This window comes from Eumetopias jubatus, unplaced genomic scaffold (genome assembly GCF_037043125.1).
Source record: "Eumetopias jubatus isolate StellerSeaLion01/CBP00866 unplaced genomic scaffold, mEumJub1_p1.0 scaffold_11, whole genome shotgun sequence".
In the NCBI taxonomy this organism is placed as follows: Eukaryota; Metazoa; Chordata; class Mammalia; order Carnivora; family Otariidae; genus Eumetopias; species Eumetopias jubatus.
The window spans coordinates 84,077,087-84,365,444 of record NW_028274817.1 but is presented as its reverse complement, the minus strand read 5'-3'; the positions used below and the strand labels follow the sequence as shown (position 1 = coordinate 84,365,444).

At 40.1% G+C, this 288,358-nt stretch overlaps 3 protein-coding genes and 1 pseudogene across 11 annotated transcripts; 2 read left to right on the top strand and 2 right to left on the bottom strand.

Annotated features, from left to right (window-relative positions):
- Positions 1-26,869: 26,869 nt before the first annotated feature.
- Positions 26,870-36,827, bottom strand: AKAP4 (A-kinase anchoring protein 4). The gene is made up of 6 exons (XM_028092954.2): positions 36,789-36,827; positions 34,447-34,542; positions 33,349-33,399; positions 32,681-32,782; positions 28,063-30,201; positions 26,870-27,025 (listed from the first exon to the last, which is right to left on the bottom strand). Exons 2-6 carry the CDS (start codon positions 34,540-34,542, stop codon positions 26,870-26,872), a joined length of 2,544 nt encoding a protein of 847 aa, XP_027948755.1. The 5' UTR covers positions 36,789-36,827.
- A 4,598-nt stretch (positions 36,828-41,425) lies between these two features.
- On the top strand, positions 41,426-102,775 carry CCNB3 (cyclin B3). Of its 8 annotated transcripts, XM_088028793.1 has the most exons (15): positions 41,426-41,482; positions 42,025-42,109; positions 45,851-45,961; positions 49,480-49,517; positions 55,333-55,464; positions 57,670-57,756; positions 63,214-63,344; positions 74,810-77,669; positions 78,517-78,615; positions 79,851-79,943; positions 93,679-93,816; positions 97,410-97,565; positions 98,375-98,524; positions 102,201-102,331; positions 102,554-102,775. In XM_088028793.1, the coding sequence occupies exons 5-15, from the start codon at positions 55,369-55,371 to the stop codon at positions 102,624-102,626; spliced, it is 4,014 nt and encodes a 1,337-aa protein (XP_087884919.1). In that variant the 5' UTR covers positions 41,426-41,482; positions 42,025-42,109; positions 45,851-45,961; positions 49,480-49,517; positions 55,333-55,368; the 3' UTR covers positions 102,627-102,775. The 8 variants fall into 8 exon arrangements, with proteins under 8 accessions (XP_087884919.1, XP_087884918.1, XP_027948773.2 ...); XM_088028792.1 differs by lacking the exon at positions 49,480-49,517; XM_028092972.2 differs by lacking the exons at positions 45,851-45,961; positions 49,480-49,517 and having other exon boundaries at positions 78,520-78,615.
- A 22,338-nt stretch (positions 102,776-125,113) lies between these two features.
- DGKK (diacylglycerol kinase kappa) lies at positions 125,114-275,349 on the bottom strand. 2 transcript variants are annotated; one of them, XM_088029012.1, is made up of 28 exons: positions 274,714-275,349; positions 224,937-225,047; positions 223,128-223,208; positions 221,033-221,137; positions 200,662-200,797; positions 200,084-200,190; positions 199,633-199,758; positions 174,417-174,519; positions 169,024-169,207; positions 168,194-168,302; positions 167,298-167,437; positions 166,332-166,413; positions 164,198-164,289; positions 163,056-163,155; positions 147,067-147,286; positions 145,272-145,376; positions 144,718-144,814; positions 142,593-142,700; positions 137,173-137,269; positions 136,569-136,676; positions 135,798-135,911; positions 135,322-135,456; positions 134,003-134,163; positions 133,310-133,451; positions 132,205-132,291; positions 128,057-128,167; positions 126,297-126,420; positions 125,114-125,193 (listed from the first exon to the last, which is right to left on the bottom strand). In XM_088029012.1, exons 1-28 carry the CDS (start codon positions 275,347-275,349, stop codon positions 125,114-125,116), a joined length of 3,801 nt encoding a protein of 1,266 aa, XP_087885138.1. The 2 variants fall into 2 exon arrangements, with proteins under 2 accessions (XP_087885138.1, XP_087885139.1); XM_088029013.1 differs by having other exon boundaries at positions 199,633-199,755.
- Positions 211,829-212,976, top strand: LOC114200694 (UAP56-interacting factor pseudogene; annotated as a pseudogene).
- Positions 275,350-288,358: the final 13,009 nt, after the last annotated feature.

Sequence of the window (288,358 nt, the reverse complement as noted above, 5' to 3'; positions counted from 1 at the left end):
GTAGAGTTCACTTGCGAAGACTTTGAGTCATGGACTTTTGCTTCTTGGGACTTTTTTGATTACTGATTCAATTCCATTGCTGGTACTCTGTCTGTTCAAATTTTCTATTTCTTCCTGCTTCGGCTTTATTAAGTTGCATGTTTTTAGGAATTTATCCATTTCTTCTAGGTTGGCCAATTTGTTGGCATATAATTTTCGATAATATTGTCTTACAAGTGTTTGTAGTTCTGTGTTGTTGGTCATTATTTCTCCTCTTTCACTTCTAATTTTGTTTATTTGAGTCTGCTCTCTCTTTTTATGAGTCTGACTAGAGATTTATCAATTTTGTTGATCTTTTCAAAGAACCAGCTTCTGGTTTCATTGATCTGTTCTGTTGTGTTTATAGTCTATGTCATTTATTTCTGCTCCAATCTCTATTATTTCCTTTCTTCTGCTTGTTTGGGGTTTTGTTTGTTCTTCTTCAAAGCAGCTGCTTTAAATATGTTCAAGGAACCAGTAGAAACCATATTTAAAGCTATTAAAGAAAATATGATGATAATGTCTCATCAAATAGAAAATGTCAATGAAAAGGTAGAAATTATATATATGTATGTATGTATGAAACAATGGAAATTCTGGAGTTGAAAACTACAATATTTGAAATGGAAAGTTCACTAGAGGGCCTAAAGAGTAGATGTGAGCTGGCAGAAGAAAGAATCAGTGAATTTGAAGATAGACTGATAGAGATTATGCAATCTGAAGAACAAAGAAGATAGCCCCCAATATTCCTACCTCTGATGTACACCCCTCATATCGTCCTCTTTCCTCGAGTACAAGCAGAACATGTAAACATAATGGGGTATCACTCTTATAATTAGGTTAGTCTATATGGCAAAATTAAGGCATTTTGCCACTGTAATTAAGGTCCCTGTTCAGTTGATTTGGATTAATAAAAATGGAGATTGTCCTGGGTTGGCCTTGCCTTGTTAGATGAGTACTTAAAAGAGAGAATTCAATGTTGGCATTGAGGAAGTATATTGCTATCTTGTGAGAGGGCCTGTGGAGGGGGCCACGTGGCAAGAGGGCCTATTAAAGATGGCTCCTAAGAACTGAGAATAGTCCCTGGCAGACGGCTAGGAAGAAAACAGGATCATTGGCTCTACGACTACAAACTGCCAGCAACCAGTTTGCTTGAAAGAAGACCTTGAGCCTTAGATGAGATCATAGCCCCAACCAATGCATTGATTATAGCCTGGTGAGACCCTGAGCAGAGACCCAGTTAACCTGTACCCAGAGTCTTGACCCACAGAAACCATGAGACAATATATAGGTGTTGTTTTGACCTACTACATTTGTGGTAATTTGTTACAAAAGAATAGAAAATACAGCCTTGAACTTAAGTCCTTTTTTAAAAAGATTTTATTTATTTATTAGACAGAGAGAGAGAGAGAGAGAGAGAGCACAAGCAGGAGATGTAGCAGGCAGAGGGAGAGGGAGAGGGAGAAGCAGGCTCCCTGTGGAGCAAGGAGCCCAAAGCGGGGCTCCATCCCAGGGCCCTGGGATCCTGACCTGAGCCAAAGGCAGACACTTAACCGACTGAGCCACCCAGGTGCCCCAAACTTAGGTCTTTCTTATATTTAGTCCACATACTTAACCACTGTACTATACAGCAATGTTCAGAACCTGGGTGTTCATGTGCTACAAAGGCCTATAGGCATTTTTTTTTGTTTGGTTCAGAAAATTTTAAAACATTTTCTAAAATTAGCTGCCGATGTTTAAAAAGTAGATTTCACATATAAGTTCACATTTCTGCCTTCCCTTGAAAAGTTGGAAGACATGACATCATTGGGCCCATATTGCCGCCTAGCAACAACTAGCTTGGAGATGAAGAGTTCTTGCCTTGTTTAGACAGGGCCCGAGCCCTGTAGTTCAGCACAGGCTAGCTCTACCTAATTGGCATCATTCATTTAGGTTACCCACTTGGCCCCAGTTAGGTATTTGAGTGTGTAGGTCCTAATATATAACTGCTAAGCTAATAACTGATTGCCTCAGTTTTGCTTCCAGTGTAGTCACTTTTTCCATTAGCTCTCTAACTGAAACAGTGCTACAAGAGTTTGGATTATGAATCCTTTAGGCATGAATGCCCAGATCAAAATTATGCATATATTATGGATTAAATTAAGTTTGGTAGAGACTGGGAAACTCGTCTTTTCATCAAACTTCTTAGTGTAAGATTTCTATTTGAAAAAAAAAACATTCTTTTGGAATGTAAGGTAAAACCAGCAGTATGTTTTGTTTTGTTTTTCTTTTCTACTGTAGGCTGTAGGGGGAAAAAAAGCTTGAGGGCCAGTAGGTAGAAAGGAAAGCTCCACTGAGATAGTGATTTTCAAATAATGAATGCTTAAGTTTTTGAGATTGTTGTAAAATAACACAAAATATAAAGCACATTTTGGATGTTGGCATAAGTCATGCCAATTGTGGCAACTGATGATTTTATTTTTGCTTTATTTAGATTTCTATTAAAAATTAATACAAATGACTTGCATGAAGTTTAACACATGATCTTTGGACCTAGTTGTGAACAAGTCTTTCAGAAAAAACACGTGACTAATACAAAATATTTGTATGTGTATACACATACCATAGCTGACTTGGAATAGAATTTTATATATGTATTCAGATTTAGAACTTGTTTTGAGTTTTAGGATTTATAAAAGGTTGAAAATGTTTTACTGTGCTAAAAATTACTCCTACAAATTGATATGAGAATACCAATATCCTAATGAAAAAGTGAACAAAATATGAATTAGAAATTCACCAAGTAGGAAATAAAAATGACAAAGGGAATATGAAAACATGTTCAATTTTAATAGTGATGAATGAAAGGCAAAATAAAAACAATGAGATTCCCCATTAGGTTTTCAATAAGATTGCTAATATCAAGTACTGGTGGTAAAGAGAAGTGGATATCATACATCGCTGGTGGGTATGTAAATTGGAGCCACCTTGAAGTGCAACTTGGCAGAAACTATTAAATTTTATGAGAATATATTTATGCATTACTTGTGGGAAAAAATTTCTAAAATAAAGAACTGATTCTTCTCTGTTTCTTCAAACATTCCCTTTGGCCATAGTGGTAGGTTCAGAAATATGATCTTAGCCCTGGCCTAAGTCAGTTAACACCTAACAGTCACTTGGCTACAGTGATTGATTCGGGAGTGGGGATAGGACATAAACTGGTCCAAATCAGAACTTTTGCTGGGGATGTGGGTGGGACATAAACTCTCTCTTCTAGCCATGAAGAAGGAAACATAGCTTTGGGAGCTGCTAACAACTCTCTTAGGACTATTAAGGAACAGCCTTCCTGGAAATGGAGTCAATGTTAAGGAAGCATTGACTTACTTAGACTTATCTTAAGCCAGCTCTACCTTTGTTCCTATGAGCCATACATTTTCCTATTTTGTTTAAACTAGTTTCAGTTTTTCTGTTACTTGCAAATGGAAGTATGTTGACTGATACAGTAATCTTTGTCCAATTTCAGTTATCAGGGTCTGTGACAGATCTTGTGGATTGATTCACTCAACATCCATTCCAAGCTCCTCGTTGTGTCCTTTCCTGTACTTCAGAGGTTTGAAAGCTCAAACCTTTATTTCCCATACTTTCTAGCAGCTGGGGTTCTGGATGTGACTTAAGATCTGCTAATCAGAACTAGCTCAAGACTTGAATTTGGATGTGAGTTTAGTGGCGAGAGAGGCAGGACTCAAAATCAAACATTTTTACTGGTGCAGATCATAGCAGAGATGGTGCAATCTGGGAACCAGCTGCTATGGGGGTAGCTCCCCAGTTTGACAGGCAGCTTCCTGATCATAGCCAAAGTAGCAGCCACATAGACGGCCCAGTTCTGTTTTGTGAATTTGGGGAACATTCCTGGAAGCTCTACCTAGATCTTTTTTCTTCACCCCACCAATGATTCTATAAGCCATCACTTATAAATAAACCTCTTTCTGCTGAAATTAGCTGGAGAAGATTCTGGTCTTTGAAAAGAAACTCTAATCATATAGGATCCAGGGTTGTGAGAGCCAGACTATGTTGCAGAAATAAACCAAAAAGCTAAAAAAAAAAAAAAAAAAAAAAAAAGGTGTGCCTGTTTCTAGACATTTGCAGTTGTCTCTACCCCCACCACCTGAAACTAGGATTTTTTAGATCTTGTCTGGGGAAGTCCTAACTGGTCTGGTATTTTAGGAATAACTTCTGTATAGTTCCAATATCCCCCTCCCTTTGCTTGTACTTTCCTCTCAACCTCCACCCTCAATGGTTTAACGGACTCCTTGGTTGAGGATCATCCATTATAGTTACCCGCAAAGAGAATTAGAGAGGAAGGAGGACCCAGGAGGATGCCTCTGGAATCTGAATGTTCTCAAGCATTGATCAGACTCAACAAATGTCAGCTCTGATGCTAAATAGTTATTTACAGGAACCATCAATGTAGAAGGTTTAGTAAATGACTCACACAGACCAATTTTCCCTGCCAGAAACTCAGCATTTGATTATGCTTTCAATTTAGATTTTGCTTCTTTGCACTCCAGGCTAGGGTACACAGTGGGAAGTCAATACATGTATCTTAGATAACTGAATTGTATACCAGCTCAATGTTCTTGGTTGATGGGGCTGCTCAAAACACATGATGCCAGTTGGACAGAGCCAGACTCTGGATTTAGCCAATATAGCTAGTCTTATAAGGCAGTTGTAAGAACAAGGCCATGAGGGAGGGATGCCTTTGATTACCCCAATAAAAGCCCATCATTCATTCAACAAATGTTTACCAAATGTCAACCACAAAGTATTGATGATGCCAAAATGAACAACACACCTTTTTTCTCACAAGGAGTTCACTCCAGTATTGGGAGACACACGAGAAACACCTAATTCCAATTCATTTTGATCAGCACTGAGATTCACAAAGTGCAGTGGAAAGCAACCATTAACTCTACCTGAAAGAGGAATAGAAGTCAAAAGACATGGGTCTGAGCCAGAAGGCTTGCCAATATTGTGTCTGGTAATGTGATGTCATTCACCTAGGGCAATAATGGGTTATCCACATAAACAGGTGCCTAGGGCACCAACAAAGCAGAAGTATCACAAAAATTGAAATCAATTTTACATTATATATAAAATATAGAAAAATCAGAAATTGGTTATATTTTATTCCATTTACTTAATGGTTTAGTATCATTTTATTTTGAATTATATATAGGGTGAGAAGTGAGGGGCATAACTTTTCCTAAAATATATGTATTATAAAAACTAATAGATAGATATAAAATGCATAAAACATGTGTACAGCTAAAAGTCATTATAGAGTAAACATCATGGGACCACCACTCAGGTAGATCACCTCCTTAGATATGTGCCTACAAGATGCCTATCATTGTTGCTGGCCATGGAGAGCATGTTAAAATGTCACCCTGTTATAAAACCATAATTTCAAAATGCAGGACAAGAAGAACATCCTTTCCTAACTTGGAAATACATTGAGAATAGGAATGGAGCAAAGGATTATAGTGAAACAGAAATTTATCTGTTGTTTCTCTGAAACTGTTTGAAGACCTTTGAAGAGGTCACGTGAAGCCTAGAAAAGGATGAACTGACTGCATCTCGGCTGTTGGATGTTATGTGTACATTGCAACAAAAATTCATATGGCAAAAAATGCCTCAGTTTTTGAAAGAAGACTACTTCAGAACTTAAAAAAAAAAAATGTTCCCAGGAAAGCATGGCCACATTAAACAGAACTTCCTCAATTTCTTTTTTTTAATTGAAGTATAATTAACATACAATGTTATATTAGTTTCAGGTGTACAATATAGTGATTTGACAATTCTATACCTTACTCAGTGCTCGCTAAGATAAGCGTAGTCACCCTCTGTCATCATACCACATTATTACTATATTATTGACTATATTCCCTATGCTGTACTTTTCATCTCCATGACTTATTTATTTTATAACTGGAAGTTTGTACTCTTAATCCCCTTCACCTTCTCCATTTTTTAAATAAAACTGTAGCTTATTTGGAATCCAACTTCAATTTCACAAGTTTGTATTACCCTGGTGCTTTAGAATCATTTTTTCCTGAGAAAGAGAGGTTTAACTTATGACATCTACTTTGCTTCAGAGTATTTAAAAACGATTGGCATGTTAAGATGTGGACAGCTTGTATATGAATTTAAAGATGGCAAAGACCAGGTTGACAAATAGCTGGTTTACCAAAACAAATTTTTCAGTCCTTACACTCTGTAAGTCTTTTTTTTTTTTTAAAGATTTTATGTATTTATTTGAGAGAGAGAGAGAGCACGTGCACATGAGTTGTGGGTGGGGGGGCAGAAGGAGGGGGAGAAGTAGACTCCCTGCTGAGCAGGGAGCCTGGCACCACACGGAGCTTGATCCCAGGACCCTGGCAGACACTTAACTGAGCCACCCAGGCGCCCCTCTAGAAGTCTTAATTTGGTTTTGACCTAGAGTGTGACAAGTGGAGGGTGAAGTGTGTGTTGAAATTTGTCTGGCTGGTAATCTCAGGAGGCAACTTTATGCCCTTCTCTAGGGAGAGTCCTAGTTATGAGGGGGAAAACCAGGAGCTGGGAATCACAACTCATAGCCTTGGGTTCTGCTACTCTTCATCTGAGCTAACCTCTGAACTTCTGTGGGTTCCATTCCCATATATTAGTCAAAGGCAGATCCTTACTTCCCTCTGAGAGTAGTAGCAAGGGCTCAGAAATGTAGAAAAACATGGGGAGGCAGTAACAAAGTCACTACTCTCCCTTGCTCTTGACCTCTTCCTCCTGGAGTAATATTTTGTCTGCTTTGAGAATCACTAGACATTTATTCAACAAGTCTGAAGTGGGGTGAGAGATTTTTTTTTTTACTCCTTAAAAATCAAAGTTCTCATTGGGGAAGGGGCCAAGTGTTTGTGTGTGTTTGCCTGTAAGGAGTGGGAAGAATGAGGTGGTTGGAGTTGGTGATTAATGAGGACCTAGTTTTCATGAGAGGGTACCCAGGTTAGCTAATAGGAGAGTGGGTTAATTTCTTGGGTTCTTCCTCCAGGAGGGAAATAAATTCCAACTTCAGAGGAAACCCACAACTCCTTGGAACCAATTCAAAACATAGCTCTGGGCCCAAGCAGAAAGCCCTCCTTGCTGACAGTTCCTTCCTTCAAGCTGTTGACCTTTGACTTCATAGCAAGGGGCAAATAGAATGCTTTTGATAATTTGCTGCTCGGGAATCGTTCTTTCCTCAGCTGTCTGTTGCAGACTATGAAGTGGAGAGGGGCACTAGCTGGGAAATCAGGAGGCTGAGCTTTTCACTCACTCACTTACTCACTCACTCCCCACCTAACCCCATCCCTTTCCCTTGCCTTGCTAAGAGACATAGCTGCAAAATGGGGCGGATAATACACACTTCACTGGGTTGTCGGGAAGATGAACTGCGAGTGTAAGTGAGGCACCCACACACCAGATGCTCAAGATGTTTGCCTTCCTTTCCATCCACAATGAAAACAACAGAAAACATCACTTTACTTATATCAACACCTTGTAACCCTTACAACAACCTTAATTAGAAACTATTATCGCCCATTTATAAGGAACCCATAACATGGAACTTGAGGCAGAGAGGGAAAGAAATTTCCTAGACTCACACAACTAGTAAGTGATGGAGTCACTATTTGAACACAGGTAGTCTGGCTGCACTGTCTGTTCTCTGGGAGGATCCTGGGCTGAATGTACCTTCCGCTTTCACCCATGTCTGCAGAATCCACTCCCAGGATGTGGCAGCACACAATGTTCCCGCCTCTGGAGTGGGAGCATACAGGCTTCCCCGAGGCCCTCCTCTGCCTGCTGGTCCTTTCCGGGCAAGACAAACAAGCTCAGCCCCATTCCTACTGCTGCCCACTCACTAGGTCACAGCTAAGCCAAGGTCTGGGCCCTGCCCCTGCCCAAATTCACATTTGGGTCATGGGGAGGGAACCTCTGAAATCCAGGTTCTTTGGGAGGAAAGCACAGAGGGAGTGAGGTTATGGCTGGGGCTAACGAGCCCCGAGAATACAATGATCAACCTCTGCCCGTGCTAGATCCTCCCAGCTCCCTTCACCTAGAAAATGGGCATCGCAAAATAGACAGGCAAGTGGCAAAGGCAACCTGCAGCACCAAAACGACTTTGGTCACTGTGGTGAACCCTGTGGAATGGCACAACTCTGTCCTCCCTCCTCCACCAGGCCTCAAAGCTGCCTCCTCCTGCCCCTTGGCAGTGTCCAGCCTGCAGGCAGATATGGGACCCAGAATAGCTCTTTTTTTAAGAGAGAGAGAGAGAGAAGGGGGGAGGGGCAGAGGGGCAGAGGGAGAGAGAGGATCTTTAAGTAGGCTCCATGCCCAGCATGTAGCCCGATGTGGGTCTCAATCCCACGACCCTGAGATCAAGACCTGAGCCGAAATCAAGAGTTGGACACTTAACTGACTGAGCCACCCAGGTCCACCCCAGCCCCCCGCCCATAATACTTTCGGCAGCCAGCCACCATAGGAGGGAGCAAAGGCACCCTGGCACAGTGGCTCCAGGGCGTATTTGTCCTTTCCTTCGGTCTACTCCCTACACAAAGGTAGAAAGGGAAAATGAGGGGGGTGGGGGAGGAGGATTGGTGACAGAGTCTCTTCTTGACCAAACTTTATTCAGGCTCCTCTCACCTACCTTCTCAACTAGGCTCTGACTTTTGAGCTTCTGTGTTTGTCTCTGCATTGTCCAATTTTAGCAGAAATTTACTAAGTCCATTTAGCCAGAATCCCCATTCTTTTTTTTTTTTTTAAGATTTTATTTATTTATTTGTCAGAGAGAGAGCACAAGGAGGGGGGAGCGGCAGGTAGAGGGAGAAGCAGGCTCCCTGCTGAGCAGGGAGCCTGATTCAGAACTCCATCCCAGGACCCTGGGATCATGGCCTGAGCCAAAGGCAGGTGCCCAATCGACTGAGCCACCCAGGTGTCCTGAAGAATCCCCCATTCTTGTTATCTGGTTACCCTTGATATCTGATTGGGTTCCTCATCCTCAGGTGATGTCTGATCACCCTGGCCTGCCTTCAGCAAGAACCCTGCTTCTAGTGATAAAATAAATAAGTCATAGGGATGAGAAGTACAGAATAGGAAATATAGTCAATAATATTATAAAACTTGGTATGATGACATTTTATAAAGTATAGAATCATCAAATCACTGTGTTATACATCTGAAACTAACAATATTGTATGTCAACTGTACTTCATCCTGTTAGGTCAGTTTAGCCAGAATCCCCTCTTTATCCCCATCACTACCACCACCCCACCAACCCTGCCTCTGGGCTACAAATTACCGCTTTTCCTTGTTGTATTCCAAGTTGACCCCAATCTGTCTCCTCTACTGTAAAACCCCATTGTAGTAGTCCCCCTGCATAAAGTCTGCCTTACTGTCTTTAATAAGTGTCATGAATAATTTTTTCTTCAACAGTGGCATGATTGTTCCAAGATGAAGAATTGAAATTACCAGGACAGAATGAGACTTTCCTTACAAAGAGCACCATTTAATAAAAGTTTGTATATAGTAAAATAATTTTTAACAACTGCCGGGAGAAGCTTTGCTGGCCAGCTAGCTACATATAGCCAGCTCCCCTTGGAGCCCTTTTATGGGCTGCCAGGCTTCTTGAAAATCCAGAAACCAGGCTGGGTCTTTTCTCCACATGTCCAGCTCTTTCTATCTGAAGCTCTTTCCGGCCTTATTATACCATCTTCTTGAGTGCAAGATCCACCTTGTGCACTTTCCTACCAGATATGGATCTAAGTCAAGTGATGACAAGAAGATTAAGGAACTTGTGTCTAGACTACATAAATAACTCTTAAACCTCAACAATAAAAATAACCTAATCAAAACATGGGCAAAGAATCTGAATATGCAATTCCCTAAATGAGATGTACAAATGGCCAAAAAGCAAATGAAAAGATACTCAAACATCATTAGTTATCAAGGAAATGTTACCAATTCAATTCACAATGAGATACTACTTCACATCTACTAGGATGGCTAGAACCAAAAAAATCAGGTAACAAGTATTGACATAGAAGATGTGGAGAAATAGGAACCCTCATACACTGCCGGTGGGAACATAAAATGGTGTAGCCACTTTGGAAAATAGTCTGAGGGTTCCTTAAATGATTAGACATAGAATTACTATACGACCTGGAAATTCCACTCCTAGGTATAGACCCAAATGAAATGAAAGCATGTGCCCATAGAGAAACTTGTACACAAATACTTATAACAACATTATTCACAATAGCATGAAGTGGAAACAACCCAAATGTCCATCAGCAGACAAATGGGTAAACAAGGGGGGTATATTCATACAATGCAATATTATTCGGTTGTAAAAAGGAACAAAGTATTGATACGTATGTTACAACATGGATGATCCTTGAAAACATTATGTTAAGTGAAGATAGCCAGTCACAGAAGACCACATACTGTATGATTCCATTCATATGAAAGTTCAGAATATGGAAATCTATAGAGACAGGAAGTAAGTTCCTGTTGCTTAGGACTGGATAAGGGGATGAGGGAATATGGGGGTGATAGTTAAATGGTTTCTCCTTGAGGTGATGAAAATGTTCTAAACTTGATTGTGATGGTTACCACAATTTTTTAAATCCATTCAGCCATTGATGGACACTTAGGTTCCTTCCGTAGCTTGGCTATTATAAATAATGCTGCAGTGAACATGGGGGTACATATATCTTTTTGAGTTAGTGTTTTTATTTTCTTTGGATAAATACCCAGAAGTGGAATGGAGGGATCACATGGTAGCTCTAATGTTAATTTTTTAAAAACTTCAAAAAAATTTAATTCCAGTATAGGTTACGTACAGTGTTATATTAGTTTCAGGTGTAGAATATAGTGATTCAACACTTCCACACATCACCCAGGGCTCATCATATAAGTGCACTCCTTAATCTCTGTTACCTATTTCACTGACCCTCCCCCCTACCTTCCCTCTGGTAACCATCAGTTTATTTTCTATAGTTAAGAGTCTGTTTCTTGGCTTGTTTCTCTCTTTTTCTTTGCTCATTTGTTTTGTTCCTTAAATTCCGTGTATGAGTGAAATCATATGGTATTTGACTTTCCCTGACTGACATATTTCACTTAGCATTATACTCTCTAGCTCCATCCATGTAATTACAAATGGCAAGATTTCATTCTTTTTTATGGCTGAATTTTCATTTTGGGGGGAACCTCCATGCTGTTTTCCATAGTGGTATGTGATATACAATAGAATATTACTCAGCCATGTAAAGGAGTGAAATCTTGTCATTTGCAACAACATGGATGGATGGGAAGGGCCTTATGCTAAGTGAAACAAGTCAGACAGAGAAAGACAAATACCATATGATCGCTCTTACATGTGGAATATATAAAATAAAGAAATGCATACATGCATACATAAAACCAAGCTCATAGACAGAGAATAGATTGGTGGTTGCCAGAGGTGGGGGTTGGGGGATGGGAGAACTAAGTGAACTGTTTTTGTTTTTGTTCTCAGTTTAAATAAATTTGATTTTAAAAAATATAGGAAAACTGGGTGAAGAGTATACATGAGCTGTTGATACTATCTTTGCAACTTCTATGTAAATCTAAAAGTATTCCAAGATAAAGAGTTTATTAAAAATAAAAAGAGGAGGGGTGCCTGGCTGGCTCAGTCAGAGGAGCATGCAACTCTTCAACTCAGGGTCAGGAGTTCGAGTCCCGTGTGGGATGTAGAGATTACTTAAATATATAAAACTTAAAAAAAAAAAAAAGAGGAATCGTCTCAAGATTCTTTTAACAGGATCTAAAGGATCTTAATTCAACCATCTCTCCAGGACTTTTGTAGAGAGAGGCACTAGAGAATAATGGTTAAGAATTGACTGAGTCCTAGTTCTGCTGCTTATTAGCCGTGTGACCATGGGTGAATGACTTAACCACCTCGTGCCTCAGTTTACTCAGCTCTAAAATGACGATAACAATAGCACTTACCTCATAGGTCATTTGATAGTGAGGTTGATATTTGTTAACGAGTTAATATTTTAAAGTCCTTAGAACAACGCCTAGCACTAGTCAATGTTATGTAAGTGTTTGTTAAATAAAATATAAAGTAATACTGCCACAGAAACTTCTGGATAGGCCCTACCTATGCAGCAGTCCACCACATACCACCATATACGTCCATTTGGTTCATATAATTTATCCAGAATACAATGTAGGGTTGTTTCTGAAACTATCAACGTGTGAGGTAGCCCTCACAATCCCCAAAAAGGTGACCGGAGAAGCTACTTTAGAATCACAGGCTGCCTTAGGGACCTCAGATGGAGGTTGGCAGCTAATTATAGGTGATGGTGTGTCAGGGAGCAACGTACTAGACACTGGTGTGCCCTAGGCAGCATTTGTGTTCCTTCCTCCGCATGTTCGCTTGGGTTGCTTTCTTCTTCCAGTGCTCTCCCCACTCACTCTCTGATTAATTAAGACCTTTACTTCTTTAACGCCCCAGTTAAATCCTACCTCAGCTATGAGGCCTCGTGGGCCTGCTGCAGTCTTTCCTCTGAACTCAAAACAGTGCTAGCTGGTGCCTTCATGTGGCTGAGAGAACATGCTGTCTTGTGTGTTTCTTTCTCTCCTCTCTCATAGCAGAAATACCTCCAGGGCAGATACTGCCCTTGTACCCCTCACAGGAAGCCTCCCCCTGGGAAGGGAAGCAATAATTAGTATGCAAGACAATAATAGAAAGTCCACTCCTCCCTTCATTCATCACAGACTTACTTACGGAGCCCTGTGCTTGGGGCAGAGGATCTGGAGGATGAAAGAGCGGAGTCATTGTACTCCGGAAGCCAATCTTGGATCAAAACTTTACACTCCAGATTCACAATAGCATTTGCCTCTGGCGGGGGTAGGGCAAATGGCACAGGGGGAGGCAACAAACGAGGCATTGTTTGACTTTCTCAGCAGTGTTCTTTAATACACAATTATCTGGAGAGAAAGGGGGAAAAAGGGCTCCTGAGGGCATAAAATTGAGGCAAAAGTGAGGGGGAGAACAATTTTGATAGTGGAGAAAGAGGAATTTGGAGCGTGGGGAGAACGCAGGACGGGGCGTGGGAGAGAAGCAGTAAGGGAGAGATAGGAAAGTGTGACCCTTCCCCCAGTCGCTCCACATCTTCAGTAGATTCTACTCCCAGCCTCGAAGTTTTTAAAAATAAAATCTTTGGTGTAATTGGATTGTGTGTGGGAACCAGACAGAGCACATGTAATGCAAAATAAATGTGCCCCCACCGACTGGGGTTCAGGGACAGCAGCTCTGTGTCAACGACCTCCATCCCTATGTAGGCCCCAGTCTACGGTGGAGACAGATAACACATAAGCAAACAAGTAAATACATAATTGCAAATTGTGATAACTGCTAGGAAGAAGAAACACCAAGAGAAAGTAACAGGGCAGCGGGTTTACTTTAGACTTGGTATGGCAGAGAAGGCCTTTCTGAGGAGGGGATACTCAAGCTGACACCTAAAGTTGCCACAGGGCAAAGACTGGGCTGCGAGTTGGGGAGAGTGCTCCAGCTGAGGGGAGCAATGAAAGAGCGAAGGGGAAGAAGAAGAAGAAGAAGAAGAAGAAGAAGAAGAAGAAGGAGGAGGAGGAGGAGGAGGAGGAGGAGGAGGAGGAGGAGGAGGAGGAGGAGGAAGCATGAGGGGGAAATAGGTAGTAGGAGATATTATGTCCACTGAGACTCAAGGTAAATGACTTGCTCGGGATTATACAGCTAGTCAGTGACGGATGAGAAAAATAATGAGCTCCATCTTGAGAGCTAGAATGGAACAGAAGGCTCCTGCGGCAAAGGAGCATCCAGAAAGAGACCCAGGGAAAAAACAACAGGGACAGGGACTCAGAGAACTTTCTAAGATTCTGGAAATTTTGTCAATATTCCAGTGTCAGTGACTTTTTTTAATCCCTCTCTGTTTCCCTGAAGGGGCAGACAGCAAAACCTTTGAATAAGGGGCGCCTGGGTGGCTCAGTTGGTTAAGCGGCTGCGTTCGGCCCAGGTCATGATCCCAGGGTCCTGGGATCGAGTTCCGCATCGGGCTCCCTGCTCGGCGGGGAGTCTGCTTCTCCCTCTCCTTCTGCCTGCCTCTCTGCCTATTCTCTCTCTCTGTCAAATGAATACATAAAATCTTAAAAAAAAAAACCTTTGAATGAAAATCATGAAAAGTACCAGATGAATAAAAATCTCCAGCCAATCTTGGGGAAGCTGAACCCCAAGGCAAAGAGCAAAGGGGCCGACAATTTCTGAAAGAGAGAAAAGCAAGCTGAATGCCTGGGTTTGTGGAAGAATTCAAAGCAGGGGGGCTAAATGGCTAGAGACATGGGGAGGAATTAAAGGGATGGAGGGGGATTAACAGTTTATCAGAAGGCTCAGACAGAGAAGCTATCTTGCTCAAGGTCACATGGCAAAGTTGAGTGGAACCCAGCTCTGACAGATCCCACAGCCTTTCTGGTAAATCGCCTAAGATGATTTTTTTCCCATGCTTCCTCTTTAATGTTGCTGTTATGTTGCTTCGAGAATAAATTTTTATATTCTTAAATATTTCTAAATATTTATTTGAGAGAGAGAGAGAGAGCATGAGCAGGGGGAGTCTGTCTCTCCCACTGAGCAGGGAGCCTGATGCGGGGCTCGGGGCTCGGGGCTCGATCCCAGGACCCTGGGTTCATGATCTGAGCCAAAGGCAGATGCTTAACTGACTGAGCCACCCGGGCACCTGTGAATATATATATATATATATTTTTAAAGTATGAGTGTGTGTGTGAGAGAGAAGAGTGTGAGTGTGTGTTGAGGAGAGAACAAATTAGCATGGATAGGCTTCTGTCCTTTTATTTGCATATTTCCTCCACGTTACCTATGACTTGGTGGGATTATCAGACAAATGTATTTTTTGCTGGTAAAGCAACCTAATTCCAGAGGAATCAGGAAATCCCTAAACCTGAAGACAGGGGCCTGAGGAATACTGAGGATCCCCTGCTGGCCGGAGCCTTTGGACTCTTGGGACAGCTGAGCAAGGGTGAAGAGGAAGCATCCCATTGTGTCCACAGGCAGTGGTCCTGAGTTGTAGGCTGATGCTTCGTAATTGAGCTTTTAGGGGAATATAAACCTGGAAGGAAGGTCGGACAGGGACAGAGGGAGACTGCTGTCTGCTGGTGTCAGGAGAGACACGGCAGTTGAATGTTGAAAGAGCAAGAACAGGGTAAGAGGTCTAGGCAGCTTGCCATCCTTCCCTGAGTCATTATTTCACTGTGTGGATTCCTTCAGTTGCAAGTGCTATCAATTCCCAGTTTCTCAAACACAGTATAGATGGTAAGAGCATGAGCTCTGAAGTCTCTGGTAACCTTGGCAAATCACTTAACCTCTCTGAGCCTAGGGTTTCCCATCTGTACAACAGGGATAACGACAGTATAGTACTCATCTGCCGGGATTGCTGAGGAGAGGAAGTGGCTCGGAAAATAATTGGAACAGAGCCTGGCAGGCGGGAAGGCCACCGGTGCGTGGTATATTTTATTTTCTCACATTGAATGCAAATGTAAATGACTGTTGGATTATCCATGCCACGGTATGCTTCTTTGAGGCCAAATTATAGAACCACTGGCCTGGAAGGAATGCTAGATTACCTACAGCTCTTTCTTCATTTTACACATGAGGAACCTCAGACTCAAGGGACGCCAAGTGCATTTGACAGCAGGAGACAGGAAAAAGGTTGTGCGACTGCAAAAGGTAAAAAGAGAATGCAGAAGGGGTTTCGAAGGGCTGCGGGGCCAGGTGAATGAGTGTGTTCATGAATGTGTTGGGGGTGGTGGGGAGAAAGGAGGAAGAGTGGAGGGAAGATAAGGCTATAGAAGAAGCAGAAACAAGAATAGAATGCGCTCGGGCGCCTGGGTGGCTCAGTCCGTTAAGTGTCTGCTTTTGGCTCAGGTCATGATCCCAAGGGTCCTGGGATTGAACCCCAGGATAGAGCCCCTTGTCGGGTTCCCTGCTCAGCGGGGAGCCTGCTTCTCCCTCTGCCTCCTGCTTCCCCTGCTTGTGCGCTTGTGTGCGCTCTCTCTCTGAAATAAATAAATAAAATCTTCAAAAAATATGTATATATATTGTGAGCCACTTATGCAATTTTAAATGCTCTAGTAGCCACATTAAAAAAAGAAAAGAAGAAACAGGTCAAATAAACACTGATCTTTTATTTAACCCAACATATAAAAATTATTATCATTTCAACAGGTTATCAGTATGAACAATTATTAACGGCATATTTTGCATTCTTTTTTGAATACAAGGTCATTGAAATATGGGATGGATTTTACACGTACAGCAGATCTCAATTTGAACTAGTCACATCTGAGATGCTCAAGAGCCACAAGGGACTAGTGGCTACTGTATTTGTCAGAGCAGATCTAGGCAATAGGGAGCCATGGAAGGGCTCTAAGCAGGGCAGTGCCAGGGTCTGGTGTGTGTTTCAGAGCAAGACCTCTGGTAGTGATGGGAAAGGTGGATTGGGACAGGGGCCACTTAGGATTGCGAAGCATAGCAGTGCAGGTTGAATATGGTACAGGGAGCAGGAATGGGGGCTGAAATCCAGCCCACATTCCACTTATCAAGCCAAGCACTCTGGCCCAACACTGTCAGCTCAGAGGAAAGTGAGCCTTTCCCTCACTGGTCAGCCCAGAGGCAGTGCCTGTTTTTCTAATTTTCACAAAGATGCTATATGTGTAGCGGGAGCCCTGGAGAATACCAGACCAGTGTAGGAGGTATGTGCCTCAATCCACAACTCAGATGGATAAGAAATATCACATTTCTTTATAAACCGGAGTTAATTCCATTTTGAGTTCCCAATCCCTATAAGGCTGGAGAGAAACTCAGTGTTAGTTATTTGGAGACCCCTCACTCAGAGTTGTGCATGACTTACGGTATTTTATTTTATTTTTAAAGATTTTATTTATTTATTTGACAGAGAAAGAGAGAGAGAGAGAGAGAGAGAGAGAGAGAGAAGCGGAGGGAGAGGGAGAAGGAGTCTCCCTGCTAAGCAGGGAGCCCGATGCGGGGCTGGATTCCAGGACCCCGGGATCATGACCTGAGTGGAAGGCAGACACTTGACTGCCCTGAGCCACGCAGGTGCCCGACTTCTGGTATTTTATATGCACGAGGGTATGGGGTATGGACCTGTGGTCATCAAGTCTGGCTCACTGTGGTTAATGCTGAGATAGCTGTTGGCCCCTATGCAGGGCTCTTCAGGTCTGGCAGAGCTCAGATGCTTTTGGGAGAAACTTTTGCTTAGGGTTTCAACTTCCTAGATTCCTCACCTCACTACTTCTCTTTGGGGCCTTCCCTGCACACTGCCCAGAAGCCAAGCCAGGCTCTGCCACTCTTTCTCTTCTCCTCTTATATTAGGGGAATCTCTTCTCAATCTGGGAAAACCCTTTTCACCTTCTCTTTCATCCAAGATGGTTTTTTTTTCTTTACTGGCAAATGGTTTCCTCGCTCTGGGGCTCGACGCTGTTTTGAGGAAATAGCCGGCTGCTTTTTCTCTCCTCTTTTTCTGTTCCAGCGCACCCCAGTCATCAGGTCGGCCCACAGTGCGGGTGGTGGCAGTGGCAAAGGGCAGCAGGGAATGGAAAATGGCAGGAGCCCAAACTTGTACATGAACCTTCCTCTCTGTTCAAGGGACCTGCCGCTCTAAGATGGAGGGGCCCAAACCCGTTGCCTTCTTTTTGTCTCTGTCTCCTCCTCTCTTTGTCTCCTCCCACTAGGCCCCAGCGTCAGCGCAGTGCCGCAGTCCCGGACATGGATTATTACTAGCCCAGAGGACCAAAAGTCTGAGCCCAGAGAACCAGAACATACTGGAAAAATAAGGGAGAATGAGAAGCACAGGAAAGCTGCCAGGTAAAGCTGTTTATGGACTCTAGGGTTTATTTAGCCTTGACCTTTGCGTGCCTTGAACTGATTCTAATTAGCATAAGGAAGACTTAGAACTGAGTGAAATGGTCCTCCCTCCCCCAGGACCCAACAGACTGACCACTGGTTGGCAAATACTAGGAAAGGCCCGCTTAATGGCATAAAATGTTAAAAGTCCTAGCTGACATTGGAAACACAGCCTGCAAAAGGAACAAAACAAAAATAGCATTCTCCGTAGGTGGGGGACAGGGGGTGGCTCTAAAGGGATAGCAAGAGGGAAGTTTTCTGGGGTGATGGACCTGTTCTGTATGTATCCTGATTGTGGTGGTGGTTACATGAAATCTATACATGGGCCAAAATTCATAGAACTGTAAACCAAAAGGAAAAAAAAAGCCAATTTGATTGAATAATAATTTAAAAAATAGAATTGTTTTTAAAAAGTGGGGACTTTGGAGCCAGAACTGCCAGAACTTCAAATTCTGGTCCCCCGCTTACTAGCTGTGTGACCCTGAACAGGTTACCATCCCTCTGTGCTTCAGTTTCCTAGCCCATTAAACAAGGACCATTACAGAGAGTTTGTTGTGATGGTTAAATGATGTCATGTGCTTAGAACAGTGTCTGGCACATAGCATGTGCTCAGTAAATGTCTACGTCAGGAAGATGGTTCCGTATGAGGGCCTGGGGCGTGAGAGACAGACGAGAAGACTGAAGGAATCACCCTGGGATTCACTGCTGCAGGGATTTCAGTGTTCGTAACTGTAGGAAGAATAGCTACTGTCGCCTTGTATTTTTGAGCCATCCAACCTGCCCAGCCACCACCCTTCCTCCGTTCACTCCTGACCTCCTTCCAGTTGTTGTATGGTTCCTAAACCGCCATTTTGCCCTTAGGCCGGCCCTTCAGTTCATCGCGTGGTTGTGACCTCTCCAAATTAAAGCACTGTCGAAGCTGTCCTTAAACCTTGCTGTGGATCAAAATCTCTCAGACATTCTGCAAAACTACTGGCCTGCACACACACACACAAAAAAAAGTCTGTGTCATGAAAGACCAGCAAAATGGCTGCCGTACTGTACTAGATTACAGGAGACTAGAGGATAACTGAACGTAACATATGAATTGTGGCTGGGATTGAAGAGAATGTCTATAGAGGCCATTATTGGGATGTTTAAGAAAATTGACTATGAATAGTATGTGGAAGAACGTCCTTGTTCCTAGGAGAGACACACTGAAGTGTTGAGCGTTGAATATCATGATGTCTGCAGCTTTCAGATGGTTCAGCAAAATGATAATTATTATTTAACATAATAATTATATATACATGATTTTAGTCAGTTGTGTGCTTGGGTAGATAGATAAAGCAAGATTGCAAAATATTAATACTTGGTGAAGCGGGATGAAGGGTATATGGGGCCTCATTGTACTAATCTTACAACTTTCCATAGGTTCTAATTTTTTCAAAACATAGAGGGTTAATAATGGACTGTCACTTAGAGAAGATTTTTCAAAACATGCATGCCCGTGTTGCAGCCCCAAACTAAGGAATCAAGACTTTTCCCGGACAGGGCCTGGGACTCTGCATTTTAAAAGTCCTCGGCGCTCCTGCCCCCGTCCCCAACCAAGAAGCTTCACCGTGAGAACTTCATCTCAGACGCACCTCTGCTTCCTCTGGTTCTTCGTTTCTTTCAGGACCCAAACCCTGGCCCTAGGTCTTTGTGGCAATGTTGCAGCCGGGCCCTCCGCCAACCCTTTGCAAAGCAGGTACAGCTAGGGGTTGGGGTGGTAAGAACCGTGAGCTGAGGATAGATCCTGGGGTCCTCCAACATGTATCAGATGGGCAGAGAAAGGGGATTCCATGAGAGACGGAGGATGGAAACCCCAAGAATATACTTGAAGGGAAATAGAGATCTAGGCCAAGACAAGTCATTCGAGGTGAGCCTGGTCTCGCGATTGCATCAGTATGAGGAGAGCTGAGTTGCTATATCAGTTCAGAAGTGGACCATTTGGTGCTGGAGGAGATTTTCCTGGCCAACCCCCTCGGGGTTGTCTGTGCCAAAGGGCTGGCTGACAAAGGCACCTGAAATCTCAGACAGGAGAAATTTCTTTTCCAAAAGCAAGGTCTCTGGGAGACAGATGATATCAAACCCCTGAGAGAAAGGTCAGCTGGTCAGGGTGTTTGCCTTTCCTTCCCTCTCTTGTTGAGTTCTGGGACACGATTTATAGTTTCTGGGAAGTGTTGTGTGAGACCACTTCAGGGTCAGAAAAAATACACCCATTTGTCATTTGGGGTTGGAGGGAGCATGGAGGCTGGGGTCTACCACTCCTAGCACCTGATGCGAGTAAGAGTGTCAGCACAGGCTGTTGGACAGAGTGCAGCCTTAGGGAAGGGAAGTGGAAAACTACCCTTTTCCCCTTCACCAATTGGCTCCACTATAGCTGGAGTTTTCTAGCCAGTCACAGAGGGCGCCCATTATCTCCCCCTCCTGGCCCCCAGAGATATGTTGGCCCAGATGTGGATAAATCTTTTCAACCTCCAGTAAAGTCCAGTGAAGCTGGCATTTTAAAAATGGAAAACGGAGGTGGGGGGGGAAGAAATAAATAACAGCCGAGCAGCACAATGCTCCCTCCAATCCATCCTTCCCACAACAGACTGAGAGAACATTCTAGAACATACATCTCACCCGAAACTGCCAGGCTCATTGGCCTTAGGAGTGAGTCCAAAATTTTCACCATGATACATAAGGCCCTTCACAATCGGATGCCAGCTGCCTTTTCCAGGTTTGTCATCCATGACCTCCCTTTCTCAGAGCCTACACTCCAGCTACCATATGTCTCTCAAGTTCCCAAACAAGTCACATTTTATTCATCTCTGAACTTTTGCACATGTATGACCACCCACCAGCCACTTAAATCAAGCACAGTGTTTCAGAGTACAGGCTCCAGAATCCGGCTGCCAGGGCTGAATCCCAGGTATGGGCAAGTCTCTGATTCTGTCTTCATTTGTTTCAGTTGCAAAATGGGGCTACCAGTAGGGGGGCAGCAAGCATCAGGTGAGAGGCCTGGCCCAAAGTCAGCACACAGTACATGTTAGCTATTACTCAACAAACATTGATTAGCTGGCTGCCTGGTAGGCGGGAGACCCTTTCTATCCATCTGTTGTGTGCTACTTTAAAGTCTGGAAGAAAGGCAGATCCAGAAACAGGGCATTGTCATGCCGAGGGATCAAAGCACGGATAGAGCTCTATGAGCCTGAAGGAGCAACTTAGGGCTTCCCTCCCTTTCACCCTTTCCTCAGCTGGATTCACCTCAGATGTTAGTTACCTCGAATTCGATTTTTAGCCAGGCCCTGAGGCTTGAGGAAGATGGGAGAAAGTAGGGCTGGTATTCAGACTTTAGGCACTGGTACAGCCCTGCTGGCTGTGAAAATTTCAGAATGCTTTTGATACTGATTGGCAACTCGCCTGAGCAGCCCAAGTGGTCCTGAACCTCTCCTCCCCACGCCCGCGCCTCTGTAGTCTGGCTCTTGGGAACACTGATTGGGCACCATCAGGGGCTGCCCTCGTTCCCTGCCAGGGCACACATGCGCTAGCTTGTCTGGCATTGTTCTTCCGCTCTGGTGGCCCAGCCCCCTCCCACCAATGGTAGAGGCCCTGGGCACTGTGAGCAAATGCGAAGTATCACTTTGTTCCACGAGGATGCGTTTTAAGCACCACCTCTGCTTGCACTTGGGAATATTGCCTGCTCCATGAGTCCCAGGAGCCGTCCCAGCTGCCTGCTGCCGTGGGGTAGTTTTCGGCCTTCTTCTGGGCCAAGGTCTATGCCTACAATACCCTTTGGAAACCTGTGCCTATTCACCAGCCTGGATTCTTTCCAGGCAACCACTGACACCACTCCAGAGGTTCCTGTTGCCTCCGAGACAGGCCTACTCTTCTGTCAGTATTACCTGCACTCTGCCAGGACTTATCCTGACGTATGACGTGATGGACAAGAAGCAGTACAAAATGGGAGCTTCAGAGGCAGGACTATCTATCTGTGTTTGAATCCTAACTCTACTACTTCCTCTAACTGTGTGAACTTGAGCAAGTTATTCTGCCTCTCTGGGCCTCGGTTGCCTCATCTGCAAGATGGGCTAATAAAGGTACTTACCTCAGAGGGTTGGTGGGAGGATTAAAGTGGAAAGCACTTAAAAGAATGCCTGACACACAGTAAAGGCTCAGTAAAAGTTATTCTTATTTTAATTATTTAAATTTAAATATTTAACAATAACTTTAATTATTATCATTCTTGTTTTAATTTTTATTTATTCTCATTTTAATTATTTAATAATTATTTAATAATTATTTAATTATTGTTTAGTGGGTGCATTTAGGCATATTTTCAAACATTTTTCACCTTGCTTGTCTCTTTGATCTGCACAACACCTCCAGAGAAGTAGATATGAAAGGTATTGATTAGCATCCTGATTTTTAAGGTGAGGAAACGGGCACTTGGCTATATTAAGACGATTAAGTGATATTAAATGGCCATGGTTAGTCATGAATTTTCTGATACCCCATTTAATGCTACTTTTCCCCAGCAGGGAACACTGAAGTAGTGGATCACTGTTCATTCAATAAACATTTATTGAATGGCGACTAGGCATCAGGCACTGTGCTGGGTACTGAGGATAGAGTAGTGGACAAGACAGACGGGTCCCTGTGCTCCTGGGGTTACCATTCTAGTGGGAAAAGACAGTCAATAAGCAAGTAAATAAGAACACAAAGGATAGATCAGTTCGGGTGATGAGAATAAGGCAGGGTGATGTAATAAAGGGTAGCCATGGGAGATAGGGTAGTGAAGGAAGGCTTTTCTGAGGAGGAGCTGGAAAGCTTCTCACCTTGGATACATAGCTGGGATCTGGGAGGGAAATTCTCCCAAAGACAGAGTTCCAAGGCCTGCTCAGGGCCACACAGCCAAGTGGAAGGGGAAGGAGGAGGGCTGCAAGTTAAGGGTGGCTCAGAGCCCAAAGTCACAAAGACTTGCTAAATGGGAGACTTTCTGGAAAGAGGCAGAAGAACAGTAAACTTGTGAACAGTGGAAGGGGATTGTTTTCCTATAGGTATTAGGTTTAAATATGTTTATGTAAATATGTTTAAAAACCAACTTTGTTGAAATATAATCTAGATAGAATCTAGATAGAATAACGTTCACCCATTTTAAGTCTTGAGAAATGTATACATACACCTGTGTTAAACACATTTCCTCTCAAAGTATATAGTTTAACATTTCCATAACCCTAAAATTTTTCCTTGTGACCCTTTGTAGTCAATTCTGGTCGGGTATTTTGCAAATGTGCCTCAGTTTGTGTTTATCTGATGGTTTCTCATGATTAGACTAGGGTCATGGGTTTTTGGCAAGAATGCCTCCGAGGTTCTTCTCATGACATCTTATCAGGAGGTACACGGTATCGATATATCTTTACTGATGATGTTAACCTTGATCACCTACTTAAGGTGTGACTGATGGGCTCATCTGTTGTGAAGTTATGATTTTTCCCCCTTGCAATGAATAAATGTCTCGGGGGAGATACTTCAAGAGTATCCCATAAAGATTTAAAATGGCATTATAGGAGATCTGTATGTTGAATTAAAGAGTGATGTTTTATTTAGTTTTACTAGCCAGGAGCATGGTCTATTTTCCTATTTATCTGTTTTCTTTTAGTTTTCTCCTTCATTTTTTTTTTTTAAGATGTTATTTATTTATTTGTCAGAGAGAAAGAGAGAGCGTGTGCACAAGCAGGAGGAGTGGCAGGCCGAGGGAGAAGCAGGCTTTCCGCTGAGCAGGAAGGCGGATGCGGGGCTTGATCCCAGGACCCCGGGGATCATGACCTGAGCCGAAGGCAGATGCTTAACTGTCTGAGCCACCCAGGCGTCCCCCCTCTCGTTCATGTTTTACAATTTGTTTTTTAATAAACATGGACTCTGAATTACTAGGATGGCAGTGTGATAGAATGGAAAGAACATAGTATTTGACTGAGGCAAACCTGGATTTGAATCCCCAACTCTCCCACTTACTGATCATATGTATGGCCTAGAAAAAGGCCGTGAAGCCCGAGCTCCTGATTTCTCATCTGTAAAAACATCTAATAACAAACCCTCTCACTGAGGTTTTTGAAAGAAGTAAAGCACTAGTAGTGTCTGGCACTCAGTAAGTGCTCTGTAAATGTCATTTTTTGCCTTCCTTAATACCCAAGTGTTTAGTATTATTGTCACTATGGTAATTAGACTCTCCTCTTTGTGGCTGGGTGGCTCTAGCATATAGACGTTTGACAGATTCTTTTAAATTTTTTTCATGTTCTGACACCCCCGAGGCTGGATTTTTTTACATGTCTCTGAGTCACTGGGGAGAAAGCAGCTAGAAATGTTTTAGTTGATGGCAAATTCCTATAGCTCACAAGTATCTTCTATCCTATACCTTTGCAAAACTCCTTCAGTACCTCTGGTGTTTGAGGATTTGCTTTTCATGGATGACTAAATATATCGTATGCAAAAGTGGCATTTTTATTTCTGCCTCTCCTGTATTCCTACTTTGTGCTTGTTTTCCTTCTTTCGTTATAGAACTGTTTTAAAGTGGAATTTTAACAGGGAAAACCTTATGTGGTTCCTGTTTTTAACCAGAATTAATCTAATATGAGCTTTGGTTGACAGCAATGTACTCTTAGGTTAAGCAAGAGAGAAAACCCTGCACCACCCCTCTCCTCACCGCTGAATTTTTTAGGGTTTATAAATTTTTATTTAAATTCAATTAATTAATGTACATCATATTATTACTTTCAGACGTAGAGTTTAGGGATTCATCAGTTGCATGTAACACCCAGTGCTCATTACATCCCGTGTCCTCCTTAATGTCCATCATCAGTTACCCCATCCCCCCAACCCCCTCCCCTCCAGCAACCCTCAGTTTGTTTCCCTGAGTTAAGAGCCTCTCTGATCTAAAAAAAAAAAAAAAAAAATGAGTTTTTTAAGGCTTAAGTGAAACTTTGTTTTCTTTGTTTTGTCTCCCTCGATCCAAATTTTATTTCCCCTTTCCCAAACTTGTTTGACTTATTCGTTCTCTTCCTAAGTTTTTTAGGCAGGGACTTCATTCATTGTTGCTTTTTTTGTACCGATACAGGTTTTGGGGGCAATACGTTCTCTAAATATTGCCTTGGAAATCTCCCACAAAGTGTTACTCCCATAAAATCAGTCTTGCCAATTTTTCCTTTTACCTCAAACTCCATTATGGTTTGGCACAGCACCGTTACTGATCTTCTGTATTACAATTTTTGATATTTTGTTCAGCATGGATTTGGGGGAATATTAATTTCAATTTTTTTTGAAGATAGTGCATTAAAACCTTTCTTTTGATTACTGAGTTTTTAGTTCCCCCTTAAATTTTGTCCCCGAGGCAAGTGCCTTTCTCACCTCACCTCAGCCTAGTGGTGGCCCTGCAGTAACCTCCCAGATGAGTTTTGCTCACAACTTCCTTTTGAAATGGAGGCCTGATGTTCCGAGACACCACAACTGTCAGATATTTCAAGCCAATTCAATCACCCACCAGGAGATACTCATGGATTCCTTCTCTTTCCACTCCTGTTGTCCCTTTCCTACTACACGTGGGGCTCTCCGCTCAGCCAAAGTCCTTGTCTATTTTCAACTGCTGCCATTGAGCATGGCCACATTGCTGATAGGGTGCCTGGGGTCACTTCTCCATTTAGAGAGGTGAAAGGCCAGGGCCTCGCCCTCCAGGAATAAACCCCAAGGACTGTTGAGCTCCTCCAGACCCTTGTCAGAGCCCTATTGTGGTCCAAAGCATTCCTTTCTCTGCTGGAGTCCGTCAGCTCTGGCAAAAATCAAGTTTCCTCACCCTAATCTTACCTCATCCACACAAGTTTCCTTGAGAAATTATGGAAGAGAAACGCTTTCTTGGAATCCTCAATTGTCAGAACTGGAAGGGCCCTTAGAGACCATTTTGCCCCAACTCCCCTCATTTAGCAGAACATATAACTTCCTTTTCTCTATTTCCACGTTCCAAGGAATCCCCAAGGCCGTCTCATAATAAAAATCAGGAGGAAGTCAAGAGCCAAGTTAATCAAGGAAGTAAACTACTATGGGACCCAGCTGTGCTCAGGGAGGATTGCGTCATCAGAAATCCAGCCCTGGTCCCAGGATTTGTTTATTAAGGATTTTCTTCAAGGAGAAAGGGAAGGATCTGTGGTAGCTCAACTCTAAAGCTTTTCCTGGGGCGGCTGTGACTGGAAAAGGTTTGATTAGCTTTCATTCACGTCGGGGGAGTTCTAAAAGTCCTGCTTTGAAGAGGCCTGCCTTTACTTCTGACTGGTCCAAGCGTTGGGGAGAAGTGGGCAAGGTTTGCCTCTGTGCCGCTTACCTCCCCCCAAAAAGTACCTCTCTGGGTCCCATACTCAGAGAAGCCTGCTTTCAGTTTGGAAGCATATCAAGAGCACTTGAAACTATGTTAGGATGGGCTTTTGCAAACCAGATTACTTAGGGACTTAGGACATGTGTTATATCCCTGTGTCTTGGGTGCTCAGAAAAGAACCCAGGGTGAGATCTGGACACAAGTCCAACCCTATATCACCCATTCTCCCAGAATTCAACCCATTCTCCTTCCTCGCCTCAGATCTATCGGATCAAGAAAACAATTATACTTTTTAAATTTTTTTATTCATGTTCTTGCCCAGCTTTTGGACACCCTGTATTTGCACAGTCCAACTGCTCAGATGTATTAGGAAATACAATCATGTGGTATACAGTTCACTGGCCTGATGGGTAGGGGTGTTCAGGCTGGGATGGAATGCTGCTAGGGGGAGTAAATGGAGAGGAGTCGAAGGAGTTGTTAGCTCACAGGTTAGTGAGCAACCAGTCTAGCAGTTGTTTCCTAGCCATGTTTCCCACAGCTTCATCCAGTTGTTGCTCCTTGGCAAACTTCATGACCTCTTGAAGAAGATCCCCTACACTGTACCCCTTCTCTGCTGCCTTAGCTGAAACTTCAGGAAGCTGTGGAGAGAGCAGAGGTAGCTTTGAGTCACGTAATGCTTTTGGAGAAGGGACCCAGGTGGATCAAGGGGACCCTCCCCTACTCACCTTCCCACCCACCCCACCCACGCTGCTAGGACTAGAGTAAAGCCTGACACAGATCCAGCACTGGAGGCTTCTGACCTGACTTTCCTCTTTCCTTTGTGCCTCCTCTAATGACGTAGCTCCAAATGCCACCAGGACTTTCTTTTTGAGCTTTAGAAAACAAACTCTGGAATTAACTGTGTTCACCAAACACTTCTCATAGGTGCTAGATCCTTCAGTTAGTCTGTGATGATTGCTAGGTCAAGGTTAGGGGTCGCCATTCCCCAGCTTCCCTAAGAAAAGTATGAGGTGAGAAGTAGGGACAATCTCCTGGTCCTGGACTGAAAATAATTTGGTTCAGTATTTTATTTCTCTTAACTCCATCTGATGTAAAGAACACAGTTGTGGGGTGTGTGTGTGAGAGAGGGAGGGAGGAAGAGAGAGGAGAGAGAGAGAAGAGAGAACTTGTATGTGCATGAATGCTGGCCTCTGTGAAAGTGGAGGGCAAGGCCAGGACTAGGGCGAAGCAAGTGAGGTACCTAGGGCAAAAAATTTAAGGAGGTAAGTACTCTTGGGGCACTTGCAGGACACATGAGTTTGGGGAGGAGCTCCCTTTTCCTTTTTTTTTTTTTCCTCTCTCCAATCCTTTGAGGGCCCTCAAACTCAAAATGTAAGACTTAAAAATTGCTCCCTGATGTGTTACCGAATAGTTTGTTGAAAGGATCACTGATAAAATGAGCTAACCTCACTTCTCCTCTTGGTGGAAATGCGCAGGCCTTGAGGTATCCAGAGCCCCACTCAGTTAATGGTTTATCACTTTGTCTTTTTATGAAGTGCAAGCAATTTGTGAAATGCACAGTAAAGAATAGGCTTGGGAAAAAATTGGACTGCTCTTGGGCTCTAAGTACAATGCTGCCTCCCTCCCCCTGCCCATTGCAACCCTCTTTTCTTCTTGCGCCTGTTGCGTTGCTTACCTTCTCCAGTTGTCCATCGTCATCTCCCATGAAGTAGAGCATGGGCACGTTAAATTGGGAGGCTGCAAGCCACTGCAGGACAGCCTGGAGCTGCTTCTGCAAGCTGCTTGTTGAGCACTGATTATTAACTATGACTTCAGGCCCAGGAGAGTCTTGATAGTTCTGTGACGTCGCACCATCATGACTACATCTGGAGCCACCAACCTGGTAATTGGGGTTGTTTGCCAAGGCTGCTTGTTCTTCCAACTCAGCAAGGGCTGCCCCGTTATTACTATACTTAGCCATGATAAGGCACAACTTCATCACAGATTCTACCAGTTGATCTATAAATTGGTAGTTCACTTGCTTCATCCCACTGATAAAGTCAGGTTCTTGATTGTCCTGGCATTGTTCTTCCCCTCTGTCAGGCTTCTTGGACACGGAAGCCGCTTTTTTTGTCCTGGGCTCAGAATGCTTGTTCTCACCTTCGCATAGATCCTCACAGTTGAAGGGGCTCTCACTAAGCATTTTCTGAATCAGCATTAGAACGATGTTTGACATATCCAGCTTCTGAGAGTCCAACTGTTGATTTTCCTTCAGGGAGGTGGATGGTCCCGGAGCTCCACAAGATTCTAGATGTTTCATTGAAAGTGCTTTGGCACTTTGGCCACTTCCAGACTTTTCGTATTGGGCATTCTGAGTCATATAGCCCATGGTAGAACCAGGACACTCTTCTTCAAATGCATCTTTGCCTTTGGCCTGCTGGGTCAGATGGTACTGGATCAGCATAAGGGCAGACACAATCAAGTCCTTTGCCAGTGAATCCGTGGAAGGGCTGATCTTTTCTCTTTTTTCCTCTTTATTGGCACATGCTTTGCCAGGCATCTTGCCTTGGTTTCCCTGCTTTTGGTTCCACATGGTCAGGCTCTCCTTGAGGATGTGCTCACTGACTTTCTCGGCGCTGGTCAACGACTTGCACTGCTCCGGTTTCATTTTGCCTTTGTCCTTCTCCTTCATCTCAGCTTTCATGGCTGAGAATTCAAGACTTTGGTTCTTGCATTTGGGATCGTGGGACCCAGCTTTCAAGGATGCATATGACAGACTCTGAGATTTAGTCTCCTTCTTCTCGCCAAGAAGAGCACTGACCAGACGCTTCAGCATAGCTTCCATGATATCTGCAGCATTTTGTTTTCCGTGGTTGAACAGATTCCTCTTGACAGCAGAGACAAAGTCCGAGTCGGTCATCAGGACCCCAGTGATATTATGCAGGTTCTTCATGCAGGAATCAATCAAATCAGACACAATTTCTTTGGTGTGTCTTAACAACACTCTCTTCAGGACCACACAGGCCGGAATTGGCTTTCCAGAGCTATGTACTTTCAAGGTCTTCATAACAGAGACCATCATGTCAGATGCTACCTGATTTGCATAAACCATGAGCCCTTTGCTGATAGAATCTGCAAATTCTTTACTATCTCTTTGGCACATCTGTTTGTCCCCACCCTTGTTCTTGCTGGATAATTCACTATACAGAAAGGTTTTCTGGCCACCTTCCCTGCACTCTTCCCCAGTGCCCCGCATTTCTGCCGAGGTCAATTCCACAGCATCATGGGCCATTTCAGAAGCAATCTTGCTCACAGCACTGTGGGGGCTGTTTTTCCCTTTGTCCCCAGGGGATGGGTAGAGAGAATGATGGAGGCATTTGCTTCCACCTTCCCACTTCTCCTTGATCTCCTTACGGGCCATCTGGATTACCAGGGAGGATAGTCGGTTGACGTAGAAGGAAAGGTCATCCATAGAACATTCACCATCAAGGGAAATCACTGCCCTCTGAGTGCTAGGAGATTTGGCTGGAGGAGTGGAAGGACTCTGGTTATTGTTGGTGTTTTTGGCTGCTGTCATTTCTAGATGTAGGCTTTGAGGTCCGTTGGCCATATAATCCATGTTCAGTTGATCAGCATAGACACTGTAGCAGTTCCCAGAGGGTAGTTTGTGATATTTGCCTTCTGTGTCTCCCACTTTATGTTTATAGCTAGAGGCCGAGGGGCTCAGTGCATGTTGAAAACCCAAGGAATACTTCTGGAGGTCATTGAGAAGCCAATTGAGGACACTTATGGGATCAGAGGGAGCTTGTTTGAAAAGGCACACAGATCCCTCCATCTAAAAAAAGAAGAACACCTATCCATAAGAGTTTGGGTAGGGTACTTCTTTCCCTTATTTTATTTAGAAGATATATCTTCTAAACTGCACAGATTAGGGATTTGGCCTTTAGAATTTTGCAGGGGAATGTAACATACAATTAAAACCATTAATACACAAACACAAGTGGCAGCAGCAAAAGCTGAGTATATGCATTTGTGTACCTAACTATATTTAAGTGTTATCAATATATTTGTCAATTTCATCTGTGTATGTGTTCTTATCTCAGTATGTGTCAAAAATGTATCCTTGTATCCATTGTGTGCGTATGCACATCAATACAGCAATTTCTAAGTGTATCTCTACAGATGTGAGAATGTGTCAGTCTGTCTTGTGAAAGGTGTAAATGTGCCTTTGTGTATGTGTGTGTATATGTGTATGTCAGTGCCCATGTGTGAGTATGTGTAAGCATGTGTAATAATGTGTTGACATCAATACTCACGGCCTACTGTATAGGCCAACATGTATATGTTAGTGTGTACCTTTTGTACATGTGTGGGATTGTAACCATAAGAGTGTGTATGTCAGTGTGTCTGAGAATATGCAAGTAAACAAGTGTCGATTGGAAATGATGTGCATATATTTATGATGTAAATCTACTAGCATGTATCATGCAGCTATAAATGCATTTGTATATATTAGAGCATACATTCACATATTAACATACATACTCAATAATTAATGTATGATCTATTAATAAATGTGTATGTTAAAATATGAATCATATGTGTAAATAGGTGATTGTATAGTGACTGTGTAGTCTGTCAGTAAATTAGGTGTCATTTATGTTATATTTATATGCTGTGTCCGTGCTTGCGAATGTGTGTCAGTATTGCACACACTCCGGCATTTGAGTTTGTGTGTGAGAACATGAGTGGGGATGTTATTGCAGTTGTGTCGATGTGTGTATCAGCGCATACAAACAAGAGTTAGTGACTTTGTATCATCTTGTTTAAGTTTCCATGGGTGTGTATCAGCATGAAGTATATTTATGTGTGTATGCCTATACCTGAGTCTGTGTGGTTACTGTGTTTTGATCAAAGGCTATGGGTGTGTGAGTATACGTTTATGTGTGGTGTGCATGCACATATATGGGTGTTTATGTGCGTCATATGTGGGCATGTCTGGGTATCTGGCTGTATAACTCTATACCTTTGTGTATGTGTGTAAGTCATTGTTTATGAATAGGTCAATATACCTAAGTTTGGTATATTAGTGCTTGTGTGTTTGTCGATGTCACGTGTAGCCAGACATGAGGACATCTTTGCTTGTATAAATTATTTTTTGTTAACGTATATAAATGTACACATCGATGTGTCACTTTGGATAGATTTGTATGCTTGTGACTGTGTGTGCCCGTGTCTGAATATGTGTATATGTATTGTACACATCTTCTACTTGGCGCTAAGTGCCCTTGCCCTCTTTGCCCCTTCCACTGCTTCATCTCCTGTCTTTTCACAGAATTCCTGGAAACGTGAGGTCATGAGGTCAACTTTTTGCAAACGGGTTTGACACAATCAAGGAGATCTGCCTTGTGTGCAGGAAATATGGACGGCTCTTTTAAAAGTAAACACCAGGTATAATTTATCCCTTTCTTGAGACTCCAAAATGGAGTTGGCAGCAACCCCCAACTGAACCCAAAACTATTTAGAGAATATTTTGTAACTGGCTTTTCCTTCCTTAGAGCCCACTCTCATTATTCTAAATGTGTCCGGGGCCAGAAATGATGTTTCTCATTATAACATGAGCCCAGGAAGATAGAACAAGAAATACTTGACTCTTTTGCACTAAAGCAAAATATCCCGTTCCAATACCAGCCACTCCAGGCTTGCAGGACTGTGGGGGTGACTTCTCATGTGTTCTAATGCTTACCCCAAACCAGGAGCCTAACAGATATAATTTAGAATAATTACACAAAAACAAAGGATTCTGTATGTGACAGTGGCATGCAAGTCCAATTTGTTCTAGTTTTATGCTGCCCAACAGCCTAGGTAATCTCTTAGACAACAGGGTAGGAAGACGGCAACTATAGTTCTTGGTCATTGCGGATTCTCTCTGCTCTATATCCTCATTCTTCCCTCTTGGTCTCCGGGCAACATAGGGCACACAAGTCTATTACAAGCCAGCAAAGAACATTGCAAAGGATCTGGCTTATAAGCCCATATCTTTATTAGGATAAGAATAGCAAGGTTATATTTGGAGTAGGCCCCTGAAATCAGGAAAGGGCATTCTGAGCCTTTGTGATTAGTGCTATTGTTAGACACCCGGGCATTGAACTTACCGGGACTCTCAAGTTAGGACCGCGTTCTCTAGAATGTCATACTGTTCAAATTTATGGGCCTGTTTGACAATAGTTATCTTACTATCTCTGAACCAGAGTCCTCAGACTCAGCACTGGGCTCTGAGAATTAGAAAGGGTGAGCTCAGAGGCTAAGTATACCTTAGACTGGTCTTGCTTCTCGGTATCCTTGATCACGATAATCTCTTTTTCTTCCAGATTTCCCAAGTTTAAGTCACCTTCCGAACTGGAACCAGCAGCATCCTATGGAATTAAGGGGTAAGATTTTTATGAAGTGGATTTTTGAGACGTCTCTAGGCTGCCCTCCTAGGCTACCACTTCAATGTATGAACGCTATGTCCCCTATTATCCCTCTTCTTTCTGAAGGAGAGGTAGGACTGTGATGCTAGCTAGTCTTTGAAGAATGATAAAGTTCCCACCACAAATTACTACTCCCCCTCGCCCTGGCCCCACTGAAGGTATTCACAAAGTTGTCAGTCTCAGGAACCATACATATCCCATTAATCATCAAACTTTTGGACAGGTTTTTTTTATTTTTTATTTTACTTCTCTGACATGCTATTTTCCATGCTTTAATTCTTTCATCCCTACCAACAACTTAAGTGGCTTCTAAAATGAGACTTGGTATCAAGAGTGACAGTAAATTCTGAACCAGAGATCCTGGGCTTCCTAGAACAATGGCTTTCCCCTTGAGACTCCTCCACGTTTCCACCTTCTGCCACATCCTTTCCTTTTCCTCATGCTGCCCCTGATAATGCTTCTCAGCAGTTTCCCACCCATTCCGAGTGAGGGGAGCAGAGAATACCCACCTTGCAATCTTTACCTTCCACATTCAGGGTGGACACATCAACAAAGCATATCTGCATCAAATTAGGAGAGTGAATTTAGAAAAACTTTAAAGACCGTAATTTCTTTCTGGGAGATGACAATACCTACCTTATAAGGTTCTTGTGAGGACTGATAGAGATACTGCATGGAAAGCTTTTAGCAGAGTGCCTGTACATAGTAAGTACTCAATAAACGTTAATATGATTATTATGAGGCAGACAGAAGCTTAGCATCACTGTATTTCCTAAGCGAGAATACCTACCTGTCAGAGAAAGGCCCAAAATATCCACATTTATTGAGAAAACTGAGAAGAGAGGTGGCTTGCCTGACTGACACAAACTCAAAGGTGGAACTTCCGTTAGAAGTTGATTCCCCCAGCTCCCAGTTTAGAGCCCTTTCTGCTATAGTGTTCCCAAAGTGTGGTATTTTTACTATTGATGATATAGAATATTTTTGGTGGTACGTAAATAGATGTTTGTATTAATAGGTGCATTTGTTGTTGTTTATTTGGAAAATACATCCTAAAACGTCAAACCTGTGGTATTGTGGACAACAGTGCCTAGGGTGATGGTAATTTTTAAATGTATTTGAATTTTAAATTCATTTTTAAAAACATTGCAAAAACACATATTAAGTAGTACGAGTGGCACTTGAACATGATAAAAAAAATGTGAAGTACTATGCAAATCACTGAAAGTTTGGGAAACAGAGCATGAAGTATTTTGCCCTCCTGAGGGAGTCCCACTTTAGTGTAACTTACTGGTAGCTAGGTGACATTGTGACTTCAGAAGTGTTAGGTAATAGGGGCTGGTAACTAGGCAACCACCACTCCTCCCTCCCCCGAGCTCCCCCCATAGCCCTCCCTCCCCAAGTCCTTTATATCACATCTGGTCCTGCCTCTCCTTTAATTTGTCCTTGTGTGGTGTATAAAGCACACTGGTCCCCCACAGGCCTCCTTGAGCTTGGTTGCTTGGAGACATCACAGTATCGCTCTCCATTAGTCCATCCTGGGCTCCAGGATATCTATACTCCTACACTGATCCTTTCCACTCCTTGGTAGGGGTAATTTTGTGTCTTACCACTTTCCGGTCCTGATCTTGCTGTCCTGTTGGGCTGTAGAGATCTACCTTGCACACACTCCTGCGGCTGTGTAACCAGTCAATATCGTCAGACATCTGTAAAGAGAAAGGAAAGAAATCTGAATATATATATGGTTATATATGCTTTTTAGGGACTGGCTGAGTTTGGATAAGAATCTCTGAAGGGCTTTCTGAAACCCATCTCTGGGTTTCAATCAGGTTTAGATTAGGAACTGGTGGGGTGAGCAAAAGGGGAAGGACACTATGAAATGTTTGAACTTGATAATCAAGATCATTATCTTTTAGCACAGTCCATAGTCTCCTTTAATTTAGACTCCTCACACCAAGTATTTGGAATCATGGGAATATCATGTTAACTTGTGAGAAAGCCAGTCAGGAAAAATGGCAGGCTGGGAAGCAAACTCAAAGGTCGAGAGACTGTGGGGATTAAATTTAATGATTTACTTCTACCCAAACTCCACTAAATCTCATCTGTCTCCACTTTTGTTTGCCCACTCAGGTACCTCAAAGAATAAAGCTCACCTCATCCTCTTTAACTGAATTTTAGTTAACTCCAGTTCAACCAGAGTCTTTCTCATTACATTAAAGAAAGTGAAGTTAGGTAAATAGCTCTAATACTTATTACGTAGGGCCATTGGACAAGACTAGGTACAGTGAATAAATAGCCCCTTTTATGAAAACAACATATAAGATTCCAACATATAGAACAAGTTTCTGAATGTTGAGAAAAGTCTAATAGCTATGAATATAACCAAGAGACAAATGTCTGAGGGAAGACCAGACCCTGATCCCGTAGACCAAGTTTAATTTTATTTTTGAAAGAAAAAAGAATCTCTGCTGCCTTCCTTCAGCCCTCACCCTGCCACCTCCCACCTTGGCCTGAAACTAAAAGTAAAAAGGAAATGGCAGGGACACTGAGTGATTTTTGCTATGTAAGACCTCAGATCTATGTTCAGGAAGATACAGTTAAGAGCTCAGTAGAATTGTTTTGGTTTCTAGGGCTTAAATTTGATTTCGTTTTAAAATTTAACAAGAGAAGCCTTTTTGCTAAGTTATTAGAGGGCTGTTGAATTCCTTCCTCCCACTTCCTTCAAAATTGACACCCCTTTTAACCTCTAGCTCCCTCTCTCCCTTCTTCCATTCCCCCTCCGTCCTCTCTCCTTCCCTCCTCCTCCCTCTCACTCCCCCTCCTTCCCTCCGTTTTCCCCTCTCTCCTCACTCCCTCCCTCTTCCCTGCCCTCCTCTCCTCTCCCCTCCTTCCCTCCTTCCCTCCCTCCCTCCCTCCTTCCCTCCTCCCTCAACATTTTGATAACAGCTATCCTCTGATGGTTGTCTTTTCCACATGATAATACTACATTTCTACCCTTTGCTATCCCCCCCCCCCAATCTTTTTGGGTTCTCACTTCAATAATGTCTACATTTTCCTGGAAAAGTTTTAGGAGAGGGCTTCCCATACCCGCTCAGAAGAGAGAGTTTCTTTCCTTTTTTTTTAAAGCTAGAGATGACTAGCCTAGAAAAAAGGAAGAGGAGTCATAGAGGTCCCTGATATGATTTGGATACAGCCTCAGTCCAAATCCTAAAGAATTAAAAAAAAATAAAATTTGTGAACTCATTACCTTGATAATGAAGTTATTTTAGACTTTTGGTTGAAATTGTGCCACCCAGAAGGGAGATGTGCCCCTTTAGATGGAACTGGGCAGTGCCAAGTTCTTGGGCACCTGAAGCTGGCTGCCACCCCCGTCAGCTGTTGGACGAGACTGATGGGCCAGGCTTTTCCCTGCTGCCTCTGACCCTGGGGTATGACAAAGGAGTTTGTTGGGTCACAATGCCCGCAACTAGCAACCTCAGCAAAGGCGTGGCAGTCTGGCAAACTGAGTAGCCCTTCACACCAAAAGCACATCAGGCTGTCTCCCATACAGCAACCCTTTTCTGTTCTCTCTAGGGGGGTACACGTATTTATTTCACATTTTGTCCATCTTACAATCCCTTGATACTTCCCTTCTCTTTACTCTTCTTGTTTCCAGGACAATGTAATCGTATTAGTTACCAGTTTGGTGGGGGTCTGTATTTTTCACATACAGAATCACCGCCAGCCTTTATGAATAAGACAGTATTAATTTTCCCATCTTAGCTTATTTCTCTTTGGGTTTCCCACTAGACATTCAGAGTTATGCGGCAAGAGATCTTTGGATTTATGTAAAGACAGAAAAAATGGCAAAGTCCTTTCTGGTTATCCTGAATAAAAGCAGAAATAGGAAGTTTCACCTCACTGTCAAGATACCCCCGTAGCTAGTCAAAAAGAAGTCAGAAGATGCCCCTACCTTTGTAGTATCAGAGTAGGCTCTTTTATAGGACCTTGGAATGATTTCTTTCTTGTTAATTGGGATGCTGTGATGACCCTTCCAGTCTGACCCGAGATGTTGCTTCTTTGCTCAACCCTCCGTACTCTCCTAAAGCCTTCACGGCCAGCTGGTACCAGAATTTCTACTTCATGACATCACTGTTTCTATAGATAACAGTGACAACACAAAGTTGGTGGCTCCATTCTTAGGATTCTGGATGTCTAAGTGATCCAGCAAGCTCTAACCTTCATCATGAAGACCAATTATCCCAGAAAAAAGGCCAATCTCCTTGGGACAGGGTCAGCCTTGCACAGACTTTTTTAAGTTATGAAAGGGCCTGAGACCCACTTATTCTTTTTCATTATATGGCCAGTACTGGATTGCTGGCTACTATATTCTTTAGAGGATTATCCAGTAGCCTTTGAGATGCCTTTAGTTTTGCCCCAGTTTGGAAACATTAGCCCATCACCAAATAGCTCACACTGTGCCCAAGACTTGTCTTATCTTCTCCTTGTCCTTTCTCTACATATTACCACTTTAACCGCATGCATGAGAATAAATGCATCTGAATTAAAAATAAGTTGGGAGGATCCCCTAAACAATACAGTTTTGTATTCTTGGTCTACTTCAATTTCCTCTTTTCTTTGTTACCCCTGAGATTGCATGTCTCAACCCTGCTGTACAATTTTGATCTTGTTAGTTCATGGCATAAAAGAGAAACAGAGCTAGACATTTGTTAAAAGTGGCAAGACAGATTTTATTCGACTGCGGTAAGGAAGAGAGTCTTCCTTTTTTTAAGGATTTTATTTATTTATTTGAGAAGGCGCGCGCGAGAGAGAGATTGAGAGAACGAGTGGGGAAAGGGGTAGAGGTAGAAGCAGACTCCCTGCAGAGCAGGGAGCCCAATGTGGGACTCGATCCCAGGATCCCGGGATCATGACATGAGCCAGAGGCAGACACTTAACCGACTGAGCCACCCAGGCGCCCAGGAAGAGAGTCTTCCAATGAACAGAGCTCAACTCCACTGAAACAAGAAGCAGAAGGCTTTTTAAATGCTGGGGTGTGCTAAAGGAAAAACTGCTGAGGGAAATGTGTGTGTGTGTATGTATGTGTGTGTGTTTGGTTGGGGGGTGATCAGTGTGATTCGGGCAACTGTGCGTGCTAACTGGTACTTATCAAAGTTAGGCTCCTACCCTTTCATAGAGATTAGGAGACAGGAGTTCTTCTTTCTTGATAATTACATTTCAAAGGGATGACTCCCAGGTCCTTGAGAAAAACATTTCTGGGTTGTAGAAGATACATCTCAAAGGAATGGAGAAAGGATTTACAATGATAGGTTTTCTAAAGTAAATGTTCTAAGGAAAGGGAGGTCAGGGGCCTATAATCAGGTTTTGGCTGAAACAAACAGTAAATTCTTCTGGCAGTGCTGAACTTTCTTAGGCAGGCCTTTTAAGGAGGCTGGGGTCATCATCCTAGGGACATGGCCTTGAGCTGATAGAAACTGTTAGTGTTTGTTCAAGTCTCTTAATGTAGGGAAAGGATGATACTGTTTGTGCCCGTGCAGTTCTATAGGCCAAGGGTGAGACCTAGTTGAGAAGTCTCAGAGGAGCCTGACTATATCAAATCATCATGCTGTATACCTTAAATACATACAATTTTTATTAAAAAAATAACGTCTGGGGGCACCTGGGTGGCTCAGTCGTTAAGCGTCTGCCTTCGGCTCAGGTCATGATCCCGGAGTCCTGGGATCGAGCCCCGCATCGGGCTCCCTGCTCCGCGGGAAGCCTGCTTCTCCGTCTCCCACTCCCCCTACTTGTGTTCCTTCTCTCTCTCTCTCTATCTCTCTGTCAAATAAATAAAATCTTAAAAAAAAAAAAACTTCTGGTCAAGGAGGGAGTCTTTGTCAGTGGTGATGAGCTAAAATCTACAGCACAAGACTTGTTTTTCCTCTATCGCCTTTTTGTCAAGAACTTTTGATGATTAAAGGAAAAGTTGGAGCTCCTGGATCTGGCTCATGTCTGTAGAATAAGAAGCAAAGAAAGAAAACGTGTATTTATTCTCCAAGCCCAAGAATGTATATCCCTAAGATTAAAAAACAAAACGCCTCTATGTCTCCCAGCCCAGAAGGGAATGACTATGATCTGGGCCTGGAAAATGTCTTACCAAATCCCCTGAATGACAAAAAGAGAACTATTATGGATGATTAGAGCCCTGTCCCATGGCGCCCCAATCCTGCCATCCTGGAGGCTAACCAGGAGCAAAAAACAGCAGCATTTGGATGGGAAACCAACAACAAAAACGTGAGGAGGTTCAGTCATAGGTTACAGTATATCCTCTGCCTCTTCTTTCTCTTAAGCTGCTGAGATTCTCAGACCAGCCCATACTGACTAGAGGTGGGAACAGATGGGTGGGGGAGAAGGATGTTCAAAGAATCAGAAGAAGGAATATGCCATCTAGTTAGTGTGTGAATATGGGTGAAGTACTAAGCACTCAGATTAGCCTTTGAGAGCCAAACATAAAGGGCACCGGGGTGGCTCAGTTGGTTAAGCCACTGCCTTCGGCTCAGGTCCTGATCCCGGACTCTGTGGATTGAGTCCTGCATCCGGCTCCCTGCACAGCAGGGAGTCTGTTTCTCCCTTTGACCCTCCCCCATCTCATGCTCTCTCTCATTCTCTCTCTCAAATAAATAAATAAAATCTTAAAAAAAAAGAGCCAAACATAAAGATGATAGACAGTTTTTTTTTTTTTTGGAACCGTTACCATCCATTTTCTAACTTAGTTTATTCTACACAAACATCTCTTCCACACAAACTTGTGAATAATTGTACAAATCAACACTTTAAATACGCTTTCAGTTTACATTTGGTTTGAAAGAGCTATTAGGGTAATAAGAATGGGACCTGCGTTTGTAATGTAATTGTTATGAATAATGGCAAAATGAAATTGAAATGAGCTGAACTATCAGCCTTCATGAAATCACTGTCTGCCTGTTAGTCTCACTAAGTATCTTCCAGTCTCAGATTAGGCTGCCTAATTTAGTTTATGGGATGACACCATGACCATTTGGAAAATGCACGGTGATACCAGTGATTAACAGACATTATTTATTGTGAACCAACACAAATGGGAGCTCCACTTCTTTTTTTCTTCTCTGAATTATTTTCCAGACCTGAAAATACACAATGTCATTTACAGCAGCTTCATGCAACCATGCTAAAGTGAAAAATTAGATAGCTATTCCGAACATCTCGGCAGTGCTGCTGCATAATTACTTCTGTCAAGTATTTATGTTATGTCTGTATTGTGCATATCTGTCTGGCCTTTTCTGTGAGTGATTGAAGCAGTGGAGGGCGAAAATAAAGGACTTTAAAATGCTATAAATATTCTCATTTTTTATTCCAGAGGGAAGCTGTTAAAAGAGGACTCTTAGATAATGCTGGGGTTTCCTTTTAGGCGGAGGCTTAATTAGGCAGCGAAGGTCTGTTCTAGTGCCTTGTTGTAGAAAACGACTTAATAGCTATTTGTGAAAGGTGGGCTTGGCTTGACATGGGCCATTTCTGGTCAGGCTCCTCCCTCTTATAATTGGGAAATTTCCCTCCTCTGATTTCCTAGAACATTTGCTTCTTGTCTGTGTAATTCATCTGACATTTAGTAGATCTGGCCTGGTAGAGTTAATTAACTTTTCCTATTCGTGGATCACCTGCGTTGAAAGCCTGGCGGTAGGTGTCTCTGTCTCTCATAGTATCCGCCGCAATACTGGGCACATGGCTGGGCTCCAGGAACAAATAAATGACGGTTTTTGGAAATTCAGGCAGCAAACAGTTCAGAAGCCCCAGAGTCCTGGAATCCGTAGTAATATTTCAGTGGGCGGTCTACTTCGGAGAGCAACACTTCCCACACTTAAGTGTGGCTCAGAACCACCTGGAGCACTTGTGAAAACAGGTAGTTGGGCTCCATGGAAGACTTTTTCAGTCTGCGGGGCTGGAATGGGGCCTGAAAATTTGCCCTGTTCTACGTGCCTCATCTCATTTAATTCTCACGGGGCCTTCAGAAACGGGTGCTCTTTTTTTTTTTTAAAGATTTTATTTATTCATTTGAGACACAGAGATACAGAGAGAGAGAGAGAGAGAGCATGAGCAGGGAGAGAGGCAGAGGGAGAGGGAGAAGCAGGTTCCTCGCCGAGCCAGGAGCCCGATGTGGGGCTCGATCCCAGGACCCTGGGATCATGACCTGAGCCGAAGGCAGACGCTTAACATCTGAGCCACCCAGGCGCCCAGAAACGGGTGCTCTTTTAATCCGGATTTTTATCAGCGGGGCGGGGGCTGGATCACGGCGGGGGGGGGGGTGGTCCCGCTAGACGGGGCACTGCCCACTTCCATCACTTTGGAGGGGGGTGTACGTGTACGTGCGCAGAGAGTGGTACCCCTTTTCTCTCTTCTAGGGTCCGAAGAGAAATTTCCAGAGAAAAAGAAATGCCTAAGGGGTACCTACTCTGATCTTTTGGCCCCATCTGCTGGTTTCGAGGCTGACTGAACGAAGCGCTGATCCGTTAGCCCCCCCTGCTGGTGACAGTGGTGGGGTCGGACGGCGGCCTCCGAGACCCATTTGCTGAGTCGGCTTTTTCTGGAGGCGGTTGCTCGGAGGCGGTTGCTCCGAGGCACTTCTTCTGAGCGGTTAGTAACTTCTTGGGGCCCTCGTCCGTGTTTGGTTTTGTCTGTTTCTGTTTCCTACTACTCGGGGGGAGTCCCTTTACAAAGCCGAGGGTTTGTGTCAGTTCGTCGATGGTTTGTTCGAGGTACAAGTTAATTTTCTAGGCATTTAAAAGAGCCTTTCGCCTTCCGCATGTAAGTACGTCGACGTATTTTGTGTCAGAGCTGGAGATGTAGCTGAGGAAGCTAGGCTATGAATCGCATTTTTTTTTTCCCTGTCAAACCAACAAACTTGTCTCGAATGTCTGACGAAAAGTACTTAAATATAGTATCAACTGACGACCAACTTTCTTTTTAAAAATTTACTTATTTGACACGGGGGGGAGGGGCAGAGGGCGAAGCAAGCTCCCCGGTGAGCAGTCTGATGTGGGGCTTGAACCCAGGACCCCGGGATCATGACCTGAGCCCAAGGCAGACGCTTAACGGACTGACGCGCGACTGAGCCACCCAGGCGCCTGGCGACAAAACTTTTTTTTAATCCTGTTTTCTGTTGGTATCTTTGTCAGTGAATGAACGTTTGAAGCCAAGACTCTTGGAGGCGAGGAAGGGGATCTGGAAGCGGGAAGCCTTTCGAGTTCCCTCATAGTATTGGTAGGCATCCCTCCCGCCCCCCGCGACTCTGTTAAGGATCCCCCAGGTTTTAGGGGCGTTAAAATGGGATGAAGACTGGCCTAGTCTTCAGCTTGGTCATGTCCTTTCCCCCTGGGGGTGTCAGGCTGAGACCTGTGCCTGTGGCTCTCAAGAGGGTAAATGGAGGTAATGAGTCCATGTAGCCACTGCTTGGAAAACGTGTTTCCATAAGGTAGGCAATCACCCCTTTACCGAAGCCCGTTTTGCCAAGGCATTCCTCAAATTAAAAGGAAAATTGGTGATTCCTCCCTTATAGAATCACTCCCCACCCTAAAAACCTCACTTTCTGTGTGTTTTCTATTTATTGATACATTTCCTTCAAAAAAGATGTTTATAGGTTCGAGGAAAGCAGTGTCTGTTCTATTTCATTATGAGCTTTATCTTTCCAAATGCTTGAGGAGAACGACTGTGTGTTACTGATTTTCATTTATCCTGCAAGGGATATCACTAGGTTCAAGAATTGCCATGCCCAGAGCCATATAGAAGTGCTTGGCCATGGCCAAGAAGGTTGAATCACCTCGGTCCGAACTGCCTGGCTTATTTGCAGTAACTTCCTAACTGGTTCTACTGAGTCTTTTCTTGCTACTCTTAAACAGAGGTTTTTTTCTTTTTGAAAGAACCAATATATTTTTATTAGCTAGTTATTTTTAAAACAGCTTTATTAAAATATAATTTGAATACCATGTACTTCACCTCTTTAAAGTGTACAACTCAATGATTCTTAGTATAGTCACAGAGTTGTGGAACTGTCACCATAATCAACTTCAGGACATTTTCATCACCAAAAAAAGAAACCTCATACCCTGTAGCCATCACACCCCAGCTCCCCTAACCCTATACTTACCCAGCCTTAGGCAATCACTAATTTTCTTTCTGTCTCTATAGATCAGCCTATTTTGGACATTTAATATAAATGAAATTATTTGGTATGTGGTCTTTTGTGACTGACTTCTTTCATTTAGCATAACTTTTCCCGGTATAGAGTTGTGACGTGTGAAATGATGTTTACAAGGGGCTCTAGTTAGATATTCGACGCCAGGGATTTTTGCTGGAGGCTGGTCGTGCAGGCAACCCTCTGCCTAGTACATACCCAGCTTCCAAAGTCCCAGGAGGAAATCTCATGTTCACCATAAGCCATATTGTCTGCACAATTAAGGTACAGTGAGCTACTTTTATGGGTTAGGGTGGTGGGAATCCTCCCCAAATCTAAGTTCCTAGATCCTAGCCAAGGGTCAACCTTGCCTGCAGGATTTTCAGATGATAACATTCTCAGGTCTGCTATGTTAACTTCTTTCTACACAGATTTTCATAGAGATTTCGTTGATTCTGTAGATCAATTTGAGAGGGATGCCATCTTAACTAAGTATTTCAATTGATGAACATGGGATGTCTTTACATTTATTTAGGTCTTTAATTTTTCTTAATGATGTTTTGTGGTTTTCAGTGTACAAGTCTTGTACTTTTGTTAAATTTATTTCTAAGGATTTGATTCCTTTTGATGCCATTATAAATGGAATTGGTTTCTTAATTTTATTTTCAGATAGTTCCTTGCAAGGCTATAGAAATACAATTGAGTTTTGTATGTTGATTTTTACACCCTTGAGCTCATTTATTAGTTCTAATAGTTTTCTTATTTTTGTGGATTCCTTAGCCTGTTAATATGGTAGATTATGTGGATTGATTTTTTGAACCAGTCTTGCATCCCTGGAATAAACCCCACTTGGTCATGGTATATAATATTTTTTATAATTGCTAAATTCTGTTTGCTAATATCTTGCTGAAGATTTTGCATCTCTTTTCATGAGGGGAGATTGGTATGTGGTTTTCTTTTTTTGTAGTCTTTGGTTTTGATATCACGGTAGAAGTGTTTTCACATGAGTTGGGAAGTGTTCCCTCCTCTTTATTTTCTGGAAGAGATGGTGTAGAATTGGTGTTAATTATTCTTTAAAGATTTAGTTTAATTCTCCAGTGAAATAATCTTGGCCTAGAGACTTCTTTTTTTGAGAATTTTAAAAAATTACAAATTGACTTTCTTTAAGACTATGGAGCTATTCAGATGATGTATTTCATATTGGGTACACTGTGGTAGTTTGTGATTTCCAAAGAATTTGTCCATTTCAATTAAATCGTCAAATTTATGTGTATAGAGCTCATAGTATTCCCTCATTATCCTTTGGACGTCAGTAAGGTTGCTGTGTCTTCTTTGTGGATTGACCTGTTTATTACTATGTAATATTTCTCTGTCTATGCTAATTTACTTTGCTCTGAAGTTTACTTTATCTGATATTAATATAGCTACACTGGCTTTTTTTCTTTTTAAAAAATTTGTTTTGCCAAACAAATTTTCAATTTTTAGCTATTAAAAATTATTGAGGCTTTTGCTATCTTTAATTTTTTTGTCCTGTTTAGAAAAGTTTTTCCTTCTGAAGGTTATAAAAGTATTCTTTTATATTTTGTCTAGTATTTCCATGGTTTCATTTTCACAATTAAATCTTGGATCCATCTGGAATATATTTTCATGTAAAAGTAAAGTAGATAATAGCAGATCTTTTCTATCGGTTTTTTTTTTATGTTATTAATCACCATACATTACATCATTAGTTTTTGATGTAGTGTCTTTTCTGTTGGGTTTTAATACAAGGGATATAGCGGGGAGGAGAAAGGAGAGTTTATGAGAATTTTGTCTGCCTGGGAGGAGGGAAATATTGGAAAGTGGTAGAATCAAAGGGCTATTTCCTCTTTTCTCAGTGTTCTCTCTGAGTGGAACATGAAGGAGAGATTAAGTCAACTGGAGGTGTGAAGGTTGAGAGAAAAACAAAAAAATTTTTGGAAATGTTCTTTTGCTCAATAACTTCTGTTTTTTTTGAAAAGCGGGAAGAAATAGGAAAAATGAAATGGCTTCTTTTGTAATTTTTATATTGCTGTTGTTTTGGTAGATAGTCTTTAGTCTCTCGACTAAAGAAGGGCTTACAGTCTTTTATTTACCACAGCACTGGAAGTCTTAACTATAGAAATCAGACACGGAAAAGACATACATATCACCCAAATTGGTAAAGAAGTAAAACTAATTATTTGCAGATGACATGATACTATGTATATAAAACTCTAAAGACTCCACCAGAAAACTATTAGAACTAATAAATTCAGTAAGGTTGTAGTATACAAAATTAATATACAGAAATCTGTGGCTTTCTATACATTATGGAGTAGCAGAAAGAGAAATTAAGAAAAACAATCCCATTTACAATTACACCAAAAAGAATAAAATACCTAGAAACAAATTGAACCAAAGAGGTGAAAGACCTATACTGTGAAAACTATGAAACATTGATGAAAAAAATTGAAGACAACACAAACAAATGGAAAGATATATCATGATCATGGGTTGGAAGAATTAATATTGTTAAAATGTCTGGGCACCTGGGAAGCTCAATTGGTTAAGCATCTGATTCTCGATTTTGGCTCAGGTCATGATCTCAGAGTCTTGAGATTGAGCCCTGCGTCGGGCTCTGCACTGAGCCTGGAGCCTACTTGAGATTCTCTCTCTCCCTCTGCCCTTAACCCTGCTCATGCTCTCTTTCTCTCTCAAAAAAGATATTGTTAAAATGTCCATATTAACCCAAGCAATCTATAGATTCATTGCAATCCCTAACAAAATACCAACAGCATTTTTAATAAAGATTTTATTTATTTATTTGACAGAGAGAGTGAGAGAGCACAAGCAGGAGGAGCAGCAGAGGGAGAGGGAGAAGCAGGCTTCCTGGGATCACGACCTGAGCGGAAGGCAGAGGCCCAACCAACTGAGCCACCCAGGTGCCCCACTGACAGCATTTTTTTTACAGAACTAGAATAACCCTAAAATTTGTATGGAACCACAAAAGACCCCAAATAGCTAAAGCAATCTTTTTTTAAAAAAAAATTTATTGTTATGTTAATCACCATACATTACATCATTAGTTTTTGATGTAGTGTTCCATGAGTCATTGTTTGTGTATAATACCCAGCGCTCCATGCAGAATGTGCCCTCTTTAATACCCATCACCAGGCTAACCCATCCTCCCAACCCCCACCCCTCTAGAACCCTCAGTTTGTTTTTCAGAGTCCATCGTCTCTCATGGTTCGTCTCCCCCCCGATTTCCCTCCCTTCCTTCTTCCCCTCCTGCTATCTTCTTCTTCTTCTTTTTTTTTTTTTTTAACATATATTGTATTATTTGTTTCAGAGGTACAGATCTGTGATTCAGCAGTCTTGCACAATTCACAGGGCTCACCATAGCACATACCCTCCCCAATGTCTATCACCCAGCCGTCCCATCTCTCCCACCCCCCACCACTCTAGCAACCCTCAGTTTGTTTCCTGAGATTAAGAATTCCTCATATCAGTGAGGTCATATGATACATGTCTTTCTCTGATTGACTTATTTCGCTCAGCATAACACCCTCCATTTCCATCCACGTTGTTGCAAATGGCAAGATCTCATTCCTTTTGATTAGCCAAAGCAATCTTGAGGAAGAAGAACAAAGCTGGAGGTATCATGCTCCCTGATTTCAAACTTTACTGCAAAGCTATAGTAGTCAAAACAGTATTGTCCTGGCACAAAGATAGACACATAGATCAATGGAATAGGATAGAGAGCCCAGAAATAAATCCATGCTAATATGGTCAACTAATCTATGACAAAGGAGGGAAGAATATACAATGGGGAAAAGACAGTCTTTTCAATAAATGGCATTGGAAAAATGGGACCGCTATATGCAAAAGAGTGAAATGGGACCCCTTTCTTACACCATATACAAAAATAAACTCAAAGTAGATTAAAGTCCCCAATGTGAGACCTGAAACCATAGAATTCCTGAAAGAAAGCATAGGCAGTAATATCTTGGGCATCAGTCTTGGAAACATATTTATGTTTCTCAGGCAAGGGAAACAAAAGCAAAATGAACCACTGGGACTAAACCAAAATAGAAAACATTATACACAGTGAATGAAACCATCAACAAAATGAAAAGGCAACCTACTGAATGAGAGAAAATATTTGCAAATGCTATGTTTGATAAACAGTATCCAAAATATATAAAGAACTTATACAACCCCACACCAAAAAAACAGATAATCCACGGGGCGCCTGGGTGGCTCAGTCGTTAAGCATCTGCCTTCGGCTCAGGTCATGATCCCAGGGTCCTGGGATCGAGCCCCACATCGGGCTCCCTGCTCAGCAGGAAGCCTGCTTCTCCCTCTCCCACTCCCCCTGCTTGTGTTCCATCTCTCGCTGTGTCTCTCTCTCAAATAAATAAATAAAATATTTAAAAACAACAACAACAACAAATAATCCAATGGAAAAAAATGGGCAGAGGACCTGAGTAGACATTTTTCCAATGGAGACATACAGATAGCTAACAGACACATGAGAAGATGCTGAACATCACTGATCATCAGGGGAAAGAAAATCAAAACCACAATGAGATCTCACTTTGCAACTGGTCAGAATGGCTAGTATCAAAAAAATAAGAACGAGTATTGACAAGAATGTGGAGAAAAGGGAACCCTTGTGTGCCATTTGTGGGAATGTAAATTGGTGCAACCACTGTGGAAAATAGTATGGAGGTTTCTCAAAAAATTAAAAATAGACATATTATCCAGTAATTCCACTACTGAGTATTTACACAAGGTAAACGCAAACACTAACTTGAAGAGATGTATACACACCCCTATGTTTATTGCATTATTTACAATAGCCAAGAAATGGAAGCAACCTAAGTGTCCACTGATAGATGAATAAAGAAGATATTTGTGTGCGTATAACAGAATATTACTCAGCTGTAAAAAAGAATGAGATCTTGCCATTTATGACAACATGAATGGATGTAGAGGATGTAATGTTAAGTGAAATAAGTCAAAGACAAATACCATATGATTTCACTTATATGTGGAATCGCAAAAGCAAAACAAATGAACAAACAATAAATAGAAACAGACTCATAAAGAACAAATTGGTGGTTGGGATGGGTAAAGTAGGTGAAGGTACCAACTTCCAGTTTTAAAATAAAAGAAGTCAGGGAAATTGAAAGTACAGCACAGGGAATATGGTCAATAATACTATAATCATGTTGTGTGTTGACAAATGGTAACTACAATTATCATGGTGATCATTGTGTAATGTATAGAATTGTCAAATCACTATATTGTACCCCTGAAACTAAGATCACATTGTATGTCAACTATACTTGAATAATAAAAATTAAAATAAGACTTAAAGTGACTTGGGTTAACACTATATTTCTTCTTTAGTGCATCCCAGTGGGGCACTTGACCACAGTGATTACCCTTAAAAGAAGATACTAAATTGCTTAGTTAACAAATATTTTTTAATCATTTATCAAAGAGGCAGGCATAGGGTAATGAATATGTGTTTGTCTCTGAAATCAGATTGCTTGGGTTTAAATCCCAGTCTAATAACTTGCTAGCTGTGTGATGTCAGGCAAGTTACTAAACTTCTCTGTACTCCAAGTTTCTCTTCTGCAAAATGGGGATATTAACACCTCATTGTATTATTGTGAATCTCAGAACAGCATCAAACATATAGTAAGCAATTGATAAATACTAACTATTATTAATGCTAATGACTGGAGATAGAGCACAATGGATATGGTCCATATAGTTATGGGTCTTGTATTCTTTTTGTTTTGTTTTATTTTTTTATTATACATTTTAGTTTTTTATTTTTAGAATTTCAAAAATTGTAATTAAAATATAGTTGAAATATATTAGTTTTAGGTATATGACATAGTGATTCGATAATTACATACATCACAAAATGCTCACCACAATAAGTGTAGTTACCATCTGTCACCATATAAAGTTATTACAATATTATTGACTATATTCCTTACACTTTACTTTTCATCCTCGTGACTGGAAGTTTTTACCCCTTAGTCCCCTTTATCTATTCCCCCCCCCACACACACAGCTACCAGTTCATTCTCTTTATTATTTATTTATTATTATGTTCAATTACCCAACATATAGTACATCATTAGTTTTTGATGTAGTGTTCAATGATTCATTAGTTGCGTATAACACCCAGTGTTCATCACAACACGTGTCCTCCTTAATACCCATCACCTGGTTACCCCACGCCCCCACCCACCTCACTTCTGTAACCCTCAGTTTGTTTCCCAGAGTCCAGAGTCTCTCAGGGTTTGTCTCCCTCTCTGATTTCTTCCCATTCAGTTTTCTCTCCCTTCCCCTATGGTCCTCTGTGCTATTCTTACATTGCACATATGAGTGAAACCATATGATAATTGTCTTTCTCTGCTTGACTTATTTCACTTAGCATAATACCCTCCGGTTCCATCCATGTTGATGCAAATGGTAGGTATTCATCTTTTCTGATGGCTGAGTAATATTCCATTGTATATATGAACTACATCTTTATTTATAAGTCTGTTTCTGTTTTTTATTTATTTTTGTTTCTGTTTTTTTTGTTCATTTGTTATGTTTTTTAGATTCCACATATAAGTGAAATCATAAGGTATTTGTCTTTCTCTGTAGGACTTACTTCACTTGGCATAATACTCTCTAGGTAAGGACCTTGCATTCCTGAATGATGAGATAGGTTAAAAATTACAAATAACAATAATTACTCTAAAATGAATGTATGGGGCTGAGATAGAGTATAAAGGAGTGGGAGGAGAATACTACTTTAGATAACATGGTCAGAGAAAGCCTCTCTGAAGAGGGGGCATTTAAGCTGAGAGTTGAAGCATCAGAAAAAAACAAGTAATTTAAAGAATGGAGGGAAGAATGTTCCAGGCAGTGGGAACATCATGTACAGAGATTCTGAAGTGAAGGATTTTATTATATTCAAAGCCCTGAAAGAAGACCATTATGGCTGGAATGTAGTGAACAAGAAAGAGTGGTATGAGATGAGGTTGATGATATAGGCAAGACTTTGTAGATCACAGTGAGGAGTTTGGATATTAAGTTCTGTGGGAAACCACTAAAGCATGAGAGAAAGATGATATAATTTTTCTTTTTTTTAAAAAAGATTGATCTTGTATTCACATTAGAGAAGATCAAGATTGGAAAGGGGGAGAGCAGCTTGGAGGCTCTTCACAGTGGTCCAGATGAGAGACTGTGGTGGCAGTGGAGGTGGAGAGAAGTGGATGGATGTAAGGTATAATTTTAAGGTAGAATCAATAGGACTTGTTGAAGGATTGGATGTGGGAAGGTAAGGTGATGGAAGAGAGTTTGAATCGAGGATGATACCCAGGTTTCTGGCTTGATTAACAAGTTTGATGTGGTACCAATTTTTGAAATGGGAGATACTGGAAGAAGGATCAGCTTTGGTAAGCATTGTGAACATATTGAGTTTGAGGTGTCTATCAGACATCCAAGCGGAGATGTGTTGTAGTCATTTGGATTTATGAATCTGGAGTTCAGGGCCAGCTTTTAGATGATATTTAAAGTCGTGGCTCTGGATGAGATAACCTAGGGAGATTGAAAAGAGAAGAGGACCTGGGATCATGTGAATATTCCACTTTTAATGTAGAAGCTGTGAGATACTAAAAGGAGAATGGGCTGATAGTAAAGGCAGGGATGTAGTTTAGTGGTAGAGTAGCTAGCTGCTGTGTATGCAGCAAGTCCTAGATTTTATCCTTGGTATCTCCATTTACTCTTTGCATCTTCAGAGGATAGGGCAGGGCTGTTAATTCTTCAAGTCTTTTGTCAATTGCTCATATGTAGTTTTTCTAGCTCCTGGAACAAAGCAGGTGCTCAGTAACTGTTGGATGAATGAATGGATGAATGAATGAATGAGTGAGTGAAATGAATGAGACTATCTAGTTGTAATACCTGCTTTGCCACAATGCAGGTTTGTGATATTGGGCAGTTAGCAAGCTACAATTTTGTTATCTGTAAAATGGCACTAATAAAAGTACCTATCTTTTTGGACAGGATTTAAAAGAATAAAAATTTATAGCATTTAGCATAGAGCTAGTGGTAAATTAATGTTAGCTACTATTAGCTCTACTGCACTTTGGGTGCTTATCCATAAAATAGGGGCAATAATTTCTGCCCTGATTCCCTCACAAGGTGATTTGTGAAGCCAGCAGGAGTTAACATCTGACTCTACAGAGAGTTGTTAGTGTTAATGTTTTAATTGGTCTTAATCTGTATCATGCAGCCGCTCTCGCCCCCATCCTCCATCAGGATTATTTAAATAAAAACGCCTCTTTAAATTGACCCAGTACTCGGCTGGTCAGCCCTGCCGGGTTCAGCCAATTGTACTCGAAACCACGCCCCAATGCGAAGTCTATTAGCCGCCCAGTTCAATTTAAAAATACCCAGGTCCGCCCCTCCGTGCTAGGGGAGCACACGCCCCAGCGGTGCCCGCTGATTGGCCCCTGCTGGCCAATCTCCACTGCGCTTCCTCCTGGGGCTGTAATTTTCAAAATTCGCTACTGGGCAGATTGGAGCGAGCCCAGGCCAGGTTGAGAAGGACACAGGTCGCTACAACACGGAGCTCCGTTCATTTCCCGGGCCTCTCCTGGTCTAGGAGTGCGTCCGTGATCTTCATGTTCTGCCCTCAATCTCGGTGTGAGGTAGGCGCCTTTGGGCTTATACTGCCCGCTCGAATGTCCGGCCCTGTCGCAAGCGGGTTGATGCCTGAGCGCCACTACAGCCCCTTGTGAACACGCTGTCTTCTCTCGCCGGCAAGCAAGGCATCCCTGCCATGAAACCTTTGTTTTGTTCTGCTGTCAGTCAGCAGTTTGTGCGAAGTTGGGCAGGGAATGTGTTTTAGAGGGTGAGATGGCAAAAGAAATGAGACCGTGTCCTAGCTTTCGGATAGAGCGACCAGTACACATGCCTGAATCAGAGTGCATTTACAAAACGTCTTTTCACAAGTGGAAGTGTGGAGGATCAATTTCATCCACAGGGCGTATTTAAGTCAGAGAGTGCTACTTGCAGGATCTTCTTTGAATTACAGGTTGGAGGATATGAAAAAGGACGGAAACGTGTGCTCTCTCCTTTGTTACCGCTTTTATCTCCACTGGCTCTCTTCTATCCCCTACTCCAACCGCTGCAGCTCTGGGCTTTCCCACTTCTCTGTGCTTTGGTCCACTTAGGATCCTAGAATGCCAGAGGCCAAAGGACCCTAGAACAGTGCTTTTTAAACTTTGAAGTGCATACAAATCACCTGGGGGATGTTAACTTGCACTTTCAGATTTGGTAGGTCTAGCTTGGGGCCTGGGATTTTAAATTGCTAACTAGCTCCCAGGTGATGCTAATGTTGCTGATCTGTTGACCATGGTTTGAATAGCTAGGAGGCTCTGGTTCCATGGCCTCATTTTCTTAGGTGGGGAAACAAAGGCCTAGAGAGGGAAAAGGGACTTGCCTAGCATCAGCCAGCCAGCCAGGGGCAGAGTCAGAGAGCCTAGGCATCCTTCCCAGCCCAGTGCTGCTTTCATGGACACCGTGCTGCATTCTCTCCCCAGTGTCTTGCTGTCTGTAACCTGCTTTTAGATATAAAATGAAGTTGCTGTTGTTTCCTGTAGACTCTCTTGATCTACAGTTTTGGAGTCTAAGCAACGGGGCTTCTAAATGAGCCAACTTGCCCCTGTTTGGGTTTTAGCACCAGTCCTGGGATGCGCAATGGAGTCTCCCACACTTATCAGCGTATATGTACGGAAGATGGAAAGTCTGGAAAGTGGAAAGGATTCTAATTTTCTCGTCCAAGTAAGGCCCCATTCTGTAGGTGGTAGAAGTCAATAATGTTCTGCTGAATGTCCCTTAATGAAAGCTTGTTTTTAGTGGAGTCAATCCCCTCCCCCTTCCTAATGGCAGAGAAACTAGTTACTTAAGTCACTGTGTGTGCCCCCCAAAACAAGTGATTAGTGTCCAGGATAATGAAGGTGGTGTATGAATATCATCTGGATAACCTTATTCTCTCTGAGGTTTAGTTACCCTGTGATGTCATCAGGTGGAAGTTTTCTAGCCTGTTGAGTTCAGTCTATTTTTTCTTTCCCCTTGAAAAATAAAAGTTTCAGGACACGAGTCTTTGGTCATCCATAAAAAAATTGTCCGGGGTGTGAATAGTAACAGCAGAGTAAGTGGTTTTCATACAGTGCATTTAAGGGTGGGTGCACCCAATTTGGCTTTATTGCTGCTAGGCTGAGTTTTGAAAGATGAGATGGAAAATAGGTTTGGATTTGGGGGAAGAGAGGGAAAGTAAGATGCACCACTTATTTTGAGGGCCTACCATGGGTTAGGTTTCACACATACAAATTTACTTTGGAGTCATATGTTGCTTCTGCAAGTAAATGGTGGTATTCTTCTACTGCAAATGAGAAAATTAAACCTCAAAGATGTTGTCTGGTTTAGAAACCCAGTTGCTTCTTAAAAAAAAAAAAATCTCATTCTGTCTCCTTACACTACCACAGTACAGCCTTTTGCTTTGGACCATGGACTGTTTTGGAGTGCTTTTGAGTATGATTGGAGAGATTTCATGGTATTTTAGAAAGAGCCCTGGAAAGAGCTGGGTGACCTATACTGCTCAGTAGTTTGTCCTGTGTAGTAAGTCACTTAACACATCGAGGCCTCTAAAATGGGAAGAATTGTATTTGTACTGTGTACCCCCACAGTTTTGTTGTGAGGATCAACTGAGGTAATAAATGTGAAGGCACATACTTGTACTGACTTTTCCTGACTGACAAAATCTTTAATACTTCTTCATCCAAAATCAGCCTTTCTCCTTTCTTAAACCTTCCCCTCAAGCTGCGGTCTTCTCTGCTTCCCTTTCTTACCATCCTGCCTCCAGCCTAGCATTCAGTCCCTTTCTAACTCCTCCCTAATACATTTTTTATACTCTACACTCCAGGCAACTTGGGTGTCCCTGCATCTGCCATGCTCGACGTGTTCAAGTCTCTGCCTGGGCTCAGGCTTTCTTTGCCGGGAAAGCTCCCCAGTCTACTTGGGAACCTCTTTGTCATTTAAGTCTAGATTATATATGACCTCTGCTATGAAGCCTTCTCCCACCCCTTCCCTGACAAGATTATCGACTTTGCATTGTGTTTCTGTAGTACTTTGTATTTACTTTTATTAAATCATTTGCCACATTTTTATGTTACGTTTAGAGCTGTGCTTGTGAATACTTATAGGATAAGATGCATGATTTATTTGCATTAATATCTCCATTGCTGGAAATATTTGGTATAGAATGGTAAGCTTGTTGCATTGCCTGTAGGGTCTCGCTTCCAGGAGCCTGTTCTTTGTCAAATGCATTTGAATTTGGAGATTGAAGGTGGGTGAGGTTGGAAGGGCAGTTGCATCTGAGTGGGAAGGGCCTCTGGTATATCCAAAAACAGATTCCTCCTAGTAATGCATTTGCTCGTAAGACACATAAGTGTATCCTAACTATTGAGGACTCACAAGAAAGAACCATAAAGAACATAGAATGGGGTCTCCCACCAAGATGGGACAAAGATAGGACTCTCTCAAGGGCTGTAATGATGGTTAAATTTTTATGTCAAGTGATTTTCAATAAGTTAGTTCCTTCTATTGTTATCTCATCTTTTGATTTTTTTTTTTTTTCCTACCAGGTGTCTCTGGAACTGGATTATGGTTTCTTTTGGTTGAATGCAGTCTTTGAATACTCTGGCCTATCATGTATACATGTGTGTGCAGTGTATTCTTGCATCTTCTCTGTAGCATCATTGTAATTGCTGTGCCAGGACCCTGTGCCTTTTAAAGAACATTAACCCTTCCAGCTGGCTTCCATACTATATGATCTGCATGTTCTTGATCGTTTTTAATGCAAAACACTCATGTGACTTGTTCCTAGTGTTCCCAAGCCTAAACTAGGAGGTAGGCCACAGTTCCAGTGCCCACAGAGGATGACAGGCGCTGTGCTAGGCTTTTTAGATAGAGTATCTCGTTTAATTGGAACAGTGCCCTACAGAGGTAGGTATACTTACCTCCATTTTACAGATGAGATAACTGAAGCTCAGGGAGTTTGTCACTTGCCTAAGGCTAATTTTGGTAGAACTAAGATTTAAACACAGATCTGCCTAACAGTATATTTTCTTCTAGAGATGCTATAGAGAGACTGGGTATTCTCAGGGGTTTTTGGAGCATTCTGCGAAGTGTCTGGTAAATGGTGTTTGAAAGAGTCCCTTTCTGATTGCAGCCCTATCTTGGATAGACACTGCTGAACCTGTGAGAGATGCCACTGCCTCTACCATCCCGAAGCTCCAAACCTGAGACTAAGAAATCACAGTCGAGCAAAATTGTGCCCAGTGATCATGGCCAATCTGAAAAGGTTAGAGCAAGCTGTCTCTCCCAACAGTGTCTCGAGTAGCTTCTTTCTGTGTTGGCTCAGTCCCTATCCTCACCCCTAACTCTTTCTGAATATGTGTTGTTTAATCTGAGAAATTGGGAAGGAGTGGCAGTGCTTGTAGTTTAAGAAGACCAGCAAATTAGAACTTGGATTCTAAGTGTGAACTCTCCTTTCCCATAAATGCATAGCCGAGATGAAGGGTGTCCTTCACAACCTTCAGAAGCAAATAATACTCAGCCATGTTTATACTCTTAGTGTCTGGGAGATGTTTGAAGTACCTTGCTGGGAGACTGCTTAGTGCATCCTGGGGGAGACTGTGAAGCTAATCTTCAACAAATGTATTATCATGCTTTTTATAGCTATTAAATTTGAAGACGGTGTCCATTTTGACCTTGTGGGTAGTTTGACACTGTCGTTCCGACCCTGGGATGTTCTTTGTTCATCACCATACATATTTTAACCAGAGTTTTACTAATACTGATGAATTGTCATTAAGGGAGTATTTCCTGGAGCAAACATCATTAGACCAGTTTAATTTCCTTGATTGGTTTTCTCTCAGCATAGATAAACATTTTCTAATCATTTTCATTTTTTTGTTTTACTAAAATGATTTTCATGGAGGGGCTAGATTTTTTTATATATAAGTTTGCAAGAAAGATTTGATTCATCGATCAGATTTTTGTCTATATTCAATTTGCTGATTAGAGTTCTGCCATAATAAGTTTTCTTTTGTGGCAGTTATTTTTCCAAATCCAGCTTTCTGGGGGCACATTTTGTAAATCTAAGTTTTATTGAGTTCACTTTTATCTGTGAATTTTATTTGGGGCTGATTATTTCTACTGGTAATATTAAGTGGGAATTGGATTATTTCTACTGGTAATATTAAATGGGAATTGGATAGCAGACTGACAGTTTATTTCTTAGCTAATTTGTGAGATTTGTGTAACCACCAGATATTTTTGCTAATTATTTCCACTAGGATTATTTACCATGAACTAGATAAAAGACTAATAGTTTACTGATTTCTTAGCTTAATCAATTAGAAAATAGAAGTAATTCTTCTTGGCTCTTTCAGGATTGCTCTGCTGTGCTAGATTGGTCTATTGTACTATGAATCCAATTCTCTAAACTTCTGATCACTTACTGTGTCATGTACTAACTGTTCATGATGTAGATGAAGAACAGAGCAAATAGATGGTGTGACCCTAATGCTCTGCTTCACGTTATAGCAACTCTCTGATAAAAGTAGAGCTGTGTTCTCATTTCATAGAGGAAATTTAATACTTAGGAGACCTTCACCAAAGAAAAACTGTTAATGAGTAGAAGAGCACTACAGTGTGATTTACCCTAACCTGTAGCCCCATAGAGATGGTGTCATTCACTTGGGAGATGGGTAAGGCATGCACAGATAAACAATACCTAGAAAGAAAACCCCTTTTGCTCCAAAATAGTCACCTCTCTTCCCATCTGCTACCTCTCCTTCATAGACACTAACAATTAGAGGTTAATATGGATTACCAAACTCCTTTCTCAAAACACAGAATTTGGGCCAACCAGGTGCCTCTATACAGACTTTCAAAATATGTATTCTCTTATTTGATCCTCAAATAAGGTAGGTTATCATTCCAATTTTACTGATAAGCAAAAATTGAGGCTGAGAGAGTAAGCGATTTGTCCAAGGTCAACAGCTAGTAAAGAGGTGATCCTGGACCAATATCTAGGTATGTGTGTTATTGTCCTTATTGGGACTATCTTAAATACTTAACATAAGAGATGCTTAAATATTTGTTAAATTATTGAACTGATTTACTTGAGAGCATCCATATTAAAGGAATGACTGGGAATGGCAGGGTGGTGGTGGTTGTTAATCTTTGATCAGATAACCATAAAGATGAGAGAACTAAGAGGGAAAACTAGCTTTACCAAGCTATTTTGCTCATTCTAGGGGTTACACTGAAGGTCATCATCCTAGTTTTGTCCCCATGATCAATGATTACCTCCTTCAGGGACTCTCTAAGCAGCAGTGAATGCCAAAATTTCCTTTTGTTGTAGTTTTTTGGGGTTTATTATATACATCTCCAGTTGCTTGGAGATTCTGGAGTTTCCCCCTGAGCCCCAAAGATGACCCGAAGTCCCTGAAAAGTGTTCATGATTGGATATACTCATTTACCTCTTTTACTTTTTTAGAGAGGGGAGAATTATCAAGCAAAGATCTCTTCATGTTCACCTAAGAGACGATGCAAAAAGAGATCAGCTTTTGAAGATCTCACCAATGTGAGTATGCTAGTCCAATCCCTTGCTGTGGTTTTGCATATGGCTGAGATAACCTCTTCCTTAAGGGATCTTTCTGTGTTACCAGACCCTGACCCTCTCTAGAATGTTGAGAGCCAGTTATACTTGGAATCAGTGATCCAGTTTCAGAAGGCAGGAGGTCTTCTGCTGGTACATACCATCTGGGTTAATTGGTTGAACTTTCTGGAACCAGCAGACAGAGTGATTATCAGATATGAAATTGTAGATAAATATAAGAGCTACGGGATCTTGCATTTAGATTAAGTCCAGACGTGGCTCAACTAGCTGCCTAGGCCTTGGAGGTGAGTATCCTGATGGATTCATTGTAGTTCAAGGCAGTGTTTATCAATTCAAGCACTATGGGCAATTGGTGAAGTAGTTTTTCTGTTGTGTAGGACTGTCCTCAGCCACAACATCTCTGGCTCCTGGTGTTAAATTCCAGCAGCAGCCCATTCATAGTAACAATCAGAAATGCCCCCTGATGTACAGAACCATTGAGGACCACTGTTCTATGGTCTGGTCTTCAACTGTGGAGATTGAGAAACTCAATTTTGAGGAGAATTCTTGAGTTCACTACCTTCTGATATTATTAAGATACCAGCAGAACCCAGAATTGATAGTTAACTGTTACTAATTGAACGTAGAATTGGGCCAAAGGTAATCTTTGGTCTTAGAGAATAATAACTGATGACTACTGAGGGCTTACCAGGTGCCTGGCACTATTCTAAGCACTTTTTCCTGTATTAACTCCCTTAATCCTCATTTATTTCTATAAGGTAGATACCAAAATTATGTCTACAGATCAGGACTTGCCCAATGTTGCTTTCAAAGTGTTTCATCTAGGATACAGAGAACCCTGGTGAACTATTCCTGCCCTCCATAATAGAATGTCCTTCTGTAGCTACCAGAATACTTGTATCTACTAGATAATATTTTACCCCCTTGAGCAGGATTGGTTAAGCATTGGCAAGGTTCTCTCCTTTGGATCTCTGCTCTTTAGATGCTGCTGTGTGACCACCTCTGTACTAACATAGTCTCTTCCTCATACAGATTACAACATATATGATTAGGTTACAGCTTTCTGAATAATTTCAGGTTTACTGTAGATTGGTTGAAAGAGACCCTTCCCACACAGACTTGTAAGGCTAGATTTGTTTCCTGACTTATTTAACTATGGATCTAGAAACTTGGCTGAAATAAGGTAGCCACACAAATCGGAAGCAGATGCAGCTCATGGTAGTGTAGCTTCCCTTGGCCCCCAGAGTCCCTGATGGAAGAGCAGTGACGTTGTGCAAAGCAAGGTCTCACAGCATATGAGATAATTTCTTGCTATGTCTCAGTCCTTTTTTTTCATGAAGTTTATATTGCCATTCATAAAGAGCAAACACAAACTAATAGGAAATACATGCAGATATCATCCAGAGCCCTTCTGGTTCTCCAAATGGAATGCAGTATCTGTTAGGCCTCATCTATATCCAGAGTGGAAGTGGGAGAAGCAGGGCATCTCTGAGCAGTAGCTCTGCCTCTAGCTTTCCAGAAACTCAGAAAGCCCATTCCCTTTTGCATTCAAGTTTTGAAGATTCACTTTGGTAACCTTGAATGGTCTTTGGTGTTTTCCAGAGAAAGTTCCATCATTACAAGGTGCCCAAGCCATTCCTAGGATTGGGCATTTCTGTAGATGTCTGAGCTCATCTATTTGAGGGTTGAGGGCTCCTTTCTCTCTGAATTTTGGGGATTCCCTATATGATTATTTGTTTCTTCCTGTCTGTATTCCTGTCAGTATACTAAATCTCCATGTCCACACATCTGTTTTTTCCCTCAACATTCACCAGTGAGGTCCTGGCATGCCAAAAGATTTGATCTGTTTTAATTAACCTGCTGTGTTTTTCTTTCCCTTGCCTTTATCATTCCAGCATGGGAAAGACTTGTGGTAAGAGCTGGTCCTAAGCCAGTAGACAAGGAGGTAGGTCTATATCCACATTTACCTAAATGAATTTGTGTCAGTAGGACACAATTTTCCTTTTTTCTTCTTTCTTTCTTTCTTCTTTCTTTCTTTCTTTCTTTCTTCTTTCTTTCTTTCTTTCTTTCTTTCTTTCTTTCTTTCTTTCTTCCTTTCTTCCTTTCTTCCTTTCTTCCTTTCTTCCTTTCTTCCTTTCTTCCTTTCTTTCCTTTCTTTCCTTTCTTTCCTTTCTTTCCTTTCCTTTCTTTCCTTTCTTTCCTTTCTTTCCTTTCTTTCCTTTCTTTCCTTTCTTTCCTTTCTTTCCTTTCTTTTTCCTTTTTTCTTCCTTTCTTTCCTTTCTTTCCTTTCTTTCCTTTCTTTCTTTCTTTCCTTTCTTTCCTTTCTTTCCTTTCTTTCCTTTCTTTCCTTTCTTTCCTTTCTTTCCTTTCTTTCCTTTCTTTCCTTTCTTTCCTTTCTTTCCTTTCTTTCCTTTCTTTCTTTCTTTCCTTTCTTTCCTTTCTTTCCTTTCTTTCTTTCCTTTCTTTCTTTATGAAACAGTTGTAAGGAAGTGCAGATTAAGGTCCCCCTGAGCTTAGATCTGAGAATATTCGTGCTTTGAACCTTCACATATGGCAAGTAAAGAGTTTCACCTGGGTGTTGGGGTCTCCACCTCTCTTGTGCCAAGAATGCAATTCTTTTCAATTCTGAATCTCAGTTGCACATACAGGGAATTTGTAAAGCTTTAGGTAAGAAGTTAAAATGAAAACAGTGCCAAACTATTTGAGGAGCAGAGGTGGATGGCTTGAGGGCCTAAGAAAGAATTAATTCCCTGTTGGATTGCAGTTGCTTATTATGATCTGATGATACAAAGGCATATTTTTTAAATATTTCATTTAGAAATAATTTCAAGTTTACAAAAAGTTGCAAAAATAAAAAGTACAAATAATATGCATATACTCTTCACCTAGATTAACCTATAGTTAACATGTTATCCCATTTGCTTACATACATCATGGCTTTTTACCCCAAGTACTTCAGTGTATATTTCATCAGAGAAATTGTCTTTTTAAAAAAGATTTATTTATTCATTTTAGAGAAAGCGCGAGCATGAGCAGGGGGAGGGGCAAAAGGAGAGGGAGAGAGAATCTAAATCAGATTCCCCGCTGAGCGTGGAGCCCAACATGGGGCTCCATCTCATGACCCTGAGATCATGACCTGAGCTGAAACTAAGAGTTGGACACCCAACTGACTGAGCCACTCAGGCGCCCCAGAGAAATTTCCTTATATAACCACAGTACTGTTAACAACTTTATACATTTACATTGATACAATATTTTTCTGTAATCTATTATGCATATTCCAGTTTTTTCAGTTGACCTTATAAGGTCAATGTTATAAGTATTTTTACCTTCTAGTAAATGATCCAGTGTAGTATCATTTACTTGTCATTTCTCTAGCTGCTTTAAAAAAATATATGTATTTTTTAAATTTAAATTCAATTAATTGACATAACGTATTGTTAGTTTCAGAGTCTCTAGCTGCTTTTAATCTGGAACATTTCCATAGCCTTTCTTTGTTTTCATTGACATTACCACTTTTGAAAAATACAGTGCCACCTAGACACCCTTTTATATATTTAAAGATTTATTTCTTTGAGAGAGAGAGAGAGAGAGAGCGCGTGCACAGAGGGGAAGGGAGAAGCAAACTCCTGCTGAGCAGGAAGCCGGACTCAGGACTCAATTTCAGGACCCTGAGATCATGACCTGAGCCGAAGGCAGATGCTTAACTGACTGAGACACCTAGGCACCCCTAGATACCCTTTTAAAAATAGGACATTCCTCGTTTTATGTTTGTCTGATGTTTCCATGTGACTAGATTGATGATATACATTGTTGGTTGGGATACTATATAGGTGATACTCTGTCCTTAGGATATCACATCTGGAGGCCCATGATGTCCATCTGTCTCTTATTGGTGATATTAAATTTTGATCACCCAGTCAAGATGTTATCTGGTTTCCCACTGTATAATTACTGTTTATTTTTTTTCCTCTTGCAATTAGTAAGTGGTGTATGGGACACACTCTTAAGAGCCTGCAAATAACTTACTCTTCATCAAAATTTCCCCTAAATTTAGCATCCATTGATGATTTTTGTCTAAACCAAATCTTTATATGCACATATACATATATGTGTACTTAAACATCCATATACATATATCTGTATGCACAGATGCATATACATATACCCATATACTCAGATGTATATATACATAGACGTATTTAAGAGATCATGAATTTACACAGCTCCCATTCCAATACACAGGGTTTTTCCTTGCATTCCCCAATCCATATTTGTATATTCCTTCTACAATGAGGACATCAACACATTTACTCAGTATTGTAACACATCTAAAAGGGTTTCAAAATTACTTCATCCATGCCACCATAATAAACCTGTTAAAAAGAGTTCCAGATTTGGGATGCCTGAGTGGCTTAGTCAGTTGGGCATCTGCCTTCAGCTCAGGCCATGACCCCAGGATCCTGGGATCGAGTACCACATCAGGCTTCTTGCTCAGCAGGGAGCCTGCTTCTCCCTCTGCCTGCAGCTCTCCCTGCTTGTGCTCTCTCTCTCTCTCTGACAAATGAATGAATGAATCTTAAAAAAAAATTCCAGATTTATTTGCAATATTCTCTGCCACCCCACAAACCCATCCTGACTAAGAATGTGTATGTTGAGGGTATATAGTCCAAAACTGTGTTTACTTGGATTAGTTGTTTCTTGTATTTTCTTCTGTTTTCTTTTTCCTTTTCCCTTAGTGTGATTATGGTATCTATTTGGAATATAATTAGGTTCAGTTTGTTTCATTTTAAAGGCATAACTTTTAAATTTATTTTTACTGATATTACTCACAATCTCATGATCTCTCCTACTGTTTGGTAGAATTAGTCATGATTAGAGTTTATGGTGGAGCTCCCTGGAGCCCCATGTTAAGTAAATATCCCTTCAATGATGGGATAGATGTATGACAGGTAGTGTTGTGTTAGAGGCCTACCCTGAAAAGCTAGTTGATCTTGGTATACCCAGGTATTAAAGCCGGTTATATTACATTCCACCGCCCCCCCCCCCGAATATCTTATGGAGTCAAAGTAGAATGTGATATTAACAAAACATCTTTTTGGGAATTTGCCAGCCAGTATACCTGACATGGAGATCAGAACTACATTCTGTGTATCTTGGAATCACTTAAGGCTGGTATTTGGCTAATATGTAAGCAGTACTATTATACTGCTAGCTTCCATTGTGATTGGTTGACACCAGTGCCACACTGGTTGTGGGATGTTTTGATTATTACTCCTGGGAACACCCAAACAAGGTGTCCAAGATGGGGATGTGGGTCAGAACTTTCCTGTAAGCACTACCTATTAAGTCATTTGTGGTTCTCTACATTTCCTTGCTTCCTTCTTACCCCCGTGCCCTCCCCCCCCATGTTTTTTGCAGGCTTCTCAAAGTCAACCTGCCCAGCTCAAGAAGGAATCCAATAAGGAGTTTGTTAAAGATGTTTCCAAGAAGATAAAAGGGAACACAGCTGCTCTTGGGTTGGCCAAAAACAATGAGATGAATAAGGAAAGGTGAGTAAGAAGAGACTCAGATGGCAGTGTTTTAGATGGTAAAGGAGAGTATATGACATCCTTTGACCTTTTGTCCCCCATTGAGAACAGGTTTAGTGAGCCACAGTGGTGATTACCACATCAACCCTTGGGTGCCCAGCTGTGGTTGCTGACATGTTATAGGCCTCTTCTCTCTCTTTCCATGGCCTGTGCATATTGAAAGAGCTGTTGTCATTGGGAAGTTTGCCAAAAGATCTTGTGCTCATCTTTTCTCTCTTTTAGTAATTCAGTCCCTGTTTGAGGTAGTCTGTGCTTGAGATTGTGGGGGCAACTTTTTAGGGGATACTCAGCAGCTGGCTGATAGCTTGCCAGTCTGCTTATCTCATTGGAAGCTTTTGGGAGAGGTTTTTCCTTATTACTGGAGAGAAATTACTATCTCTGTAGGCCAAAAACCTATGTTTTCCAGATGTTACAGGGAACTGTTCACAGGTTCTGCAAGTAGATACGAGTATTTTCATTTGGGTTAGAAAAAGGATTTACCCCTAGGAAAACTTTTTTTAGAAGAAGAGTTAGAGAGTGGAGTGAGTCCTTTCTATAGCCTCTCCTCATCCCGGTGGGAATTACTTTCAGGAAAGAAAAGAATAAATTAGCTAGATAGCTATAGTAGGCTTAAGCATGGGTTCCAAAGGGTAAGAGAAGAAGGTTGGGGAATTCCAGAAAATTAGCATGTCAGGTCCACAGGACACTTTTCTAATTACCTAGCCAAAAGAAATCAAACCAGATTAGCATTTATCCCGACTTAGTTTCTTGCTGAGATGAAATTCCTGGGATTTCTGTGTGTATTTTGACTTTAATTCCCTGCATTATTTTCTTCTGACTTTCTTTTATAATTCTGACTTTAGCAGGGAAATCCTCACAAAATACCATGAACATTCTCGCCTTCAATCAGGGTTCAAGTGGAATGGACCTTAATAATAGCACTAGAACTAGTGGCTGACATTTATTGAGAGCTCACTGTAATCACACATTATTCTAAGTGGGCTTTTTTGCTAACAGCTTTATTGAGATATAATTTATATACCATACAATTCACCCATTTAACATGTGTAGTTCACACATTATATACTGAAAGCTTTCAGTATATTTGAAGTTATGCAGCCATCATCACAATGAATTTTAGAACATTTTGGTGAATCAAAAAAAAAATAAACCACAAAAAACAAACAAAACAAAACAAACCAGCCTATTATCTTTAGCTATCACCTCTCAATTCCCCCATCCTCCCCAGCTCTAGGCAATCACTAATCTACTTTCTCTTTCTATAGATTTGCCTGTTGTGGGCGTTTCATATAAATGGAATTATACAGTGTGTGATCTTATGTGTCTAGCTTCTTTCATTTTGTATAGTGTTTTTGAGGTTCATCCATATTGTTTCAGGTATCAGTACTTCATTCCTTTTTGTTGACCAGTAATATTCCATTGTATGAATATTCCGTACTTTCTTTATCCATTCTTCAGTTGATGGACATTTGGATTATTTCGACCTTTTGGTTATTGTGAATGGTGTGGCTATGAACATTTGTGTACAAGTTTTTGTTTGAACACCTATTTTCAATTATTTTGTCTACCTAGGAATATAATTGGGTCATATGGTAATTCTATGTTGAACTCAATGAGGAGCTGCCAAACTATATTCCATAGTGGTGGCACTATTTTACATTCCTACCAACACTGTATGAGGGTTTCCAATTTTCTACATCCTTGCCAACCCTTACTATTTTTTTTTTTTTTTATTATGGCCATTCTAATGGGTGTGAAGTGGTATCTCACTGTGCTTTAGATTTGCATTTATCTTCTTTTTTTTTGAGGATTTTATTTATTTATTTGACAGAACGCAAGCAGGGGGAGCGGCAGACAGAGGGAAAGGGAGAAGCAGGCTCCCAGTTGAGCCGGGAGCCTGTTGTGGGGCTTGATCCCAGGATCCTGGGATCATGACCTGAGCTGAAGGCAGACACTTAACAGACTGAGCCACCCAGGCACCCCTAGATTTGCATTTTTCTGTTGACTAATGATGTTGAGCATCTTTCATGTGCTTATTGCCCACTTGCATACTTTTTTAGAGAAATGTCTACTCAGATCCTTTGCCCATTTAAAAAATTTAGTTGTTGAACTTTTCATTAAGTTGTAAGAGTTCTTTATATTTTCTAGATTTAAGTCTCTGATCAGATACGTAATTTGCAAATATTTTTATCTGTTCTGTGAGCTGTCTATTCATTTTCTTGTTGGTATCCTTCAAGGCACAAAAGTTTTTAATTTTGATGAAGTCCAATTTATTTTTTCCTTTGTTGCTTATGCTTTTGGTGTGCTAAGAGACCATTGCCAAATCTGAGGTTACAAAGATTTAAGATTTTCTTTGCAGAGCTTTAAAGATTTAGCTCTTAGGTTATTGATTCTATTTGAGTTAATTTTTGTTGTTAGTGTGTGTTAGGGGTCTAACTTCATTGTTTTGCATGTAGATATCCAGTTGTCCCAGCACTATTTGTTAAAAAGACTAATCTTTCTCCACCTAATTATCTTGGCATCCTTGTCAAAAATCAAATGACTATAAATGCAAGTGTTTATTTCTGAAGTCTCAATTTTATTCCATCGATCTACATGTCTGCCATTATGCCAGTACCACATTATCTTGATTGTTGGTGCTCTGTAGTGCATTTTGAGATTAGGAAGTGTGACTCCTCCAACTTTGTTCCTCTTTTTCAAGATTGTTTTGGCTATTCTGGGTTCTTTGCAATTCCTTATAAATTTTAGAATCAGCTTGTCCTTTTCTACTGGGATTCTTACAGAAGTTGTCTTGAACCTGTAAATCAATTTCAGGAGTATTACCGTCTTAGTACTAAGTCCTCCAACCCACAAACATAGGATGTCTTTTCATTTATTTAGACCTTTAATTTCTTTCAATGTTTTTGTAGTTTTCAGAATATAAATTTTGTACTTCTTTTGTTAAATTTATTTCTAAGCATTTTATTCTTCTTGATGCTGTTGTAAATGGATTTGTTTTCCTAATTTCATTTTCATACTGTTCATTGCAAGGATATAGAAATATATATATGATTTTGGTATATTGATCTTGTGTCACGGAACCTTGCTAAACTTGTGTATTAATTAGTTCTAATAGTTTTGGTGTAGATTCCTAGGACTTTCTATATGTAAATCATGTCATCTGCTAATACACAGTTTTACTTCTTGCTTTTCAATCTGGAGGCCTTTTATTTAATTTTCTTTTTTTTTTTTGAAAAATTTTTTATTAGGTTATGTTAATCACCATACATTACATCATTAGTTTTTTTAAATTTGTTATTGTTGTGTTAATCACCACACATTACATCGTTAGTTTTTGATGTAGTGTTCCATGATTCATTGTTGGTGTATAACACCCAGTGTTCCATGCAGAACGTGCCCTCTTTAATAACCCATCACCAGGCTAACCCATCCCCGCACCGCCTCCCCTCTAGAACCCTGTTTGTTTCTCAGAGTCCATAGTCTCTCATGGTTCGTCTCCCCCTCCGATTTCCCCCTCTTCATTTTTTCCTTACTGCTATCTTTTTCTTCTTCTTTTTTTAAACATATAATGTATTATTTGTTTCAGAGGTACAGGTCTGTGATTCAACAGTCTTGCACAATTCGTAGTGTTCACCATAGCACACACCCTCCCCAATGTCTATCACCCAGCCACCCCATCCCTCCCACCCCCCACCACTCCAGCAACCCTTAGTTTGTTTCCTGAGATTAAGAATTCATATCAGTGAGGTCATATGACACGTCTTTCTCTGATTGACTTATTTCGCTCAGCATAATACCCTCCAGTTCCATCCACGTTGTTGCAAATGGCAAGAGTTCGTTCCTTTTGATGGCTGCATAATATTCCATTGTGTATATATACCACATCTTCTTTATCCATTTGTCTGTCGATGGACATCTTGGCTTCTTCCATAGTTTGGCTATTGTGGACATTGCTGCCATAAGCATCGGGGTGCACGTACCCCTTCGGATCCCTACATTTGTATCTTTGGGGTAAATACCCAGTAGTGCAATTGCTGGGTCGTATGGTAGCTCTATTTTCAACTTTTTGAGGAACCTCCATACTGTTTTCCAGAGTGGCTGCACCAGCTTGCATTCTCATCAACAGTGTAAGAGGGTTCCCCTTTCTCCACATCCCCGCCAACATATGTCATTTCCTGACTTGTTAATTTTAGCCATTGTGACTGGTGTGAGGTGGTATCTCATTGAGGTTTTGATTTGGATTTCCCTGATGCCGAGCAACGTTGAGCACTTTTTCATGTGTCTGTTGGCCGTTTGGATGTGTTCTTTGGAAAAATGTCTGTTTATGTCTTCTGCCCATTTCTTAATTGGATCATTTGTTCTTTGGGTGTTGAGTTTAATAAGTTCTTTCAGATTTTGGATACTAGCCCTTTATCTGATATGTCATTTGCAAATATCTTCTCCCATTCTGTTGGTTGTCTTTTGGTTTTGTTGACTGTTTCTTTTGCTGTGCAGAAGCTTCTTATCTTGATGAAGTCCCAATAGTTCATTTTTGCCCTTGCTTCCCTTGCCTTTGGCGATGTTTCTAGGAAGAAGTTGATGCGGCTGAGGTCGAAGAGGTTCCTGCCTGTGTTCTCGTTTAGGATTTTGATGGACTCCTGTCTCACATTTAGGTCTTTCAACCATTTGGAGTCTATTTTTGTGTGTGGTGTAAGGAAATGGTCCAGTTTCATTTTTCTGCTTGTGGCTGTTCAGTTTTCCCAAGACCATTTGTTGAAGAGACTGTCTTTTTTCCATTGGACATTCTTTCCTGCTTTGTCAAAGATAAGTTGACCATAGAGTTGAGGGTCCATTTCTGGGCTCTCTGTTCTGTTCCATTGATCTATGTGTCCGTTTTTGTGCCAGTACCATACTGTCTTGATGATGACAGCTTTGTAATAGAGCTTGAAGGCCGGAATTGTGATGCCACCAGTTTTGGTTTTCCTTTTCAACATTCCTCTGGCTGTTGGGGGTCTCTTCTGGTTCCATACAAATTTTAGGATTATTTGTTCCATATCTTTGAAAAAAGTGGATGGTATTTTGATGGGGATTGCATTGAATGTGTAGATTGCTCTAGGTAGCATTGACATCTTCACAATATTTGTTCTTCCAATCCATGAGCATGGAACGTTTTTCCATTTCTTTGTGTCTTCCTCAGTTTCTTTCATGAGTATTTTATAGTTTTCTGAGTACAGATTCTCTGCCTCTTTGGTTAAATTTATTCCTAGGTATCTTATGGTTTTGGGTGCAGTTGTAAATGGGATCGACTCCTTAATTTCTCTCTCTTCTGTCTTGGTGGTGGTGTATAGGAATGCCACTGATTTCTGTGCATTGATTTTATATCCTGCCACTTGACTGAATTCCTGTATGAGTTCTAGCAGTTTTGGGGTGGAGTCTTTTGGGTTTTCCACATAAAAGTATCATATCATCTGCAAAGAGTGAGAGTTTGACTTCCTCTTTGCCGATTTGGGTGCCTTTTATTTCTTTTTGTTGTCTGATTGCTGTGGCTAGGACTTCTAGTACTATGTTGAATAGCAGCTGTGATAGTGGACGTCCCTGCCGCATTCCTGACCTTAGGGGGAAAGCTCTCAGTTTTTCCCCATTGAGAATGATATTCGCTGTGGGTTTTTCATAGATGGCTTTTATGATATTGAGGTCTGTCCCCTCTATCCCTATCCTCTGAAGAGTTTTGATCCAGAGAGGATGCTGTACTTTGTCAAATTCTGCATCTATTGAGAGGATCATATGGTTCTTGTTCTTTCTTTTATTAATGTATTGTATCACATTGATTGATTTGTGGATGTTGAACCAACCTTGCAGCCCGGGAATAAGTCCCACTTGGTCGTGGTGAATAATCCTTTTAGTGTACTGTTGGATCCTATTGGCTAGTATTTTGGTGAGAATTTTTGCATCCATGTTCATCAAGGATATTGGTCTGTAATTCTCCTTTTTGGTGGGGTCTTTGTCTGGTTTTGGGATCAAGGTAATGGTGGCCACCTAAAACGAGTTTGGAAGTTTTCCTTCCATTTCTATTTTTTGGAACAGTTTCAGAAGAATAAGTATTAATTCTTCTTTAAATATTTGGTAGAATTCCCCTGGGAAGCCATCTGGCCCTGGGCTTTTGTTGGGAGATTTTTGATGACTGCTTCAATTTCCTTAGTGGTTATAGGTCTCTTCAGGTTTTCTATTTCTTCCTGGTTTAGTTTTGGTAGTTGATACGTCTCTAGGAATGCCTCCATTTCTTCCAGATTATCTAATTTGGTGGCATGTAGTTGCTCATAATATTTTCTTACAATTGTTTGTATTTCTTTGGTGTTGGTTGTGATCTCTCCTCTTTTATTTATGATTTTATTTATTTGGGTCATTTCTCTTTTCTTTTTGATAAGTCTGGCCAGGGGTTTATCAATCTTGTTAATTCTTTCAAACAACCAGCTCCTAGTTTCATTGATGTGTTCTACTCTTCTGTTGGTTTCTATTTCATTGATTTCTGCTCTGATCTTTATTATTTCTCTTCTCCTGCTGGGTTTAGGCTTTATTTGCTGCTCTTTCTCCAGCTCCTTTAGGTGTAGGGTTAGGCTGTGTATTTGAGACCTTTCTCGTTTCTTGAGAAAGCCTTGTATTGCTATATACTTTCCTCTTAGGACCGCCTTTGCTGCATCCCAAAGATTTTGAACGGTTGTGTTTTCATTTTCATTTGTTTCCATGAATTATTTTTTAATTCTTTAATTTCCTGGTTAACCCATTCATTCTTTAGTAGGATGCTCTTTAGTCTCCATGTATTTGAGTTCTTTCCAACTTTCCTCTTGTGATTGAGTTCTAGTTTCAAAGCACTGTGGTCTGAAAATATGCAGGGAATGATCCCAGTCTTTTGGTACCGGTTGAGACCTAATTTGTGACCTAGGATGTGATCTATTCTAGAGAATGTTCCATGGGCACTGGAGAAGAATGTGTATTCTGTTGCTTTGGGTTGGAATGTTCTGAATAGATCTGTGAAGTCCATATGGTCCAGTGTGTCATTTAAAGTCTTTATTTCCTTGTTGATCTTTTGCTTAGATGATCTGTCCATTTCAGTGAGGGGGGTGTTAAAGTCCCCCACTATTATTGTATTGTTGTCGATGTGTTTCTTTGCTTTTGTTATTAATTGGTTTATATAATTGGCTGCTCCCATGTTAGGGGCATAGATATTTACAATTGTTAGATCTTCTTGTTGGATAGACCCTTTAAGTATGATATAGTGTCCTTCCTCATCTCTTTTTATAGTCTTGGTTTAAAATCTAATTTGTTTAATATAAGGATTGCCAGCCCAGCTTTCTTTTGGTGTCCATTAGCATGGTAAATGGTTTTCCACCCCCTCACTTTCAATCTGGGGGTGTCTTTGGGTCTAAAATGAGTCTCTTGCAGACAGCATATGGATGGGTCTTGTCTTTTTATTGGGGCATTTAGCCCATTTACATTCAGGGTAACTATTGAAAGATATGAATTTAGTGCCATTGTCTTGCCTCTAAGGTAACTGTTACTGTATATTGTCTCTGTTCTTTTCTGGTCTTTGTTACTTTTAGGCTCTCTTTTTGCTTAGAGGACCCCTTTCAATATTTCTTGTAGGGCTGATTTTGTGTTTGCAAATTCCTTTAGTTTTTGTTTGCCCTGGAAGCTTTTTATCTCTCCTTCTATTTTCAATGACAGCCTAGCTGGATATAGTATTCTTGGCTGCATATTTTTCTCATCTAGTGCTCTGAATATATCATGCCAGTCCTTTCTGGCCTACCAGGTCTCTGTGGATAGGTCTGTTGCCGATCCAATGTTTCTGTCATTGTAGGTTACAGATCTCTTGTCCCGAGCTGCTTTTAGGATTTTGTCTTTGTCTCTGAGACTCGTAAGTTTTACTATTAGATGTTGGGGTGTTGACCTATTTTTAGTGATTTTGAGAGGGGTTCTCTGTGCCTCCTGGATTTTGATGCCTGTTGCCTTCCCCAAATTAGGGAAGTTGTCTGCTATAATTTGCTCCAATATACCTTCTGCCTCTCTCTCTTTCTTCTTCTGGGATCCCAATTATTCTAATATTGTTTCCTCTTATGGTATCACTTATCTCTCAGATTCTGCCCTCATGATCCAGTAGTTGTTTATCTCTCTTTTTCTCAGCTGCTTTATTCTCCATCATTTGGTCTTCTGTATCACTTATTCTCTCTTCTGCCTCATTTGTCCTAGCAGTTAGAGCCTCCATTTTTGATTGCACCTTATTAATAGCCTTTTTGATTTTGACTTGGTTAGATTTTAGTTTTTATTTCTCCAGAAAGGGTTTCTCTAATATCTTCCATGCTTTTTCAAGCCCAGCTAGAATCTTTAAAATCGTCGTTCTGAACTCTAGTTCCAACATCTTACTAATGTCTGTATTGATTAGGTCCCTGGCAGTCGGTACTGCCTCTTGTTCTTTTTTTTTTTGAGGTGATTTTTTTTCCGTCTTGTCATTTTGTCCAGAGGAGAATAGATGAATGAGAGAAGAAAATGCTAACAGGGTAACGACGACCCCGGAAAAATATACACTAAACAAATCAGAAGAGACCTTTCAGAAAGTGGTCGCTTTTCTGTTCAGAGAGTTGCTGCTGTTCTTTTCTTCTATCTCCTGTTGAGTTCGTAGATGTTCAGAGTGGTTTGTTCCCTATCTAGCTGAATTCCTGCGTCCAGACGAAATTTAGGTCTTCTACTCCTCCACCATCTTGCTCCTCCTTATTTAATTTTCTTGCCTAGTTTGCCCTGGCTAGAACCTCTAGTACTATGTTGAATAGAAGTGTCAAGAGTTGGACATCCTTGTCTTCTAAGAATTGGGTGACCAACTTATTCTGGTTTTCTAAGATTTGCCCAGTTTTAATACTGAGAGTCTTGCATCCCAGGAACCCTCTCAGTCACAGACAAAGACAACTGGTCACTCTATCAAGGAAGCCTACTATGATCACCCCAGACCTCTGGTATTGTAGATACTCAATACCTATACTAATGTTTCTTTCTTTTTTTAAAGATTTTATTTCTTTATTTGACAGAAAGAGAGAGCACATGCAGAGGGAGTGATAGTCGGAGGGAGAGGGAGAAGCAGGGTCCCCGCTGAACAGGGAGCCCAATGTGGGGCTCGATTCCAGGACCTGGGGATTATGACCTGAGCCAAAGGCAGACGCTTAACCAACTGAGCCACCCAGTTGCCCAATTTCCTATACTAATGTTTCTTAAGAGTTGGATTTGGAGAGGCAGACAGGAGCCAGATCACCAGGGCCTTGCATATCATGGCAAAGAGTTTGGAATTTATTCGGAGAATAGAGGGGTTTTGTCCTAAAGCATCAGCAATGCTATATGAGTTATATACTGCTACACTACAAATTTCCCACCCTCTAAAGAAGAGATAGATATCCTTGTCTTTTCCCTGATCTTAGGGGGTAAGCTTCAGTCTCTCACCGTTAAGTATGATGTTAGCTTTGGGTTTTTCATAGATGCCCTTTATCAAGTTGAGGAATCTCCTTTCTATTCCTAGTCTATTGAGTCCTTTATCATGAAAGGGTGTTGTATTTTGTCAAATGATTTTTCTGGATCTATTGAGATGATCATGTGGCTTTTGTTTTTTATTCCATTAATATGGCTTGATACATGAATTGATTTTTGGATGTTAAACTAACCTTGTATTCCTGGGACAAATCCCACTTGGTCATGGCATATAATACTTTTATGTGTTGCCGGATTTGGTTTGCTAGTATTTGTGGGGGATTTTTGCACCTATATTTTTCAGAGATACCAGACTATAATTTTCTTGTGATAACTTTGTTTTTGGTATCGAGTAATACTGGCTTCATCGAATGAGTTGGTAACTGTTCTCATATTTTCTATTTCTTGGGGTTGTTTATGGGGAACTGGTAGTAATTCTTCTTTAGATGTTTGGTAGAATTCTCCAGCAAAACCATCTGGGCCTGGACTTTTCTTTGTGGGTAGTTTTTATATTAATTCAATGTTTTTGGTTGTTATAGGTCTACTCAGATTTTCTATTTTCTTTTTAAATCAGTTTTGGTAGTTTGTGTCTTCTTAGGAATTTGTCCATTTCATCTAAGTTACCTGATTTATTGGCATACAGTTAGTTTTGAACTATTCTTTGTTTTACATGTTTTTATTGCATATTAAGTAATCAAATTTTCACAACAACCCTATAAAGAGGTAATATCCCCATTGTATAGGTGAAAAAAGTGAAGCACAGACAGTTAACTTGCCCAAGGTCACCCAGCCAGTAGGTGGGGGAGCCAGGATTTGAATCCAGGCAGGTTAGCTCTAGAAGACATACTCTTTATCATAACTAGATTATCTGGAGACTACCTTTAAAAGTTCTCATCAGGGGGGACCTGGAATCTATCTGGCCATGTGGAACCTCTCCAGGTACTTCCTTTTTTTTTTTTTTAAACAATACAGTGGTTTTTAAATTATATTCATAGAGTTTTACAGCCATCACCACTATTTAATTTTAGAACTTTTCAATACCCCCCCAAAAACTTGAACCTGTTAGTAGTCCCTTTCTTTTCCCAGGTCCCCCCTTTTACCCACCCCTTCCCTTCCCCTTTCCAGCCACAGGCAACTGCCAATCCACTTTCTTTTGTGGGTACACCTCTATGGGTATGTCTATTCTGGAGATTTCATATAAATGGAATCATATGATATCTACTTTTGGGGGCATTCACTCTTGTTCAGACTGATGGTTGTATTTGCCTTCAATTCTCTCTTATTCTAATTTCTAGTCCTCCAGTGATTTGGTCACACTAGGTTAGTTACTAATTGGATGTGCAGTCCTGTTCAAAACAAAGCTTTGAATCTGACCCATGTGAACAAATGTCTATTGTGGTCTTTTTATTCTCTCCTTTGGGAAAGTATCTCATGAATAGCTTAGGTTGAAGGGGATGTGGTTAGATACCACCAACATTAAGTACCAGCCCACCTTTCTAAGCCTTCATAAGCTTCTCTCTCATAATTTTCTCATAAGCCTTCAAACAATATTAATTTCAGCCTACATTTTACCAGATGCCTGGTGCTGATAGACAAAGATAAATAAATGCAGCTAGTGAGGGAGATTGATACAATAACAGATAACTCATACAATGTGGTATTAGAATAAAGACTTTATATATGAATAAAGGAAATAATTCATATTTAGTAAAGTATAACCTGGATTTTAGGGGAAATTTTTCAGAAAAGTGTGAGGACCTAGGCCATAGAAACTATATAGTGTGCTTTGCTGATTCACTATGGTACCCATTGATTTTTACCCTTTAATCTGTCTCTTGAGGTTGAAGTCCTTTCCCCTTTTATAAATATAGCAACAAAATGAGATGGTTGGTGAGGATTCTAGGAACTACATTCTTCCTAATCAGATATTGTTTCCTTTACAGTTATAAGCTGGAACCCTCACCAGTAGTAGTCTCTACTGCCTTGGTACCAAATATTATGGAGAAACCACTCATTCTGGAGATACCTACCATCTCTAAAACAACCACTACTGAGGAGGTATCATTTTTCAAAAAGCCATTAATTTTAAAAGAGGAACTCACCACTGAGAATACAAGCCTTTTCAAGAGGTCATTATCTTTAAAGAAGTCCACAAATCAGGGGGAGGTATCCCTCATGGAGAAGCCACCATCCTTACAGGAGGAAGCTGACAACACTGATGAGTTTGTTGTAGAGCCAATGACTTTTGGGAAGAAGCATAAAACTGAGGAGGCAGCCATCACCAAAGGAACATTATCTTTAAAGAAGATGTGTACATATCAGGGGGATTTGGCTTTGCAGGACATCACTGTTGAAGGGGATTCCTTCTTTATGGAGCCAACAGACTTTAGAAAGAAGCCTAAAACAGAGGAGGCAACCCCCACCAAGAAGGTGTTATCTTTAAGGAAGAAGAAGAAGTGTACCGCTCAGGGGAAGGTGTCCCATATGGAGAAACCACTAGTATTTCAGAAGACCACCTCTGAAGAGGAGTCCCTCATTAAGGAGCCACTGGCTTTCAAGAAGAAACCTACTAGCAAGGAGGCAACCTTCACCTTGAGGCCATTATCTTTAAAGAATTGTACTATTCAAGGGAAGTTGGCTCACTTGAAAAAGCCATTAGAATTGCAGAAGACCACCTCTGGAGAGAAGGCACTCATTAAGGAGCCATTGGAGTCTCTCTTCCAGGAGCCATCTGCATTGCAAGAGAAGCACACCACTGGTGGGGAGGTGGTCCTCTTGAAGAAGCCACAGGCATTGGAGGAGGAGAAGGACGGTAAGGATAAATATCTTATGGAGCCAATGTCCCTTAGGAAGAAACGTACTACCAAGGAGACAAACCCCACCAAGAAACCATTACCTGTAAAGAAGAAGTGTACCATTCAGGGGAAGATGTACCACTTGAAGAAGCCACTAGCATTGCAAAAGATCACCTCTGGAGAGAAGTCATTCGTTAAGGAGCCACGGTCCCCTAAGAAGAAGGACACCACTGAGGAGTCCCTTTTCCATGAGCCACCCACATTGCAAGAGGAGCACACCACTCAGGAGGAGGTGTCCATCTTGAAGAAGGCCTTGACCTTGCAAAAGACTCTAACTGAGGAGGAGTCACTTTTAAAGGAGCCTTTGGCTTTTAAGAAGAAACGTACCATTGAGGAGGCAACCCCCACCAAGATGCTATTATCTTTAAAGAAGAAAAAGTGTATTAGTCAGGGCAAGGTGTCCTGCTTGAAGAAGCCACTAGTATTGCAGGCCACCTCTGGAGAGAAGTTGTCCTTTAAAAAGAAGTCTACCACCGAGGAGGAGTCTCTCTTCAAGGAATCACCTATGTTGCAAGAGAAGCATACCACACATGGGGAGGTGGCTCTTTTGAAGAAGCCAGGGGCATTGCAGGAGAATGTTGATGGTGAAGATGAATTTCTTATGGAACCAGTTCCCTTTAGGAAGAAACATGCCACAGATGAGGCAGTCTCTACCAAGGAGCCTTTATCTTTAAAGAAGAAAAAGTGTGCCTCTCAATTAATGATGTCCATCTGCCAAGAACTGTTGGACTTTCAGAATATGATTAGCAAAGATAAGGAGTCCTTGTCACTTAGGAAGAAGTCTTCAACTGGGGAGGAAATCCTTACCAAGACACCGTTATCTTTAAAGAAAAAGCAATTCATGCAAGGGAAGATGTTCCTCTTAAAGAAGCCGCTGGTCTCAGAGAAGACCACCTCTGAAGAAGAGTCACTCTTTAAGAAGCTATTGCCCTTTAATAGAAAGTCTATAACTGAAAAGGAGTTCCTCTTCCAGGATCCACCTGTATTGAAAGAGAAGCACACCACTCTGCAGGAGGTGTCCCTCTCAACTAAGCCATTGGCCTTGCCAGAAAAGACCACCACTGAAGAAGAATCGTATATTAAGGAACCAGTGACCTTAGAGGAGAAACCTACTGCTGAGGAGGAATTCCTTTCTCAGGAGCCATTTTCATTGCATGTTAAACCTACCAGCAAAGATGAGTCCCTCTTCTGGAAGGCTTTGGGCTTGCAGAAGAAGACTGATACCAAAGAGGATTCTTTGAAGAAGCTGTTGGCTTTGCAGGAGAAGTGCACTACTGAAGAGGAATCCCTTTTAAATAAACCATTGGTTTTGCAGGAGGAGCTCTCCACCGAGGTGGCAACAAGCATTGAGAAGCAATTATCTTTAAAGAAGAAACCCATTGCTCAGGGAGAAGTGTTCCTCTTGAAGAAGCATTTGGCCTTGCAAGAGAATATCACCAATGAAGAGTCCTTTATTAAGCAACCACTGGCTTTTCAGAAGCCCAGCATTGAGGGGACCATCCCAAGGGAGTCCTTGGCCTTGCAAGAGAATCCCACAGTTGAAGAAGAAGCTACCCTGAGGGGGCCCTTGGCCTTGCAGGAGAAGCCCAGCAGGGAGAAGGAGACCTTCTTCAAGGAGCCATTGTCCTTTCAGGAGAAACCTACCCTCAACAAGATATTCCATGTCAAGGAGACATTTGCCTTGAATGAGAAACCCACCACTGGGAAGGAGTTGTCCCTGAAGGAGCCATTGGCCTTGCAAAAGAATCCCACCCGAAAGGAAGATAACTCTCTCAAAGATTTCTTGATCCTCCAAGTTGAAACCAGCTCATATGTGTCCAGCACTGCCCCTGAACCCAGAACAGGCCTGTCCAGTGTGGGCAAGTTCAATATCACAAGCAAGTCCAGTGCTTGTGAATCCAGTTCCAATAAACCTTCCTCATCTTGGGGCAAGAGGTCACAGAAGGAGGTATCCTGTTCTCTTTCTTCTTAAATTAGATGATGTGTTCTTTGTTGTCCTGTAGGTGGCTGCTAGCAAAGAGATTTTTTTTTTGCCTTCCTAAGCAATTGGTCTGGATATAGTAAGCTATAGTAAATCAGGTTGTCCTTGTGGGATCTCTTGACTTTCTGATTGGCATAGAAATACACCCAAACAATTAGAAATTATTTATTCCAGGAATACCCACAAGGATCTAGAATATTGTGTGTGTGTGTGTGTGTGTGTGTGTGTGTGTGTGTGTGTGTAAATTGCCTTTCTTAGTAATTGCAATCTGCATTACAGTGGACTCCAGTCAAAGATGAGTAAAGTCTACAGAGGCATCTCCCAAGGAAGATGGTATTTAAGTTGAAAATTGGAAGGATGAAGGAATGAGATTTGGCAAGCAGGAGGAGAAATACCCCTCCTGTAGGCAAAACAAACTGGGTAGAGGTGTAGAAGGGAGGAAAAGGCTACCAAGAAGATGAATTGGGTTAGATCAAAGCATTGGGACAAAACAAGTGACTTAAGAAGATACGTGACATAATTTGAAATAGTAAAATAAGAGTGTTTTTCCTGGAGAGTCTTGAACTTACCTGTAAAAATGGTGCCTAGTTCCTAGGGCAGAGCAGGCATGTACAAGAAGGACTAAACATTTCATGGTCACTTGGCAGTATGAGGATTGAAGGACCAAGGGGTGCTCTGTTGTGGCCCAGGATGTATGAGGCTTGAGGAACCTTAGCAGAAGATGACAGTGGGAAGAAAGAAGTATATCCTTTATGTGTGTGTGCTAAGCCTTCCTTGGAATTTTTCTCCTAATATCTTTTTGGTGATTTCCAAGCAGGTAGCCCCATTGGAGGATATTGACAAGAACCACAGTGATCCATTTTTCAACCCAATATATGCCAAGGATATCTTCAGTTACATGAAAGAGAGAGAGGTATGTAGGTGGCTGTTGGAGGGGAAGGATTTCTAGGTCTCATTTCCTCATCATTCCGTCCTTCAAATGCAAGTTGAAAGGGGAGGTAATGATGATGATTAAAATAATAGCAACAACTGACATCAACTGGTAGCTTACCATAAGTTAGACATTGAGACTAAGGGGTTTATAGACATTATCTTGTTTAATTCTCCCAATAACTTCATGATGGTATGTATTATCTCCTTTTTATAGATTGGAGAAACTGCTCAGAATCACACAACTAGTATATGGTAGAGCTGGGATATGGGCTAAAAGTCTGATTACCTTGAAGACCATAAGCCTGTGCCTCTAATTGTTGAGGAGACAGTCTCAGACACAAAAATAGTCTTCTTCTGAGTGGCTGCTCTTTGAGATCTTTTCCCTTCCCTATGCAAGTTTCTGGCATCATATGTAGAATCACTCTCCAACCTGGTGACATTTTCTTCCTCCTTTAAAATCAGCCAGTCTCCTTGACCACTAAAATTCATTGATTCCAAATTTTCTTCTCTCTTTCTCTCTCTAAACGGAACAGATGGGACCAAGATTATCTACCAACTAAAATTTTAGCAGGCCATGCATAAGAGGGAGGATGGATATCTTGTCTTTAGAGACATAACATTTGATTTACTGACTCCAGACCCTTCACTTTTTCTAGTGTAGCTTGGAGGAAGTAAGGGATAATTTGGTATACTGCAAGTATGGGCCTTAGCTCAGCAGTCAGTTTTACTTGGGATCTTGTTAGAAATGCAGGAACCTAGCCCCACCCAGACCTTATAAATTAGAATGTGAATTTTAAAGATCCCCAGGTGGTATATGTGTTAAAGTTTGTGAACCACTGCTCTGCACAGCATGGCATTGTGCTTCAGATTGAATTGCAAAGAAGGGGCAGAACCTCTTTGATACTCATCTATAGTCATAGGTGTGTTCCTGCCCATATTCCATATTCCCCCTGGACTCCTCCATATCCACCCTGACACTTGAATATGATGTGCATCCATTTCCCAAGGATAACTAAAACTTGTCTGGAAAAGGAGACTTTGATCGGCCCCTATCTGATACCAGCTGAAAATAATGAGTTAAAACTGAAGAAGTTAATTATGTTGTTACAGTTCCTTTTTCTGAGATAATTAGTTGCAAGTATTTTTTTCCTGAGTTACAATTTTTGAACTATAAGAAGAGTTTATGGATTAATATTTCTTTTTTATTGCTGCCAGGAAAAGTTCATACTTAAAAAATACATGAACAGGCAGACTGACATCAGCAGTTGCATGAGGGCCATTCTTGTGGACTGGTTGGTAGAGGTGCAGGTAAGCCTGACAACTGCTGCTTTAAGGGGCTGCTCTTCTCTTTATTGATTATTCATTCAGTATCACCAGATGCCAAGCATGGTAAAAATTTTCTGGGTCTACAGAGCTGAGCCACGGTTCCTGCCTTCAGGGAGCTTATGATCTAGGGGGCAAGATAAGACATGCAGACAGATATGAGTACAATAAAAAGTAGAATATACTAGGTACCGTAAGAATGTTATATATAAGATACTGTGAGAACCCAGCAGAAGGAGAGACTATTTCTAGAAGAGGCAACGACGGTATGGTAGTTTAATCATTCTCAAAATTTTGTAAAAGTCTATTTAGTGATTTGGGTAGGGGTCAGTGACAAAGTCTTTCAAGCTTTGGGTGAGATCGGTGATAGGAGGGACAGTGTGGCAGACATGGCAGGACCAGACATGGCAGGTAGCTATTTGTCCAGGGTTGGATGTTGAGGGAATAGTGCTATGAATACTTAATTATCATTTTACACAAAGGAAGGAGAGTCCAGAATAGTACCTGGCACATAGTAGAGTGTCAATAAATATTTGTTGAATGAATGGAATTGAATGGCTTGCAATGGAGTTTGCAAGAAAATATAAGGCATAGGCTATGCCCAGAAGAGTCTTAACTATATAATTAGGAATAAAAGGTAATATAGTTTAATATCCTTTATTCAGTACCAGAGGAGTGGTTCAGGGTCACTTTGAAGTAACAGACCAGGAAAATGTGGTAGACACGATTTATTTGGATATCAATAAAGCATGAAAATGCCTCTCATCTTATGAAAATAATAATAAATTAGATAAGAGTATAATTTGGGGGTGTCTGGGTGGCTCAGTCAGTTGAGTGTCCAACTCTTGGTTTTGGATCAGGTCATGATCTCAGGATGGGGAGATCAGGCCCTGCCTTGGGCTCCACGTTTAGCTGGGAGTCTGCTTGAGATTCTCTCTCTCCTTTTCCCTCTGCCCCTCTTTCCCCCACCCTCTCAAATAAATAAATAAATCTTTAAAAAGAAAGAGTAGAATTTGGGTAGATCTTACGTAAATAAAGCTGATCCCAAAGATTGCTGATCATTATTAAGCTAGAAGGAGACTTCTGGAAGATTGCCAGTGGACTTTGTTCTAATCAACATTTTTATTAGTGATGTAAATGAGAACAGAAAAGATAAACTCATCAAATATTGCATGGCGTGAGACTAGGAATAGGGATAGGAAATAAATGGATATCAGAGATAAAATATCTACTAGCTGGAATGATGAACTGAATCTTTTAAAAAAGCTTTTGTTATTTTTATTGCACAAAAACTCGCATTTGTTATAGCAAAGTAATAAATTATATAATTACCTGTGATCCCACAACTCACAACCACAGTTAATATTTGTGTGTGTATCTTATTCCTCCACTTTAAGTGGTGGTCATCTACTTTAGGGGTGCACCTCTAGTGCATGGATCATAGAATCACAGATGCCCAGGTCCCATCCCATACTATCAAATCAGAATTGTGGGGGTGTGGCCCAGGCACATATATATATTTTCTGTTTTTTAAAGAATTTTTTATTACTTTATTCATCATGGTAAGTATACTCCTTAATCTCCATCACCTATTTCACCCATCCCCCCCCCCCACCTCCCCTCTTGTAACCATCAGTTTGTTCTCTATAGTTAGAGTCTGTTTCTTGGTTTGCCTTTCTCTCTTTTTTTCCCTTTACTCTTTTGTTTCGTTTCTTAAATTCCTCATATGAGTAAGATCATACGGTATTTGTCTTTCTCTGATGGACTTACTTCACTTAACATCATACTCTCTAGCTCCATCCATGTTGTTGCAAACAGCAAGATTTCATTCTTTTGTATGGCTGAATAATATTCCATTATATATACTATATCTTCTTTATCCATTCATCTATCGATGGACACTTGGGCTGCTTCCACAGTTTGGCTATTGTAAGTAATGCTGCAGTAAACATAGGGGTGCATGTATCCCTTTGAATTAGTGTTTTTGTATTTTTTGGGTAAAGGGGCACATGTATTTTTATAAAGCTCCACAAGTGATTTTTTTTTTTAAGATTTTACTTGTCAGAGAGAGAGCACAAGCAGGGGGAGTGGCAGGCAGAGGGAGAAACAGGATCCCTGCTGAGCAGGGAGCCCAATGTGGGGCTCAATCCCAGGACCCCGAGATCATGACCCGAGCCAAAGGCAGACGCCCAACCATCTGAGCCACCCAGGCGCCCCTCCACAAATGATGTTAATGTACACCTTTTGATAGAGAATCACAGTTCTAGAAAACATATATAGTGTTTTTATAACTTTAATTTTCATATTTTTAAATGGTAAATTGGACTTTTGGGTATATAGTTCTACGAAATTTTAACATTTGTTTTGAAATAAGATTCACAAGAAGTTGCAAAAAACAGTATAGGGAAGTCCTGTGTAACTTTCACCTACTTTCTCCTGATGGTAACATTTCGCATAACTATAATTAGTGTCATAATTAAGGTCTACAGGCCTTATTTAAATTTCATAAATTTTACATGTATTTATTTGTTGTGTGTGTTTTGTCTGTATAGTTTTATCAAACATAAAAATTTTGTAAGCACTACCACCACAGTTGAGACACAACTGTTCCATTACTACAAGGATCCCTCATGTTACCCTTTTATAGCAACAGCCGTCTTCCTCCCCTCCCCTTCCTGTTCCTGGGAACTCCTAATTTGTTTTCACATCTATATCTTTGTAATTTCATAAATGATATATAAATGAAATCATACAGTACATAACCTTTTGAGATTGACTTTTATCATTTACCATAATTCCCTTGAGATCCACCTGTAGTGTGTAAGAGTTCTGGTTGCTCTGTATCCTTGTCAGCACTTGGTATTAGTATTTTTTAATTTTAGCCATCTAATAGGTGGGTAGAGGAGTCTCACCATAGTTTTAATTTGCATTTCCTCAGGGGCTAATAATGTTGAACATCATACTTGTCATCCATATATCCTCTTTGGTCAAGTGTCTTAAGTCTTGCCCATTTCTTAAATGGGTAGTTTCTTTTTTTTTTTGTATTATGTTCAGTTAGCCAATATATAGTATATTTTCTTTGTATCAAGTTATTGAGAGTTCTTTACGTATTCTGGATACAAATTCTATGTTGGATATGTGATTTACAAATATATCCTACCAGTCTGTAGCCTTTTTATTCTCTTATTTGGGTCTTTCACAGAGCAAAAGGTTTTTTTGTTTTGTTTTGTTGTTTTTTAATTTTTATAGTCTAGTTTTTCAGTGTTTTCTGTTATGGATTGTGCTTTTTAAGAATTCTCTGCCTGAACCTAGGTCATGAGTATTTTTCTCATATTTTATCTGAAAGTTTCATAGTTTTAACATTAAATCTGTAATCCATCTTTTTTTAAAGTTTTTTTTAAAATTTTTTATTTATTTGACATAGAGACAGAGAGAGAGGGAACACAAGAAGGGGGAGTAGGAGAGGGAGAAGCAGGCTTCCCGCTGAGCAGGGAGCCCGATGCGGGGCTCGATCCCAGGATGCTGGGATCATGACCTGAGCTGAAGGCAGACGCTTAACCATCTGAGTCACCCAGGCACCCCTGTAAACCATTTTGAGTTAATTTTTGTATAGTATGAGGTTTTTGAGGTCAAAGTTCTTTTTTTTTTTTTTTTTGCATATGTATCTCCATTTGTTCTAACACCATTTGTGGGAAAATATACTTTTTTCCTACTAAATCGCTTTTGCATCTTTGCCAAAAATCTGTTGACCTTATTTGTGTGGGTCTATTTCTATTATTATTTCTATACTTTATCCTGTTTTATTGATCTCTATGTCTGTCACTTTGCCAATATCACACCGTCTTTATTCCTGTAGTTTTATAGAAAGTCTTAAAACTAGGTAATGTGATCTGTCCAGCTCCATTCTTCTTTTTCATAATTGTTTTAGTTATTCTAGTTCATTTGCTTTTCTATATAAATTTTAGAATCAGTTTGTTTATATCTCCAAAAAAATCCTGCTGAGAGTTTGATTGGAATTGAGTTACATCTTGTGCAGAAAAGAGTTAACAGGCCAAATACTGCTATCCTTAGAAAGTCCTGTTTGCAAAGTTGGCCCTTGTCTGGGCATCTGAGTTGACTGGTAAACAGTTCCCTACAGTGCTATAAAACCCTCCCTTTAATGATAACTGTGCCGAAACTCTTTGTATTAACAATGTGGTTTAGTGATGAACACTGGGGAGGGTATGTGCTGTGGTGAGCACTGTGAATTGTGTAAGACTGATGAATCACAGACCTGTACCCCTGAAACAAATAATACGTTATATGTTAGTTAAAAAAAAAGCAATGTGGTTTATTCTGAACACCTGCTTTCCTTTTGTGAGTCTGAAATTTTGGTACATGCTAGGCAGAGAGTGTTTACATGACTAGCTCCCAATAAAATCTTAGGCACTGAGTTTCCCTGGTAGACAGCACTTTACATGTTATTGTCACGTCTCATTCCTGGAGGAATTTAATGCATTCTGAGTGACTTTATTGGGATAAGACTCTTGAAAGCTTGTTTCTTGTTTTTGGCAAGTTTTGCCCATGTTCTCATTTACTTGATTTTGCTTTCTATCTTTTGTTATAATAAATCATAGCCATAAGTATGACTATATGCTGAGTCCTATGACTAGGAATCATTGTACCTTGGGGTGGTCTTGCGGACCATCAACACACACCTATAGGTGAATTTGAAAAGAATTAACATCTTTTCTGTGTTGAATCTTCCATACCCACGAATGTGGTATGTCTTTCGTTTATTTCGGTTTTCTTTGATTTCTATCTTTTTATCATATAGATCCTGTACATGTTTTGTAAGATTTATACCAAAACATTTTCTTTTCTTGGAGCTACTGTAAATGATATTTTTCTTAATTTAAATTCAACTAGCCAACATATAGTACATCATTAGTTTCAGATGTATTGTAAATGATATTTTTAAAAAATGTAGTTTTCCATTTGTATACTACTAGTATGAAATATTGATATTTGTGTATTGACCTCGTATTCTATGACCTTGCTAAAACTTATTAATTCTTAGGAGTTCTTTTGTTTTTATAGATTTTTTTGAGATTAGCTACATAGATAATTATGCCATTTGCAAATGGGGACAGTGTTATTTCTTCCTTTCCAATAGGCATGCTTTTACTTTCATTTTTGTGTTTTATTGCAGTGCATAGTACTTCTATTATGATGTTGAATAGCAACAGTGAGAGTGGACAACCTTGCCTTGCTCCCCCTATCTTAGGAAGAAAGCAGTTAGTCTTTCACCATTAGTATGATCTTAACTGTAGAGTTTTTGTAGACACCCTTGATCAGGTTGAGAAATTTACTTTCCATTCCTAGTTTGCTGGTGTATGTTTATCATAAATGGATGTTGAATTTTGTAAAATGCTTTTTCCCCTCTACATCTGTTGATACAATTTTATTTGTTTTAGACTTAATATAGTAGATTACGTTGGTTGATTTTTAAATATTGAAGCAGCCTCATTCCTGGGATAAACCCCACTCGGTCCTGGTGTATTATTCTTTTTAAATATTGCTGGACTTCCATTTGCTGATAATTTGTTGAGGACTTTTGTATCTGTGTTTATGATGGGTGTTTCTCTGTAGTATTCTTTCTGTTTTTTTGTACTGTCTTTGGTTTTGGTATGAGGATGATACTGACTTTATAAAATAATTTGAGCATATCTCCCTCTTCTGTCTTCTAGAAGAGATATGTAGAATTAATGTTATTTATTCTTTAAATGTTCTGTAGAATTTACAAGTGAAGTTATTTGTGCCTGAAGTTTTTTTTTTCTTTTTCCTGAAGGATTTTAACTAAGAATATAATTTCTTTAATGGTTATAAGACTATTCAAGTTACCTGTTTTGTTTCAGGTGACTTTTGATTTGTGGTTTGTGGTTTTCAAGGAATTGGTCCATTTCATCTAAGTCTAATTTATATGCATAGAGTTGTTCCTATATTCCCTTATTATTCACTCTTTCATTCCTGATATTTGGTAATTTGTGTCTTCTTTTTATCAGTCTTGCCAGAAGTTTATCAATTTTATTGATCTTCTCAAAGAACCAGGTTTTCATTTCATTCATTTTCTTACTGTTTTTCTCTTTTCAGTTTTATCGGTATCTGCTCCAATTTTTATAGTTTCCTTTTGCTTTGGGTTTAATTTGCTCTTCTTTTTTAGTTTCTTAGGGTGGAAGCTCAGGTTATTGATTTAAGACCTTTCTTCTTTTTGAATAGAAGCATTTAATGATATACATTTTTCCCTAAGCACTGCTTTAGCTGCATGCCACAAATTTTGGGAGACAGCCTCTTTGATCCTTGGACTATTTAGAAGTTTGTCGTTTGATATCCAAGTGTTTGGAGTTTTTGCTACTATTTTTTGGTTATCAGTTGCTAGTTTAATTCCATTGTGGTCAAAGAAAACACTATGTATTATTGTAATTCTTTAAAAATTTAAAGGGTTAATACCCAGATATGGTCTGTCTTATTGAATGTTCCAAGTGCACTCGAGAAAATGTGTATTCTGTTGCTGTTGGATGGAGTGTTCGATAAATGTCCGTTGGATCCAGTTGGTTAATGTTGTCAGTTTCTTCATTATCCTTGCTGTTTTTCTGTGTACTAATTCTGTTGCTGAGGAGAGTACTGAAATTTTCAATTATAATTGTGAATTTCTATATTTTTTCAGTCTTGTCATTGTTTGCTGTGTATTTTGAAAATCTGCTAGGAACATACACATTGGAGATTAGTTATATCCTCTTTATAGTGTTTTGTGACTTGCTTTTTTTCTTTTGTAACAATGTTCATGTAATTGTGACATCTTTCCAGTGAAATTGATATATTTCTGTATCATTTATGTTGACTACATAGTATTCTGTTCTTCAACTGTCATTATTTATCCAACCCCCTATTAATGGACATTTAAGTTATTTCTGAATTTTGCTCTTAGAAATAACCGTATAGGGAACATGCATGTGCTTCCATTGTTCATGACTGTACTATTGTTTTTCTGTATTAAATTACTAGGAATAGAAGTATTAGACCAAAGCGCAGTGCACATTTAGAATTTTTGTACATACAGGCACTATTCTGAAATATCATGCCCATTGTATTTATACTGAAGAAAAGTGATTTTCTCATAATCTTAGCAAAATAGAGTGTTATATTTTTTGCCATCTGATAAATGAAAAATTTTAATGTGTTTTTTTAAGTTGATGTACAGTAGCATTGGCATTTTAAGTAGTTAGGTCCATCCGTTTTTCTCTTTATGGTTTTAAGATTTGTTTCTTGTTTAGAAAAGTCTTATCCAGTCATAATTTAAATATTTCTCTGAATTTTTTCTAGAACCTTTATAGTTTCATGTTCACATTTTTAAATCTTTGTCTGGAATTTATTTTGATTTTGGTGTCAGCACCTATACACCTTACCCCAGTGATTATCCAGTTATTCTAATACCATTTATTGGTTTTCATTGTCCACTGGTTTGAATTGACATATTGTTTTATTATTGTAGTATAGATGGCATACAGTGTTATATTAGTTTCAGATGTACAACATAGTGATTCAGCAGTTCTGTACATTATTCCATGCTCACCACAATAAGTGTAGTTACCATCTGTTGCCATACAGCATTATTACAATATTATTGACTGTATTCCCTATGCTGTACTTCTTACCTGTGTGACTTACTTGTTTTATAACTGGAAGTTTGTCCCTCTTAATCTTTAATCACATATACTTGGGTTTGTTTATGGTCTTTCCAATTCTGTTCTTTAGTACATTTGTCTATTCTAATATCAGTAGTATGCTGTTTTTATTATGGTTTGTAACACATTTATTGCCTCTTTACTTATTTTACAAAATATTCATGGTTCTCACACAGTAGTTCTTCCAGGTGAGCGGTAGAATAGTTTTGTCAACTTTTCAAAAATAACCTGTTGGGATTAATTCAGGGAGAATTCACAGATCTTCTTTTGTAATTTTAAGTTTTAAAAGATTCTCTTCATATTGGGCTCGCTGACTTGAAAGGTTTTTCTTGGGTATTGAGGAATTTTTTTTAATGTTATGAATATTATCCTTTTTTCTTTAATTCTTAAATTTATTCATATATTGAGAAAGCAATCAATAGTTTTCTCTACTTTTTTAAATTTTATTATGCTATGTTAGTCACCATACTCTGTACTTATTTTGTATTCATCTACTTTGCTGAACTTAGTCTTGGTTTATTTAATTTACTCTTGGATTTGATTGCTTATACTTTATTTAGAATTTTTGCTTCTATATTCACAAATAAGATTCCTTTGTAAGTTTTTGGTGCTGTCTTTATTAAGTTGTGGTACTAGGACTGTTCTAGCCTAACATAACTAGAAAAATTTTCCTATAGTACTAAGTTTAACACAGGAATTATTTTCCTTGGTGAACTGGCCCATGAACATATTGATGCATGGTGCCATTTATGTGTGTCATTCTTTGATAACTCTAATAACATTGATGATTATTGACCTACCAAGGATTTATTGTTCTTCTTGAGTCATTTTTGTGGTTTATATTGTATTTAAAATTCATTCATTTTGTAGGTTTTTCACAGTTACTGTCATAGACTATACATGGTATTCTTTTATAATTCTTTGTAATTATTTATTTTTTCATTTAAAATGCGTGTGATGTGTTAGCTTGCTTTCATGTGTGTGCATACATGTGCATGCTGTCTTCAGTGTTCCTTGCAAGAGTTTCATTCAGTTTTCTGGTCAAAGAACCAGCTCATGGATATATTTATATAGTTTTTCTTTTTTAAAAAAATTATTGACATCTGCTTTAATATTTGTTATCTTACTCAGTTTATTAAGGTTTATTCTGTTGTCTTCCCTAGCTTCTTAAAATGCGTGCTTAGTCTATTTTAATTATTTCTGACTTCATAATAAAAGCTTTAAAGGTATACATTTTCTTCTAAGTAACAGTTCTGATTACATCCCATTAATTTTGAAAGATAGTGTTGTAGCTATCTTGTTTTTTTCCTCAATAATCTGTGATTGCAAATTTTATTTCCTTATTGACCTAGGTTTTGTTTTTTCTTTAAGAATAGTGCTTACCATTTTTTTCAGATGCTTTTCTTTTCTTTAGTTTGGTTTATCCTTTTATTGCCAATTTCTAGATTTATTGTACTGTGTGTTGAGAATGTGACCTGCATGATAATTTTTGTTTTTCTTAAGTTAATGAGATTTTCTTCATCGCTTCAGATATAATGGGTTTTTATAAATGATTCACTGATGTTTGTAGAAAACAGGTATTCTCTAGAATACAAAGATCATTATATCAATTAATTTTGACTTAATAATTATATAATTTATATGCTAATTTATTTTTCTGCTTAACTTATCAAAGTCTAAGGGCAGTGTGGTAACCATCCACAATCATTGTTTAGTTTATTTCTCCTGGCATTTCTTCACTCCCTCCATCTCACCTTAAATCCTCTGCCCCATACAATTTTTTAAACTATCAATTAATATATATTTATAAGGTGTGTATGTATTCATATATATTTGTGTATATGTATATGAATAAAATCAACTGTTTTCTTCTTATTCCTCAGAGGTAACAACTATAAATAATTTAGTGTGTATCCTTCCAGATCCTTTTATGTGTATGTTATCACTTTTATTAAGTTTTGACTATCCTTTCTTTAAAAATCCGAGAAATAAACTGAGGGTTTTGGGTGGGTGGGTGGAGGGATGGGTTAGCCTGGTGATGGGTATTAAGGAGGGCACATACTGCATGGAGCTGTGGGTGTTATACGAAAACAATGAATCATGGATCACCACATCAAGAACAAATGATGTATGGTGACTAACATAACATAATAAAATAAAATTTTAAAAAATCTTAAATTTTATGAGTAATGCATGAATGTACACACATATAGGCATATTTACACATAAAAATGCAGCTTTTTAATGAGTGTGGGTTTTATGATATTTTTGTTATATGAATAGGTCATGCTGTACACATTGCATCTTGCTCTTTTAAGAATGTCTTAGTAATCTTTCCATATAATTATAGATCTACCTTATTCTTTTAAAGTGTTGCATAATATTCTATTAGATGGATATAGCCCATTATTTAATCAGCCTCTCTAGTGAACCTGATCTATTAATTGCCTCTGGAGTATGATGAGATAATTTGCACACTTTTAGTTTATTTCTCCTTCTATTTTTAGTCAAGATAACTGAGACTTTTAGATCCATATTATTATTGTTTATTACCTTCCCTACAAATAATTATTTTTGACATTTCTAGATGTAGATATGTTTTCCTTAATTTTGTCCAGTATATTGTGAGTTCTTTTAGTCTGAAATTTTTATCATTATTTCTCTTTGGCCTCTTATCTCATTTTGAGTGTGTGTGTGTGTGTGTATGTGTATCTCCAGAATTTTTGTGTCTCAGGTTTTCATTCATTATCTTCAGCTCTCTCTTACCTCTCAGTTCTGGGAGAATTTCTTAAAGCAGCCTTTGAAATCATTTATTTGATTTTTGTCATAACTGAATGTACTATTCACTTCCCCTATTACATTTTTTAATTAAGTAATTGCTTTTTCATCAGAAACCAGTCTTTCTGGATCTCAGAGTGTTCTCTTTTCATAGATTCAGTGTTCTCTCAGCTCTTGTGGAGAGTATACTTTTTAAGTTTATTTCAGTTCTTTGAAGTGAAAAGCTTTCATAAGTAGACACTTGGCTCTGGTTTGTCAGGACATTTCTCCTTGAAAAATTACTTGTTATTTTTCATATAAATGGGTAATTTTCTCCCATTTATTCATCTTTGCAGAAGATGGTCTTTGAGTTTTGGAATTTGAGATAAATTTTGTCAAATTTATTTCCTCCTTTGAGACTGAGAGTACTCTTTATAATTTCTGTAGTTATTTATTTATTTATTACTTCCCTTTTGTTCCTTCTTACCCATCCCCAGTTAAGGAGCATAATCATTTATGAAGAATTAGAAGGGTGTGCTGGCCAAGGGCAGTTGTGAGGGAGAGACTCTTGCTACAGTGCTGAAAGGCTTCTTTGTTTGTTGTAGCTGCTTGAATTATCTAGAGCACTGCCACTTTTCTCTAACTGGCACAAAGTCAGGCTCCTTATGTGGAGCCTGATGCTGAGGGGACAGAAAACTGTATCATGTGAATAATAGTTACAGGAAGTCAAGTTATTTGGTCTAGAATGGAAATTTGTAGGAGACATGGTAACTGTCTTCAGTAGCTGAAGGGCTGTCACGAGAACAATTACACTTGCTCTCTGTAGTCCCAAGTGGTAGAATTATGTTAGAAGAGTACTGTCTTATATTCAAAGAAGGAAGATTGCTATCACTGACCCTGCTGCTGATTCAAATATTTATTGACTCCGAATTTCAACCATTCATTCAGATATTACCCACACGTTAGATGTTAACCATTTCTTAACAACATGTTACATGGGTGGCCAAGTGCCTATGAGATGTACTGGAAAGAAGCTATGCAAGCATTGGCTTTGTCATTTACTCATAGAGGTGTCATCCTCAGAGAACTGCTACGTTCCATTCTTACTGTCTTTTTTTTGGTAATTATTTGACCTCAGTTTCTTGATACTTATGGTGGTAGTCATTCATCTGCATGAACTCTCTCCACCTCTTTCTTACGACATTCCTCTGTGGTAGGCAGAATAAAATGTTCACATCCTAATTCCCGGAACCTATGAATAAGTTACTTCACGTGTCAAAGGGAAATTAAAATAGAATATGGAATTAAGATTGCAGTCAGCCAAATTTAAGATACAGTGACTATCCTGGATTATCCAAGTGGACCCAGTGTAATCACAAGGGTTCTTAAATGTGGAAGAGGGAGGCAGAGAGTAATGCAGTGTGAGAAAGACTCTGCTGACCATTGCTGGCCTTGAGGATGGAAGGGACCACAAACCAAGGAATGTGGGCAGCTTGTAGAAGTTAGAAGAAGGGTTTTCTGCTAGAACCTCTAGAAAGAAACACAGCCCTGTTAACACCTTGATTTTTTTTTTTTTAGCCCAGTGAGTCCCATTTTGCACTTTTGACTTCGAGATCTGTGATAATGAATTTGTGTTGTTTTAAGCCACTAACTGTGTGGTAATTTATTACATTGCAATAGGAAACTGATAAGGATGGATTGCTGAGAAAATCCAAGGCCATATCCCAGGAACAGTAAGAACGGCTTCTTGGTATTTCTGTTATTCAAAAATTTAATACATCTATTGCTGACTGATGTATTCAACCATTTTCTGATAATCAGCCATTTCTCCAGTGCTTCTTATTGGCCTACTTTTTGGACATCTAGGCTTTGGTCAATAAGAGGAGCCTACATAAAAGGAGGCCCAATGAAGTAAGCGAATTTTACCAGGAAGGCGATTTCTACTCAGTATAAGGAAAAATTTTCCATTAAAACCATTCAAAGAGAGATCAGGCTGTATTTGGAGTTCTATAGCAGGAACTGAACAATTATTTGGTGGAGACATTAAAGAGAAGATTCCTGCATTGGTTGAGGTGTTGGATTAGTGTAGATTTTATTGTTCTTGAATCTAAGAATTTAAGGGGTAGAGAGGAAGAAGCATCACTGAGGTTTGGGTAGGACGCCTGTGTGTAGTGCAGATTGTGCCTACACAAGGTTCCTAGGCAAGACAAAAGTGGGCGATGGAATCCAGCTCATACTGTTTGTCAAGCTCTGCATTCTGGCTGTGGAGCTGCTCTGCCTTGAGGCAGGGGTACCTTTTGCTAATTCATATAAAGGTATTGTTTACTTGATAAGATGTGTGCCTGCAGGGCTGCATTCACCCGAAGACGTCACTTTCCCCCCCTAATTTGCATAAAGATGCCATATGGGCCAGAATTAACACTGGGTCTAGAGTTATAGGAGATGGTTTCTTGGAGTTGGTGAAGGCAAAGCAAGGATAGATAAGAGAAACAAAGGGAAAGAGGATTATGCTACTAATGCTTTAATCTCATTCTGGCTTCTCCAGTCCCTCAGCTCACTTCCAAATGGTGCTAATTGGTACTTTCTTCCAATCCATATATTCTAATAGCATATCTAATTGGGAAGAGACACTAATGAATGAATATACTAATAAACGGGTCTCTGTATTTTAGAGGTAAAGGAACATGATCTCTTTGGGGGGGTTCACTGTATAATGTAGTAGCAAATGGGGAAAGCAAGAATCTAAGTCCTGGAGATCAAGGGGAGAGGGTGTGTTTACTCAAGGTGCTCATAGAGAAGGCAGAGCATCTCTCTCTGACCTTTTAAAAAGACTATTTGAGAGAGAGAGAGTGCGCATGGGCAGGAGAGAGGGAGAAGCAGACTCCCCGCTGGGCAAGGAGCCCAAAACGGGGCTCCATCCCAGGATGCTGGGATCATGACCTGAGCCGAAAGCAGACGCCCAACCGACTGAGCCACCCAGGCGCCTCATCTCTCTCTGGTTTATAAGACTGGTCATTTACCTAAATATGTAGGGATGGATAATGCCAGGGTCCTCAAAGGCACAGGAGATCTAGATCTAGGCACCCAGCTGAAGCAGTTCCCACATTCATAGCTGAGTCTCAGTGGGCCAGGTCTGGTAGTTCCACTGTCCTCAATGCCACAGACCATGTAGTTAGATCTACTGGATGTGGCCTTGGGGTGGGAAAATATGATACATTCGTGTTTGTGTATTCCTCCAGATGACCTTTGAGATGAGTCACGAGACCCTGTACTTGGCAGTGAAACTGGTGGATCATTACCTTATGGAGGTAGTATGCAAGAGGGACAAGCTACAACTCCTTGGTTCCACTGCATTTCTGATTGCAGCAAAATTTGAGGTGAGCTTGAGTTCAGAGAGCCTGGAGAAAATTAATCAAGTTTCTACCCAAGTCTGATATATATGTATTTGTATGCCTATATGTGCATATATGTATGTATATGTGTATGTATCATCTACACGTATATACACACGCACATATACATGCACTTACATTTGCATGTATGTGCAACTCTGTGTGTGTGTGTGTGTGTGTGTGTGTGTGTGTGCATGTATAATTACATACATACACACACAAGTAATATTTCCTACCTGTTTTTGGTCGGTCTTTCCTAGCAGGGACACTGGTGTTGGGTGGCAGTGGTGGTATATTTGTTTCCTGGCATCCACAGGGTTCTTTCATTTCTTCTTTGAAGATAGGTGTATGTGGGCATATGCCTAGTTAAATACATTGTTCTTTGTTAGTCTTCCTTCTGATCCATAATTCTCCATCTACCCCGCACTCTTTTCTTCTTCCACCAACTTCATCTCTATCTAGTGGGATCTTGAACTGCATAGATAAGAAGGCAATTCCAAACCTGGGTGCTGGAGACATTTAAGAAAACATGGCCTGGTACGGATGGTAGTGAGTCCAGGTGAAATAGTTATTTTTGAAGTAGCATTGTAAAAGCAAGTCGCTGGCCTTTCTTCCTTTCTTTTTTTTTTTGAAGAAATTATCCATTCACCTTAGAGAGAGAGAGAGCATGGAGGGAGGGAGAGCAAGAATCCCGAAGCAGTGTCCCTGCTGAGCGGGGCTCGATCCCCGGACCCTGAGATCATGACCTGAGCTGAAATCAAGAGTTGGACGCTTAAATGACTGAGCCGCCCAGGCGCCCTGCTGGCCTTTCTTTCCTAACCAGAAGCCATCTAATTTCTCTGATTCTTTCCTCTCCCTCAGATGCTAAATGATCTTGTTCAACTGTGATTTTTTCCATGATAGGCTACTTGTGTGAAGCCTTAGGGTTTAGAAGCAGAGAGGTAGCAACTTGTACTGAATTCAAAGAGCTCTAGAATTGTGAGTTTGTTTCTGTGCTCCTTCACTTGCTCCTTCCGCAGCTTTATCCTTAACTTGCTTCTTGCCTCCCTCCCTCCTGACTCCCTCCCTCCCTCCCTAGATCCTTACGTCCCTCCCCCATTCCAGTCCTCCCTCTCTTGCTTCTTACTTGCCTCCCTTTCTTGCAGCTCTTGCTTCACGTCCCTCCTTGCTTCACTTTCCCCTTGCTCCCTGACTCCCTTCCTTTTACCAGCCTTCCCTCAGTCCCTCCCTCATCCCTCCCTCCATTCTTCCATCCTTGCCTGGTGCGCTCATTCACTACAAACTGGGTTTCCTCCCTGTGTCACTCTTTCCCTCCCTCCCTCCCTGGTTCCCTTTCTCCCCTCCCCCCACCCTTATTCTATCCATCCCTCCTTCTGTGTCTCCTTTCCTGCCACCACCTCCCTCCCACCCTCTGTCCCATTCCATCCTCTTCCCTCCCAGCTTCCCTCCCTCCCTTACTCCTTTCTTCCCTTTCTTTGCTCTCTTCCCTCTGTCCCATCCCTCCTCACTCCCCACCTCATTCCTTTCATGCTGCACTCCCTCCCTCTTCCATCCCCTCCCTCCTCCCTTTTCTGTTCATTCCTTCTCTCCCTTCTTCATGTGCTCCTTCCCTCTCTACCTCCCACTCTTGCTTCCTGGCACCGTGGCACTATGACTCCCTCTTAATTCTAGCCACCTTCCACCTTCTTTCTCTCATCTCCTTTTTCCCTTGCGTCTTCTCTCTCTTCCCCCTCCCACCCTGGCTCCTTTCCTCACTATTTCCCTCTCTGGTTCACTTCCTTCCCTACTCACTTGCTCCCTGGTTCGCTTGCTCCCCGCTCACAGTCTGCTCCCTCCAAACTCCCCCTCTTGATTACTGCCTCTCCTCTCCAGTGTTCATTTCCTCCCACCCACTATCACTTGCTCATTTCTATCCTCTTTCTCTCTTTCTCTCTCTTCCTCCTACACCTTCCCTGACTCACTTCCTCCCTCCTTCCTCTGTCCCTTCCTTCCTCTTTTGCCTCCTCCTTCCCTTTCTCCCTTCCTCTTCTCTCATTCTCCCCCTTGCTCCCTCCTTTGCTGCTTCCCTCTCTGGCTCGTTTCCTTCCCTGATCAGGCACTCCCTAGTTCATTCTTTGCTCTCCTTCCCTCTGCCCCTCCCTCCTCTCCCTCCTCTTTCCTCCTCCTACCTAGGGCTATCCTTGTGGCTTAGCACAAGGTCCTAAGTCCTCCATGCCTCAGCCTCAGGAGGGTTAAAAAGAAGCTGGGGGTCCCTGGCCAACAGCAGAATGAGGAGCAGAGTACAAAGAGGCACTTCTAAGCAAGTCTGGGAACCAAGAGTACCAGAACCCTGTTCTGGTTATCAGGATGAAGGGCCCCCACTATGTCTTTTGGAGAAGGGGTGTCTTTCCCTCACAGGATTGAGAAGTACAGAAAGACTTTTGCAAGGGGAGATGTGGAGATGGTCTGAGGAGAGAAGAAAGGAAGGAACCACTGGTGAGCAGGGCAAAGGAGGGGAGAGTTTCTTGGCCTGGTATTGCTGCTAGGTTGCTGTGTGAGCTTGAGTAATTTGCTTCCTCTTTCTGTGCCTCAATTTCCTTGTCTGCAAAACTAGAGGGTTGGTCTAGTCTGAGATCTCAAAATAGAAAGAGAAAGGTGTGGGAAGAACGCTGGGGTGGGCAGTTAGATGCAGCTGGATAAAAGATTTGGGGTCTTCCTGCTTCCTAGTCCTCTCCCCAAAACCAAGGTTCACCCTGCAGAGGACAGGACATGTTAAGGTGCTTCCTGGTTAGGGGTCCTTCTCACCCTTGGCCGGGTCTGGATCTCCTCTGTCTAGCCCCTGAGCATATCCTCCCACTCTCTGCAGTCCTCAGTCTCTGCTTGGGCTCTCTCTGTGCCAGTCTGCCTGTCTCTCACTGCCTGCTACCCCAGTAGGGCCCCCTCCCGAACATCCCTGTTCATTTCTTAGACTGGGAAACAACGTGCCAGCTTATTTTCCATCTCTAGCTCTACTTTCTGTGGTCTTCTTTCCTCCCTTCCCCCAGAGCAGGTCTTAGATTTCTCATTCTAGGCTTTCACTCATTAAAAGAGAGATCATTGGGCACCTGGGTGGCTCAGTCGGTTAAGCATCTGCCTTCGGCTCAGGTCATGATCCTAAGGTTTTGGGATCGAGTTCCACGTCGGGCTCCCTGCTCAGCAGGGATTCTGCTTCTCCCTCTCCCTCTACTACTCCCCCCTGCTTGTGCTCTCTCTCTCTCTCTCAAATAAATAAATGTTTAAAAAAATAAAAGATCATTGCTACTGGTTCCTGTGCCATATTATGCCACTCCGAATAGTGTAAGAATCTACCCCACAAGGCCTGATTCTCTCTCCAGTGGTGCAGTTTTGGGGCAGATGTCTCCTGTGTCTCTGATTTTGTTTTTCAGATGGACCACTCAAATCAACCAGAAGGTTGCTCTCAGAGTGACCTTGAAGGTTTATGCTGGGAAACGTTATTGCCCCCTATCTTTCACTTCTCTCCCCCACTGCCTTTTATCCCAAAGCAGAGAGGAGTGGGCTCTCTTTGCCTGTTTGTGACTATCTCTCCTCTCCACCTGTAGGAGTCCTACCCACCTTGTGTGGATGACTTCCTGTACATCTGTGATGATATTTATCAGCGAGATGAGATGCTCACCATGGAAATCAGCATCCTGCAAACTCTCAAATTTGATATCAACATTCCCATCGCCTATCATTTCCTGCGCAGATATGCTAGGGTAAGAGGGAGGAGGCACATCCTCATTCTCCCACTACTGGGTTAGTCCCCTCCATACCCAGAGTGGCTGCTTGAATGGTAGGGAAAGGGAAAGGGGCAGCGGGGGACAGGGGAATTTCTTCTTCAGTCCACCCTCCTAGACTGACCACCTTTATCAAGTGTTGAGGGGGGAACAGAATTGAAGACTTTCCTGGTGTACCTTTATGTTTTGAGGTGAAGGCAGTCTAAGGGAGGGGAAGAAGAGTCTTTGATCAGGAAGGGACACGTGGGAAGTTGGGGGGAAATGCTGGTAAACTTTTCTTCCATCATCTGACTGTTGGTTACAGGGGAGGTCACTTTATAATTATTTATAGTATTCTACAAGTACACCTGTGCACTTTCCTCTATGTGTGTGTTATAGGTTATAATTTTTAAAAAAGATCCAAACAAGAAAAGGGAAATTCTTTTGGAGCATGGAATATTTCTAGGGTGGAGCCAGGTGCAAAGTTAGAGAATTTTGGCTCTTCAAAGGATAACTTGCAAAGAAAGGGGATGTGAGGGAGGGTGCCACAAGGATACTTGATAATTTGGTTAAAAACTCTAAAGGTAGCAAATCCCACTGGCCGATTTCAGAATCCCTGCCTGAAAGATTCTGTGCTTTTGGGGGTAGGGTCCTTAGTGTGAGTCATAGTAGCAAGAGAGGTAAATTGTTCAGACAGAGAGCCATTTAGGCCTGAAGTGGGATAACTGGAGAGAGTGGGTACAGTGGGTCTTCTGCTAGGTGCTGCTTTTCTGAATTGATTGCTGAGCCAGTCTTCTTGCCACCCTTAGTGTCTCCGTGCCAACATGAAGACACTGACTTTGTCCCGCTTCATCTGTGAGATGACTCTGCAGGAATACGACTATGTCCAGGAGAGGGCTTCCAAACTAGCTGCTGGCTCCTTCCTCCTGGCCCTCTATATGAAGAAGCTCGGACACTGGGTAAACACTTGACGGGGGCACAGGGTAGAGATTTAGAAGCACAGAATCAGCAACCTAAGTGTCCACTGATGGATAAATAAATAAAGAAGATGCGGTGTATACACACACACACACACACACACACACACACACGAATATTACTTAGCCATAAAAAAGAATAAAATCTTACATTTGTGACAACATGGATGGACCTATACGATATTATATTAAGTGAAATAAGTCAGAGAAAGACAAATACTGTATTATTTCACTTCTCTGTGGGATCTAAAAAAACAAAACGGGGGGCACCTGGGTGGCTCAGTCAGTTAAGCTTCTGCCTTTGGCTTAAGTCATGATCCCAGGGTCCTGGGATCAAGCCCCGCATTGGGCTCCCTGCTCAGTGGGGAGCCTGCTTCTCCATCTGCCGCTTCCCCAGCTTGTGCTCGCTCGCTCTCTCTCTCTCTCAGATAAATAAATGAAATTAAAAAAAAAAAACAGAAACAGATTCATAAATATGGAGAACAAACTAGTGAGGGGAGGGGGTGGAGGGAAGGGCAAAATAGGTGAAGGGGATTAAAAGGCACAAATTTCCAGTTACAAAATAAATAAGTCACAGGGACGTAAAGTACAGCATAGGGAGTGTAGTCAATAGCATTGTAATAACGTATGGTGACAGATGGTGACTACACTTATCATGGTGAGCATTTTGTAATGTATATGAATGTTGAATCACTATGTCATACACCTGAAACTAAGGTAGTATTGTATGTCACCTGTACTTCAAATTAAAGGCAAGAAAACACAGGGTAAATTCGGGAGGAAGGTGTAAAGTAGGGTCATGGGCAACTCAGTGATAAAACTGCCATGTGCCCATAGTTATAAATTCTTTGACATCTCAACGTGTTAAGAGCCTGGCTGCTTAAAGGGTTTTTACAGCAATGGTTTTGAATTGTTTTACTTTATTTTTCTTAGTCGCAGTACTCTTTATTCCAAAGAAAGCTTACTTGAAAACCCAATATTGTAAAACAGACTAATATGAAATAATTCTGGTTGCAGCAGGTGGTAGGATGGGCCCCCTTCTTACCTGACCCCATTCTGCCCCTTGCAGTCCCCCCAGCACGGTTGCCCTCCACTCCCCTGAGAGCTCATTGGAATATAATTTGAGAAGCACAGACCCAGACTTGTGCAAGCAACTGTCTGTGTGTATAATGGGGGATTCAGAGGTATAGTATAGTGGTCTTCTCTGAAGAGGAAGTCCCCTAAAGCCTCCTTCCCCAGTATAAGTAAAAGTCATTCCTAAGCTCCTCCAACCTAGAAGTTCTGCAGCCACTACTGCTGGGAAAACCTCTGTGTACCAAGAAAGACTGCTATAAACCGTTGTGTGAACTTGGACAACTCATACTGAAATTTCTTGGGACAGAGAAAGCATTCAGTAAATGACAGTGATGATGATGAAAAGGAAAAAAATGGCTAGCATTTATTTAGTGCTTAGACAGTGATCTAAGTACTTTGTGTATTAACTCATTTAATTTTCACAAGATCAGTACCATCGTCCCTACTTTACAGATAAGAAATAACTTCCCATGTTTTGCTAATGAGAGGCAGAGCTAGTCTTTGGGGATTAGGGGTCGTGTTCAAATTGTTATACCTCCTGTATCATCAGAACTGATGTGGCCATAACTTTGGAACTGTGGCCCTGGAGAGGCTCCACGTTGTGCCAGGCTTTGATCTTCAGATCATGGGGAAATGTTGTAGGTTCTGAGGGGGACAACTGAGGGACTCAGGGCAGCAAACTGCCTGCCGACCAGTATAGAAATAGTTCTGTGTTTTAACAGTTGGCATGGTTACACCAATGAGTATCAGCTAAGTGTCAGCCCTGATCTGAACTCAGGTAGTATGGCCCCACAGTCCTCTATGCTATGTATACCGCCTCTATAGATAAAGGCTTCACAGAGGAGGTGACTTTTGAGTTGGGTCTTGAAAGATGAGTAGGAACCTGTTAGAGAAGACATTCTAGGTAGAGGGAATGATAACTGACCAGATGTGAAGGCAGTGAGAAGAGTGTGAGGTATTTGGGGCAGAATAAGGCACTTCCTGTAGATAGAGCAGAGGATATATTAACAGGGAGTGGTGAGAGATGAGACCGGAATGGTAGGGTGTAGTCAGATTGTGAGAGACCTTTGATGCCAAATGGAGAGACCCACTTTATATGAAGGCATTGGAAGGTTTTGAGGCAGGGGAGTGACCTACTCCTCCTTGTGTGTTCTGGAAACACCACTGGTATAGCAGTAGAGAAGGTGAATTAAATGAGAGATAGTATAAAAGTGGGAACACCAGTGAGTAGGCTTTCGTAATAGTCAAGATGAAGCATTGGGGTCCGAACCTGTGCAGTGACAATGGAGCCATTAATCTTATTTGACACACCCAATATAATGTGTTACTCCCCTGCTCAGCATGCCAGTGATTGCCCTTTACCTGTGGCAGTGGTTTCTAAACAGTATTCAGTAGAGCCCTGTGATTCCTGTAGAAGTGTCTCCTGGGCCCTGTAAAAGGTAAAGGGATCCAAATTGGTGGGCTTGTTAGCTCTCCCTCCCAATTCCAGGTAGGTATTTAGGCTTCCAGGTAAGATATTTGAAAAAAAAAAAAGAGTTCAGAGAAAGTAATTTAAGACACTTTTAGAAAACCACTGCCTTATAGAAGAGACCTTCTCTTCTTTACCTGTGGAGCTCCCACTTGACTTTCAACGCCCACTGCAGTCGTGCCCTCCTTTACAAAGCTTTCTGTGACTCTCCTGGCCAAAGTTCATGGGTCCTGCTGCTCTGTTTCTCCAGGGTCCCATTCTCACTTTCATCATAGACCTTCCCACACATTCTGTAATTCTCTGTGTGCACGGCTGTCTCCCCCACTACACATTCCTTAGGGGCAGGGGCCTTAGTCATCTTTGTATTCACAGCAGCCTACACAGGGCTTGGTAATATTAACCCTAGCTAGCCTCTGTTCCACTGTGCATTGTGTGTATTAACTCATTCGCTCCTATGATGCAATTACTGTAATGATCCCCATTTGGCATAGTGGGAAACTGGGGCACCAAGAAATTAATAACTGGCTCAAGTCCATGCTGTTGTTGGAGCTAGAATTTGAACCTAAGCCGTTTGCTTCTGGAACCTTTCCTCTTAAACGCTCTGCTGTATTACTTCTGCCACATAATAGGCATCCTTAAAATTGAATGAGAACATAAATGCATGGAATGATAGCTCTTAGAGCCAGAGAAAAGGAACTGCCTTAAATTCCTGTTGTCTGTTGACTTGGGATCTTAAGTTTGTTTTGAGGTTTGCCTGGCCATTGGCTCTTGACCTGAGCGTGAGTAAATTACAAAGTTAGTCATGTTCCTTAGATTCCTTAGTGGATTTCAGCTTACATGAATACCTACAACCAGGGCTAATATCCAACTGGTACCTGTGGGTATATGGTACATATGTTCATCTGGATAGCCGTACCATTAGTTTGCAGCTGGAACCTAGTCTTCTAGGAAGTACTCTATACTTACTCGTCAGTGTCTGTGCTGTATGAGTTTTTGAAATGTCTGACTATCTCCTCTGCCTATACCATGTATACAAAGTCTGGATTTGGGATGGTAGAGATAGAGGAAGGGTCCGCTTCCTGTGGTAAAAGTCACTGTTCATGTTGCTTCTTCCAGGCTCCTGCCCTGGAGTATTACAGTGGCTACAAGACCTCTGATCTTCACCCCTTGGTCAAGCAGCTAAACACCCTGCTGACATTGCGTCCTTGCAACAAGCTCAAGACTGTGCATTCCAAGTATTCTCACCAGTAAGTACCAAGCTCCGGTTGAGGATGGGTTTGTGCTCAGCCATGGGGAGGCACAGACTAGCCTCACTTAAGGAAAAAGAAAGATTCAGTACTGTTCGCCTTACTTTCTGCTCTAGGATTAAACCAATATAGGGAACCAAGAGTCCTATGTCTCATTTATTCCAAGGAGCCTGTTTGCTTTGGCTTATTTTTACGCTGAGCAGACCCCTCTTCCTTTTGCAGGGTCTTCTTCGAAGTCACCAAAATCCCCCCCTTGGACATGTTGAAGCTAGAGAAGATTTTGAACTACTGCTAAGTCTGAGGCTGAGGAGCCGGCACACTGGCAGCGGCCACCAGGGCCAGGCAGGCATTGAAATAAGCTGTTACTTATTCTGTCTTTGAATGTGTCTTTTGATCACTTGTCTTTCTTTTTTACTCTTTTGTTTGTCTTTTCCCAAATTGATAGTGTTGTAAATATTTAACTTGTTATGAAAGAAAAGAAATTATTATAGTATTTGATTAGAAATTTAATAAAAAATTGTTTGTTGTTAAAAGGGCTCACGTCCCCTCTTATTGCTCGGGAGCCCCATGCATAGCCCAGGGATGTTTTTCCCTGTGCCTCAAGGATCTAAGTTATCCAGTTTCCTTCTCTAGTTGGAGACTTTCTCTTCATGGGAAGAAGAATTGAATTAGGGTGTAAATTGAAGGCTGAGTCTGTACAAGGAGGATCCTTGGGGCATTGGTGCCCAGTTCAAAGAGAGAGAGCCCTGCCAGATAGACAGGCCTCTCAGCGTTTAGATCTGGGGCAGCTGGGAGTGTGGGCCAATACCCTTTGGTCCCCATCTCAGGTTGCTTGCTTTCCTTGTTTCTTCCTGGATGACAAAAAGATGGGGAATTAGGATTTTAACCCTAATATAGCCCTACTTTCATAGTTAAGCAGCTTTCTAGAGTCTAAATTTGAAAAGCTGCTTGGAGTGGCATGCCAGGATCTCCTTTGGACCTTATCTTGTGTCAAGAGGAGAACTTTCCACCTGTGAAATCAGTGAGATGTCCCATGAATGCAGGCATCGATCATTTGCCCAATGTTCATTCATAAAGCCTTAAGGAGGTTCTCCTCTCTCTCCCTGTCCTACCTTTGGGGTGATGTGTACTGGTACAGCTATCTTGGTTGTTAACAGAGGAGCTGAATCTACTCTGTGCCAGTTGATGAAGAGTCACTGCCTTAATCCTGCCTCTAAGACCTCTGTGACCTCCCCGCAATCTAGCAACTGCAGTAAGTGATGTCTGTCACAGCAGGAGACCTCTAGGGCTCTATTCTAGTACTGTGACTGGCAACTGTTGTGATTGGTCTGTGCTCATGTGTAACTACGTGTCACATGTTTTGAATATCAGTCCTGAGGGTGGGAATCTGGTGGAGGGGACAGTCGATGGAGAACTCTTGGGGAAAATACCTCCCCAGTTCTGACCCCAGATTCCCCATGCTAGTCTGGTCACATCCCCTTTTGTGGTTGGGGACAGGAGGGAGAGCACTCTGGGCCCTTAGATGTCTTAGTGCTTTCTTTCTCTCTGTGTCGGTTTCCCGTTTCCCCTCCAAACTTGCTTTGCCTTGGCGACCAGACATCACTGGGTTCCCTCCTGCCCCGTTCCATTACTTAGCAGGGTGACTAAAGGGTACAGCCAGAGGTCTGAGTTGCTCGACAGTGATTCAGCTTGCATAGCCAACTTTGCATAAACATGCTAGAAGCACTAGGCTGGAATCCCTCTTGCAAATTCCAGCCTCACTGAAAGGAAGTATCTTATACCTGCTTTTTAATTCTGGAACTTCATCAAAGGAAAAAATGAACTGATTTGATTATTCCGCCCCCCCGCCCACATTTTTTCGACTCTGTTCTTCTTTAGAAGTGATTGTGGAACCATCAATCATTTTTGTGGTTGTTCATGTCTCAAAATTTATTTTACACTTATCACTACTTCAAAATTAGACAACTATTAGACCTGGCTCTTGTTATTTAGTTCTTTATTAAAGAAGCACATCTAATTCTTTTTCAAGAATTTTTTATATTTTGATGACTCCAGATCAGTGTAATTGGTTTTCATTGTAACCTTATGTTTTTGTAACAGTTTTATTGAGATAAAATTCACATATCATACAATTCACCCATTTAAAGTGTACAATTCAGTAGTTTTCAGTATATTCACAGAGTTGTACATCTATAGCCATAATCTAATTTTGGAACATTTTCATCACCCCAAAAAGAAACCCTGTACCCATTAACAGTTAACCCCAGTCCTACCCACTCCCCCACCCCCCAGCCCTAGGCAACCACTAATATTTTTGTCTCTGTAGATTTGCCTATTCTGTACTTTTCATATAAACTAAATCATACAATGTGTAGCCTTTTGTGTCTGGCTTCTTTCTCTTAGCATAATGTTTTCCAGGTTTATCCATGTTGTAGTAGGTGTCAGTACTTCATTTCCTTTTATTGCTGAATGATATTCCATTTTATGAATATACTACATTTTGTTTAGGCATCAGTTGATGGAAATCTGTTTTTTCTCCCCACTTTTTGGCTATTACGAGTAATTCTGCTATGAGCATTCATGAACAAGGTTTCGTGTGGACATATGTTTTCATTTCTCTTGTGAATATACTTAGGAGTGGAATTGCTGGATTATGTACTATTTTACATGTCTGTGAGCAGTATATGAGGGTTCCAATTTCTTTACATTCTTTCTAACACTTGTTATTATCTGTCTTTTTAATTATAGCCATCCTGGGGTACTTGGGTGGCTCAGTCTTTAAGTGTCTGCCTTCGGCTCAGGTCATGATCCCAGGGTCCTGGGATTGAGCCCCTCAACAGGTTCCCTGCTCTGCGGGAAGCCTGCTTCTCCCTCTCCTACTCCCCCTGCTCGTGTTCCCTCTCTCACTGTGTCTCTCTCTGTCAAATAAAGAAATAAAATCTTAATTATAGCCGTCCTAGTGGGTGTGAAGTATCTTCTTATGGTTTTATTTTGCATTTCATTGATGGCCAGTGATGTTGAGCATCTTTTTATGTGCTTATTTGCCATTTGTTTATCCTCTTTGGAGAGATATCTATTCAAGTTCTTTGCCCATCTTTAATTGGGTTATATGTGTCTTTATTACTGAATGGTAAGAATTCTTCATATATTCTGGATCATAGATATGATTTGCAAATATTTTCTCTGATTCTATGGATTGTCTTTTCACAAGACAATCTTGATAGTGCTGTTTGAAACATAAAAATTTTTAATTTTGATGAAGTCATATTTATCCATTTTGGATATTTTTGCTTTTGTGTCACATCTAAGAAACCATTCCCTAGGGACACCTGGGTGGCTCAGTCAGTTAAGCGTCTGTATTCAGCTCAGGTCATGATCCCAGGGTCCTGGGATCGAGTCCCACATCAGGCTCCTTGCTCAGTGAGGAGCCTGCTTCTCCCTCTCACTGCTTACTTGTGCTCTCTGTGTGTCAAATAAATAAAATCTTAAAAAAAAAAGAAACCATTGCCTAGTCCATTTAAGTCTTACATCTATTTTGAATTAATTTTTATATATTGTGAGATGTAGGTTTCCAACTTCATTTTCTTACATGTGGGTATCCAGTTGCTCTAGCACCGTTTTTGGAAAAGACTAATGCTTTCTCTGCTTAATTATCTTGGCACCTTGTTGACTAATTGACTGTAAATGTGAGAGCTTATTTCTGGGCTCTCAATTCTATTCTGCTTACCTATATGTTTATCCTTATGCCACTACCACACCATATTGATTATTGTAGCTTTCTAGTAAGTTTTGAAATTGGGAAATTGTGAGTTCTCCCACTTCGCTTCTCTTTTTCAAGTTTCTTTTGCTATGCATTTCTAAATGAATTTTCGCATCAGCTTGTCAATTTCTGAAAAGAAAGCTGGCATTTTCATAGAGATTGCATTGAATTTGTAGGCCAGTTTAAGGAGTATTGCCATCTTAACCGTATTACATCTTCTAATCTATGAACATGTATTTTGTGCTAGTCTCAGCCTGTTGATAACCAGTGTTGTGGCTGGACCTGCTCTGATCCTTGTGGTTCTTATTATGATTGCAAGAGGCCCTTAGCAGTAAACATCAGGAAATTCTGAAAGAGACAAGATTTATTACTTACAAGTTCTGGAAATTACACAGCACATGTAGAGGCACATAGCAAGGTCTAATTGTGGTGGGGGAAGAGGGAGAGGGAAAGGGAGAGTCCTTGCATACACAGGCCTAGGGTTCTGCTTCTATTGAGGTTGAGGGTGGGGACCTAGGGTTTTGTGGGCTCATTCTTTATTGGTGAATTTAAAACCTAAGAGCAAGAATATAAAGTATGGGAAGAGAAAAAACAGTATGGGAAGAGAAAAAACAATTGGCCCAAATAATCAGTTACCAAAATCAATCAAAGAGACACGGGGGGACTGGCGATGTGTTTAAGTCAGGCACTTGCATTATGAAAAACAAAACAATAACAACCCAACTATTAGGGATTGCATTACAACATGGTATGCCTTTTATTTAGGCCTTTAATTCTTTTCAACAATGTTTTTATAGTTATCAAAGTATAAGCTTATATTTCTATTGTTACATTTATTCCTAAATATTTTTTTAATGGAGCCATCAGTCTTGATCACTTTCAATTTCTTGCATACATGTTTTGATTATGGCCTTACAGAAGGGTGACCTCATTAAGTCTTGCCAACTTTACCTCCTAACTATTTCTTGAATTGGCATTTTCATCATAGTGTCTGTCTACCACTGCCCAGGTTTGAGATCTTTTGTGTGGATTATTTATGGGACTTTCCTAACTTGTCTCCTTATCTTCAGTTTTGTTCCCTTCAAATTCACCCTCCATACAATGACCAGAATGATTTATTTAAAATTCAATTCTTGATTACAGTTCTGGGTAAGATGGTTAAGTGCTTGCTACTCTGTCTCTCACTGAACACAGTCATAAAATCGGGACAGCGTGCATGGCACAGCTATTTGAGAGTTCTGAAAAGTAAGCAGCTTAAGGCAGATTGGAGAACAGCAAAATTTGAGGAACCAGCAAACCAGTGGAGAGTTTCCCACTCTTTTCCTGCTCTCAGATTCTCCAACTGGAACTTCATGCAGCTGAAAACCTGGAAGTGAGCACTGTAGTATAGACAGAGAACTCCAGGAGAGTTCTCTAGTTCTGGCTTGAAAAGTGAGGGGGGAAGAAATCTCCCATTCTTTTTCTTTATTTCTCTCTCCTCTCACATCCCAATCCCCAGGCAATTATGCAGTGGCAGCAACTGTAGTGGCAATGGGAACCTTCAGAAACCAATAGTCTTAGAGAGATGAACCTTAATTGTTATTTGAAGGAGCTGTGGCCACAGTTGCTCTTTTATATCTCTGTTCTTCCATTGTTTTTCTTCAGAGGTAGTACAACTGTAGAAGTGAACAATTTCTGACCACAGGACTGAAAGGAGGTCCCAGCAATTGGATAAAGAGCTGCAAGAGGTTGCAGCTCAGGAAAGTGACCTCAAAGTTTTTTTTAGAGACTTTTTAAAACAACTCTCCTTTATTTTTTAAAAAAGATTTATTTATTTTAGAGAGAGAGAGGGCATGAGTGGGGGAAGGGGAAGAAGGAGGGGGAGAGAAAGAATCCCAAGCAGACTCTGCACTGACCATGGAGCCCAATGCAGGGCTTGATCCCAGGACCCTGAGATCATGACCTTGGCCAAAATCAAGAGTTGGATGCTTAACCAACTGAGCCACCCAGGTGTCCCTCCAAGTTTTTTTTATGAGCTTCTGGGTATGTGCCACTAACCTGTGTGTGAGTTGATCAGATCCTAATTAGCATATCAAAGAATTTGAGAACTGAGTTAACAGATATACATCTAGGTTCCAGACTGATCATTTAGTGACAAACATACCCTAGGCAGATCTGAAGAACATTGCAAAAGCTTTGAACTGAGCTGACATTGGGCCATGAGCCCACAGAAGGCTGGTGGGAACGTGTGGCCTAACCTAATTGGATTGCTAAAGCAGAAATATGTTTTCCATACAATTTAAGCAAGTCCTAGAGTTTTATTTATTTATTTATTTTAAAGATTTTATTTATTTGACAGAGAGAGACATAGAGAGGGAACACAAGCAGGGGGAGCGGGAGAGGGAGAAGCAGGCTTCCCGCTGAGCAGGGAGCCCGATGCGGGGCTCGATCCCAGGACCCCGGGATCATGACCTGAGCTGAAGGCAGACGCTTAATGACTGAGCCACCCAGGCGCCCCAGCAAGTCCTAGAATTTTATAATGTCATATTCAAAATATCCAGAAGATACTCTGGAATTAATAGGCCTACAAAGAACCATGAGCATCTCAATTTGCCTGGCAAAAGACAACAGATATCAATTACAAGAAGATATGAATATTGCAATTATCTGACGAAGACTTTAAATCAGTTACTATTAAAAAACAAACAATTGCAAACACTCTTGTAACAAATGTTAAAAATACAGTCTCATCCAATAAATAGAAGATATAAAGAAGTAGAAATCAAGTGGAAACTTCAGAATTGAAAAATACAATAACAAATTAAAAAAAAACAAACCCTCGGGGCTCCTGGGTCGCTCAGTCGTTAAGTGTCTGCCTTTGCCTCAGGTCATGATCCCAGGGTCCCGGGATTGAGCCCCACATTGAGCTCCCAGCTCGGTGGGAAGCCTGCTTCTCCTTCTCCCACTCCCCCTGCTTGTGTTCCCTCTCTTGCTGTGTCTCTCTTTGTCAAATAAATAAATAAAATCTTTAAAAATAATAAATAAAAACCTCATGGACAGACATAATAGCAGAAGTGAGATGTCAGAGGAAAGAGTAAACTTCAAGATAGATAAATAAAAATTATGCAGTATAGGGGCACCTGGGTGGCTCAGTCAGTTAAGTGTCTGCATTTGCCTCAGGTCATGAGCCCAGGGTTCTGAGATTGAGCCCTGTGTCAGGCTCCCTGCTTGGCAGGGGAGTCTCACTCTCTCCCTGCTTGTGCACATGCACTTTCTCTTTCTCCCTCTCTCTTTCTCAAATAAAATCTTTTAAAAAATTATGCAATACAAACAACAGAGCGAACAAAGATTAGCCTCAGGGACATGTGGGGCAGTTTAATAAAAGTCTATCAGTTGTGCCATTGGGGTCTCAGAGAGGAGAGAGAAGTGCTGAAAAAAAATCTGAAGAAATAGTGGCTGAAAAATTGCAAATTTTGGTGAAAGACACCAACCTACAGATTCAAGAAAATGAATAAATTCCAACCAGGACAAACCAAAAGAAACCCATACATCATAATTAAACTGATGAAAAATAAAGACAAAAGAATCTTGAAAGCATCCAGAGAGAAATGATGCATTATATATAGGGGAACAATTATTTGAATGGCTGCAGATTTCTCACCAGAAACTCTAGATCAGAAGGAAGCAACACAAAATTTTTCAAGTGTTGAAAAATTTATCAATCCAGAATTCAATATCCAACAAAAAGTATCCTTTAGGAATGAAGATAAAATTTAAAATACAGTTTCAGATGAAGGAAAACTAAGAAAATTCATAGTAAGCAGACCTGCTGAAAAAGAATTGCTAAAGGACTTTCTTTATACAGAAATGAAATTTTACCAGAAGGGAAATTGGATCATTAGGAATTTAAAAAACAACAGAAGTGGTAAATATCTGGGTAAATATAATAGACTATTTTCTTCTTTTGCGTTTTGATTGAAAGTAAAACAACATTTTCTGATGGGATTTTCAGTGTATGTAGATGTAATATATGAGAAAATGATAGCATAAAGTGGAGAAGGTAGAGGGCCCAATATGCTGGTAAGGATTTCACATTGCAATTGAAGTGGTGAAATATTGATACTAAGTAGGCTGTGAAAGGTATGTATTTTGTAATCCCTAGAGCAACTACGAAAAGTTATACAAAGAGATGTCAGAGTCACAATAGACATATTAAAATGGGATACTAAAAAATGTTCAAATCTAAAAGAAGGCAGGAAAAGGGAAAGAGGAATAAAAACCAGAGAGACCAAACAGAAAACAAATAGTAAAATGACAAATCTCAATCCAGTCATATCAATAATTATACTAAATGGTCTAAACACATTAATTAAAAGACAGGTTGCTGGAATGGATTAAAAAACAAGACCCAACCAGATGCCACCTACAGAAACTAACTTCAAAAATAATTACATAGACAGGTTAAAAGCAAAAGGATGAAAACAGACGCCATTCAAAAACTAATTAAGAGAGTTGGAGTGGCTGTATTAACATCAAAGTTGACTTCAGAGCCAAAAAATTGCCAAGGATAAACAGGGATATTTTATATTAATAAAAAATGTCAATTCATGAGAAGACATGACAATCTAAACTATGTTTACTCCTAATAACAAGTTCAAAATACAAGAGGCAAAAGTTGACATAGCTGAAAGAAGAAACAGACAAATCTACAATTATAGCTTCAGTAATTGATGGGAAATAGACAAAATCAGAAAGGATATTTGAACAACACCATCAATACGCTGACTCCAACTGACATTTATAGAATACTCCATACAATGACAGCAGGAATAGATATTCTTCTCAAGTGCACATGGAACATTCACCAAGATAGACCATGTCCTAGGTAATAAAAGAAGCCTTTTTAAAAAGTTTTTAAATTCCAGTTAGTTAACATGCAGTGAAATATTAGTTTCAGGTGTATAATATACTGTATGGTGACTAACATAACAATAAAAAAATATAGTGATTCAACAATTCCATACATCACCTGATGCCAATCACAAGTGCACTTCTTGTCTCTATCACCTATTTGGCCCATCTACCCACCCACCTTCCTTCTGGTAACTATCAATTGTTTCTCTTAACTAGAGTAGTTAGGGGTCTGTTCATCAGAGATATTGCCCTGTAGTTCTTTTTTAATGGAGGCTTTATCTGGTTTTGGTATCAGGTTTAGTGCTGGCCTTATAGAATTAATTTGGAGTTTTCCTTCCTTTTCTATTTTTTGAAATGGTTGGAGAAGAATAGGTATTCTTCTTTAACTGTTTGCTAGAATTTGCCTATGAAGCCACCTGCTCCTGGACTTTACTTTGTTGGGAATTTTTTGATTATGGATTCAAATTCTTTGCAGGTTATTGGTCTGTTCAAATTTTCTATTTCTCCTGTTTCAGTTTTGGTAGGTTATATGATTGTAGGAATTTACCCATTTCTTCTAGGTTGTCCAATTTGTTGACATAGAGTTTTTCATAATACTCCCTTAGGATTGTTTGTATTTCTGTGGTGTTGGTTGTTATTTCTCATCTCTCATTTGTGATTTTATTCTTTTGGGTCCTTTCTCTTTTCTTTTTGATAAGTCTGGCTAGAGGTTTATCAATTTTATTAATTTTTTCAAAGAACCACCTCCTGGTTTCATTGATTTGTTCTATTGTTTTTTAAGCTTATATATAATTTAGTTTTGCTCTAATCTTTATCATTTCCTTCCTTCTGCTGGCTTTAGGCTTCATTTGTTCTTTTTCTAGCTCCTTTAGGTATAAGGTTAGGTTGTTTGAGATTTTTCTTGCTTTTTTGAGGTAGGCCTGTATTGCTATATACTTCCCTCTTAGAACCACTTTTGCTGCATCCTAAAGGTTTCAGATCATTGTGTTTTCATTCTCTTTTGTTTCCATGTATTGTTAAAATTTTTTCTTTGATTTCCTGGTTGTTTAGTAGCATGTCATTTACTCTCCATGTATTTGTGGTCTTTCCAGATTTTTTCTTGTGGATGACTTCTAGTTTCATAGCATTGTGGTCAGAAAAGGTGCATGGTATGACTTCGATCTTCTTGAATTTGTTGAGGCCTGTTTAGTGTCCTAATATGTGATCTGTTCTGGAGAATGTTTTATATGCCCTTGAGAAGAATATATTCTGCTGTTTTATGATGGAATATTCTGAATATATCTGTTAAGCCCATCTGTTCCCATGTGTCATTCAAAGCCATTGTATAATTCTTTATTCATTATTTTTATTTTTCAAGGTTTTTATTTTGGATACCAGATTAAATCTCTTGGTAACCTAAACTCTCACAGACTATTTAAATATTAACCTCTATTCAGGTCTAATGTGTATTCATGGAATTTTATTTTATTTCATTTTTTATTATTATGTTCAATTAGTCAACATATAGTACATCATTAGTTTTTGAGATGTTCTGTCCATTGATGTAAGTGGGGTATTAAAGTCCCCTACTATGATTGTATTATTATAGATTATTTCCATTATGTTTGTTATTGTTTTATATATTTGGGTACTCCTATTTGGGGTATGTAAATATTTTTTTTTCCTAAGCTTTAATTCACATGCCATCTATGACTAGTATCTCTTTTTTTTGTAAGATGTAGTGTTTTTTTTTCTTTAAAATTTTTTATTGTTATGTTAATCACCATACATTACATCATTAGTTTTTGATGTAGTGTTCCATGAGTCATTGTTTGTGCATAACACCCAGTGCTCCACGCAGAACGTGCCCTCTTTAATACCCATCACCAGGCTAACCCATCCCCCCAGCCCCCTCCCCTCTAGAACCCTCAGTTTGTTTTTCAGAGTCCATCGTCTCTCATGGTTCGTCTCCCCCTCCGATTTACTCCCCTTCGTTCTTCCCCTCCTGCTATCTTCTTTTTTTTTTCTTAACATATATCGCATTATTTGTTTCAGAGGTACAGATCTGTGATTCAACAGTCTTGCACAATTCACAGCGCTCACCATAGCACATACCCTCCCCAATGTCTATCACCCAGCCACCCCATCCATCCCACCCCCTACCACTCCAGCAACCCTCAGTTTGTTTCCTGAGATTAAGAATTCCTCATATCAGTGAGGTCATATGATACATGTCTTTCTCTGATTGACTTATTTCACTCAGTGTAACACCCTCCAGTTCCATCCACATCGTTGCAAATGGCAAGATCTCATTCCTTTTTATGGCTGCATAATATTCCATTGTGTATATATAAACCACATCTTTTTTTTTTTAAGGATTTTATTTATTTGAGAGAGAGAGAATGAGAGATAGCACGAGAGGGAAGAGGGTCAGAGGGAGAAGCAGACTCCCTGCCGAGCAGGGAGCCCAATGCGGGACTCGATCCCGGGACTCCAGGATCATGACCTGAGCTGAAGGCAGTCGCTTAACCAACCGAGCCACCCAGGCGCCCTATATACCACATCTTCTTTATCCATTTCATCTGTCGATGGGCATCTTGGCTCTTTCCACAGTTTGGCTGTTGTGGACATTGCTGCTATAAACATTGGGGTGCACATACCCCTTCGGATCCCTACATTTGTATCTTTGGGGTAAATACCCAGTAGTGCAATTGCTGGGTCATATGGTAGCTCTATTTTCAACTTTTTGAGGAACCTCCATACTGTTTTCCAGAGTGGCTGCACCAGCTTGCATTCCCATCAACAGTGTAGGAGGGTTCCCCTTTCTCCGCATCCCTGCCAACATCTGTCATTTCCTGACTTATTAATTTTAGCCATTCTGACTGGTGTGAGGTGGTATCTCATTGAGGTTTTGATTTGGATTTCCCTGATGTTGAGCACTTTTTCATGTGTCTGTTGGGCATTTGGATGTCTTCTTTGGAAATATGTCTGTTCATGTCTTCTGCCCATTTCTTGATTGGATTATTTGTTCTTTGGGTGTTGAGTTTGATAAGTTCTTTATAGATTTTGGATACTACCCCTTTATCTGATACGTCATTTGCAAATATTTTCTCCCATTCTGTCGGTTGTCTTGTGGTTTTGTTGACTGTTTCTTTTGCTGTGTAAAAGCTTTTTATCTTGATGAAATCCCAATAGTTCATTTTTGCCCTTGCTTCCCTTGACTTTGGCGATGTTTCTAGGAAGAAGTTGCTACTCTGGTCAAAGAGGGTGCTGACTGTGTTCTCCTTTGGATTTTGATGGACTCCTGTCTCACATTTAGGTCTTTCAACCATTTGGAGTCTATTTTTGTGTGTGGTGTAAGGAAATGGTCCAGTTTCATTCTTCTGCATGTGGCTGTCCAATTTTCCCAACACCATTTGTTGAAGAGACTGTCTTTTTTCCATTGGACATTCTTTCCTGCTTTGTCGAAGATGAGTTGACCATAGAGTTGAGGGTCCATTTCTGGGCTCTCTGTTCTGTTCCATTGATTTTTGTGTCTGTTTTTGTGCCAGTGCCATACTGTCTTGATGATGACAGCTTTGTAGTAGAGCTTGAAGGCCAGAATTGTGATGCCACCAGCTTTGCTTTTCTTTTTTAGCATTCCTCTGGCTATTCGGGGTCTTTTCTGGTTCCATACAAATTTTAAGATTATTTGTTCCATTTCTTTGAAAAAAGTGGATGGTATTTTGATGGGGATTGCATTGAATGTGTAGATTGCTCTAGGTAGCATTGACATCTTCACAATGTTCTTCCAATCCATGAGCATGGAACGTTTTTCCATTTCTTTGTGTCTTCCTCAATTTCTTTCATGAGTATTTTATAGTTTTCTGAGTACAGATCCTTTGCCTCTTTGGTGAAATTTATTCCTAGCTATCTTATGGTTTTGGGTGCAGTTGTAAATGGGATCGACTCCTTAATTTCTCTCTCTTCTGTCTTGGTGGTGGTGTATAGGAATGCCACTGATTTCTGTGCATTGATTTTATATCCTGCCACTTGACTGAATTCCTGTATGAGTTCTAGCAGTTTTGGGGTGGAGTCTTTTGGGTTTTCCACATAAAGTATCGTATCATCTGCAAAGAGTGAGAGTTTGACTTCCTCTTTGCCGATTTGGATGCCTTTTATTTCTTTTTGTTGTCTGATTGCTGTGGCTAGGACTTCTAGTACTATGTTGAATAGCAGTGGTGATAGTGGACATCCCTGCCACGTTCCTGACCTTAGGGGGAAAGCTCTCAGCTTTTCCCCACTGAGAATGATATTCACTGTGGGTTTTTCATAGATGGCTTTTATGATATTGAGGTCTGTCCCCTCTATCCCTATCCTCTGAAGAGTTTTGATCAAGAAAGAATGCTGTACTTTGTCAAATGCTTTTTCTGCATCTATTGAGAGGATCATGTGGTTCTTGTTCTTTCTTTTGTTAATATATTGTATCACGTTGATTGATTTGTGGATGTTGAGCCAACCTTGCAGGCCAGGGATAAATCCCACTTGGTCATGGTGAATAATCCTTTTAGTGTACTGTTGGATCCTGTTGGCTAGTATTTTGGTGAGAATTTTTGCATCCATGTTCATCAAGGATATTGGTCTGTAATTCTCCTTTTTTATGGGGTCTTTGTCTGGTTTTAGGATCGAGGTAATGGTGGCCTCATAAAATGAGTTTGGGCGTTTTCCTTCCATTTCTATTTTTTGGAACAGTTCCAGGAGAATGGGTTTTAATTCTTCTTTAAATGTTTGGTAGAGGGGTATGTAAATATTTTAATTGTTATATCTTCTTGTTGGGTGGTCCCCTTTATTATTATATAGTGCCCTTCTTTGTCTCTTGTTACAGTCTTTGTTTTAAAGTCTAGTTTGTCTGATATAAATATTGATTCTACAGCTTTCTTTTTGGCATCCATTTGCATGATTAATGTTTCTTCATCCCCTTTTAATCTACAGGTGTCTTTAGATCTAAAATGAGTCTCTTCTAGGCAGCATATGGATGGGTCTTGTTTTTTTTTTAATCCATTCTGACACTCTGTGTGTTTTGATTGGAATATTTAGTCCATTTACATTCAAAGTAATTATTGATAGATATGTATTTATTGCCCTTTTATTACAGTTTTGTCATTTTTTCTAGAGATTTTTTCCATTCCTTCTGTCTTTCATGTTTTGCTGATTTTCTTTAGTGATATATTTGGATTTCTTTCTCTGTATTCTTTGCATATTTATTATTGGTTTTTGATTTGTGGTTACCATTAGGTTTGTATATAACCTTTTCTTCATATAGCAGTCTGTATTAAGTTGATGGTCATTTAAGTTTGAACCCATTCTTTTCTCCTCTCCTCCCCACCTTTTAGGTATATATTATTATATTTTGTATCCTTTTTTGTGAGTTCCTTGACTGATTTTTTACAGAAATATTCATTTTTAGTGCTTTTGTGTTTCCTACCTCTATATTGTCACTTTTGGTGTCTCTTTTTTTTTTTTTTTAAGATTTTATTTGTTTATTTGACAGAGAGAGACAAAGTGAGAGAAGGAACACACGCAGGGGGAGTGGGAGAGGGAGAAATGGGCTTCCCACTGATCTGGGAGCCGGATTTGGGGCTTGATCCCAGGACCCTGGGATCATGACCTGAGCTGAAGGCAGGCGCTTAACGACTGAGTCATCCAGGCACCCCTTGGTGTCTCCTTTCCACTCAGAGTCCCCTTTGATATTTCTTTGCAGGGCTGGTTTAGTGGTCACAGACTCCTTTAGTTTTTGTTTGTCTGGCAAACTCTTTATCTCTTCTTCTGTTCTGAATGATAGCCTTGAGCCTTGTTGGATAGAGTATTCTTGGTTGCATATTTATCCCACTCAGCACTTTGAATATATCCTGCCACTGCCTTCTATCTTGCAAATTTCTGTTGGAAAAGTTTCCGGCTAGCCTAAGGGTTTTCCCTTGTAAGTTACCTCTTTTTTTCTTTCTGCTTTTAAGATTTTTTTTATCACTTTGTTTTGCAAATTTAATACAGTAAGTTTTGGTGTGGGACTGCTTTTGTTGATTTTGATGGGAATTCTCTGTGCCTCCTGCATCTGGAAAAGAAGCCTTATGCAATTAAAAATAATTGAGGGGCACATGGGTTTCTTAGTCGGTTAAGTGTCCAACTCTTGATTTCAGCTCGGATCATGGTCTCAGGGTCCTGAGATCAGGCCCCACATCAGCCTCCATGCTTAGCACAGACTCTACTTGAGATTCTGTCTCTCCCTCTTCCATTGCCTGTCCCCCTGCTTGCACACGTGCTCTCTCTATATAAATAAATAAAATCGTTAAAGAAAATAATTGAAATCATACAAAGTGTGTTATCTGACCACAGTGGAATTAAACTAGAAATCAGTAACAGAAAAATAATAGTAAAATCTTCAAACACTTGGAAATTAAATAATATAGTTCTAAATAATCCATGGGTCAAAGAGATGTCCAAGAGTAATTAGGAATATTTTGTATACAATGAAAATTAAAATACAGTATCAAAATTGGTTGAAAAAAAGCAGTGACTTGAGGGAAATTTATAACATTAAATGGTCATATTAGAAAACAAGGAAGAGCTGGCATCAATAACTTAAGCTTTCATCTTAAATTAGAAAAAGAACACAATAAATCAAGCAGAAGGGAAGAGATAATAAACAACAACAATCAAATTGAAAACAAAAAAAAAATGGAGAAAATCAATGAAACCCAAAACTGGTTCTTTGACAAGATCAGTAAAATTAATAAATTTCTAGTTCAGCTAAACAAAGGGAAATGAGAGAAGATTCAAATTACCAATATCAGGAATGATCACTGCAGACATTAAATTCATTAATGATTTTGATTATTACATTCAATAAAAGGATATTAAAGAATACTAAAAACAGTTCTATGAACGTAAATGTTACATCTTAGATGAAATGGACCAATTTCCTGAAAACCACAAACTATCAATGTCATCCAAGATAAAATAGATAATCCAAATATTTCTATAACTAATATAGAAATTGAATTCATAGTTAAAAACCTTCCCCCAAAGAAATTTCCATTACCAGGTGTTTTCACTGGCAAATTCTACCAAACATTTAAAGAAGAATTAACATATAAATTCTACACAATCTCTTACAGAAATTAGAAAAGGCAGGGCACCTGGTTGGCTCAGTCAGTTAAAAGGCTGTCTTTGGCTCGGGTCATGATCCCAGAGTCCTGGGATAGAGCCCCGCCTGGGCTCCCTGCTCAGAGGGGAGTCTGCTTCTCCCTCTGCCCCTTCCCCCTGCTCATGTACTCACTCTCTCTCAAATAAATAAATAAAATCCTTAAAAAAAGAAAACAGATGGGGCGCCTGGGTGGCTCAGTTGGTTAAACCGCTGCCTTCAGCTCAGGCCATGATCCCAGGGTCCTGGGATCGAGCCCCACATCAGGCTCCCTGCTCATGCAGGAAGCCTGCTTCTCCCTCTGCCTGCCACTCCCCCTGCTTGTGCTCTCTCCCTCTCTCTCTCTCTCGCTCTCTCTGTGTGTCAAATAAATAAATAAAATCTTTAAAAAAAATAAAAAAAACAGAAAAGGGAACACTTTTCAACTCATTTTATGAGGCTAGCTTTACCTGATACCAAAACCAAAGGCAGTATGTAAAAAAAGAAAATTACAGATCAATATCCCTCATAAGCATAGACTCAAAGATCTTTAACAAATCCAACCCCGAAGTAATATACCACAAAGTAAGGTTCATCCTGGGAATACAAGGCTGTTTCAATCTTTGAAAATCAATCAGTGTAATCAACCGTATTAAGAGTTTAAAGAGGAAAAATCACATATCAATTGATATGGAAGAGATATTTGACAAAATTTAACGTCCATGATAAAAATGATCAAACTAAGAATAGATGGAAACTTTCTCAACCCGATACAGGTTGTCTCCAAAAATCTACATGTAATGTATTTAATGGTGAAAGACAATACGTTCCTCCTAAAATTAGGAACAAGGCAAGGATATTCACTTTTACCAGTCCTATTCAACATTATACTGGAAATTTTAAGCAGTGCAATGAGACAATAAAAAGAAGTAAAAAGAATACAGATTGGAAAGGAAGAAATAAAATTGATTTTTTTTTGCAGATGGCATGATTATGTGTGTAGAAAATCTCAATCTACAAAAAAAACCTAGAACTAATATTTTGTTTAGCAAAGTCACAGAACACAAGATCAACAGACAAAAATCAATCACATTTCTATATTCTGGCAATGTACAAGGAAATTAAAGCTTTAAAATGCCATTTATAAAAATTTATAAATTATAAATTTATAAATTTAAAAATTTAAAAATTTTGTTAAAAATTTCATTAAAATGCTTAAGTATAAATCTAGTAAAACATTTACAAAATCTGTATGGTGGAAGATGCAGAATGCTCATGAAAGAAATCATATAAATTGATAGGCTTCATGTTCATGGAATGGAAGTGTCATCTTAGTAAAGATGTCACTTCTCAAATTGGTCTATAGATTTAACTCAATACCAAAGTTCTAGCAGGATTTCTTTTTGTAGATATAGATAAATTGATTGTAAAATTTACATGGGCAAATGAACTAGAATAGCTAAGATAATTTTGAAAAAGAATAAAGAAGGAATCATACCACCTGATTTAAAGACTTACTATAAAACTATAGTAATGAATATGATATGTTACTGGGGAAGAAGAGAAAGAACAATGTAATGAATAGAGAGTCCAGAAATAGACCCACACAATTATGGCTGTAGGTGTAAAAGCAATTCAATGATAAGAGCAGTCTTTTCAATACATGGTGTTGGAACAATTGGACATCCATGTGGTAAAGAATGAACCTTCATCTAAACCTCATACATTATACAAAAATTAAAGTGGGTTATGTATCTAAAATTAACATACAAAACTATAAAACCTTTAGAATTCAACATAAAATCTTTATGACCTGGGGTTAAATTGGGTTTTCTGAGCAGCAGCACTATTGACATTTTAGGCTGGATAAATAATTCTTTGTTGTGGGAATTTTCCTGTGCATTGTAGGATACTTAGCAGTTTCTCTGGCCTTTACACATTAAATACCAGTAGCACCCCACTCCCATGCTGTGGCAACCAAAAATGTGCCTAGACAATCGCCCAGTTTCCCTGGGGGCCAAGTTACCCCTGGTTGAGAACTACTGAGTTAGAGGAAGAGTTCTTAGATATGACACTAAAGGCACAATCCATAGAAGAAAAAAATGAATTGTACTTTCTATAAAAATGTAAAATTTTTCCCCTGAAAGATATTGTTGAGAGAATGAGAAGACAGACTAACGACTGGTGAAAGATATTTGTAAATCGTTTATCTGAGAAAGAACTTGGATGCAGAATATATAAAGAATTCTGAAAACTCAACGAATAAATGAAAAACACAATTATAAATATAAGGAAAAGAATTTGAACAGACACTTAACCAAAGAGGACTTAAGTATGACAAATAAGCACATAAAAAGATTTTTAACATCCTCTATGATGCTATGATGAGGTGCCACTAAACATCTCTTAGAATGGCTAAAATAGAAATTACTAAATTCCAAGAGCTGGTGAGGATGTGGAGCAAGTAAAACTCTCAAACATTGCTAGTTTGGATGCAAAATGGTACAGACACTCTGAAAAATAGTTTGGAAATTTCTTATTAAATGAAACATGCATTATGATATAACCCAGCAATCCCACTCGTGGGTATTTATCTTAGAGAAGTGAATACAATAACCTGTATATTAAGTTTATAACAGCTCTATGCATAATTGCCCCAAACTGGAAACAACCTAAAGGTTCTTTGGTAAATGGATAAACAAACTGGTAGATCCATACAGTGGAATGCTATTCAACAATGAGAAGGAACAAACTATTGATTCACATGACAACTTTAAAGAATCTGAAAGGCTTTATGCTGAGTTTAATAAGCTTATCTCAAAATGTTGCATATTCTATGAACATTCTTGAAAGGACTAAGCTGTAGGGATGGAAAATAGTTCAGATGTTAGGGTTAAGGAGTAAGTCTTTAAATCACAAATGATACAAGAAATTTACTGGGGCTGTAGAAACTGTTCTGTTTCTTGATAGTAGTAGTGGTTACACAAATGTCTATATGTGTTAAAATTCACTGAATTATACACCAAAAGAAAAAAGAGCAATTTTACTGTATAATGATTAATAAAAAACCGAGACAAATTGAATTCTGATGGTAATTCACTAGCCTACAGGATTAGTCTAAGCATCTGGATCCTGCAGAGAATTGAATTCTAAAACAATTACAGTGGTAGTCATTTCCCTCACAGAACTGTCTCAAGTTGAGCTAGATTTTAGAACTTTTTGTGGTAGCTCTTTCGGTGTTATGATCATCCTGATGGAGGTTCTTGGCTTGTGCTGCTGCTGTCCTCCTCACCTTCTATTCCTGTGTGCATGCAACTTTATGACTACCCAAGTACTCCCCCCCCTTTCCATTATTGTCCAACTCCCCCCATGCTCAGGTAAATGATGAGGCACTGGTGTTGATTACATTTATCCATTTATTAAAATATTTTAAGAAGCAAAACTTTATTAACTTTGAGGACTGGTGTTCCATTTGGCGGGGGGGAGGAGGAATAGGCACGCTTTAAGGACCTTTTCTTTCTGCTTTTTTTCTATTACCCCTAACTACCCTAGTTTCCTCCCCCAGCCAGACCCTGGCCCTGTTGTTTATTTTCAGGGGCCTCTGAGGAAACAAAAAACACAGAAGAGGAAACAACATGGATTACAGATTAGCAGACAAATAGACAAATGCAATTCCATAAACCATATAGCCAGTCAAGGTTCATTACAGGATGGGATGGTGCTCGTGGGGTTGGTTGCTTTGGTATTAGTTTCTACCTCTTATGAAGCTAAAATTCTTCTACTTGTGTCCTGAGGGAAGATGATGTTGACCCTAACTGTTTCTTCTGATCAACCTATAACCTAGTTATTAAGTTGAAAATGTCTTCCTTATTCTTCCCCCGCCCTTTTGGACACAGCACAGGCCCTTTTGGGAGTGGGAACTGAAAGCTGCTGACCTCCTGTAGTAGTGATACCAGAAGCAGTTGATGGCAGTCCAAATCTATTGGTATTCTCATTCCCCACTTGTCTTCTGGCCAGGAATTGCCCACTCAATCAATCCCTCAGAAAGTACTACCAAAGATGCAACCAAACCCCAGAACTTTGGCTCTTAATGGCATCTCTGAACATAATTAAGATGGATATTTGGTGTCTGGTCCCACCACCTGAGCAACTGTATTACTGCAAGTAGTAAACAATGAAGTTCTAAAAGCAGCTTATGCTTCTAGAGGCTTAGCCAACTCCCTTGAGAAAGAGATCACCGCTTCTTGCTTTGTTTCCAAGATGTACATTTAAGAACAGGTGCTCAGCAAGCTGTCTTCCTTTTTGGGAATCAACTGGTAACTAGGCAATTTAGGAGGTAACCAAGCGATTTAGTAAGCCACACCTGCTCCTGGGTCTCATCAGCTATCAATTCTGCTCCACGAGTTGACTTCAACCCCAAATCCTAGTGGTTTCATTCAGTATCATTTTGACTCAGGGTGAGAGGACAGGATGGGTGAAAGGGAATCCAGATAATGCCACAGAGCAACAGTAGCATTACAATGTACAAAGACATATAGTAACTCAGCAAAGTAAGCACAAGAGATGGAGCCCTATTACAGTTTACTGTCATCGGTGATAAAAATAATTACAAGACACAGCCCTGCTTAGGCACTGCCAAGATAAAGCTACCCTCTCCCAGGACTTCCTTCTGTTTCCTAAAATTTGCTCATTTGGAAATTTTCCGTTTTGAAAAAGGCTCTTCTGAGAAAAAAATGTAACTTGGTTCCCAACTCAGTGAGTGACTGTGTGTGCAACTGTTAATGCATGCAGCCACAGTGAAGCCACGTCAGGCTGCAATGGTGACCTTGCTGATTTGATCTAATACCTCCTCCTGGGAAGAAAGAGTGATGCAGAGAAAGCCAAAGACACAGCAACAGTACACTTCCCACTCAAATACATACAATAAGTTAACATATTTCTGATGCTTAAATAAGTTTTAAATGTTTTCTCTCGTCTTTTCCCATTAACTCTCTTTTCTAGTTGTAGAGCTAGGACTTTTTTGTTTGTTTGGCACAGCAATCAGACGTATGGGGACTATCCCCTTGTTAGTATTTTTCTCCTCACCCCTGCAGAGGTGGAACACAGGTGGCTGGTTTAAGTGGGCTAGGCTGGTGGAGTTCCAGAGCTGAGAACCAGTGCTTGGAGTCTGGATTGTGCACCTCGATGAACCAGCCATTGGACTGAGTCAGGTAATTGAGCACGCTAAGTTTGTCTAAGAAGTGGGGAGAGGCCAGTTTTCTGGCTTTCTCTTGATAAGTGGGAAGGGACACTTACGAAAGGTATGAGTTGAAGGGGGTGGGGTGGGAATGCAAGGCAGACCAGAGAGAACCTCACTGGACACTAGCATTTGATTAGATCTGCCTGACTGGGTGCAGGCGTTCAAAAAATGTGAACTGGGATTTGGAGCAATTTTGGCCTAGTTTGTTTCCATGAGAAATTTGGAAGAACCATGGGAAAAGCAGAGGCTTTTAGCCTCCATTTTCCCAGGCCCATGTTCTGTCTGATCACTCTGAATGCCCCTCTGTACTCAAGGGAAAGGAGCAAGATGGGAGATTCAAAGGCGACTTGGGGACTGACCCAACAGCCTGTCCAGAAGACTCAGGCCAAGATGGAGTTTGTGGGGAAGGGCCTAGGCTCTGACTTGTCAGGCAGTCCCTAGCTCAGGCATCTAAGTCACAGAGCTCAAGGCCTGGTTGCTCCATATAGTCTTTACTGGAGAAGGGGACAGCACAGTTTGGGGCAGTTGCTGATGTAGAGTCCAGGACAAATAGAGCAAAAAAGGCAGCATGCCAGCTTAGCCCCCTTCTCTAGGGCGTTGGTGTTTTTGTTCCCCCTTCCGTGGCCTGGCTCAGAATTTTACGGGGGGGGGGGCGGGGAGGGCGTCAGAATCGGCTGGGCTATAGGTAGATCCCAGCCACTTCTACGACGCTGAAAATGCACCAAAAGATTAGAAGCTCCACCAAGAACTAGGGCAGTTGGTAGAGGCATGTATGTGTGTGTAGGGTAATGGGAGTGGGGAATGGGATCAGGGTGGGGAGGGTTTCCTGGGTTAGCACAATAAATTATAGGGTCACTTAGAGGTCGAGTTGTATTTTCAGTTCTTAAAAAGAAAAAATATATATATACATCTTTATGTCTCTGTACATAATCTATACTGCAGCACAGCGGCAAAACATTTAGTTAAAAAATCCAGCGAGAATGCAGGCAAACACTCCATGGAGGCATGCAGGCTAGGGTCAAGGCAGTAGCAGGGGATCCTATATGGTTGCCATAGAGGTGAGTTCCAATCAATGGGCCCACCCAGCCACCAGAGCACCACCTGGACATGTGCAAAGACATACATGCACACATGGAAAAACACAAAGGGTTTGCAGAGAAAGCAGTCACCATGTCTACAAGAAAAGATTTCACATGGTCATTGTAACAGGCAAGTGGACAAGCCCCCAGGACCTAGTTCTCATCTTAATAAGCCAAGTAGAAGAGACCTCCTGAAGTTACAAGTTGCAACTGGCAGGGATTGGGGGAGAAACAACCAAGCCTGGCTGTCCTCACCCCTCTCCTTATCTCCCTGAGAGTATTTCTTTCATTCATTCCCTAGCATCAACAGTTTTTCTGCTTGTCAGAGAAAACTGTTCCCAAATTCCCTGAAGAGGTGAATTTTCTTGAATCCTTTGTAGATCCCAGGCCATTCATGAGCTTATCCCAATTAAATACTGTAGTTGCTCAAGATGCACAGAGAAGGAGAACTGAACAAAACAACTCGGAACAAGAATCTTTGGCCAATGAGAAAATGTAAACCTCTAAGGAGACCTGATTGAGTCCAGGAAAAGCATATTAGTGTAAAGAATTGGAGGATCTTTCTTGGTGGTGCTCATGTTTGTTCTGAAATAATTTAGTCTAGCCTATATTGAGGTTTTTAGAGTTTTGTAGTGGAATTCCAAACATTGTGAGTTCTCCTTCCAGCTTTTAAGAACTACAGTTGAAATCTTGATGATGTTGGAGGATCATCATCTTTTGCTTCATCTTCACGACTTCTGTGATGCCACAAATGTCCTTTAGAGAAAAAAACATGTATAGAAATAATGTTAGCACACTGCCAGATGCCCGAATATATGGAGCCTAAAGAGAGCCAACGAAGAGTCTGTTAGGAGACAGACTGGTTTGTTTCTATTGTACCAACCATCTCTGAGTTATCCAAGAATACCAGCTGACACCATGTGAGCCAAACACATGGGATGAGTTCTCAGAACCTGATAATCCATGGAACTGCTACTGACCCCTTCAGAGTCTTCTGAAAGACTTTCAAACACCTTGGTCTCCCAACTGGAAGATTCTTAGGAAATCAAACCAGTTGGACCAAACCTGAGAAAACATAGCTTGGTCCAAGACATTCTCTCTTGGCATCTGTGCAAATTGTCATTTCCTCAGAAACAAACAGGCGCCCTCCATCCCTTTTCCCCCATGCCAACTATTGGTATATCTCTCAAGCTTCCAGGTTATCTAGGCCCAAAATTTAGTAGAGACCACTGACACCAGAATTGGCATAACTGACAACTCTAGGAAAACCTTGTTTTGGGCCCCACTGACATATCAATAACGCTTAAGTCCAACTCCAAAGAAGGGATGGAACCAAAATTCAAATAATGAAACATAGAAAACTTGAATTTCCAGGAATTTACAGATAAGGAATAACAGAGTTTAGATAGGTCATAGAAATTATTCTTCACCCTGTAGGTGCCCAGCACTGATATCCCAACCCATCTCAAATACTGCTTTCTGGAGCACAACCAAAATCTTGTAACTGTATTTGACTGGGAGAGTAATCTAAGTATGACTATTTTGCCATACTTCATCAACCAAGGACATGAACGGGTCAAGCAGAAAAGTGTTCTCATTTTCTCTTCAGCTATCTGTATCACAGAGACCACATAGCGTGGTTCCTTCTCAGGTTCTTCCCACTGTCCATATCACTTTTTAACTCACACTTTGTCTAAGAGGCTGCTTGGCATTGTCTAAGTTTGGCTCCCAGCCCATCTCCCCCTCCATCACCGCCATATCCATGAACATTTCTAATGCGAGCTCTAGGTCCCTGGGAGGTACCCAGGCTGCTGGGGAAGTCTTCATGACCCCTATGCCTGTGGAGTGGGGGCACTTACCAATAAAACCCTGGACTCCTTGGCCTGATTTAGGCTTGTCTTCCTCTTCTAGCTTCTTCTTCCCCAATTTGGGGAACTTAACTTTCAATCTAATGCTTCTACTGTCGGTGTCTGAAGATTGTTCCTGGGAAACCACAGCAAAAGGAAGGTCAAAATTAGTTGCCTAACATTCAGAAGCAATTCCTAGAGGCCTGGCAAGTTGGTGAACAAGGATGGCTGCAGATAGATTTGCTATCTCTCCAAGTGTGGTAGACTAGTCCCATGCCCTAGGAAGGCAAATGATTTTTACCAAGATCCTACTCTGTGTCAGGTTCCTTGCTAAATACTTTAATAACTGCTCTCATATAAGCCCCCCCCACAACCTTGCAAGTGGCTATGAAATACTATTATTAAATCATCCCTATTTTAATTTTTTAAAGATTTCATTTATTTATTTGACAGAGAGACAGCGAGAGAGGGAACACAAGCAGGGGGAGTGGGAGAGGGAGAAGCGGGCTTCCCACGGAGCAGGGAGCCCGATGCGGGGCTCGATCCCAGGACCCTGGGATCATGACTTGAGCTGAAGGCAGACACTTAACCACTGAGCCACCCAGGCGCCCCTATCATCCCTATTTTAGAAATGAGGAAACAATGGCTCGGAGAGGTAAAATATTTTGCCTGAGGCCATGTGGCTAGGGATTGGAAGGGTGAGATTGCTAGGACCACCGTTAGCTCATATGGCACCTCTGCATGAATTAGAAAAAGCACCCCTTCTTTCAGGCATATGGTTCGATGAGCTACAACATACTTCCTTGGCTAAATACCTTCATATAGGGAAGAACCTGACTTACAGGCCACCTGCTTCCCTGACTGGAATGCAAAGAAGGTTCTCCACACATAGCTCTTAATTATGAATGTGTGTTCTCTGCTGTACAGATCAAACAGGCTCTTTAATTCCAGCTTAGCCTCCCAGCCCTCTCACCCCTGCTGAAGTGTGCTTATTTTACCACTGATCTTAGTAAAGCGTAGTTCCCAGGTTAACTTTGTTGCCAGAAAGTCCAGCCAAACACATTCCAAGAAACTTTGGGATTTTCATCTCTTCAAGATATTTATACCTCCAATCCTCTCCATTAGAGAAGGGGTATAAACCTGTCCTCCTCCTCCTCCTGATCCGACTCTCCAAAAATGACAGCATCCCCACAGCTATATTGTAGCCACTGCTGCTGCGCTTGATTTTCTTTTAAGCCACACATCTGCTAATGGAAGGCACTGAGGCTGCTATCCTCCCAGAGTGGGAGGGACAGGAAGCAGAGTGGGAGGGACAGGAAGCAGCAGAGAGAGGTGTTTTAACCACCCATATGGCCCAGGCACCAACCATTTAGAACAGATGTTGGCTGCAAACCACTGGTATTGACCATAATGGTATGTGCCAGATGAAATCCAGTTCCTAGTAGCAGGTATTGGGCAGGGAGGGGGAATTGTGACCAGAGAACAGCATAGAAAAAACCAATCTTGCTTATTCTTTCCCAATCATCTCCTGCCACAGAGTAGCTCTTCTTTTTGGTTATTTTTCCCATGGTCATCTAGTTTTTCAGTGTGCTTTCTGCCATGTCCTGTCTGCTTATGATGAGTAGATGGGAAGAGGGCGCTCCTTCAAGCTCAAGTTGAAAGCCACTACTGGACACCTTCTGCTACATCAGTCACTGGGTCCTGGCCCAAACTGGAAGGAACCAAGGAAGAAGCCCTATTCTTCTCTACTTCCTAATCCCCAGTTAACACACCTCTGGAACAAGGATTGAATTCATCCAGTCAATCTCGGATAGCTTTTCAAACTCCTTAGTCATGGTTTCCAGGGTAGTTCGCAGTGTGGCCTCATCCTCAGCATTTCTCAGCTGGTAAAGACAAGAAAAAGAGTGAGTATCCAGTGCCTAACACCCTGCCTTCATAAACTCTGGCTCTCTCCCACACTCCCAGTCCCTGCTAGTGGCCATGAGACCACAGGGTACCAACTTGTATCTCCTTTGGCCGTGGGATCGGTGGAAGGCGTAGCTAGCTCTTTACTTTCTCAATAGGGAGATCCAGGAAACAACCATATTGTGGTGATTTCCTTGGGGCTGGGCATGCTCACAGTCTGGCAAAAAGAGAGGCCTTTTGACCAGTATCAATTAACACGAGTTATACCCCTACAGCTTAGGGTCCAGAACAAGGGTCTTACCCCTGACCCTCAAGTCCCCAGAGACATCTTAAGTGTCCCCCTAAATAACAGCTATCAATTTCTAGTACATGCTGTATGCCAGGCATTGTGCATACATGATATCATTCTATGTTCCCAATAACTTTATAATACCTTACGAGGTACTATTCTCATTTTATAGACAAGAAAACAAACTCAAAGCAATTTGGTGCTCAAGATCACATGGCTACATAGAAACTCAGGTCTGTTTAACTCTATAGCCCACCCTATATACCACACTGCCCAGAAAAGATATGTGAGGTGGTCAGATGCTGGGGAATCTTTATTACATAGTTACCATAATTTAATGGCTCCTTTGTGAAGCAAGGAGAGGGCTAGAGAGAGATTGGCTCAAATTTTCCCTTTCTGGCAAAGAGGGTTTGCCTCCCCAAGCTGTGCTTTCTTTATTTTCTTTCTTTCTTTCTTTCTTTCTTTCTTTCTTTCTTTCTTTCTTTCTTTCTTTCTTTCTTTCTTTCTTTCTTTCTTTCTTTCTTTCTTTCTTTCTTTCTTTCTTTCTTTCTTTCTTTCTTTCTTTCTTCTTCTTTCTTCCTCTTTCTTCTTTCTTCCTTCCTTTTTCTTTTTCTTTCTTTCTTTCTTCTTTTTCTCTTTCTTTCTTTCTTTCTTTCTTTCATTTTTAAAAGATTTTATTTTTTCAGAGAAAGAGAGAGAGCACACAAGCAGGGAAGGCAGGGGGAATGGCAGGCAGAGGGAGAAGCAGTCTCCCTGCCAAGCAAGGAGTCTGATGTGGGGCTCGATCCCAGCACCCTGAGATCCTGACCTGAGCCAAAGGCAGACGCTTAACTGACTGAGCCACCCAGGCGCCCCCCCAAGCTGTGCTTTAGCCCCTAGCTAGTCTCTCTTTGTAATTTAGAAATGCGATCCAGATGGCTCATTCCACAGGTTCAGGAAACAAAACTTAAGCATTCCCTAATAATCCCCAGAACCCACGGGATGAACTCTGTACAGTCCATGGGAGAGTTAAAATGAATTCTTCTGGGACCATCTTCAACTCAGAAGAACCAAGTCCTAGACCAGCAACATAGCTGAGATAGTTCATGTTCCATTAAATAGTGAGCTGGGAGAACAGATGCATGTTGCTATCATTAGCCCTGACATACTTTCCAGCCCACCTAACTTGGCCTCACCTCTCCTCCCTCTCATATACTTTACTATCAATCTGGCACTTCTGTGGCTTCTAGCTGTGCATGGGCCACTTGATGCTCCAACCATAAATGGATCCTTGCCAACTGTCACAAATGGATGGCAGGTGGGGGATGGGTTGGAGATTATGGTCAGTCAGAATGGGATATGAGAGAGAAACAAGGCAGTGCTGACAAATAATCTTTTGCTTTACAACTAATGATTTAGGACAGTACAGAGTAGCCCAGATGCACAGGACATGTGTGTGCACATGGGGGTAGGAGGGGGGATAGCAGGTGTCAGGTAGAAATGGCTGTCACTTCAAGGTAAGGGAGAAAGGGGCAGGGAGTCCTTTGGGGCATACTTAACAGCAATTCTCAAAAGGGGTTTGGTAGTCAAACCCAAAACCACAGAGAAGAAAGAAGGATTTGGGGCCCTGGAAAATGATTTCTAATCATAATAGGAGAAGAATAAATTGGCTTCCTAATGACTTCCTATTTAGCATCCAGAGATTCAGGCTCTGAAAAATTCTAGGTGGTGGGTTTGGGTCTCATGCTCTGTTCTCCTATCCTTCTGGCTCTATAGGAGACCTTGTCCAGGACTCTCTGAGGTAAATGTGTGAACCGACTCAGAGGACTTCGTTGCTTATTTCTTGGTTTCTGTTCTAACACATCACTGGCCATAGTACAAGTGAGGTTGCCAAATAAAGGAAGTGAGAGTTACTGGGTGGGATTTACTTCATCATAAATCTCCATCCCTCTGCCAACACTGAGCTGCTTACTGCCCTTCTTCTTCAAGGGGAAGAATAACAACACCAAAATGAAATAAGCTTTATTTCCATACCACCTCTGACATAGCCTTTCCGGAGATACATGATTATTCTTAGCTGCTGCCTGCCCCCGGTCTCATCTGGATGTGCGTATGTGTGTGTGGGTCCTTATCAGGTCCTTAACTTGTATTAGGTGTGGTATATGCTCAGTTTGGGTTGTTGGCTGGCACAAACCAATTTTCATGCCATGAGCTTCAAGAAAGCCTGAGTGGCAATGAGAGGCCAAGCTCCCATATTTCCTGCTGTTCAGACTGCAAGGCCATTGAGCTCTGCCTATATATAGAAGGTACTTCTGTTGTTGTTTAAGGCTGAAAGATTCTAGCTTGGGGCTCAGATGCTGGGACAGCCTGGCCTGATTGCCTTAGCCACTCTGCCGCTTGTGCAGTGTGCCAATTAGATGTGCAAATGGAAAAGGGGAAGTGGATGCACTTCTTGCAATATCAACTCAGAAGCCCCTCTTCAAATAAACCTTAATTAGATGAGAGGCAAGAACAGCACCTGCCTCAGGGCTTTAGCAGCCAACCCAAAAGTGGGGTGGTCATGATCAGTTGACTCATCAGAGCACACTTGTCAAGTGTGCCTATGGGCTTTGCATTATGAGAAACATTCAACTATTCTTGTAGCTCAAAAACTGAGCTTCAGTCCATTTTCCCTAACACTAATAAAATCTACCATCTATCAGGCCGCTACTAGGTGCCAGGCCAGCTATGCCCTTAATATACAATAGCTAATTTAATTCTCACAACAACCTGGAGAGGTAGAGATTACAATTACTATTTTATAGATAGGGAAACCAAGACCCAGAGATGTGAGGTTACTTCACACAGCTTGGAAGTAACACAGTTATGGATTCAATTGTGTCCCCCCCGACCACAAGAAAGATATGTTTAAATCCTAGCTCCCAGTACCTCAGAATATGACTTTATTTGGAAATGGCATCATTGCAGATGAGGTCATACTGGAGTAGGGTGGGCCCCTGATCCAATATGACTGGTGTCCTTATAAGAAGATGGTCATGTGAAGACAGAGAGACACAAGGAGAATACCATGTGAAGATGGAGGATTGGAGTAATGCTTCCACAAGCCAAGGAATACCAAAGATTGCCGGCAAGTCACCAGAAGCTAGGAAAGGGCAAGGAAGGATTTGCCTACAGTTTTCAGAGGCAATATGGCCCTGCTGACATGATTTCAGCTTCTAGCCTCCAAAACTGTGAGATAATAAATTTCTGTTGTTTTAAGTTACCCAGGTTTCAGTACTTTGGTACAGAAGCCTTACAAAATGAATAGAGTTAGTGAGTGGCAGATTGGGGATTTGAACCTAGAGCTTCCCACTAGTCTATATTGTCTTCCCACATGGTGACAAAGGTATATGGAAACTTGGGAGATATAGAGCAGCTCAAAAGAGTTCACCCCTTTCTACTGAACCTGTGTTAAGTATGATGAGAATACCCTACTTTTGACTGGCCTGGTCTGGACCCAGGAGACATTTGCCAAAGGAGAGGGAGAGACTTTTCTTCAAGGATATGGTTGTCACTATGGATTAGCATAACCATGAATTGATACAATCAATGACAACCCTGGGTGAGGATGACACCGCAGGGACTTCCAGGTAAGCACCTGGCCAAAATATTCCTACGTGTCTTCCAACACCCTAGAACCAAGCATAGACCATGACCATCTTCAAATGGAATACTTTGCCCTCCCTCATTCCAACCCCCTCCACTCACCAAGTTTTCATCCAGGAAAGCTTTGGTGTCATCGTAGAGCCCTTTAAGACTAAATGTAACATCTACTGCATCATTTCTGCTTAGAGTCTGAGAGAAGAAAGGAAAAGAAAGGAAGGGAAAGGACAAAGACAGAGGAGTTGTTGGTTAGTAAGCATGCAGCTGGCTTCTCTGTAGGAAGGTAGGAGCAGGCTAGTAGGATGTGGCCATAGGTGAAAAAGTAATATTCAAAATATAGCACAACTAGTACAGCATGGACATCAACCAATCAGAACTGACATAACCAGAGCTGTCAACTACTGGTACAGACTGGTGTGTCCTACGAAGAGGTGCGGCACACCTTGGCATTTGATGCCATTGATTGACTGCTATGGATACAGTGAAATAGGAAATATGGAAACCAGAGAATAAATCTGATGCTACTTGTTGCTGCTATATTCAAAACCTCCTTTCCCATGGTAGGTGGGGTTAGGCCCAACCATCTCTTTTCGAAACTCCAGGCTTCGAGCTCTAGGCCTCCACCAACTCAGTCTGGTTGAAAATAAATAGGAAACCCACGTTTCAGGAAGCTTTGATCCAATACGTGGCCCTTCTGTATTGTTTGCCTAGCACTAAAGTTACTTTTTAAAAAGAATCACTTAAATCTTCTGGCAGTGGGTAAAGTCATGGGATGGCACATTTAACATCAAGTATCCTAATCTAGACCTTTCCCTCAAGACGGAAACCAAGGCAGCCTGGAGCTCAGGTTTCCATGACAGGCATCACCTTAACAGGTTATACAGGGATCCACTCGGGATGAGGAAGTGCCAATGCCAAGTTGCTCTCTATCCGTTGGCTATTTCTCCCATGAGGCCAGTGTGGTTGATAGCTATCAGGATGAGGGCTAGCTCTCAGGCTGATGAAATCTGCTATGGAATTTCCCCAGTAGCCACCCTGCACCTATAACAAGTGAAGGAATACCTCTACTTCCCCTCTACTCTATTGATCAGTTTCCTGCCGTATCATTTGCCCAGTTTCTCCACCCAGCCTCTGGCTCACTTTTCTTCACTTTCATCCCCTTTCCTATTTGGTTTGACTCCTTTTCTTCATCTGCCCCTTCCTTTCTTACCTCATTGGGAATGCAGGAAGCTGCACCTGCCTCATTGCCACTGTCTTGGCTGTAAAATATGTCATTCAGAATGTTAGCACTGGCATTCACAGAATCCATGAGAACAGACACATGCTGGTGGACCTTGCTCAGGTCAGTAAGTCTGTAAGAAAACAAGAACAGATGAATGGGTCTGGAAATTCTAAAAAACTTCTCGCCTGGGGTGCTGGTGAGGGTTGGGTTGAAGGTAGAAATGAGAGCTCTGGGTACCTGGGTTGGGTAGCAAACTATGCCAGAAAATGTTTCTGATCTTCTCTAGGTATTTGTCTTTATCCATCCTTATCTCACCTGAATTAGATACTAGGTACTTTGGGAGAGTGGGAGGTCAGGCTAGAGAAGGGAAGCTGACTTTAAGAACTCTGAGGCCCTCTTGATATTTAAGGGCAAGGATAAATATTCTGAGTCCTATGGGGTCTGGGGCATCAGGAGGTCAAAGTTCATCTCTGGGGCTAAAGGAAGAGGTTCAAGCTGGCTTATTGTTGAGCACAAAGACTATTTCCTGCCTGGATTGTCAGGGTCCCTGTCAATCTTCAGAGCTCTGGGAAGGACTCCTTTCTGAGGCCAGGCTCCTTAGCAGCCAATAGACACAAGTTAGCTTCTTTTCCCTATCTGTTCTTGGGATTCCCAGCCCTGTATCTGGGCCAGTCCTCTTACCTGCTGATGAGGTTTTCTGCAAGCCGAGCTAAGCGCTGCATCTGGGCATACTCCTCATCAGAGAGGCTATCCTGAGATTCCTGGGAGTCCAGCTGGGGTTGAGAGGCAGCTTGAATTTCACTATGCTTGCACTCCCACATTTTCATTGAGTTCTCAAAGTCCTGAAAATGAAGATAGTGGCAGATCCTGATGATCACGATAGCTAAGAGGGTACATGACAAATCTGTTTGTGAGTCTGATTTTTGTGGGGACAGTGGGTAAAGGAGAAAGAGGACCCCATCCATTCTTCTATATACTCATCTACACACCTGCACATCTATCCTTCATTTTATTCACTGTCCCTTTCCTACTAGGCACTGTTAATTTTTGTTGTTGTTACTGTGCTGCATCTTGGTACCACATGCTTCAGTCAGATAGATGTTAACCTTCTAGAAGCTCCTATATGAGGGTATCATATTTATAAGACAGTGGAGCACCTTTCATGCTCCTTTCTTTGCCAAATCTAGGCCATACGTTGTGATGGATTTTAGAGCCAGACATATCTAGTTTAATTTTGAATTGTGCTTCTGTCATTTACTGGTTGTATGATCTTTAGCACATATTATTTAAACTCTCTGGTTTTCATTTTCCTCACCTGTAAAATAGGAATAAGAGTATCTTCTTCATAGGATTGTTGGGAGTACCTACTTGAGAGAATATATGTGCACAGCACAAAGTAGGCAGTTTGTAAACTAGACTTCCCTTCCCTTCTCTGTTGCTATTTTTATGGATGGTTCACAGGTCAGAGTGGAAGAAAGTCTCCAGGTACTGAACATCTGATCAATAATGGCTTCTTTCTAGCTTTAGATGGTTTGACTGAAGTGGGTGGCATTTGCAAATGCAGCATTTTCAATCTTAGAGAAACTTAAAGACCATATTCAATGAACAATCTCTTGTCAAAGGAGATATCTCCATAGCTACTTGAGGCCTTTAGTTCTCTGTGCAGTGGAGGGAGAGGAACAACTTTGTCTAAAACCAAAGGAGGGAGCTCCTTGTCTCACTCTCTTGACAGTGGTTTGCAAATGTCAGTATATGACAGAATGTCTCAGAGAGCTTATTTACAAATGCAATTCCCAGGAACTACCCATCCCCATTCTGATTCAGTGGGTCTGGTGTGGGGCCCAGGAATGTGCATTTCTAATAAGCACCCAAGGTGACTCTGATGTAAGTGGCACGCAGACCTCCCATTGAGGAATTCTGCCTGACTGGAAGTATTCAATACTCAAGTGACAGCTATAGAGGAGACAATATAGGAGAAGGGTGAGATTTTCCTTTCTTACCCGATCTCTTGTCAACATTTGGGCAGCATTCTTGTATCTAATCTTGATAAGGCCTGGCCTCTGAATCCAGGCCTCTCCATCCACCTGCACTGGGATACCTTCTTCACCATCAATGGTTATCATCACCTCATGGCACTGCCAGAGAAGAGGAGGGAGGATGGGGGAGAAAAATGAGGCCACTACTACAGATCAATCTGATAATCCCACAGTAATGGCCTTAATGTGTATCTGAAGCAGGACTGGCAAGGATGTGAATCAGATTATCTCAGGGAAAAACACCTGTTTCCTATGGGCTTTTGGCTCCTTTTGGTCCCTATGACCTCTGTCTCCAACCTTAGCCAGCACCTTACCACCCACCAGATAACCTCCCTCTACCCTGGCACTCTTACACCCAGTTATTTTGTGGGACTACTCCACATTCTAGGTTGTAGCCTCAAAGCCCAGGCTTTTCTGGTGCCCACCCAACCCTTGCCTACCTGGGCGATGCGATGATGATGCAGGTTAATGATACGGGACATTGCCATTTGTACGGAACCAAAGATAGCCACTACCTCCAGCTTCCCATCATCTATTGCAGGAGCCTCATATTCCTGAGAAGGAAAAACTATGTCACATATCCCACCCTTGAGAAACCACACCCTGTCTATCACAAGCACATATGCTGTGAAGGCTCCTGGTGAGATTTTTTCTAGATCATGAAGAGTGGAAAAACTGTATATTAAAAGGGGAAAGATGAGGTCAGGAAACCAATCTGGGAGAAAGGCACTGAGATCACAATTCTTAGCCCCTTTTGAGATCACAACTCTTAGCGGGTTCCCCCAAACCTCCCCCCTGTCCAATCTAGCTTCATAAATTCCTAAGGCCAGTCCCATTGGCCTCATGACTTTCTTGGGTGAGCTCAGAGGAAAGGAGTCATGGCCAATTTCCCAGGAGGTTTTATTGACAGAACTCCTTGGAGAAAAGAGAAACCTTTTAAGGATCTTTCAGGCATGAGGAGTAGAAAATTCAAAGTCCAGGCAACACCTAAGATTTGATCTGATCCTGAGGCCTTTGGTTGATTCTTTTGCTTTGGGATGGTAATTGCCTTAAAGAAAAACCTGATCACATAGCTGAGCTAATAAAAGTTCCCAGTCTATCTCCTATTCCCCCATTGTCTACTTCCTACACCAGTCAGTCCAGCTACCCTTTCTGAGAGACCTTAGAGGGCTCAAGCCTTTTTCCTTCCCTATTCCTTGTTCCATACTCACTGTGGTTGCTGTGCTGCTTCCCCAAAAGTTGACACCTCCAGCATAGCTGGTAATGTTGAGCACTACAATGCCTTGCAGGTTTGGCAAGGAGATGGCTTCTCCATCACACTGAAAGAAAAGAGTGGTTCTCATTTGTTGGCCCTTCAGATACCCGTGCGGAGGGACCTTTACAGAGATGGGGGAAGGGCTCTGTCTTCTCTTCATGCTATCATTTTCTTTTTTCTTTTTTTTTTTTAAGATTTTTATTTACTTATTTGACAGAGAGAGACAGCGAGAGAGGGAACACAAGCAGTGGCAGGGGGAGAGGGAGAAGCAGGCTTCCCGCCGAGCAGGGAGCCCGATGCGGGGCTCGATCCCAGTACCCTGGGATCATGACCTGAGCCAAAGGCAGACGCTTAACAACTGAGCCACCCAGGCGCCCCTTTGCTATCATTTTCTTATCCACAAAATAGAAATCTATCTTTATGCCTTCCTCCCAGGAGCTGCGAGGGACGATCAGAGTTAAAGCTTGGGAAGAACCAAAGAAATAGGGAAAAGTTGATTTCCAAAGTAATGAGATTTCCTTTCTCCACGTCCAAGAAGTATTGCCCTCTTTTCCACTCACCTCCAGGTGTACTCGTTCTTCCAGTTTCCTATAAGAGCGCTGGAAAAGTTCCTTGCTTCCCAGAAGGCCATACCACATTTTGTTCTTAAGGCGGCTACTATAGGGAGATAAGGATAGAGAAAGATAGAGGGTGAATAATATAAATGAATGAAGAAAAGCAAGAGAAGACACCATCTTATTCCTCAAGTGCCTTCCTTTTAAAAAAAGGTTTTTTTTTTTTTTTTAATTCCAGTATAGTTAACATACAGTGTTATATTAGTTTCAGGTGCACACTATAGTGATTTAACAATTCTATACATTACTCAGTGCTCATCATGATAATTGTGCTCTTTAATCCCCACCACCTATTATACTTATCCCCCAACCACCTCCCCTCTGGTAACCATCAGTTTGTTCTCTATACTTAAGAGTCTGTTTTTTGGTTTGTCTATTTTCTCTTTGTTCATTTGTTTCTTAAATTCCACATATGAGTGAAATCATATGGTATTTGTCTTTCTCTGACTGACTCATTTCACTTAGTATTATATCCTTTAGATCCAGCCATGTTGTTGCAAATGGCAAGAATTTGTTATTTTTTATGGCTGAGTAATATTCCATTGTGTGTGTGTGTGTGTGTGTGTGTGTGTGTGTGTGTGTGTGTGTGTGTGTGTGTGTGTACAGTGTGTACACCACATCTTCATCCATTCATCTAAGGATGGATACTTGGGTTTCTTCCATATCTTGGCTATTGTAAATAATTCTGTAATAAATATAGGGGTACATATATCTTTTCAAATTAGTGTTTTCATTTTCTTTGGGTAAATAGAATGGAATTACTAGATTATATGGTAATTCTATTTTTAATTTTTTGAGGAAACTCCATATTGTTTTCCACAGTGGTTTGCACTAGTTTGCCTTCCCAACAGTGAAAGAGGATTCCTTTTTCTCCACATCCTTGCCAACACTTGTTGTTTCTTGTGTTTTTGATTATAGCCATTCTGATAAGTGTGAGATGATATCTCATTGATGTTTTGATTTACATTTCCCTGATGATTAGTGATATTGAGCATCTTTTTCATGTATCTGTTGGCCATCTGTATGTGTTCTTTGGAGAAATGTCTGTTCACATCTTCTGCCCATTTTAACTGGATTATTTGTTTTTCTGGTGTTGAGCTGCATAAATTCTTTATATTTTGGATACTAACCCCTTATTGGATATATCATTTGCAGATATCTTCTCCCATTGAGTAGGTTATCTTTCTGTTTTGCTGATTGTTTCCTTTGTTGTGCAAAAGGTTTTTATTTTGATATAGTCCCAATAGTTTATTTTTGCTTTTGTTTCCCTTGCCAGAGGAGACATATCTAGAAAAATGTTGCTACAGTCTATGTCAGAGAAATTACTGCCTGCACTCTCTTCTAGGATATTTATGGTTTCAGGTCTCACACTTAAGTCCTTAATCCATTTTGAGTTTATTTTTATGTATTGTGTAAGAAAGTGGTCCAGTTTCATTCTTTTGCATGTAGCTGTCCATTTTTCCCATCATTTGTTGAAGAGAATTTTCCTATTGCATATTCATGCCTCCTTTGTTGTAGATTAATTGACTATATAATCATGGGTTTATTTCTGGGCTCTCTATTCTGTTCCATTGATCTATGTGTCTATATTTGTTTTTTTTTTAAAGCTTTTATTTATTTATTTATTTGACAGAGAGAGAGAGAGAGAGAGAGAGTGAGAGAGGGAACACAAGCAGGGGGAGTGGGAGAGGGAGAAGCAGGCTTCCTGCCAAACAGGGAGCCCGATGCGGGGCACGATCCCAGGACCCTGGGATCATGACCTGAGCCGAAGGCAGACGCTTAACAACTGAGCCACTCAGGCGCCCCTATGTGTCTATATTTGTGCCAGTACCATCTCCAAGTACCTTCTTATAGAGAGGAGTCATGTCAGATGGTAAGTGGACACAAGAGGGGATGCTAGGATAATGTAACCTGTACCCCTATGCAAACACCTCCTGAAATGGGTTCCTGGGCCCTCTGGAAGCCTCAGCATCACCTCAATTTGCTGTTTTTCCTTGATGCTGATATTAGCTCAGACTTGGAAGACACAGGCTATATTCAGAAAGCAATATTCATAAAAAACTATGAGCATAACTGGTTTATACACACCAGCTAGTCTGGCAAGTGCCATTCCCAGAGCATAAAATTTCAGCTGCTTGGGATCAATTTCATTTGAAACATATGACTCTTATACTGCAATATATTTGAAGCATAACTTTTCTGGCAAAGTGGAGGGATTTTCCAAGACCTGTATATTAAACCAGTGCCATAGAATAGAGCTAAGCTTACTAGGCAGATTGTAGAGGAGGAGCCAGTGGAGAGAATATGGGAAGGCAAATGATGTCAGGAGACTTGGGGTGGATGTGGGAAGGACAGGGTTCCACTGACTGTAAGATCTCTGATAAAAACAGGCAGGGGCTTACAATCACTAAAAAGGTTGGATAGAGTTTACTATGAGTTTTTTTTTTTTTTACTATTTAAATACCTTTTACTGGTATTAAATCAGATGTATGTATATTTTAATAAGTACAGTACATAATCATTTTTGTGTTATTCCTGTACAACATTCCAGACTTTTAGCTTTCATACCTGATTATGATTTGGATGCCTAAAAAATGTAATAGAAGCAGATTTTATAGTTACTATTATTCCATGTACTGTATAATGAGAAATATTCTTCCATTGCACAAGCTTCCTTTTGGTAGTCAGCAAGGCCATTTAGAAGTATGACTATGAAACTCAGTTTACTTCCCAAAATTCTTTACTCACTCTCTTTTTTATTTCTTTCTTTAAATTATTTTTTATTTAAACACAATTTAATTAACATATACTGTATTATTAGTTTCAGGGGTAGAATTCAGTGATTCATCAGTTGCACACAACACCCAGTGCTCATTACTTCAAATGCCCTCCTTAATGCCCATCACCCAGTTACCCCATCCCCCTACCTGCCTCCCCTCCAGCAACCCTCAGTTTGTTCCCATAGTTAAGACTCTCTTATGGTTTGTCTCCCTCTCTGTTTAAAAATAGAGCTACCCTATGACCTAGCAATTGGACTACTAGGTATTTATCCAAAAGATACAGACATAGTGATCTGAAGGGCACATGCACACCAATGTTTATAGCAGCGATGTCCACAATAGCCAAAATATGGAAAGAGCCCAGGTGTCCATAAACAGAAGAATGGATAAAGAAGATGTGGGATGTGTATATTTATATAATGGAATATTACTCAGCTATCAAAAAGAATGAAATCTTGCCATTTGCATTGACATGGATGGAACTAGAGGGTATTATGCTAAGCAAAATAAGTCAGTCAGAGAAATACCATATGATTTCACTCATATGGAATTTAAGAAACAAAACAGATGAGTATAGGGGAAGGGAAGGAAAAATAAAATAAGATGAATATTATGAACTTTTAGAGTGACAATAAGTCACTACAAGGCATGAATTTTGAAATGTAAGAAGGCTCAAACAAAATTATTTGGACTCTTGTTTGAAGTCATAAGTTCTCTGGGCACTTTAGCTTCCTCATATATAAAAATAGGAGTTTAGTTATATGGAAATTCGAAATACCTAGAACAACCAAAACAATTCTGAAAAAGAACAAATTTGGAGGACTTTCATCTTCCAATTTTAAAACTTACTATAAAGTTATAGTTATTAAGACAGTGTGAAGATAGACATATAGAATTATGGAACAGAAGTGAGAGTCTAGAAAAAAACCTTTACATTTTTCATCAATTGATTTTTGACAAAGGTGCCAACACAATTCCTTGGGGGAAAGGATAGCATCAAAAATGGTGCTGCACTAACTGGATCTTCTTCACATGCAAAAAGACCAGCTTAGACCCTTGCCTCACGCCATACAAAAAACTAACTCAAAGCAGGTCATAGACTTAAATGTAAGAGCAAAAACAACACAAATTTTAGAAGAAAGGAGCAAATTTTTGAGGTTAGGTGAAATTGTTTAGCTATGCCATCAAAAGCATGGTCCATAAAAGAAAACAATTGATCAATTGGAACTCGTCAAAATTCAAATCTTTTTTATTTCAAAAGACACCATTAAGAAAATTAAAAGACAGACAACAACAAAAAAAGACAAGCAACTGAATGAAATCTTGTCATTTGCAACAATATGGATGGACCCAGAGACTGTTATGCTAAGTGAAATAAGTCAGACAGAGAAAGACAAATACTGTATAATTTCACTTATATATGGAATCTAAAAACAAAACAAAACAGAAAAAGATTCATAAATACAGAACACAAACTGGTGGTTGCCAGAGGGGATGTGGGTGGGGAAATGAACAAAATAGATACAGGGGATTCACAGGTACAAAAGTCCAGTTATAATATAAATAAGTCACAGAGATGAAATATACAGCATAGGGAATGTAGTCAATAATATCTTAATAATATTTTATGGTGACAGATGGTAACTACACTTATCCTGGTGAGCACTGAGCAATGTATAGAATTGTTGAATCAGTATGTTGTACACCTGAAACTAATAGATTATATGTCAATTATGCTTCAATAATTAAAAAAATAAATATATAAAGTAGAAAGAAAAATCACCCTGCAATTGAATCCCTATGAAATAATCACTGGAACATTGTTTTATAATTATAAACCCTTTTCTATGTACATCTATGCATACTTATTTAAAAATGTTTACTATAAAATGAGTCATAAAAAAGACAAGCAATTGGAAAATAATATTTGCAAAACACATATCTGATAAAGTACTTGTTCCTCAGCCCGGGTCTGCTCTGAGAAAGAAGTTCTGGTGGCGAGTGGCAGGGGTGATGGTGGGGTGTGTGCTTTTTTTTACTTATAGTTTCAATTTACAAGAACTCTGAGGCTGCCTTAGGGTATGTCTATAGTACAAAAGTACTAAAAGGTGTTAAGTAACCTAATACTAGATGGGGTAAAATCAATGGATCCTGGGGAACCAGGTTAGGAACACCAAGAACCAGTATGGCAATCTTTGATAATTTGTAGCCTTGCCAAGCAAAAACGACTTAAGCCACTACTAGGACCTGGTCAAGCTCTCACAGACAGAACAACGGTAGAAAATTTGCTGAATCAAGTCAGTGTAATCTGTTTTCAATAACAGTAACACTATGAGCTCTGTTACACAGCAATCTATAGGTCTAAACTATGTAGGCAGCTCCAAGTTCAGGATGCCAAAGCAGAGTCATCACAGATCAGGTCAACATTTAGAATAAGCCATCCCACTAGGCTAACATTGGGAACAACGTGTTTTACTTCTAAAGAACCTCTTTCTCTTGCTTGTCTGAAAGGTAGGGCATGTAGGAATATATGTGTATATTGTAATTGTGTGTTTGCATGTAGGGAGGGGAGTTTCTTTTCCTTACTTGTATTGTCCTGGGTGTTCATCTCTTCTGGTGTTGAATTCCAGAGAAATTTTAGCATCCAGTCCAATTCCAAAATAGTTGTTCATGACACACCTTTCTTTGAAGCGTCTGAAATTAGCCAAAGGAAAGAAGAGGACAGACATTGGTGCAGGAAAGAAGTGCCATTATCATTAGGCTGAAGACTTTATCGGCATGATTGAATACCACTGAGGGAGGGCCTCCCCTACATTGGGCACAAGACTTTATGTTTGCGACAGGAACGTATAGATGTTTTACTGTGTTAACACCTAGCTTGTTTGCTTTAAGAGAGGGCACCCAGCCAGGTGGGAGGATTCAGTGGGATTGGTCATAATAAAGAAATCATCTTTGGAGGCCCTTAGATATGAGTGGTCAATATTTTCTTCACATATAATAAAGGGAAATACTAACTGACTTATTCCCATAAAGAACTTTTAAGCATCTCAAATAAATATGTATGATGAAAGTAAAGTCTGCAGTACTGTTTTCAGAGATGTCTGAACTCCTTTGTAGCACTTTCACATCAAAGGGCAAAGTGACCACATGTTTGAGGGAAAAGACTGATAAAAGAGGGTAGATATGTACACAACCAAAAAGCCAGGCATTTTTTTTTTTTTTTTATTCTTCTGCATCCATCTTGGGTGTCAACATCAAAACCAGTGTGCTGGAACCAGTTAGTACTAGCTCATATAAGCTGATTATGCCTATTATGTCCCAATTCTGCATTCAATGGAATTATATCAGTAGCTTGAAATGAATCACAGACCTGCACCTCTGAAACAAATAATACATTATATGTTTAAAAAAATAAAAAGAAGATAGTAGGAAGGGAAAAATGAAGGGGGGGAATCGGAGGGGGAGATGAACCATGAGAGACTATGGACACTGAGAAACAAACTGAGGGTTCTAGAGGGAAGGGGGGTTGGGGGAAGGGTTGGCCTGGTGATGGGTGTTAAAGAGGGCACGTACTGAATGGAGCACTGGGTGTTATACGCAAACAATGAATCATGGAACACTACATCAAAAACTAATGATGTACTGTATGGTGATTAACATAACATAATAAAATAAAAAAAATGTTTAGTGGAAAAAAACATTTAGTGGAAAATGACATATTTAAGTATCCAGTAGTATGGGCTGATATTATATAATGAATCAAATGATATAATATGTGAATAAAAAGCAGTAATTACAATTCTATGTAAAAAATAAAAAAGAAATAGGTTATGGTGGGAGGGTTTGTATTAGGAAGAAATCAGGATTTTTTTCCCCCAGAGAACTAGTTGTTAAACATTTGGCAGCATACCACTGATTAAAACTCATAAGGTGGGTCCATGAGACTTCAGACATGAGTGTAAGCCAATGGTGAAGTAGAGGGGAGTGGGGTTGGAGATAGGAATAAATGAGAAGCTGCAGTTAACTGAAGTAATTGCCAGCTGTGTCCTTCTTTTGAGAAACTGAAAACGAGTACAGTTTAGTTACTTAATCATAGATAATTTTTTTATTCATTACTAAAATGACCCCACATCTCTCACATGAGATTTGCCTCCCTCAACTGCAGTCTGGAGATTGGGGTTTCTCTAGGTGATATCCAAACTGATCTTAATGGAACTCAAAAGGAGCGAATGTGGTGCAACCTGGCTGCTGGGAATATTTGAAAGAGGCAGGGCTAATGAAAGAGATGCCCTTAGATTTTCTATCTAGTCCCCTAAATGCTCATTTATTTTTTAGCACCTCCAATTATTTACTGTTGAAAGCAACAGTGGAATAACAGATCCTTTGAAATAACAACAGCTAACATTTATTAAGTATTTATAATGAGAATAACAATAATTACTGTTAACACATATAGCACTTAACTATGTTGAGCATTGTTCAATGCAAGTACTATGCATATATAAACTGAATAAACACAAGAAACATAATGTGGCTAATTCTACAATTATCTTCATTTTATAATGAGAAAACTAAGGCTCAGATTGGTTGAATTACTTTTGTAAGGTCACACAACTAGGAAGCGGAGTCAGGATTTGACTCTGCATATCCTTAGACTATTTTAACCAGAGAAAGAAGGAAGTAAAAAGTGGTGGTAGGGCTAAATACTTACATAGTTTCCGGTGTAAAATGTAAATGCTCCAAATTGAGGTTATCTAGGTCTTCACTTTTCAGAGAAGATATAGTAGACAAAGTGCCACGACGAGAACCTAGACACAAAAGACGTCACCTTGGTGTCAGATGCAAACAAGAAAGCCCTTCCCTCACTTGCATTTCACCCTCTTTTCTATGTGGGGCCAGGGTCAAGGTCAATGACTTTTTCTTAGATTATAATCAAGGTTCTCAGTCCAAAGAGGGATCATCTTAGATGGACATGGACTTCCTCTGAGAGAATAGTAAGATGGGGCTGCTTGCTTGCTGGCAGTGAAAACAGCTTCAAATCTTGAGTTTCATCAGGCCAGCCTTTTCAAAGTACCTAATGAGGTCATTACTTCTGGATATTGGCATGGGATCATATACTGTGAGGTTTCCGGGAAAGAGGGAGGGATATCTACTGCAGAGTAGGATTATGGCTAAAGAAAGATGCATGAGAACACATCTTTATTCTCTGGGAGCTAGAAGACAGTGATGAAGGCTAGAATAAGAAAAGGAAAGAAAGATCCTTACGGTGTCTTGGGCTCATCTGGCTAATATCTTCTGAGTCATCTTCCAGGAAGAACATTGAAGTAAAGTTCTTAACCGATATTGTCTGTCGGCTTTGCTCATCCAGAACTATGGAGGAAAAGTGGAAGGAAAAAAGGAAGGAAGGAGGGAGGGAGAAAGCAAGGTAGGAAGGAAATAAGGGAGGGAGGGAGGAAGGGAAAAAGGAAGGTAGGAAGGAAGGAAGGAAGGAAGGGTGGGAGGGAGAAAGGAAGGTAGGAAAGGAGGGAGTGAGAGAGGGAGGGAAGGAGAGAGGGAGAAAGAAAGGGAGGGGGTGAGGGAGGGAGGGAGGAAGGAAGGAAGAAAGGAAGGAGGACTGGTTATATTTGGTTGAGCACTTCTTAAGCATCTCTTTTGTTTAGTTAATGCCAGTCAGTGTGTGGGTAGACAGTAGAGATCCCCAGTTGACTTTCTCCTCTCCTCCACAATGCTGTTTGTAGTCTTAGCTTTCTTACAACATTGCCCCCATGTCTCTTCATATCCATGCCTGAGCTTTCTGTTTTACTGGTTACTCTTTTTCTGTCACCCAGTAAATGTAGTGTGAGTAGAAGCTCAGGGCCTGGGGCAGGGGAGCAAGGTGGGAAACCCTCTGTTCTTCTGTCTTCATTATCACCTCTTTGTTAATTCATTTACTCGCATTACTTTTTTTTCCAGACTTGAGCCTCTAGGACCATGCCATCCTTTCATTCAAATGTTTCATCCATTCCAAGAATATTTGAGAAGTGTCCTTCCGTTCACCAGCCTATAGACTGTATAGCTCAGGTGCTCAACCTGTGCTCAAGCTCATAGGTTCAATCTTATCCTACTAGGGGTGCCTTTCTCTGCCCCATTGTCACAAGCTGTACCTGTAAATCTGACTTATATGTTGATGGAGCAGGCTGAGGGTTAGTTGTAATAAGATTATGGCTACATCTCCACTACTTAGAAACTAACTACAGAAATAGAGGCAAATTGGCTGTTTACTACATTTAGAGTGCAGAATGGAGATTTCCCTTCTTTCTGGGAAACTTGGCTGAGGCTATATTAAAGGTAGGAGAAGGTACCATGGCTAAAAGTCAGAGGCCAGCCAAAGGGACTTCCTTGCTACATGGACTTCTACTCAATCCCAACAGTTCAGGTAGAGCACACTTGGTCTTATACCATTTTCTGATCTGTTTTTCAAAGAAGCATTGTGTGTAGGGGGGAAGAAGTGGGAGCCAAAATGTTAAATTAAGAAGTTGGAGGAGTTGAAAGGGTTTTCATTCTGAGTTGAAAGCTTACAGATGTCATGAGTTGTGGGAAATGGCAATCAATGCCAGAGATCCCAGGACCACTCTCAAGGCCCTTATGCCTGATTAATACTATGTAAGACATGCACAGATGAACATTCTTTTCTTTTTAAAATAGTCACAGGCTTGGTGGTTGAAAGGAAATAGGAACAGGTGGAAAAAAATTCCAGGACTGATGGTGGAAGCTGACAGAACTTTGAGCCAGGCCACTTAGGAGCTGTAATTGTTCAGGATGAGTGTTAGTTCCAAAAATAAATGAGTAGCAAGAATTGAGTGCCTGGGAAGTAGGAGGAGCCAAAGAGACAGCTTATTAGGACTGAGGCTTTTCAAATTAGCAGTCTGAGGACTGACTTTGGATGCTATATGAATGCAGAATCAAGTCAAGTTTTGGTAGTGGAGTCAAATAGCAGACCCGGAGTGAGGGAAATCAGTAATCCATCCACTGGAACCTTCTCTTTCCCTTACGTCAATCACCACAACTCTGGGACCCTTACCTTGTTCAACTTGGAATATGATGAGCTTCAAGGATTTCTGGAGATTCTGGGCCTTTGTGGCCAGCTCCAACTTGCACTTGGCTATGTGGTCTATTTGAGGGACGAAGGGTTTTCCATCTGCCTTGCCATCGTCTGCACATACTGTAGCACTTTTCTCAACTGCTGCCTCCTCAGCCAGGATATCAATCAGGACACTGAGCTTGTCATACATTATGTCACTCTGTGTAAGGAAGAAGGGGACAGGGCATTGTTATGAGGGACCAGTACTTGAAAGGACAGAATGAGGACCTGGGCAGTATGGGAGAGGTAAGGATGGGTGGTAGTTGGCCAGGAACCCTGAGCCAAGAAAGCTGCATCTGAGGAAATAAAAGTTTGGGGAAAGAAGTACTTGGTAGATGTGATGAGATAATCAAAGTGTGTTAGGGTATCAAACAGGTATTTGTTTCTGAGCAGCTGTAGGCATCAATGTATGTTGCCAAATTTTTCTTGTCAGACTGGCCTGTAAAATGATATGTAACATGGCAAACTTGAGGAAAGATAAATATTTCTGGGTCGGCGCTTTCATGTGCACGCTCCCACAGATGTGGATGGGCCGCTGCATGGATGCCTAGTGTCTGCCTTTGTATATGTGCATATTTGGGGAATGCACTGAGTGATTATGGCTTGATTTCCAGCTCCATCACTGAACAGTTTGTGACCTGAGGCAAGGCACTTTCCCTCCATGTGCTTTTATATTCTAGGGCAGTTGTGAAGATTAAATAAATTAATGCATTAAAAATCCTTAAACGTTTCCTGGCACAGGGTAAGTGCTAAATAAGTGTTAGTTATTGTTGTTGCTGTTGTTGTTATAGAAGTTAATGTGGGTATATTTCTAGCATGTATTTGTACATATTTTCATGCATGTTCTGGTGTACAACCATGTGCGTACATGCTTGGTGTACACTGTGTCTAGGTGTGGGCAGATGCTTGGTATATGCTTAGGTACATGGTACATGTGTTAGCACGCATAATGCCACTCTTCCTTTGGTGAAAGATGGAAATATGATGAGGTTGGGCTTTTCCCATAATGGAGGCTTATCAGCCTTCTCTTTCTTTTACAATTCCCAGCAAAAGGTACATTTGCTTTTATTAAAAAGGGAGCCCTGGACTTCCAGGAAGATGGTAGAGCAGGAGGATCCTAAGCTTACTTCATCCCATGGATACACCTAGATAACAGCCACACTGGTGTAAATAACCCTGAAGATGACCCAAAGACTGGCAAAACATACTACTCACAGCCAATCATAGAGAAGAGGCCACACTGACAGTGGTAGGAAGGGCAGGGACATGACTGGGCATGAAATTGACCTGCAAGACTGTATGCAGGAGGGAGGGACACCACAGGCACAGAGAAGGGAGAGGAGAAGACACCACACCAGCCACCTCAGACATGGGGGACCCACACTGGGAAGACAAATCCCCATAACATTTGGCTTTGAAAGCCAGAGCGACTTAATTTTGCAAGTTCTTACAATCAGTGAGTCTCAATACCAGGAACTTTAAAAGTCAGTGGGCTCAGCTCTGGAAGGGCTAGAAGGCAGTAGGAAACTGAGTTTCTGTCCTTAAAGACACAACAAAACAAACAACCCCACTGAGATACAGCATAGAAGCAACAGTTTGAAAAACACTTGGTACATATGGGAAGATTAATTTACTAATCTCAGAATGTGTGCTGGAAGGACAGAGATCCTTAGGAGACTTCTCCAAGAACAAAAGAGCTGGCAGGTGCCATTTCCTACCCACCCCCCCCCCCCAGCCTAGATACACAGACACCTGTGGGAACCAATAGGAATACTTTCCACCTAGCTTGCAAACAGCACACCCCACCCCCATGCACTTCTGTGGACCCGCCCCCTTCAACCCATCCTCAGCAGTTCTCCAAAGCAGCTACAGGTCCCCTCCCCCAGAGATTAGCACAGACCTTGCTAACACCAGGAACCCTGCCCCCTGCATTTTCCTGAAGACCCACCCCATCCAACATGCCTTTGTCAGAAGAGCCACCCCATCCAACATGCCCACCCCATCCAACAGTCACTCCAAAGTGACTCCTACCCTGAGAGAGGGGAAGATAACCACATATACGAGTTCAGCTACAGCCCCAGCAGTGGGCTGGGGGCAGACATCTGGTCTGACGGCAGGCCCTACCCACCAATGAAAGCTTCTCAGGGGGCAACACAGGGAGAGTGCCCTGCCTACTAACAAAAGCCTTCCAGGGGGCAACACAGGGAGAGTATCCTGCAGTTTGGTGTCTGCAGCTCTGACAAATGCCTGGTCTGACCCACCTCAAGCCTAGTGTGGCCCCAAACTGGCCCATTAACAACACAAGGATGAAACACTGCCCACAACAGGCAAAGAGAGCCATTGCAGATGACTAGAGTGAGGGCAAATGCAGCTCAGCCACAATAGCAGAGAACATGCAACATATATAGGAGACACCCTTGGGGTACCACGTTCTGGGGAACAGGGGACATTGCACTACAGGGCACTATGGGACCTCTTCTTCATAAGGCCACTCTTTTCAAGAGCAGGCAGCATAGCTGACTTTCCTAACACATAGAAACAGATACAGAGAGTTAGAAAAAATGATGAGACAGAGGAATGTGTCCCAGATGAAAGAACAGGACAAAATCACAGCAAGAGAGCTAAATAAAACAGAGCTAATAATACACCTGATAGGAAATTTAAAGTAATGGTCATAAAGATAATCACTGGACTTGAGAAAAGAGTGGGGGACCTCAGTGAGACCCTCAACAAAGAGATAGAAAACACAAAAAAGAACTAATTGGAGATGAAAAATTCAATAACTGAAATTAAAAATACACTAGAGGGAATAAATAGTAGACTAGAAGAGGCAGAACAGATCAGCAACCTGGAAGACAGAGTAATGGAAAACAGTCAAGCTGAACAGGGGAAATAAAAAAGAGTAATAAAAAATGAGAACAGATTAAGTGAACACAGTGACACCATCAAGCATAACACTGTTCACATTATATGGATCCCAGAAGAAGGGACAGAAAAGAGGGCAGAAAATTTATTTAAAGAAATAATAGCTGAAAACATACCTTAAACTGGGGGAGGAAACAGAAGTCCAGATCCAGGAGGCACAGAGAGCCCCCAACAAACTTAACCCAAGGAGGTCCACACCAGGACACATAGTAATTAAAATGGCAAAAAGTAGTGATAAAGAGAATTTTAAAAGCAGCCAGAGAAAACAGTTCCATACAAGAAAATAAATCCATAAGGTTATCAGCTGATTTTTCAGCAAAAACTGTACAGAGCAAAAGGGACTGCCATAATATATTCAAAGTGGTGAAAGAAAAAAACCTGCAGCCAAGAATACTCTATCTAGCAAGGCTATTGTTCAGAATAGAAGGAAAGATAGTTTCCCAAAGAAAAGTTAAAAGAATTCATCACCACTGAACCAGCCTTACAAGAAATGTTAAAGAAGACTCTTTGAGTGGAAAGGAAAAACCATAAGCAGGAGTAAGAAAAGTAGGAAGCACAAGAGCAGTGAAATTAAGTGTATCTATAAAAATTGGTTAAAGGTTTCACAAAATGAAACAATGTAAAGGATGACACCATTTACCTAAAATGTGGAGTGAGAGAGGGGTAAAAATTTAGTGCTTTCGGAATGGGTTCAAGCTTAAGTGACCATCAACTTAATATAGATTGCTATATGCAGAAGATGTTACATACAAAGCTAATGGTAACCACAAATCAAAAACTGATAGTGGATATGCAAAAAATAAAGAAAAAGGGATCCAAATATATCACTAAAGAAAGCCAGCAAACCACGAGAGAAGAGAGCAAGAGAAGAAAGGAACAGAGAAGTACAAAAACAACCATAAAATGAGTAACAAAATGGTAATATGTACATACCTTTCAATAATTACTTTGAATGTAAATGGATTCAAAGGACATAGGGTGACAGAGTGGATAAAAAAGCAACACCCATCTATATGCTGCATATAAGAGACTCATTTCAGACCTATAGACACATGCAGATTGAAAGTTAAGGGGTGGAAAACCATTTATCGTGCCAGTATAGAAGTGAAAAGAAAGCCAGGGTAGCAATTCTTATATTGGACAAAACAGAGTTTAAAACAAAGACTCTAACAAGAGCCAAAGAAAGACAGTATATAATCATAAAAGGAACAATCCAACAGGAAGATATAACAATTGTAAATATTTATGCACCCAACAGAGGAGCACCCAAATATATAAAGCAGCTATTAAAAAACATAAAGGAAGATTTATTTATAAGATGGCAGAGGAGGAGACCTAAATTTCATCTGGTCCCAGGAATTCAGCTAGATAGTTATCAAATCATTCTGAACACCTACGAACTCAACCAGAGATCTAAGAAAAGAATAGCTGCAACTCTACAAATAGAAAAGCAACCACTTTCTGCAAGGTTAGGAGGTGCGGGGAAGTGAATCCGAGGCGATATTCGGGAAGATAAATCACGGGGAGAGGGAGTCTCCATAAGCTGGCTACCGGCAAGTGATAGAGCAGTGGAGCCTAAATAGGAACTTTTAGAAGTCTGCTCCAGTGAGGGACGTCGCTTAGGTGGCTAAGCAAGGGGGTGTTGGGGAGGGGGGCAGAACCCTCGCTGGGACAGTGTGGTCTCAGGACCCTCGGGGTCACAGAAAGACCCGGGGGTGCCTGAGTGCAGCAGAGCTCCCAGGTATCAGAGCGGGGAAGCCGGCTGCAGAGACAGAGCCGAGGAGTGGGCTCTCAGCTTGGGGTTGCCAAAAACCGTGATCCGCGGCACAGTCAGGCCACTGCTCTTCTAGCAGGAACCCAACAAGTGGCAGATCCGGGGAGACTCCCCTTCCTCCCCTGGGAGGAGCAGAGCGGGAGCGCACGCAGGGATCTGCTGGGTTTGGAGACTCCACACGGGGTCGGGTACCAGAGATAGAAACGCTCGGTCACAGGCCGGGTGAGCACGGAGTGCGGCCGGAGACCGGGAGACTGGAGTGACTGACTGCTTTTCTCTGGGGGCGCACTGAGGAGTGGGGCCCCGAGTTCTCGGCTCCTCCTGGCAGAGACTGGGAGGCTGCCATTTTCACTCTCGGCCTCCAAAGCTGCACAGAAAGCTTGCAGGAAACAAAAGCTCCGAGAGCAAACCTGAGCAGATTACTTAGCCCCGACTGGCAAGGGCCGGGCAATTCCGCCTCCGCAAAGACATTTGGGAACCACGGCAACAGGCCCCTCCCCCAGAAGATCAGCAAGAACAGCCAGCCAAGACCAAGTTTACTGATCACTGAGAACTGCAAAACTCCAGCACTAGGGGAATACAGCACATAGAATTCATTGCCTTTCCTCCATGATTTTTTAGTTTTTCAACTTTAATTCTTTAAAAATTTTTGGCTTTCTTTTTTCAACCAATTTATTTTATCAACTCTTTTTTAAAACCTTTTTTAATTTTCATTTTTACAGTTACATTCTATCCCTTCATTGTGTTTAATCTTATTTTTGTATATATATGTTTTTATTTCTTTACAATTTTGGGATGCAGTTTCTTCAAATAGACCAAAGTACACCCAAAATCTAGTGTAGGGCTCTCTTCTATTCACCTGTCTGATCATATTTTTTTCCTTTTTTTCCCCTTCTTCCTTTTTTGTTTTGTTTTGTTAAAGTCTTATTTAATTTTCATCTTTACAGTTACATTCTAGCCTTTCAAGATATTTAATTTTATTTTTGTATATATAAGTTTTTCTTTCCTTAAAATTTTGGGATGTAGTTTCTTCTAATAAACTGACCAATATACACTCAGGAAATAGTGTATTGCTCTATTGTGTCCACCTGTCTGTTTATATCTCTTCCTTTTATTTGTTGCTGTTTTTTCCCCTCTTTTTTCTTGTCTTTTAATTTCCATTTTTACAGTTACATTCTATCCTTTCATAGTATTTAAATTTATTCTTGGACATATGTCTTTCTTTACAGTTTTGGGATCTAGTTTTCTAAAACTTATCAAAATACACACAGAATCCAGTGTATTGCTCTATTCTGCTCACCTGTCTGATTATATTCTCTTCCTTTAAAAAAATTTTTTTGCCCCAGTTTCAGGTCTCTTCTGATTCATTTAGTGTATATTTCTCTGGGGTCATTGTTGCCATTTTCATATTTTGTTCTCACATTCATCTATTCTTCTCTGGACAGAATAACAAGACAGAAAAACTCACCTCAAAAAAGAGAACAAGAGGCAGTACTGAATGCCAGGGACCTAATCAGTAAGGATGTAAGTAAGATGTCAGAATAGATGTAAGAGTTCAGAATAATGATTATAAAGAAACTAGCTGGGTTTGAAAAAGTGTAGAAGACACTAGAGAATCCCTTTCTGGAGAACTAAAAGAACTAAAATCTAACCAAGTCGAAATCAAAAAAGGCTATTAACGAGATGCAATAAAAAATGGAGGCCCTAACTGCTAGGATACATTGGGCAGAAGAGAGAATTAGCGATATAGAAAACCAAATGATGGAGAATAAAGAAGTTGAGAAAAAGAGAGATAAACAACTACTGGATCACGAGGGGAGATTTTGAGAGATAAGTGATACCATAAAGCAGAACAATATTAGAATAATTGGGATCCCAGAAGAAGAGGAAAGAGAGAGGGGGGCAGAAGGTATAGTGGAGCAAATTACAGTGGAGAACTTCCATAATTTGGGGAAGGAAACAGGCATCAAAATCCAGGAGGCACAGAGAACCCCCTCAAAATCAATAAAAATAGGTCAACACCCAGACATATATTAGTAAAACTTGCAAATCTCAAAGACAAAGAGAAAATCCCGAAAGGACCTTGGGACAAAAGGTCTTAACCTACAAGGGTAGAAACATTAGATTGGCAGCAGACCTATCCACAGAGACCTGGCAGGCCAAAAAGGACTGGCATGATATATTCAGGGTGCTAAATGGGAAAAATATGGAGCCAAGAATACTTTATCCAGCTAGGCTGTCATTCAAAATAAGAGTGATAAAAAGCTTCCAGGACAGACAGAAACTGAAAGAATTTGTGATCACCAAACCAGCCCTACAAGAAATGTTAAAAGGGATCTTCTAAGCAAAGAGAGAGCCCAAGAGTAACATAGACCAGAAAGGAACAGAGACAATATACAGAAACAGTCAATTTACAGGTAATACAATGCCATTAAATTCATATCTTTCAATAGTTACTCTGCATGTAAATGGGTTAAATGCCCCAATCAAAAGACACAGGGTATCAGATTGGATAAAAAAGCAAGACCCATCCATATGCTATCTGCAAGAGACTCATTTTAGACCCAAGGACACCTCCGGATTTAAAGTGAGGTGGTGAAAAACCATTTATAATGCTAATGGACATCAAAAGAAAGATGGGGTGGCAATCCTTATATCAGACAAATTAGATTTTAAACCAAAGAGTGGAATAAGAGATGAGGAAGGGCACTATATCATAATTAAAGGGTCTATCCAACAAGAAGATCTAACAATTGCAAGTATTTATGCCCCTTAACATGGGAGCAGCCAATTATATAAGCCAATTAATAACAAAATTAAAGAAACACATTGATAATAATACAATAATAGTAGGGGAATTTAACACCCCCCTCACTGCAATGGACAGATCATCTAAGCAGGAGATCAACAAGGAAGTAAGGGCTTTGAATGACACGCTGGACAAGATGGACTTCACACATATTCAGAACATTCCATCCTAACACAACAGAATACACATTCTTCTCTAGTGCCCATGGAACATTCCTCAGAATAGATAACATACTGGGTCACAAACTAGGTCTCAATTGGTACCAAGAGATTGGGATCATTCCCTGCATATTTTCAGACCACAGTGCTTTGAAACTGGAACTCAGTCCCAAGAGGAAAGTTGGAAAGAACTCAAATACATGGAGGCTAAAGAGCATCCTACTAAAGAAAGAATGGGTCAACCAGGAAATTAAAGAATTAAAAAAAATTCATGGAAACCAATGAAAATGAAAACACAACTGTTCAAAATCTTTGGGATGCAGCAAAGGCGGTCCTAAGAGGGAAGTATATAGCAATACAAGACTTTCTCAAAAAAACAAGAAAGGTCTCAAATACACAACCTAACCTTACACTTAAAGGACGTGGAGAAAGAACAACAAATGAAGCCTAAACCAAGCAGGAGAAGAGAAATAATAAAGATCAGAGCAGAAATCAATGAAATAGAAAGTGAAAGAATAGTAGAACAGATCAACGAAACTAAGAGCTGGTTCTTTGAAGGAATTAATAAGATTGATAAACCTCTGGCCAGACTTATCCAAAAGAAAAGAGAAATGATCCAAATAAATAAAATCGTGAATGAAAGAAGAGAGATCACAACCAATACCAAAGAAATACAAACAATTATAAGAACATATTATGAGCAACCATATGCCAGCAAATTAAACAGTCTGGAAGAAGTGGTTGTATTCCTAGAGACACATAAACTACCAAAACTGAAACAGGAAGAAATAGAAAACCTGAACAGACCCATAACCAGCAAGGAAATTGAAGCAGTAATAAAAAATCTCCCAACAAACAAGAGCGCAGGGCCAGAGGGCTTCCCAGGGGAATTGTACCAAACATTCAAAGAAGAATTGACACCTATTCTTCTGAAACTGTTTCAAAAATAGAAATGGAAGGAAAACTTCCAAACTCTTTCTATGAGGTCAGCATGACCTTAATCCCAAAACCAGATAAGGACCCCACCAAAAAGGAGAATTATAGACCAATATCCCTGATGAACATGGATGCAAAAATTCTCACCAAAATACTAGCCAATAGGATCCAACAGTACATTAAAAGGATTATTCACCATGACCAAGCAGGATTTATTCCTGGGCTGCAAGGGTAGTTCAACATCTGCAAATGAATCAATGTGATACATTACATAATAAAAGAAAAACAAGAAGCATATGATCCTCTCAATAGATGCAGAAAAAGCATTTGACAAAGTACAGCATCCTTTCTTGATTAAAACTCTTCACAGTGTAGGGATAGAGGGAACATACCTCAATATCATAAAAGCCATCTACAAAAAGCCCACAGTGAATATCATTTTCAATGGGGAAAAACTGAGAGCTTTTCCCCTAAGGTCAGGAATACAACAGGGATGTCCGTTATCACCACTGTTGTTCAACGTGGTACTAGAAGTCGTAGCCTCAGCAATCAGACAAAAAAAGAAATAAAAGACATCCGAATTGGCAAAGAAGAAGTCAAACTCTCACTCTGCAGATGACATGATCCTCTATGTGGAAAACCCAAGACTCCACCCCAAAATTGCTAGAACTCATACAGGAATTCAGCAAAGTGGCAGGATATAAACATCAATGCACAGAAATCAGTTGCGTTTCTATACACTAACAATGAGGCAGAAGAAAGAGAAATCAAGGAATCAATCCCATTTACATTTGCATCAAAAGCCATAAGATAGCTAGGAATAAACCTAACCAAAGAGGCAAAAGATCTTTACTCAGAAAACTATAGAACACTCATGAAAGAAAGTGAGGAAGACACAAAGAAATGGAAAAACATTCCATGCTCATGGATTGGAAGAATAAATATTGTTAAAATGTCTAGACTACTTAGAGCAATCTACACATTCAATGCAATCCCTATCAAAATACCATCAACTTTGTTCACAGAGCTGGAACATAAATTTTAATCCTAAAATTTGTATGGAACCAGAAGACACTGAATAGCCAAAGGAATGTTGAAAAAGAAAACCAAAACTGGTGGCATCACAATTCCCGACTTCAAGCTCTATTACAAAGCTGTAATCATCAAGACAGTATGGTACTGGCACAAAAACAGACACACAGATCAATGGAACAGAATGGAGAACCCAGAAATGGACCCTCGACGCTATGGTCAACTGATCTTTGACAAAGCAGGAATGGATACTCAGTGGAAAAAAGACAGTCTCTTTAACAAATGATGTTCATAAAAGTAGAGAACCACATGCAGAAGAATGAAACTGGACCATTTCCTTACACCATACACAAAAATAGACTCAAAATGGTTAAAAGACCTAAATGTGAGACAGAAATCCATCAAAATCCTAGAGGAAAACACAGGCAGCAACCTCTTCAACCTGAGCTGCAGCAACTTCTTGCTAGACACGTCTTCAAAGGCAAGGGAAACAAAGGCAAAAAATAACCATTGGGACTTCATCAAGATAAAAAGCTTTTGCACAGCAAAGGAAATAGTCAGCAAAACCAAAAGACAACTGATGGAATGAGAAAAGATATTTGCAAATGACATATCAGATAAAGGGCAAGTATCAAAGATATATAAAGAACTTATCAAACTTAACACCCCAAAACCAAATAATCCAGTCAAGAAATGGGCAGAAGACATGAGCAGATATTCCTCCAAAGAAGATCTACAAATGGCCAACAGACACATGAAAAAATGTTCCACATCACTTGGTATCAGGGAAATACAAATCAAAACCACAATGAGATACCACCTCATACCAGTCAGAATGGCTAAAACTAAAAACAGGAAACAACAAATGTTGGCAAGGATGTGGAGAAAGGGGAACCCTCTTACACTGTTGGTGGCAATGCAAGGTATTGCAGCCACTCTTTAAAACAGTATAGAGGTTCCTCAAAAAGTTGAAAATAGAGCTACCCTACGACCCAGCAATTGCACTGCTGGGTATTTACCCCAACAATACAAATGTAGTAATCTGAAGGGGCACCTGCACCCCAATGTGTATAGCAGCAATGTCCACAATAGCCAAACTATGGAAAGAGCACAGATGTCCATTGACAGATGAGTGGATAAAGAAGATCTGGTACACACACACACACACACACACACACACACACACACACACACACACAGGAATATTACGCAGCCATCAAAAATGAAATCTTGCCATTTGCAATGACTGGATGGAACTAGATGGTATTGTGCTAAGTGAAATAAGTCAATCAGAGAAAGACAATTATTACATGATCTCACTGATATGTGGAATTTAAGAAACAAAACAGAGGATTATAGGGGAAAAGAGGGAAAAATAAAACAAGATGAAAACAGAGAGGGAGACAAACCATAAGAGACTCTTAATCATAGGAAACAAACTGAGGGTTGCTGGAGGGAGGGGGGTGTAATGATGGCATAACTGAATGATGAACATTAATGAGGGCATGTGATGTAATGAGCACTGAGTATTATATTAGACTGATGAATCACAGACCTGTACCTCTGAAACCGATAATACATTATATGTTAATTAATTGAATTAAAAAAGTATAATGCAAAAAAAAAAGCTATATAAATCAGCAAGGAATACATTTGGTTGCAAATTACAGAAACCATCCTTTAGTGGTTTAAATAGAGGTGTATCTGTATCAAACAGCCAAGTGCTTTACCTCTTTGAAAAAATAAATTGTGAATAAATGAAAAAAACATAAAGGAAGTAATTGATAGTGATACATAATAGCAGGCATTTTAACAAGTCACATATCAATGGATAAACCATCCAAGAGAAGATCAACAAGGAAACTGTGGCTTAAATGACAATTTGGGCCAGATGGATCTAACAGATATATTTAGAATATTCTATCCTAAAACAGTGGAATACACATTCTTTTCAAGTGCACATGGAATATTCTCTAGATAGATCACATGTTAAGCCATGAAACAAGTCTCAACAAAATCAAAATGATTGAAGTCATATCATGCATCTTTTCTTACACAGTGCTGTGAAACTAGAAATCAACCACTGGACAAAATCAGGAAAGAAAAATACAAGGAGGTTAAATAGCATGCTACTAAACAATGAATAGGTCAGGGGACATAAGAAAAAATACATGGAGACAAATGAAAATGAACACACAAAGTCATGACTCTTTGGGATACAGGAAAAGCTGTTATAAGAGGGAAGTTTATAGCAATACAGGCCTACCTCAAGAAGCAAGAAAAATCTCAAATCTCAAAAATCTCAAAAACCTAACCTTACATCTAAAGGAGATAGAAAAAAGAAAACCTAATTCAAAAACAGTACAAGGAAGAAAATAATAAAAATTAGAGCAGAATAAATGAAATAGAAACTAAACAACCAATAGAGCAGATCAATGAAACCAGGAGGTGGTTCTTTGAAAAGACAAACTAAATTTTATAAATAAACTAACCAGACTCATCAAAAAAAAAAAAAAGAGGGAGAGGAATAAATAAACAAAATCAGAAATGAAAGAGGAGAAATAACAACTGACAACACAGAAATACAAAGGATTATGAGGGAATATTATGAAGAATTATATGCCAACAAATTGGACAACCTAGAAGAAAAAGATAAATTCCTAGAAACAAATCACCTTCCTTAACTGAACGAGGAAGAAATAGAAAATTTGAACAGACTGATTACCAGCAATTAAATTGAATCAGCAATGAAGAAATTTCCAACAAACAAAAGTCCAGGACCAGCTGATTTCATAGGTGAATTCTACCGAACATTTACAGGAAAGTTAAAACACATTCTTCTCAACTATTCCAAAAAACATAAGAGGAAGGAAAGCTTCCAAATTCATTCTATGAGGCGAGCATTAGTCTGATAACAAAACCAAATAAAAACAATATAAAAAAAGAGAACTACAGGCCAATATCTCTTATGAACATAGATTCAAAAATCTTCAACAAAATATTAGTAAACTGAATCCAACAGTACATTAAAAAATCATTCACCACAATCAAGTAGGATTTATTCCTTGGATGCAAGGGTGATTCAATATTTGCAAATTAATCAATGTGATACATCACATCAACAATAGAAAGGATAAAAACCGTATGATCATTTCAGCAGATATAGAAAAAGCATCTAACAAAGTACACATCCACTTATGATAAAAATCCTTAACAAAGTAGATTTAGAGGGAACATACCTCAACATAATAAAGGCCATATATGAAAAGCCCACAGTCAACATCATAGTAAATGGTGAAAAACAGAGCTCTTCCCCAAGATCAGGAACAAGACAAGGATGTCCACTCTCATTATTTTTATTCAGCATAGTACTGGAAGTCCTAGCCACAGCAATCAGAAAACAAAAAGAAATAAAAGGAATCCAAACCGCTAAGGAAGAAGTAAAACTTTCACTATCTGCAGATGAAATGATATTGTATATAGAAAACCCTAAAGACTCCACCAAAAAACTACTAGGGCAGATAAATGAATTCAGTAAAGTAGCAGAATACAAAATCTATCTAAAGCAATCCATATACTAATAAGGATGTGGCAGAAAGAGAAATTAAGAAAACAATCCCATTTACAATTGCACAAAATAATAAAATAAACAACCGAGGCAGTGAAAAAATCTGTGCTCTGAATACTATAAAACACTGATGAGTGAAATTAAAGATGACACAAATGGAAAGATATTCCATGTTCTTGGATTGGGAAAACAAATATTGTTAAAATGTCCATACTACCCAAAGCAATATACAGATTTAATGCAATCCTTATCAAATTACCAACAGCATTTTTCACAGAACTAGGACAAATAATCCTAAAATTTGTATGGAATGACAAAAGACCCTGAATAGCCAGAGCAATCCTGAGAAAGAAGAACAAAAGTGGAGGTATTACAATCCCAGATTTCAAGATGTACTACAAAGCTGTAGTAGTCAAAACAGTATGGTACTGGAACAAAAATCGACACATAGATCAATAGAACAGAATAGAGAGCCCAGAAATAAACCCACAAACATACCTCAACATAATAAAGGTCACTTATTAAAAACCTACAGCTAACATCATTCTTGGGAAAAACTGGGAGCTTTTCCGCTATGGTCAGGAACAAGACAAGAGTGTCCACTCTCACCACTATTATTCAACATAGTACTGGAAATCCTAGCCAGAGCAGTCAGACAACACAAAGAAATAAAAGGCATCCAAATGGGCAAGGAAGAAGTCAAACGTTCACTTTTTGCAGTTGACATGATACTATATATAGAAAACCAGAAAGACTCCACCAAAAAACTGAGAGTACTGGTAAACCAATTCAGTAAAGTCACAGGATACAAAATCAATGTACAGAAGTCTGTTGCATTTCTATATACCAATAACGAAGTGACAGAAAGAGAAATTAAGGATTCAATCCTGTTTATAATTGTACCCAAAATAATAAGATACTTAGGAATAAACCTAACCACAGAAGTGAAAGGCCTGTACTCTGAAACTAAAACATTAATGAAAGAAATTGAAGAAGACACAAAGAAATGGAAAGACATTCCATGCTCATGGATTGGAAGAACAAATATTGTTAAAATATCTATACTACCCAAAGCAATCTACACATTTAATGCAATCCCTATCAAATTACCAACAGTATTTTTCACAAACTGGAACAAACAATCCTAAAATTTGTACAGAACCACAAAAGACCCACAATAGCCAAAGCAATCTTGAGAAAGAAAAGCAAAGCTGGAGGCACCATAATTCTGGACTTCAAGTTATATTACAAAGCTGTAGTAATTAGAACAGTATGATACTGGCACAAAAATAGACGCATAGATCTGTGGAACAGAATAAAAAACCCAGAAGTAAACCCATAATTATATGGTCAGTTAATCTTCAACAAAGCAGGAAAGAATATCCAATGGGAAAAAGACTGTCTCTTCAACAAACTGTGTTGGGAAAACTTTTGCATTAACATGCAAAAGAAAGAAACTAGACCACTTTCTTATGCCATACACAAAACAAGTTCAAAATCGATGAAAGACCTAAATGTGAGACATGAAACCATAAAAATCCTAGAAGAGAGCACAGACAGTAACTTGTCTGACATCAGCCATAGCAACTTTTTTCTAGATAGGTCCCCTTAGACAAGGAAAATAAAAGCAAAAATAAAATATTGGGACTACATCAAAATAAAAAGCTCTGCACAGTGAAGGAAATAATCAACAAAACATAAGTCTACCTATGGAATGGAGGAAGATATTTACAAATGACAAGTCTGATAAAGCGTTAGTATCCAAAATATATAAAGAACTGAAACAACTCAACATCTAAAAAAACCAATAACCCAATTAAAACATGGCCAGAAGACATGAACAGATATTTCTCCAAAGAAGACATCCAGATGGCCAACAGACACTTGAAAAGATGCTCAATATCACTCATCATCAGGGAAATACAAATCAAAACTACAATGAGCTATCACCTCACAACTGTCAGAGTGGCTAAAATCAACAACACAAGAAACAACAGGTGTTGGTGAGGATGTGGGGAAAGGGGAACCCTCTTACACTGTTGGTGGGAATACAAACTGGTGCAGCCACTCTGGAAAACACTATAGAGGTTCCTCAAAAAATTAAAAATAGAATTACCATCGGATCTAGTAATTGGATATTTACCCAAGGAAAATGAAAATACTAATTTGAAAAGATACATGCACCCTTATGTTTATTGCAGCATTATTTACAATAGCCAAGTGTCCATCCATGGATAAGTGGATAAAGAAGATGTGTTATATACGTACAATGGAATATTACTCATCCATAAAAAGTAATGAAATCTTGCCATTTACAAAACATGGGTGGATCTAGAGGGTACAATACTAAGTGAAATAAGTCAGCAAGAGAAAGACAAATACCATGTGATTTCATTCTTATGTGGAGTTTAAGAAACAAAACAAATGAACAAAGAAAAAATAAACAAACCAAAAAACAGACTCTTAAGTATAGAGAACAAACTGATGGTTACCAGAGGGGAGGTGGTGGGGGGATGGGTGAAATAGAAGAACAGGATTAAGAGTACACTTAACATGATGAGCACTGAGTAATGTATAGAATAGTCGAATCACTATGTTGTACACCTGAAACTAACATAATAGTGTATGTTAATTATACTAGAATTAAAAGAATAAATTAAAAAATAAAAGATAAAAAGGAGGCTCTGGCTCCACAAAGCATGCAAGATAAAAGGAATGGAAACTAACTTTCAGAATCACAGATTCTATAGCTGTATTGTTCTCTTTTATCCGACTCCAGGCCTTTACAATATCCACCACAAAATCTTCCACTGCTGAGCACAGGAACCTGCAAAGATAAGACAGAAGGGACAACGTGATATGGACCATGAGGTCCAGAGCCCTCCTCTCTTACGAAGTCCATCTTCCACCTTCTCTTTCCTTCTGTATCTCTTTCCTGATCTGTCTTCTCTCCCTCTCCTTCCTCTCCCCTCTCCCTTTGGTTTTCCATTTCTTCCTGTATATATGGTCAAATACATGAGTACCTAAGAGAGTTTACCTAGAATTTCTTTTTTTTTAAAGATTTTATTTATTTGAGATAGAGAGAATGAGAGATAGCACGAGAGGGAAGAGGGTCAGAGGGAGAAGCAGACTCCCCGCTGAGCGGGGAGCCCGATGCGGGACTTGATCCCAGGACTCCAGGATCATGACCTGAGCCGAAGGCAGTCGCTTAACCAACTGAGCCACCCAAGCGCCCCTTTACCTAGAATTTCTTAGCCCTAAATTTGGAATTTCCAGAAAAGAAAATTCGATTGCTCCAACTTGGGTCAGGTTTTCACCCCGGGTCAAATCAGCTATGGTTCAAGGGCCCATATAATTTAATACAGACATAATGACTTTGGGAGGACTGTCCTTGGGTGGGGGGGTGTTTATCAAAGGAGAATATAGCAGACTCATCAGGAACCATCCAAAGTGTCCCAGGAGGAATGAATGACCCATATATTTGGAAGGGCAGAATGTGTTGTTTAGGATATGAGAAAGCAGCTGTCAACAGTTCTACAGAGACCTTTCCCAGTGTCAGATGGAAAGCAAGGTTTCCCTACTGCAGGGAGTTATGTTATGCTCTTGAATAGTGTGGAATGTTGTTTCCCTTCTGTAATCCTTCCAAATCTCTGGCTTGTAATTTTGTCTTTTTGGACTAGCAGGAGCCCTCTTCTCAATCTCATCTATTTTTTCCTAAACTTTCCATTCAGGAGGTTTGATTTGGGAGAAATTTGACACTTTCCTTGGCTTCAGTACCCCAAGCTATCAAAATGAGCTCCTTCTCTGACTGAGGAGCAGACCATGAAGGGCAAAAAGCACCCCAGTTTGAAAGGTAAAGGAAGACTGACCTGGTTGCGATGATCATCTCTGTGGGGTACTTGGCCTTCAGGATTTTGTTCAGCTCAGTGGTTGCAGATTCTAGATGTTGGATAGCAGCAGCCTAGGGAGAAAGGAGTGTTCAGCCCTGGAATCTAAGGACTGGGACATAGTCTGCTGCCCATCCTTATCCCCTCATTATTTCCTACTGACTCTTTACCAACAACTCAACTGCTTCTCTGAACATAATTACAGTCGAAGAATTCTTGTTGAGGAGCCCCATAGATAATCTTAGATCTATAGTCATTCTAAAAATAAGAGATATATATTGCTTGCTCTCATTTAAATGATTCTCAAAAACTCATGAAGGTAACTTTTTCTTCCATATTTCAAATGAACAAACAATCTCGTATTGCCTAGCTAGTAAATAATAGATCTGGGATTTGAACCCACATCTTTCCAATGCCAGAGTGTTACCTCTTATTATAATAATATAAGTAATAATAATAGCATTCACTATATAGTACTTACTATGTACCAGGCTCTGTTCTAAGCTATATATATAAGTATTTTCTTATGTAGTCCTTATAATAACTCCATTTCACAGAACAGCAAACTGAGGCACAGGAAAGGGGTAGCTGATAAGTGGCAGAGCCAGGATTTGATTCCAGGTAGTCTGCCTCTTGAGTCTGTATTTTTTTTTCTAGGCTTCTTGCCCAATGTGGGGCTTGAACTCATGACCCTGAGATTGAGAGTCACATGCTCTACTAACTGAGCCAGCCAGGTGCCCGAGTCTGTATTCTTAACTACAGCTTCTACTCCTCCCTCTCCCATCACCTCCTACATTCAAACGTCTATCAAGTCCTGATGATTCTATCCCTCCCATATGTCTTAAATATGCCCACATCTCCTTATCCTTGTTACCACTTCACCAGTCCAAATCATCATCATTTTTTGCCTAGACAATTGCATCTCTTCTCTTTTCTCCTTGCCTCTAGTCTTTATTCTTTCAATTGTTTTTCCATGTATCATGAAACTCTTCTGCTTAAAACACTTCTATTAGATAGCAGAATACTATTAGATAGCAGAATGGATAGATGCACAGATATGTGATAAAGCCATGAAATGTTAATGGTAGACTCTACCATTATATATATATATATGTTTGCATGCTTATTGGTATTATATATCTCAAACTTTAATATAATGCCTAATAATATGTACTGTGATATACATATAGTAGATGGCCAATAAAATATCATTTATATTGAAATAAGCCTTTTTCTGTCTTTGAGAGTTACATCCTGTAGGCTAGAGTCTTAACTAATTCTACTATTGAATTCAAGAAGCTAGTATATTTGAAAATTCTCATAATAATATACGAAAAAAATCCTTCTATAAGTCTCATTAGGATAAAAGCCCAAACTTCCTACCATGGATTAATGGTTTCTTTCCTGGCCTGGCCCCTGATTGCTTCTCCAGCCTCATCTTTAGTCATTCTCCCTGCCTTTCTCCTCCCTGACCCCTAATGCCTTAGCCATTAATAAATGTATGTGAATATTCCATTCCATTCTGTGAATATTCTATGCTCTGTCTTGCCTTTGGAACAACACGCACTATTCAGTCTGTCTGGAACAGGCCTCCTCTTTCTTGCTATCCTGATTGACTCCCTCTGGTCCTTCAATCTTTTCTGAAATGGCTCTTCTGAGAAGCTTTTCTTGATTTCCCCCAGACTGGGTTTGGTACACCTGCTGGGTGTTCACACCCCTCTCTACTTCCTTATATACTAACACTCATACTATTTTATTAAAACTATTGTTTCTATTACTAGACTATGAACTCCATGACAACATGAACTGTGTCATTCTTTGTTACCCACTAGTACATAAGAACAGCTCCCAGAACAGTATCTCACACATAGTAGGGAATCCATAAATATTTTCCGTACATATTTTGAATGAATGAATAAGTAAATGGTTGAATGAATTATATCCCCAATGCCTAACACAATTCTTAGTAAAAGCTGCTGATTGGCCTGTCTCCAGTCCTCAGTGATCTCATCCTTATTGAGCCCATGGACAATACAAAAGCTTCTCTCTGGGTTTTGCCTATTATTTCACTGTGTAATAAAGATGTTGGCCTGAATTACAGCTGGGCAGTAGTTACCTCAAATCGGGGTACATCCATTTCAACCTGTCCTCTTAGCAATGGGGTTTGTCTGGGAGTCTCACGGATCATCACACTCCATCTGAAATGAAGGTCAAAGACAGATATTTAGGGCTCTGTTTCATCACAGGCTGTCATCAATGCTTCACATGTCAAGGAAAAGGTCAAAATGTTTATGTGGTGGGGGAAGATGAGTTGTAGTGATGTCCACACTATCTCAGGTCACCTGATCTCAAGATATACTGCAATTGGGGCCTCTGCCTCATGACTTCTCGAGGCCAGTGTGATGGAAAGAATTCCATCATAGGGTCAGAGGGCAGTGCTTTTCAACCAGAGAGTTAACTATCAAGATTACCTCAAGTGCTTTTATAAAATACATATACCAGGGCCCTACCCAAGATGGACTGAAGAAGAGTCTTTGTGGTGGGCTCAGCTTGGTACCTTGAAAAAGCTTCCCAGAATATTCTTATGGGCAGCCATGAATCAAATACTATGACCCAGCATTGACCCTATCTCTTCTTCTCAGGAGATAGGATGGCAATACTCATTCTTCTCTAGAGCAAAGACAGTCTAGGCCAATTGTTTCTGAACCCTAATTTTTTTTTAGTTTCTTTGAAAAACTGATGAAGCTATAGAATAGTTTCTATACTATTCTAGAATAGAACAGAAAGATAGAATCACTTCCAAGAAAAAAAATGTGCTTATATAGATAATTAGCTATGCAGATTGAAGGCAGTTTACAGAACCCTTTAAATTTACCTGAGGGGCTCCTGCTTTAGGATCTTTTAAGTGTGAAGAGGGGCTTTAGTGATGTCTAAAGGATACATGGTAGACCCTGACTTCTTAATAGACAAGGCCCCCCAAAACTGCCCTGCACTGAAGCCAGAAAGGAATGAGATGATGTAATTGAGAGTAACCGATATGGGACTGGAATAAGCACAACGACCTGATCTTTCAGCCACTCACCTGTCTAGAATCCTCACACTAGCCTGCTCCACTCTGTTGAGGATGGTCACAGGTGACTTGTTTTTGTTCCAGAACGCACCCCAGCCTAGGACACGGGCCAGATCATTGCCAGTTCCAAGTGGGATGACTGCCAACTGACACTGCAAGAACAAAACCAGGCACAATTTTCAGTCAGTCCTACCAAGATCCACCCATAAAAGAACCCAGAAGGTGCTCCTTGGGAAAGATAGTGGTCTCAAAGTCAGTGGCAATAAGAGACTTCTGATTTTAGGAAGTGTAGTAGGAAGATATCTGATGCTGAGTGAACTTTTTCTTAAAAAGTTTGGCCCCATTCTCGACAATGCAGAACCTACTCAGTACAGGGAAAGGTTGGAATATGCCAATATTTATAGATAGCTTATGAAAGAGAAGTATAGCCACAAATTTCTATCAAGGCTTGGCCGAGGAGATAAGGTACCTTGGGAGACAAAGCTACTAGAGTCAGAAGAGCAGGGAGCTATCTAGGGAGAGAGGGGAAAGTGAGAGGAAAGTTTTGGCTACTTTTGTGACTCAGGCAAGAAAATCAGTAGCCTCAGGAGGGGAAGGAAATTGGGGGCTGAATGCGGCCTGAAGCCGCTTCTGTTTTGCTTGCTCTCCTTCCCTTCAAATCTTTACTCTGGGGCCTGGGGAATAAAGCGCTGCTCATTCTTTCTACTAACTCCCTCATTTCTCTTTCCCACAGGAAATTGTTTAGGTGAGGAAGCTTAGATTGGGAATCTGTCAGGTTGACTATGAAACCAGTGGAAAACATGTGTGATATAGGTAAGGAGAGTGAAGACCGGGGACTTTTTGGGACGAGCTGCTTCATACCCCCAGTCTCTCTAGCAATGGCTGAACTGAGTCAGCTAGGAACTCACCCTTTCATGTAATCCAAAGGCATCAATCAGAGATAAGACCCAGCTCACGCTGCCATCTCCACCACAAACCACAATGCGAAAACGAGCAAAATTCTTGAACATGCATAGCCTGAAAGAAAGAGAGGAAGGGGAGTCATTTCATGAACTGCTAGGTTTTACAACTCTTTTCTATACTGTGCCAGGAGCTAAGGACTACTGCTTCTGCATCCTGCTAACAGGCTACCTGTCTTCTTTCACTTAGCTCCTATCTCTCTGTGTACCTAATATCACAGGCAATGCTCCCATAAGCAATCGTGGAGATGAGGCCTTGCTTCATCCCACACTCTTCTATGCCTACCCTTGCTCTGGAAGCTACTAGTAACCTAGCTAAACCCACTTGCTGAGGCCCAAGAAGAATGCCTTGCACAGTGGCCAGTGGCTTCACAGAAACCAGAGCTGAACAGCCAGATGGTCCATAAGTAAAACAGGTCTATAGTGGAGATATATCTATTTGGCCCCAGGAAAGAGTGAGGGACAGGAAAGGTGAACAGCAATGCCCATTTGCCTCTTCCTCTGAGGTCAGGAGACATAGACTTCTTCCAACCAGGAAATGTGGAACAAATCTGAGAGCATGGCATGGGCTTGAAGGGATTTCTGGAAGAGGGCTAAAAATCCTCCAACAAGCCAAACCCCAAATACTCTGAAGTTATGTGTCTGCGTCCTGACTTGAGAAAATATATCTTTCCTGCCCAGGTACTAGAACTGATTCCAGGAAACCTATCCTAGTCTAGAATGTATAGCGTGAAGTGTCCCTTCTATATACCCAACTATATCCCTTGGCCCATGCTTACCCGGCTTCAGGTCCACCCTTCGACAGGTCAAAAACTTGAGACGGGTTAAGGTATTGTTTGAATTTTCGGAGGAAGACGATCCCTTGGTGATCGCCACTTTTGGAGTTGATGAAGATGAGAAGGGGACATGAACAGGCTGATGACCAATCGAGGTTCCAGAAGTCTGAAGATACTACTAATTGGCCTGATACATGCACACAATAAAAAGAAAAGGAGAAAAAAGAAAAGGGCCATTGAGATGGAAATAAGACACAACTTGACATTATATTTTGCAAAGACTTTTTAAAAACAGCTTTATTGAGGTATAATTGATAAACAAAGAACTACACATATTTAATATATACAGTTTAATGAGTTTAGATATATGCAAACACCCATGATACAATCACCACAAGTAAGGCAAAAAGACATAACCAACAACTCTCAGAGTTTCCTTATGCTCCAGTCTCCTGAGACTGAGAAGTAGAGGGGAATTCAGAACACAACCCAAAGGGGTTTTCATTTAATGTCTGCCCAACTGTTGCCAGGCAAACATTTGCTGAGCAATTACTACATACCAATCATCATGCTAGATACTGCTAGGGGTATAGCCCCTGCCCCCAAGCTGGGGGAACAGACTCATACACAGTAGTATGTTGGAACACAAAGATTAAGGAAATTGGTGCCACAACGAAGGATTAATAAAACACTGGTGGGGAACTGAAGAAGGAGAGGATTGATCGCCCAAGAGGAGGATCAGAATACCAATTAGTTCTCTCTTTGCCTGGGATAGCTCAGTTCTCACAGTGAGAATGTGCCAGGTAAGGAGAGAGGAGGAGGGAAAGGCTGTCTTTTAGTCAGGAGCTAATGACAGAACATATCAATGTGGGAAGAAGGTGGGAGATTTAATCACTCCTCCAAGGCTCTGGCAGAGCAATCCCAGTTATCACACCAACTTTCAGGGGAAACAAGACTATAGGGAAATTGTCTGAACAAGAGAAAGGCTTTTAATAATTCCTAACTCTGAAGTTCCCTATAGGGAAGTGGAGTTACAGCAGTCTAAATTGCCAATGCCTGCCCGCTCATGCTGAGTCTTAGAGCTTGTTGGCAGGGAGACAGGCAGTGAGCAATGGCCCCCTAGGAGACGGTAGACAAATCATGAGCCCCTAAACTTTTGTGACTTGCCAGGAATACCCCAGCAAAAGAAATGCAAAGGGCAAAAGGCATGTGGTCCACTCCCGAATGGTGCGGGGCATAGGGAGGGAGGTGGGTTGAGTTGTCCCATTTTTTGTATCCTGGAAGAATACTGCTGACATGAGCAGATTTCATAGCTGTTTTGCCTGGAAAAACCTAAAGCAGGCTTCCTCTATGGGCCAATTCCTACTCACTAGCCAGTAGACCTTGAAGGCATCCTTAGCCAGTTAGGCAGTCAGGCACCAAATTTTCAGAGCTTGCTAGGACTCACAGCTATAAGGGGAGTCTGCTATGTCCCTTCAGTAGCATAGCTTGGAAGTAGTTATTCTCCCTGAACACAATATCCAAAGGTAGTACCCTTTTCGACATTTGTTTTACAAAAGGTAATATGTTGACACAATGGTAGTTAAGACATTCATTCATTCAACAACTGTGTATTGAGGGCATTCTCTGTGCTTGTCCTTCTTATGTTCTGAGAATACAGTGGTGGGCAAGATAGAAATAGTTTCTGCTCTTGTGGAACATATATTCTAATGGCGGGAGGCACAACATAACAAAGAAATATAGAAAATAAATAGACAGATCTATTCCAGGGCCTCTGGCAGGGGGAGTCCTTGCTTCTAAGCATAGCACACAGTTCCACTAGATGTTGGCAGAAAACTGTTTCCATAAATGCTTTCACTGGAGTACATATCCAAAGTCACATGATCACCTGGAGGGTGTTAGCAAAATGTTGCTGAATAAGGAAAGGAAGCACAGAGCAGAATCAGCTTCTCAAACAAAGGAGAGGTAAGCCTGAAGCCAGGCCATAAGTTGGGGCCTACATTGTTGGTTGGATGAGGAGCAAGCACATAAAACAATACTACCTTTTTTAGGGGTGCCTAAGATGGCTTAGTCGGTTAAGTGTCTGACTCTTGATTTTGGCTCAGGTCATGATCTCCAGGTTGTGAGATCGGGCTCCGTGCTGGGCATGGAGCCTACTTAAGATTCTCTCTCTCTCCCTCTCCCTCTGTGCCTCCCTCACACCCACAACCCCTCACCCATGTGTGTGCACATGCACTCCCTCTCTAAAAGAGTAAATAAATAAAATAAAAAAAAGATACTACCTTTTTTGATGATTTTCTTCATGTATGTTATGACCTGACCCCTAATGTTTTATACCATACTAAACAGTCTCACCCTTATTTTTGAACTGCTTCCTCACATCTTGTCGTTTTATATGGTTCCTGTCATCTCTCTGACCTCATTTCTGCCACTCTTCCCCTCACTCACTCCACAACAGTCATGCTGTTCTGTTCAGTGGTCCTCAGACACTCCAGGGAGTCTTCCTTCTCTGGGTCCTAGTATTTATTCCTTCTTCTGCCCCCAAAACTCTTCCCCCCGATATCTGCATTGCTCACTTTTTTACTTCATTCAAGTCTCATCTCAAATGTCACCTCCCCAGAGAAGCTGTCTCTGACCACCTGGTTTAAAATAACACCCCCTTTAGTCTCCATCCTGTTTCCCTGACTTCTTTTTCTTCATATCTATGCCCAGTGATTTTTTAACACGATGGGTTAGTCCCTTTCTGGAGATGAGGCAACAGTGGTACTGAGACCACCTACTGTGAGCTATCTGGGACTCCGTTTCCTTACAAAATGGGCCATTCAAAAAATTAACTTGTTTTCCAGTGTTGAGATGAAAATGAGCTAGGTTTTACATTGATGAGAAAAGGAAATATAAATTGTTTCTTAAAGGTGAAAAGATGACCAAACTCATTCATAAATAAGAGAGATACTAATTAAAACCAGGCCATGGTACCACTTTTTTCTTATCCAGAAGATTGGCAAAAATAAAAAAAATAGATGATACACTTGATTGAGGAAGTCACGGAAACTATGAACTCTCACTGAGGGTGGAAGTGCAAAGTGACACAAGCCCCATGGGGGGCAATTTGACAGCATCTATGAAAAATCACAAATTCCTATACATTATGAGCCAGTAATTACACTTCTGGGAATTTTTCCTATAGATGTATATGTAAAATGACCTGTATGAGATTGTCAATTGCAGCATTGTTGTAAAAACGAGAGACCGAAAACTACCAAATTAGAGAACTGGTCAAATAAATTATGGTATATATTCATATAATGGGGTAACTGTAGCTGTAAAAAGGAATGAGGAGGAAATCTTTTGTTGATACAAAAAGATCTCCAAAATATACTGTGAAGGAAAAAAAAAAGCAAGTTTCAGAGGAATGTGTATAGTGTTAAAAAGGGAAGGGATAAAAATATATGTTTATATTCACTAGTATATACAGGAAGAAATACTGGAAGCTATTCAATAAACTAGTGGCAGTGACCAACTTTTTGTGAGTGGGGATGGGATGGGACTATGGGAGATTGAGAAGATTAAGAGAAAGGATATAAGTTTTTTTTTACTAAACATGTACATATGTGTTTCTATTTAAAAAAATTTGAACCATGTGAATATATTAACTAGTTCAGAATTAAGAAATAGGAAAAATAATTATGCTAATGTTATCTATAAATTAAATAGCCATGAGGTTGTAGCTGAAATCATTTGTAGATCCATTTGGCAGCTTGGAGCATGGGCTGCCTTCTGCAGTGTACTTCTACAACAGAATGCAGCTGTGTGCTACAGCTGGTTGCCCTTCAGATTTATTCACTAACCTACAGCAAACATCTTAACTTCTCTGGGTGTTCATTTCTCCATATGTACAAAAACATCATGTTGCAATGATTAATAAAATAATCCAGGATTCTGAGATAAAATATCTCAGAAACTGAGATAAGGAGAAAATTCTATAATTAAGACAACTTAAATTTCAGTGTCAAACCTAATTTGGTCACAGATGGGAAGACAAGAGGAAGCAGCACTGGCAGAAAGCTATTCCTAGGAGAAGACAAGGGCAGCCCCATCCAGCATTTCCCCCAAGTTAGAGAATGTCTGAATTTGAGCAAGGCCAAGTTTGTGAAGGGAATCTTATGAACAAGGTGAAAAAATTGCGTGGCATCATGAGCTGGAATGTAGCAATGTTAGGCAGATTCATAACCAGGTAAGTGTGCCCACAAAGTTGCCTTTGATTAGGCTGATGTTAATTGTAAGGGAGTGTCCCGTACTATTTAATAATTTTAATCAACAATTCAAATGAAAACATAGAAGGCTGGCTTCTCAACTCTGAAGTACTCAAAGCTGGAGGGAGAGCTATTGGATGACAGAATCAAGATTGAAAAATGACCTCAAAGGGCACATGGGTCAAAGTCAACCAGATGAAAAGGGTATAAATGTGAAGCTTGGATTGTAGGCCCAAGGACATAAATTGTACCAGAATAGGACAATAGGAACTTGGTTTGGCAGCATCAAGTGTGAAAAGGGCTTAGAGGATTAGTCAATTTTAAACTCCAGATGACTCAACAGCCTGAAAGAGCCTTTCAAGAAAAATCTCACGCTTCTTTGAGCTGCATTAATACAACCACAGTGTCGCAAAACAGGGAGTCTATAGTCTCTCTCAAATTTGTTCAGTTCATACCACAGAAGGATGTTAAATTAGCATAAGGATGGCTTACTGATCCCCTTCCTGTATTTTAAAACCATCTTTAACAAATGTTAGTTCATCTAACCCTCATAGTGCACCCAAGTACAACTGTTACTGAAAAAAAGTCTCTCAGGAGTGAGATTCAATTGGGTCAAGATTGTAAATGACTAGAAGGAAAGGCTCAAAACTAACTCATGGGGCATTAGATAAATCACTAGTGTTTAGGAATTGATGAAGCATCAGCAGAGCATGCTGGGGCAATAATCATGCTAGTTTCAGATTTGGAGTCAACCTTGGTGTTAGTTTCCATTCTAAAAATAACATGACCTGGGCCTTTATGTAGTTCTTCCTTGCCCACCTGGATGCAAGAAAACTTATTTTATGAATTATCTAGTGTCTGAAAATCATGAAAAAGTCGGAATCAAGTCTGATAATTCAGAAACAATTGAGACAAAGCCTACAGAGAACATGCCCACATACATATGCACCATAAACATCAAGAGTTATTATCCCAAAGGTCTAAAAAGAAACATGAGCTGTCTCTACATATATGCACATTCCTACTCCCCCAAAATGTTTGACTGGTTGAGAATAATAATGTAATTAAAAAATTTCCCCAGTCTTAACACCTTCCCTCCCTCCCCAATGAAATACATTCTGAGGTTAAAGTTTAGGTACTCACCATCTCCTTTAGGGTCGCTGAGGGCAGTGGGAGGAATGACTGATGTTCGATGACTTCCAAACCAGCATTCCTTGGAAAACCGTCTCCGGCAGTCATCATGCACCTGAAACGACAAGAGAAGAACAGGGAAAAAAAGGAAGGGGGGGAGAAAAGGATACAGTTGATTAGTCTTGAGTTCCAATTCCAAGATTTGAGTCTCCAGTATTAAAATCTCCCTTTCTGAGATTTGGTGCCATACACATTCCCCTGTCTCAAACTGGACACACCCTTTCTAATTTCAGCCTGCATTACCCTGAAGGTGGCCTCTGAACTCTCTTCCTTTCAAAGGTAGCTTTCAGAAGATACCCATCATAGGCATTAAGAAGACAGTAGTCCTAGGGCACAATCTTAGTGGCCTACAGAATAGGGAGCTTACTTGCATTTTAAGTATTAATCCTGTTAATATGCTATTACACTTCAATCCTTACAACAACTCTGCATGGTAGGGAAGAGATTATTAGATTCATTTTAGAAATGAGGATACCAAAGGTCAGAGAGGTGAAGAATCTTGCTCAAGGTCAAATATCTGGGAAGTGGCTGAGCTGAGATTCTGCTGCCTTCCCCACAAGTGGTCATATTTCCCAAATTTCTGATATTTTTAAGTACCACTTCCTAGACAATTACACAGTTCCTAGAGGACATGAACCTGGCTTGATTACACAAAAGCAATTAAAAGAGAGCCAGAGGACAACCAGAGTCTTCTTTTTATTTAATTGAGATATAACTGACATAAAACATTATATCAGTTCCAGGTATACAACATAATGATTTGATATTTGTGGATGTTGCTAAATGATCACCACAATAAGTGTAGTTAATATCTGTCACCATACATAATTACAATTTTTTCTTATGATGAGAAATTTTAAGGTCTATACTCTTAGCAACTTAAAAATAGGCAAAACAGCATTATTAACTAATAATCACCATGCTGTTCATTATATCCTGATGACATATTTATTTTAGAACTGGAAGTTTGTATCTTTTGACCACCTTCACATATTTTGCCCATCTTCCCCCTCCCCATATGCATGAGCTTATTTTTTTAGATTCCATATATATGTGAGATCATATAGTATTTCTCATTCTCTGACTCATTTTATGTATCATAATGCCCTTAAGGTCCATCCACGTTGTTGCAAATGGCAAGATTTCCTTCACTTTTAGGGCTGAATAATATTCCATTGCATATACATCTACCACATTTTCTTTATCTGTTCATCCGTCAATGGACACTTAGGTTGTTTCCATATCTTGACTATTGTAAATGGTGCTGCAGTGAACATGGGGGTGCCCATATGTTTTTGAATTAGTGTTTTCATTTTTTTCAGATAAATACACAGAAGTTGAATGGCTAGGTCAAATGGTAGTTCTATTTTTAATTTTTAAAGCAAACTCTACTGTTTTCAATAGTGGCTGCACCAATTGACATTCCTACCAGTTGTGCACAAGGTTTCCCTTTTCATAACCTCATCAACATTTATTTTTTCTCTTGATAATAGCTATTCTGACAGGTGTGAGGTGATATCTCATTGTGGTTTTGATTTGCATTTCCCTGATGATCAGTGATGTTGAGTACCTTTTCATATACTTGTTGGCTGTCTGTATGTCTTCCTTAGAAAAAGATCTATTAGATCCTCTGCCCATTTTCTAATTGGATTATTTGTTTGTTTGTTTGCTTTTTGCTATTGAGTTGTATGACTTCTTTATATATTTTGGATATTTACCCTTATCATATATATGATTTACAAATATTTTCTCTCATTCAGATTGGTTGTCTTTTCCTTTTGTTGGTGGCTCCTTTGCTGTGCAGAAGCTTTGCATTACTTTTTCCCAAATTTTTATTTAAATTCTAGTTAGTTAAAATATAGTGTAATATTGGTTTCAGGAGTAGAATTTAGTGATTCAACAATTACATATAACACCCACTGCTCGTCGTAACAAGTGCCCACATTAATACCCATCACCCATTTAACCCATCCTCTACCCACCTCCTTCCATCAACCCTCAGTTTGTTCTCTATCATTAAGAGACTCCTATGGTTTGCCTCCCTCTCTTGTTTCTTTTTCCTTACCATATGTTCATCTGTATTGCTTCCTAAATTCCAGATATGAGTGAAATCACATGGTATTTGTCTTTCTCTGACTGACTTATTTCGCTTAGCATAGTACACTATAGCTCCATCCACATCATGGCAAATGACAAGATTCATTCTTTTTGACAGCTGAGTAATATTTCTCTCTCTCTCTCTCTGTGTGTGTGTGTGTGTGTGTGTGTGTGTGTGTGTATAAAACACTTATTCTTTATCCATTCATCAGTCAATGGACACTTGGGCTCTTTCCATAGTTTGGCTATTGTTGACAATGCTGCTATAAACATGGGGGTGCATGTACTCCTTCAAATCTGTACTTTTGTATCCTGTGGGTAAATACCTAGTAGTGCAATTGCTAGGTTGTAGTGTAGTTCTATTTTTAACCTTTTGAGGAACCTCCATACTGTTTTCCAGAGTGGCTGCACCAGTTTGCATTCCCACCAACAATGCAAGAGGGTTCCCCTTTCTCAACATCCTCACCAACACCTATTGTTTCTCGTGTTGTTATTTTTAGCCATTCTGACAGGCATGAGGTGGTATCTCATCATGGTTTGGATTTGTATTTCCCTAATGATGAGTGATGTTGAGCATCTCTTCATGTGTCGGTTAGCCATCTGTATGTCTTCTTTGGAAAAATGTCTATTCATGTTTTCTGCCCATTTCTTAACAGAATTTTTGTTTTCTGGGGTTTGAGTTTAAGATCTTTATACATTTTGGATACTAACCCATTATCAGATATATCATTTGCAAATATCTTCTCCCATTCTGTAGGCTGTCTTTTAATTATGTTGATTGTTTCCTTCACTGTGCAGAAGCTTTTTATCTTGATGAAGTCCCAATAGTTCATTTTTGCTTTTGTTTCCCGTGGCTCTGGCAGTGTGTCTAGCAAGAAGTTGCTATGGCCAAGGTCAAAAAGTTGCTGCCTGTGTTCTCCTATAGGATTTTGATGGTTTCCTGTCTCACATTTAGGTCTTTCATCCATTTTGATTTTATTTTTGTGTATGGTGTAAGTGATCCCGTTTCATTCTTCTGCATGTTGCTGTCTAGTTTTCCCAACACTATTTATTGAAGAGACTGTTTTCTGTTGGATATTCCTTACTGATATGTCGAAGCTTAGTTGATCATATAGTTGTGGGTCCATTTCTGGGTTCTCTATTCTGTTCCCTTGATCCATGTGTCTGTTTTTGGGCCAGTACCATACTCTTTTGATGACTATAGCTTTGTAATAGAGCTTGAAGTTCAGAATCGTGATGCCTCCAGATTTACTTTTCTTTTTCAAGATTGCTTTGGCTATTTGGGGTCTTTTGTGGTTCTGTACAGATTTTAGGATTTGTTCTAGCTCTGTGAAAAATGCTATTGGTATTTTGATAGGGATTGCATTAAATGTGTAGATTGCTTTGGGTAGTATAGACATTTTAACAATGTTCGTTCTTCTAATCCATGAGCATGGAATGTTTTTTCCATGTCTTTGTGTCTTCTTCAGTTACTTTCATAAGTGTTCTATAGTTTTCAGAGTACAGATCTTTTACCTCTTTGGTTAGGTTTATTCCTAGATATCTTACTATTTTTAGTGCAATTATAAATGGGATCAAATCTTTGGTTTCTTTTTTTGCTACTTTGTTATTGGTGTATAGAAATGCAACAGATTTCTGTACCTTGACTTTATATCTTACAACTTTGCTGAATTCATGTGGTAGTTCTAGTAATTTTTTGGTGGAGTCATTCAGGTTTTCTATATAGAGTATTATGTCTGCAAATAGTGAAAGTTTGACTTCTTCCTTGCTGATTCAGATGTCTTTTATTTCTTTTTGTTGTCTGATTGCTGAGGCTAAGACTTTCAGTACTATGTTAAATAGTAATGGTGAGAGTGGACATCCCTGTCTTGTTCCTGGCTGTAGAGGAAAAGCTTTCAGTATTTAACTATTGAGGATGATATTTCTGTGGGTTTTTCCTATAAGGCACTTATGATGTTGAGATATGTTCCATCTGTCCCTATTTTACTGAGGGTTTTTATCAAGAATGGATGCTGTATTTTGTCAAATGCTTTTTCTGCATCTATTGAGAGGATCATATGATTCTTATCCTTTCTTTTATTAATGTGGTGTGTCAACTTTGATTGATTTTCAGATATTGAGCCACCCCTTCAGCCCAGGAATAAATCCCTCTTGATTATGGTGAATAATTCTTTTAATGTATTGTTGGATTCAATTTACTAGTATCTTCTTTTTAAAGATTTTATTCATTTTTTTTGACAGAGAGACAGAGAGGAAAGCACAAGGAGGCAGAGCGACAGGCAGAGGGAGAGGGAGAAGCAGACTCCCGGCTGAGGAGGGAGCCTGATGTGGGGTTCGATCCCAAGACCCTAGGATCATGACTTGAGCCGAAGGCAGCTGCTTAACCAACTGAGCCACCCAGGCGCCCCTCAATTTACTACTATCTTGTGAGAATTTTTGCATCCATGTTCATCAGGGATATTGGCCTGTAGTTCTCTTTCTCAGTGGGGTCTTTGGTTTTGGAATCAAGGTAATGTTGGCCCCGTGGAATGAGTTTGGAAGTTTTCCTTCCTTTTGCATTTTTTGGAACAGTTTGAGAAGACTAGGTATTAACTCTTCTTTAAATGTCTGGTAGAATTCCCCTGGGAAGCCATCTGGCCCCTGGACTTTTATTTGTTGGGAGATTTTTGATGACTGATTAAATTTCTTTGCTGGTTGGGGGTCTATTCAAATTTTCTATTTCATCTTGTTTCAGTTTTGGTAGTTTGTATGTTTGTAGGAATTTGTCCACTTATTCCAGATTGCCCAGTTTGTTGGCATATAATTTTTCATAATATTCTCTCATGATTAATTAGATTTCTGGGGTGTTGGTCTCTCTCATTCATGATTTTATTTATTTGGGTCCTTTCTCTTTGGGATAAGTCTGGTTGGGGGTTTATCAATTTTATTAATTCTTTCACAGAACCAGCACTTAGTTTCATTGATCTGTTCTAGTTTTTTGTTTCTCTGTTGTTTATTTCTGCTCTAATCTTAATTATTTCCATTCTTCTGCTGTCTTTAGGCTTTATTTGCTGTTCCTTTTCTACTTCCTTTAGGTGTGAGGTTAGGTTGTGTATTTGAGACTTTTCTTGCTTCTTGAGACAGGCCCATATTGCAATATACTTCCCTTTTAAGGCTGCCTTTGCTGCATCCCAAAGGTTTTGGACTCTTATGTTTTCATTTTCATTTGCTTCCACGTGTTTTTTAATTTTTTCTTTAATTTCCTGGGTAACCCATTCATTCTTTAGTAAGATGTTCTTTAATCTCCATGTATTTGTGGTCTTTCCAAATTTTTTCTTGTGGTTGACTTCAAGTTTCATAGCATTGTGGTCAGAAAATATGCATGGTATGATCTCCATCTTTTTGTACTTGTTGAGGGCTGATTTGTGACCCAGTATGTGATCTATTGTGGAGAACATTCCATGGGCACTAAAAAAAATGTATTCTGCTGCTTTAGGATGAATATACCTGTTAAGTCCATCTGGTCCAGTGTGTCATTCAAAGCCATTGTTTCCTTATTGATTTTCTGTTTAGATGATCTGTCCATTGCTATAAGTGGGGTGTTAATGTCCCCTACTATTATTGTATTATTATCTGTGAGTTTCTTTATGTTGTTATTAATTGATTTATATATTTGGGTGCTCCCAAGTTGGGGGCATAAATTCTTATAATTGTTAGATCTTCTTGATGAATAGACCCCTTAATTATGATATAATGCCCTTCTTCATCTATTGTTACAGTTTGACTTAAAATCTCATTTTTCTGATATAAGTATGGCTACTCTGGCTTTCTTTTGACATCCATTAGCATGACAGATGGTTCTCCATGCCCAACTTTCAATCTGCCGATGTCTTTAAGTCTAAAATGAGTCTCTTGTAGACAGCATATGGATGGGTCTTGCTTTTTATCCATTCTGATAGCTTATGTCTTTTGATTGGAAGATGTTGTCCATTTACATTCAGAGTGACTATTGATAGATTTGGATTTATTGCCATTGTGTTACCTGTAAAGCTGGTGTTTCTGGTGATGTTCTCTGTTCCTTTCTAGTCTTTGTTGTTTTTGGTCTTTTTTCCCCCTACTCAGAGTCCCCTTTAATATTTCTTGCAGGGCTGTTTAGTGGTCATGAACTCCTTTATTTTTTGTTTGTTTGGGAAACTCTTTATCTCTCCTTCTATTCTGAATGACAGCCTTGCTAGATAAAGTATTCTGGCTCCATATTTTTTCCATTCAACATGTTGAATATATCCTGCCACTGTCTTCTGGCCTGTCATATTTCTGTGGACAGATCTGCTGTGACCTGATCTGTCTTCCTTTGTAGGTTAAGGACTTTTTTCCCTTGCTGCTTTCAGGATTCTTTCCTTGTCTGTGTATTTTGTGAATTTGACTATGATATGTCTTGGTGATGGCCGGGTTTTGTTGTATTTAATGGGAGCTCTCTGTGCTTCTTGGATTTCAGTGTCTGTTTCCTTTCCCAGTTTAGGGAAGTTTTCAGCTATAATTTGCTCAAATAAACCTTCTGCTCCATTTTCTTTCTCTTCTTCCTGGACTTCTATGATATGAACATTATTATGTTTTATTTTTTAAAGATTTTATTTATTCATTTGAGACAGAGAGATACAGAGAGAGAGCATGAGCAGGGGGAGAGGCAGAGGGAGAGGGAGAAGCAGACTCCCCGCTGAGCCAGTATCCCGGGATCATGACCTGAGCTGAAGGCAGATGCCTAACCATCTGAGCCACCCAGGTGCCCCTGAATATTATTATGTTTTAAGGAGACACTGAGTTCCCTAGTCTACATTCGTGATCTAATACCTTTTTCCCCTCTTTTTTCAGCTTTGTTATTTTCTATAATTTTATCTTCTATATCACTGATTTGTCCCTCTGCTTCGTCCATCCTCATTGTCATTGTATCCAGTCAGTTTTGCATCTCAGTTATAGCATTATTTATTTCGGTCTGACAAGTTTTTAGTTCTTTTATCTCTGCAGTAGGGGATTCTCTAGTTTCTTCCATACTTTTCTCAAACCCAGCTAGTATCCTTATGATTATTGTTTTTAATCCTAGTTCAGACATCTTACTTGTATCTGTATTGATTAAATTCCTGGCGATGACTCCTTCCTGTTCTTTCTTTTGGGTTGAATTCCTCCATCTTGTCATTTTGCCTGGGTCACTGTTTTTTGTTGGGAAAGCCTGTTATATTCCTGCTCTAGAGAGTAATGGCTATATTAAGAAGAGGTCCAAGAAAAAAAAAAAGGAAGCTAGATCTTAGGTATGTTTTGGTCTGCTTGTTAAAGGAAGCTAGATTCAAAAAAAAAAAAAAAAGGAAGCTAGATCCTATTTCCCCTAGAGCTGAAGCTGTGCAGCACTCTATGACCAGTGGACTTGGTGCATGTGAGGAGTTTATGCTGGTCTTCTGGGGGTGGGGCCTGCTGCACTGAATCTCAGGCTGACTTGCCCTAGCTGAGATGCACCTGCAGGGTGCAGGGGGCAGGGCTTGTTGTAAGTGCCTCCAGCCTCCACTAGGTGGTACTGTTTTGTTCACCGAGGTTGGTCAGTGCTGATGGCCAGGGGGGAAATGGCCTTGCCCTGCTTTCTCCTACCTGGAGTGGGAAGTTTCGCACCCATCACTCTTCAGGAAGCCCTCACAGAAGAGCAAACAACCACCCCTCTTGTGCCCCCCACTTCTGCCAGATCCCTGCCTTCACCCTGTCTGCATCAAGGCTGTCTGCCTGCCAGGTGGCACAGTACTCCTGTGTTTTATCTCAGGCATTCAGCTGGATTTCAAATCTCCAAATTTTAGAGATCTGTGTGGCACAGATCTGTACTGATCCTCTGGGGGGAGGGTTTTAATGTGCTATGGTCAGTGCCATTTTATCTAGGAAATTAGTTCTGAAACTGCACAGTGGTTTGGAGTTTATGGTAAAGCACAGCCAAAGATTGCTGCCCTCAACTGGTGTCTCTGTTCCTATGCTAGTGAATGGAGCAGCTCAATGGTGCCCGCTGGATCTTTTGTCCCAGAGAGGCCATACCACCTCTCCTAAATTCACTCCAAACAGGGGAACTGTTTCTCCCTGTGTAACCCAGGGGATCCTCAGACCACGCTGCCCACTCCCTGATTCCTGCCCTTTTCTTGTGCAAACATGCTTTCACTCTGTCTCTCTGTCTTTCTCGCTCTTCTCTCTGTGATCAGGGCTCCCTCCCCTTTACAGCACCTGCAGTTCCTTTCTTCCCCAAATCAGTTCTCCACAGCTCCTACCTTCCATGATGTGTTCATTTTGCTACCTCTACTTGTGCAGTTTTGCTCTCTCAGTCCTCAGGTTGATTTCTTGGGTGTTCAAAATGATTTGATATTTATCTAGTTGTGCTTGAGGGACGAGGCAAGCTTAGGATCCCCCTACTCCTCCAACATCATAACTCCTCTGCAGAAGCTTTTTAGTAATTTCACTTGTTTATTTTTTCCATTGTTGTCTTTACTTTTGGTGTCAAATCCAAAAAACCATGGCATGTCTGATATCAAGGAGCTTGCCACCTGTGTTTTCTTTTAGGAGTTTTATAGTTTCAGGTCTTACATTCAAGTCTTGAATCCATTTGAGTAATTTTTTGTGAGTGGTATAAGATAGTGGTCCAGTTTCATTCTTTTTTGCATGTGGATGTCCATTTTTTCCAGCGCCATTTATTGAAGAGACTCTTTTCCCCATTGAATATTCTTGGCTCCTTTGCCAATCAATTGACCAGATATGCACGGGTTTATTTCTGTGCTCTCTCTTTTGTTCCATTGATCTATGTGCCTGTCTTTATGCTAATACCATCCTGTTTTTATTACTATGACTTTGTAATATAGTTTTTTTTTAAAGAATTTTTATTTATTTATTTGACAGAGAGAAAGAGAGAGGGAACACAAACAGGAGGAGAGCAAGTAGAGGGAGCGGGAGAAGCAGGCTTCCCACTGAGCAAGGAGCCAGATGTGGGGTTCGATCTCAGGGTCCTGGGATCATGCCCGAGCCACAGGCAGTTGCTTAACCAAGTGAGCCACCTGGGCGTCCCTGTAATATAGTTTTAAATCATGGAGTATGATGTCTCCTGCTTTGTTCTTCTTTCTCAGGATTGTGTTGGTTATTTCGGGTCTGTTGTGGTTCCATACAAATTTTGGGATTGTTCTATTTCTGTGAAAATCCCATTGTACTTTAAAAAAATATATTTTATTTATTTATTTATTTAGAGAGCACATGTGAACATGCTTGCGCATGAGTTTGGGGGAGGGGCAGAGGGAGAGGGAGAGAAAGAAAATCCCAAGCAGATTCCACGCTGAGTATGGAACCTGATACGGGGCTCAATCTCATGACCCTGAGATTATGACCTGAGCTGAAATAAGAGTCAGATGCTTAACTGACTGAGCCACCCAGGTATGCCCCATTGGAATTTTGATAGGGATTGCATTGTATCTGTAGCTTGCGTTGGGCAGTATAGGCATTTTAACAATATTAATTCTTCCAATCCATGAGCACAGAATATTTTTCCATTTATTTGTGTCTTATTTAATTTCTTTCATCAGTATCTTATAGTTTTCAGAGTACAGGTCTTTCATCTCCTTGGGTAAATTTATTCCTAGGTATTTTATTCTTTTTGATGAAATTATAAATGACATTGTTTTCTTAATTTCTCTTTCTGATAGTTTATTAGTATATAAACATGCAACAGATTTTTATATAGTAATTTTGAATCTTTCAATTTTACTGAATTTATTAGTTCTAACAGTTTTTTTTGTCAACTTTTTAGGGTTTTTTATATATAATATGTCATCTGCAAGTAGTGACAGTTTTACTTCTTCCTTTATGATTTGGACACTTTAAAGAATTTATTTTTGAAGTATTACTGACATACAATGTTATATTAGTTTCAGGTGTACAGCATATTGATCCAACAATTCTATACATTACTCAGTGCTCACTATGATTAGAGTAGTCACCATACAATGTTACTACAATATTATTGACTCTATTCCCTATGCTGTACTTTTCAACTCTGTGAATTATTTATTTTATAACTGGGTAACTTTTCTTTCTTTCTTTTCTTTTCTTTTTTCTTTTTCCCCCCCTAGGACTTCTAATACTATGTTGAATAAAAGTAGGGAGAATGGGCATCCTTGTCTTGTTCCTGATCTTAGAGAAAAAACTGAAAACTTTTCACCATTGAGTATGAGGTTAGCTGTGGGCTTGTCATATATGGCCTTTATTATGTTGAAGTATATTTTCTCTATACCCACTTTGTTGAGAGTTCTTATCATAAATAGATGTCAAATCCTGTCAAGTGATTTTCTGCATTGGTTGAAATGATCATATAATTTTAATCTTCATTTTGTTGATGTGGTTTATCATATCAATTGGTTTGTGCATGTTGAGCCAGGCTTTCACCCCTAGAATAAATCCCAATTGATTACAGTGTATGATCCTTTTAATGTACTGTTGAATTTGGCTTGTTAATATTTTGTTTAAGATTTTTGCATCTATGTTCATCAGAGATATTAGCCTGTAATTTTTTTCTTGTGACATCCTTGTCTGGTCTTGGTATCAGGGTAATATTGGCCTCATAAAAGGAGTTTGGAAGTGTTCCTTCTTCTTCTATTTTTTGAAAGAGTTTGAGAAGGATTGGTATTATTTTTTAATGTTTGATAGAATTTACTAGTGAATGTGTCTGGTCCTGGACATTTGTTTGTTGGGAGGTTTTTGTTTTAAGATTTTAGTTATTTATTTGAGAGAGAGAGAGAGAGAAGGGAGAACACAAGCAGGGGAAATGGCAGAGGGAGAGGGAGAAGCAGACTCCCTGCTGAGCAGGGAGCCCAACGCAGGGCTCAATCCCTGGACCCTGGGATCATGACCTGAGCCAAAGGCAGACACCCAACAGACTAAGCCACCCAGGTGCCCCTACTAGTTTCCCTACTAGTAATATGTCTGTTCAGATTTTCTATTTCTTTATGATTGAGTCTTTGTGGTTTTATGTTTCTAGTAATTTATCCATTTCTTCTAGGTTTCCAATTTGTTTGTGTATACTTGTTCATGGTACTCCCTTATGATTCTTTGTATTTCTGTGCTGTCAGTTGTAATATCTCCTCATTCATTTCTGATTTTATTTATTTGAGACTTCTCTTTGTTTTCAGGTTGAGTGTAGCTAAAGGTTTGTCAGTTTTGTTTATCTTTTAAAAGAATCACCTCTCAGCTTAATTGATGTATTGTCTTTTTAGTCTCAATTGAATTTATTGCTGCTCTAATCTTAGTTATTTCCTTACTTTTATTAACTTTGGGCTTCACTTGTTCTTATTCTATTTCTTTGAAGTGTAAAGTTAGGTTGTTCAGTTGAGATTTTCTTATTTCTTCAAGTTTTTTTATTATGTTCAATTAGCCAACATATAGTACATCATTAGTTTTTGATGTAGTGTTCAACGATTTTTTTGATGTAATGTTCAATGATTCATTAGTTGCATATAACACCCAGTGCTCATCACAACACGTGCCTTTCTTCAGGTTTTTATCAGTATGAACCTTCCTCCTAGAACTGCTTTTGCTGTGTCCCTTAAGTTTTTTTCTTTTTTAAATTAAAATATAATTAACATACAATGTTATATTAGCTTTGGGTGTAAAATATAATGATTCAACAATTCTATACATTACTTGGTGCTCATTAGGAAAAGTATACTCTTAATTCCTTCCACCTATTTCACCCATACCCCCACCCACCTCTGCTCTGGCAACCACTCGTTTGTTCTGTATTTAAGAGTCTGTCACTCTTTTGTTTGTTCATTTGCTCTGTTTCTTAAATTCCATATAGTGAAATCACATGGTATTTGTCTTTCTCTGTCTGACTTACTTTTTTAAAAGTAGGCTCCATACCCAGCGTGGAGCCCAACACGGGGCTTGAAATCCCAACTCTGAGATCAAGACCTGAGCTGAGATCAAGAATTGGACACTTAACTGACTAAGTCACCCAGTCGCCCCGTCTGATCTATTTTATTTAGTGTTATACCCTCTAGATTCATCCATGTTGTTGCAAATGGCAAGATTTCATTATTTTTTATGATATCTACATCTATCATCTATCTATGATCTATGATCTATCTATCTATCTATCATCATCATCATCGTCTATATATCTATCATCTATCATCTCTCTACCTATCATCTATCATCTCTCTATCCATCTATCTATCATCTATCTATATATGCATCCCTTGAGTAAGTGACACTTGATTATGGTGAATGATTTTTTACAGTATTCTCAGATTCAGTTTGATAATATTTTGTGGGGGATTTTTGTATCTGTGTTCATCAGGGATATTGGCCTGTAGTTTTTTTTTTTTTTTTTTAAGGTCTTTATCTAGTTTTGGTAATGAAGGTAATACTGGCCTCATAGAATGAATTTGAAAGCTTTACATCTTCTTCTGTTTTTTGGAATAGTTTGAGAAGAATAGGTTTTAACTCTTCTGTAAATATTTGGTAGAATTCATCTCTGAAGCCAGCTGGTCCTGAACTTTTGTTTGTTGGGAGTTTTTTGATTACTGATTCAATTTCATTGCTAGTACTTGGTCTGTCCAAATTTTTTATTTCTTCTTGATTCAGGTTTGGAAGGTTATATGTTTCTAGGAATTTATCCATTTCTTCTAGGTTATCCAATTTATTGGCATATAATTCTTCATAATATTCTCTTATTAAAAAAAACACAGAAAACCCAAAAAATATTCTCTTATAATCCTTTGTATTTCTATGGTGTTGTTTATTATTTCTCCTCTTTCATCTCTGATTTTATTTATTTGAGTCCCCTCTTTTTCGTGATGGGTCTGGCTAAAGAGTTATCATTTTTGTTTATTATTAAAAAAAATCTCCTTGTTTCATTGATCTCCTCCATTGTTTTTTAGTCTCTATTTCATTTATTTTCCCTCCAATCTTTATTATTTCCTTCCTTCTACTGGCTCACAGCTTTGCTTGTTCTTTTTCTAGCTCCTTTAGATGTAAAGTTAGGTTGTTTATTTGAGGTTTTTTTTTTTTAGGAAAGCTTGTATTACTATAATCTTCCCTCTTGGAACGACTTTTGCTGCATCAAAGATTTTGGGCCCTTTTGCTTTCATTTTTATTTGCCTCCATGTATTTTGTGATTTCCTCTTTGATTTCTTCATTGACCCTTCATTGTTCAGTAGCAGGTTATTTAGCCTCCGTGTATTTGTGTTCTTTCCACATTTTTTCTTGTGATTGTTTTGTGATTTCATACCATTGTGGTTGGAAGGCATATATAATATGGTTTCAATCTTTTTGAGTTTATTAAGACTTGTTTTGTGGCCTCACATGTGATCTATTCTGGAGAATGTTCCATGTGCACTTGAAAAGAATGTATACATATTCTGCTGTTTTTGGATGGAATGTTCTAAATATATCTATTAGATCCATCTGGTCCAATGTGTCATTCAAAGCCACTATTTCTTTGTTTATATTTTGTCTGGATGATGTATCCATTGATATAAGTGGGGGGTTAAAGTCCACTACTATTATTTTATCACTGTCAGTTTCTTCCTTTATGTCTGTTAATGGTGACACACCATGTATTTAGGTGCTCCAATGTTAGGTGCACAAATATTTATAATTGTTGTATCTTCTTGTAGGTTTTTTTTCCCTTTCTTATTATGTAGTGTCCTTCTTTGTCTCTTGTTAGTCTTTGTTTTAATGTTTATTTCGTCTGACATAAGTATTACTACCTCAGCTTTCTTTTTCCTTCCATTTGCATGATAAATGTTTTCCCATCCCTTCACTTCCAATTTGCATGTCATTAGGTCTGAAGTGAATCCCTTGTAGGCAACATATAGATTGGTCTTACTTTCTTATCCATTCAGTCCCTCTATGCCTTAAATAAAGCATTTAGTTCATTTATATTAAAAGTAATTATTGATAGGTATGTACTTATTGCCCTTTGTCACTTATTTTATTTTTTTTTATTTTTTATTTTTTTTAGTTTTTGTAGTTCTTCTCTGTTCCTTTTTTCCTTGCTCTTGTTCCTTGTGTTTTGATGGCTTTGTTTAGTAATATGCTTGGATTCCTTTGTCTTTATTTCTTGTGTATCTACAGATTTTTGATTTGTGGTTAGCATTCGGTTTGTATGTAACATCTTATGCACATAGCAGTCTATATTAAGTTGATGGTTGCTTAAGTTTGAACTCATTTAAATCACTAAGTTTTTACTCTTCCCTTCACATGCTTTAGGTTTGTCATACTCTACATCCTTTTATTTTGTGAATCCCTTGATCGATTTTTATAGAAATAATTGATTTTACTGTTTTTGTGCTTTAACCTCCATACTGGTTCTCTAAGTGATTAAACTACTACTCTTATTATATGCTTGCAATTACCTGTGAAATTTTTTCTTTTTATAATTTTCTTACTTGTGATTATGGCCTTTTCTTTTCTTTAACATTTCTTGTAAGGCTGGCTTAATGGTGATGAACACTTTTACCTTTTCTTTTTTGTCCGGGAAACTGTTTATCTCTCCTGTTCTGAATGACAGCCCTGTTGGGTAGAGTATTCTTGGTTGCAGGTTTTTTCCTTTCAGTAGTTTGAATATGGTAGAGTATTCTTGGTTGCAGGTTTTTTCCTTTCAGTAGTTTGAATATCATGTCAGTTTCTTCAAAGTTTCTTCTGAAAATTCAGCTGATAGCCTTATGGGTTTTCCCTTGTATATAACTATTTCTACTTGTTGCTTTTAAAAATCTTTATCGCTAGTTTTGCCATTTTAATTATTATGTGTCTCAGTGTGGACCTCTTTGGGCTGATTTTGTTGGGGGCTGTCTGTGCTGCCCGGATCTGGATCTCTATTTCCTTCCCCATATTAGGGAAGTTTTCAGCTATTATTTCTTCAAATACATTTTCTGTCTCCCCTCCTTTCCTTCTGGGATCCCTACAATGTGAATGTTATTATGCTTGATGATGTCACTGAGTTCCCTTAACCTATTCTCATTTATTATAATTCTTTTCTGTTTTTGTTCTTTAGCTTGGTTGCTTTCTATTACCCTGTCTTCCAGGTCGTTGATCTGTTCTTCTGTCTCCTCTAATCTATTATTGATTCCCTCTAGTTTATTTTTAATCTCAATTATTGGGTTCTTCATCTGTGATTGGTTCTTTTTTAAAAATTTGCCGAAGGACTCACTGAGATCCTCCAGTCTTTTCTCAAGTCCAGTAAGTATCTTTATGACAATTACTTTGTATTCTTTATCAGGTATATTGATTATCTTTGTTTCATTTAAATCTTTTGCTGTGGTTTTTTTTCCTGTTCTTTCGTTTGGGATATATTCCTCTGTCTCTTCATTTTGTCTAACTCTTTGTGTTTGTTTCTGTCTATTAGATAAGTTAGTTACATCTCCTGATCTTCAAAGTAGTGGCTCTGTGAAGAAATCTTGTGGTGCTTTGTAGCACAGTGTCTCCTGTTCACCAGAACCAGGCACTTCAGTGGTACCTCCTATGTGGGTTGTGCTTGCGCTTCTTCTGTGGCTGAGCCTTGTTTACCTTCAGTCCAGTTGGTGCAATGGTCCGCTTTGCCTGTTGTGGGCATACTAGGCAGGTTATTTTCCCTGTGCTGTTAAGAAGCTAGTATGGGGAGGAAGGGGGGGAAAGATGGTGGAGGAATAGGGGACCCTATTCCAACCAGTCCCTGGAGTTGAGGTGGATATCCACAAGACCACTCTGAACACCCAAGAAATCAGCCTGAGATGTAAGAAGATAGATCTTGATCTCTAAAAACAGAATATCACAGGTAGTTGGTTTTGAGGTATGAAGCAGGGAGCTGTGATTCTGCGAGCAGATATTGGAAGATAAACAGAAGGGGGAGGGAGGCAGCCTTTGGGATCCTACACCACCGATGAGCTATAGTCTCCCGTGCTGGGGACGGGGCACAGACTTGCGGACCAGTAGTGGTGGGGAAAGGACTTTAGGGCAGCCCCCCCAGATGGAAACTGGAGCGGCAGGGCCATGTGTGTGAACTGGGGGCAGCTTGTGGTTTTAGAAGCATAAAGGGCAGAGATGTGCCCCGACCTGGAGGTGAAGACTGGGAGCACTGCTCAGGGGTGCACAACCCAGGATGCCACAGTTTATAGCAGCACAGACAGAAATGGAGGTAGTGTGGCCTGGAGAGCTTACTGAAGAACAGACTGTGATCTCTCTGCTCTGAGGCAGAGGGTTAGAAATGGTCTCTTCTGCTCTGACTCTTGGAAGAGACGTGGAAAGCCACCAGGTAAAGCTGCCAGAGAACAAAAGCCCTCCAAAACCGGTTTTCACTGAGCCCACCCCCTGCCACAGGGGTCAGGGCAACTCTGCCCAAACAAGGTTGCCTGAGTAACAGTGCAGCAGGCCCCTCCCCAAGAAGACAGGCTGGGAAAACAAGAGGCTAGCAACTGTAAGGTCCCTAGAAAACAGGTGCATCTTGCTTGGGTTGTGGTCAATAATTTGGACTCTATACACTCCCTCAACCACCCCTCAACAGAATGACTAGGAGGAGGAACCCTCCAAATAGGAAAGACTCAGAAACGATGACTTATGCCACAGAGTTACAAATGGATTCAGATATAACCAAGATATCAGAGATGGAATTCAGGCCAGCAATTGTGAAGATAATAGCTAGAAGGGAGAAATCAATTAATGGCAACATAAAGTCTCTAAGGGCAGAAATGAAAGCTGAATTGGCAGAACTTAAAAATGCTATCAATGAGATCCAATCTAATTTACATAATCTAACACCTAGGGTAAGCGAGGCAGAAGAATGAATTAGTGACCTAGAAGACCAATTAATAGACAAAAAGGGAAGAGAGGAGGCCAGGGAAAAACAACTCAGAATCCATGAAAATAGAATCAGAGAAATAAGTGACACCATGAAACGTTCCAATGTCAGAATTGTTGCAATCCCTGAGTGGGTGGAGAAAGAGAGAGGACTAGAAGATATATTTGAGCAAATCATAGCTGAGAACTTCCCTAATTTGGGGAATGAAACAAATATTCATGTCCTAGAGGCAGAGAGGACCCCTCACAAGATCAAGGAAAACAGACCAACTCCCTGGCATGTAATAGTAAAACTCACAAATCTTAGAACCAAGGAAACCATCTCAAGGGCAGTTAGGAGGAAGAGATTCCTTACATACAGAGGGAGGAACATCAGAAAAACGTCAGACCTATCCACAGAGACCTGGCAAGCCAGAAAGGCCCGGCAAGACATATTCAGAGTACTAAACGAGAAGAACATGCAGCCAAGAATACTTTATCTGGCAAGGCTGTCATTTAGAATGGATGGAGAGATGCAGAGCTTCAAAGACCAGCAGAAACTAAAAGAATATGTGACCACTAAGCTGGCCCTGCAAGAAATATAATGGAGGGTTCTATAACAGGAGAAAGACCCCAAGAGTGATATAGAAAAGAAACTTACAGGGACAATCTATAAAAACAAGGTCTTCACAGGCAACATGATGACAATTAATTCATATCTTTCAATAATCACTCTCAACATGAATGGCCTAAATACTACCACAAAATGGCACAGGGTTGCAGATTGGATAAAAAGACAGGACGCATCCATATGCTGTTTACAGGAGACTCATTTTGAACCTAAAGATACATCCAGGCTGAAAGTGAAGGGATGGAGATCCATCTTCCATGCCAATGGACCTCAAAAGAAAGCTGGGGTGGCAATTCTTATATCAGACAAATTAGATTTTAAACTAAAGACTGTAGTTAGAGACACAGAAGGATACTATATCATTCTTAAAGGGTTTATCCAACAAGAAGATCTAGACTTATCCAAAAGAAAAGAGAAAGGACCCAAATTAATAACATTATGAATGAAAGGGGAGAGAGCATGACTAACACCAAGGAAATAGAAACAATAATTAGAAATTATTATCGACAACTATATGCCAATAAGCTGAGCAACCTGGATGAAATGGATGCCTTCCTGGAAACCTATAAACTCCCAAGACTGAAACAGGAAGAAATTGACAACTTGAGCAGGCCAATAACCAGTAACGAGATTGAAGCAGTGATCAAAAACCTCCCAAAAAACAAGAGTCCAGGGCCTGATGGATTCCCTGGGGAATTCTACCCAACATTCAAAGAAGAAATAGTACCTATTCTCCTGAAGCTGTTTCAAAAAATAGAAACAGAAGGAAAGATTCCAGACTCATTCTATGAGGCCAGCATTACCTTAATCCCCAAACCAGGCAAAAACCCCATCAAAAAGGAGAATTTCACGCTGATATCCCTGATGAATATGGATTCCAAAATCCTCAACAAAATCCTAGCTAATAGGATCCAACAATACATTAAAACGATCATCCTCCAAGACCAAGTGGGATTTATCCCTGGGATGCAAGGGTGGTTCAACATTTGCAAATCAATCAATGTGATAGAACACATTAATAAGAGGAGAGAGAAGAACCATATGGTCCTCTCAATGGATGCAGAAAAAGCATTTTACAAAATACAGCATCTTTTTCCTGATTAAAATTCTTCAGAGTATAGGGATAGAGGGAACATTCCTCAAGTTCATAAAATCCATCTATGAAAAACCCACAGCGAATATCATCCTCAATGGGGAAAAGCTGAGAGCCGTTCCCTTAAGATCAGGAACACGTCAAGCATGCCCACTCTCGCCACTATTGTTCAACATAGTACTAGAAGCCCTTGCAACAGCAATCAGACAACAAAAAGAAATAAAGGTATTCAAATTGGCAAAGAAGAAGTCAAACTCTCTCTTTTCGCAGATGACATGATACTTTATGTGGAAAACCCAAAAGACTCCACCCCCAAATGACTAGAACTCATACAGCAATTCAGTAATGTGGCAGGATACAAAATCAATGCACAGAAATCAATTGCTTTCTTATACACTAACAATGCAACTGTAGAAAGAGAAATTAGAGAAATAATTCCATTTACAATAGCACCAAAAAGCATAAGATACCTCAGAATAAACCTAACCACAGAGGTAAAACAGCTATACTCTAGGAACTACAGAACACTCATGAAAGAAATCAAAGACACAAAAAGATGGAAAAACATTCCATGCTTATGGATCAGAAGAATAAACATTGTTAAAATGTCTATGCTACCCAGAGCAATCTATATCTTCAACGCCATCCCGATCAAAATTCCAGTGACATTTTTCAAAGTGCTGGAACAAACAATCCTAAAATTTGTATGGAATCAGAAAAGACCCCGAATCGCCAAGGAAATGTTGAAAAAGAAAAACAAAGCTGGGGGCATCACGTTGCCCGATTTCAAGCTATATTACAAAGCTGTGATCACCAAGACAGCATGGTACTGGCACAAAAACAGACATATAGACCAATGGAAGAGAATAGAGAGCCCAGATATGGACCCTCAACTCTATGGTCAAATAATCTTCGACAAAGCAGGAAAAAATATGCAATGGAAAAAAGACAGTCTCTTCAATAAATGGTGCTAGGAAAATTGGACAGCCACATGCAGGAGAATGAAACTCAACTATTCTCTAACACCATACACAAAGATAAACTCAAAATGGATGAACGACCTCAATGTGAGACAGGAATCCATCAAAATCCTAGAGGAGAACATAGGCAGTAACCTCTTTGACATCGGCCACAGCAACTTCTTTCAAGATACATCTCCAAAGGTTAGTGAAACAAAAGCAAAAATGAACTTTTGGGACTTCATCAAGATAAAAAGCTTCTGCACAGCAAAGGAAACAGTCAACAAAACAAAGAGGCAACCCACAGAATGGGAGAAGATATTTGCAAATGACACTACAGATAAAGGGCTGGTATCCAAGATCTATAAAGAACTTCTCAAACTCAACACCCAAAAAACAAATAATCAAGCAAAAAATGGGCAGAAGACATGAACAGACACTTCTCCAAAGAAGACATACAAATGGCTAACAGACACATGAAAAAGTGTTCATCACCATTAGCCATCAGGAAAATTCAAATCAAAACCACATTGAGATACCACCTTACACCAGTTAGAATGGCAAAAATGGACAGGGAAAGAAACAACAAATGTTGGAGAGGTTGTGGAGAAAGGGAAACCCTCTTACACTCTTGGTGGGAATGCAAGTTGGTACAGCCACTTTGGAAAACAGTGTGGAGGTGCCTCAGAAAATTAAAAATAGAGCTACCCTATGACCCAGCAATTGCACTCCTGAATATTTACCCGAAAGACACAGATGTAGTGAAAAGGAGGGCCATATGCACCCCAATGTTCATAGCAGCAATGTCCGCAATAGCCAAACTGTGGAAAGAGCTGAGATGCCCTTCAACAGATGAATGGATAAAGAAGATGTGGTCCCTATATACAATGGAATATTACTCAGCCATCAGAAAGGATGAATACCCAACTTTTACATCAGCATGGATGGGACTGGAGGAGATTATGCTACGTGAAATAAGTCAAGCAGAGAAAGTCAACTATCATCTGATTTCACTTATTTGTGGAACATAAGGAATAGCATGGAGGACATTAGGAGAAGGAAGGGAAAAATGAAGGGGGGGTGGTATCCAAGGGGGAGACAAACCATGAGAGACAATGGACTCTGAAAAACAAACTGAGGGTTCTAGAGGGGAGGGGGGTGGGGGGATGGGTTAGCCCAGTGATGGGTATTAAGTAGGGCACGTACTGCATGGAGCACTGGGTGTTATATGAAAACAATGAATCGTGGATCACTACATCAAAAACTAATGATGTATTGTATGGTGACTAAAATAGCATAATAAAATAAAATTAAAAAGAAAAGAAGCCAGTATGGGGCTGCCACAGGCTTGTAATTGGGCAGTGTTGACAACCAGACCAGATGCCTGCCCTCAGCTTGTCTACCAGGGCTGTAGTCACACTGTCCTGCAGGACACTCTCCCTGCATTGTCTCCTGAGAGGCTTTTGTTGGGGGGCAAGGCCTGCAGTCAGACCAGATGCCTGCTCCCAGTCCATTTGCCAGGACTGCAATTACACTGATCAGCAGGATACCCTCTCTGCACTGTCAACTATAAGGTTTGACTGCTGGGACTGTGGGTGTACTGGTGTGTGTGGTTATCTTCTACTCTCCCCAAGTTAGGAGTCACTTTGGAGTGGTGTTTGTCCCTGATGGAGCTGCTTGCAGGATGAGATTTAGCAGGAACTGCTTTGGAGGGACTATTGGCTAGTTGAATGGGCCAGATCCACAGGAGAATGGGGGTAGGGTGCACAGTGTTAGTAAGCTAGGTGGAGAGTGTTCTTGCTGGTTCCTGCGGGTGTCCAACTATCTAGGACAGACACAAAACTAGTCTTAATAAATTTTAAAAGATTGACATAATGTAAAGCATCTTTTCTGACCAGTGAGATGAAAGAGAGAGAGAGAGAGAATGGCACCTGCCAGCTCTTTTGTTCTTTGAGAAGTCTCCTAAAGATCCCTGCCCTTCCAGCACATGTTCTGGGATCAGTAAATAAATCTCCTTCACTTATACCCCATTTTGCTTCTCAAACTGCTGCTTCTATGCTGTACCTTGGCTGGGTTATTTGTTATGCTGTCTCTTTAACAGCAGGGACTTAATTTCCTATCACCCTCTGATTCTCCAGGAGCTAAACCCACTGATTTCTAAAGTACTCAGAATCAAGCCCTGCTGATTGTAAAAACTCATGAAATTAAATCCCACTGGTTTTCAAAGCCAAATGTTATGGGAACTTGTCTTCCCAGTTTCGGGTCCCCTGTGCCTGGGTGCCTGGTGGTGGGGTCCAATCCTCTTACTTCTCTGTACTTGTGATGTCTCTTCCAATTATGGTTAGTCTATACAAGGGTTTGGTTCCCACCTGTGTCTCTGTCCCTCTTACCCTTTCCACTGTGGCCTCCTCTCTACAATTAACTGTGGAAGGTCTCTTCTGCCAGTTTTTAGGTAATTTTCTGAATTAGTTGCATTGATGTGATTGTTATCTCAGTGTGTCTGTGGAATGAGGTGAGCTCAGGATCCTTCTACAGCACCATTTTCTCAGAATTCTGCATCCCATAAGTTTTAGTATGCAATATTTCCATTTTCATTTGTCTCAAGGTATTTTTTGATTTCTCTTTTGATTTCGTCTTTGCCCATTGGTTGTTCAGTAGCATGTTGTTTACTATCCATATATTTGTGGGTTTTCCAGTTTTCTTCCTATAATTGATTACTAATTTCATACCATTGTGGTCAGAAAAGATGCTTTACATTATGTCAATCTTTTAAAATTTATTAAGACTAGTTTTGTTGTCTAACATATGATCTATCCTGGAGAATGTTCTATGTGTATTTGAGAAGAATGTATATTCTGTTGCTTTTGGATGAAATGTTCTGTATACATCTATTAAATCCATCTAGTGTAATGTGTCATTTAATGCCAATGTTTCTGTATTAATTTTCTGTCTGGATAACCTGTCTACCGATGACAGTGGAGTATTTAAATCCCCTAATATTGTGTTGTTGTGCATTTCTCCCTTAGGTGCTCCTATGTTGGTGCATAAATATTTACAAATGTTATATTCTCTTGTTGGATTGTCCCCTTTATCATTACATAATGACCTTCTTTGTCTCTTATTACAGTCTTTGTTTTAAAGTCTATTTTGTCTGATATAAGTATAACAACCCCTCCTTTTTGTTGGTTTCCATTTGCATGGAATATCTTTTTCCATCCCTTCACTTTCAGTCTGTGTGTATCATTATATCTGAAGTGAGTCTCTTATAGGCAGGGTATAACTGGGTCTTCTTTTTTTATCCATCCAGTCACTCTATGTCTTTTGATTTGAGAATTTAGTTCACTTATATTTAAGGTAATTATTGATAGGTATGTAATTGCTGTTTTGAATTGTTTTTTGCTATTTTGTAGTTCCCCTGTTCCTTTCTTCTCTTGCTCTCTTCCTTGTGATTTGAAGATTTTCTGTAATGGTATACATAGATTCCTTTCTCTTTATCTTTTGTGTATCTACTAAGGTTATTGCTTTGTGGTTACCATGAGGCTTGCATATAACAACTTTTGTAATAGCCTGTTTTAAGTTGATAACCATTTAAGTTTGAATGCATTATAAATCTCTATATTTTATTCCCCCTCTTGTTTTATGTTTTTGATATCATAATTTACATCTTTTTATGTCATGTATCACTTATCAAATTATAGTTATAGTTGCTTTTACTACTTTGGTCTTTTAACCTTCATACTAGCTTTAGTGATTAATTCACCACCTTTACATGGTTAGATTATTCTGAATTTTACAATATATTTCCCCTTACCAGTGAGATTTATATTTTTCATATGTTTTCCTTTTACTAACTAGTGCCCTTTAATTTCAGCTTAAATAAGTCCCTTTAACATTTCTTTTTTTTTGGTGGGGAGGGGCAGAAGGAGAGGGAGAGAGAAAATCTCAAGCAGGCTCCACACCCAGCACAGAGTCTGACACGGGGCTTGATCTCATGACCCTGAGGTCATGACTTGAGCTGAAATCAAGAGTCAGACACTCCACAATAGCCAAACCAGAAGCCTGCCCTTTAGGCTGAAACTCCAGGACAAACAAATAGGCCTCTTTTCAGCCTGCTGTCTGTGGTGTGCCCTCTTTATGGTAGTTGGCTAAGAACCCTCTCTCCATTTGTTATAGTTCCATAGGACCCAGGAATGCAAGCCCTGCTGGCCAGCAGAGCCAGGCAATAAAGGGGCATCACCTGGGCAGCAGCTGCAAAAAACCCCCGGCATACCAGATGCATGTAAAAGTCCCCTCTTGGAGATACTGGCACTCTGGAGTGTGGCAGAGGGAGAGCACCAAGATGGTGCCTATCCTCCTAGGTCTCTAAAAACTATTACAGTGGGCCCTTAGATATGTGTTTAATTAGAAGCCTGCCCTTCAGGCCATAATTATGAAGATATGCTAAGAGTCCTTTTTTACAGTAACACTGGATTCCTCAGATTGTTGCCCCTTGCTGTACCCTGGGCATGGTAAGAACTTTCTCCACTGGTTACAGTTCTTGGGACCTACACTCACTGTCCACTAGATCCGTGTGATCTAGAGGTGTCCCCTGGGGACAGCTGCAAATATTGGGGTGTCTGATGAGGGTATAAGCTCCTTTTCAGAAGAAACTGATGGGCTGGAGCAAGGTAGAGGGACCCAGAGTCTTCTAAAAAGAGCTCATACTTTAGTTTCTTCTTGTCTAGAATAATCAGTTTGACAGGAGCATCTAAAAGCTAAAGTCTAAATCAGAGTTTCTCAGCATTGACACTGTTGGTATTTTGGGCCAGAGAGTTATTTTTTTGTACTGTCTTGTACATTATAGGAGGTTTAGCAGAATCCTAGGCCTCTACTTATTATAAGTCCATTGCACACCCTCTCTCCCAAAGTTGTAACAATCAAGAATGTCTCCAGATATTGTCAAATGTTTCCTATGGTTTGGGCAAAATCACTCCCAGTTAAGAACTACTGGGTTAGAAGCATGGTAGTATTGTAGTTAAGAATATGATTTTTGCAGAATTATGTATGAATCAAGACTCTTTTTGCTTACTGGCTGCATGACCTTGAGCAAATCACTTCATTTTTCTGAACCTCACTTTTCTCAGCTGTAAATGGGGACAATAAGGCCTATTTAGGTTGTTGTAAGGATTAAATGAGACCATGTATACAAAACACTCAATACATTGTGGCAATAGTAATATGTTAATCTTATTAACCATTATTAATTAACAAAGATTATAAGTTCCCAGGAAATAGTGAATGAGGAAGGCAGAAGGTTTCTTAAGGATAGACTCACAACTTATTTTTTTAATTGCCTGTACTGTCATAACAGAGTTCAGCTTTTCCCATTTGCTTGTAGACCTCACCAATTAAGAACCATTAAAGATGAGAGTCAAGTCTTTCTCTCCAAGACTCCATAGCCAGATCTGGAAAGGCAAGATAATGATTTCCTATACTATGTAAGCTGCATAATCTATTTTGGGGTAAGGGTCTCTGAGATTTCTATCTATGTGTAGGCACCACCCCTTCTTTAGAAGTCAAGTTCTCTAAGTATCAAGGAGATGATAAGAGTCTTACCGTAGAATTACACCAGAGACATCGGAAATCTTGAAGTCTTTGGTAACTGCCACAGTTCTCATGACATACTGCACACTGAGAACTGACAGATATGTTTCCTTCTACCCACTGATGAGGCATAGTCTTCTGAAAGGTAAAAAAAAGGTAAGAGGTAGAAGTTACAGATATAAGGAGAGAAAGGGCCAGCTGGAGTGACTATAACACCCCATAGAGGACATTGTGTAACCCCAACAAAGTTCTTCATGGTTCTGCCCTCCCCACTCCAATGCTAGCAAGTGAGGGCAGCTGGAAGTAGGGGGCTTTCATTCTTCTAGACTGGTTGGATTTTAAGCCTAGGGAGGAAGTCTACTTGGGTTGTATGGAGACAGGAAGAAGTCTTCCTTCCCCTGTGTATCCTGGTTAAAGGAGAGATGGGAAAGAGTGGCTGTAGGAGAAGATGGCTGGTACTCACTACTTCATCAGCGGGCATGAGGAGGTCATCAGTGATAGACAATGTATTCCATTTGCAGTCTTTGCTTGCTCTCAAAGCACATAATTTGTGAGATTTCACTTTGCACACTATGACAAAAAGGAAGAAAAAAGATAGATGTGAATCTGGTGACAATGAAGATTCTAAGGCCCTTCCCTAAGCTTCTCTGAAAATTAGAACTTAGATGCATCAAAATAGTTCTGACCCACCTCCAAAGGCCTAGTTCTCATATTATCTAGTTCCTTTTTATTCTTATTGGCTAAATTATCTACTATCTGACTTGAATGGAAACTGATGGCAAGAATAAGGTGATTTCTGTTATTCCAGCTCTTGTGACTGTGTTGTCCAATCCTCTCAGACCCAACCCTCCATTTAATTCATGAGAATTTCCATTCATGCCAGCTTCTTCCCATCTCTTTTCTTCAGTCTGTTAAGTGTCAGAATTAACCTTACACTAGAGTCAATGACTAGTATGAGTCAATGACACTAAAGCCACATGAGATCTTTCACCCCTGTCTCCACCCACTGGGCTCTATTTCCTAAAGTAATTAGAAAGGTACCTTCGCAGATGATAACATTTCTAGATAAGGCAGGAATGCTCTCCCGGCAGACATTGCAGTGCTGGGTCCGGGGGCTGTGACTGGAGTACCAATAGTGCATTCCAACAAGGAAAGGGTTGTTTTCTGCTGCAGGTATCTAAAATAAGCCAAATAGAGAGTTAATCATAGAGATATTAGGGAAGGACAGAAAATCTGCTTCTAAGTCTGAAATGGCCAGTCAGGTGTCAGAGCATGTGAAGAGGAAGACTGAATATTGGAGCCAATATCTAACAAATCTCCCACCTCCAGTTTTTTCCCAAGTGGTTTTGGAAAGGGAAAAGGAATAGGGAGGTAGATCCTACAATTGGAGCTGGAGACAGGAGCAATGATCTCTATACTGCTTGGCCAAACCACTGTATTGATTTAGTCTAAGCAAAATTAGTTCTGTTAGCATTGGCCTTGGTTCTCTTTGAGTAGTCAGCTAAAGGAGGTGGTTAGTTGGAAAAACAGTGAATCCAAGTCATCTGGTCAGGCAAGAAAGGGAGGAGGCAGGGATCTCTGACTTTGGGCTAAGGAATGCTTTAACTATCTCCTGGAGATATACATTCCCCTTACTAGCCTTACTGCTGCCAGGTAAGCAGAGTTAGTGCATTCATCTCAGGGGCTTCTTGTCCAAGCATTTTTTTCTGAATGTTACACTCTGACTACCTATAGCAGGTTCCTGGTTAATCAATTTAATTCATTCAAAATTCATTAAACAAATATCTACTGCATAACTACTATGTGCTTAGCACCTTTCAAGGCATTGGAGCTCTATGGACAAGACAAAGTCTCTGCATTCATGTAATAATATGAAATGAAAACACAGTTTGGTGTTCTATTCCATGGTATTGAATTTGACATTTACTGTTAACCTGCCTGTAAATGCTGCATTTGTTTATCATAGCCTGACTTCATGGCTGTGGGGAAGGCAGAGGGTATAACAGCAACTAGTTTGGGGGTTGAAAGGAGAAAAGAAAGGGTGGGCACTAAAAACACCCAAGTTTTTTCTGGGTATGCATTCCATGGGACTCTTCCACTTTTTCTCTAATTCTTGTGAATGTCTTTTTTTTTCCTTTCTGCCTTCCTCTTGAGTGTAGACATTAGGTGTGCACATTTAGCTTTTATTCTTGACAATAAGTAATGGGTTATATTTATATAATATAATGGGTAGGGTGTGTAAAGGCATAACAAGACTTTAAAAAGAACTATATATTCTCCCTGTTGCCAGCTGATAGTGGTCCATTAGAGAGAGAGAGCTATTGAGGGTTCTAGCACATTAAGTATTCAGCCTTGATCAATTTACAGGAATTAGCCATCTAAACCATAGCCTACACATGGCACTCTCTGTTCCATTCTTCTTCCCTCTTCTGGTATGCTGGCTATGTGCTAAGCTGCTGCTGGATTGACCAGGAAGCTTCCAGAAGGAAAAGCTACTTTGATGAGCTAAAGGCTCACCTGATCTGGGATCACTTTGTGATTCCAATGTTTCTTCATGCTTAGACTCTGACAAAGCTCCAAGAAGATGAGAGTAGATGGTGAAGAATCCTGAGGAAGTGACATAGTCTTGGTTTTGGCAGTCTGAGCTCCCAGTACCTTTCTACTCCCCAAGCCACTAAATTATAACTCTACAAGTATGTTCCTTCCTTCCTTCCAACCTCCTTCCCTCTTCCAGTAGTTACTAAGAGCCAACTTTGTGTCATCTATGAAGCTAGACACTGGAGACATAGAGATAAATGATCCAAAGTTCTTGCCTCCAGGGAGCTCATAGTCTAGTGGAGGAGAAATCTTCCTAAACAGATCATTTCATTACAGAGTGACAAGTGAACTCTCCTAGAATGTGCAAGGTTCACTCCATTCCAGAACTATTAAGCAAAAAGTCACCAGAATTTGAAGATTTGGAAAAATTATTAGCCTACATATATTGCAAAACATGAGAATATGTGCTCTGGAGAGAGCACTAAGAGTGTGGCTGGACAAACTTTTGCTGGAGGGATTAGATGTGTGACACATGGATCCAATAAACTATCTCAACAGAAACACTGTCAGCTTGGACTGAAGGGTCAGACATGGGACCAAATGAAGAAAGACTGTCAGACTTTGGGGATTCTACAGGCAGAAAACAGGCTGATAGAGTTACTTGGCTGTGAACATGTGTTATTCTTCAACAAAATGGAAGAATACCTCTAAGGGGCCTCAGAGGTCAGCAGGGATGCTGAGAGTGGTTCATAAGCCAGAGGTGCTGCGCCTGCCACCACAGATCCAGAGAGTGGTGGCCTGGAGGTGAGGCCACTGTATTCCTGGATCCAGAGGGTGGGGCCACTTCCTTGATTAGAGTCGGGGGCTCCCACCCCTGTTAACTTGAGAGAATGGGGCCAGAGGAAAGAATATCAAGCCACCAGAGAATTATTCTGAGGCCTGGAAACCTAATGGAATTTGCTCTACTGGGCTGTCAGTTTGCTTTAGACCAGCAACCCTTTTATTCCTTCCATTTCTTCTCTTTCAGAATGGGAATGTTCATCCTATGCCTGTCACAGCATTGTATTTTGCAGGCAGATAACTTGTTTTCTAGGTTTTACAAGTCCATGAATAGAGAGGAGCTTTTCCCCAAGATGGACCATACAAAAAGTCTCATCCATACTTGATTTAGATTATTTAGAAGGTAAGATTTTGAGCTAAGAATTAATGCTGGAATGGGTTAAGTCTTTGGGTGATGTCAGGATGGGGTGGATGTATTTTGCTTGTAGGAAGGCCATGAGTTTTGGGGGTGTGGGCAGAGAATAGATTGTTTCCCTCCCCAAATATGTTCAAGTCCTATTCCCCAGTACCTGTGAATGTGACCTTATTTGGAAATAGGGTCTTTGCAGATATAGTCAATTTAAAAAGAGGTCAGACTGAATTAGACCACACATAGCCCTAATCCAATGACTAGTGTCCTTATAAGAAGAGGAAAATTTGGACACAACTACATACAGAGAGAAGAACATCATGTGAAGATACAGAGCATGTAGACACAGTGGGGACAACCACGTGATGACGGAGCCAGGGATTGGAGTAACGTGTTTAACAAGCCAAGGAATGCCTACAATCACCGGAAGCTAAGAAGAAGCAAAGAAGAATCCTCCCCTAGAGCCTTCAGAGAGAGCATAGTTCTGCTGACACCTTGGTTTTGGATTTCTAGACTCCAGAACTGTGAGAGAATAAGTTTCTGTTGTTTTAATTCACTCAGTTTATGGTAATTTGCTATGGCAGTCCTAGGAAACTAATATAGTATATCATTACAGGCTTTTCTAGTAGTTGACACAGATTAAAAATCCATTTTGAAGACGGATGAAAAACTGGCATGTATACAAACCACTGATCTCTGAATGCTAAGGAAGACAGTTTAACTTAAAACTTTCAGTGTGTGGTTGTTGGGTTTTGTGCTTGATTTTTATCCCCTCCAAAATATTTAGGTGAATACATTCATGCAGAGACCATCACTCCAATCATACTCTTTGCTGTTTTAGGGCAGCGAAGACTATTTCCTCCATCTCCTGAATCCCTCTCAGCACAATCCGGAACCCAGATAGGTACAGTAATTATTTTTCTATTAGTTAAAGGAGATCTTGTTAATCTAGGCATTTTGTAAACTCTACAGCACTGCCCAAATGTGAGAACTTAATAGCATTAAGTATCTGCAAAGTGCATGAGTCTCAGATGAAACATCCCAGAAGGCACAAATATTTCCTTAAAGGAATCTTGTTTGGGATGGTTTATTTGATGAAAGGCTATGTTTAGATATAACAGAATCACTAGTTTTGTTGTAACTTAAACTCAACTGCTTTGTTATATCAAGGTTTAGTAACTACAAAATGTTAGGGCCTCCTGGGTTGGCCATTGGTAAGGTAACTATATCATCCAAATCATGACACTTCAACAGTGAAAGGGGAAGATATTAGTAATTATGCTGGGACAACAAGTGTAAAATGTGTTAATCCTGAGCAAATCATTAGCCATGAAGACACTAGGCATGAGTTAGAGAACGATTTGGCCAACTTGAATTTATTTGTTGCTCTACACATTCTAGTTGTCTGGCTTAGTGCCACTAGTTGTGTGTCAGACTACCGCATAACCACAAGTGGTGGGGACTAGAAGAGAGAATGAAGATAATTAATTAGTCAGAATTTAAGATGTTCTTCTAAGAGCATAGATTAAGAGTTAGGAGATCTGAAATCTCAATTCTGCAACAATAAACTGTGACTTTAGGTAAGGCAACTGAACTCTTCCGAGTTTCAGTTTTCTCATCTGCTTAATTAAATCTTAGAATCATAAGCTTCTCAAATTGAAAGGAATGTTAGATTTCATCTAGTCTACCCACTAGAAAAAACTAATTTTCTTTTTAAAGTGAACTGTAAAAATTGAGGTGCATTTGACAATTAAAAATTATATATATTTAATTTTTTAAAAATTTTATTATGTTATGTTAGTCACCATACAATACATCATTAGTTTTTGATGTGGTGATCCACGATCCATTGTTTTCATATAACACCCAGTGCTCCATGCAGTACGTGCCCTCCTTAATACCCGTCACCGGGCTAACCAATCCCCCCTCCCCCGACAAAACCCTGTTTGTTTCTCAGAGTCTATAGTCTCTCATGGTTCATCTCTCCCTCCAATTCCCCCCCTCATTTTTCCCTTCCTTCTCCTAGTGTCCTCCATGCTATTCCTTATGTTCCACAAATAAGTGAAATCAGATGATAGTTGACTTTCTCTGCTTGACTTATTTCACTTAGCATAATCTCCTCCAGTCCCATCCACGTTGATGTAAAAGTTGGGTATTCATCCTTTCTGATGGCTGGGTAATATTCCATTGTCTATATGGACCACATCTTCTTTATCCATTCATCTGTTGAAGGGCATCTCGGCTCTTTCCACAGTTTGGCTATTGCGGACATTGCTGCTATGAGCATTGGGGTCCATATGGCCCTTCTTTTCACTACATCTGTGTCTTTCGGGTAAATACCCAGGAGTGCAATTCCTGGGTCATAGGGTAGCTCTATTTTTAAATTTTTGAAGAATCTCCACACTGTTTTCCAAAGTGGCTGTACCAACTTGCATTCCCACCAAGAGTGTAAGAGGGTTTCCCTTTCTCCACAACCTCTCCAACATTTGTTGTTTCTTTCCCTGTCCATTTTTGCCATTCTAACTGGTGTAAGGTGGTATCTCAGTGTGGTTTTGATTTGAATTTCCCTGATGGCTAATGATGATGAACACTTTTTCATGTGTCTGTTAGCCATTTGTATGTCAATGGAAAAAAGACAGTCTCTTCAATAAATGGTGCTGGGAAAATTGGACAGCCACATGCAGAAGAATGGAACTCGACCATTCTCTAACACCATTCACAAAGATAAACTCAAAGTGGATGAAAGACCTCAATGTGAGACAGGAATCCATCACAATCCTAGAGGAGAACATAGGCAGTAACCTCTTTGACATCGCCCACAGCAACTTCTTTCAAGATACATCTCCAAAAGCTAGTGAAACAAAAGAAAAAATAAACTTTTGGGACTTCATCAAGATAAAAAGCTTCTGCACAGCAAAGGAAACAGTCAACAAAACAAGGAGGCAACCCACATAATGGGAGAAGATATTTGCAAATGACACTACAGATAAAGGGCTCGTATCCAAGATCTATAAAGAACTTCTCAAACTCAACACCCAAAAAACAAATAATCAAGTCAAAAAGTGGGCAGAAGATATGAAAAAACACTTCTCTGAAGAAGACATACAAATGGCTATATATATTTAATTTAATTTGATGATCTGGTATACATATATAAATGTACACACATACACATAGTGAAATAATCACCCAAAGTCAAACTGATTAACATATCCATCACCTCAGATACCACTTTCTTTCCTTCTGTGTGTGTGTGTATTGAGAACATTTAAGATCTTCTCTCTTAGCAAATTTTAGTATACAATGAATGATTATTACTTATAGACACATTGTTGTACATTAGATCTTCAGAACTTATTCAACTCATTCATCATTCAGCATAACTGAAACTTTGTACTCCTTAACCAACATCTCCTCATTTCCTCCTCTCCTAGCACTTGGTAACCACCATTTACTCTCTGCTTCTGTAAGTTTGACTATTTTATTTTTTAAAATATTTTATTTATTTATTTATTTAAGAGAGAGAGGGCTTGAGAAAGCATGAGCTGAGGAGAGGGGCAGAAGGAGAGGGAGAAGCAGAATCCCCGGTGAGCAGGGAGCCTGATGTGGGACTCGATACCAGGACCTCAGGATCATGACCTGAGCCAAAGGCAGACACTTAGCCAACTGAGCCACCCAGGCACCCCAAGTTTGACTATTTTAGATTCCACATTTAAGTGAGATCATGCAATATTTGTCTTTCTGTTTCTGGCTTACTTAATTTAACATAATGTCCTCCAAGTTGATCCATGTTGTTGCAACTGGCAGAATTTCCTCCCTTTTTATTTTTTTTAAAGATTTATTTATTTATTTTAGAGAGCGAGCAAGAGAAAGAGTGCAGTGGGGAGGGGCAGAGGAGAGAGAGTCTTAAGGTCTTACGACCCTGAGATCACAATTTGAGCTGAAACCAAGAGTCCAATGCTTAACTGACTGTACCACCCAGGTACCCCTGAATTTCCTCCTTTATAAAGGCTGAACAATATTTCATTGTGTATGTGTATGTATGTATGTGTATATATGTGTGCGTGTATGTATATATATATATCATATACATATATACGTGTGTGTGTGTGTATCACATTTTCTTTATCCATTTATCCATTGAGGGACATTTAGGTTGTTTCCCTATCTTGGCTATTGTAAATAATGCTGAAGTAAATATGAGAGGGCTGATATCTCTTTGAGATCTTGATTTCATTTCCTTTGGATATATACCCAGAAGTGGGAATGCTGGAACATAAGATAGTTCTATTTTAAAATTTTTGAAGAATATTCATACTGTTTTCCATAGTGGCTGCACCAATTTACATTCTCACCAACAGTGCACAAGGGTTCCCTTTTCTCCCTGTCCTCATCCGCATTTGCTATCTTTTGTCTTTTTGATAATAGCTACTCTGAGTTGAGATGATATATTACTGTTTTTTTTTAATTCCAGTATAGTTAACATACAGTGTTATATTAGTTTCACGTATACAATATAGTGATTCAACAATTCCGTACATCACCCGGTGCTCATCGTGACACATGAAATTCCTAACGCCCATCATGGGGATGGATAAAATAGGTAAAATATCATTGTGGTTTTGATTTACCTTAGTGATGATTAGTGATGTTGAACACCTTTCCATGTACTTGTTAGCCATTTTTATGTCTTTGGAAAAATGTATATACAGGTCCTTTGCCCATTTTAAAATCAGAGTTTGTTTTTTTGGTATTGAGTTGTAGGCATGACTTATATATTTTGGATATTATCAAATATATGGTTTGCAAATATTTTCTCCCATTCCTTAAGTTACCTTTTAACTGTTGATTATTTTCTTTACTGTGCAGAAGCTTTTTAGTTTGATGTAATCCCATTTATTTATTTTTACTTTTTTGCTTGTGGTTTTTGTGTTATATCCAAGAAATCATTGCCCTAACCAATGTTAAGAAACTTTTTCTTTGTTTTCTTCTAGTAGTTTTATATGTTTAAGTCTTTAATTCATTTTGAGTTGATTTTTGTATATGGTGTGAGATAAGGGTCCAATTTCATTTTTCTGCGTACAGATATCCAATTTCCCCAGCACCATTTATTGAAGAGACTATCCTCCTATTTTGTGTTCTTGGCACACTTGTCAAAGATCAGATGACTGTAGAAGCATGGATTTATTTATGTGCTATTTGTTTCCATTGGTCTATATGTCTGTTTTTATGCCAATACAATACTGTTTTGATTACTATAACTTCAGAATGTTTTTTAAGATTTTATTTACTTATTTGAGAGAGAGAGAGCGCACAAGTAGGGGGAGGAGCAGAGCGAGAGGGAGAAGCAGACTCCCTGCTGAGCAGGGATCCTGACGCAGGGCTCAACTCCAGGACCCTGGGATCATGACCTGAGCCGAAGGCAGATGCTTAACCAACTGAGCCACCCAGGCACCCCTAACTTTGTAACATATTTTGATATTAGGAAATGTGATGCTTCTAGCTCTGTTTTTCTTGCCCCAGATTGCTTTGGCTATTTCAGATCTTTGGTGGTTCCATATGAATTTTAGAATTGTTTTTTTCTATTTCTGTAAGGAATGCCATTGGAATTTTGATCAGGATTGCACTGAATCTGTAGATCACTTTGTATGAACATTTCGATAGTGTTAATTTTACAACCCATGAACATGGGCGATCTCTCAATTTATCTATGTCTTCTTTAATTTCCTTCATCAATGTTTCATAATGTTCAGTGTACAGGTCTTTCACCTCTTTTGTTAAACTTATTCCCAAGTATTTTATTCTTTTTGTTGCTATTGTGAATGGCTTTGTTCTTAATTTCTTTTTCAAATAGTTCATTGTTTATGTATAGGAACCTGATTGATTGTTGTATGTTGATTTCACATCTTACAACTTCATAGAATTCATTTATTAGTTCTAACAATTTTGTCATGGCTTCAAGTGCCCATTGATAGATGAATGGATAAAGAAGATGTGTGTAGAACCACAATGATATTTTACCTATTTTATCCATCTCCATGATGGGCATTAGGAATTGCATGTGTCATGATGAGCATGAGGTGATGTACGGAATTGTTGAATCACTATATTGTACACGTGAAACTAATGTAACACTGTATGTTGACTATACTGGAATTAAAAAAAAACACAGTAATATATTATCTCAACTCGGAGTGGCTATTATCAAAAAGACAAAAGATAGCAAATGCAGATGAGGACAGGGAGAAAAGGGAACCCTTGTGCACTGTTGGTGAGAATGTAAATTGGTGCAGCCACTATGGAAAACAGTATGAATATTCTTCAAAAATTTTAAAATAGAACAATCTTATGTTCCAGCAATCCCACTTCTGGGTATATATCCAAAGGAAATGAAATCAAGATCTCAAAGAAATATCAGCCCTCCCATATTTATTTCAGCATTATTTACAATAGCCAAGATATGGAAACAACCTAAATGTCCTTCAATAGATAAATGGATAAAGAAAATGTGATAAATATAGATACACACACACATATATGTATATGTACATATACACACACACAATGGAATATTATTCATCCATAAAAAAGAATGAAATCTTGCCATTTGCAACAACAGGGATGGAGCTAGAGAGTATAATGCTGAGTGGAATAAGTCAGCCAGAGAAAGACAAATACCATATTACTTCACTCATGTGGAATTTAAGAAGAAAAACAAAGAAGCAAAGGAAGAGAGAGAGAGACCAAGAAACAGACTCTTAACTATAGAGGACAAATTGATGTTTACCAGAGGGGAGGTGGGGAAGTGCGTTAAGTAGGTGATAGGGATTAAGGAGGGCACTTGTCATAATGAGCACTGGGTGATGTATGAAAGTGTTGAATCACTATATTGTACACCTGAAATATAACACTGTATTTTAACTACACTGGAATTAAAATAAAAACCTAATAAAAATTTTGTTGAAGCTTTCAGTTTTCCTATGTATATGATTGTGTCATCTGCAAAGAGAGACCATTTTACTTTTTTCTTTCTAATTTGGATGCTTTTTATCTCTTTTTCTTAACTAATTACATTGGCTTGGTTTTCCAGTACTATGTTGAAAAAAGGTGGTGAGAGTAGTCATCTTTGCCTTGTACCAGATCTTAGAAAGCAAACTTTCAGTTTTTATCATTATGTTATTAGCTATGGGCTTTTCATTATGGCCTTTATTGTCTTAAGGCAAGATTCTTCTATTCCTATTTTGTTAAAAATTTTGGTGAATAGGTGTTGAAGTTTATCAAATCCTTTTTCTGCATCTATTCAGATGATCATGTGGTTTGTTTTTTATTTCACCTTGTTAATATATTGTATCAGAATGCTCAATTTATCTATGTTGAACCACTCTTGCATTTCTGGGATAAATCCCTCTTGGTTATAAAGTATGATCTTTTTAATGTACTACTGAATTCAGCTTGCTAGTATTTTCCTAGGGATTTTTGCATTCATGTTCATCAGGGATACTGGCCTGTGGTTTTCTTTTCTTGTAGTGTCTTTACCTGGTTTTGGTGTCAGTATCTGGTTTAGTATCTAAACTTTGGAAGAATTTAGAAAGGATTGGTATTAATTTTTCTTTGAATGGTAGAATTCACCCATGAAGCCATCAGGTCCTGGGCTTTTCTTTTTTTGTTCCTGGGCTTTTCTTTGTTGGGAGATTGGTGATTACTGATTCAATCTCCTTATTTGTTATTGGTCTATTCAGGTTTTCTATTTCTTCCTGATTCAGTTTTAGTAGTTTGTAAGTTTCTAGGAATTTACCTATTTCTTTTAGATTATCTCATTTGTTTATAATAGTTTCTTGTGATCCTTTTTATTTCTGAGGCATCTGTTGTAATGTCTATTCTTTTATTTCTGACTTTATTTATTTGAATCTTCTCTCTTTTTTTCTTAGTTAGTCTAGCTAAGGATTTGTCAATTTTGTTCATCTTTTCAAAAAGAGTGCCTCTTTGTTTTGTTGGCTTTTTATAATTTTTATGTTTGATTTTGTTGTCTAATCTTTATTATTTCTTTGCTTCTGCTAAATTTGGGCTTAGTTTGTTGTTTTTTCTAGTTCCTTGAGGTGTAAAGTTAGGTTGCTTATTTGAGGTCTTTCTTTTCTAGTGGAGGCACTTATTGCTATAAACTTCCCTCCTATAACTGCTTTTGCTACATGCCTAAGTTTTGGTATATTATATTTTCATTTTTGTTTTTCTTAAGATACTTTAAAATTCCTTTTGGATTTCCTCTTTGACCCCATGTTTGTTCAAAAGGATACTGTTTAGGGGCACCTGGCTGCCTCAGTCAGAAGAGCATGTGACGCTTGACTTGAGGTTGTGAGTTTGAGCCCCATGTTGGGTACAGAAAGTACTTGAATAAATAAAAACATTTTTTTTAGCGCAGCCGCGGGTGGGAGAACGAAGGCGCCGCTAGCACGCGTGCGCGCTCCCTCGGTGCAGCTAGTCTGCGTGCGTGAGTGGGAGGTGGCAGGCCTCGGTCTCCGGCCTTCTCCGCTGACTGTTCCAGCGCGACGTCCCCAGCCATGAACCGGTTTGGTACCCGGTTAGTGGGAGCCACGGCGACCCCACTGCCGCCGCAGCCGAAAGCCCGCAGCAATGAAAACCTTGACAAAATTGATATGTCTTTGGATGATATCATCAAATTGAATCGAAAGGAAGGAAAGAAGCAGAATTTTCCGAGACTAAATAGAAAACTCCAGCAAAGTAGTACCCGGCAATTCAGGATGAGAGTGCGATGGGGAATCCAACAGAATTCTGGTTTTGGCAAGAATAGTCTGAGCCGTAGACGAAGAGTAATGCCCGGAAAGAGACGTCCTTATGGAGTTATCACTGGCCTTGCAGCTAGGAAAGCAACTGGAATTCGAAAAGGAATTAGTCCTATGAATAGACCACCTCTAAGTGATAAGAATATAGAACGGTATTTTCCAGCATTAAAAAGGAAGGCCAACCTTCTGAGACAAAATGAAGTACAGAGAAAAGCAGTTGCAGTTCTCAAGAGACCTAACCAGTTAAATAGAAAAAATAACATTCCAGCCAATTTTACCAGGAGTGGAAATAAATTAAGTCATCAGAAAGATACTCGTCAGGCAACTTTTCTTTTCAGAAGAGGCCTAAAGGTTCAGGCCCAGTTGAACACAGAACAACTGCTAGACGATGTAGTAGCAAAGAGAACTCGTCAATGGCGGACTTCCACGACAAATGGAGGAATTTTGACTGTCTCTATTGACAATCCTGGAGCAGTGCAGTGTCCAGTAACTCAAAAACCACGGTTAACTCGTACTGCTGTACCCTCATTCTTGACCAAACGGGAGCAATCTGATGTAAAGAAAGTTCCTAAAGGTGTCCCCCTACAATTTGACATAAATAGTGTTGGAAAACAGACAGGGATGACTTTGAATGAGCGATTTGGGATCCTGAAGGAACAAAGAGCCACTCTCACGTTCAACAAAGGAGGAAGCCGTTTTGTAACCGTGGGATAGATCCGTGTCAAAGGGACTTTTGAGAGATGACTCTGTTTTAAAAGTTGAATTGCTTGAAGAGTTCACAGAAATTCAAGAAACTTTATTTGAAAATATTCACAAGGCTAAACAACTCTTATTTTTATTTTTGAAGTTTTTTTTTTAAACATGTATAAATAATGCCCTGAAAGAATAACAGGGAATATACCTATCTGTTCTTAAGATTTCATAGTTGGCCCAGACAGAACAATTCTCTATTTGATTTCTTTGGTTCCTCATGAAGCAGAAAGATAGAAATTGATTATTTTTATGATAGTGGTATTTAGGATCTCATCACTTTTGTCCATTTTTTACACTTTGCCATGGTAAATCTTGGTCTTCAGAGATATGAGTAGGGCCCTTTGTTGTTGTCACCTATCCTTTAATAGTGTTGATGTAATAAGTGCAGTTGACTTTTCTTCAGTAGAGATACTAAAAAAAAAAATCACTAGAATTCCAGTTTTGAGTTTTAAGATTTTTGGGAATATCTGGAATTTGGGTTACTTTTTCAGATGACATTAGGTTAATCCTCCAGAGTTGTTAATCTTTAATAACGAACTTTTAACAAGAAATGTGACTCTAGGCATTAGTCTTTGTTTAAAATGATGTTTAAAGGCTATAAATAAATGTGTATTTACACAATTATCTTGGAAGAGAAGGTCCAATGTAAAAACCTGACAACTGTGTTTAGAAAATGAAGAAAGCAGGAAAGGAAGTAGCAGGTTGAAGACAGGTAACTGAGGTGAAAAACTTTAAAACCCAGGACATAGATACACTGTTTGAATTTAAGGTAGTTTTGAATCTAGTGTCCGTGAAGAATTCTTCAAATGATATTTAGAAGAATTACAGTTATTAAAATGGATTGAGTCCCTTAGATATTTTGATGGTAAAATCAATAGCCATAAAGTCCTAGACTTCTTATTCAAAAAGTTAAATTTTATAAGCTTTTTAAGCTTGCTAATTAAACAGTATACAGTTTCAAAATCAAAAACATATTTGTATATGTCACAAAGAAAAAAATCCAAAATGGTAATAAAGTTACATTGTAAAAAAAAAAAAAATTTTTTTTAAGTGTACTGTTTAGTTTCCATGTATTCATGAATTTCCCCATTTTCTTTGTGTTATTTATTTCTATTTAATTCCATTGTGGTCAGAAGAGATACTTGGAATGATTTCTATTTTCTTAAATTTGTTAAGACTTGTTTTGTGGCATAATATATTATCTCTGCTATGTTCCATGCACTCTTGAAAAAAATGTGTCTTCTGCTGCTGTTGGGTGGAAATTTCTGTATATGTCAGTTAGGTCCATTTGATCAATAGTGTTATTCAAGTCAACTGTTTATTGATTTTCTGTCTGCATGTTCTATACATTATTGTAGATTGTAGTTCCCTACAATTATTGTATTGATGTCAGTTTCTGCTTTCAGATCTGTCATTATTTGCTTTATATATTTAGGTACTCTGGTGTTGGGTACATATATTTTTATAATTGTTATATTTTCCTGTTGAACTGACTCTTTTACCATTATATAATGCCCTTCTTTGTCTCTAAAAACAGTTTTAGTCTTAAAATCTATTTTGTCTGATATAAGTATAGCCACCCCTGCTTTCTTTTGATTACCAATTGCAGGAAATATCTGTTTTCATCCCTTCACTTTTGGCCCATGATTTCTTTATTTTTTTTAATTTAAATTCATTAGACAACATATAGTACATCATTAGTTTTTGATGTAGTGTTCAATGATCCATTAGTTGTGTATAACACCCAGTGCTCATCATATCATGTGCCCTCCTTAATGCCCATCCAAAGTGAGTCTCTTGTAGACAACATATTTCTGGATCTTATTCCTTATGCATTCAGCCAATTCATGTCTTTTTTAAAAGTTTTTATTTAAATTCCAGTTAGTTATATTCCAGTGTAATATTAATTTCAGGTGTACAATGTAGTGATTTATTTAAATTCCAGTTAGTTATATTCCAGTGTAATATTAATTTCAGGTGTATAATGTAGTGATTCAACACTTCCATACAATACTCGGGGCTCATCACAAGTGCACTCCTTAATACCTACCACCTATTTAACCCATCCCCTCACCCACTTCCCCACTGGTAACCATCAGTTTGTTCTCTGTAGTTAAGAGTCTGTTTCTGATTTGCCTCTCTCTCTTTTTTTCCCCCCAATGCTCACTTATTTTGTTTCTTAAATTCCACATATGAGTGAAATCATAAGCTGTTTGTCTCTCTGACTGACTTATGGGGAATCCTCTTGCACTGTTGGTGGAAATGCAAACTTGTGTAGTCACTCTGGAAAACAGTATAGAGACTCCTCAAAAAGTTAAAAAATAGAACTACCCTATTCCAGCAATTGTATTACTAGGTATTTACCCAAAAAATACAAAAATACTAATTCAAAGGGGCACCCCAATGTTTATAGCAGCATGACCTACAATAGCCAAGATATGGAAACAGCCAGTGTCCACTGACTGATGAATGGGTAAAGAAGAAATGGTGTATACACACACACACACACACACACACACACACACACACACACCCACAATGGAGTATTACTCAGCCATAAAAAAGAATGAAATCTTGCCATTTGCAACGACATGGATGGAGTTAGAGTATTATACTCCATGTCTTTTGATTGATGAAGTTAATCCATTTATATTTAAAGTAATTATTGACAAGTGAAAATTCACTATTAGGGGTATTTGTTTTCTGTATGTCTTTCGGTTGTTTTGACCTTGTCTTCTCTTGTTGTCTTCCTTTATTATTAAGGATTATTTTTTGTAGTGATTTGTTTTGGCTTTCTTCTCTTTTTCTTTTGTGTATCTATTATAGTTGTTTATTTGGGGGATAGCTCAAGGCTTGTATAAAATATCTCAAGTTGTAACCTTCTATTTTGAGTTGTTAACAATTTAACTTCATTAACATACAAAAACATTACACTGGTACTCCCCCCAAAACATACACTTTGTGTTCTTGTAGGCAGAGTTTGCTTATTTTTATATTGTGTATCCATTAACAAAGTTTTACCTACTAACTTTTATTTTAGGGTTATAAGTAATTTATCCAATACAAAAATTAATGCATAAATTATCAGTGTTCTATTAATCCTTATACATTTATATATTTACATTTACTTGTGAGATTTATGCTTTCATAACGTTTAGTGTGTTTTTATTTAATTTTGAAGAACTCTTCTAAACATTTCTTGTAAGGCAGGTCTAGTGGTGACAAACTCCTTCAGTTTTTGTTTGTTTGGGAAAGACTTTATCTCTCCTTTGTTTTATTTTATTTTATTTTTTTAAAAGATTTTATTTCTTTTTGACACAGAGAGAGTGTACAGGCAGGGGAAGCAGCAGGCAGAGAGAGAGGGACAAGCAGGCTCCTTGCTCAGCAGGGAGCCTAATGTGGGGCTCGATCCCAGGACCCCGGGATCATGACCTGAGCCAAGGGCAGACGCTTAACCGTCTGAGCCACCCAGGCACCCCTCGTGTTATTTTATTTTTAAAAAGATTTATTTATTTATTTGAGAGAGAGAGAGAGAGAGAACTGGGGGAAGGGGCAGAGGGAAAGGGAGAGAAGATCCCAAGCAGACTCCATGCGAAGCATGGAGCCTAACACAGGGTTCAATCCCAGGACGCTGAGATCATGACCTGAGCAGAAACCAAGAGTTGGACGCTTAACTGACTGTGCCACCTAGGTGCCCCTCTCTTTCATGTCATTTTATTTTATTTTTTTAATTTTTTAAAAAGATTTTATTTATTTTTTGACAGAGAGAGAGAGAGAGAGACAGCGAGAGAGGGAACACAAGCAGGGGCAGTGGGAGAGAGAGAGGCAGGCTTCCCGCTGAGCAGGGAGCCTGATGCGGGGCTCGATCCCAGAACCCTGGGATCATGACCTGAGCCGAAGGCAGACGCTTAATGACTGAGCCACCCAGGCGCCCCCCTCTCCTTCATTTTAAAGGATAATTTTACCAGGCACAGTATTCCTGTATGTGTTTTTTTTTTCTTTCAGTACTTTGATTACATCCTCTCACTCTTTCTTGATGGGCAAGGTATCTGTTGAGAAAACTGTTTATAGTCCTATTAGGGTTCCTTATATGTGATGGGTTACTTTTGCTGCTTTCAAAATTTTCTTTGTTCTTGACTTTTAACAATTTGATTATGTCTTGGTGTTGTCTTTGGGTTGATCTTATTTGAAGATTTTTGAGCTTCATGAATCTGGATTTCCATCTTCCTCCCAAGATTTGGGGAGTTTTCAACCATTATTTCTTTAAATAGCTTTCTGCCCCTTTCCCTTCTTCTTGGACTCCCATGATGCATACATTTGTTTGCTTTTCTCTATGCTTTTTCATTCTTTTTTCTTCTCTGACTGATTTAAAATAACCTATTTGTAGATTCTTTCTGCTGCTTGATCAAGTCTTCTGTTAAAACTCCCTGCTGCATTTTTCATTCCATTTATTGTATTCTTCAGCACCAGAATTTGTTCGGCTCTTTTTAAATGATTTCTCTCTTTTTGTTGAGCTTCTGATTTTGTTCATGTACTGTTTTCCTGGTTTTACTGAATGGTGCATCTGTGCTCTCTTGTAGCTCACTGAACTTCCTTAAAATAATTATTTTGAATTCTCTTTCAGGAGGTTAGTAGGTCTCTATTTCTTTGATGTCAATTACTGGAAAATTATTGTTAATTCTTTGATGGTGTTCTGTTTTCTTGATTTTTTAATGTTTTTGGTACTCTTGTGTTGATGTCTTCACATGTGATGGAGCAGTCTCTCTACAGACTCATTTTTGGATAAAGACTTTTACCCATAGGTGGGTGTGAGGGTACTTATTTGGGTTGGATAAGGCACCTCCGGCTCTAGGGTGTGCAGCAGCAATTCCTGCTTCAGGGATGGGACAGCAGCAAAGTCTCTGTGGAGCTCCATCAGCTGAGGCCTGTGTTGGCAAAGACTGCAGGGGACCTCATTGGCCAAGGCTGTGGGTTTCCATAGTGGTGGTAAGGGCGGTTGGGCTCCTTGGTGGTGAGGGCTGCTTGGTCCTCCTGTTCTCCTTTTCCTCCACAAGGGAAGTCATTGTCAAGAAGGGATTCTTTTGTAAGAAACTTAGTTCCCCATCTTTGGATGCATTTAAATAAAGGCTGCATGACTTGATCTAAAGATGCTTTAGAATCTAGAACCTGGAGTCTAGATGACTTTTAAGGTCTATTCCTATTCCTATAGTCAATGGATTCATGACAATTCATTAGAAAGAGCTAACCTTTTAATCTAGTCTTCTAAGCAGCTCTTTATTTCCAATTTTCTTCTTCCTATTCTTTCTTTAAGTCTCCCAGGCTCAAACCTTTTATCTGTTTATAACTCCTCTCTTTCCTTTGCTTCTTTCAAATATTTAGATTATCCCCACCTCCATCTCAGTATCTACTATTTGTCCGCCCTTTCTATCTTCATTTTGGAGTTTAACTTTGTCTTGTCTGAATTAATCTCTAGCTTCCTCTATGATCTTCTGGCCTCCAGTTTTTCCCTCATCTAATCCATCTTCTATTTCTAAAGTATCCCTTTGATAAACTCTCTTTCTTTTCCAATCCATCTTTAAACTGAACTTTGATATATTGCAATTCTTCACCACTCTTTATCCTGGCATCGATAGTCCTCTACCATCAGGCTCAGGCAACCTCTCCAGACATTTCTTAAACTAACTTTCCCAAACTCTTCTGGTCAAATGGAATTCCTCTTTTACTGTATTACAAAAGTTTCTCTTTTTCTGTTACTCAGCTTTTACTTACATTAACTCCCTTGTTTAGGACTTCCCCCTACCCTTAATTCCCTGTCACCAATAAAATCCTATTCATCTTTCAAGGTCAGTCTCAAATCTATCCTCTATTAACTCTTCCCAGAGAACTCCATTCCATACTTTTCTCTCCTGAACTCTTATACCACTTTACTGTCTGTTTCATTTATCTGGCAATCAATCATGCACTGTTTTGTAACATGTCTGAAAACTATTATTTATCTCAAATACTGTCATTTAACTGTTTCTTTGTGTATACCTTGTCTTCCCAAAACTACCTAAAAAGCTCACTGGGGTCAGGAGCCAAAGCCACACCTTCTTTTCAACTCTCTATGGAAGAGAACTGGGGGCCTAATAAGGGCTTATTCCTTAATGTGTACTGCCTATTTTCTAGTAGGTTATCCAATTACTTTATAGTGACTTTAATAAACCACTAAGTCCATAATTAATCTTCCTTCACCCTATATCAGGCATTGGTGGTGACAGAGAATAGAAGAGACCATTAGAGATTAGGTACATATGAGAGAAAGCATATTTGACTCTTTAAGACTCATGCAAGATGAATTGCTAAGATGCTCATGCTGAGACATTTTAAGATCAGCTAAAAGTGTTCCTTAATAGATTTAGGTCCCTGGAGCAGCTTCACAGAGGTTGTGATTGCAACCTGAAACATGATTCTTCTAAGAGAGTAAACAGGCAGATCATTTTTTTCCTTTCTAGTTTATGCTAGGTAGTCAATTCTTGATGTTTAATTCAGTTGAATCGGGAATGGCACATCAATGCTCTGATGGCTTTCTCTGGAAGCTTTTGCATTTCTAAACTAATAATTGAAATTAAAAATATCCTATGTAAAATTTTATGCCAAATTGAAAGTGTGTCTTTCATGAGAAGTGCTCCAGCTTGGATAGAGATAAACCAAGGGAAGGAATGGAATTGGCCCATAGGGATGATAATGGAAGAGGAGCATGGAAATCACAACTTCTTGTAGCTACCACTAATGCTGTGCCATAGCGGGCTTAATGGGAGTGGAGGGGAGGAATGGGATGAGTTTCTCTATTAGGAAAGGAAGAAGAAAACAACAAAGGATTAAAATGATGAGAGCACTTCATGTAAAGACCATCATCAGATTCTAAGCAAGAATCTCTCATTTATGCATAGACAATGTAGGCCTGGGAGAGGCCTTACTGATATGTGGAAAGATACCTAAGCCTCAGTTCGGTCAGCCTGTCATGTATTCATAGTCCATGAGTAGCAGAGTATATAGCTATGAAAATAAGTGGTCAAAAGCCTGAGAAGTCCTAGAGAAATGAGAACACATGGTTTTTTCCATGGCATTGTTTTTGCTTATAAAACCCATCATTACCACTCCTCTATCCCAAATGCCTATAATAATCCTCTACCCTTTGCTAGTTATTTAAAATATCAGCTTCTTTTTAAGGGTAGATTCATCTTCCCCTTTATCTCCAAGACCTGCACAGCAGAACTTTGCTTTAGGATGAACCATGTATCATTCTCTTTCTAAACCCTGGCTCCATGATTACCCTCAGATTCATTTATTCATTCAACAAATATTTATTGCACCTCTACTATGTGCCAGACACTGATATAAGAAATCAAATGACAAAAATCCTTCCCGTCTTGAAGCTTACGTAACTTCTAACTATGGTGGGTCTTTAGAAGAGTTGATTGAGGGCATAGCCCAGAGTTTGAATGGTGTACCATTTGTTGCAGGGACCAGTGGCTTGGGGTTTGTTATTACTAAGAAGAAGAACTCTGCTAAGCTTTGGAGAGGACTGCTCCTTGCTCTTCCTTCTACATTTCTTTTGTGGTGCACAGTGAACAGAAAGGCAAAATGACATAGTGTCATTTAGAGTCACATAGCCTGGGTCCAAATCCTGCCTTTGCTACTGAGTGGTTATTTCATTGCTACTGAGTAGTTGTTTCATCTTTGTTTCTTTCTCCTTTGTGAGCCTCAGTTTCGTTAGCTGTTACTATAGTCACTTAGCAGACCCAGGTCAAAACTGCTGATTGCAGATTTGCTAACATAAGAACATCTAAGTTAGCTGCTCACATACATCTTGAGTGTCTCATCCATTGGGCATACAGTGACATCTACATATCAAGTGGATTGTACAGAATTATCCAAACCACATACTTACCAAGGTCAAGTCTGAGTGAATTACTTTTTTTTTTTATAAATAGTTCTAAACAGGTTTCCTAATGATATCCATCTGTAATTCCTGATCACATGGTCTCTACTTCCATCTTATTATTTCTCTGTTTGAAATGTGGCTTAACTAATGCAATCAATTAAATGTTTACTTCTGAAAGTTGTGTGAATTCTCTACTATTTCCCTTACCTTACGAATTTCTCCCTGTTGGACAGTTTTTATGACATTAATCCATTCTTCCATGTCTTTCCGGTTGGGTGCAGCCAGGGTAACTTTTCGTTGTGGTGTGATCACCTAAACAAAAAGTCACATTATTAGCTGGTTCACATTCCACAACTTTGCCCCCAAATATAGCCCGTGAACTCTCCAAAGACTAGACAGGTCTACCAAGCTACTTCTTAAGTGTAAGGCAGAAATTCCCAGAGCCACTTAAATGTAAGACAGAAATTCTCAAATACCTACCCAAAATAATAATGATAATAGTAATAAATAACATTTTAGTGGCATTTACCATGTGCCAGGCACTGCTCTATTCCACTTTATGTATATTATTTCAATCTTCATCATGACCCCATGAGATGGGCATTATTATTTTTCTCATTTCATATTAAGGAAAGCCAAGGCAAAGGGGGTTTAATGACCTGCCCTAGGGCCACCTAGCAGGTAGAAAGCTGAGCCAGGATTAAAATCTAGATTCTTTGACTCCAGAATACATGTTCTTAAACACTAAGCCATGTACCATCTATTACTACAGTGAGGTTGCCTGAAATTCCTACTCACTTACTGCTGCTTTGTCTAGTTAAAAATGGTAAAAGGGTATATGCTTCAGCGGGGTCTGCCTCTTTCTGTTTGAGGGGAGAGTTAAAATAGTGAAGAGTCTAAAAATCCAGTTTCTTTCTTGCTTATAGTCAAGGACAACCTGAAGAGAACTTTACCATTGTGTCTCTTAATCCTGGTTGGTGTATGAACCCTGGCAGGAATAATGAGAAAGCCATGTTGAGGGTCTAGCAGAGGTAGGCCATGGTCAGGACTTGGTCTTTTCCCAGAAGGCAGGAGGGACACAGATGGCTATAGCATCAGTGACTGCTTCAATGGCCCTAGTTGCCTTTACTACCAGCCCCCCAAATCTTGGAACTAGAGCTCACTACACCAGCAAACAATTTCCTTCTCCTTCTGCATGTAGCATAGCATGATTCTGTGATAGATGGGAATAGAATCTAGTGGGAATTATGATAACAGCCACACCTTTGGTCCAAACCCATTCTTGTGTGGGGCTGATCAATGGTGCCTCTATGTTTTAAGTAGGCTAAGGGGCGTCTTAGTCCTTGGTATTTCTCCTCTAGAATAAAGATGAAAAACATTAGCCTATATGCTCATCACCCAAAGGCTGAGATTTTTGCGACTCGGTCAACAGAACTCTCAACCTTACCCTAGGTCACTGTGATGTAATGAGAGAGAGAAATGATAGTAGGGTCTCCCCTCTTATATCCTACTGCTTTCCTTTTGAAAGAGAATGGAATGCGGACCAGCCACAGAAGTGGGGTATTGGGCCTGTAGCTCTTTAGTCTGCTAAGTATCACCCTCCTGAAGAGGAACCCTAGTCTCCATAACCCACTATTGAGACTGGGAGAAGACAGTTCTAGAAGGAGGTGGGTAGGAGAATTCTTGAGCCAATGGACTTGCTATTTTTCAGTGAGGTTTGTGGTCTGGATTCACTTAAATAAGCAAAGACATGTGACATTTCAGCAGTGCCAAACCCTTGAATGCATCCCTTGAAAATCTTCTGCTTTCTTTGAGGTGCTTTCATCAGTAATCTCAGCATAAGGTAGCTTTCATTTTGGATTTAGGTTCTTATCTACTTCATCAAAGGAGAGAGTGTCATGTAGCTTGATTATCTTAATATGTTCTACAGCATATTAGCAGTCTTTTGAAAACCTCCCAATGATAACTCTTCTAAATCAACTTCACCAGGAGGATTGATTTTTTTGTAATACTCATTCTCCCCACAACCCAGAAATCGTTCAGCTTTATATCAGGCTGGTAATAGAGAATAAGGAACATCACTTTTTCCTCTCCACTGATAAGTGGGCTGGTAGAAAATGTTTACATGAATAATCTTCAGCACTCATTTGCATTACTACTTTAAGTGGATTTCCATACACACTTTGGGATCAAAGGAGGCTTGGGAAACCTGAACTCTGAAGAGGCAACACATGGGTATGGCAACCCCTCTACCCAGCTAGCTCACACCCCTACCTATTCAGTCATTTCCAATATTACTTACACAAAAACTATGGCAAAGATTTCTACAGCTGCTTTCTGCCAAGGCGACCTGAGACAGATCAATTGTTTCAAAGCGTGCAAACTGGAAAGAGATAAGAGGAAGAAGGAAAAAAAATCTGGTTAATAATGTCAAGAGATACTAAAAGGTAAACACATACACACACACACACACACACACATACTAATAGACATTTTTGGCAGTCATGAGCCAATCATTTGTTTGACTTGAGTGCTAGGATTTATTTAGCATCATGATTTTTGTTGATATATCGTGTGACATACAAAAACCAAACCAAACTAAAACAAAACACAACTCTTCCTAAAACTATTATGTGGATTTACAGGAAGGCTTAGGTGGTTCAGAAATATTCAAAACTAAGGGTTTATGCTAGAGAAGATAATGGGATATGGTCTAGCTAAGGGCCTACTGGAGCAGATAGGAGTTATTAGCTCCTATTTTATCATCTGGCAACCTTTGACTTTGTTGCTAGTCCTATCCAGTTTGAGGCCTGTGTCTCCTTATACGTTGGCTATAATAGCTAACATCCAGTCAGCAGCAAGAAAAGCAGTACTATGAATACAGATAGGGCTGGCTTCACTGGTATGTAGCCTGTGCATTCATACAAGGCCCTATGTTCAGAAGGGCCCTGCACTTGGTTTAATGCTCTGCTGTTACAATCTTGAAATTTTTAATAATTTCATCTTTGAACTGTTTTGGAAATGAAGTCCAATGGGACAATCACTTATGAACATAAGCAGAGGAGATATGCACAATCTGCATGTCTGCCCCATGTCTTGTCACTCCATTTAGATTCATGGTGCCCATGAGCATAGAATTCCAGTGGACCCATGACGTGTGGGACTTCAACAAGACTCAAAGCAAGTACAAGGTAAGCATGTTACATCTATGACTGAGTAAGTAAGGGAGCTTATAGCCCTGAGAATCCACACTTTCTGTAGGAACTAGAACTTGCCTCAAACAGAGAAAAAGGCAATGGTGTTCTAAGAAATATGAACAAGCAAGGCACCCTATTGTGTTCTTTCTTATGTTACTTCCCTATATTCCTTATATTCTCTAATTATATGTTAGCCAATAATTTATGCTGAAAATGATAACACTGAAGGAAAGGGAAAGATAGGGCAACCCATATTTCCTTTTCTTTTCAGTCAGGGTGTCAGTAGAATGTATAAGTATCAAGATGTGGAATAAAAACAGTTGAGCTGGTGTTGTATACTGGTGAGAACAAAATATATATGTGTGTATGAGCTACTAAATACAAATTATGTAATTTTGGTGGGTTTTCATATGAGCTAAATGCTTTTATATTTGCTTTTAAAACTGGCATTGTATAATATACAGATGAATATAATATAATATACAGATTTTTTCTTAGAATGACATTAAACAACAAATAAAAGATGCCATGACTAATCATTGCATTATATTTTAATATATTTAATGACATTTTTTCCTTGCTTTTTAAATAAGGGACCCTGTATTTTCATTTTGTACTGGGCACCACAAATTGTGTAGTTGGTTCTGATGTAGAAGCTAATTGAGGAATCTATAAAAGGTAAGGGAAAGAGGAGAGGGAAGGGAGAGAAAAGTGTCCCTCATTTGGCCCAAAAGGACAAGTTAAAGGAAAAATAGAAGATCTCAACTTCTACCTTGATGTTTGCCAACATGTCTTTACCGATTGGCCTATTTCCCCTCACAAACATTTCTTGGCATCCCCACCCACTCACCCAATGACAAGATTATATAGATATTCTATAGAATAAATATTCTATATATCATATATTTTCTTACTGCGGGATGGTGTGCAAAACAGAGCCTTTGTCCTCGAACCAGAAAATATCTAAGCTTCCATCTCTTGAAGGAATTACAGTTCTTCAGCAGAGGTCCTTCCTTCAGTATTTTCTGAAAGATAAAAGCATAATGTTGAATAATTAGATGAATTTCCAAGATCATATCACTTGTTCTCTCAGTTAAGAATATCAGGTATCTGGAAGGCTCTATCTCTGTCACATATGTGAGAAATGGCCTGAGAGGCAGACAAAAATACAAGGAAGTTAGTTCAGTCAGAAAAGGAATTGGTTACCCTTGGAAAACACCTTCAGGATGATATAGGCTCTAAATTCCTTAGGATATTTGGCCCAAGAACCATGGAGAACATCTCCACTGGTGGTAGGGGATGGGGAAGAGGGACATGAACACAAAAATATAAAAACAACATTTCTAGGAGAGGATAAGTAATAGGGGAAAACGCTGAGTTCAGCAACAGCAGATATTCAGGAAAGCTCCAGGTTGTAGCTCTAGACCATTCCTATCAGTTTTAGAATGTTCCTTTTAGAATATTAAGTTGGATCACATCCCTTCCTGGCTCACGAGACCCTAATAGCTTCGTAACGTTTTCAGAACCAAATCCAAAGTCTTTACTATGACCTTCAAGGGATTTATTATCTGGTGAGAAAGAAAAACAAGTACCAAAAAGGAACTACCTTCTGATTATTTTCTTTATGTATCTCATAGTCTGGTCACTTTTTCACTTACTTATTGAACTGACTGACTCTAACCAAGCATAGAATCTATTTACTATTTTTACCTTGAGTAAGTTCTCAGTTACATTTATAGGATACAAACCAACATACAAGATTGCCATTTGGGAGAAATATTCACATCCACAAAGCTGGAACTAAACCCATACTGAATGGACAAAGAGCCAGACTTAGTTTAAGTCACCAAATCAAGGCTCTACCATGAATTCCATCCATAATCTAAATTAGAATTCACCACTGAGTGGTTGTGGAAGTGTTTTGTTTGGCCTACCTAGTGTTTTTCAGTTTTTACTTAGTTGATAATATTTAAAAGAAGATTTCGTAGAGAGATTCAAGTTTCCTGTTTCTTAAAAAAACAACAACAACAGAAAATCTGGTAACAGTGTGAACCTCTATTTTCACATGGCAACAATCTGCTGGAACAGAGTAGCAGATGCTCCCTTCAGATTGGGGTGCCTGACTCCAGCAGGCATTTGAGCTTGGGACCCCGATCTAAGCAATCCTTTGCTACTCCCGTTCTCCCAAATGTACACACATCTGTTACAATCTCTGTTCAATTCTCTAATCAATAAGATAGTACTAATAGAACCTCTGTAAGTCAATTGTAAAGTCGGTTCATGAGGAAAGTTTATCTGAGTCCTCTTGATAATTTATGGGAGTTTCAAGGTTATTGTAATACCCTTGAGATGCTTACAAAAGAATGGTGGGAAAGAGTCAAGACAAAGTGAACAGTAAGATCTTGTGGGAAGGGAAAAACTGGCAGGGAGAGTGAGAAATTTTATTTAAATTTTTGAAACTGAGTCATCAATGAGAAAACAACTCTTCTAAGCATTGCAATTACACCAGTCTTTCTCTGGTCTGGTGGCCTATAGTACATACTCTCCATGATGGTATTTAATTTTCTCTATCCTAACTTCCTCACCTCTATGCCATATATTCTTCTACACTAAGTCTTCATGATACCTAAGCAGTCATATTATCCCTTTCTGCTAAAGACTAAAGTTCAAAATTTTAACTGCTCCAACCATTGAAACCATGGCCATTATTTCTGCTCCTTTCTCAAGTTATTCTACTCCGTTGATTATTAAATGCTTCTCATACTGTTCTTAGTTTTGTCATATACAGTGTCCCCTGTAATAGCTTATTTTACAGTTTTTGGGTGGATATTTTCCCCTTCCCTACATTTTCAGTTTAAAGCTTCCCTTTACTTCTTTAAAGCCTCCCTTAACTTCAACATTCTTCTTACTGCCACTGCCATACCTAGCTCTCTTCTCTTTCTGTTCCTTTCAGGCGTGGCATGATGGGATGAGGTAGTAATGAGAAATGAGGAGGGGGATTTTTTCCTCCAGAAGAGTCCATAACTCTGGGCTTTCTGCCCTTCAGGAAATTCTCAGACCCCGGTGATTTGAAATATTGAAATAAGTAGAATTCAGCCTCTTCTCCCCAGCTGCTTCCTTCTATCAACTCTTAGTAATGATCACTCTTTGATTCCCCTTCCTGGTACTAAAGAAATGTTCTCTTTTCTTCTCTTACCTGCGCCTTGCTAATTAATGACATCCTGTTATCCATCCCAAGGACACAGTGAACCAATCAATTAATTAATCTATTAATCTGAGGACACAGCAAGTCATCAAAACCTTCATTTCTCATTCCATGAACCTAGCATTTGTCACAGTCAAGAAAAAGGAAAAAAAAGACTTTGTGGTGCATGTATCATTGAATGGAGTGCTTCATTCATATTTTCTGAGCTTCTACTATGGACTCCACCCTTGGCAGGGCCCTTTGGGGTAGCTGAAGAAATTGCAGGCACATTCCCTGCCTCAAAGATGAGGATAGTGGGAGTAGAGGAGGAGGCACTGATAATTCATGTAGAGAAACACAAAGTTATGTGAGCTCAGAGAATTATTTGAAAGAGCCTTGGAGGCTTCATGCTTATTGCTCTAAATGTTTGCCTTCTGATTCAAATGAGGGGTTCCACCAAGACAGTGGCTATCTTCTCATATATCCTGTCATTGGGTACACCAGCCAAATCACAATTATCCCCTCTCTGTCCCATAATATTAAACTGGTCACTTTGAATGCACAGTTTTAAGTACAGGGCTATCTAGTCATTATCCATAGAAGGCTGGTTGGTAACAAAAGGCTCATCAAGACCTAGTAGGGCAACTGGAGAGACCAAGATCAGTTGCCACTAAATTCTAGGTGATTATTATGATTGAATGCTGACCAGTGTTACCAGCTCATTCCATTTTTCAAGACAAGCTGGCAATACGAGCTAAAATCTATGTGAAGTTTTGTAACATTGAAATACTAGCAACTAACTCATTTTTCTAAAAAAAAATTTTTGAGTGCCAAACAAAACATGTATGCAGGCCAAAGTCCACCTACAGCAACCAGTCTGCAATTTCTGAACTATAACTATTGTCACTTTCTCTAGAGGACAAAGTGAATTAAGTGGTGGGTATTTTTAGTGTCAGAGGAGATTGCAGTGTATGAATTTAGAATCTGTGTGTAAGGATCCTGCATATGAGATATATACTACCATGTTGGGAGCAGATAAATGTTGATGTGATTTATGTATAGTAAGTATGAAGGTTAGAAAGCCATATAAGAGTTTCTTAAGTTCTAAACACAGACTCTATATCATCAACTCTGAACTACAAATATCAAAATCTCTGTTGGAAAAAGGTAAAGTTCCTATAGTTCTTTTCTTTTGAACTCTGTCCACCTTTGGGAGAAACTTACCTACTAACCCAATCCCCCTGTTTTTAAATAAACCACTTTTTATTTAAAACTCAATAAGCAGCCCCAGTTTTAACAAGCAGAAGCTAAAAATCACTCAATCAATGGGTTGCCTCAAGTCAATAAAATATGTGCATGCAAACAAACGTTTACCTGCTTAAGGCCACTAAACCTAACACGGATGTGAGACAAAAATTGGAAGACACACAAACATGCATACACACACCCTGCAAAGGGAGGCTTTGGAAGAAGAGCCCTTGTATCCCATGAGAGGATTTGCACAGTGTTTCCCAGTTCCTGGCTGCTTGCAGATAACATCATCTCATTACCTTCCACCACAACCATGCAGTGGTACCTCCAATTTCCAGAAGGTAAATCTGAGGCTTGGATGTTTTCTGTTACTTTGCTTGAGGAACCACAATTACAAAATGCTGGTGGGCTCTATGCTCTTTCCACTACTCTGCCCATGACAAGAAAACAAGGAGTGACTGATTAATTAGTATGCACACCACAGAGTGAACACACTAATCTCCAAACTTTGTCCTGAAAGACAAGACCATAGATACCTAAGATTAAAAGCTGTTCTATGAACAGCTCTGAATATTCAGTACTAAAACTGTTAATAAGCTTCCCTCTAAGAGGCAAATGGTAATCCATAGTGGGAAAGAACTCCTGTGTTTTTTTTTTTTTTAAGTGACTGTCCAGGATTGACTAGAAAAGTGATGAGAATTCACATGTATACAGCACTTTCAATTGAAAAGTGCTTTTACTTTTGTTATTGAATCCTCTCAGCAGCTCTTTGAAGTAAGTATTGAAGGCATATAACTCAATTCTGCCCTATGAAAGATAACCTGAACTTCAATTTAATTGGCTTGTCAATATATTTTTATTTCTAAGACATTATCGAGGTGCTTGAAATTTTTCTTCTCAAATAAGATTGTCAATGTTTGTTTTGCATTTCTGAGATTTTGCAGTGTCTTGGGGCGAAAATATTTGTCAGAAGAACGCATCTCTTATGTTATTATGAAAGGTAATGAGGAATAGGATTCTATATGTGAAATTTTCTTGGTGGCCACATTTACAGGCATACAACTATTTCATAAAATGGAGCACACCCGTAATCCTTTTGGTCCAAGCTGCCACACTTCTGTGGCAATGTTTTGATGCTGTGGATAGGAAGGAGTTAGGAAGGGTCATAGGATCCTTGTACATGCTGAAATGTCATGTGACACACCTGATGCTTCTTAAACCAGAACATACTGCAGGCAAGCCTCCTACTCCTTCCTGCCAGTTCTATCTGACATTAAAACTGAAACACTGCAGTGTCCACTCTTAAACTCTCAAGGTTGCCTGTTTTGTAGTAGGAGTGAGTGTGGTGTTGAGTTCAATTACCGCAGAGATGGATCAGCTTCATTCAGATCCAAGAACGCAGGACCTACCAAAGTGTAGGTAATTCAGGTTCACACAAAATGTCTTTGCCTAAACTGTAGCAGCCCTTGCAGAGGAAGCTAGAGCTTTGGAAAGCTCTGCTTCAGTTTCCTTTCGGGTCTTCTTTGATAAGCCAATCTCCATTATTTCCAGAAATTCTTGCATCCTGGCCCAAATGATCTCTGTCCCTGATGCTCTACAACTCAGCATGTACAAATTAATTGCCAGTAGTGAGGGTAAGCATTTCCCTTGCCCATATTTATTAAATATCTTCTATAAAATATCTCAACAGGGTCTATAAAGCAGCCCAATTTCCTATATATAATTAACACCTGCCAAATCCCCAAAGCTGTGACTATCTGCTACGTCTGTTTTTCTGTGGCTCAGTGGGTTTTTGATGGGTGAGGTTTTAGGTTTCTTTTTTACTCTTTCCTAGCAAAAGGAGCTCTTATTACATAGCCAAATTGAATTCCACCCCCAACCCATCAAAGAGTAGGCAAGCATCATGACATGTACCACTACCTGTTATTAGCTGGCTGCTCTTCTGTTTTACTTCCTCATGCTGCTCTTGGGAGGGAGGTGGATCAAGTTGAGGGATGAGTAGGTCATCACTCTTCAAGTGAGAACTGGACTCCTACTATGAGCACAGCTGAGGAAGCCAGGTTCCTGCCCATGGCTCCTTCAGCCTAAAAATCTGGAACATCTCTTCTCTTTGCTTTGGGGGCGGAGGTGATGGGAAGAAAGCCATTTCCCAAAATGGCCTGCCAAAGTTGATTCAGAGCAACAATGTTTGATTTGGTTAAAATGCAACTCTGGGTGCTTTAGGCTTTAAACAAGGCCAGACCTGCTGTTTCACTGAAAGCTTTACATTCCCCAGGGTCCTTTTGACATGGCAGGAGTCAGACAGACTGGCTCCAGCATTTACTAGCTGTGTGACCTTGGGCAAATCACTTAACCTCTCTGAGCCTCTAACAAGACAAAGAAATTGTCTTGTTAGATGAGGATATCTCACAGAACATTTGCCTGCCATTCTATAAGTGTGAGTCTCTTCTGGACTGTGGAGGCAGGGGCTTGTGCCACAGTTTCTTTCATCCCACTAATGGGAGCTTTCCCCTTGGCACTAGCAACCCTGGCTGCTAAGGGCTGCAGCAGAAGAATGCAAAGGTGACCAATTGTCCCAGTTTCCCCAGGACTGTCAGTGCTAAACCCAGGAGAGTCATGGGAAAACCAAGATCTGTTGGTCACCCTTACACTGAAGAGTCAGATCTTTCTACGGCTCAGGTCCGCAAAGACTATAACTGCAAATCCCTCCTGCTACTTCCTGTGCTAAGGAAGAACTATAGATGATCATCCATGTCCCTCTTCTCTATTAGTGAAAATGATGCTACATTTTTTTCTGAGTAGGTAAAAACATATCATTCAAAAGATATTTTATACACATGCACAAACATACATACAGGTATTATTTTGCCTTCATGTACGCAGTGTTTTGTGTCTCACTTTCTATGCCTAATTTATCATGGAGTCCTTTCAGTATTGGTACATACTGAGCTACCTCATTTCTTTTTACAACTGCATAGCATTCCACTGTATGGATATAATGTGATTTACTTAAACAGTCCCCTACTGGTGGAAGTGGTTTAAAATCTTATTCTATTACAAACAACACTGCAGTGACTTTCTGTATATCCATGTCATTTTGCACCGGTGTGATTACGTTGATAAGACAAATACCAGGGGCCAGTAACTTTAAAACTAGTCTACTGGGACCATAAAGCCTAAACACATGTGTCTTCCCAAATCTCTCTGCTCTCTCTCCCTTTCCTTTTTCTATTATTGGAGTTTCCTAGGAAGGGTAAGGACTACTAATTGCTTGGGGGTTGGGGAGGAGGTGAGTAATTTGGACCCAGGCTGACAAAGTACAGAAAACAGTAACCTGGCTCTTAATAATTGCCCTGGGACCAGCAGCAACCAGGAAGGGGCATGAGCTTAGCTGAGTCCTCCCAGACCTACACAGAGATTTGAGTGCTGGTTTTGCTGCATTGAACTCTGCAGACTTGAACATGCTCTTTCCCTGCTATAAGGGACCAGTAACTTAGCTGTGGGTGGGGATATGAAGATGGGGTCTACATAGTTCAAAGTCTGTGCTCTTGCCACAAAACTGCCTTTTAACTTTCAGAGCTAACCTTGACCTTAGCAATGACTAATCTTCTCCCTCCTCACCCTGTTAGAAATGATGAAAATAAATCCCTCAGAGGGACTGTACTTACCCAAGTCAAACAGAAAATTAGTGGCAGGACCAGGACTGGGGCTTCAGGCCACTGTATTTTAGTGGTGGGGGGAATCTTCATTGACTCTTTAGTGGGACTGAAGGTGCCTTATAACCACAGCCATTGAGTTTGCTCCGTATTGGAAGTGCCTCCTGGAACATGTGCATAGTTTCGGGGGCTGTAGCAGGATAGCATGGAAAGGGATGCCAGGAGACCAGCAGGAAGATAGCTTGACTCTGAGAGTTGGATTAAGAGGAAGGGTTGGGTCAGAGCTTTGGAAGTTTGGGGAGAATAGTGGCTTAGGTCTTCCTCTGCAAATAGAGGGATGACTAAAGTTGTCAACCAGAGAAAAGAGGATTGTTTTTGAGCCTTGGGAGAACGAAAAGCTTAGAAGCAGGAAATCCAGCGAAAGGAATGGTGTAAGTGGGAGCTTAGTGGAAGACTTCTGTTGCTACAGCACAGTTGCTAATGGTTAGAAAAGGAAGTTAAGTGGTCACACAAGGTCCTTAAATGAAAGATATCAGAGAATTTTGGACCCTGGTCTTTAAGTTAACAAAGATCACAGAGACCAGGGCACCAATTATCTAGTGCCACCAACTTATAAGGAATGACTGCTTCCAACTGCCTTATTCCCCACCCTTTCACCTGACCATCAGCTACCAAAGATGGATATGTTCTTCTGTGGGTGTTTCTTCTTGGGGACAGTCCCCCTGCTGCTTCCAGCTCTGGGATACCACCACCAAGCCACATGATATCCTAACCACCTCCTATGAGACCAGTAGTTCCTGTTCTGACTCTGGTGATGACCTCATTGAAGCAGCCAGGGCAGTGATTTCTTCTCTGAGTTTCTCTTCAACAACTCCCCTCCAAAGGAAGAGAGTTGTTTTTGGCTGACAATGGCCTGCTATTAGCCCTTGGTTTACATGCATTATTTCATTTAATGCCCATAGTAACAGTCCTGTAAGGGAGGTGGAGAAGTTGAGGTTTAGAGAGGTTAAGTGACTAGTTCAAGTCATAGTAACCCGGGTCTGTCTGACTTTACTGCCTGTCCTTTCCAAATACCATGCATCTACAAGATGGTCACCATGTCCTGGCTTGGGTGTCAGGTCTAACCTGATAATCATTTTAGTCCACTTCTTCACCCAATAGGGGCCACTATTTCACCCAATAGGAAAAGCCATGGGCTGGTAATGTCTGCAGATTTCCCACTAGTTTAGCTGGAGTAGACCATGTACTGCAAATGATTCACAAATGGGGAGAAAAAAATCACAATCCTTTGGAGCATTGCCCGAAATACCGTAATTCCAAATTTTGCATATTTTTTCACAATATCTGATACTTTATTTTTAAATAGAAAGGAACTATTACTATAGAAAGCGTTATATATAACCAAATCAACAAAACAAACCTATGACTGACAAAAAAGATGGAAACATCATTGTGAAAGTACTTACTATACAAAATCTTACCTCAATAGCTACTACTTGGCAAAAATATTAAATTAACATCCATATTATTATTACAATTAATATTGTTAAAAGCAACTTGTGTCAACAATACTTCAATTTTTTGTCTTTAAATTTTTTATTGTTATGTTAATCACCATACATTACATCATTAGTTTTTGATGTAGTGTTCCATGATTCATTGTTTGTACATAACACCCAGTGCTCCATGCAGAACGTGCCCTCTTTGATACCTATCACCAGGCTAACCCATACCCCCACCCCCTCCCCTCTAGAACCCTCAGTTTGTTTTTCAGAGTCCATCGTCTCTCATGGTTCGTCTCCCCCTCTGATTTCCACCCCTTCATTCTTCCCCTCCTGCTATCTTCTTTTTTCTTCTTAACATATATTGCATTATTTGTTTCAGAGGTACAGATCCGTGATTCAACAGTCTTGCACAATTCACAGCACTCACCATAGCACATACCCTCCCCAATGTCTATCACCCAGCCACCCCATCCCACCCACCCCACCCCCACTCCAGCAACCCTCAGTTTGTTTCCTGAGATTAAGAATTCCTCATATCAGTGAGGTCATATGATACATGTCTTGCTCTGATTGACTTTTTTCACTCAGCATAACACCCTCCAGTTCCATCCATGTCATTGCAAATGGCAAGATCTCATTCCTTTTGATGGCTGCATAATATTCCAATGTATTTTTTTACCACTTCTTCTTTATCCATTCATCTGTCAATGGACATCTTGGCTCTTTCCACAGTTCAGCTATTGTGGACATTGCTGCTATAAACATCGGGGTGCACGTACCCCTTCAGATCCCTATATTTGTATCTTTGGGGTAAATACCCAGTAGTGCAATTGCTGGATCCTATGGTAACTCTATTTTCAACTTTCTGAGGAACCTCCATACTGTTTCCCCGAGTGGTTGCACCAACTTGCATTCCCACCAACAGTGTAGGAGGGTTCCCCTTTCTCCGCATCCCCTGCCAACATCTGTCGTTTCCTGACTTATTAATTTTAGCCATTCTGACTGGTGTGAGGTGGTATCTCATTGAGGTTTTGATTTGGATTTCCCTGATGCTGAGCGATGTTGAACACTTTTTCATGTGTCTGTTGGCCGTTTGGATGTCTTCTTTGGAAAAATGTCTGTTCATGTCTTCTGCCCATTTCTTGATTGGATTATTTGTTCTTTGGGTGTTGAGTTTGATAAGTTCTTTATCGATTTTGGATACTAGCCCTTTATCTGATATGTCATTTGCAAATATCTTCTCCCATTCTGTCGGTTGTCTTTTGGTTTTGTGGACTGTTTCTTTTGCTGTGTAAAAGCTTTTTATCTTGAGGAAATCCCAATAGTTCATTTTTGCCCTTGCTTCCCTTGCCTTTGGCAATGTTTCTAGGAAGAAGTTGCTGCGGCTGAGGTCGAAGTGGTTGCTACCTGTGTCCTCCTTTAGGATTTTGATGGACTCCTGTCTCACGTTTAGGTCTTTCAACCATTTTGAGTCTACTTTTGTGTGTGGTGTAAGGAAATGGTCCAGTTTCATTCTTCTGCATGTGGCTGTCCAATTTTCCCAACACCATTTGTTGAAGAGACTGTCTTTTTTCCATTGGACATTCTTTTCTGCTTTGTCAAAGATGAGTTGACCATAGAGTTGAGGGTCCATTTCTGGGCTCTCTATTCTGTTCCACTGATCTATGTGTCTGTTTTTGTGCCAGTACCATACTGTCTTGATGATGACAGCTTTGTAATAGAGCTGGAAGTCCGGAATTGTGATGCCGCCAGCTTTGCTTTTCTTTTTCAACATTCCTCTGGCTATTTGGGGTCTTTTCTGGTTCCATACAAATTTTAGGATAATTTGTTCTATTTCTTTGAAAAAAGTGGATGATATTTTGACGGGGATTATATTGAATGTATAGATTGCTCTAGGCAGCATTGATATCTTCACAATATTTGTTCTTCCAATCCATGAGCATGGAACGTTTTTCCATTTCTTTGTGTCTTCCTTAATTTCTTTCATGAGTATTTTATAGTTTTCTGAGTACAGATTCTCTGCCTCTCTGGTTAGATTTATTCCTAGGTATCTTATGGTTTTGGGTGCAATTGTAAATGGGATCGACTCCTTAACTTCTCTCTCTTCTGTCTTGGTGGTGGTGTATAGGAATGCCATTGATTTCTGTGCATTGATTTTATATCCTGCCACTTGACTGAATTCCTGTATGAGTTCTAGCAGTTTTGGGGTGGAGTCTTTTGGGTTTTCCACATAAAGTATCATATCATCTGCAAAGAGTGAGAGTTTGACTTCCTCTTTGCCGATTTGGGTGCCTTTCATTTCTTTTTGTTGTCTGATTGCTGTGGCTAGGACTTCTAGTACTATGTTGAATAGCAGTGGTGATAGTGGACATCCCTGCCACGTTCCTGACCTTAGGGGGAAAGCTCTCAGCTTTTCCCCACTGAGAATGATATTCACTGTGGGTTTTTCATAGATGGCTTTTATGATATTGAGGTCTGTACCCTCTACCCCTATACTCTGAAGAGTTTTGATCAAGAAAGGATGCTGTACTTTGTCAAATGCTTTTTCTGCATCTATTGAGAGGATCATATGGTTCTTGTTCTTTCTTTTGTTAATGTATTGTATCACGTTGATTGATTTGCGGATGTTGAACAAACCTTGCAGGCCAGGGATAAATCCCACTTGGTCATGGTGAATAATCCCTTTTTTAAAAGATTTTATTTATTTATTTGAGAGAGAGAGAATGAGAGAGAGAGAGCACAAGAGGGAAGAGGGTCAGAGGGAGAAGCAGACTCCCCGTTGAGCAGGGAGCCCGATGCGGGACTCGATCCCGGGACTCCAGGATCACGACCTGAGCCGAAGGCAGTCGCTTAACCAACTGAGCCACCCAGGCGCCCGTGAATAATCCTTGGATACTATTGGCTAATATTTTGGTGAGAATTTTTGCATCCATGTTCATCAAGGATATTGGTCTGTAATTCTCCTTTTTGATGGGGTCTTTGTCTGGTTTGGGGATCAAGGTAATGGTGGCCTCCTAAAATGAGTTTGGAAGTTTTCCTTCCATTTCTATTTCTTGGAACAGTTTCAGAAGAATAGGTATTAATTCTTCTTTGAATGTTTGGTAGAATTCCCCTGGGAAGCCATCTGGCCCTGGGCTTTTGTTTGTTGGGAGATTTTTGATGACTGCTTCAATTTCCTTAGTGGTTATAGGTCTGTTCAGGTTTTCTCTTTCTTCCTGGTTCAGTTTTGGTAGTGGATACATCTCTAGGAATGCATCCATTTCTTCCAGGTTATCTAATTTGCTGGCATATAGTTGCTCATAATATGTTCTTATAATTGTATTTCTTTGGTGTTGGTTGTGATCTCTCCTCTTTCATTCATGATTTTGCTGATTTGGGTCATTTCTCTTTTCCTTTTGATAAGTCTGGCCAGGGGTTTATCAATCTTGTTAATTCTTTCAAAGAACCAGCTCCTAGTTTCGTTGATCTGTTCTACTGTTCTTTTGGTTTCTATTTCATTGATTTCTCTCTGATCTTTATTATTTCTCTTCTCCTGCTGGGTTTAGGCTTTATTTGCTGTTTTTTCTCTAGCTCCTTTAGGTGTAGAGCTAGGTTGTATATTTGAGACCTTTCTTGTTTCTTGAGAAAGGCTTGTATTGCTATATACTTTCCTCTTAGGACTGCCTTTGCTGCATCCCAAAGATTTTGAACAGTTGTGTTTTCATTTTCATTGGTTTCCATGAATTTTTTAAATCCTTCTTTAATTTTCTGGTTGACCCATTCATTCTTTAGTCGGATGCTCTTTAGCCTCCATGTATTTGAGTTCTTTCCAACTTTCCTCTTGTGATTGAGTTCTAGTTTCAAAGCATTGTGGTCTGAAAATATGCAGGGAATAATCCCAATCTTTTGGTACCGGTTGAGACCTGATAGGATGTGATCTATTCTGGAGAATGTTCCATGGGAACTAGAGAAGAATGTGTATTCCATTGCTTTGGGATGGAATGTTCTGAATATGTCTGTGAAGTCCATTTGGTCCAGTGTGTCATTTAAAGTCTTTATTTCCTTGTTGATCTTTTGCTTAGATGACCTGTCCATTTCAGTCAGGGCGGTGTTAAAGTCCCTCACTATTATTGTATTGTTGTCAGTGTGTTTCTTTGCTTTTGTTATTAATTGCCTTATATAATTGGCTGCTCCCATGTTAGGGGCATAGATATTTACAATTGTTAGATCTTCTTGTTGGATAGACCCTTTAAGTAGGATATAGTGTCCTTCCTCATCTCTTATTCCAGTCTTTGGTTTAAAATCTAATTTGTCTGATATAAGTATTGCCAGCCTAGCTTTCTTTTGGTGTCCATTAGCATGGTAAATGGTTTTGCACCCCCTCACTTTCAATCTGGGGGTGTCTTTGGGTCTAAAATAAGTCTCTTGCAGACAGCACATCAATGGGTCTTGTTTTTTAATCCAATCTGATAGCCTGTGTCTTTTGATTGGGGCATTTAGCCCATTTACATTCAGGGTAACTATTGAAAGGTATGAATTTAGTGCCATTGTATTGCCTGTAAGGTGACTGTTACTGTATATTGTCTGTGTTCCTTTCTGGTCTATGCTGCTTTTAGGCTCTCTCTTTGCTTAGAGGACCCCTTTCGATATTTCTTTTAGGTCTGGTTTCGTGTTTGCAAATTCCTTTAGTTTTTGTTTGTCCTGGAAGCTTTTTCTCTCTCCTTCTATTTTCAATGACAGCCTAGCTGGATATAGTATTCTTGGCTGCATATTTTTCTTATTTAGTGCTCTGAATATATCATGCCAGTCCTTTCTGACCTGCCAGGTCTCTGTGGATAGGTCTGTTGCCAATCCAATGTTTCTACCATTATAGGTTATATATCTCTTCTCCCGAGCTGCTTTCAGGATTTTCTCTTTGTCTCTGAGACTTGTAAGTTTTCCTATTAGATGTCGGGGTGTTGGCCTATTTTTAGTGATTTTGAGGGGGATTCTCTGTGCCTCCTGGATTTTGATGCCTGTTTTCTTCCCCACATTAGGGAAGTTCTCTGCTCTAATTTGCTCCAATATACCTTCTGCCCCTCTCTCTCTTTCTTCTTCTTCTGGGATCCCAATTATTCTAATGTTGTTTCGTCTTATGGTATCGCTTATCTCTCGAATTCTGCCCTCATGATCCAGTAGTTGTTTATCTCTCTTTTTCTCAGCTTTTTTTTAAAAGATCTTATTTATTTATTTGAGAGAGCGAGAATGAGAGAGAGAGAGCACATGAGGGGGGGAGGGTCAGAGGGAGAAGCAGACTCCCTGCTGAGCAGGGAGCCCGATGTGGGACTCGATCCCGGGACTCCAGGATCATGACCTGAGCCGAAGGCAGTCGCTTAACCAACTGAGCCACCCAGGCGCCCTCTCAGCTTCTTTATTTTCCATCATTTGGTCTTCTATATCGCTGATTCTCTCTTCTGCCTCACTTATCCTAGCAGTTAGTGCTTTTTGATTTTGACTTGGTTAGATTTTAGTTCTTTTATTTCTCCAGAAAAGGTTTCTCTAATAATTTCCATGCTCTTTTCAAGCCTAGGTAGTATCTTTAAAATCATCATTCTGAACTCTAGGTCCAATATCGTACTAATGTCCATATCGAGTAGGTCCCTTGCAGACGGTACTACCTCTTGTTCTTTTTGTTGAGGTGATTTTTTTCCATCTTGTCATTTTGTCCAGAGGAGAATAGATGAATGAGAGAACAAAATGCTAACAGGGTAACCACGTCCCCAGAAAATATACTCTAAACAAATCAGAAAAGACCTGAAACCAGGGGAAAGAAAGGGAAAGAAAGAAAAATGAAAGAGAAAAAAAGAAAAAGAAAAAGATAAAAACAAACAAAAACAGAACAAAACAAAAAAAAAACAGAATATGATCAAATATGATCAGGCTGGTGCATAGATCAGTGCCACACACTAGATTTTGGGTGTATTTTGGTCTGTTAGAAGAAAGCATCTCCCAGAATTTTAAAGAAAGAAAGACATATATGTACAAAATAAGGGTTGATATGATGAAGGGATGAAATATGACTGTAAAGATGAAAATTATAAAAAATTTTATAAAAGGAATTGATAAGAAGTTGTTTGAAAAAAGAAAGAAGAGGGTTTAAAAAGAAAGAAAGAAAGAAAAAAGGGGGAGAGAATGTGATGAGGCAGGAGAGTAGAACAAAGCCATACACTAGAGATTTAGGGTATATTTTGATTTGTTAGAAGAAACTGCATTCCAAAATTTTAAAGCGAGAACAACATATATATGTGCCAAAAATAAGGGTAACTACTATGAAGGGATAGAATATGACTCTAAAAATGAAAAATAAAAATGTTTTTTTAAAAAGGGGATTGATAAGATGTTGGTTGGAAAAGGGAAAAAGAAAAATTAAAAAAAAAAGACAGTTAAAAAAATTAACTTTGGAAGCCTAAAGAATCATGGTAAAAAAGCCATGAATTCTATGTGCAGTATTCCCCTAGCACTGGAGTTCTGCCGTTCTCATTGATCGGCAAACTTGGTCTTGGTGAGCTGTTCCTGCTGATCTTCTGGGGGAGGGGCCTGTTGCCATGGTACCCAAATGTCTTTGCCGGAGGTGGAATTGCCCCGCCCCTCCCGGGGCCAGGCTAAGTAATCTGCTTGGGTTTGCTCTCCGAGCTTTTGTTTCCTGCAAGTTTTCCATACAGCTTTGGAGGATGAGAGTGAAAATGGCGGTCTCCCAATCTCCGCCCTGGAGAAGCCGAGAACTCGGGGCCCTGCTCCTCAGTATGGCCCCAGAGAAAAGCAAGCAGTCAATCACTCCTGTCTCCCCGGTCTCTGGCCGCACTCCGTGCTCACCCGGCCTGTGACCGAGCGTTTCTATCTCTGGCGCCCGACTCGGTGTGGAGTCTCCAAACCCAGCAGATCCCTGCGGTGTGCTCCTACGCCGCTCCTCCCAGGGGAGGAAGGGGAGTCTCCCCGGATCTGCCAATTGTTGAGTCCCTGCTGGAGAAGCAGTGGCCCGACTGTGTCGCCGATCACAGTTTATGGCAACCCCGAGCTGAGAGCCTGCACCTCGGCTCCATCTCTGCAGCCGGCTTCCCCGCTCCGATACCTGGGAGCTCTGCCACACTCAGGCACCCCTGGTCTTTCTGTGACCCCGAGGGTCCCGAGACCACACTGTCCCGCGAGGGTTCCACCCCCGGCTCAGCCACTGTAGCGACGTCCCTCAGCGGAGCTGACGTCAAAAAGTTCCGATTTTGTGCTCCGTGGCTCTATCACTTGTCAGAAGTGGAGGACGGAGGTCCCCTCCCCCGCCGTCTATCCTGCCGAATATCACCTCGGATTCACTTCTCCACACATCCTACCTTCCAGAAAGTGGTTGCTTTTCTGTTCAGAGAGATGTTGCTATTCTTTTCTTCGATCTCCTGTTGAGTTCGTAGGTGTTCAGAATGGTTTGACCCCTATCCAGCTGAATTCCTGAGACCAGACTAAATCCAGGTCTCCTACTCCTCTGCCATCTTGCTCCGCCCCCCCAATTTTGCATATTTTTATACTTTGTAACAACATGCTATAACATACCTAGAAGTTCTTAAAGCTGGGGACTTCAGCCTTTAATGGTGTTTTAAAAATGCTTGCAACCTAGTGCCAAAGGTACCTTGCAAACATACAACTATGCAGCTCATTTGGCTACAACTCACTCAAAGAACAAAGCACTGAAGACTCAGTTGATGCTTTCTGTGCTTTGGTCTTTATTAAAAATAACTGTCTCTTTCCAATCATGGCTTCAAATGTCTCATAATGTGGGTGTGACAAGCCCATATCACCTACCCCATGTACTTGGGGAGTTGGGGAGATTGTGTTATTGCCAAACTGGCCCCATGCACAGTTATCTGAAGGCATGCACGGGACCTAAGAATATATTTACTAACGTCCTCTTGGGATGAAGTGGTTAGATAATAAAGAGGGGATGTGTGAGTTTTCATTTTTATTTTTTCTCAGCTTTATAAAGTGGTGTTGACAAAAATGAAGTTGGTAGACAGAAATGGATACTAGAACCAGGTGGTTCTGCTTGCTTCTTGCAGCAGTAGTGGTCTAGGGAAGATGAAATTCATTAATTCATTAGTGCTTCTGTGTGTGGGGGGGAATGGGAGGCATGTGTGCATGTGTGCATGTGTGCGTGTGTGCGTGTGTGCGTGTGTGCGTGTGTGCGTGTATGCGTGTGTCTTGTCCGTTTTGCCCCACCAGTGATAGGTGAGAACAGGAGCAAGGTCTCAGGTAAAAGGACTTCAGGGGTGGGATTGACTTCAGGGTAGGGTAAGAGACAGATCCATGGGAGACTTAACTCAGCCCCTAAACCTGTGGATACCTTAGCTCTGAACAGTGGACTCTCTGGCTGAGCAAAATTGCCTCACCTGGAGGTAATGGTAATTTGACAGCCCACCAAACATGGAGGGAGATGGGAGGAGCGAGCTGTGATTGCAGGAGACACTAATTTGTCCAGGAAGGGATTATATTGTGGGCTTTGGTTCCAGAGGTATTGCTGGCCAGGTAACAAAGCTGAAAACCTGTGCCAAAGAAGGCCACTAGGGACAAGATTCCTTAGCAGTGGTGTTGGTAGTAGTAGTAGTAATAATAATAATGGTAATAATAATGTGAATTGCTAACAGTTGGTAAGCCTTTACTATGTGGGAAGCACTGTAAAATCATGTTACATGGGTTATCTCATTTGATCCCAGCAATAACCCTAAAAGGTAGGTGCTGTAACAATCCTTGTTTTATATGTATAGATGGAGAAACTGAGGCTTGGACAAATTTAGTTACTTCCTTAGTAGGTTAACAAATGGCACAGCTAAAATCTCGGAGTTTTACAGGACATGGAAAACCAGTTATTCCCTCAGTAAAAGAAAAAAAATCACAGGTCTCTTTGCAAGTTATACCCTATTCTATGTCATTTGACAAAAGGAGGCAGGATATGGGGGGAGATTTGTGGTGTGAATCACAGCTATTTGGTTCAGTTTTGGTTTTGTTTTTAATATGAAGTGCTAAAGTAATTAAGGTAATAATAACTGTTTAATTTACACAGCACTTTATCAGCTATAAAGATCTTGAAGATTCTTATTTGGCTTTAAAGACAACTCTGGGGAGTAGGCAAGGTAGATAATACTATTGGTTTTTTTCCAAAGAAGAGCACTGTGACCCAAGGAGGTGAAGTAAGTAGCTTGCCCAAGGTCACTATGTGGTAAACTAGCCCTGGCCTCCTAACTTCCAGTACAAGGCTTTTTTCACTGTATCTCTACATTTTCTGTTTTTGGTGTTATTTGAAATCATTTTAATTAGTCATCTGTATTTTCAAAGTCTAATTTCCCCTTCTCATTCCTTTCCTTCCATCCTGTAGTATATAACTCCCTACTGTCACCTCTGGTAAAGAAGTATGGCATAATCAAGTGCACCATTAGAAGACATCTTCATGGTTAATGAGGGTAATACCATGCTGGGCCCAAAGGGAAATTTTTCTCTGACCTGAACAGCTCCTGGTAGCAATAATTAAAACATTAACTTGGCCATACAACTACCGAACAAAAGCATTCTACAAGGATCTTACTAGAAAAGACTGAAAGCGCTGCTGTTACTGCTGCCTCCTCCTCCCAGGAACCACTTGCCATAGCCCATTCAGATGCTTTACCCTAAGACCTACTGCTACCCTTCTCATAGTTTTGGACCTTCATTTATTTCCCTGTTGAAACACCAACCAGATCTGCATCCCTTTCCAACTTCTCCCTGCAGGCAAACATCTGGTAAAACTACTCCCCCTTCTCTAGCCAGGCTATATTTAAGGGATTAAGACTACTCAACTTCTAAATGACTACTAACTGCAGTAATCAAATTCTAACACCCACTGGCCAGGGCTTAGAGCAAGGCTGACTGTTACCATCTGGATTTTGTGCTGCTCAACTCTTGATAGCTTATCCAGAAAAGTACAAATGCAAAAAGGGAGAGGGAAAGAGAGAGAGAGAAAGGGAGATATCAGTGGTATTATAACTCAAGCTGACAGGCCTGAAAGGGGGGAGTAAGAGAGGAATAGAAAAGAAATAAGAATAAGATGAGCGTGTTACATTGGAGGAGCCGCTGGGGATGGCAGCGATCATTCACAGAGTTGTAGATGACAAAAGACGCTTGTTTTCCCACCAATGATGCATAGGATTCCCACTGGTCTTGGAACCATCTCTCAGCCACCATTTCATTAGCTCTGAGATTGTGCCCTAATCAATGTGTGCAGCTCTCTGCTCAGAGTTGCTGGGGAGAATGCAGCACTGACTAAAATGGGAAGAGAAGGGTTATTAGTTAGGATCTGGGGGACGTCTAGACCTGAATCACACAAAAAATAAACAGCAGGCAAAATTGTTCTCTGGGAGGGTGAGGGGACTGACCTTTAATTGGAAACAGGACCTAACAAACCAGATTGCTTAAGAAAGGGGAGGAGCAGGGGAAGTGGCAGGGGGAGTCCAGTGTGAAACAGACTAATAGCAATAAACAAACACCAAAATTGATACACAGAGAAATATGGAGACAGAGCTAATCCCTCTTGCCCCTTTCATCTCTTCATACATATGATAAAAAGTAATGTACTTGTTAGACATTGGGAACGGTATGTGCTATGGTGAGTGCTGTGAATTGTGTAAGACTGTTTGAATCACAGACCTGTACCTCTGAAACAAATAATACATTATATGTTAAAAAAAAAAAGAAGAAGATAGCAGGAGGAGAAGAATGAAGGGGGGGAAATCGGAGGGGAAGATGAACCATGAGAGATGATGGACTCTGAGAAACAAACTGAGGTTTCTAGAGGGCAGGGAGGTGGGGGGATGGGTCAGCCTGGTGATGGGTATTAAAGAGGGCACGTTCTGCATGGAGCACTGGGTGTTATATGCAAACAATGAATCATGGAACACGACATCAAAAACTAATGATGTAATGTATGGTGATTAACATAACATAATAATAATAAAAAAAGTAATGTACTCGTTTGATCTGTAGGTTGCTTTCGGTGGTGTGGACATTTTACCAATATTTGCTTTCCCAGTCCATGAGCATGGAATATCATTTCCATTTGGTTGTGTTGTCTTCAATCACATCCATCAGTGTTTTATAGTTTCAGTGTACAGGTCTTTTACATTTTTGGTTAAGTTTATTCCTAAGTATCTTATTACAGACACAATTCTGATATCCACACTTTTTCTGAAGTGTTCATTATGGCTTGGCATCCTGCTACTCATATTGTATACATTAGTACTAATACTCACAACAATACTTCCAGGTAAGTGTTACTGCCTTCACATTACAGATAAGGCACTGAAACTGAGAATGGTCAACCAACTTCTCCAAGGGGATGACTGTCAACCTAAATCTGTCTGATTCCAAAGCCTAGACACATTTCTACTCATTATACTGTACACATTGCCTCTCTTTCCTGGAAAGTAAGGGTTGATTTGAGGTTGATTTGAGGTGAGAGAAGGGGTAGTTCCCAAAACCACAAGAAATCTGAATGATCCAGTTTGGGAGTTTTCAGAGAAACATTTGTACGTGGGAGCAATATGGGCAGCAATATGGCACCTGGGAGAGACAGTGGGCATAATGGACTCTGAATTCCATGGAGTTTGGGCTCCATCAGTAACCTGCTATGTGAGCAAGTCATGTCACTTCCCCAAGCTGCCATCTCTTTGCTGGGAACTGCAGATAAAGATGCTAACATTTGGCATCTTTTGGCACACCAAGGGAAGACCAAGATGTAAGAGACAAAACTATTAATATTGCTCAGGTCTGTGGCCATAAAGTAGCCTCCTACCAAATTAAAGACTGCAAGGATAGCTCCTGGACTCAGGAATAGAAATTATTTCAAAACTGAGCAGTCAGAAAGGTAAACCATGCACAAAACTCTTTGTAAATCACAAATAAGGCTGAGTTATATCTGACAAGCACAGTGCCCAGAGTGCCACAACCTACCCATAGTAGGTACCTGATGAATGTATATAAAGTGAAATTCAGTGCAGGAAAAACACACCTGGGGAGAACAACAAGAAAGCATATTCTTGAATGTTCCTATTAATGGGCTCCTAAAAGCCACTTGCTACTACAGGAAACACATGAAGATTCTTATATTTTCAAGCATATATATTTAGGCAAAAGCCCATTAAGTAGAGTAAAAAGAAGTGTAGATTTTGGAGTCAGAAAAACCTGGATTTGAAACTCAGCTCCACCACTTACTAGGTGTGTGTCCTTGGGCAAGTAATTTAACTTATAAACCTCAGCATTTTCATTTGCAAAAACACATATAATGACATTCAACTCTTAATAAAGATCAAAAGAATACATGAAAGTGCTTAGTGCTATGTATAAATTCAATACTTATTTCTTTTTTCCTTCTGTGGATATGGTGATAATATTTTTTGATCCCTAAATTGGAACACAAGGCTTGTTAAGTGTTAGTATATATGTGGTTGCAACAGGATACTGGGGGGGTTCAATTTGAAATCAGTGTTTTGCCCCAAATTTGACATCAGTGTTTTGCCCCAAATTTGGCAGCATCATTTACATACGAATAGTCCAGACCCATTGGGTCTTTACTAACAGAGGTTAGGGTACTTTTGGCTTTTAAGGATCAGTCCATGAGAGCACAGACTCTCTCCCTCCCATGAATAACAGAGCAGGGATCACTGGGAAAGGAAACAAAGCCTATAAATAGAAAATCAAATTTAAGTCTGTAGAGGAATTTGTGCCTGCTGTCCCCATAAAGATACTCATAGTGCTGGGACTTTTGAACTTCTCCCCCAACCCCCCAAAAAAAGAACCTAGAACATCAGAAGGGCTTCTGATTATAGGTATGAAGATTTAAGGTAAGTTAAGAGAAATGTTCTACTCAAGTCTGGAAGAGAAACCAGTGTTGAAACAAGTGGTGATTAGAACAGCTAGTATTAGTGAACCCAAGTGTTTGTATCTCTTTAAATTTAGCACATAGACATTTCGAATCTAATCTTCTCTAATGTCTATATTAAAACAGCAAGGCAATTTTTGAAGGACCAAAAGGATGACTGAGTTGAAAACATCCTCTTCTGTTATATTCCATTAATCACAACTATGGGAAATACAGTTTCAAAGGGCAGCTATAATCTGCCATAACTAAGGCACCCCCATTTACCTGGTGGCAATCTATTCTGATAGCAGATTCTAATTCCAGGCCAATTATGTAGGAAGAAATGACTAGCTTTTAGAGGTCTAACCTTGCATATAACTCAAAACTAGTTATATGAAATAAAGGTAAGTATCACAGGACCATTTCCCATAGAACAAACAACTAAAAGCAGGGTGTCATCACACCAACTATCATGATCTATGGCTTTACTGGACAGAACCCAAAAGTCTACAGCTAGCTACATAACAATTTCTGCCAACCTAAAGCAAAAATTCTAACCCCTTCTTATTCTATTTTGCCATTTATGTGCCTTGGGCTTTCAAGGGAAGTCTAAATGTACAATTATACAATGAAAACTGGCAAATAAATCTCATTTTATCTGTGTACCTTTCAAAAGCTTAAGATGGTTAGAGTGGACATCATAGTCAACAAACCCATCTCCTTGTTCATGGCTATATACTTGTAACTATATACTTAAGCTACCCCCTCCAAATGGCTGTTCTTACTTTTCTTAAATGTTTCTTCTCCTCCTTTTAGCCTTGATGCAGAGAAAGGAAATGCTTGTTCTACTTAGCTCTCAATTCTACAGGAGCAACCAAAGATTTACTCTACCAACATGAGACCGGTGGAAAACTAAGAGCACTTTTAACATAGAGAAGTGAGCGTAGAGTAGGCAGAGATTGCCCATGCCAATGAACTCTTTCTGGTTATTGCAGAGAAATCAGCTATAAGAAAACACTCTGTCTACCTATAATCTCTGTGCTTTTCCTGATGGGCAGAATTTCCACCATGATATTTCCAATTGATGGGCTTTTTAATTTCTCCAGGCCTTTCTCACCTGGAGGCATGGTAAGACTTTTCCAGGCTTATTATTCACTGATTTTTTTAAAAATCACATGGTTTTTAGCCAGGAGTAGCACCTTACATAATGAAAAATAACAAGGGAAATGTAACCTGAAAACCTCGTAAACCTTGAGTAAGTATGAAAGAGGACAATTTTTTTGTAGAGTATATGAACATACCATCTCCTTATTCAAGGATTCAGAGGTGGATTGGAATGCCCTTTGGTCTATCTCAACTTCCTAATTGAATCCCACATATATAAGTCCTTCAAAATGCATGTTCAGAGGTAAAAGGACATGTTGATTGACAGCTTGAAACAAAGGTGGGTATATGGATATCTATTTGAAAGAAGGTGGTTCTGGAGTGAGTGGATAGGAGAATCAAAGAGAAAAATGGTAGTTAGAGGAAAAGATGTCAGTGAAGGGTATCAGGAAGGCAGAATTCAGTGTGTAAAACCTTTTACTGTATGAGGAAAAAAACATCAAGCATACATTTTCCATGAAGCTTACAATATTTTCTAAACTCTGCTTGATTTATCCTTTCAGCATCCTACAAAGGCAATGAGGATGTAGGGTATCATCTTCATAACTCATTGCTTCAATAGGTACACTTAGAGTGCTTTTCCTTCTCCAAGTTTAGGTGCAGGAAAATGTCATATTTTCTCAATAGCATTTAAGAACGTCAAAGTGTGTTACAGATTCTGTTCAGTTTATATTATTGCCACTTACATGTTTTATTTTTTCAGAATACGTGTGTAGGTATATTTTAGCTTAGATATAAACCTTTAAGTAAGTTGATATAAATAAATAAAAATTATACCATTTTCCTGGGTTAAAATGTTTTCAGGGTCTCACTAAGACAATTTAAAAAGGATCTTGAGAAACTCCATTGATAACATTCTTTATTCTCTTCTTGAGCTCTAACATCTAATGTAACCTACAACCCTAAAAAGGGCTTCTTGAGTCAAAATGCTTAATTAATTTCCTCAAGGTAAATGTCACAAGACCATCTCACCACATAATAGACAATCTAAGGCAACTAAGAGCTAAGAAACATGTGAAATACATATTTTTCAAGTCTCAAGACAGTCATTCTGCCTTAGTTGGGTATTTTGCTTGAGTCTAAGATGAGATGTCATCTATTTTCTGATTGGAATATGGAGTCACTGGGCTTATATAACCACATTTAAGTGAAAATATAAAATGCACTCTAAAAGCCAAATATAAATATATTTTGATTAGTCATGCCACAATTGAGGACTGATTATTACAAAATTCTAAACAAACAACCCTATGAAATTTGTCGATTACAGTTTAACAGTGGGCTGTAAAACTCTGGTTTCAGCTGTGTTCAGGTACCTCCCATTTTCACTATCACATCCCTACACCAGAGAATATCTTTTTATATTATAGGCTACACTTTTTAAAATATATTGTGTTATGTTCAGGCACAAAAAGACAGAAAATTATTTTTTAATAGACAGAAATTATTTTTAATACACAAAATAAAGAAATTAAGTATGCCTTACATAGAAAACAAAATATACAGCATTCAAAAAATGTTACTCTTGGTTTTCTTTAGACATTTAAAAAGTTTTTTGAAACAATTATAGATTCATAGGAAGGTTCAAAGAAATGTGCAAGGAGGTCCTGTGCACCCTTCATGCACCCTCCCCCATATTACCAGCTTGCATAACTATAGTACAATAGCAAAAGCAGGAAGCTGACATTGGTACAATCCACAGAGCTTATTCGGATTTCACCAGTTACACATAAATTCAGTGTGTGTGTGTGTGTGTGTGTGTGTGTGTGTGTGTGTGTGTGTGTGTAGCTCTGCAATTTTATCACAGGTGTAGCTTTGAGGAAACATCATGACAATCAAGATATTGAACTGTACCATCACTACAAGACTCCCTCATGCTACTCCTTTATAGCCACACTGCTGCCTCTGCCCTTCCCATCCCTAACCACTGGCATCCACAAATCTGTTCTGTTTCTATAATTTGTTATTTCACGATTGTTACATAAATGGAATTATTCAAAATCTATCCTTTTGAGATTAGTTTTTTACACTCAGGATAATCTCCCTGAGGTTCATCAAAGTTATATTGCTGAGTAGTATTCCATGGTATGCATGTACCATGATTTGTTTAACCAGTCATCCATTGAAGGACATCTGGGTAGTTTACAGTGTTTGGATATTATGAATAAAACTTCTATGAACATATATGTACACATTTCTACCTGAAAATAAATTTTTTACTTCTCTGGAATCTGTGCTCAAGAGTACAATGGCTGGGCTGTATGGTAAATCTATTTTCAGTTTGAAAGGAAACTTCCAAACTATTTTTCAGAGTACCTGTTACCATTTTACATTCCCACCAACAATATATGAATGATCTACTGTCTTTATATCCTCTGTAGCATTTGGTGGTGTCACTACTTTTTTGTTTTAGCTATTCTAATAGACATGTAGTAACATCTCATTGTGGTCTTGATTTGCATTTCTCTAATGGCTAATGATATTGAATATTTTTTCATGTACTTATTTGCCATCTGTATATTCTCTTGGATGAAATGTCTATGTTTTTTACCCATTTTCTAATTAGATTTTTTGGTTTTTAAATACTTAGATTTTAGGGTTCTTTATATATTCTAGAAATAAGTCCTTTGTTGGAAATGTGATTTGAAAATATTTTCTCCCAGTCTATAGTTTCCCTTTTTATCCTCTTAATAAAGTCACAGAGCAAAAGTTTTACATTTTAATGAGATCCAGTTTATCAATTTTTACTTTTATGAATCATGCTTTTGGTACCATATTGTTATATGCCTATTGTATAACACCTTTAGAGAAACATTCCCCATGAAGTTCTTTCTGCTATCTTTCATGCCTTTGGAGGCTTTTATGTGTGTGTGCATGCACACACACTGACTGGCCTAACTAGAAGAATTTGAACTTATTGCTTATGCATAATTACTAATGTATATGTGCTACTATGGAATCTATAGAAATATAGCTCCTAGTGCTGAATATAATGCTATAAAATATATTATCTACAGGAGTTTATTTTTTATCTCTGAGGTGAACAGGGGAAAATAGCTCATAAAGTTACAATTCCTCTTCAAATTATACTGTCTCCTATTTAGAAAAACTAAATAGAGAAGCATGACTAGTACATATACAGTGTTATATAAATCTGTGAAATTTATACCTTGAAAATTATGTGGTCACACACAGGCAAAAAATCTAAAATCTAAAATTCTTTAGCTCCTAGGAGAAACAGTATATAGTTTTATAGAAATTGAGATTTGAGGCCACTGTACAACAAATGCTTGACATACCTACTTTAGTAAGATAACATGAATGAAATCCAGTAAAATGGGACTCACAGCAGGACACTGGTTTTAGGTGTTCATTATGATGACAATCAGAGTCCATGAGTTTATATTGCCAACCACTAACTTGTCATTATCTGCCCTTAAAACTTAACTTGGCCTTAGGTAGAGCTAGATCTCTGATACCTTGCCTTAGTTTGTACCACTGTTTGACCAATTCCGGTTATTTGCACAATAACCCTTTGAAATCAGGGAAAAGAGTCCAAGTGACTTGCCTGGATTCCCAGTGGTAAATTCTCTCAGAGTCAGGAATGAGGGGGTAGTAACCCAGCTTCTCTGTATTCTTTTTGGAAATCCTTCAGGACATAAATGCTGCTTTCTTCCAAAGGAGTGACTTAAAGGTGATCTAAAAATAACTTAAGTACTGAACAAACCACCTCTACCCCAGTCTACCCCCAGATAAACATGGTAGAAAGTTTATTTGGAACCTTAAGCAAAAACATCAGCAAAGATCCTTTGACCCTTGGTTAAATGCAAAATAAATAGATCTCCAGCCACCTGGACAACTCAAATGCAAGAGCTATTTGTGTGGCATTTGCAAACATTGAAAGAGAAATTAGGCATCTGGCAGGGCTATGTCCTTATTTGTTGTTCTTTTTAACCTTTTACCAAACCTCCTTTCTCTTCTTCTCTTTTTTTATCATCCCATCCCCAGTACCTCCATCTTGCGGGCTCTAGCCCAAATACCTTTCCCTAGATCCCAAATGTGTAATCTGAAATTGGACTATTTGATCTTCTGAGAACTTCCCAAAGAGTTCTGATTTGAATTAGTCCTTTTTGTAATCAGCCTGGTCTGCTTAGGGACATCTGGGGGTGGGAAGTGTTTTCTAAACAAATTGTTCTATTAATTCTCCTGAGAATGCCCCTCATAGGACTTGACTAAAAAGTAAAATGCTAGACTCCTACACAGAAACACTAACTCCCACTGGTAGGAAAAGAAACACACATACATCAGCAGGGACAAATCCATATGAATGTGCCTAAGTATACAGTGAGCCACAAATGGACACAATACACAGAGGGGATGAAGTAGGGGATGGTGAGCTTCCAAATAGATTCTCCTGTTATTCTTATGGTCTGTAAAGTCTGTATAACTATCAAGGGCTCATAATTAACACTGGATGACCAGCATCCCTTAATAGTGGTGACTCAAAAGATCAGGCACCTACAATGAGTCACTGTGAAAGGTTCCCCAGCAGTGAACCAAACTGTATTCCAACAAAAGCTAAGGGCTCTGTCCTGCTCCCTGACCTGGAAGTCCCCTTGTAGGATTTCCTAGGAATAATGGTCTTCACTATCCCAGAAGGACTGCAGGGAACTGTGAAATTGGGAGGAATGGGGAGGTGCCTCTGTATTCACACCCTGGCAAAATAATTGTCAGGATATTAGAAATAACTGAGTGGTATCTTTACCAACAGTGAGTCTTAGGTCTTTTTCTTCTAGAGCAGGGGCAGGGTAAGGTGAAGGTCATTGTTGTCAGCCTACAGCCTCAACAATCTGCCAACAGTAGCTTGGTTTTTCATTAAGAATATCAACTTCCTTTTTGAGGTCACCACTACACTACTGTTGTTGGTCAGGAAGTCCAAGCTCTGGAGTGTGACTAGCATGCTAAAACACATGATGACACCAAAACCCAAGAACCATGTACCCCTCAGGATGACAGCCCAGGTAGTCATCAGAAGGGAGATAGAGGAATTAACAACATCTGAGATTTACCCACTTAGAGCTTCCTTTCCTCCCACTTTCTCCTTCCTCAAGCAGAAGCAAGGAAAGGCCTGCCCAAAGGTGATGAAATCCCCAAATGCCTCACCAATAGTCATCCCACAAAGGAAGTGTCTGCTATGGTGGAAGCCTCAATTAAAACAGTTAAGACAGAGTTCAATAGCAATAGGACTAGAAGACACTGAGGAGAGAGAAGGCTGGCTACTACTTTGTTTGCTTTTCCTCCCTCCACCCCAGAGTTAAAAAGAAGCTACATGCAGAGAACAGATATCCTTTGCCTCTGAGCAAAGAATGCAATAGGTCATGCACATATCCCAGTTACCAGGCTCCCTATAAAGAAAAGCCAATAATAAAGCACTCTGGCCTAAAGATCTGCCCTGGCTCACAACCACCCCAGTGCTACCATTTATGCTATTGGTACGATGCCTGCCCTTGCTCAGACACACGTTGAGTGTAGAATGATTCAACAGCTCCTACAGTGAGTTAAAGCTTTCATGCCTGACTTCTCCAGCTACACTACACTTTTCCCATAAAATTCCCTCTGGCAACCAAGAGTCAGTTCCTAGGATTGACTTTAGCCTAGAATGATTAGATTTATGTGGTGTTTTTTCTTTTCTTTTTCTTCCTCCACTCTGTAAATCATAGAAAATGTGTATATGGACTTCTGATTTTTGGACTTGAAAAACATGGAGCATATTGTCCTTCATGCTGGAATGTAGTACAGGTGCAAGTGATGACAAGTCATGTATACACATGGTTGTCAATAATTAGTGTGGGAAAACTCTCTAAACAGAAACCTTATGCTTGCGGCCAGCCTTATCCACTGAATAGCCACCTCATGCCAGGTGTTTTGCATACATTGGCAACTAAGATTAGATTTGGCTCAGTATGTAAAAAGATATTCTGCTTCTGAGAGTTCCTGACTAGGAACATACACTCTCATGTTCTAGAAATCCAAGGCCAAGTCATGCTATGTTTCAGTATGTCTTGGAAGCTTCTCTTTATCCTCTAGGCTTCTGATGACCTCACCTCACTGTATACCAGTTGTTGAGTTTCCAGCTTTCATTTATAATCCACCACAGTGCCAAAGCAGGTAAGTGGAGGTATGATGGAAACTCAGATGTTGCTGCCCTTACTTTTTGATACTGCCCACCTTGTTCCACTGGTGGGCTTTAAGAGGCAGATTTCCACTGACTGTCATCTACGCACAGAACTTGATCCTGTTGCAGGATGACACATAAACCGGATTAGCTTTATGCTTCCCAGAAGTGCAGTGCTGCCTCTCTACTACCATTTATAATCATTTGCCTGTCTTCTGAGGTGTGTGCTTAGCAAAAACAACCATTTAACCACAGCAGTATCTAAATGACTTTCCCTGAAATTCAAAGGTTATTTTTAAACTACTGAGTTTAAGAATTTCCCAGAGGACAAGAGACATGCTCTGCCATGAACCTCCTCCATGAAATCTCAAGTCTACTTGGCACCATAAATTAAATACCTAAATCTGTCTTCATTTCACCTAATGATGGAGAGTTGGTTGTACATGATATCGTCCATTATGAGGAGCATTAGGATCTTAGAGACCTTGTCAAAACAGCCAAACTCAATGTCAGAGCTCAAGTCTCTTAATAGTAACAAATGTTGTTGTAGTATCAGTGCACAAACAGAATAGCCTTGTTCCCTTCACGTCTTCTTATGGATAGAAATCCATGTATCAGAGAGGTGCCTGAGGCAGAGATTGTGTCTGCCATGTTTGCTATGCTATAGCATCAGATTACAAGGCAGTACAAGGAAAATATAGTTGTCAGTATTCTTTAGTAGCAGCTTCAGAACAATTCTTATCAAAATGGGTGAGGGAAAGGCAACACAAAATCATTTTCTTCTCTTTCTTTTTTTAAATTTTCTTCTCTTTCTAGGTGAAAAACAATGATAAAGGGAGATTTGAGATCTAATGGCATTTATCTAGTCCTCCATCTAAGGGGAAAAATCCTATGTAGATATTGAATTAGTACTTCTACCATCTGCTTAAAAAAATCTCCCTAGGAGAGGCTCCAAGTGAAAAGAGCGTCTTTCGGGGCTTAAGTTTCTTCAGCGACTTCTTCAAAAGCTGGAATAAAGTTAACACTAGACTTTGCAAGTTCTTATTCTTTGATCATGAAAGTTCATCATCATCCTTAATGATGGAAGATCATTCAAGTGTTAATCGACATTCTTGTGAGAGGCCAGCATAAATTAAATTGGTGCCAAATATATGTACCCTAGAGGTATATATATATAAAACCTGCAGGCCCCCTGCAGAGATAGACTGCTGTGGCTGTATCATTTTTGCCCTGCAGCTTTTTGGGGGTTCTTTTCTCCTCCTTCACTCATACATAAAATTGCTTTCAAATTAAAAGTGCTGCTTCTCTGGGGGAAAAAATCCCTGAGAGATATTGGTAGTCAGATGTCAGGAGGGATTTAAATAATTATTAACTAAAAACTTAGGAAATTCTATAAGTAATTAATATTAATGAAATATCTGCTCCCCCCAATTAATCATGGCAAGAGGAGAGAACTTAAGAAGTCAGAGAGGCACATACAACATGCTCAAAAATACCTGTTGACTGGAGGAAAAAAAAAGATTGTAACAGTGTGTGGTGACAGATGGTAACTAGACTTATTGTGGTGATCATTTTGCAATATATACAAATATGGAATCATTATGTCATACACCTGAAACTAATGTAATGTTATACATCAATTATACCACAATAAAATTTTTTTAAAGCAAAAGAAAATACTTGTTGACTTGAATTGCAAGGTTCTATCTTGACATGCCCCTCTAACCAGAAGAAGAAAACAGCAGTAAGTAAAAAGGGTACTTAACATGACTCTGATGTTAAGATATATTATTAAGAAGCAATTGTAGCCACCCTTGTTCTTCTCAGTTTGCTTTGCATGGAAGACTCATCCCTTTTAAAAGAGAAGGGGAGCAGAGGCAGTGAGCAAATATATATATTATACACATACACACAGCCCTTGCTTGAAACAAAATCAGTGTCTTTCACGTGGTAGCAGCTACCTTTTAAAAAATAGTTTTATGGTTTTTTTAACAGAAATACAACATGCACACGAACTGTCTATTCATTTTCTTCACTGAGCACCCTGGCATTGGGACTGGTGATGCTGATGGCCAACTGGGCTGCTCTTTCCACCATGGCTCTGCAGTTCTTGGAGGAGACATTGTGAGCAATTTCTGCACAATAAGATTTGTTGCACATCAGCAGCACTTTAAGCTCCTTGACGTTGTGGACCAGAAACTTCTGGAACCCACTGGGCAGCATGTGCTCTGTTTTCTTGTTGCTTCTGTAACCGATGTTGGGCATCAAGATCTGGCCCTTGAATCTTCTGTGCACTCTACTGTCAATGCCTCTGGGTTTCTGCCAGTTACGCTTAATTTTGACATATTGGTCTAACTGGTGCTGGATGAACTTCTCGGTCCTCTTTTTAACAATCTTGAGCTTCACAAGGGTTCTGAGGATGCCTATGATACTGAATAGGAGATGGCTGCCACCTCTGCAGGCAGTGGCAAGGAAAAGCACAGTTACCATTTTTTAAAGAACCAACTAGGTGCCAGGCACTGAACTAAACACTTGATATGCCATTGATCCTCAGAACAACCCTACAAGGTGGGAATTATTGGTCTCATGTATAAAATGAGAAAAATGAGACTCAGAGAGGTGAGTGTCTTTGCCTAAGGTCACAGAACTAAGAAATGACAGAGCTGGGATTTCAACTCAAATGTGTCTGACTTTGAAGCCCACTATATTATACTGCAATTCCCACAGTTAGTCTCACACCATCCCCTCTCCAGGTAGAAGCAGATTTTAATAACTCTATTTTATACACAGGGACATTAAGGCATGGGACAGAGAAGTATTATACTAGAATCTAAAGTATTTTCCCTTCCACATAATCCAGCCTTCAAAGGGAGGAAATGAAATTAGAGAATTACCCTTCTTCACTGGGCTTCTACTATAGAAAAATCTTCACCCAGGGATATCAGTCTTAGTGACTTATGACCCTGCAGGAAGTGGGATGCAAGATGATCCAACTAGCAGTGGCAACATCATGTTGTGGCAGAGGTGAAAGTGGAACACAGACCTGAGCTGCACCTATTAAAAAGCAGTAGTAGGCAGGCAGAAATCTGTGCTTTAACCCTGTCTCCATATACTTGTTTTTAACAAACTAATTCCACCTTGTATCGATGTCACTGTTATTTTGAAGCTGTATAAAGTGCTTTACAGAAATTATGAGGCTTTGAAATACTTTTGAACCTAGAATTTTAAAGTGCTTCCCAGATATTCTATGATGGGAAATATGCTTATTTACGAATGGATAAATAAAAAGTGAGAGGTTAAAGGATTTACCTCAAATCACAAAGGCACAGCTAGTAATAGAATCAGCCTCTTAAATCTCAATTCTGAGGCCAAATGACTTGACTGGTGCATTTTTAATCTCTTAAGAATTGCAGAACCTTTTGAGAATTCTGACCTCAGGAAGTCCCCAATTATTTACATAATGAATCATCATTATAAGAATCTAAAGCATTTTTCAGCATTTAAAAAAAAAAAACAACCATTACGACCACCTAAAAACCTGTGTCATCTTAAGCCTGTGGATTTGGTTGGCTTTAACGAAGGTAATTAGTCCTGAAATGAAGGCAGGTGGCTCCCATTATCCCACTTTGTTTAGAAGAATCTAGATCATATCTGGGCTCAAGAGGGCTGCTTTGAAAACCTTGTACTAACTAGCCTGCATGGATTAGGGATTGCTTTTGGAGTCAGGAGCCTTGGGCTTGAATCTTGACTCTAATCCTTAGTAGTCAAGTATCTTTTAGCCTTAGTTTTCTCATCTGCACAATGGGGATAAAACCAGTATCTCACCCACACAGTGTTGGGGTGAGAATCCAAGGACATAGGACATGGGAAATGTGGAAACATTTTAGAAAACTGTGGAGTATAATACAAAAATCAAGTGGTAGTCTAGAAAGACCACTACTTTTTATGGCTATAACATGAGTGATTGGGAAAGGTCTCTGAAAGCTCAGTCTGAAACTTTAGTATTATAAGCATACAGAGAAAGTTGATTAGGAATAGTGTTCCTTACGTGCACAACAAGGCCTTCCAAAGGCATGCCAAACATACATATACAGTAGCAAAACAGACTAGAAGATGCTCTTAAATACCAAAGATTGAATATAGATGCTGCTTGCTGTAGAAACAGACCCTGTATGAAATTCATGGGGGAATCATTTCCCTTCTCAGATCAGGGTAGCTCCGAACATCGGGCAGGAGCCTATACTCTCATGTTAGAGAAAGATAGTATGTAAAAGTGGGTAGTCCAGAAATGAAACAAAAGCATCCTGGACCTTCGGATGCCACCAAGAAAGAATCCAGACAGCATTTGAGAAAAGGGTGAGTTGCAGAGTAGAAAGAAAATTAGAAATTATTAATCTCCCATGCTTCTCTCTTAATGATTTCCCTTGCTCCTTACCCACCTCCCCCCAAATCAGTTGTTCTGCCCCCATTTTCTCCCAGTTCTGCATTTCTGTCTGCATCTCTGAAGCTCCACATCCTCCGGCCTCCAAAAACACCAGTGTTTTCTCACCTCAGTTCCTTTGCTCACACTGTTTTCTTGCCCAGAATTACCTTCTTATCACTCTTCCTGGTACTTCCCCCCAGATAAGAAAAATTCTGGAATATACTTTAACTCATCTCTGAACCCAAGTCTACCCCATTCTGCCAGGCTCCAATCACTTCTCATCTCCTTTGAACTCAGAGTTTCTCTTGTATTAAAATGAATATCATTTTCTCCTTGGGATTGCAGTTATTTGTATACTTGGTCTTATTTCCTTTGCTTGGCTATAATTTCCTTCAGGTAAATTACAGTTATCAGCACAGTGCCTGACACAGAATAGGTATTCAATAAATGATTTTAGATGAATGAATGATTATCATCACTTGCAATAATCGGGCCACCATCATCCCTCACCTGGATTTTTACAACAGCCTAATCTCCCTACCTCCTATCTTGTTCTCCAATCTATCCTTCTTACTGTCACGATATATATCTTAGAAAAATTTCTTTCATTATGTTACTCTCCTATTCAAGAACCTTAAATAATGTCCTGCTGTACAGAATAGAATCCAAATCCCTCTGCCTTTCTCTAAAAGCTCTTTGATATCAGTTGAATAGAGTCCCTGATGCTTCCAAGTCTGTGTACGTTGCTCCCACATCTAAATTCAATTGATCTCACCTCCATCAGGAAGCCTTCCCAAACTAATCCATTCTTTATTGCTTCTCTTTTATAATTCTATAGCATTATTCTCTGTACTACACATGCTGAAATATAATATCTTTCTTTGTACTGTTATGTACCTGTCTCCAGTATACATGTTTTGTTTCCCAAATAAGATTGTAAACTTCATATCTACCTTTGTTTTTTCCACACCAACTAGCAAAGAGTTGGGGACCTACTAGGACTTCAGCTCACACCTTCAAACATTTATCAATTTCTTCTCTGATTATCTCTTCTCAGAGTCTGGCCTTCCATGTGTTTCCTCCACTGTCTGGAGCCATTTTAAGTGGCTTATTATTTACCTCATTCCCAAAAGACAGTTTACCTGGTAAGAATAGTTTTCTTTAAGAAAGTCCTCATCTCCCCTCAACATATTCAGAACAAATCTGAACAAATTCAGAACAAAACTAAGATGTCTTAGTCTCCTGTCTTTGGAGATCATTTAGTATCACTATACATATAAGACTGCTTTGTGGTTCTTGTTATTTCAAGTTATTAAGTGCATACCATGTGCAAAGAGCTTTAAAATAGAATCTTTGATGTAGGGGACAATATATTCTTATTATATTAACATAAGAGAAATGTTCTCATGCTTCTCCTTAATAACTAGGTAACTATTAACCTTTCTTAATGGTTTTCCCCAACACAGTATATTCTGAGGCTTACAAATAAAGACTTGGGTAATGAGAGAAGAGCTACTTGCATTCAGTCTGAGGACAACACATTAACAATATTCCTTCTCCTTTCAAGACCAGTCAGAGGATTTTCACCAACAAAGAGAAAATAGCCAAAGGAGAGGATAGAGAAGTCATTGAAAAAAATTATTCAGGATCAACACTTTAAAAAGAAAGTGTTCCTTTTAAAAAAGTACACATTCTCTTATTTCTCCCTTCTCTTCTGATACTTCAATTTCTAAATCAGTATTTTTCTCTGCCTATTTTCCCAAACAGAATTTATCCATATTTGTTTCTCTTCCATTATCTGATTCTATTGATTTTGTTTCATTGTTTTCAATTAGGGGCAGGGCAACAGTCCTCTAACCCTTAAGTTCTTACCTTTCTATAATCACTGTCTTGAGCACAAGCCTCGCCAACACCTCAAACTCAAATTCTTCAAAACTGAACTCATAATCTTTCTTTAGCTACTACCTAAGCCTGCTCTTGTCCCTGTCTTCTCTATAATTTGAACAACTCCAGACTCATAAGTTCAGAGTTGTCTTCTCATCTCTCCCCCATCATCTACACAAACCAAATCCTGTTAGCATCTCTTCTATTTCTTCCCATACTGATTGCCTTATTTCTTCTCATACTAATTGCCTTAGGTTCTCAACATCTCTTGCCTAGACTTATGTCCCATCCTCTAGAGTCTTCCTATCTAACCCATCCTATATATTGATAGAGTTTTGTTAAATCTAAACCTAGTCATGTTACTCTCAATCAAAAACCTTCCACAATACTCCACTGTTTATGGAATAGAATACATATTCCTTCACCTGGCATTCAAATTCCTCTGCATTTTAGCTCCCACCTAGCTTCTGCAGCCTTTCCTCCTGATGCACTAAAAGTTCTTATCATATGTAGTCTTTGTGGGATTATCAGAGCATTGCCCTTTCCACCTCTTCCATGCTTCTGCTTAGGATATTCCCTCTGCCTTTTGTCTCCTTTTTCATGTTTGCCTATCAAAGTCCTACTTAATCTTCAGACAGAGTTCAGATCTAACCTCCTTCAAACAACCTTCCAAGATGGAGTGGCTTCCTTTATCTACTTAGCATGGTTCTTTGTCACTAGTAAGCCCTTAGAACGGTTTGTTGAATTGAACTCACATAAGAGCCTGTAAACTTTGGGGAACTCATGGCCTGTAGGAGTAAGACATGCTGAAAATAGATTAAATGGGAAAACTGGGCAGGAGGTTGGCACCAAAGCAAGCAGCCAGAGCCTCCTCCTTTATATGCTTTAATGTCCAGCTAAATCTCTGTGTGTGTGTGTGTGTGTGTGTGTGTGTGTGTGTGTGTGTGTGTGTGTGTGTGTATATATACCTACCTACCAGGCTGTTCAGCTATTGGAGTATATATACTTGGATATGTTCCTGGGAGTAAATGCACCAGTGTGCATCTGTGGATATATGCCTGGCTATGCCTGTGGCCCTGTAAATTCCTTTTTCAAACCATTGTTGCAGGTTTCTGTTTTAAAATGATGCTCAGATTAATTGTGTTATGGAATAAAATAGGTACTTTTGGAAATCGGTTCTGGGCATATGGTTTATAAGCTTCTAGGGAGTTGCTAAGGGGGACATCATATTTAAATGCAAGGAATTAGTAGCAGGAATAGCCCATAACACACCACTGGGCACATCAGGAAAAGGCACCATTTACTAAAGGTATTTTACTTCCATTTGTCAGAAAATTGTCATAATATACCAATTTCGTTAGCACAAGGCACTTGGCTGCCATCTGCAGGAAAATTGCTAGAAGAAATATATATATCTATGATGGCTTACTTTGTGAAAGGTGTCTCCTTAGACATGGAAGCCTTGTATAGTGTAAAACTGTCCAACTTTATGTGGCGATCTTTCCCAGTTGCTATTCTAGAAAAGATAGAAGTTGTTTATCTTATTTAAGGGAAAAGTTGTTCCTTCTGATTGGAAACAAGACAGCTGTTAAGAGTTTCCTGCGTCTAAGTAGAGACTCCATGTTCTCTTTCCTGATCAAACCATTTTCAAGATCAGTGTGCTGATCTGATCAGAGGCATTGGTAAAACAAGTTAAAGCTTTTCCTGTAATTAGTAGATAGCTATTTTGGATAAAATTTTGACTGCCAAAATTTTATAAAGTAGTTCAGCTGCAATTTATTGAGTGGCAGACAGCATGTTAGGCCCTAAGGGCCTTATCCTTATAGCCTTAATGGGATACACAAGCTGATAATCTCAGTATATATGGCAACTGAGAGGCAGAAGTTTGTGTAGGGTGCTATGGGAGCCCAGAGGAAGGGCACCTAGCCCAGATGGGATACCAGTGAAGACTTGCTGGAGGAGACTGCCGAGCTGAGCTGAGTCAGCAGCACATTATTGGCTTCATTTAAGAGATACAAAAGCTAAGCCACGGAAAGATTAAGCAATTTACCTCATATTGCACAGCTATGTAGAGTGGAATTATGACTAGAAGCATTGTGAAATAACTCTCAATCTAAGAAAGAGTCCAAACTATTGAACCCCTGGTTACACAGTACTATTTGGATTTTTTTTGAGGAATTTTATTGGAAATACTATTTTATTTGAGAAAGTCCCATACTTACATGCCTCACAGACACATGCATTATGATATTAGAAAAATGCAGGCACACCGAAATAACCCAAGCCTCAGCCTCTAGGACAGTTAATTAACACCTATACCACAATCCTGGCAACCTTTAGTTCCTCATTTTGTGGTTGCTGCAGCTTGCTACAGGAAGATGTATCGCATAAAAATGAGGCATCAGCTCAACTTCCTTGGATACCAACTTTAAGAGGCCTGAGTCATTCAAATCATTCCCCAAAGTCCTTCAAGCACCAAAGGCAGCAAACAAAAGTACTGCTAATTAAATGTGTAATTGGGGTTTATTATAACTAGCATATATTAGTTTAAAGTCTCATTTACCACTGCATTGAATTGGCTTGTCTTGTTTTTATTTGAGCTTAATCGTCCTGTTTCTTATGTGTTTAATTTTGTAGGATATTTCATATCCTTCCTGGATGCAGGCAGAGTGCAAATTTTAAATAAATAATAATAGATTAAATTTATGTAGAATTGGCTCTTTTATGTGCTGCATGTACACTTTATAGTACACTAGGGCCCCTTACAAAATCAATGTGTATGGTACATTTATGCCCATTTTATAGGACTTGGAACAATTTTGCTAGTTCAAATTATTACAGAGGCTTACAGTTATACATTAGCTTTTAACTACATATTTTTAGTTATACCTACCATTTACTTGGTATAGTGTCCTTGGTCAAGAACACAATCCCCCATAATAAAAATTTTCCCATAAGCAAAGGCAGTACACATTATGACAACCCACTTTATGAGGCCTGTTGTAACACATTCCTGGGGTGGGGGGGGAGGAACTCTCCAGAATGGCTACGTTTCCGAGACTATTATGAACTTCTGGAATATTTTAGGCCAAATTTTAAACTCTGACTTGCTTCTTTTTCCTATTCAATGTGTTTCTACATCACCAGCACACTTGCCAAGCGGCCAGTAATAAACAGAGAGTGCAAACTCGCTTTCCTCTTAGCTTCAAATAAACAATTAGAAATGTACATCAGTTACAAACCCATTTTAGCATAGAAAAGGACTAGTGAAATATTTCTTGTATTTATATTAAATATTAGGCTTTCATTTAAGGTTTCATAGAGAAAATATTAAAAAGTTTCTACTGTTAAAAAGATTTTAAACATATTAGGTCAGCTGATCCCCAAAGGCCATTTTCGGGACATTCCACAGGTCTACAACACTGAAGATAAAAGATTTCACTGGATTGCCATCAACTTTTTACTTTTGCTGTAGAAAACTCTGTGATATGAGATAGAAAAAATATCATAGAGAAAGCAGACCAGCCACTTACAAAAGCGCAAAGAAGGCCCAAAACAATAGAAAAAAGACACTAGATACTATAACTCTTTTCTTCCACTTTTAGCTTTAGTAGTTTAATTTGGAATTTGGCATACAAAGAAATTGAAAGTTTTTAATTATATGCCCCATCAACCAATCCTCTGCTTCAGCCATGTTATTTTACTAATCAACAACCCTCCAATGGTTATATGTCATGATTTGGATGATATACACAATTTTGTCAGTTGCCTTCAAAGTTTCAATAAGACTGCCTGTCCACTTTATTTTCCACATTATTTCAATCTGTACTCTACGATTCATTAGAGTGGCCTTTTTTTTTTTTTCTAATTCCATATACTACACAAGGGCCTCACTCTTTGGTCTGTAGGCCGTGGTCTCACCTGCCCAATTCAGGGATAACCTCACTTCTCCCTGATAATGTCACTGTTTAATTTAATTCTGATTTTCTCTGGGTTTGAGGAGAATATATTGGGAAGAATATATCCCACTTACCTCAAACAACTTTATATTTTTTCCCTTAAATTTCTTATATCAAAGTGAATTTGCTATCAGGCAGTCCCTCATATCTGAATCTAATCCACCTCTGAAAACTTGTTGGGTAGTGAATTTTGGATAGTGGGAAAATTTCTTCCATTATTCTACATTGGAAAAGTAATAATGCATTCCTATTTCATCTTAAAAACCCCAACCAATTTCCCCAAATATCAGTAAAATACTCTAAAATACCCATGTAACAATCCTCCAAATATGTATCATATTGTAAAGCATTTTATATACCAATTACATAATTATTGAACACTTAATGAGCTAATTAGCAGATATGTTTATGTGTCATTCACAGTGATGCCTTATTATACTGGATACAAAACAAACAAACAAACAAAAAACCCAAACAAACAAACAAACAAAGCAAGCAAGCTTTCAAGTTGCCTGGGAATGTCTATGTTTGTTTTTCCACCATTAGAGATGAGATGAAGGAACTCAAAAAATTTAGTGCTGATGAGGGATGATAGAAAGGCAAAGTAAGGCTTTTCCAGGCATTTCTAGAAAGACAATTCACTAGTGAAAAGTGATATACTAAGAAAACCATGAAATGAGCCACCAAATGGGTGCTTTGATTCCATGTGAAGTCAAAAAAAAAAAAACAAAAACAAAAAAAAACAAAAAAAAAAACCCAACCAACCAACCAACAAACAAAAAACGTCCTGGAGTTCTAGTCACCAAGTTGAGTAAATTAAAGCGAAAGAGACCAGGACAATGCCAAAATTATCATTTTAATTTAGTTAGTCTTAACAGTCAAGCAGAGTAGGGTGAGGATGTGAGAAAGGGACAGCAATATCCAAATTCTGAGTAAGAGAAAAGTTATGTTCTACTCAAGCCTGGCAGGAGGGAAACTGTCACAGTAAGCATTAATTGAGGTTAGTGAGAAGGGCACAAATTTGTTAATTTTCTGAAATCAATAATCTTGTTCTGTAGCCTCATTTACTTTTCTCTTTGCTGTTTATGCTTAGCTGTTTTAATAAAGCTACATCACATTTTTCTTTTATACTGCAAAGGACATGCGCAGTGATGTGAATAAACCATGAAATAATATGTTCAAGGAACATAATAAATGCAAATGACACTTACTGAGGGAAAATTAACAATCAAGGTAAGCAGGGACTACTGTTAGAGGTGGGGTTTAGAGGATCATGCTGTGATGCTGGAGCCGGCTTCACAGAGTGAAGAGTGAAGTGAGAGTGGGGGACTCAGTTGAAAGAGCCAGGGTTAATAAAAAACTTTCCTGGTTTCAAGTGTCTCTACTCATAGCCAAGGAGATTAACAATTTTGGTTTTGCTCAGCAGGTACCTTTCATTTCCTGTCTCAAGCTGCAAAATCCCAGAAGAGAACAGGTAGAGACATTCGCTGCAGGAGAAGGCAAATGAATGAACATCCAGGATTCTGGAAGTTCTTAGCTGAGCCCTGCAAGCAGTGCTTCCATTCCCCTCCTACTCTTGGGGGCAGAGGCAGGCTCCTTCCCCGTACCCACTGCCTCTTGTTTTAGAATTCTGCAAAGCTCTGGGTTGGAGCATCACGCTTACCTCTCAGAATCCCCCAGTAACATGTGCCTTATCCTGTGCTAGGAGGAAAACAAGGGGGTGGGAGTCGCCGTCCTCAGGGGTCTGAAATCTCTTTTACAATCTCTTTAAAGAAAAAGGCTTAAACAGCAAATGCCTGTAATGCTTTGGAAGATGAAAATCTCCAAGTGCTACAGACAAGGAAGAAGACTCTGATCTTAATACCACATTACACTTGCCTTTTAAATTACTAATTCAACCTTGGTTGGATTGTATACAGTTTATTAACTCTCTCAATTTTCTACCACATTTGGTTAATGAAAGCTGAATGAATATTCTATCTCCTTATAATTGCTGATAATGTCCTCAAACAAAAGTATTTCCCTTCTGGGTAGGAGGAACCTTAATGAGCATGGCTGGTAACTGTGTGTTAAAGAGACAAAACCATTAGTACATTTTTGCATATGGCTAAAAGTGACCCAACAGAGTCTTAGAAATTTAAATTTAGATTTTCCTTTTGGGAATTTAACAGTGGGAAAAGGGTGGATTTTGCTCCGGGTCTCCTCCTTCAAGTCCAAATCACAAAAGCTAGCTGGACAAATGAAATCTGGATGTCTAAGAAAGTGCACTTAGTAAACGTGAGATCAAACTGCCAATTGTATATACGACAATGTATATTCTCATTGCTTTACATTGCAAATACATCTCTGAACAGTTAGGTTTCCAGCATAGTTTCATCAATCAGATCACACAGGCAGTCATTTGACTAGATAAACTTTAAGCTAAAATAAACAATTGTTTCCTAAATACAATGTAGAAAAACACACATGATTTGATAATTAAGTGGGGGAGGTAACAGGTAGGGGGAAGCCTGAGACACAACTGTACATTCCTTTAAAGTCTTAACTACTGTAGATTATAAGTGTATATAAGCATCTTATCTGAGAAAATGGAAAAAAACCAACAAAATATTCATTATCTCTTGATACTCAATCTTGAGTGATGGGGTGCTATGTAATTTTTATTTACTTTTTGGAAGCAGTTTTGATTTCCCACTTTCTCTGAAATTAAGATACATATCCTTTATTTTATTACATTAAATTTTTATTTAAGAAAAGGTATGCTGGGAGAACTATTTATGTGATTGCCTCAGCAAAGCATCTAGTGAAACAAATCATCTGTTTCGGTAATTGGGTGTCTCATTTACCAGTTTGTTTTAAGGAAGTCTCTGTGATTTTGCCCACCATGGAATCTTCAGTGCTAAGCACATAGGATATACACAGGTACTCAATTTAATTTTTAAATAAGTAAATGAATTAAAAACTTTGGAAAACATTGAGTCTTAGTCTCTGCTTATAAATCTGACTTGCAAATTTTATGTATTTGTGAAAATCAAGCCCTTTATAACTCTAGAGAACAGACATTTAAGTGAGCACATGATTAGACAACCACCTTGAGAAACCCATTACTGAATTGGCTAAGGGTCCTTCTCTGCTAGGTAGGTGTGTGTCTAATTTGGAAGTTAATAGAGCGTCATTGCTTTAGAGTTTATCATCAACTTTTGAGTTTCTATAGTGCTAGAGGGGAACATGAGGCAGCTAATCCCCCAAATCATTTCTGTTTGGTTTAGAAATGCGGCATAGATTTTTCCCCAGAAGGTTTGCTTTCCTAATTTTGTTTTCATGGGCAGGGTTTGCCTTTCCGGAGTGCACAGCCTGACTGACTGATGGCGAAGGTAACCAGAAATGGGCTGGAGTTGGGGCAGAGGGAAATCAGCCTGGGATTAAACATTTACTACCCTTCAGCCTCAGGTTCTGAATTTAAGGTTCATTGGCATGGTTCTAGAAAGATATTACCTTTTCTTTGTATTACACTTCCTAGGAAGTCTTTAGTATGGGGTAGGTGTAGAGAGCTTAAAAGACAGGCTTTCCTCTCCCCTCCTTTTTTTTTTTTTTAAATCGCTTTAGGGGAATAAAATTTAAACATGTTGGTGAGATTGTGGCCAACTTGCCTTAGGTTAGGAGAATTTCTTTTCCTCTTACCATTTTTTTCTGGTTTTGTTTTCCTCGTGGATGTGGATAAAGTAGATTGATTTTAGTGAAACTGAAGGCATCTCTTACGATGGAAGGACTTTTCTTTTTAAAAAAATGTCTGGGGAGAAAGATCCCTTGCTTTTGGTGGGGTTGTGGGAGCATATCTCCTTAGGTTTGGAGGATTTCCATTTAGAAAAAAATTAAGTTTTGTGGGGCAAAACTATAAGGGCCACTGGTTTTAGTGAGATTGGGAGCCCTCCTGATGGGGTGGGGGGATTTCCTTTCTTTCATTTTCTTTAAAATAAATAATTAACTTGGAAAAATAAGATTGAGAGCATCTTTCTGTAAAAGAACTTCTTTTTCCTTTATTTCGTTAAAAAAATACTTGAAAGCTGGAAGATAAATAAAGCCTCTGGGTTTGGGTGAGATTGGGTGCATCTCCCCTTGAAGAAGCTTTAGGAAGAGATTTTGGGGGGATTTTTTCTCCTTTTTGTGGGAGGTAGACTGGGTTGAACATCAGGAATAATATGCATCACCATCAATAAAGCGTTGGAGCACCTTCCCTGAGAAGAATGTCTTTCTTTTAAAAATTGTCCCTTAGTTTATTTTCTTCTGCCTCTCATTCCCTCCTTCTCTTCCTCTCTACCCACTTCCTTTCCTCCCCCTCTCTCCCTCCCCTTCCAATTCCTTTCCCTCACCCCTTTGCTCTCTCCCTTCTTTTTTTTTTTGTTTGGAGAAAAATGTTCAGGGACTTTGGTGAGTTTGGGGCATCTTCATTCCCTAAAAAGGACGTTTCTCTTTGAAAATATCCTTTTCATTGTTTCCCCTCTTTCTCCGTAATCCTAAATGTATTTTCTTGTTTTGAGAATGAGGTTGGGGACATCTTGGTTTTGTTTCTGTTTCTCTCTCTTTCTATTTATGCTTCCAATTTTTAAATTTCCTATATTAAGAATCAAGCTTTGGGGTTTGAATAAATTCAGATCATCTCCCACTAGAAGGATTTCTTTTTATTTTTTCTTCTTTAAAGAATTTGCATTTGTTTTTGCTGTATCTTGACAGAAAAGTTCATGTGTCTGTGAGGCTGGAGCACTTCTCTTTAAGAGGATTTTATTTTCATTTCATTGATATTATCCCCTCCACCAACACACATGCCTTTTCATTATTGATTTTCTTTTAAACCTTAAAAAAATGTATTTTGAGAATAAGGTTCATGTCCTTTGGTGAGGATGGGGCATCTCCCCTTGGCAGGGGAGGGATTTCTTTCTTTTGTTTCTCTTTTTCTCCTTTTCTGGGAATTAAAAATTCAGGATGTTTGGTAAGATCAGGGACCCTGATCTTTAATATTTCTTTCTTTTTGTTAAAACATTTGTGTGTTTCTGGGATGGAAAGATTGGTAAGTTTCGTGGACTTTGATGATTTTGAAAGTATCTGCCTGTACAAAGACTTTCTTTTTGTTTGTTTTTCCCAAAGAGAAAAAATTGGGGGGGTGAATAAAAGTTATTTTCCTTGGTGAGGTTAAGAGGCCCTTAAGAGGATCTCTCTGTCTTTTGGTTCCTTTTTAAAAATTTCTTTTTTCCTTATGCATTCATTTATTCCTTTGTTTATTTGTGGGAAGACAGTAGGTCCATTATCTTGCAGTTGGAGGAGTGATCTCTTTCTTTTACTTATTTTTAAAAATTCGGATATTATTCATATGCCACAAAATTCACCGTTTTCATTTGTACAAAGTCAGTGGTTTTTAGCATGTTCGCAGGGTTGTGCAACCATCACCACTATCTAGTTTCAGAACAGTTTTATCATCTTTCAAAGAAATCCTGTACCCACACTTCCCCCTGCCCTCTTCCCCCAAGCCCCAGGCTACCACTAATCTACTTTCAGTCTCTAAGGATTTGCCTATTCTGGACATTTCATGTAATTGGAAGAAATAACGTTAGGGAGATTTGGTGAGACTCCCCTTTGGGAGATTTATTTTTGCCCCCATAATTTTTGTAAGAGATTGGGCATGAGCAGTGGGATGCAAATAAAGTTGATAAATTTCATGAATTTTTTTAAGGTTAGAAATACTGTTTACCTTGAGGCGATTTTTCTCTTTTCCTCTTTAATTTTTCTCTTGGGGACATAAGTTCCATGGGTTTTGATGAGGGTGAGGAACATCTCCCTTTAGAATTTCTTTCCTTTTTTCTTAAAATAATTTTAAGGGGAGGGATAAGTTTCCTTATCTGGGGTCACTGTTCCTTTCTTTTTTTTAATTTGTAAATTTGTTTTTCTATTTTAAGAATAAGGTTTATTTGCTTTGGTGAGGGTGGGGCATCTCCCTTTAGGAATGGATGCTTTCTTTTTTTAATCCTTAAAATTATTTTTTTCCACTGAGGGAATTACAGTCAGCAGTCTTTGGAAAGGTTGGGCACCCTATCCCTAGGAGAATTTCTATTTATTTTCTTTCCAAAAAAAGGTCTTCTTTGGAAGTAATAGGTTCAGGGTCTTGCGCCTCTGTCTTGTATCCTTCCTTCTCAGACTCCTGTTCTAGGATGGCCCACGCTGGGAGCATCAGACTAGGAACAGCAATCGCTGCTTTGAAAAAAAATCCAGGCTGAGGGAATGTCAGCTTAAAGATTGTTCTTAAACAAATGAGGATCCTGTGTGTCACAGAAAGCCCTATGTCGGATTTTTTTTTTTTTTAAATCCACATTAGAGAAATTAATAGTTATATCCTATTAGGTGTGAAGTTTTATTTTTGCCTTCTCCCACCCTGCTGCCTTTGTCAGGGGAATGAGAGTTAATAACGCAAAGGAAAGCATTCTACAAACTGTAAAGTGCCATACTAGCAGAAGGGATTATATAATCCTTATTACAATATCCCTGACTGGTTTCCTGGTCTCTATGGATTTTCCCCTTTTCCTTGGAAGCACTTCGGACAAAGGATCAGCCTTTCATTTTGGGCTACAGATGTGCAGAAGCCCCAGTCAGAGAGAGATTTTAATAAACACATAAGAACTGTATTCTCAGAAAAGAAAGATGACTGACCAAATATCTCATTATCTTTTCTAGAACATACTGCTGCAAATGCTCAGAATCTCTCAGAATATACCAAACAAATCAGATGGTTTCATCAAAACCTGGCAAGGAGGGGGGAAAGAACCCAAGAGGAAAGAAAGTAATCTCATCCTGAACTTCAACAGGTTAAACATTCGATTCTACAATCCCAAAGCTGTTTATAGTCATCGCAGATATTCTGTTCACTTAGGAAAAAAATTTATTACCCCTGAAACCAGCAACATCATCATTAGTCTGCCGCTGCTGGGACTGCAGAGGATAAGGACACTTTCCAAACCATGTTTTAATAGTTGGTAATTTGCTTCTTAATTATGGTTCTAACATTCATTCTGAAAAGGGAAAGCTGGACTGCATTTCCTTAAGGGCTATATATTCCAGGGCATTTAAATAAGCATTTACTTCTCACTCTGAAATCAACAAGAATGCATTTTTACTCATTCACAGCAGCAGTCTCTATGTCGTCCTCATTGGCGGAAATGGAATTGATAGGTTTCAAGCTTCAGTGAACGTTTACTGAGCAAAAACAGGGAGGGCTGAATTGTACTAGGCACTGAGAGGGAGAGACAGTATCTACCTTTGAGGAGCTCAGAAGTAAGTGAAACGATAAAGTATTCAGGCAAGAATGACCAGATATCATATAAACAAATGCTTGCTACTTCGCAAGAAAGTGTGTGCAAAAAATACCAGAAAACTGCTTTGTTATGGTTTGGGGTGTAATGGTCAATGGCAATTGATCTCTTATCACACACCCCCCATCCCAGAAATAAAGGCCACAAAAGTGTATTTCTTTTCAGATTTTTCATCAATCACCTGTATGGTGTGATTATAATTTCGTAGCCAGTCAAACCCAATTAATAAAAACACAAACTATCTTTTTTCAACCATAGGTGAGGGGAGGGAAACAAATATAGTATACTTCATGTAAGCCCCACTCCCCCCAAGCAAGTCATAGCATTGTTAAAGAACCAATTCACACATCCTTACTTACACTTGCTGCCACCAGGTGGGAGACCATGGCTCATTTCCTGGAAATCAAAACATTTTAGAAAGGAAGGAAATAGACAAGTTTGGTTCACAAGACTGTGTTATCCTGGTATCTATTTGGAAAGACAATATGAGCCCCCTTTTCTCAGTCTCCACCCTCATGATTGGCATCAATGTGCAAGCAACAGGTTCAGAAACCTGAAAAGAGAACAGACTACACACTGGAAGATGTTGATTTTTTTTTTTTCCCACTGCAAAACCAGTCAGCAAAAATTATCTGGGAGAAACCTGCAGTCACATTCAAACACTTCGTTTTACTCATTTCATCCTTTGACTTATCAGGCTAGTTTCATGCTTCTGGTACTGACTGTGCCTTGCGATGTAGGATTTCATTGTATGATAAGGATCTCCGAGATGGTGTGTATGTGTGTGTGTGTGTGTGTGTGTGTGTGTGTTTCCCCAAGCTTGCCTCAAGGAGGCAGTGTCTGAGAACAACACCTCCCCAGCTAAGATGGCAACCTGTTTGCCTTGAATGCTAAGATGCAAGTCAGCTGGCTGTGGGTGCTGTTTGCCTGAGGAGGATGCAGCAGAGAACGGTCCTATCACTGAAGATCAGATGTTCCCAACGACACCAGAGAGCAATTGCATAGCAACACCTAGGGTGTTGAAGAGGGGTTTGGCTCCCAGCAATGTGAGCATTTACCCAGATCCTTTGCATCCTTTGAAATCATCTAGAGCCACTGATGGATTCATCTGCATGGCCCTCTTAGTGGATGGTCAGGGTCCTTAACCCCATTCTAAAAGATAAATGGCTGAACAAATGACTAACTCTACCAAGGGCAAAACCAAACCTTGGGGGGTCCTGGTCCTCTGCCAGGGCTGACAAATGCCCATGGGTCAGCCGGCCAGCGCGTCTGAGAGGGCGCTCTGTAGAGGAAGCTAACCTGATTCCCCTTACCTTGATCCTCCTCATCTGTCTGGCAATAGACATCTTCCTGTCAAGCTCATGGGACATGCTTTCCCACTGTCACAGTTCTCATCTCCGGAGCTCCTGGCCTCCAGTCAGTCTTCCAGGGGCCAAAGAGGCCATATATTTGCCGGACATCCTGGTAATTAAGTCCCCAGGTGTCAGTTTCTGAGCCATGTTCCCAAAATCTCAGTTAAGAAGGCCATAGCTCAGGTGGTCCCTGCTGGTCTCCCTGCCACCGACTTCATTGCAAACTCTTCCAAAAAGACCAGAGCACACCCTAGGTGAGGGTGATCTCCGGCCGGCCTCTAGCTGCACAGCCCTTTCCTCAGATCACTGCAGGGAAGGGCTGCTGCAGGGAGGGGGAGATCCACCCTCTGGTGAGAGCCCGGTTGTTGGATTAAAAACAACAACAACTTGTCTCAGTCTCCTACAGTCCTATTTTATTTATTTTTAAACCTCTGCACTTTTTTCCCCCGTGAAACTTTTCGCATTAGGCTTCTTCTTATTCAGTCATTTATCATTGCAGTTATTTTGCAACCTTAAGCCTCCCTACTCATATCTCAGGAAGCAACCAGCGCTTCCATTTCCATTTCGCGATGCCAAGTTCTGCCCCCTTCCCCTACATTCTACAAGTGTGCGGTCCGCAGCAGAAGGATTCCAGAGCCCTGTCCCTACGCCCTGCTAGGCAGCAGGATGGACGGGTATTGGTGTGGTGTGTTGTTTGTTTGTTTCTGTGTTTTGTTCCGTGTTTTTTTCTTTCCCTGCAGGGGAAGCTAAATGAAGGTGTATCTATGCATTATCATTGTATTCAGTCTCGTGGAACGAAGTTTATAGGGGAAAAGGATGAGTAGGGGGAGTACAGAGAAAGCAAGAAAGACAAACTCCTGCTGAAGCCCCAACGGGATTTCAGGGGGTCCAAGGCAAACACAGAAAACCTCCTTCCTCCCTTCTCCCCCCTCCCCCCTCCCCCGGGCGGGTGCGCGAGGATCCTCCACGCGTCTTCTCCAGGCAAAGCGCAACGCTTAAGAAGGCATCTCTGAAGACTGGAAGAGATGAGGGTTCCCATTCACACGCTCTCAAATACCAACTCCTATTTTGGTGTCTCTAAACCGGGACTCCTGTACCATTCCAAGTGGCCCCGGTGCGGGATGCCAGTCTCCCGCTCGTAACGCGGCCCATCATCATGTCACAGTGTTTGCACCTACCTGCCGGGAAATCCTGCAGACAGATGGAATGGTGGGTGGCTTCGACACACGCATGCTCTCCCCCTCCTCCCCAGCGAACCCTGCCCTTCCCCTGCAGTGCGCGTGGGCGCCGCCCAGCCCCTCATCCCCACCCGGAGTACCAGCTCCCAGCAGCCGACAGAGGCGCCGCGCCGGGCACCTCCTTGGAGAGCCGCCAGTTGTGTCCCCGCTGATGACCCCCTCCCCACTGTCAGGGAGGGGGCCAAGCTGAAGGCTGCGGCTCCGCAGCTTGGGCCTCTGCGGCAGTGACCGCGGCTAAGAGGTGTGTCCCACCCACCCCCATCCCCACCACTCAGTCCCATCCCCGTGTACCCAGGGCCAGCCCCAAATACTTCTCTAGGTCTCTTGCGCTCCCCGGGGACGTCTTCCTCCTCTTTTTCAAGATATAGGCGCTCACTGCACTGCCACTTCTCCCCATGGGGAAAACTGCTCCGACTCCCAACCCGTGCAGTCACCCTGTTTCTAGACCCAACAGCCCACTCTCGCTTCCACATGTTGCTTCCCGCCTCCCAACCATTTCCCACTCCCCCGGGCTCCTCCATCCCCGCATCTCTCCGCGCATCTTTGCCAGTCGGTGGCAGCCAAATGGGATGCTTAGGGTACCTAGAGTCCCAGGAGCTCGATAGCCATCCGGCCTCGTTTTGCTTCTCCCCCCCCCCCACCCCAGGGGGTCTTTTTCTTACCTTTATACTGGAGAACAGCAGTGGTGTTCGGGGCGATGATGAGGTCTTTAGACCCCTCTCTGGAGCGACCACCGGACACTGCAGTAGACGTGGTGCTGGGCTCGGCTCCGTATGGGACTTTGGAGCCGGCTCAGGGCAGGACTCTATGGCTGGTTCTGGGGCTGGTTCTGGGGCCGGCTCGGGGGCCGGTTCTGTGGCTGGTACTGGGGCCGGCTCAGAGGCCGGTTCTGTGGCTGGTTCTGTGGCTGGTTCTGGGGCTGGTTCCGGAGCCGGCTCGGGGGCCGGTTCCGTGGCTGGTTCTGAGACCGGTTCTCTGTCGAGTTCTGTGGCTGGTTCTGGAGCCGGCTCTGGGGCCGGTTCTGTGTCTGGTTCTGGGACCGTTTCTGAGTCGAGTTCTGTGGCTGGTTCTGGGGTCGCCTTCGGACAGGGTTCTGGAGCGAACCGCGTTGCCGGTTCTGGCGAAGACGCGTGGAGCAGCGCAGGAGCCCGCGGCCGCGGCGGCGGCGGCGGCGGCGGCGGCGGCGGCGGCGGCGGCGGCGGCGGCGGCCACGGCGGCGGCGGCTCTGGAGACTCCGCGGGCTGCTCTCCATCCTGAGGCGGGGCAGTGCCCTGGGCCGCGGCAGCTCCGCGGTCCATGGCCGCACACCGCCTCAGGTCTGGGCAGCTTGCGCCCCTGAGCTTGGAGGGCTAAAGTACCCTTGGGCGCCCCGCCCACTCCTGTTCGACGACCCCTTGCAGGGTGCCAAACTTTCCCCCGCCCCGCTCCATGGCTGGCTCCGCTCTGAGGTCTAACCCAGGGGCGCTCGGCGTCTCCCAGTGCTGGAACACGCCCCTCGGTGAGCGCACACCTCTTCGTAAGCAGCCACGGGCCCGATGGGCGGGAAGCAGAGGGGCTTGCGAACGCGGACTGGACAGAGAGCTTGATGACCTCCTAGCGACGTGCGGGAAGGGGGGGGAAGACAAAAAAGGGGAGGGGGGAGTGGAGCGGCGGGGGGGGGAGCTGTTGGAGCCCAGCCGTTTAACCCTTTGGTGACGTGAATGCAAAAAAAAAAAAAAAAAAAAAAAGCCAGAGGAGAACTTGAGGGTCTTTGCAACCCCCAACCACTCAGCTGTGAGCTGCGGCTCCTAACAGCTTGCATCCTGTGTCTGCTCTCTCACCTCAGTAGCAGGTGAGCCTAGCCTCGGACCAACCTCCTGCCCCCCATCTCCAAGCCTCTGTGGGCAAGTAATCATCTTTTCTAACCCGGGGAAAGAAATTAAGCGGCACGGGGTTGGGGTAGGTGTGTGTGTGTGCGCGCGCGCGCGTCTGTATGTGTATGTGTGTGTTCAGTCCTTTGGATTGAGGTACAATTTACCCCCCGCCTCAGTTTTTGCATTTTTGAGTTTCGCCAGATCTGAGGGGTTTGCCGTTGGGTACGGGGCTTGGGGTGCTTTGGGAAAGGTGTGTAATGAGAAAGGGCTGGAGCCCTGGCTTTCCGCAGCCTGCAGATGTAGCCCCTAGAGCAAGGCAAGAGTTCCCCGGGAAGCGGCGGCTAGGCTGCGCGCTCCGGAGAGAAGGCTGCCCTGGTCTCCGCGGCGATTCGGGAGTCTGCCTGGTTCGCCCTGGCCATGGGAGACTGCCTTTTGCTCTTAGCTGGACTTCCCAGGCATCAACGGGACTTTTTACTGAACTTGTTAATGTGTGTGTGTGTGTGTGTGTGTGTGTATCTTGGGAAATTCACCGCACCACCCACACCTTTTTCACCTCCTGATACCTCAATAGCACTCTGACGTTAGGGATGGAAGATTCTCTTGAGAAGAGTACAGCCGGTCCCTGCCGCAGCACCCTTCCCACCTCATCGGGAGACTTTAGAAGATCTCTCGACTGTTAGTCACGTACAAATATATACAAACCATCATCTCAGTCAGACCTAGACTTCAGACGCCAATATACTGCAAAATTGCAATTAAAAATTGAGAAGACCACCCGTTAAGCCACTGCTGTGTGGGGGATGGGGAAAGTACTTATAAACCTAATTTGAAATATGACAAGTGAATTTATCTCTGACACACATAATACTGCAGTTGTGGATGGCAGCCCTCCTTCTGCAGCCCCTCCTCTAGCCCTCTCCTCCCAGACCATATCCTCCACTAATCCCTCTTCTTTTGCCAAATGACACTGACCCACCCAGAATTTTCTAGAACGTGCCGCATTTTTCTGTTCCTTACACTAAGTCCCAGCAGTAAATAATACAGCAGAAGACAGTCTTACCTAGCCCCCCCCACCTCCAAAGACCAGAATCTCTGATGAGATCTGCGTTTCCCAGATGCTCACTGCTGCATCGTAGCCTAAGCCCACCCTTCTGGAGAAGGGTTACACTCCTTGGCAGTTACTAAGCTGGTGTCAGGACCATCCCTAACCTCTGGGGCTGGGGAAACCCTGGGGACGTGAGCCCTGCCTATCAAGTGTCTCACTGATGGCAGGCCTCCTTCCAGTAAATCCACACAAAGGGTCCATCTTTTTCACCCTCCTTGGGCTTTTTCTCCTCTCTTCCATCCCACATGTAAGCAGCCAAGCTGCTTTTAACCCTGAGTTCAGGACTGAAAAACATGCAGATGTCAGATCTGACCAGCCAGTATGCCTATGCTTGGAGCTCACTTCTCAGGCTTTCAGACTTTGTGAAATCTCTGTCTTTAGAAGGGGCCAATATCTCACATTTCAATCTTATTTTCACCGAACCCTGGCATATAATTGGAAGGGCTGAAGTTGGAGGAGTCCCTGATCAGGATGGCTTCTTGGGTTAGAGAGCAATAGGGTGGGGTTTGGCATAGATCGGGTGTCATCAAGCAGGGCACCACCAGGGGACAAGTTGGAGCTATTGCTTTATGTATGTTCATTGATACTCTTGTCTATAATTCTATACTTAATTACAAGGAGTCCAAAATTTATGATGTAAACTCTTGCTGCAAAGTCAGTTTGAGGGTGAATGCTAAAATAGTTGTTTGTGCATTGGTTTTGGCTCCATTAGGGTGGGTTATATACTGCCTGGATTTAATTATGATTAATTTAATTTTTAAGACATTTCTCAGTACATCACAAGCTGTCTCATTGCTTTGTGTTATACTAAGGTTTTGTTTTGTTTTTTAGTCTCTCCTCAGCCCAACATTGAATACAATGGGACCACTGTGGGGGTGGGGGGGGAAGTTTAGAGTTCATTCGTGCCTGACTTGGGGAGACACTGGTGCTATGTCTTATCTATACCTTCCTCTCCCCCATAGTCCGCTAGTCTCTTAACAGAGAAAGCTTTACTGAGATGCTTGTGTGTTTTCCTCAAAACCTGACCCAGGGCTGAGGTTGTAGTAAGGATTCAGGAGATGTCTGTTAAGTGGATGATTCATTGCAGGTTACCAGTTAGGGTGTCTTTTTCCCCCTGCATTGCTTTTTAGCAGTATTTGATATTTCAAATGATTGATGATCTCTTAAGAGGCTCTTTTCTAATTGAACAATACTGATATAAAGGCCAAGAGCTGCATAAGAATAAGAACGATGACCATTTCCACAGAGGTTTGAGTGGACATGGATCTGGATGTCCCAGAGCAGACATGGTCCCTAATGCTGGACTTAAGGGCATATTATATAAGTTACCCAATTGGGCTAGATGAAGGATAGACCAGAAGAGTGGGCTCAAATTTTTGAATATGTAATGTGCTACTTCATCCCCATGCCTCACATTTATCCTGATTCCACCCAAAATAAAGCTCGTCCAAGCCAGCACAGAGATCCTTTGATTTCAGGCATACTAGGAATTCTGGAGAGGTAAAGAAGAGAAAACTTGAGAAATGTGGCAAAATTAAAGCTTTTATTCTCCTTTTTTTTCAATTTTCATTATTGAATGAGAGAGTGACTCTGTAGAGCTAGAGTAGAGGCCCTTTTTTTCCTTGACCAACAGCTTCAATTTCCTTCCGCCTCCCCTTTAGAGCAATTTAGGAAAGAAATAGGTGCCTCTCCTGAGTCTTAGCAGCTGCCAACCTCCCCCATTCCTGCCACCTCGGCAATGTGCAAAGCCAAAATAGCAACCTTTATAATATTCTACCAAATAAAATAAAGAGACGGGATGAAGAACAGCATTTACAGAGAAGGCAGAGGATTCTGACAATTAATTTAGATGGGATTAACATGCAAACCTGTTATCCTTTGCTTGCTCTAGTCTCCTATGATTTAATTGATACAGGACTAGGAGTTAAAAAGTTAATACCTTGCATTCATATAATGCCTTTTGATTTTTAAAGCACTTTCACATATATTATCTCACTTCAGCCTCACAACAAATGTGTGAGGCAAAGCAAGTCTGGACTTCCATCCCACACTCCTACCCCCTAACCTTTTACAGACGAGAAAACACAAGTCCAGTGAGATTAAGTGATATGTCTTAGGTCACAGAGATAATTAATGGTGGAACGGACATTTAGAACTTGTGTCACTCAACTCCCAGCCGAGAGAGACCAGAGCTAGTGCTGAGTTGAGGTTGCAAGACATGGGCTGTGTAAATCCTCTGTATTGCAAAGTGGGAAGTCTGCCTTAACACCCTTCTATTTCTCAAGCCTGTAAGAGGAGCAGTGATTCTTACATTTTTACCTCTAGGTTTCTCAGCTCTCATTCTCTCTCTCTCTCTCTCTCTGGATGGTAGTTAATGATCTGTAACCAAGTTCACTATAGGAGGTCCCTGTTTAAAGGAATCTTTTTGAATATGTATGTGATATAATAATCCACCCCTGGTGTACTCATTTTATTGGTTTTGTTTTTTATATTTTCTTGAAGTGAAGCACTCCACAGTTAAGATGTATTTACTGCCCATCTGAGGTATATACAGTTCTTTTAGGTGCCATGGGGAAGGAGAAGAGGGGGCAGAAATATTATACATAATCCCTTCCCTCAAGAATTATTAGAACTTAGTGGTTGAGATAAACCAAATACAGGTGAAAAACAATCCAAACACAGATGTTAGTTTATGATCACGACACCATACTGTACTTGTGTGTGTGTGTTGGGGGCGGGGTTGGGGTCATGGGGAAAAAGTGTAACAATGTGGAAAGGAAATTGAAAAAGAAGTCAGGAAATCTGGCTTGAGATTAAGTTGCTACCACTAAACTCACAGACCTTATACAAATCACTTAATATCTCTGGGCCTTAAGTTTTCTCATCTGAAAAATTGGTGGTGGGGGAGGTAAAGTTGAACTTCATCAGCGAGCTTTAAAGTCGTTTTAGCACAAAGTATCAGTGATACTGTGAGTGAATCAGGGAAAGCTTCTTAGAAGGGGGTATATCTTGAAGTGAGTCTTAAATGATGCAGTTAATGTGGATCTGCAAAGAGGAAGTGAAAAGACATTACAGGCAAGGAGAGGAGCAAGAATTGCTACTGGTAGTGAGAATATGCCAGGCTGGTTGAAGTAGACAGATTATACCAAGGATTGATGAGAGAAAAGGTAAGAGCAGAGTAAGTGGTAAGAAGAATGGGGAGATGTAAAAGGCTTTGAATGCCAGACTGAAGGGTTCGAAGATTTGATTTTAAAGGTAATTGAGAGCCAATGAAGATTGTTTGAGTATGGGGGTGACATGGTAGAACCAACCAGTGAGAAAAATTTTCCTTGATGGCATACTTGGTTCTAGAATCATCTACAAATCTACATTGTCCCCCTTGAGCTGGGATCCAGTTAATTCAGGGTCATTTGTGAAATCATGATTCTTTCTTGATTTTTACTGCAACCTCTAGTTTTGGGTCTGCATAGCCAAGGCTGCTGACCCGACCTGCTTAACCACCTGCCTATACATTTGGATTCAGTCCATAATAGGTCATTTGGCTTCCATGGACTCAACATGCTAATGGAATTCCTAATTTGAAATTCTAACTGATGATCAATGTACAGTGGAATGGAGGAGATGAGAGAAAGTTCTTAGGCAGCCTGGAGTGGGATGGTTGTAGACCTGAAAGCAGATTAAGAGATCGAGGACAATTTGAGGGAGGATAAGAAAATGGATCTTTGCAGAATCTTTGACTTACTATGGTTTAGATATGGGGGAAGTTGATTAGAAACAGTCATCCAGTTCTGAACTGTCAAGGATCTAAACTGAGCTCAGATTAATAAGAGAAAACAGATTGCTTTAAGGCCACAGAGAAAGAAGTGATAGAATGTGGTGTGACAGGTCACAGGTGTGTGGGAGGGGTAAGGGTGGGGGGTAGGAGAGTGTGTAGAGCTGATAGGATTCCTGATGTGATGGCGTTTAGAAAGACTGAAAAAAAATTCTGTCTTAGCACCCTCATGGTGTGATGTCAATAATGGAAGCAGGCAGACAACTGCAATACTTATTCTCAATATTTGAATGTGTGTGTGTGTGTGTGTGTGTGTGTGTGTCCTTATTCAGAAGCACAAAAGGATTATTTTAGTAAGAACTGTCCCTGCACAAAATTATTTTACTACCTCACCAGTCTCCACAAGCACTTCTTTCTGGCACTAACCCCCGGTTAGTGGGGTTAGTGCCAGGGGTAGGAAACAGGGGAATGATGGATGAGGAAGAAACAGGTAAGGAAAGGAAATTAAAAAAAAAAAAAAGAGGTTGACAGGCAGAACTGCTGTGATGAAAAGAGTTGGGGAGGAAGGTAACTTTCCTTTCCCCCAAAGAATCACCTACTGTATTCTAAGATACCCCTTTCTCTTCCCCTGTTTCTCCTTCCTTACTGAGATTTAGCTCTAAACGTACAATTCGTTGGCTCTGTGATAAGAGGGAATTTCAAGGAAGACTCTTTACACAATTGAAGTGACTTGCAAGGACAGGTGTCATATAACTCACTTGTCTTGTATGGAGATTAAAGCATTAAACAGTTCTTTCCAGGACCTCTCTGTCATCAATCACCTTTTAGTTTTAAGTCCCTATCATTTAGTTGTAATCTTTGGGGTCACTGCCTTTTCTGATAGGTCTTATTCCCTTTAACCACACTCCATATGCCAGAATGAGGCTGATTTCCCTCTCCTTTTTCTCTCTCAACCTCACAGGTCTCTGCAATAACAAGTCCCTTTCCCATCTGGGCTTCAGAGCCTTAACTTGACCCTTAGGAGCAAGATTGCAGTGGCCTGACCATTGTTTCTACCCAAGGTTTCTTGGGATTGTTTCATTCATTTATTTCACAAGTAATTATTGAACATCTACTATGTGCTAGGCCCTTGTTTGAAAGCTAGGAATTCACCAGTAAATAAGACAGACACCATCTCTACTCAAATAGTATTTATGGGTAGGAGCTGGGAGAAATACAGACATTAAACAAATGAAAACATAAGCAAAATAATGTTTTAGACAATGATAAATGTGATGAAGAAAACAAAACAGGATGATGTGATAGGAACTGCCTAGAGGACTACTTTGGTCAATATATTTAATCCTATAACATATCCAAAATAGTTTGCAATTACTTCATCAACACTACTGTCAACAAACCTACTGAAGTTCAATTTTTTTTTTCCCACCAACTTCTGTTTTGGAAAATTTTCAATCTTACAGAAAAGTTGCAAGAATAATACAGTGAACACATACATTCTTCATTAATATTAACCACTTGTTAGCATTTTGCCACATTTGCTTGATATCTATAACTCTTCTCTCTCTTTCTCTCTCTCTCTCTCTGGCTGAACCACTTGAAAGTTAGTTGCAGACATCATGACACTCCACCCATAAACACTTTAGCATCTCTCTCATAAGAACAAAAACATTCTTGTATATACACAATATAATTATCACACTCAGGATGCTTAACAATGATACATTAATATTATCTAATATACAACACGTATTAAAATTTCTCCAGTTGTCCTAATAATGCTCTGTATAACTTTTTAAAAATATAGAGGGTTAAATCATAGATTGCATTTAGTTGTTCTTGTCTCTTTAGTCTCCTTTAATCTAGAATATTCCCCAGCTTCTATTTGTTTTTCTTGACATTGACATTTTTAAAGTGTACAGGTAATTACTTTCAGAACTGTCCCCCAATTTGGGTTTGTCTGATTGTGGAAAATATCTCCAAAGAGGCAGCTTTCAGCTGAGTCCTGAACGAAAAGAAGGATTCAACCACGTGAAGATCTGTGGAGAGTGATTCCAGGCAGAGAGAACAGCAAGCACAAAGGCTGTGAGATGGGGACAAACTTGTTATGTTTGAGGAAGAGAAAGTAGACCAGAGTGGCTGGAGCCTAGAGATGTGGGGAGCAGGGGTGGGGGAGAAGTATGAGATGAAGTATAAATAGGCAGGATTCAGATCATGATGAGCCATATAAGTCATGGGAGAGTTAGGATTTGATTCTCATTGCAGTGGTAAACCACTAGGAGTTTTAAGCAATTTGGTAACGTGATCTGATTTAAATTTTATTTTAAAAGCAGTTTTTATTTTCTAATTTTTTTACTTTATATGCAGTTTAAAGAAACAGCTGTCACCGCCCCCCCCATTATCAATTCACCAGAGGCAGCTACTTTGAACTCCTTAAGCTAAATAGCATGCTTATAAAGCAAATTTATAATTTTCAGATTAAGTATTCTATGGAAGAGAAGAGTTTAGCTCATTATCACCATTAGCCCCATGTACACACAAACACAAACTTCCCATTCTACCCCTCTGCTAGTACAATTATGTTGTAATTTTGATTACATCAATATTCAGTGTTTATATTATTATATTATGTGAAATCCTATTCACAGTTGAGTTATAGCATACTATGATTACTTTTCCTTTCTTGCACATCTGTGTTTTTAATGGAGCTGATAATTGTCTTATTTATTCAGTTTCTTTATTTTTCCATAAACTTAACATTACTTTATCTATAACCTGTTCCTCAACTGACTAACTCTTCTCTCAGTGTGTGAAGATTGATAACATTGAAAGCATTGGCTCTTCTATCAATTTCATCTTCTGGGAGACATCCTTCTGAATTGCTTCGGCATGGCCTAATTGTTCTTTAGATCTGTGGCACTGCTCTCGTCTTGCTATATCTCTAATAATTTTGAAGACATTACTTCATTGTCTTTTGGCTCCTAACTTTTGAGAAGACTGAAACTATTTTGATTCCTGATCTCTTGTAAGTTACCTTTTTAATTTTTCTTCTCTGGAAGTTGTTAGGTTCTTTGCTTTGCTCTTATGTGTGCAATGTCACATTGATATACCCTGGTGCATGTCTATTTTCTTCCATTGTACTGGGCATTCTGTGAGCTCTTTAAATCTTAGAACTTTTAATTCTGGGAAGTTTTCTTGAATTATTTATTTCATCTTAGTCTCCCCAGTTTTTTTTTTTTTTTTTACCTTATTTTTTCCCCTGGAACTCATTATTCTTATGCTATACTTCCTGGACTAATCCTGTAATTTACTCATATTTTATCTTCTTTTTCCATTCTCTTTGTTTGTCTGTTTGCTCTTTTCCTGGGATATTTCTTCAGCTTTATCTTTTGCAATACTGCTATGCAATTTTGACACTAACTACCTGGAGTTAGCATAAACCTCACTGGTTAAGTGCATAGTTCCCAAAAAGATTGCCATCATTTCAGATGCAGCCACAAATTCAGGGGTCTCCAAGACACTCACATTTCTTCCCTACTGACTACAAATTCAGAGGTTCCCATGACTCACTCAGGTTTGATTAGTCTCTAGAACGACTGATAGAACTCAGGAAAGTGCTATGCTTCCTACTACATATTCATTACAAAGGATGCAAATCAAGACTAGCCTAACCAAATGAAGAGATCTGTAGAGTGAGTTCCCGGAGGTTATCAAATGTGGAGCTTCCACGTCCTACCTGTCCCCCTCCCCTACCAATGGAGCAGGATGCACTTTCCTGACACATTAATGTACTCACCAACCAGGAAGCTTGCCTTGGTGTCGAGAAATTTCTTTTCGTATATGTATGGCTTTATTATTAGACACAATTGAATCATTGACCATGTGATTGAACTCAATCTCCAACTCCTTCCTTCTCCTCAGAGATCAAGTCGAGCTGATACCATCTGGCTCAAAGCCCTAACACTCATGAGTAGTCGTTCTAGTCTTTCCAGCATGGCCAGCCCCCATCCTGAAACTATCTAGGAGCCCACCATAAATCACCTCATTAGCATAAATTCAAACATGGTTCCAGAGGCCTATCATGAATAACAAAGACAATCATATCACTCAAGAAATTCCAAGGGTGTAGAAGCTCCATCCCAGGAACCTGGGATGAAGAACAGACAAATTCCTTATTACACAACTCTTTCTGATAAGAATTTCAAAGAATTTTTAAGAGTAATTTTGTCTTCTCTCAGTATCCTATTTTAAAAAATATCACCTTGTTCTTGTTTAGTGGATGCAATATCTTCTCTAATCTCTTTGATATTAATGGTTATTTTTCATCTCTGTTTCTTTTAAGTTTTTGGTTTGTTTGTTTAGATCTCTGTCTTTGATATCAGAGGCTTTCCTCAGATACGTCATCATCCTTGGCTATCTGCTTATGTTTATAAGTAGGTTCCTAAAAAGCTGATTAGAAAATCAGAGTGTTTAGTGAGACTTGTAGACTATGTGTGCACTAGTTTTCTATTGCTATCTTTTTTCTTCTTCAAAGTTTGTGACTTAAAACAACATTAATAAATTACTTCAAAGTTTGTGACTTAAAACAACACATATTGATTATTACATAGTTTCTAGGCATCAGGAATTCAAGCTTGGCATAGCTGGGCCTTCTGCACAGGATGAATCAAAGTGTTGTTTAGGATGCATTCATATCTGGAGATTTGACCGGGGAATAATTTGCTTCCAGCCCACTCAGGTTTTTGGCAGGATTTATTTTTTTGTGGCCATATGACTGAGGGTCCTGGCTTTTTGCTAGCTGTTGGCTAGAGGCCACCCACTGTTCCTTAAAGGTACTGGTATTTCCTTGCCGTGTGGGATTCTTCAGCATGGCTTCTTATTTCAACAAGCCCACAAGAAGAGACCCTGGCTCCAGTCTGCTAAGGCAGAACTTTATATAATGTAACTTAATCATGAGAGTATATCCCATTACCTTTGCCATATTCTCTTGGTTAGAAGCAAGCCACAGGTCCCAACAACATTCCAGGGGAGATTTACACAAAGGAATGAACACCAGGAGGTGTGACTTGTTGAGGATCACTTTAGGGTTTGTCTACTACAACGGGGCTTTACTACAAGATGATCTGGGTTGGCTTTTTTCATTGACCAACCCCTTATGCAAGTATCTTTAAGTCTTTTGTTGTTGTTGTTGTTGTTGTTATATTTCCAAAGAAGAATATTCCAATACCCTGCCTGGAGGCTGTAAGTCTGATTGCCAGAATCCTGAGAACCAAGTGGGGTAAGGGGCTAGGAGTCTCAACAATCAATAAGTAAACTTTTTAATTCTTCTGTTTTTCATATAGTACTTCTATCTCCACTGTGTTCAATGTTTCCCCAATCCAGAGACCTTTCTTTTTACTTTCTCCAGAGAATAAACCTCACATATTCTGGTGGGGAGGAGGGCAGAGACAATCATCCAATTGTGTGAAGTTGTAGATGGGATATTGAGATCTAACTGGTTAATAAAATTTTAAGCATATTCTCCTTTTCAGCCTCAATTTCACCCCCACTTCCAGAAGTACTGGTACCACCAACTGCTGAACCTTTGGAAGTTCTTTGTTGTGAATTGTTTCGCTTATCAACTTTTCCCACTGCCAGTTTTGGAATCAATTTCCTCAGGTCTGCTAAGTCAGTTACCCTTGTATTTCTATTTTCTAGCTTCAAAAATTGTATTGTTATCATCACCTCTCATGAAATGATCATTTTAGTGAGGTTTGCCAAAGGAGTGGAGGTAAATGCATATGTTTAAATTATCATGGTCAATAGGATGTTATAATTTACATGTTAAGAAGATTACACTGACCTTTTTGTGAAGAATAGACCACCAGGGAGGAATAAGAGAAGTTGGGAGAACAGTTAAGTAGCCAGTAAATGGATATTTAAGAGAAGAAATAAATAAAGCTTGGTGGTAGATTGAGAGTGAGGGGCAGAGGCAGAGAGGGAGATGTCACTGATGACTCCTAAGTTCATGTAGTGGGATGGATGGTGCATTTCAACAATCTTTTAATTCACTGTTTCTCAGTTTATTGTCCAGGACTGCTATCAACTCACTTGCTTCTCCTCTCTACAATTGCTGTTTTGACAAAACCAACTCAGGGAAAATCTAACATTGACAGGAACATAGTTACCATAATAAAGAAACGTTAATTTAACCACCACCACCAGCAACAATAGCAATTATAACAACAGCTTCCATTTATGGATTGATTACTATAAGCCAGGGTCCATGCTAAACACTTTCCATATATTATTTCATTTAATTTCCCCAACAGCCTTGTGAGGTAGATACTCATTTGTAGTATACTACAAATACTCATTACCATTGAATCCTCCAAGTGAATACTTTCCAAATCAATAAAGTTCTGCAGAGGATAGTTTCACTACAAATTGTGTCAGGCTCTCTAGAAATGATAGAAGGGCACATTACATCAGCCATTGCCATTCCTACTCATTTGCTGTCCACTCCAAACCTGCGGTAGGAGGCATCTGCTTTTTATCAATACTACCTCCCCCTTCCATTAACCACCTCCTCCTATCCTTGCCTGAGAATACTGTTTCCTTTCAAAATCCTCCTTTGTGCTTCCATTCTTTCCCAAGAATACCGACTTTTCTTCCAACTGCAGCACAGAACTGCAGCCTTATTCTACATCTTCTTCATAGGAGAAATGGAAACTTGGAGTGGAGATGAGGAGAACTTTGCTTAATCTGCAAGCTTCTTTGAAATTTCAGGAATAAAAGGCATAAAGATGGAAATGTCTTGAATTGTTCACATGAACATAGCCTCGAGGAAAACAAACAAGAGGAGTGGGAAGAAGCACTCCAATGCAATTTGAAACTTCTCTTGAGTTTCTTGAAGAACGGAAGAGTTGGGGGAACTGGGAGCAGATACAGATAGCATACACTAAATTAACTCACCACTAATAACTTGGAGTTGCTACCTTTGAGGGGAATCCTAGGAGAGAGTCATAATCAGCTTGGGTTGCCATAACAAAGTGCCATAGACTGGGTGGCTTAAACGATATAAATTTATTTCTCATGGTTCTGGAGGCTGAAAATCTCACGTCAGGATGGTTGGGTTCTGGTAAGACTGCTCTTCCTGACTTGCAGATGGCTGCCTTCCTACTGTGCCCTCATATGATGAAGTGAGTGAAAGAACAAGCTTTCTGGTGTCTCTTCTCTTATGGCCATTAATCCCATCATGAGGGCCCCACCCTTATGACTTCATCTAAACCTAATGATCTCTGAGAGGCCCACTTCTAAATATCAACACATTGGGGCTAGGGCTTCAACATATGAATTTTGGTGACACACAATTCAGTCCACAGCAGAGAATCAAACTGCACTGTCAGGTCCTCATTGAATGTTTTCCCTAGTATTAATTAATATGGTGAGAACATAGGGCATTGACAACAAAGTCAGTCAGCAAACCTCGGTGAAATTTGTATGAATGTCCACGTTTTCCTTGGTACCATCAGCTATGGCAGTGCCTATAGAGCTGACTCACTTTTTGCCTTTAACCACTTTCTTTCTGCTGAGTT

Excerpts from the sequence above, each read along its gene's own strand:
- DGKK (XM_088029012.1), bottom strand. The coding sequence starts at position 275,349 with ATGGACCGCGGAGCTGCCGCGGCCCAGGGCACTGCCCCGCCTCAGGAT. Across the intron at positions 132,292-133,309 it reads CTTCCTGCATTCCCAATGAG|ACTCTAAGCAGAAATGATGC; the intron begins GTAAGAAAGGAA and ends TTCTTCTCTCAG. Across the intron at positions 125,194-126,296 it reads AGGAGTCCAGGGTTTTATTG|GACATTTGTGGCATCACAGA; the intron begins GTAAGTGCCCCC and ends TTTTCTCTAAAG.
- AKAP4 (XM_028092954.2), bottom strand. The coding sequence starts at position 34,542 with ATGTCTGACGATATTGACTGGTTACACAGCCGCAGGAGTGTGTGCAAG. Across the intron at positions 30,202-32,680 it reads AGAAGCAAGACCAGTCTAAG|ATGGAGGGATCTGTGTGCCT; the intron begins GTATACTTAGCC and ends TTCTTTTTTTAG. Across the intron at positions 27,026-28,062 it reads ACGATGGACAACTGGAGAAG|CTTCCTGAAGTTTCAGCTAA; the intron begins GTAAGCAACGCA and ends CTCTCTCCACAG.
- CCNB3 (XM_028092968.2), top strand. The coding sequence starts at position 55,369 with ATGCCACTGCCTCTACCATCCCGAAGCTCCAAACCTGAGACTAAGAAA. Across the intron at positions 97,566-98,374 it reads TCCTGCGCAGATATGCTAGG|TGTCTCCGTGCCAACATGAA; the intron begins GTAAGAGGGAGG and ends TGCCACCCTTAG. Across the intron at positions 102,332-102,553 it reads CATTCCAAGTATTCTCACCA|GGTCTTCTTCGAAGTCACCA; the intron begins GTAAGTACCAAG and ends TTCCTTTTGCAG.